Consider the following 288,358-nt stretch of genomic DNA (forward strand, 5'->3'; position numbering starts at 1 on the left):
TGTGTGTGTGTGCTTTTTTTTTTTTTTTATAGTGAAGTAAATTAAATAATTCAGCTAACATTTCCTTACCCAACATTATATAAAACATAATTATACATAATATATCTCAACAACCTTTGACAGCATGCCCTGTTTCACACGTTATGTGACATTATATCAAAGCATAAACTGAACTGCTGAGGGAGCAAAGAGGTTGCCTGGTGTGATTCTTTAATGAATAGTACTAAATTTGTATTGTGGCAATGCTGACCATTTTATTATTATGGTAATAGCTCCATACACCACAGTCAAGTTTTTGTAGTGAAAATATGTTAGAAAACTATTAATTTTGATTTCCTGTTAAAACCATCATATACGTAATTCCAGAAAGTAAAGGTATTTGATGTTTGAATATGCTTCCTAAAAACAACTCCCATTGTTCTGAAACTGTGCCATGAAAAAGTAAAAATGTCAAAGACTGTAATCTTCATTTACACTCTTGATTTCCCCATTATCAAAATGGTCCAACAAAACCTCTTATTAGAAATGACTCTCGACCTCATGAGACTTTATACAAATCTGAATTTTGGAGCTCAGCAAGCTTTTTTCTTTCTGTCTTTCTTTTAATTTTTAAATTCTACCTACTAGGTAATTTTAAATCATGATTTAACATGTTTGCTTTTGGTTAACGAAATAAAGAAAAAAAGTGGTTTAGCAATTTCACAGGTACATTTAGCTTCTGAAACGAATGACCCCTGGGACGACTAGCACGGGTCTGCCCTAGTTCAGTGTAGATGAAAATTGAATGCTCTTTTCCATACACCTGTGGTGCACAGATGTATTCCAGTGTCTGAGTGCAAATTAACTGTAGGATGTGCCTGCTGGCACGTGCACAGCAGCTCAACAGATTGTAGCAGGAATGTGATTGATGGGCTGTCAGCGAATTCCCATTTGCATCTGCTGATTGTAAAAACTAATCACTAGGAGGGGAGGAGAAATGAAGAGCATAAAATAGCAGAAAATCTCCTGTGGTTCCGGGTTAACTGATGCATATCCACCTCTTGGATGGCTTGAATCTGAAATTATAGCGTGTCACATTATTGACATCTGTCCCTCACTGACACACAGCAGCTATGCAGGCTAGAAGCTTGTTCGATTTTCCTGAGAATACTATGAACCGAGGGTGATCTGGTACACATTTTCTCTCCTTTTGGTTTGTCACCATCGATACAGCCGTCTCTCCATCATGCTATCTTTCCCTGCCACCTGGCCCCACCCCCACCTCCCACCTCGCCAGCCTACTTTGTTCCTCCCTTTGAAGTTGCACAGGAGTGTATGGCCAGCAGCAGGTCACAGGAGAACAAAATGTCTTTGGAGTCTGCCCTGTGTCAAATAGGATAGTCCTTATTGTCGGTGGTTGTCATTTTGCAGGATGAAGGGGTGCGTTTTTGGTTCCTGTCCTCCGACTGGGGAGAGCGAGAAGCTCAAAGGGAGCTCCCCGGAGGGTGGTAAAGGGCGCTGCGGAGGACGGAGTCAGATCCCTCGTCAACCACTAAAACCCCACCAACAACATCGCTACCACACACACACATGCACACACACACACACACACACACACACACACACACACACACACACACACACACACACATGTGTAACCTTTCAGGTATGACTTACATGATAAGAAATTTTTCAGAATGATGCTCTGCCTCACTGCAATTATTGATGAATGCTTGAAGATAAATCCACAATATACATTTGCCATATTTATGTGCACTCATGAACACAAATATAAGTGACATGGAACTGCATACACACTTTGCCATGCATGCTGCTGTGAGCCATGTGTTGCTTATTTGCTTTTAATAATATATCACTGCTAGCAGCTTTGGCTTATCATCTACTTCATTATCGACAGTCATAGAAATAACAATATTTATTGAGTGGCTTACCAAATTTTAATTAGAATGAATCAACACCATCGCAAATTTCCATCACAGCACTGCTGCATTCAATTAGCAAAGCAACCTTTTCATCAGTTGGATGTAAAGTCTATGACGTGGTTTTGAATATGAAAGTGGTGCAGAATTTTCAAATGTTAGGTCAGTGGGTTTACAGAGTACCGGCTCTCAATTTGAAAAACTGCCTCAAAGAAAAATGGACTTGATCAGCAAAATGCTTCATTGTGTTGTTTTTACTCCTAATCACATATGCAATTCCTTCTCAGCTCCAGTGTTTGATGGATTGGTGTTGCTACCATTCATTTTTTTGTGCTTTTTGCATTTTGATGCACTATTTGATTTATGATTAAGGAAAAAGAGGTAAAATACTGACACAGGAGCAGTGGCAGCTCTTGGAAAATTAGAGATTGAAGAGGGAGGCAGAGAAGGAGGAGTGGCTGGAGACACCATCACTGTAGAGAGGACTCGGTGTAGCAGTACACCCTCATCCATTATTTGGTGCACCTCTGAGAGAGTCTGACCTGGCAAGGACCTCTGGACTAGAGGAAGAGATGGAGTGAGGAGAAGGAGCAAAAAGGAGTGGCAACTCTGGGCCTTCCTCTGTCTCATTAAATCTGCGGCCATCCTTTTGTGTTTTCAATTGCCTCAAAACATTCCCCTCAGGGACGCAAGGAGAGTCTCTCCTCTCTCTAAAACACCATGCATCAGAGCCGTGATGTCAACTGCTGGGCTCACTCATTAAACTCTTTTTGGTCGTTATGAACCAAGGGGTGGAATTTATGCAGCCATGTGGGTACTGGGCTGAAAAAATAATGTTTTTCCTGCAGAAAAAAAAGATCATTCTGTAATTTTTCATGTAAGTAATACTGGCTCTAGTGGACACGGCAGTATAGAGCATGTAGAATATTCTTCTATCAAAGTGCTGTGCTCTGGAGCCTTTCAGCTGTTTCTCCAATACTTTGTAATGCAAACTGTAACAAATTTGTCACGTGCATGTGTTGACACACACACACACACACACACGTTCTGTTTCATCCACACAATCACACACATATCCAGACAAACACATATGCCTGCTGCATGCGACAACTTCATTAGGCGCCCTTTTGTCTTTGTAGTTGTTTGTATCTACTGTATGTTTGAAGCTCTAACCACCCTGAATTAAACACAGCTCTGGCATCAAGGCCCTGTGGTTGGCCAGATGAAAGCTGAGGGGCTGAGTGGTGGGGAATACATTAAGCAGACAGGTATTCAAAGCAGAGGCTCGGCGGCTGGAGAGAACGGTTAGGTGTGATGAAAGGAGGACTAGCAGGGATTCATCATCTCTCGACCAGAAAAATGGCATGAATGGTTAGCCACTTGTCAGTTGTCATGAGAGCGGCTCAACTGATTTGTTAAAGTGGTAACAGGTGGCCAATGAACATCAGTGTCTTGCCAACGTTATTTTCCCTTGTTGATGTTTTCATTTATTCCAGAAATTCAGAGGACCAGTGACATTTGGGAAATGATTCACTGGCACATGTAGAAAAGCCCTATAAAGATATATAGATTTAGGGGCTTCTGTCTTTGAGCTGTATGTGTAGCTGCACATTACCATTTGATCCCAGCTGATTTTCAAAGGTGTGCATTTTGAATGCAATGAAATGCTGTACCACAGAACTTGAATATACCAGAACAATTGGAGTGGTGGCCATTTTTATGTGCATTATTATTGAACAAAACATTTTATTTCAAATAAATATTATATAATATTATATATTGTTATTAATAAATATTATATTATACACTTTTATAGTGCCACACTCAAATTCAGTGAGCTCTTTAGAATAGTCCATTCTTTCACAAATGTTTGCAAAGGCAGACTTCATGGTTAGGTGCTTGATTTTATACACCTGTGGCTGTGGGACTGAATGAAACACCTGAATTCAGTGCTGAAGAGGTGTGTCCCAGTACTCTTGTCCATATAGTGTATCTATGTGTATCATTGCCATGCTACCAGGCTAGCCTCTGTTTAAACCGACTGCAGGCAATTTGTTGACGTGGGAGGTCTTGAGCAAGAGCCAAAGCAGTGGAAAGATGTCTAACTGTTTAAAGTTAATAAACACTTTTATTTTCCACTAAACCTGGACTAAACAACGACTCTTAGTAACATTTTCTTAGTTTGCAGGTCGTGACTGGAGGAACTATTAGGAGATGTACAGTCTTATGTTATGCTAACCTCGTGTAACACAGCAGGACACACAGATTCATATGTACGCAGCTCTTTTATTATAATAATTTCTGCTTTCAGACTACAGCCACAACACAGAGTAGTATCTGCACAGTTTCCAAGCAAGTGGGACACAAAGCAAAGACCGCCTGCTTCATTCAAGTTCTGTGTGCTGTACCAAGCCATGTCATATAAACCTCAATCTCAATACAGATTCATCATCAGAGTTTCTCCCAAAATATGATCCAAGGAGCCAAACTGAGTGATAGGTTGGGATCAGGGCCCTCATTCATAATGGATGGCTCCACAAACAACGTGTCATCGTGTCAGAGCTGTCTCTGATGCTTATATGAAAGACAGACAAAATCTGTATTCAGCTGTATAATTTAAAATGTAGCTGTGTGGACTGTAGTAAGATTTATATAAAATGTATAATAATAAAAGTTTAAAAAAAGAACTAAATAAATAAATAAACAAAGCAGAACAAATTGCACAAAAAGCTTCTTGATTACAGTCATTGAAGTAATCTTCCATCTGTCCTGCTGTGACATGCTGCCACCCAGCAAACAAACATGGAGCCTCAAAATAACATCTCCTGTCTTGCTTCCACCTCTCCGACAAGAACTTTCACTTCACCCCCGGAGAAAATTCTCACTTTGTCTAGCGGCCCCTTTCTGCAGTTTTCTCCCTAAAGCACAATGAATGGACAAACTGTTCAGTATGCTTACCAGCTTACTCATGAGGGTTGTTTCTTGACCATATACGGCTAATTGTGAGCACTGACAGGGTGGAAGTTGACGCTTGTGCACATGCGCATCATTTCAGGGAGATTTGTAATTATTAAAGGGAATTGCATGCAGGGGTGTGTAGGCTTTGCTTTATAAATATGAATATTTTTTGGTGTATGTACTTTTCCTTTTTTATGCTTAACATAAACTCTTAGTGTGGAATCCATGCCCAGTTTTATAAATGAGGCTCAGTGAAACATACGTTACTGCTCAGGGACAGACTGACTGAGAAACTGTCTGGACTTTAACCCAGAGCAGACCGCCATAACAAGTACCCCCTAATACCCCCCTATATCTATATACCTATCTGCATCACAACTATTATTCATTAAAGCAGAGGCCAGTTGTACAGAAATGCAATACTGTTTTCAGAGTGTTGCACAACACACACACATTTCCTCTTTGCAGACTGTTACAAGACTTATGATGAACAAATGCAAAGTTGTATCAGTCATGATCTTGCTAATTAACACAATTATTAAGGCCTAGGATTTTCATTCATTCATTCATTCATTTATTCATTCATTTTTCCAACTGAGAACTTAACCCGGCTCTCACTTGGCAGAAGGCAGGGGAACACTCAGGGCAGACACACAGACACACACACATTCACACACATATTTGCAACTGTGGGAGGAAATTGGAGCTCCCGGCGGGGACCCACGCAGACACGGGGTGAACATGCAAACTTCACTCAGAAAGGAAAGAAAACTCTAGCTTGGTATTTTGACAACATAGAATCAACAAAGCAACACCATTTGTTCCTTTGACTGAATGAAAAAAACTTGAATACGTATTAATTTTAGCTGTAGCCTATGGGAAAAAACTTCAAGGTGAGAGGTAAATCTGTAAAAAACACTACATTTATTTCCATTTATGATCCCTTTGCATAATCCTCAGCAAATGCATTCAGTGATGTCACCGCTTTGGCAGGAGAGTTTATTCATGTTGGTGAAGGTCTAATGCACAGTTAACAGAAAGCATTTTCACGCATTACAGAAGACTCCTCTGCACCATGTGAATTCTCTCTTCCATTTCTGTGAGAAAACAAATTGTGTCCTAAATTTTACTGTAATGCAGTGATTTCACAAGAGTGTCATTTCTCACTTCCAAGCCTCACAAAGAAGGATGTTGACAGGTTTTTGTGCCTTTGTGTTATCCTCAAGAAAATCTTCAAAAATGTTATTGCAGATCATTTCATGATGTATTAAGCTGTTACATAACAGGAAGCACAGCAGGTTTACATCACAGGAAAACAATTGCCTATCACCTTTAATTTAAGGGATGACTCTTGCTGCCTTCACAAAATATTTGCACCATGAGATTTTGGGGATTTTTGATAAACCATTAGTTTGGACATCTGGATATTTAATCAGTCTAATCGCTCCAGAAAACGGCATCACTTCACTGTGATGCAGCCTTTAAAACTATAGGAAAAGACAGTGCCTCTAGCATTTCAGGATATTAGGATATTCAGAATTCCACATGCTATTGCTCTCTCTCTCTCCATATAAAATTTTCCTCACACAGCCGACATCACCCGGTTAAAATTTCAGTGTGTCAGTCTTAGAAAGTAGTCTGCACCAGCTGTTTAAATTCATTGCTTGTATTTGTTAGTTGCACTAATAAATACTGTGGCAGCTTTGATTTTCAGTGTGCAGACACTGTCCTCTTTTCTCAGATATAATTTGTTACCTCTGTTCTGTTCTGTTCTGTTCTGTTCTGTTCTGTTCTGTTCTGTTCTGTTCTGTTCTGTTCTGCTTTAAAATGTTCAAATTATTCGTTAAGATCCTGGGCATAAAGTGATAGTTTGGATTCTTACCCAGATAAATACATCCACCAAGTTTGGTCCATTAAATCTTTTCCTGTCACAAGAACAGGCTCACAGGGAGTGTATGGCTGCAAATTGAATGTGGACCAGAACAATTAATCAAATATTCTTGAGATCACTGTATGGCCAAGTGCAATGTCCAGATCAAAGGAGCAATATTTTATTATTTATTTATTTATTTATTTATTTTTTAAGTAAAATTTGTGACAAAATAACTCTATAAATGAGGATTGTGGTGCTACAGTGGTGTCTTGGCCTACAAATCATATTCTCCAAATCAAAAAAAAACAACAACAAAAAAAAAAAAAAACACATTCATTTGGCACTGGCTCTAAAGCTCTCATGCACCCACTGTGCTCTGTATGCCAAGGCTAACTAGCCTTCATTATCTAATGGAGGCATGCACACACTGGCACACATTCATTTTGAGGTGATTCTTGGCATACTTTGCTCCCATCTTTGCACATAAATATCTACAACAGCAACACAGAGCGGGTACAGCTTACGTTCCTGTGACCTCTACTCACTATCTATATCTAAAGTCTCAGCAAGACGGCCTTGAGGTGCTCAACAGGCTCTACCTGGGAGAAACTTAAAACCAAAGTGCATCGGAGGTATTTGGTGAACAAGGAAAAGATGATAGTCCTACCATTGAGCTGAAGGTGAAATCCAAGTAGGCTGATGGCCTATTCATAGGAGGCTAGTTAGTGTGCATGGAAGCATGTCTGTTTTAACTTGCCTCTTATTTTGAAATAAATCAATCAACACAAAATAAATATCATGCCTGTCTGTCATCTCTGTAAAACAAGCAAATAAAAAGCCCTACTCCATCCTTATTTTGATTTGTGGAGGATGACATATGTGTTTCAAACAAATTGTTTTAAGGTTTGATTTTATTTCTTTCTCTATATGAAGAAGTCTAAAGAAACATGCAATCATCTAGGCCTATAGGCTGATGAATATAACAAAGTACATTATAGATCACTGGTGAAATGGTGCCTGTCAGACACTATCAAGCTGAGAGATTCACACTGGCAGCTGTCTTAGTTTGTAGTTTGAGCAAAGCATCTTGCGTTACGTTAGTGATGCCGTGTGACTTCTTGACGACTTTATGTGGTAAGCTTGCTTCATACTCAGGTGAAAATGATCTGTTTTTCTCTGGTGGAAAGCAAACAGGTTGTACACCTCTCTGTGTGAGATGGAGATAACTGGCTGGGCTGTCTTCCTAACCTCACAGAAGAGTATCGGGGTCAGGAAGGCTAATGACGACATCCAAACCTACCTTGGACAGCCTCTAATTTTCAATTACAGTTGTAATATGCTGGCCCAGCACTAGGCTTTAGTTTTTTAAATGATTGCAGCCTTAAAATGTCAAATTAAAATTTCTTTTCGTGTGTGTGTCATGAGGATATTGCAGTCTGAGAAATATCGTTTTAACTGATCAACTCTCCAGCTGTCAAAACTCCTCTCTCTGCGCTCACGGCGTCAACCACTGTATCGGACTATATTGCGTTTGTTGGTGCTGATCCCACTGTTTATTCCCAGACAATCCCACAACTCACTTCGCACACCACATGATCAGCCATGGTGGTGGTACAGTAGAAAATGCTTGTAGTGACTTTAAACGAGCATGTGTTGGTGCACATCCCTCAAAATCATTTTTTTTTCAGCCTTGTGTGGCTGCTGAATATCACGCTGTCTTCAAGGTTAAGAAGCCAGAGCGTGGAGGAGTGACAGACGTGGAGACACAGATACAGCCCACACAAACATAGATACAGGCATGAATACGCCAGCCACACTACAGCAGGTAAGGAACTAATCAGCTGTAACACTGTTAGGCTGAAATGAAAACCTGCAGCCTTTCCATCCTCCGTGGAAGATAATTGCCTATCTCTGCTCTAACACGTAGACACAGACGTGTAAATACCCTCCACATAGACCTAGAAATGTCCATTTTTAGTTTGGAGTGATGGGGATCAGAAGATATATTGTTCTTTCTCTCTTATTGTACTCTCTTAGCCCTCTCCTGTCTGTCATACTATGTCTCTCTCTCTCACACACACACACTCACACATGCAATCAGCAGCAGCCCAATCACAGTAGCAGCAGACAGGCTCATCCATCTTTATTACTGCAGTGACACACGGGTAAGACTTGGCAGTGTGCACAGAAACACACACAGAAACATACACGCATGCACACACACACACACACACACACACACACACACACATTCCCTCTGCCTTCTCACTCACTGCTCTCTCTCTCTCTCTCTCTCTATCTCTCTCTCTCTCGCTACACATAAAAATGCTCTAAAAGACTCTCAGTCGGGACGCAGGACATTTATCAGCCATGCATATATTGCAGTGTGGAGCAAATACACAGCAGCACAGAAACAAAAGATGTGACAGGACATTTACACAATAGTATGGCGAGGTGTGGAATTATTGTGGGGTCTGCAGCTTGTGGATTTATTGAAACACACACACCGTCTCCATGTGCTCCCTTTGCTCAGCTGTTGCTGGCTAAATTTTCTACTTGTGCAGGGAAACATCAACAGTTAGTGGTATTACCCCAGGGAGCCCCGCTTTATTGGGAGAGAAGTGTTAATTGGCTTGTTATAAGCTGTGTGTATTATGATTGGACGATTGTGAATATGTGCCAGCCAGGGATTGGCTGATGTCTGTGGATGTAACCAGGGGAGTTTGAAACCGTACATGTACTTGTGATGTGGTGCTTTTACTTCAATCATACACTATGTAATTAGGTAAATACCTCAGTGACCTGTGCGTGTGTATTGTGTGTGGGTGTGTGTGTGTGTGTGTGTGTGTGTGCAAACCACTCTTCAGTCTCTCACTTCCTGACGTTGACAGGGACAAAGTGGTGGCTGAGTCACCTGTGCTGTCAAGATTTAATGGGGTAACACACACACACACACACACACACACACACACACACTGAGCTAAACTCTCTCTCGCTCTCTCTCTCTCTCTCTGTCTCTCTCTCTCTCTCTCTCTCTGAGGCTTGTCACTGCACCCTCACCTCCTGCTGAATTACAACAACCTGTTTTCACCCTAACATACCCACCAAGCCACTGTAACCACACACACAGAAGGAATCTAGAGGACCACTGGCTCAAAGACGTCCCACAGCCATGGATGCCTCTCAGTGTGTGTACGACACTTTTTCTGGCATGATTTTAGTCTGCTCACCTCACAGAGAGTCAGTCTTCATCACGAGTAACATGGTGATTTTAAATGATGATGCCGAGCCCTCCATCTTTACCGCAGACACCACTTCAGCAAATCTCATAAATTCTCAAGTGGAAATGTGTGTGGTGTCGGAGAAGGCCTTGGTGTACTGCTAACATCATTTTCATGCTCTACAAACTGTTGGATTTGGGCCATTAGACTCTTGCCATCTCAACGGCAATGTTATCATCTGAGAGGACACTGACTCCATCATGACAGAAATGCTCTGATGGGAAATAATAAGCGTGCAAGATTTAATTATAGTTTTATAATTTACAAGAACGAAGAAATCAGGTCTCTGTGGAGGGGTGGGGGGGTCAAAAGATGGATGGGGGGTGTGTGGGTAAAATTACAGTCTGGATCATAGGAGGTTTAAATGGAAGTTGGAAGATTATTTCTAATTGTGATCATTTTTAATGTTCGGGTAGGTCACTAATGTGTTTGTCTTGGCTTCTGGGCCCACATTATTTTTATGTATTATTCACATCATTTATTTCAGTATTTCATTGTTTCGTATAACAAATTATTACAAAAAAACAAAAAAAAAAAACAAAAAAAAACAACAACTAAACATCATGATCTTGAGTTATTTTCCAAGTTGGAACCAGTTCTCAATACCAATCACTATGATAGAGGTCCCTTTTATGTGTATGCCGTGTGAATTTCTATTTTAATTGGGACTGGAATTTGCCTGGAATTTTATGAACAGTTTCCTTGAAAAAAATTCATACACATGCACATTTTATTTTATTGATCCCCGGGGGAAATTGGGGGAAAAAAATTAATCAATATTCTGCAGTCAGTAGTCTATATTATTATTTGAAGTTGCAAATTTACTATTACTGGATGACATGTGTCTTGCTCAAGGACACTTTGACACACTCCTTGGAGGAGCCGGGGAATTTAACCAGGAACTCTCCAATTCCCAGACAGCCACTCAGTCTCCTGAGCCGCGCCACCCACACCCTACGTCACCCTATGACATGTGGGATCCAAGCACCATCAGCGCAATTCAGCTGACAAAGAGTTAAAGGAGACAAGTCAGAAATCTTATTTCATTTGTTTGGATGGAAAGACAAGTGGACTTTATATAATAAAACATGGTAAGAGGGAATTACTGGGTTGCTTTTGGTAGCACCAACATGTACAAAATATTGTGATTTTTACCCTTATTCCGACAACATTCCTACTAAGCTGTTTATGTGACTAATGAAGATGAATATTCCATTAATATTTCCATCTACATGCAGCTGTGCATGCTCCGATTCGTTTATATCCAAAAACCTGTTGATGTCTAAGTCATCATAATGCTTAAAAGCACATGTGTGTCTCCTTCCAACTAGAAATGTGGGCTTTTGTTTTCTGGGTACATCTCTACCCCGGCCTGCAAACAGTTGGCGAGTTGGTTTGTTTACAACACACGGAATCGACAAAGTATTTCTGATTCTGATTCTGAACACACAGAGCTGACCGTAAACAGGCGGCCATGTCTTGCCAACTGCGGTAAAAATCCCAGTTGAAACGCACAGTCTGAATGCAATGTATACGTGACCAAACAAAGCTCCTAAAACCTGGATATGAATATCAGCATACCCCACATGTCTTAATTGGAAAATGCTACATTTGGAAAAAGGCCTCATTCTGAATATCCAAACAGAATATGCTGTTTACATAACCCGTATCAGATCAGTGATACTGTCATGTTCTGACTAATAGTGGGAAATTGCTGTGTGTATGTAAAATGTACTGAATGAAGACAGTCTAATAATGACATCAGAGGAGGCCACTGATCAAAAGCAGATATCATTCCCTATCTGACCCTAACCTCAGAGCTGAGAGGCAGCTGACTGAGCTGTTAATGATGTTAACCCTTTCGGCACGACTGCGCGATGTGTTGCCATGCTGCATGATTTTTCTCTACCCTGTGGATGTTGGATAACTGGGTGTTGGATTGCTTTGTTTTTACATGCCTTCTCACATATTTTTGCATTTGGCTGTTTATGTTGATGTTTTTGTAAACCATCAACCTGCTTGTATGGTTAAATCTGGGACATTTGCATCTAAGTACTTATTAATGTGCACCGTCCCTTCTTAAATGAAATAAACAGGCACAGGCACTTTACTGTGGACTAGGATTCATTACGATGCTGTGTATATGTTTATATCTGGGCTGTGTTTAAATCTTTTTTTTTTTAACCTTGTATATTCCCTGTTCTGTTTGTTGTTATGTTGCCTCTTAGACTACAAATCAGTTGCCCTCTGGGATTTAATGAAGTATCAACTGAACTGAAATGAACTCGTTCGTTTTTCGTTTCATATCAGTGCAGGCAGAGAATGTGTCACATATTTAAAATCCATGGATATTCCTGCTGCTCTTCATTGCAGCCATCAGTAATACACAACCACCAGATCCTTCGGTGGGACAGAACTATATGTACTGTAGGTGCTTCCTTTTCCGCAGTGTCGCTGAAATCGGTATATTTGCTGATCAGTCAGTGTCTACATGATGTACTGCAACCTGATATGGGAGGAGAGTAAAGCCCTGCTGAATATGAAGTCGTTGAGGTTCACTTACAAGCACGTATTTCCTCTATTCTGTTTATGTGCATGAGGAGATGTGTGTGTCGGTGTGTGTGAGAGAGTGTGTGAGTGTGTTAGCAGGGTGATCCGACAGCAGACCAAACAGAAAACCTAAGTCAGATGATTATTACCGAGTGTTGTCAGGCTGTCAATGACAGCATGGGCAAATTATCACATTGACAATTCAGCATGCTCTGCAGTCCCCAAAGAGTGTGTGTATTTGTGCGTTTGTGTGTGTGTGTGTGTGTGTGTGTGTGTGTGTGTGCGTGTGCATGTGAGTGCAATAGTACAAAGAATCTGTGATATTCTGGGTGTTGATTACAGTATTGAAAATGATGTCAGATGTGTGTTTCTCATCGGGGTTGAGTGTGTGATATTGAGTGGGACACAAAAACTCACAGATCACCAGATAACGAGGACACACGTCATCAGTCCTTAAAGATACCATTATTTATTTATTTATTTATTCAAAAATATTGATATTGGCCAATACGTTTCCATAATACTTTCGTACAGCACAGTAATACATACTCTTTGTACAGTCAATACATTCATTAAGAAGAAAAAAATTATTATTATGCAAGCCTATAATCACTCCAGTACAGTCAAAAAAACTACATCTTTATGAAACACTGCCATGGAGAGGGGTAAAAGACTGATCAAAATAGACCATTGTTTAGAAAAGCACAATGAAATAAGAAACATACCAGCGAAAATGCCAGAAGCAACAATTGTACATTCACTATGTGCTGTATGCAATTATATTCATCATGACAGAGTATAAATACATGTTTGATTCCATACATTACAGGTCTTGTGGCATAAACACTTTTTTTTTTAAAGCTCTCTGTCTAACACAGACATTATGTACACACACTCACACGCGCGCGCACACACACACACACACACACAGTTACAGAGCAGAGCAGGGTGAGAGAGAGGGAAAGAGAGAAAATACAATATTCTCCTCTGATCGATTTACGTTTAGTTATCTTTTTAATATCTGGCTGGAGAAAATATAGACGGTGGCTTTTTTCCCATTGTGAAGAGTTATTGGTGTCATCCATTGTGGGCTTCTCCTCCCCCCCGCCTCACTCCGATGCCCTCCCACCTGCTCCTGACTGTCTCACGTGGGAGACGAAGGGACACCTGCATGTGAGCCCCCGCACACCCTCTCCTCTGCTTTGGTTTCTCAGCACGTCTGACGAGACCCGACGGCCCTGGGGCTCGCTCACCCTCCAAGGATCCCATCACAAATGTCACAGCAACATGCTCAAAACATGACACATGGAATGAATGTCACAGTGGGCATTGATTTGCCTAAATACGCTGGAGCCTGTACACCCGTTTTCTGTGACCTTTCTTTATCGCAGTTCGATCATTAGGCAATATTGATTGGGATTAATGTGCATCTGTGTACGGCCGTTTTAGTGCCTGTGCACAGGTGAAATAATGAACAGGATTGTTTGAGCTGTGTTACTTTGATGGACAGTGTTGGGACTGACCTAGGAGGGGAGCTCGCTGAGTGATTATTGGTTATTGACCCTTCGTTGTAGGACTGGCCGTTCATCACTATCACATAACACTTAACATCCACCAGCTAACCCAAGGACCCTCGATGTAGGGATCAATTTTGTGGTGAGAAATGATAGAGTGATATGGTCTGTGGGTGTGTTTCTATGCATTTCGGGTGCTTGGATGTTTTTACTGAGCAGATTTGACATGGAGAAGGAGGGAGGAGGGAGGTGTGGGGACAGAGGAAGGAGGAGGAAGGTGAGGGGCACGGTAGCAATCTGTTGTGGGCTACTTGTACATTCATTTTGCAATTTTTAAAGAAGGAAAATCAATTTGTATGGAAAACAGAGATGGGATTTGTGAATTCAGGACACACATGCTCAAACCAGTGCAGACTGTGTGTACAATTAAACTGAAAAGGAGAAAAGTAGGAGGATTATTCACCCCCCAAAGCAATCTTTGATTGGAAAAGAAATGGGAAGGACCATCACATAAGCCAGTAGTAAGAGTATGTGCTAATACACATGTGTAAAATTATTCTTTTACGAGGAGGGTAGCTCTATTAGCTCTCAGCCAACCATCCCATTCACCCTTGCCCTCGTTTTCAACTGTGGCCACTTCTTTTCCATAATTCTTGCTTCATGGTTGCTATGGTGAGAGAAAAGAAGGACTTTCAGTGCGGCTCTGCTCTAAACCCCATCACCCTCACCACACACACACACACACACACACACACACACACACACACACACACACACACACACACACACACACACACACAGTCCTCTCCACTCCATGATGTTGTAGACTTGTGTCAAACAAGAGTTTTGAGGGCATGACTTTGGCAATGATGACAGACATACTGCCTAACATTCGTCATATTTAAAGGAGTATACATCAAAAAGTGGTAAAAAGGCGTGATGTGTCTGATCCCTCCAAGGTGGTATTAGATGAGATTTGCCCTTTGGCACAGCTCCATTCTTGCTAGATAGATGAACACTGCTAATGCCCTAAGGTGACTACAGAATGGATGTGCATTGATCTTAGTGTCTGTGGGCAATACAGCGCAGGGTGTGTGCATGCGTGTGTGTGTCTCTGTGTGTGTGTGTCTGTGTGTGTTTGTGTTCACTTTTATGGTTTGTTTCTGGGCAGGACTGAGACAGAGTTGATTTATGTGACTGTGTTTCTCTATAAATTCATGGTTCCTTACTAAGCACCCATCAACCACTGGCAGAATTAGCAGAGCTGAAATGTGTTGCCAAGGCCCTGAGACCAAAATTCACTGCTTTACAGGACAGAGATGTTTGGAGGAGAAAAAACAAAAACTAAAAACACTGATGGGCAGGCAAACAGGTTCAATTGTCCTCTCTCTTTCTCTCTCTGTCAGAAAGCTAAAGGGTTAACGAGATGTTCAGTTACATTCATCCAGATAATGGCTAACAGTAAGTCATCAAGGACCATTAATATTTAATAGAGGACTATCTACTAATAGCAGAAATTTCCTCTTCCTAATATTGGAAATGTGATTACAAGATTAATGACACCTTGGAGTCACACTGGACCCCGAGCCATATTTTTTGTCTTGTATTATTGTGCATCTACGATAACAGTCAAGTCTACCAGAAATAAATATTTTACCATTATTGGGACAACAATAAGCAGAGTGCCTACTCATCCTACAGACTTCTGTGAGCCTGGTTGTTCAGTAATTTTGTCATCCATAGCAAGTGCCGACTTGTAGGTGACCTGCACTGCTAAGATGAACTCGGCACACACCTTTTTTTTTTGTTGTTGTTATAAAAGCCCCAATTAACATGCCTTTGAGACACCTCTGCATATTTAACAAGGAAATGAGAGCGCAGCTTTGCTTTACTATGCTTGCGAGGCAGTCAAAACTGTGGGCAGTGGACACACAATCCGTGGCTCTGCCTGAGTGAATCACCCCTAAAGGTGAGATACTTAATGCCCAGACTCTGACTGGAGCTCTCCTTGCTAGAAACAACGCCCAGTGGACGAAGTCACAGCTGCTCAAAGTCTTCACCGTTAGCAGCGCAACAGACAGGATATGTAAAGGAACCAATGTCACCGAGAGTTTGATGCTTCACAGAGGATCCATCCAGTTGTCACGACTTGTGCCCTTACAAACAGTGGCTTGTAAAAGTCTGTGAGAGGTGGCAGAGATACCCCTTTGTCAATCTGTGATCTCGGTCATAACTTATCATCACACTCTAGGTAATAGCTCAGTCTGGAGCACTCAAGAAGTCAATCAGTTAAGGGTCCTTTTTCTTGGTGTTGTTGTTTTTGCATGGAGGAAATAACATGTATTTGATGCTGGTTGCTGCTTTATGAATGCTTAATTTGAATTAAGCCACCGTGGCATTTTATTCTCGTGCACCTGTCTCTGTCGTTCTTGTCGCTGTGTTATCTCTCAAAGCTAGCCAAACTCTCATCCCTGCTCCAACCTCTGCCTGCATCCCTCCTGGCTAGTTGACATTTTCAAGCCTCAAAGAGTCCAATGGGGGCCGAGTTGGTCGCCACGGAAACGAGGCCCCCATGTATGTCTGAGGGCTTGGGGTGTTTGTCGGTGGTTGACAACTCAAGAGGAAATACATATGGGCTTCCCGTTTTTGTCATACTGGTACACCAGCATCTTGATGCAGTGGGAATTGGCCGGTGAGATCCAGGGGCTGCTTGTGATGGAGAAGTTGTGGCCGGCGTAGAACGGTGGCGGCTGCTTCCGGCAGCGGAACAGGGTTCGCAGCACGTTGGCTGCCATGCCCCGGAAACGCTTGCTGATGAAGCAGTAGAGGAAAAAGTTGATGCCGGTGTTGAGCAGAGCTAGCATGTTGGCCAAATCAGTGAGCAGGTGGAGCAGCCGCCCGGCGCCTGGTGAGGTTGGAGGAGGTGAGTAGAAGTGGTAGAGGATCATGAGGGTGCGCGGCGCCCACAACACTGCGAAGATGGAGGTGATGGCCAGGAGAATGGCTGTGGTCTTGCCGGTGGAGTAGCCGCGTAGACGGAAACAGCTGCGGCGTCGGCGCAGCTTCCGGACGATGACAGCATTGAGGGAGAAGAAGACGGTGCAAGGGAGGAGGTAGATGGTGGCACAGTGAGCCCACACCAGAACATGCTGGGCCATGCTGCTCCTGGTGCCCTCCCCTCCACCTCCCTCCCCGGCAACACCATCGCTCCCAACACCAGGTAGGCTGTGCCACAGCTCAGGCCACCAATAATAGGGTGCTGCAGAGAGCAAACACCCAATATAGACAGCAAATATCACCCGTCGTGTGCGGGCTGGGTAGGAGACGGTGTGATAGCGCAGTGGGTGGCACACGGCGATGTATCGGTCGACAGTGAGAGGCACGGTGATCCAGATGGAGGTGTGGATGGAGGAGAACTCCAGAACTTGCACTGCGTTGTTGAGGGACGGAGGCAGTGGTGCAGCCAAGATAAAGTCCTCCAACAGGAAATCGACAAACACAATGAGGAGGAGAACTAGGATGTCAGCAGCTGCCAGTGCCAGGAGATAGTTGTACGAGGACTTCTGACGACGTAACACCAGCTGGGACAGGATGATGACTGTCAGGATGTTGGCTAGGAGGACAAAGGAGGGTAGGGGAGGGATGAGAGAGAGCGATTGAGAGAGGACGGAGACGGGAAATGGGAAAATGATGGGAGAGGAAAAAGTATGATGAGGTAGAGATTGGAAAAGGAATGGGTGCAGATTAGGGCAAGGAGGGAAACAAAGAAACAGAGGGAGTGTAAGAGGTCAGGTTATTGAAAAGCGGTAATACCCATTAAGCCATAGGGGAAAAAAAACAAACAATATACAGTATGTTGCACAGAATGAAAATAACATATAGAATACCACACAGAAGCAGTGAACATACAACAACACATATGCAAAACAAAACAAAAAAAGGGGAGACACAAACTGTGCAAATAATTTCAGCACCACGGACAGCTGCCACGGAGCATGCTGGGTGCAGATTTCTATTCAGTTTCAGGTTTCAGTGCAACACACACACACTTTCACACACAAATGGTCAAATCCTTTATTGTCGCTATTTACTATATCCAAGCAGATCTCCAGCTCTGTCTGTAATCCCTCTCTCTGTCCATCACTCTCCTCTGTTCTCCTCCAGCCACACACACACACACCTGCTGTGTGGATACAGCAGCACCTGCCTTTGCCTCGGGCCAATTTGTTATCTCTAATAAAGAGTAAAGCCACAACAAAAACAGGGGGACAATGTGCAACATCACAGCCCTGGCAATCTGCTGAGTCCACTGTTGCCTGCCGCCATCGCCACTGGCCACAAAGCACAAGGACGACCCCCCCCCATCCCCACCTTTCTCTCTCTCACCCGCTGCCTCTGCCTCCAACCCCTCCCTTTCTATTTAACCTCCATCAAGTTGCTCTTCTCTCTCACTCTTTCTCTCTCTGCCTGTCATCACGTCTCTCTCGTTCTCTCTCTGTCCTGTGCTGTTCTCCTCTGTGCCCTCCATCTGTCTCATTTCGTTCCTCTCCAACTCTATAATGTTATACCTTCCTGTTCGACAGCCTCAAAACGTTTCTCTTTGCGTCCATTTCTGCATCTTATGTCCTGCTACCCTCTGTTATGTGTTTATTCTTTCATGGTGAATGACCTGGGGGTGGGGGTAAGGGGGGTGTGGGGGGAGTCATGAGAGAGACATCACTGTTATTTCACATGGTGATAAAGAAAACATGCTCACAAAGGCCTGGACGTGATTATGCCCACTGCTGTATCACCTCTGTGTGTCAGCAGCAGATCCTGCTTCTCACATGGAGCTGCAATTTAGCAACTGAACAGGTGTGTTCCACTTTTCTATTTGTTGAAAACTCCCTCTGTTACCATCACTCCCATGATTTTGGGTGGTCGAGTTCATGACTTGTGAGCGTGCACAAATGATTGACTGAAGGTTTGCAGTGGTGCTAATGGTGCTGTGTGTGTAAAAAGTAACAATTCAGTTGCATCAGTGTTGAACCAGGGTACCGACATTTAGCGCCTTAGAACAACTGATGAATATGTTTAAGGTGTGTCAGCCAGAGAGTGCAAAAAATAAGGAGTTTATTCTAATCACTATACTAGCTCCTTGCGCCTGATTTACTAAGGGGCAAACAGCTAATTTAACCCATAACTACCTATGCACACTATTTAATGCCCAGTGAAAGCATGTTTTAATGTACCGGCAACCTACTTAGGCTTATGTTTACAAAGTCAATTTGCATGACCCAGTTAACAAGGCATTTTGCCCATTAATCAGAGGTAGGGATTACATTACATTATTACCCGATTATAATGTATTTTATTTCATTTCACGAGGAGACTGAGCATACACCTTGAACTCCTGGCTGTTGACACCTCTGCCAAAATCAGTTACCCTGCAGAGCAGAGATACAACAACGGCCACATTACAACTAGAAATGTGTTGGTGCGCATGTTTGAAGTCAAAGTTTTGCTGCCACGATTGCACAGGTGGAGCCTGTGGATAAACGCAGAGGGTGATTACGAGGCCGATGATGGAGGAGGAAGAGGTGGAGGAAGAAGAAGATGAGGAAGGCAGACTCCCCCTGCCCAAGAGTGGCAGGTACATCAGGGCTTCACTGAAATTAGATTTTTTTTTCTCAGAAAGAGCTCACAATATTTAATAATTTGGATTTGATTATTCTGAGTCAAATTTGTTTTATACTTAATAACAGGGAAGACATGCATCTTGAAATCTTCAAGGTTAAATAGTGACTCTGGTATTCTAATTGGCTAATGGCAAAATTGCCAAAGAACTCACTTAAATGCCGGCTGTGGGTAAACCACTTGTTAAATTGGTAACAGTTGATTTCTTTAGCACGTGCAGCCTGTTTGTGTGTGCCTTAGCAAATTGGCAGACGAGTTAACTGCTTTAATTATTTGTTAGTATTGAGACTTGACAAATATTTCTAAATATTGATGAATCAAGTTTTTGTGTATGATGTGTATGATGCTGAATGAAAACAATTTTGGAAACAATTTTGAAAAGCCTTTTACAGTTGAAGTACTGGGCTACTTCACAACATAAGTACTTCCACAACATAAGTACCATCCCTGTGTAAGATGATCTGTAAAACCCCAAAACTATCATTATTTGATTAAAGGAATATCTTTCCACTCAGAAAAGTCTGTCACTTAAAGTAGCAATTAAAGATACATGATAATAAATTAATTATTACCATCCCCATTTAGTGAAGCTAGCCATTGCAACATGAAGCCCTTTCTGATCTGTTCCCTCAGATGAAGCTGCTTCTGACATTGATTTGCATTGCTGCGTCACCGAGACATCAATGCACTTAGCAGCTGTCGCTGGCCATCTAGCGGGGGGAACGAATGTTCTGCGGCCCTGTCTCCCTCTACAGTAATAGATCTGGGATTGGATTAAATATGGCAGCTTGGAGTCTGGTGCATCACACTTCACAGCCCCAGCCACTATCAGCTGATTACAAATTACAAAGCCGGCTCTAGATAATGACTAAAGATGTCCTTGCCAGATTGGGGAAAGAGTAGCGAAAGGCACACACACACATTAATGCAGGGACACATGTTTGCACAGGTATACAATCACTGACAAACACATGGACAAGCAAACATACAGGTTTGTGGCACATCTCTCTCTCTTTCTCTTGTCATACTGTATATGTGATGTCAAAGCAATTTACAAGACACGACATGCCATGCGGTACATTTGGGGCTGTGAGATTCCCTCCCCTCACCCCAGGGAAATCCAAGCAGGCTGGCCCTGTGTTGCTGTGTGCTGCCCTGATACCAGTCAGCTGAACCCATGAATAGTCACAGCTAAATTGCTTTCATGTTGAATCTTGGTTGACTGTGCTATTGATTCTTGGTCTTCCTCCACCAGTACTCCTCTGCTCTCTGCCAGTGTCACTGTTTCTCTTATTGCTCTCTATCTGTATTCTTGTCCATTGAACTACCAGATTGTCATTTGTTCCTGACTGTTACGTGTTGTTTCCCATATAGCCACCCTTTCACACCTGTCAGTGTGTATGTACACCTGCAGCCTCTCACCTATCTAAGTGGAGGGATCTTATCAGTGCCTGTGTTTGTTTATATGAAGCCCAAAGGTACTGAAAAATTCTTCCAATGGCGCTGCATTAGGCAAGTGAAATAATTATGCCACAATGGACCTTACCTATGATCTGCTGCTTTGTTCTCTCTGCTATCTCTGCCCATCACTTTCTCTCTTTTCCCCCTCTCTCTCTCTGTCCATGCTCCTCTAAAGGGAGAGGAATGACATGGAATTGAAATAGCAGGGTGTTGTCCGTCAGTGGCTGGGTATTATTCTGTTTGGGCTCCCCTGTGAGACAGGGCCTTCTACGGACAAACAAAAGGGATCTGTGGTGAGCTTGACATTTCCATTTAGACCAGGCCAGCTTGCATTGGGCTGCCCATTCATTTCAATTGACTCGTGCTCTTTACTTTGTCTCTGGGGCCGCGGGAGAGGAGCCGGATGCATCTGCTCGGCATTCTGAGGGCATGAGGTGGCACAGGGTTCATCTCGGTGAGAATGAGGACAGACAAGTTGGAGAGATGCGTACACACACTGGCAGGCACGTATGCAGACACACCTACGGGTGTGTAGGTGTGCATACAAACACGCCTGCATATCACACGTACACACACACACACACACACACACACACACACACACAGACATACAGACGCAGAGAGACAGGCAGGCAGGCATGCATGCACACTCAATTTCCCTATCTTTTCTTTTCTCTCTTTTCAAGGAATAAGCAGCAAGGGGAAGGCTGGTCTCCAGCAGAGAAGGAATTAGAATGACCCCTGGGACAGATAATGCACTGCTGCGTGTTTATGTGTGTGTGTGTCTCTTTGCTCCTGCATGTGATGTCTCAGCACAGCCTGTGTCTGTTCATGCATGTGTGTGTATGTGTGTTTTCCTGGGTGACCCTTCTTTCTATTTGTGTGTGAGTGTTTTTGTGCCTTGACTCCCCCACTGCTCCTCTAATATAACGAGGGACAGGGCCATTGACGTTGTTTAGCGGGAGAAGAGAAGGCACAGCGTGATCCCTGAGGTGTGTAACGAGGCTGACTCATCCCACCACTAAAGGGACGTGTTCAGACGGGCTGCCGACAAACGACAATGTGCAGCTTAACCCCTCCAAACCAGTTGGCAAAACACAAGAGAGATGCAGCAGCCTCCTCACAGACTTTCCAGCAGTCCGTCCCGTGGGACTTGTGTCACACTGACAAGAATGTTGAAATGGGAAATGAAGCGAGAGAACATTAGAAACTCAAGAAAATGACATGAAATTGCAATTAAGGATTTTTTTTTCCAAGTGAAGGGAATTTTAGTTTTCTTATCAACAGACTATAATGAGACAGGAGTGGGAGAGAGGGATGGAGTCAAATGAAGAAACTGACAGGGAGAAGGTTTATGCAAGGTCAAACAGAGAGCAGGTGATTGAGAGTGAAAGGAATGGAGGAGAGGATTAGATGGAAAGAGGATGAGAAAGAGAGGTAGGGAGGAAAGTGGTGAGGGAGTGGGCGGAAGCGAGGACGCAAGAAATGGTGTGTGTGTGTGGGGGGGGGGGGGTATCAAAGCTTGCTTCAAAGGTCACAGCCACTTTGTTCCTGATGACAACCATTTCCCCTTTGTCTTCTCAAAGTGTCAGATTGGACATAGAGCAGGGCGATTCCTTAATTCCCTGAACAAAGAGCAGGAGCACATCCCAGCTCCAAAGCGAGACAGTCCATACGTTAAAATACACAGACCTTGCACTCCAAAATCCACCACCAACTCAACATTAAATCTGACTGATCTGATCTGAGGTTTTCCTCAAACCCAGATTTAGTTCACAATGACTCTGAAAACCTAATATCCCCATGAGGTTACCATGAGGTTGCCACGAGGCACTTAAAATTAGTCATTCTGCACGTAAACCTCGTGCATTCTCTCACTTATCCATTTATATTCAGTATCAAGCTAGTGAGGTGATGCGAAATGTGATAATCAAATAATTGAACACATTTTACTGTGTGGATAGGCTTGTCATCACAGCTTTGAGAGAGGTGATCAGAGTGTTAACGGGGGAGGAAATCAAGAGGAATAAAAGAGACATAGAAAGAGAAACACAGAAAGAAGGATTGAGGGTATTTCTTGGGAGCGAGTGCTTATGTTTGTTCCTAACAATATTGATGCTACTGCAGTGCTCTGCTGTCTGCTCCCTATCCCACCTGCACTCACCTTTACAGCTATTCACTGTACAGACGGGCCGTAGTGACTAAACGTTTGGGGGAGATGACTGTCCTCACATCAAGGCTAACTGCTGACAACGATGTGGCATTGTAAACCGGTGGACTCGGTATATCATGTTTAAGGGGTTCATAAACAATAGTAATGTGCCCTTGTACCTTCCCCAATCATGTTTTTATGAGGTTCCTACTCCGAACCAAAAGGAAACATGGGTGGCAGAAGGTAGTCCGGGTGGGAGGGAGTTGAGAGAATGATAGAAGATGGAAATGTAGTGTAGAGCAAAGTGAAGAGAAGAGTGGCTAGAAGACAAGATAATGGCCCTATAATTATCACACGATTGGTATAATACTTTTTTTTAACACACGCAACTACTCATTTGATGAGGATGTGTTGTGTTGAGGCAAGTGGATGCAATGTTTTCAGCATCAGTGACGGCTTTCATACTGTCAGCTGGTCAAACAAAGTCAGTGGTGTCACTGCACCAGCAACCAGTCTGATTTATTGCCCCATACACAACTCGCCCCTCCCAGACCTCCTGAACCCTCCCCGGTCTCGTCTCCCCCATGGCTGGCCGACATGCTCCCCTGCTTCGCTTGTCTCCCTCCCTCACAATTCTCTGGCTGCAATCCAGACCAAAGCGTCCTGCACATCCCAGCCTTACCCCATGCGATTTCACTGGATGTTCACCCTCCTCTTCTTCATCTCTGACATCTCCCCTCCCTCCCCTTAATGAGAGCATCAACATGCCTTTGAATCTGTCCTCCATTTGCAAACCGTCCCGTCCTTTCCTCTTCATTTGGTCTGAATCCTCTAAATCTCAAGCTTTTGTTTTATTGTGATAGTATCTATTACTGAGGGCCACACATGCCCTCTTGCTGGTGCAGACTGACAGATCAATAGTCCAAACTGAAAATCAATGGGATCCATCTCTTCATTAAGTGGCGGCTGACACCTGGCCTATACAGCAGCAGGGAAGAGGGGGTCATTAGCACCCTCTCCACTGGGCGCACGGGTGGGGTAGGCGAGGATGTTTTCCCAATCGCACGTGCACCAGACACACTGCTGTCACACACAAGAACACCGTGGAGTGCTTTCAAGAGGAAGAGATGAAGAGGGAAACATAGACGGACACGTTGCATGTTACTCCTATACATGCACACAGGAATGCTCACATGTACAAGTGGATGACGGCTGTGTGGAGAGTGTCGGAGAATGCTCTTCAACACCAAAATAGCTACATGTGGACAAATCTGCCAGCATAAAATGCCCATTGGGTTTGTTATCACATTGAACAGGCAATCTTTAGGTCACCTTTACCGACTCGACTCAACAAACACAAAAAATCCATCTCAACAAACTCATTAAGTCTCAGTCTAAAAGTCTTTTCTTTTTTCACTTTAAAAGAAGTGAAAAAAAATCTGGCAGTGGGATAAGATAATTCAACGTGTTTCCAGTGCAGTTTCACTTGTTTCAGGAAGTATGCATATGTTGAAACAAGGCAGAATAAGGCAGATCAGCCCACTAGTATCCAGAAAATGACACTTGATTCAAGAAAATTCTGTTGACAACTTCATTAGTATTGGAAACAAGTGTGATTGTCTCATCCTGCTGGCAGATTTTTTTTTCACTTGTTTTTAATAAAAACATGATTTTAACACTGAATATGAAACTACTTGACTTGTTAAGATGGAGATTATTTTACAGTGAATAGTTTAATGCTCAATAGGGACCATTTGTAGGCAACACCATAAAACACTATAATTACATACATAAAGAAAAGAACAAAGACTCAAGGCAACTAATATTTTGGAGGGATTTCCCCACCCAAATTTTTGGAGTTAAGATAATTTGCTTCAAAGGACTCAATTTGCTGCAGTTTCAAAACATGTTTTCACAGGTTTTTTCCTTTGGTCCCTCTAAGTCTTGTTGAAGAATTACTTTAAAACAGGCTGCACAGAATAAAGGCCAAACACTGCTCTTGCAATCCCACTGTGTCAAATGGTACGTTAATGAATTGGCTCTTTGAGGACAATACATTTTTAAAAATGTGAGGCTTTTATGCTGTTTGCTATGCCAATATGTGGCTACTCTGTCCCAAGCAGGTTGGTGTAGCAAATAGAGAAAGAGAGCAAGTTAGCGATTAATTAAAAATGTGGCAATTTGTCTCAGCTCTGTCGTCTGTGGCTCCCCCACTCAGGGCTCAGGGGTGCTACTTCACTGACTCTGCTATTATTAATCTCTCTCGCTCCCTCTCTCGCCCCCCCCTTGCTCTCTATTACCGCTCTGATCTCTCTCTCTCTCTCTAAGTCCACTCTTCCTCTGTGTGTCCTTGTCTTTCTCACATTCCACTCTCCCTACTCATCCTCTTTTCCTCAGAAGCTTTCTGTTTATCATTTCCCTAGGTCACACCGTAATCATCTCTTACCACTCGACCTGTGTAATCCCTTTTCTCATCACCTGCCTTTGTCTCCTTTTCACCCCCAAATCTGATCTTTTCAATAGTTTTTTCCCTGCTTGGCCACCATTTCAGGCTGAGGTCAGGTCTGAGACTATCTTACAGACACGACGCCTTGACCATGAAACCCTGCTTTTAACTAATGAAACAGTGGTTGGTAATTAAGGTAACAGCCGCCCGATCCATACAGGGTGTCAAATATGTGTGGGTCCCTAGGTCACGCTGCTGCTGTTCACGCAGGCAGAGCTCATGAAACATTTATACTCATGGCTCAGGTTAAATGAAATGGGCTGTGTGATATGACTGAATAAGCTGAACTTGCTAAGTGTCACCCTACCGCGCTCCAGTCTAAACCAATAACTCAGACAACTACTGTAAGATTTCATCACAACCCGAGGTTACGTCGGCTCAGTGATCAAACAAACAGCCTCAATCACATTTGTAAAGACGACTCAGCAGCAGAATCAAATAAAACTCCGAACGCCCGGGCGGGAGAGAGCTTGAAATGACAGCAGACAGAATTGATTGTGCAGGGCTAGATTTGCCAATCTAAGAGAAATAATTGAGCGGGAGCTGGTCAGAAAAAAAAAAAAAAAAGTCTTCACTTTTACAGGACAGCAACTGCAGTGTTGGCATACAAAATACTATGCTATCACTTTGCATTGCAGATTCGTTTTGAGCCAGAACAGCTTATGTTGTAGATAACATCTCACTCCCAGTCTTTAAAAAAAAAAAAAAAAAAAAGAGGAAGAATAAGAAGTGGCACAGGGTTTAAGAAGATATATTCAGTTTAATTATTTGGGATTAGGAGAAACAATGCATTGTAATTCACCCGTTGTACTCAGCAGATTTAATCTAGGCTCGTTTTTCCTTCCTCGCTCCCAACAATGTCAAACTTTATATCTCTCATTATATGCCGAACCACACGTCCAAAATTTGTTAAAAGGAGGGTAACCATTAAAGACTAACATCAAAGACCCTTGAGTCATCTTTTATGCAATTATTAGACCACAGAATAGGACCAACATTTTGGTAAAGGGCCAAAGCAGAGTGGATGAGGGCCTGCCTGCCTAAAGGGCTTTCAACATCTGAACCCCAATCTCTGATTAGGCATCAGCATTTTTCTCTTTCATCTGACCTACAGCATTTCTCTCCCTCTCCCACTCTCAGTCTCATACACACAGATACACACACACACACACACACACACACACACACACACACACCACTTTGCTTCCCTGCATGAGACTAGGTCAGAGTCCATAGATCATGCAGTGTGAAAGAGATGGTAAATGGGTCTGACAATGGCTGTGAACGGACTAATCGGTCAATAGTGAAGACATAACAAGGGAGCGTCATTAATTAAAGAGGTTAGGAGTCATATAACACACACTTGAGGTCAAGCCTGAGTCATTATTCACATATTCACACATACACGAATACAGATTTAAAATGAAATGAAAGCAAGAGAGAACACACTGCACAGGTCTGTATTTTTCTTTCTCTGTTTAACCACATATCAAACCCAAATTATGGGACATATTGGGACATAAATCAGTTCGTTTATGCTGAGATGTAGATACAGTCAGTGTAGATTCTCTTCAACTGGACATGCCGGTTTAGATTTCTGAGTAAAGAGACGTCTTCACACACCAACTCCAACAAAATAGGCACAGGCTTAGACAATTCCTCATAGGGAAGTAACCATGCACACTCAAACTGAAGTGACTGCCACAAGGTCAGAGTGACAAATCAACAGTGTGTGTCTGCAAGGACCGACACTCTGGAGCAGCTGTGCACGACACATCAACTCAAACAGAATGAATGCACGACAAATCAAGATGCAAAGCTTACCCGACGCGACCAACTGATGCATGCTTAATGAAGACTCTTAACAATGCGCACTTAAGACATGCATGCAATTAGACAGATAAACACACACACTTTCATGTGCACAGCAACTGGTTTCTTTTACCTGGCAGGCCGAGGCAGAGCAGGACGCTGTAGTAGATGACAGGCAGTGGTCCGAGGGGGCACCCTTGGGCTACGTCGGGGTGCTGCTGCCCCGGGCTCCAGGTGCTGCCATTGGGGGACAAGACAGGGAAGATATGGCTGTGCTCCATGGCCTCTTCCTCGTCCTCTTCCTCAGCTGTGTTCAGTGTCAAGAAGCCTAGCAACACGTACACACACACTGCCTGGTCGCTGGTTTGGGAGGGAGAGGGTGCTCTGTCCTTGGGTGCCAATCAGCATGAGTGTGCGCGCCTATGTTTGTGAGAGAGAGCAAGGTTGAGTGTGTGTTTATGTGTATGAGAATGAGGCAAAGGAACGAGGGAGTCGGTGCGTGAGAGACAGGCAGCAGACGGGGGGACGATGCGAGAGATGATATGTGTTAGTAGGTGACGGAGGGAGAAAGCGAGAGGAGCGGAGAGGGAGAGGCGCGAAGAGGTGAGTGTGAAGGTAGAAGTGGAGAGGGGAGGATGCTGCATGATTGTGAGTGAGGGGGGAATGAGAGCAAGGGGAGAGCGCAGGAGAAGGAGGAGGAAGGAAAGAGGAGGAGAGAAGGAGGGAGGGAGGGAGGGAGAGGGAGAGCAAGGGCACACTGGATATCAGAGTGAGCTGAGAGTGAGGGAGAGAGAGGAGGTGAGCTGAGGGAAGGTGGAGGGATGCTTGGGATTTGTGAGAGAGGCAGAACGCTGGGGGGAACATGCGCTCCCATGTGAGGGCAGTACAGCCAACACAGAGGCAGGATGAAATTGAGGGTAGGAAGAGGTGACAGATGAGAAAAGATAAATAGAGCCCTGGGATGATGTAGAAAAAGAGAGAAACAATGTAATGTGTCTGTGCCTGTGCCATTGTCATGTTTGCATCTTTCTGTGTGATTGTTTCTTCCTGGAAATACATGAGAGCATATTCAAGATTACAATGCACCTATTACCAGGCATCCAGTGCCTACTAGGTATGGTATAGACTATCAATGAATGTGTGTACATGTAAATGTGTGTTTAGACTGAGTGAGTGGCTCTCAATACAATATTGTTTAAAAATGTATGCATGCTACTTTATATTGCACCTTTGCAGGAGTACGAGCACACGTTTATAAATGTGAGCTGCCAACACTTATGCATTACATTTTGCTTCTGGGTAAACACGCCGACACACAATGCACACGTGTGTGTGTGTGTGTGTAGGAGGGTGTGTGAGATATTGGGAATTGGCAGAGGCTGTTCAGTCTCATTTGCAATGCAGCGTGAACTGACAGAAATGAAAGCTAAACGGTGCTAATGAGCACGAGCCTTACACTGTGACACAGATATCCCTTCTTCCAAATATTCCTTTATCAAGAGGCACTCTGAATGCCTGCATTTTCCAATTATTGGCTGATAAGAATGCTAAACAACAGAGAATACATGAGGGTAAAAAACGGCACAGCCAGACCCAAACACAAGGGAGATTGTGGGTCTTACATGGTCAGTGTAGTGGTGCCACAGTCATTATTCTTAATGATTTAAAGACCTTTTTGTTTCTTAGGCGGAGACAGGTGTGCAAAAACACTGAGCTGAGTATCGAGCAGCAGTGACATGTGCACAATGAGACATCAAACCCATTTGGAGAGCTGTCAACCATGACTGTATCCTAGTGCCTCCTCAGCAGCAGCAGGGCTGAGCTTGCTGCTGTCTGAGACATGTCGGTCTCCAGTTTATGCAGCTGTCAGGAGGACCTGTGGACAGACGAGACAAAAGAGTTTTAGACCATTAAAGAGGGATGAGTGAGTCAGAGCAGTCGAAAACAGTGAAAGAGATAGGGAATAACAGTAACAGATGCTTGGAGACACGGGTATCTTCATGATCTTCAAATCCATTAGAGGAGGGCAATGTAATTCCTTACAGATACTCCCTATAATGGCCGACCTGTTTATGTAGGTTGCCTGTTGAATCAGATGCGAGATGAGCAGAAAGAGGGAAGGGAAGAGAACAGGAGCAGGCGGATTGAAAAAGAGAGGAGGGGGAGTGAGAAAAGGAGTAATCATGCACTCTTAATTCTCCTCTCCTACATGCGAACAAATGAGCTGCAGGGTACGTGGGGAGGGGAGTGCCACAATTAAGTGTTGAATAAAATATGGCCAACTGACGTGAATTGATCATGGGAGATGTGGGACGAAGCAGTGTGATTCTTCAAGAGCGGCAAGCGTAGCTGTGAAAGACCCCCACAGGGTTAGCACTAGCCTGCTCTCTAGTACTTAATACAACATCATTATTGGTCCTTGTCAAACAAACTTAATTACACACGATCTTGTGGCAGCCTGATTTAGGCGTGATTGTGTTAAGTGTGGGTGTTGCTTGCAGTGGGATTTAATGTAGGACAACAGTCTGCTGTGGATCTGCCAAGCGTGTTTTGATGTGCGACTATAATGTTATAATATTGTGTCATTTTCCAATCCATATTGAACAGGTTAAACAGGGCAGATGGTTGCTGCCATGTGTTGTACACACTGGGTGGCCACTACTTTCTGGAGTAATATGTAGGATAGGATATGATACTTAATTTCCATTGTACCTCATACAATGACATTTTGTTGGCAACCATCTACCAAGTAGCTCAGGAAAGTAAAATGACACCACTTAAAATATAGAAACATATTACATGCATATATAAAACAATATATACACATCATTAAGAGTCTGTATATGTGTGTGTGTATGTGTGCCAGCAGCAACATAATTCTGCTAGTTGGCAGCGGCAAAGGTATGAGCTGTTCCCTAGAATCTGTGTGTGTGTGTGTGTGTTTGTGTGTGTGGATGTGTGCAATTTAACCTATTACATCACCATTATGAATGTCATCCGAGGTCTTGACACTGCCAGATGCATGCGAAACAATCACACATGCACGCTCACACTCACACATTTGGGGCTGGTTATGAAGAAGCGACAAGCTCAGCTATGTGACCATTTGGCTGTGTGAATTCATGGTTCATTTATGTGACCGTGTAATCACTGAATATCTGTCCTTAACAAAGTGATCCTAGCAGAGTGAACATTACAATTCATTGGACGATAACTGAGTAGAGGTGTGTTAAAGCCACAGGTAGAAAAGCACAGCGTCCACAGCATGGAGGGAGTTCCAGAGATTGTGTCTCCAGCCCGTTCTATCCATCAGAAAGTTGGCAAGTGTCAGGTGGCATTAATTATGGATGTGCTCTGTAATGGCCGAGGTGTTTGTTTAGTGAGCCTGTTCAACTGGGCGCTGGATTTGGAGAGGGATGGGTGAGAGAGGTCACACGTGAGCCCTCCACCTCTCTCCCCCTCTTTTCCGTTTCCTCCATCTTAGAGCAAAGACCCAGAAACAAATCACAGAAGTGCGAGGAGCCGGTGAAGGCAGCAGAGGAGAAGCAGAGAATTTTGATAAATAAAACATGACGCTGAGAGAGAAAGAGAGAGAAAGATGGATCATCAGGGAAGATACCAACCATTTCCACTGCCAGTGTTTGCAAGCAGTGTACGAAGAATTCATTTGTTCGCAAAAACAGATATCTGCTTTTTTATTCATTGCTACAAGCCATGTTTTCATAGATAATATCAATCAAAAAAATCCTCCTAGTAAGCTAATGCATAGGGAATATTGGCTTTTGCAACAAATTTTTGCATTTTGGATTCAGAAAGCAACACAGACCGGCAAACAAACAAGATATAACACACACACACATATATACACTGTACACTCACACATTCACAACTGTAAATTAGCAACGGACCACCATCATCTGGGAAATTACTACGATCCTGATCATTTTCTTCATTTGCACATCTGGTGGCAACAGTAGTGGTCTCAGCAGGCCGGGGCATGCTCTCCCTCCACTGCCCGTCCCAGGTGAGTCTCCTGGGCCTGGCTTGTCCACTTCCAGCCTCTGTCCAGCACTGGGGACCAGCTGGTTGGAGCAAGCTGCTTTAATACCCCAGTTATTGGTCTTGGGAAATGGAAACACTTTAACACTGCTGCAGCTGAGACTAAACCCCATGGTCCTGTCTGCAAATTGCACTGCTCTCACAAACAAGCCCATTCAAAAGGAAGACAGTGAGAAAGGACTTTGGTGTTGCAAGAAAAGGATCATTTTAGCATGGCCTAACGCCTCCCAAGAACTGGGCATATTCCTGATTTTAAATATGCAACAGCTCTACATATTGGCTTATAATTCTTGCAGAATGAATTAAATGTTTTACCAGTGCCCTTGCTTCCATTTCTCCTGTAGGCTGAGATATGAAATATGCCTCTCTTGCACACATATCTTTCCACTCTTTCACTTTTGTCATTCACTTTGCCAGTGCCGTCTCACCCCCTCTCCTCTCACTTTCCCAGCAGTTTCCATCTAATCCTCCCATCCCCTTTGCTCTTCACTTGTCCCTATTAGCTGGTTTATGCCAAGTCCTCTATCTGGTCATTGCTGTTTGTTGTTGTCTAGACTATTTTCAGTTTGTTTGCATTTATACCCCTACTATTGATTGCAGCAGATAGCCTCTAATCTTGGTTGATGCGATTTTCACATCAGAGAGATTCCTGATTCAGATCACACCGCGGAATAAAATCTAAGTCCTATAGGCCCTGCGGTGAGAAGCTAACATGACTAACAAACTAGTGTCTCACACACACTTGAGCATTTTCGTGTGTGTGTGTGTGTGTGTGTGTGTGTGTGTGTGTGTGTGTGTGTGTGTGCTTGCAGGGCACAAACACACAGGACACTGAATTTTTGCTCTTTCAACTTGTCTAAATTGATGGTAAGCATTGAAGGAAGAACATAATGTGAATGGCTCACAAACATAAAAAGATTAAACTTTTGCAACTGGTTCCCAAGGGGCAATGTAGTTACCATGGCAACAATACATGCAGGAAAAGTAGTAGAAAAGATGACCCAGGTAATATAAATAAATGTCAAAACTGTAAAACTCTAGCATGGTAGTGATAAAATATATAAATAGATATTACAACTAATAACAATGAGTATTACTCCAACTACTACTGCGTTACTATTACTAATACTAATAATACTACTTCTACCACCACTATTACTGCTGCCACTACCACCCCCACCACCACTACTACTACTCCTACTTCTACTGCTACTACTATTAGCACTAGTACTACTACCACCGCCACTACTACTACTACTACTACTAATACGACTTCTACTACTACTACTATTAGCACTAGTACCACTACCACCACCACCACTACTACTGATATTACTACTACTACTACAACTATTACTACTTCTACTACTATTAGCACAACTACAACAACTACCACTACTACTAGTAGTATTACTACTACTACTACTACTACTACTTCTACTACTACTACTACTAATAATAATAAGAGTAATAATATGATGACAGTTTTATTCCTTTTTATAAGGAGATTTTTGTGGGAGTTTTTCCTTGTCCTCACCAGGGTCTCGGGTTATGGGTGTCATATCCATTTATTGCTGCAATAATGTGGGCCTTGTGAAGCCCTTGAAGGCTGTAACAGCGACCAGTGGCAAAGCAAATTACCTTGAGTTGACTTTCATCTCTCCTGCAGAGCCTCAGTAAACTCAGTGCACGCTGTTCTGTGTTACTGGGCCACAAGGGCACCGTCCTAGATTGTGTTGTGAAAAATATCAGTGGGGGGGAAGACATTCGGGTAACCGCCAACTCTGTCCTGCAGCGACCCCTGGTGGTTGGTCTTCGTCATCACAGCCTCCTGAAGCAGGGGCGAGCAGGGAGCGGGCGGGCGTGGGTGATCCTGGCGCAGCAGCTGGCAGCTTTTCAGAACCGACAGGCCGTTTTCCAGGAGGCTGAGGTGTGTTTCTGCGCCAGAGCAGCTCGTTGCCTGTGGTTGTTAGGTAAGTCAGAGAGTGTTTACTTCGATGTGTTGTTGGTTCGCACCGTTATTCGGCCTTGCCCCTGGTGCAGCTGAATCCATCAGACCCATGTTGCTCCGCCCTGCGCCTGAAGCCACTGATTTGGGAATATTTAAAAAATATATATCATTACAGACTTGTTTATTATTTCCATTCCTCTAGCATGGCTGATGTGTAATAGCAGATCAGGCTTTATTTTTGCACTCTAACTCCAGATAGGCTAATGCTATTTCTCTGGTAACAGCGACATGGATGGAGAGCACAGGCCGTATCCTTGTTTAATAATAAACACCCCTTCCTCTACTCGGCTCATTTTCATCGCTTTTGGCGTTGAAAACAGTCTATGTCGAAGAGTTTGTTTGTCCTGTACGTGGGAAGCTTGCATCGCAGATAATGTGTTTGTTTACTAAATAAATAAATAAATAGAAGTAAATAAATAGAAGACAATGTACCAATGTTTTGGTAAGCAGCCATGAGATGGCAGCATTGGCACGCACGGCTTGTCTGCTGTTTAAAACTGCACTGTCACTGATGATGATGGTTAGTGGCTGATAATATAGCATGAAGATAAAGATGCAGCGACAATTGTTGTGCTCACAATTTAGTAGCTATGCATATTCAGTTTTGAGCATAATATCACCTGTTACTACATTACTATAATATCAAGAAAAAGAAACTATTTTAGTGACATGTACAGAGATCATATGTTAAATAATCAAAAAGATTGTAATTTCTTTGAACTGCATTGTAGTATAAAGTATGATTAAGTAGTAATTTTCAAATTGTTTCTTGATTATTTTCCCAGGTTGTTTTAGATATTTTAATAAGTGTTTGCTGTGGATCATAGCTGAATTATGCATCCCCACAACTCCCTATCATGATCTTGAAAGACAATAATTGAATTATTTCCCAGCCCCACATTTTACTACTTCTCCTTGCCTTTTCCAGTTTGTGTGTATCTTATTTCTGATCTACAATTTTGTTCTTCAGGACTTCACATTGATCCCTGGTGTGCTGAGCCAACACGATCGGCTCTTGACCGACAGACAGGTCACCCTGCACTGTCACCATGGGCTTCTGGGCTACATCTGCCGCTCTGCTCTGTCTGCTACTGGGGGCTGTGGCAGCCAGTCAGCTCCCGAAGACAGGTGAGAGGGCAAGCATGTAGCTGTGACAAGACCGAGGATGTCACATCCTGACAGACGAGGGAGAGAGCTAGATGGTAAAAGGAGAAGGAGGACTTATGAAAAGAGGTCAGGGTGACAGTAGATGAGAATATCATTTCTCTGCTCAGCAGCAAGACTTTGCCTCCGAGAGATGAAGACAGTATAATGACAGCAATGAACATGAGCTGTCTTTTCACCGGATTTATGGAAGTGATTGTATCAAATATCTGGTGTGCCAAAATGAAAGTGTCAATTCAGAAAAAGTTGTTACTTTTGGACTATGCCTGACATCATCTTATGATTACGTATTATAATACTGTACAGATGGTGTGCTTTACAACGTATCCAATAGGGCTGGATGAAATATTGATATTATATCTATACTGTGATATGAGGTGAGATAATGTTGGGATGTGGCATGAAGATTGACTTTTCCGTTTTTTTAATGACATCATTACAGTAAAGGGATATAATTTTCTGCTTGGTGGTCATATCCACATCCCTAATGACTGTTTATCAAAAATCTCATGTGCAAATATCCCATGGAAGAACCATTAGTCATCTCTACAATGTTGAAGATATGGTGTTACTTGATTTTGTCCATTTTGCGCAGCCCTACTAGCCATACAATAACAGACTATTAAGTAAAGCGTAGTCATGATTTCCATGTGGTTGGCAGGTTGAGGGAGTGAGAAGGGAGTCTTCCTTTTAAGCAGAAGATCTGAGGTCAGGCCCCCATGCTGGGAAGCATTTACTCTGCTCAGGAGTCTTTGAACAAGACGCTGAATCCCTACCAGCTCCAGGGCCACTGTTCTGTATCTGAGCCTGAGAAAAGAGAATCTCCCTGTTTTGATCAAGAAGTATCACATTTTTCTGAGTAACTGTGCAAAGTAGTGCTTGTGAACCTGTTGAAAGCCCAATTTTCCCTCCAGTGTTCTTGGACAAGCAGCATGCCAGCTCGGTGATCTCCCGTCAGAAGAGGGCCAATGCGGGTGACGAGGAGAAGTTGATGCCTGCCAACCTGGAGAGGGAATGCCTGGAGGAGGTGTGCAGCTACGAGGAGGCCAGGGAGATCTTCCAGGACTCCTACCGCACGGTGAGCAAAGGCATTTCACAACACCACTTTTGTGTCACACAATCTGCTGCTCTCTTTATGACTGAAAAGAGAAAATCATTGTTTGGCTTCAGCTGCACACTTACCATGCAAACTTTGTCTTTCAGGATATCTTCTGGTCCGTCTATATTGGTAAGTTATGAGCTTCAATAAATTTCGCTCACCCTATACTCAGTGGTGGTTTCAGATCCTCTCCTAGACGCACTGTCTGTGTTTCAGATGGAGACCAGTGTGCGGAGAAGCCCTGCAAGAATGGAGCCTTGTGTTCCGACAGCGTGGGAGGTTACGACTGTGTCTGCAAGTCAGGCTTCTCTGGGGTCCACTGTGAGACAGGTGAAAGGCACGCATGGATCATAGCTCGGCTGACATGTGCAAGTTACTTTTTATCTGATTGGCAGGTGCTGCAGTTTAGTTTTGTCCTCTCTTGTGCACTGTACAGACCAGACCGTGTGTGTCCTGGATAAGACCAAGGGTTGCTCCCAGTTCTGTAAGCCAGGCTACTTGTCCTACGAGTGTTCCTGCGCCCGGGGCTGGAAGCTCGATACCAGGGACAAGAATAAATGTGTGCCTGCAGGTACGTGGGCCTCACCCTCCCTGTGATGTCTGTTTCCCGTATTAAAGAGAAAAAAATGATGATCTTGCTCTCTTCGGTATTATTTGTCACAACAAATATGATGAGGCTAGTTCTGCCCTCTGCCCCCTTCTTGTTAAATCATCTATCATAGACCCCCTCAGTCGACTGGGGTTCTTAAGTCAAGTTGCTTTTTTTTTTTTTTTTTTTTTTTTTTTTAAGACAGTCAGTGTGCATTGCAAAGGGACTGCATTACTGTAGGCACTTACAAGTAAACGGAATAAAACTACCATCTTGTTACTTAAACAAACAGGCACAGGATTAGCAATCCATTCTGTGTCTGTATTTGAAAATGCCTGACAATTAAAATCTTCATGCAGCTGTCTTAATGCATTTGATACATTTTACTATTAATGCTCAACTATATTGCTGTTGCATTTGTTGATGATTGATGGTGATTTTATTATTATTATTATTATTATTATTATTATTATTGTTAACATGGCCTAGATGTAAAATAACAAATAGTTGAACTGTAGTATTGAATGGCCAAATTTGATTCGACGGAGGAAATTCTGACTTGGGGACTGCTCTGGATGAAGCGTGTGCTCTGTCAGCTTTCCTTCCTGTCCCACACATCTCTCTCTCTCTCTCTCTCTCTCTCTCTCTCTCTCTCTCTCTCTCAGTTCAGTTCAGTTGTCAGTGCAGTTCTGCTTTATTGGCATGAACAAGTCTGACATGTTGTTGCCAAAGCGTTTCACAAGAACAATTAATGCAATTATATATTTTTCATTGATTATATACATTTTAATATGTGTGTGACATCTCATTTCTCTCTCTCTCTCTCTCTCTCTCTCTCTCTCTCTCACTCGCTCGCTCCCAGACCCGTCCCCCTGTGGGAAGGTAAACAGCCTGAGTCAGTGGGAGAACAGACAGTCCGAAAACGCCCGCAGCAACTTTGAGGGACTCGTCTGTGGTTCCATGGAGTGTCCCTGGCAGGTAGAAATACAGACACAAACCCACACACTTCATAACCAGATCACAACTACACAAGTGTTAGAAAAGCTGTTTTTTTGACATTTAGCCAAAATTGTGAGAAGTGTTGTGTGTCCCCCCCCCCCCCCCCCCCCCCCCCTCCCACCAGTGTCTCTTTGCTGCATCTCATGGGGTTTGTGTTGTATTTCAGGCTATCCTGAAGAGTGCTGGGTCAGCAGGATTCTGTAGCGGAGTCATACTGAAGGAGAACCTGGTGCTGACCTCAGCTCAGTGTGCCCACAAATACGACTCCTTCCAGGTGGCTGTTGGTAAGTGGGCAAGAGACATAACACTACTACTACTACTGCAGCATATTTCATCTTTTTACATAATTTGACTGTTCGGTATATTTCCAGTGAGATTATCAGATAACAGTGTTGGATATGTGCACAGTAAGAACAAAAAATATATTTTAAAGTGTGCATACTCGTTGCAGGAAGAGATAAACTAATTTAGAATGAGTATATGAATATAGATTTTCTTTGCATAAAACGTTGACGAAATTGAAAACCCAAACAGAACAAAATCAGTCACACCAAAAGTATTAAAATGGAGAGATTAAAATAGATCACATTGCCACCAACTTGTTTGTGTGTGTATGTGTACACATGTATGAGAAACTACATGATCCTAAACACCCTCCCATTCCAATATGTTTTCAGGAAAACGTCAGACCACCTATGAAAATGGAGAGCAGACGCTGAATGCGAAAGTCTCTCACATCCACCCGCGCTACGTGGCAGGTCGCCCCGAGAATGACCTGGCTGTGGTTGAGCTCCACGAACGCATCGTCTTCAAGAAAACTGTCGTTGCTGCCTGCCTGCCTGAGCGTGACTTTGCTGAAAAAGTGCTGATGACCGGAGAGTTCACCGCCGTGGTCACAGGCTGGAAAGACCCCACAGAGGGAGTGGAGGTCCAGGGCCCACTCAAATTCAACAACCTGGCATACAACCGCCTTTCTGAATGTCTGGTCACACACCCTGGCCTGATCACCAATAAGATGGGTTGCACCGCTGCCCGGACCAACGCCGACTGCACCATGGGCTCCGGCAGCCCCCTGCTCACCCTCTACAGGGATGTGTTCTTCCTGACCGGAGTTGTCAGTCAGCCACCAGGGGGCGACTGCAGAAAGGGCTACATCTTCCAGAAGGTGTCACGCTTCCTGGGCTGGATCCAGCCTCTGATGGACTCGCGCTAAGATTGGGAATCAGGGATGTGAAGGGAAGGAGGGAGAGAGGTACTAGAAATCTAATGAGAAGAGAGTGTTTAAGGACCAATGATAAGAGATAGAAATGGTAATAATAAAATGCAACGGTGCAGGTAAAGGACTATTAAAAACAGGGAATCAGATGGGCACTTGTAAGTCAGTCTTTTCAGTAGTATTCATCCTGTTGCCTTTGAATAATATCCGTGTCCCACTTTACTACACTGTTATAACAGCCTTCATATTTAGCAAGCGACGTTATTTTTCTTTGTGAACTTCCTCGTCTGTCCATGGGGTGGCTCTCTGTCAACAGATATAACACGACTGAGATGCACTCTTGTACCTACCACATTTAGCTCCAGGCCAAAAGCAGCTACAGAAGCAGTAAATTATGCAGCATGCATTTTGCTTTGTGAACACAGGCTTCCTTTTGGTACCTTTTTTTAAGTGCTGTTGTTTTTCCTGACTGTTGTGCCGGCTGACAAGCACTGACTCTGTTCATCGCTAATGTGAGAATGTAATAAACCCTAACACTAGACTGGATGTCAGTTCTGTATCATGTATTCAGCATATACTTGAGAGATCGAGATATCATGGGTGTCAGTGCCACTGAAATTACCCACCACATAAAAAATAATTTTATCTTTAAAAGAAAGTGGAAAAAAGGGGGCGAAAACTTTAAAGTTGCACTTCTCACGATTAAAAAAAAAGCCATGAATTTAGCTCTTACTATACACTATTTTGTCCTCATCACTCAACTCTATATCCCCTTTTTGTCTCAGATATTGAGCTGCCCTCACTGTCACATTCCCCTGTGTTGTCTGGCAACATTTTCCCACAGACACTGGCCCTCCACGATCTTCTCACAGCCTCCCAGAGCCGAAGCTGCTCCTATGTCACGGACAGAGAGAAAAGGAGAGGGCGAAGAATGGGAGAGAGAGAGAAAGTAAGAGACCCCAAAATAACAAAAACCTGGCCTGCCACTTTTGATCGGATGCTTGAAAAGGACAGCTCTGAAAGCAGGGGCCCGCGTTGGCCGTTGCCATGGCGTTCACCTAGGAGATGGCTCCTTGCTCCCAAAAATGGCACTGCTCCTTTAGTGGGCCGTCCAGTGGAGATTAATTTGAGTGGCACTCCTTCCTTCCTGCGTCTGGCCTAACTCTCTGGCTGTGGCACCGCGATTTATATGCCCATGCACACAAACACCCATAAACACACACACACACACACACACACAGACCAAAATTGCAGCTAAAGCCCAGGTTTGTCTGTTGTAAGCCACAGAACTCACTAAGATGGTGCTTTTAAGTTCTGTCATATGTGGCACCCAAATATCAAACAGCCACCTTGTGTGTTTCAGTTTCCTGCATGAAGCACAAATCTGGAGGAAATGACATGACATGAATGCTGAGAGAGAGAAAACCGGGAGAGGGAAAGAGGGGTGAGAGATATTTGACAGGCTGAGAAAGCAAAAGCTGGTGGAAGAAGCAGGGAAAAAGTCGATGGACTCACATATGAGTGCAGTGACAGTCAGAGGGGCCGGGGATTTAGGATGTTCGCAGAGAGAGGAAGTCAGACGATGTGGTGGCAGATTGATGGATATGTTTTGGAGGTGAATGAAAAGGCCTGGTAGAGAAATATTAGTGAGGCCATTACTGATGGCAGAGGTAAGTGAGAACACTTAATCGCAAAGCTTTCACTTTCACCCGGCATAAATCATATGTTGTTGTTGGACAGGATGGTAGACAGCTGCACAAACACACACACACACACACACACACACACACACACACACACACACACACACACAGATAAAGTGTTGATATAGTAGAATTTCACTTTAATGTGCTACATTATCAGTATACTTGTACATCTGGCTACTGCCCTACTAAATCAGTAATCCCCCACTCTTGCAAAAACCCTAAAACTAACCACATGCTGTGACCTCAAATCCCCCTTCATCTCCCTGTCCTATGTGTTTGTGTGTGAAAGAGTGTGTGCAATGTGTGTGTGTGTGTGTGTGTGTGTGTGTGTGTGTGTGTGTGTGAAGTACATGGACATGCATGAGTGTGCTTTGGGGGTCTGGAAGCAACATCAAATGACAGTGTTCAGGCAGGATTATTAGACTGTGTGGTGTCTGACTGCGTGCAGGGGGTATGCAGTGTGTCTGACTGAGAGTGTGTATGTTGTGACTGACTGTGTGTGTGATGGGTGCTGTGCTATCTGTGAAGGCATGCCTATGATCTTGTCCAGTAATCCCCCACCCCCTAAATTCATGTCCCAAATATTTTGCACCCAGGATCCCGCCCAGGCAACCTTCCTTTCTGTCTAAATTTGCCCAGAGAACTGGCTCTCCAGTAGGATAGGGTGACAAAGGCCGCAACCACTCACCACCCACCCCTTTGCTCAAATGGATGGTGCCCCGTGCCAGACAGAATCAGCTTCCACTCAGCTGGGTAATTGTGCAGGAAGGTGGAGGTAACGTGGGTTCTCCAGGGGCTGGAGTCCTGACTCGGCTGGGATGGTCGATGGAGAGGGAGAGAGAGAGAGAGTCAGGCAGACAGACAGAGAGAGACAGAAAGAGGCTCGTCTTTTATGTAACTCCGCTGTAGTCTTTGGTCATGTAGGCACACATCATCCTCAAAAGAGCTGAGCCTTGCACAACTTCAGCATAATGATTAGTAAGCCGGGATATTGACTTTTCTTAGATTCCACCATCATCATTGCTCATTTGCCCTGCTCAGAAAAAGAGCATCACCTGTCCTGCTCTCACCTAATCTGATCCTTAAGACAGGCTTTCAAAACAATAAGCCACTTATCAATATGCTGCCATGGTGACTGCATGGCAGTGGAGCAGGGCAAAGTCCGCGAACTGCCTTTATTCCATTGACCTCACCCTGACCTTCTGAGGGATTAAATCCCGTTCAGAGCCACTGAGAAACCAGAGGAGCCATCAAATGGTCTCCAAGGCTCGCTGAATGAAGACAAGTGGGCTCTCTGATCCATGTGGTTGTCTTTGAAGAGGCCAGATAAGTCTGAGTGTGTATGTGTGTGTGTGCCTGGGAGCCTGTCCAAATGTGTACTGTATTGTGGTGTGAGGTTCATTTTGGTGTCCCCACATGACAGGAAGTTGCATTCCTGTGTGTCCTGTGTGTTTGTTCACCTCTTCCTCACCATGTATCTGTGTATATTTACATATGCAAATAAATATGCTTTTCTTTTTTTTTTATAAGTTTCCCTGGCGCGGTCACATTTGGTCGACCTTTAGTATCTACCCTCCTTCTGCAGGGGATATGCTACTCCTAAAGGTCACGACCCCTGTGTGGGCTTCAGTGCTCTGAGTGGCCAGTGACAGCCAGAGGGCTTAAGTCACTGTGGCAATATGGACAGATGAGGTCAGGATTATCCCTCCCTCCATATTACCCTTATTACCTTGGCGACCAAGTCAGCACATTTCACCACCACACAGCCTGCCGATAAGGAATGCATGTGGAAAAATTGTGTGTGTGTGTGTGTGTGTGTGTGTGTGTGTGTGTGATTGAAGCGCGAGCTGATTTACTGTGGCAGTAGCCCGATGTATGGGTATAGACCGACATAGTCACTGAGACCCTGCTGCCTGGGTGTGCACGCTGGTAAATGTATGTTTGCGTACAGGTATGATATATGTGAGCTCTTCTGTTATTTATGTATGGCATTACAAAAATAAGAAAAAAACAGGTTTCCCAAAATGGCAGAAGGTCAAAGCTACAGGATAAAAGCTTTACAAACACGAATATATAAGTTACATATACATACAGACCAACTGCAGTGTGTTTCAAGTATTAACTCTTTATTCCTCTCTGTTAATACTCCAAGCATGCAGCAAGTGATTTGTATGTACTATTAACCTACATATTTGTGTCTGAAACAAGGTGCTTATTTGAAGTCTATAATGAATATTTTTTGCATTACATTCTGGCTTACCCATGTTACACAGACAGGATGTAATATTAGACAAGCCACCTTACATCCTCCACCTCTGTAGGACACACCGTGGTCAGTGAAACAGGGGATGCGTGTCTGGCAACGAATCGCTCTTTAAAATTAGAGGCTCTTCCTGCTCATTTTGGACACCTGCATCCTGTCATAGTTAATACTTCCTGTGAGGTCACGGGCTCTCATCCTGACATTTGTCACTGCGTGCAGATGTAGCATAAAGCCCATAGGTCATCTGTCCTCTGTGGTGAGACTTGGCCAAGTTTCTGTCGCGGTGTGGCTCACTTGGTGAAATTCGACCTGTGACATCTTCAGGCTGGCAGTGGAGTGGCAGCCGAGCAAAGCCTTGAGGAGGTGAGAGGAGGCGCGAGAGGGAGACAGAAAGAAAGAGACATACAAAAGACACGGAAAGAGGGACAGACACAAAAGAGGCAGAAAATGTGAGATAGTTACAAATTTTAGGGAAGAGAAACAGGCGGATACAAAGCGACAGAGGATGAGAGAGTGCATTTGTGCGCGGTAAATTCTCCAAAAGGAAACATAACAGACAATGCCATTGAAGCTGTCATTTCCTATACACACTTCAAGCCTTTACTCTCCCTGGTATAAGACAATAAGTCACCTGGCAGGGCCAAACTTAGATTTGTCTGTAAAGCTAAATTAGTCAGTGACTGAGCCTCCCAAATGATCACACTGTCCCAGAGTTACCTTGTCACCCTCTATAAATACTGAGGCAGGAGTCTGGCTATGGTCTATATTGATCTGACCCTCAACCCCATGACAGCACTATAAATGTAAAACACAAATGTGACAACACACACATACACAAACACACACACACACACACACACACACACACACACACACACACACACACACACACACTGGGAGATATACTAAGAGTATCATATTCAGCTGCAGTGTGGAATAGTGGAATTGTGCAAGTATGTATTTATGTTTGATCTTCCTCCTCTCTATATAGTTTGTTTTATTTCACAGGAATTAAAGGACAGCATTGGTATTTTCTGACCCATGACATTTACTTCTTTACTCATGTAAGAAGTACGGGCTCTGAAATGTACTCAGAGTATAAGAAGTAGCCCTCTGAAGGATTTTTCTACAGCCTTTTTTCCCAACAACCAGCTCTTTGTGTTAATTATTAATGAGGTAAGAGGATAAGTTCAAAGCAAACTAAGGAGTAGGGAGAGAAGGTGAAAAAAAATAAATACTCAAGTAAAGTACAGATACCTGAAAATTTTTCTTAAGTGCAGTAATGAGGTATTTGTACTTTGTTCAAACAGAGTACTTGTTCTCCAAAATAATAGTAAATGGCCCTTTTGAAAATGTCAGCCACCACACACACACACACACACACACACACACACACACAAATGGCATCAAATGGTGCTCTCTAACATCTTTTATTTAGCTCCACACAGTCCTGCTGCGGCTAATGCTGTGTTCACAAAACTCAGACACTGCATATCTGTGATATAAATTTTTCAACTTGGGAAAAAAATGAATGCTCAAGAAGAACAAACTCCCTTTCCAATACCAAATAATATCAAACAGTGTTTTCTTCCCTGAGCTGTCACCCTGAACACCCAGCTGTTGAAATTTTCAGAAATGAATTTCAGAAGGTCGGAGTTCAAGTGAATGCAGCATTTTTTCCAGGCATTAACGGCTAGCTAATTAACGGAAATGTATGCTCGTAAATGCTAAATAAAACTTGTCAGAAAGCATCGTTAGCAGTCACATTTTCACGGTGGACGATTTCAAGACGTATTTGACTGTGCTGTGAGTTTCCCGTTTTCAGTAAAGATGTTGATATATATATTTTATTTAGCGTGAAAAAGTGTCTTGTTAGGCTACGTTGAAAACTAGCAAGGAGCTGTTTCTTGTTACAAAGCTAGCAGTGAGATTTTGCGCTGTGTACCGTTATAAATTGTGGGTATGAACATTTTAATACAACCTGGGTTGAAAATTAAATACTAGACCTATACTTATTTGTGTGTGTGTGTGTGTGTGTGTGTAATCGCAGCCATACACTGTGTTTGGTGACTCTGCAGAAGTAATCATCTAAGCCAGTGGCTCTCAAATGGGAGTTACTTTGGAGCGCCGCAGGGGGTCTGTGAATTTTTTTTTTTTTTTTTATGTTAATTTTAAAAATATCAGTCATGCATAATTCCTAAAATAATTAGCCTATGTAATAAATGCAAATTTATTGTGTAAGTTTGATAAAGCTCACTTTACATTCAATATTATCTCTGGGTTTCCCGAAGGTGTTAAATGTGTGTGTGTGTGTGTTTCTGGTTCATGTTTGTTCACTATGAAGTGAACAAACATGAAGCCAAGCCAAAAATCAAGAAAATGGATTCGTGGTTGAAGCGATACCGCTGAAAACAAGGAGAAAGAAGTGAAAAGGAAGCAAAAACAGACAAAACTAAATATCGCCAGTATCACCTTGTTGTTCTTAATGCTTTTTTCTAACACTGCTCAGTGCTACTTGGCTGAAGAAAAAAAAAAAAAATCAAAGGGGTACATTATTGAAAAAAGTTGAAGAACCACTTACCTAAACGTACACAGCAACAAACTGCCAGTGTCTGCCATCTGATTTACCCTGCAGCTTCCTCACACTGTTGTGATCACACAACCACCGGAAGCCTAATAATGCCTTTTAAATACACGGCTACCTTACAATGCTGAGGTGTTCAGGGTGGCTTTCTAATCCACTTAGTGTGCCCTCCTAAATCCAGTTATTGTGGTAATGTGTCTGATAGTGTAATGATCAACTTCCCTCATCTGATTGGAAGGTGATACGCCATTTTTGATGCTTATAACACGGACGATAAAGATGATGATAAATAGGTGATGCTGGCAAAAACATTATGGCTGATCTATCTAATTTGGTGGTAATATGAGAGAACCTTTAATCTCCTTGGCAGTAAGACCCCCTTCTCCTCCTCCCCTCTCTCTCTCCTTCCCATGCTGTCACTCTCCCAGCCTGCACCTGTCAGATTAGCCCCACGTCTTCAGCTGCCAGTCCATATGATACGCCTCCTTACTGCCCTGAGCCCTCATGTCATCTCATTTTGCATGTGTGTGAGTGAAAGAGAAAACAAAACAGGCAGAGGGGGAGTGAGAGGGTGCAACCCCACGCTGTTTGCGTTTGTGCAGAGTGCACATGTGGCTTGTATGTGTGTCACTGGGACCGTGTTGGTGATGTCCATTGTTTGCTTCCCGTGTTACAGCGGGATTTGTCTTGGCGCAGTCATGTGCAGGAGCCAAAGTGTGATTAACACCCCGAAATTACTGGATTATGTGCAATCCCGTGATAGCTGGGACCGCTCTGTGTGTGTGTGTGTGTGTGTGTGTGTGTGTGTGTGTGTGTGTGTGTGTGTGTGTGTGTGGTGAAATCAGGCGCGCTACTTCGTTATTGACATCAATATTCAATGTGTGAACGTAAAGCCACTGGTTGTGATTGTGATTACCTGGATTACGCACGGTTGTGGTCATGTGGGCAGAAATCTCGCGGCTGCCATGTTCTACTGCTTGCGTGAGGCTGAACGACCACCCAACCGGGGAAATCCAAAAACAAATGTCAGATGCTATGATGCGAGGGGTGAAAACCGTGGCACAAATAATCACCGTCCACCTTCCCATCATGCTGGGGTCTTGGGATGGGACGGTGGGGGGAGGACACTGGGGCTTCACCACTGAAAACCTCCCCAGCAGACGGATTAGAACAGCTGAGGACGCGCATGTGACCGGAGGGAAAAATGAGCAGTTTCGAGTTGAATACCCTGAGATTGCCAGAACAATACCGGAAATACAGTGATTTTGCCTTCAAAATGAAAGGTTCATTGATAATGATTGATAATAATAATAATGATTAGAATGATAATAGCAATAATAGTAGTAGTAATAAAAATGACAACAACAGTAACAATAACGACAATAATATAAACGTTGCAGTACATTTTTCAAGTAGGCATGATCACACCATTTTGTTGTCAAACTGCTCGCGGCATTTTTATGGCAGCCATAAAAATGTTTTATTGGCCAAAAGTGCCTTATTGGCTCTCATTAAAGCCACTGACCGCAAAGTGAACGGAGGGCACTCGCTATGTCAGAAGCTCCTCTGCTCCTGGCCTCTGCGACATTAACTTGGGAAATTTCCTTTCTTTTTGATTTAGTTTTTCCTTCTTTTTTGGGAGGAGCGCACATGGTGTGGTGCGCTTTTTGCGAACCTGTCACAAGGAAAAAGGAGCTGGCTTCTACGTGACTGCTTGTGACAGCGTTTTAATTTGTGTTTGATTGTTGTGGTCATTGCACGACGCAATGTTCATTATTAGAGCACATGGATGAAAAAATATATATATCCCTAAGGGTTTTATTCTGAAGTCGTAACCGGAAACATCATCGGCTATTTGACATTACGCCGGTACCGTTTCTCTGCTTTGGCGCACCGAGCGAGTGAAAAATAACTACAACGAGCTACAAATAACCACCAGAGTGGCAGGTTGAGTTTGGAATGTGTAGGAACGATAGTGACTGACTGGTCCCCAAACAACAGCCTAGATTTGGGAGGGTGTTTGTGTGTGTGACCCGCTGTGCGTCTAGAAAGGTCTTGAAAAAACGTGGTCTCCCCCTCAGGCACCAGTTTTAGGAGTTAAAAAAGGTGCACAGAAAGGGAGGGAGGACAGGGGAGGCAGTGGGGACTGTGGAGGCTCTATAGCGAGCTGTCATGTAGCTTAGGCTCTCTCTCTCTCTCGCTCGCTGGGTGGACGGGGATTATCATTACGCACACGTTTATCGGAGCGCAGACTTAGTGATGCATTCAGTCGGGAGATGTGCAGCCGGGAGCAGTAAGCACCAACCTGGACACTGAGCGGCATAATCAGCATAGTACCAGGAAAAGGGAATCCTGCTGGTTTTGGCACATGATTTATGAGCATCAGTTGATCTCTACAATCAGGGTATTTTAATTAATCAAGATTTGCCATCCCATCTTCGTGCAAGAGTAAGCCCGGGGAGCGCACCACTGAACAAAGGATTTAGGGGAAAACGACAGAGAATCAGTAACATAACCAAACACTGACACCCCCATTTGGACTCCAGCTCGTCACAAGGACGCGGTATAAATGCTCATTCTGTTTCGGAGGACGACGGGAACGGGTTGAATAACTGGGTTCCTCTGGTTTTCACCCCGGAGGTGGAGGATTCATCTGGGCTTATCTGATCTCACACAGGTTCATATGGATGGAGAGTGAATACGCAAAGCCAGCGAGTGGAGCTCATTCCGAAATGTGACATTTTTTTCGATCTAGTCTCCTGTAAAGCCCGACAGCTGTGCATCTGCCTTCGTTCTCTATCGGATTTGTTTACATCTTAAGGTACGTGCTACCGATTTAGCCCACAGCACATTGATTAGGGAAGGGGTTATGGGAGTGTAATAGCCTTGCAAAATTGTTGTGCATGATATATTTAATAGGCATTGGTTATTTTGGGGTGGAAAGCACACAGCGATCTCGGTTTTTTTTTTATTCATCCTCTGCCGTTTGATGAAAACGGGTCTGTTTCGGGTTTTATCGCCACTGAGGTGGAAGTTGCATCGCTGACAGTGTTGTGGGAAAGGCGATGTCAATGCACCAATTGCACGGGTTTATGAAAGCTGTGGCATTTGCTGTAACCGAGAGGGCACGGCGGATTGTAGACCTCGTTGTTAGGGAAACGTAAATCTACGCGCAGCGCTTGGCACATATGGCTTTGACCCGAAGGGGCACCCATTGGCATTTTGACAAACCCATTATAGTAACCTTGACAGAACACATATATACTGTATATATTCTGTCATGCTCATGCACCACTCATGTCTGATGTGACTGGCTGTGTAACATCTTGTTCAAGGGGATGGCAACGTTGGTGGTTTAGTAGCCACCGCTCCATTTTATGACAAGCCATGATAATACACTACCTACCTAAGGATATTTTAAGAGTGGCGATCATTGGACTCCCTCCCCTCCATTCTTTATTTTAGACCCGCTGAGGATAGATGCTTAATTTTAGGATGTGAAAACACCCCCCACCCCGCTTCCCACCTTCCACACACACACACACACACACACACACACACACACACACACACCTCTGTAACAGTAGTCTTATTGCTGGTCCCTCAAACAAACACGCTCTTCTGGAATTCCCTACAGACCCTCCCATGTGGCCAGTGCTGTTTTTACTGCATTTGCAGAAAACTGTCCTTTAGTCCAACTGACACCAAAAGTTTTCCCCATAAGAGATGTAACCCTGTTACTGCTTTTTTTGTGGAGGGGTTGGGGTCCCTAAGATCTGACTATCCATATATAGGTCTTCTGACTTGGCAAGAGGTTGTACTCTAATACCCAGCAGGACATCTGACTCCTTTTAGATCATGGATGTAGGACTTCCAGTGCACAGAGTGTCTGTCTCTTGGTCAATACATAGAAGCTTGATCTGATAGCATGGGCCTCCAGGCACCATTAGTACAGTAGGCCAGTTTGTCTGTTCAGAGAGCTCTCGGGCTTGTTTTAGAGTGTGCTGTTTTCCACCATAAATCAATATTCAGTCGAGTGGAGCTGTTTATTCTCAGGCTGTGTTTTCATGTCACACTGAGTTTGTTAGTCCTCTCTTGGGAGAAGAGGATGCTCTCTCCTTGGGGCTGATGCCATATGTACCTCGTTTGGATGATTTTTTGTCTGTGTGTGTGTGTGTGTGTGTGTGTGTGTGTGTGTGTGTTTGTGTGTGTGTGAGAGAGACCTATTTATTAAACACCTGCTACAGCCAAGCACATGATGTGGACTACATAGTGTGGATTCCACATGCATGGGAACTTCCCTCTTCCCCCTTGCATACGTGCATTTTAGAACCAGGACACAGAAACACACATGTATAAACACACACACTCTCCAGGCACCTGCTCACAGCATGTCACATAGCAGACAAGGCTCGCTTCCACGTTGAAAGCTTCCCCCACCCATCCGGCTCTGCCTTGTCTCTCCAGTCTACAGACCCAGCAGCTCCTCTGATCACTATCACACTGTTAAACCATAGCTGATCGCTCCCTGCTCCTGTGATCAGCCCCGATTCATCCTACTATGGCCCCTCCAGCTTCATCTATAATGGACGATCCATTTTGATATCACATGGACATGGAATGCATGACATGCGGTCCCTACAGCCTTGATTTTTGCCGTTTGGGGGAGTGGGAGTAGTATTTTCACATTTCACCGACCCTCTTGTCAGATGCTGATATAGGACAAACAGGACGGAAAGAAGGGAGGTGAGGTAGGGGTTAAGGTTGAGATTAAACATTGGCACTGTTAATTGCCAAGTCAATTAGCATATGGTCACGCTGCGAGCCCAGTCACATGGTAATGAGGCCTAATTAGGAGGACCAGAGATGCCTGGAGAGGCTGGGGAAAATAGCTCCACTGTGGATCTCTCCACACTGACACCCGGGAGGCCAGCACCGTGAAAGGGCCGCCTCTTTCCCAGTGTCACCATTCAATCGCTTTGGATTTTGTCTCTCTTGGCTCTCCTTTCTCTGTTTTTGTTCCAGAACATTGTTCTCACTGACCCCTTTTCAGTATTTTAGCATGCCCATACGCCATTCTTGCACACATATCTATGTTTAGTTCTCTGTGTTTCTCTTCCTGTTTCATTCCTTTCCTTTAATCTGTCACCACCAGCTGCGAGGGATTGGTGAGATCAGTTTGGAAGACAGGAGACGGGAAACAATGGGAAGCAAAATCAACCTGTTATTAGTCAGACCATCTCCATTATAGAATCAGTCCTCACAACAATCATGTGGGATGTATGCAGCCTTGGGATGCTTGTGAGCTAAACGTCAGAAACGTAAATGATGCTCTATGGAGGTTGGTTAGCCAACCAGCTTTTCTAAAAACAAAGAAAAAGAGCGTCAGAGAAGGAGAGAGACACAGAGCTGTAAGTCCTCAGGAGTCAAGCCCTTATTAGCACTCATTACTCCTGTGACCCCTCTGTTTCTGTTTCCCCTATGAAGCTTGCTTCAGGCCAGCCTCCAACTCTGGAAGTTTACTTGTAGCCAATTATTCTCACTCAAGTCGGCGCAGAAGGTCGAGAGTGACAGATAGAAGACAGAAAGTTGCAAAGGACAAAAACACCACTCTGAAATGACTCCGATGGCAAACTTAGCAAATAAATTATGCTGACTCTTTAGATGCACAGATGTGATTTTAATCCAAAGTAAATCTCGGTACAGTGAGACAGCACATCCAGACAGCCTGTGCTATCTCTACAGTACAGGGAATTTCAACCCATGACCTTCGTGTTGATGCAGATCGACTTAACCGAAGTACTCAGGGCTGATGTCTGCTGTGTTATCAAAGGCGTACTTATGTAAGCCTAGCTGTTCATGTGAGATATACATGCACTGGCTGAAAAGGAGGTGTGTACCAGTGTAATTCTGCTGGTTCTTCTGGAGGACAGAGGGCGGAGCCAGAGTCAGATGAGTGGATGTCAGGACAGTCTGTCTCCCTGCCAGGCCCGGAAATGACCTGCTAACCTCCACAGCTGCATCACTGATGTGCCAGACATATACATACAACCATACACACACAAACGCATGCACTCACACACTGTCACATGTGTACACTCTTATTCACTTGCTCAATTATTATCACAGGAGTCTGAATAAAGCAGTAGGTGAGAGAATGGGGATAGAAAAGAGTCGTCAAAATGTAATCATCCGCCCAATTATCACCATGGTAATTACACAGCATCTGGTTGTGCACTATGTCTGATAATTATAGGAGATGGTAATTGTGCAGGAGGGCTCGTTAGATTTCACCATCTCTGCCTATCCAGCCTGAAGCAGATTTGAGTGCCTGCAGTGCTGCACGGTTGCGCTCACATGGCTGTATTTCTGTTGTGTGCTGGCATCACACGAATCACAGTAAATGCCATTGTTAACAACTGCTCTATAAGGAATGCATACGGCATACTTGTTTAAATGTTGTGTCTTCATGCATAATACATGCCACACAACAGCAGGTTATATTTGTATGCAAATGGGACCAGCACACTTGTACACAGTGCCAGTTTGTCTGTGTGCATGCATGTGCATGCTTGTGTGTGTGTGTGTGTGTGTGTGTGTGTGTGTGTGTGTGTGTGTGTGTGTGTGTGTGTGTGTGCGTGCGTGTGTGTTCGTGTGTGTGTGTGTGTGTGTGTATAAACACGCGCTACATGAATGCATGTAAGCGTGGTACAGCATTCAGAACTAAAGAAGGTTCTCTATGTGCCAGCAGGCTCCCTGGCACTGTGGAAGATGATGCCTGAGAAACAGCAGCCATGCAGCAGAACTGGCAAAAGCTGGATCCTTCCCCCAGTTACATAAGATAGACTGAGAGAATAAAGGCAGTGAGGGGAAGGCGAGAGAGGAGGAAGAGGAGATGGTGGTGGGGGGGGGTAAGGGAAAGTGAGGAGAAGGAGGGGGTCAAGCTTAGAGAAGGGGAGAAAAAAGGGTCTGACAGAGAAGAAGAGAGCCAAAATGAAATGGAGAGAGGACTGCTTTGTGATTAGACGGCAAGGGAGAAATGTTGGAAGGGGGATAGGATGCGAGGCACACATCTTTCACAGTGCATCTTCAAGTGTAGCTGAGGGATGAGACCGCTCTGACACTGGAGGGGAGGAGGCATGCCGGTCCAAATGAATAGAGGATTTAAATGGAGGAGAGAACAGAAATGGCTGCACAGAGCGGGAGTGACAGAGAGAGAAACATGTCTAGAGAGAATGAGGGAGGGCAGGCGGCATGCATCCTCTGTAGAAAGAGGAAGGCCGAGGGGGCTCTCTCCGCTTTCACATGACTCATATTAACTGGGAAGGAGGGGTGAGAGAGGATTTGTGTGAGTGGCATTTGTGCTGTTGGTGTGTGTTATGTATATTGCGTGTGTGAGAGAGAGGGTAGTATGACCATATGTGATTTTGTGTCTGCATGTCTGGCTGAATGCGTACATGTGACTGTGTTTGACTGTGTGTGTGTGTGTGTGTGTGTGTGTGTGTGTGTGTATGGCCACTGGCGGCTGTCCGTGTGCATCCTTCAGCTCTCAACTCACCAGTCTGCCAACTCGCACTCGAAAGCAGCCAGAGCAGCCATCTGTGCTAGGGGGAGTGACTGGGTGAGTGTGTGACAGAGTGAACAAGTGAGTGAGTGAGAGTGTGAGTGACGAACATGAGTTTCAGCTCATGCTCTCAGGTCTCTCCCTCCTGTTGTAAATGTGCACTGTTTTGTAGCTGTGTGTTTTTACAGGCCTTGTTGTTAGTCAGTGACAAAGACAGATGTAAAAACGAGGGAGAGAGAGAGAGAGAGAGAGAGAGAGAGAGAGGAATACAGAGAGCAAGAGAGAGCAGTGTGCTTGGCTTGTTGAAGATGAGTGATCAGTCATCTCTCTCCTTCCTGTCTGTTATTCCTGTCATTCAGTGAGCCGGGCATAACCATGGTTATCAGGGGCTCTGACAGAAAACAGCATGATTTTAGTAGTAAGCACAGCTCTCTCAGGAGTGTGTGTTTATGTGTGCGCATGTGTATGTGTGTGTGTGTGTGTATGTGTCGACACAAAGGGTGTTTGTGTGCAGGGTTCCTATACAGGCTGCAAAAGTATGAAAAAGTATGCATTATTATTTTGATAACTCCTAGGTCTAGAAATGTATGGGAAAATGAGGAAAAAGTCTGGAAAAACATTTTCCATTTTCCAGACTACAGTTGGAGAGGGGCTGGGGTGGGTGGCAGTGGTGGCGGCAGATGCTGGTGTTGGCAGAGGTGCTGGCTGCTATTCAAGAACCATGGACAGAGTGAGAGTGACGGCGGAGGGGCAAAGCGCATCCGGGGGCGACATCGTACAGCATCGGCCGCTAAACTGGCAGTGGCGATAGATTCCGCCCATTGGCGATTGCCAGCTCAATCGTCAGTTGGCCCAAGCCTAAATTCTTCTTTAACTTAATTTAACTTAACTAAAGGTTCAGATTGGCACCAACTTGTCAATCTGAACTAATTACATCATACACTCCAGCACGCCCTCTTCGCTCTCTCGATGTTGGTCTCCTGGTCATTCCTACACTTAACAAAGAATCATTTGCCTACCATGCTTCTTATCTCTGGAATGGCCTGCCATTACATGTTAAAGATGCACATTCAGTTGAAATTTTTAAATCAAGACTGAAAACTTACCGTTATTCACTTCATTACAGCCTACCCTACAACTTGGTTTGGTCCAACAGCATCTAACATCCCCATAACATTGATGTTTTCAATGTAGTTATTTTATTTATTTATTTCTCTGTTTTATTTGACAGTCACAGCAGACAGAGACAGGACAGGCAGGGCAGAGAGGAATCACATGCACAAATGCCCTGAGATCGGATTCGCACCCAGGACACTGCAATCAGGACTCAGCCCTAACAAATGGTGCTCTTATCTGGCGAGCTGCCAGGATGCCCTGGTTGTTGCTCTATTTGCTTGCTATATATTCTTTTAATTGTAAAGTCTATCAGGATCATGCTGCATGGTGATTTTGCACTTTAAATAAATTTAGTTGATTGATAGATAAAAACACATACATTATAATATGTTTTTCATTTTGATGAAGCTGTGTTTTACATTCAAAGAACGGGAGAGAACAATTCAAATGCCCCCTTTCGACTGTTTTTGGCCTCTGTGCTGTAGTTGCCATAGCCTGGCTGCTTCCTCTAGTTCCCCCTAGTTTGCAGTTTGAATGCAAATTTTCAGATAAGCGGCTAACCCATCCATATATAACTTAAAATTGTTAGTGAAGGATCTGAAATCCGAAACAAAACCACTCTGTAAATCATCTGCTAAGTTGTTTGATATATCAAATATGGGTGAGGCAGCCATTTGCAGTCACACATAAGGCAAGAAGCACACAGAGCTTTTAAAACCATCCTCTGCACCGGGCACATCTTGTTTTTGTTTTTGTTTTTCGACCTGAATAAGTTACAGGCCTGATAAACATTTAGTTATCAGCAATCTGTTATAGCAGTGTACATCTGGAAAAGCATTTTGACATGGAAAATGTGTAGGAACCCTGTGTGTGTGTGTGTGTGTGTGTGTGTGTGTGTGTGTGTGTGTGTGTGTGTGTGTGTGTGTGTGCGTGCATTCGACCCAATGTGCTTATGTGAGCATGCATTTATGTATGTGAAAATCCAGTTTTGTCTGTGTGTGTGTGTGTGTGTGTGTGTGTGTCTGTGTGTGTTTGGGTGACTCATCCCTCTGTATGGGCTGATTGATGTTAATGTAGACCAATAATAACCAGCGGCTGTTTGCAGCTGCAAGAAGGTGGGGAGGGAATAACAGAAAATGACGAGAAGAAGGCTTTTATGAGGGGGGAAAAAAGACAGAAAGAGAGGGATGGATTTTAGTAATGAGGAGGTAGGAGGAGAGATTCGAGGGGTGTAATTCTCTAAAGGATACATGAATCCACCTACGCTCCCAACCCCCCTCTCCCCACACTCCCATGCGCATATTTTACACTGTTATGCCCTCTGGGGCCTCAAGGAAACTTGCATAATGATAATTTGCATGTTGTAAACATCCGCTAACTTAAAAATGCAAAAATTGCAAAGGCACATCAAAAGCCTGGAAACGAATGGATGGACTGACTATGCTGGCAGTGTATATGTGTTTATGTAGCTGCCAATCACTGAGGACTTTTTGTCTGGCTTTGATATCTCTCGTTTAGTTTTTGTGACTGCCTTTAATGAAAGAGATTACAGAAAAAATACAAAAAAAAGATATTTTCCCACTTAACCCTCGGGCAGTTTATCCAGATAGATATTTTCTATGTGATTTGGCGCAGTTTCCACTCTGCTGTGATCTTCCCTGTTTTCCCTGGTTCCTAGTACAGCTGGGCTGGATGTGTATTCATTTGTGAGGCTCAAACTGTCAAAACTTAACATGTGAAAAAAAAAATCAACAGCAACAGCTCTTTCCAAATACAACAACACACATACCTGACATAATCCATGGCCCTGGGTAGAGAAGAGTTTTGTTGGGCACTATTTTCCTGCCAGAGAACACTGGCAAGCTGTATCTATCCGCTCCATACTCATTGAGGGTGAATACATACAGTAAAGTCTGTCTCTTGTCCCACCATGAGGGAAAAACAGGTTGCAAAAAGGAGGAGAAACTAAAACAGAAAGACCAGCAGACAAACTTACAGTTTGACTGGAAACCTTGCCAAATCACACAGAAACTAGACAGATTGCACAAGGGGTAAATGAGGAAATATTGCACTCGGGGTAAGTGTGTAAACAACTGTTCCTTTAATCCCACATTTACATGCCCTTCTCCCAAACAAAAGTAACCTTGGTTTGGCTAATTTCATCAACATGGAGCCATGGACTCAACTAATTACACTAAAACACAATTAACTGTACCTCTATACAAAGTCAGATCAGTCACATGTAAGTGACTGATTACAAAATTGAAATGCAAGTCTATTCTGAGCACATTTCCCATGCAGAGAGACTAGGCTTCCTCCCATCTCTGTTTCTATTTTCCAGTGAGTGTCTAGGGGCTGCATCAGCCTCACTTCGTCTTGCTCTCTCTGACTGTCTGCCCCATTTAAGCAGCGTGTGTGCTGGAAGGACTCTGTGTGACCCATAGCCCTTGCTAGTGTGTAGTTAAACCTAGCGCTCTTCCCTGACGACCAGACCATTAACACTCTGTGACTGAGTGGCTTGGAGAGACAATCTGAGGCTGGGGAAATCCAGTGTCCTTTATGTGGTATGTAAATATTGTGTTACAGTCTATTTGTAGACACCGGGAGGATTTTTTTATGTCACGGCCTCAAAGCCACTGTAAGTCTGAAGTCCGATGAAACAAACAAAAGCCTAGCTGTAGACACAGTTAACAGTGGGGACACAGAGGAGCAAGTGTGTGTGTGTGTGTGTGTGTGTGTGTGTGTGTGTGTGTGTGTGTGTGTGTTTGGTACAACACAATGTATGAGCCATCTTAGAAAGAACATTTCAAAGGTCAGTGATGTAGTGGAAAGACAGTTGACTAACTTGGCTCACTAAGCTGTGTGTGTTTGTGTGTGTGTGTGTGTATGTCTGTGGCGTTCTTAAATACAGATCAGCATCACATAAAACACAGGAACTTGTCAGCAATGATCAACCTGGAAAAAAAAAACTTGCTCAAGTGTGTGCATCTGTGTGTGTATATGTTTGTATGTGTGTGTGTGTGTGTGTGTGTGTATGTGTGTGTCTGACAGCTGTGATGAATAAAGAGATAGGTAGACTGAGACAGCATTGATTTCCTCCCTTGTACACTGAGCACTGCTTTGTTTTTTTTTTCCACTAGGACGCTTCACTCAAAAGTGCATGAGCATTTGGTAGACAGAGCTTGTGCTGGAGGCAGTGTGTTTGTGTGTATTGTCTCACACCTTGCTAGATGCCCTTAGATGCCTGATAGTGAGTAGAGCTGTTTGTACGCGCTGGTTCTTTTCTCTTTATCTCCGTTTTTTCACAAAATTATGCGCGATACTACATAGAGTGTTCTTGTCCGCGTGCTGGCAGCCAGCAGACCAGACAGGACTGGACTAATCACAGAACTGAAACCCTGTTCTGAGGCGTTGTAAGCTCTCTGACTGAGCTTGCTGCCTTGTGGGTGGACTGAGAGCAAGTGCTCTCGGTGTTCCTGGGTTTGTAGGTGTTATCCTGCGTGGATGTATCTGTTTGTGTGAGGGTGTGTGTAAAAAAAAACAATGCTGTAGTGCTGACCCCTAAAATAGCAAAAAGGACACTGTGCTTATTACTTGTAATACAGGATGTGTATGTGTATGTGTGAAATGGATGAAAAAGCTTCAGTCATTTACCCTCTGTGAGTTACCGTCCTTTGTTTCCTTCCTACAACACAGCAGTGGCAAATTGACTTTATTGTTGCTCACAGGCAGATGATTGCTGTGGCAGTGACTGACTGCTCAGCTCTGTTGCTCTAAACATTTATAACCAGAATGACTCACTGTCTTTCTTTCTTTTCTCTCTTTCTTTGACTTTCCCTTCTTCTGACCATTCCCATTGTTTGTCCCTTGTTCTTTGCACCATCTCTCTCTATCTTGTGCCTCTCAGAGATGGCGTTCCTCCCAGTCCTCCTGCTGCTGCTGCTGACCGTGGCCCATCGCGCCAGCAGCCAAGACTCTGAGGAAACCTCTGAGACTCTGCCGCGGGGCTGTGGCTGGGGCCTGGTGCGTCCCTACACCCTGCTCTGTGACCTGGACTCCATATGGGGTGTGGCTGTTGAGTCAGTGGCTGCTGGCGGGGCGTTGGCTGCTATCTTGCTGGCCCTAGTCCTGCTGTGCCGTTTACGCCACGTCAGTGAGGCGGAGAAACGTAGCGGTGTGGGACCCATCCTCCTGCTGCTCCTTGGCATCCTTGGCCTGTTCAGCCTGAGCTTCGCTTACCTAATCGAGCAGGATGAGTCATTGTGTTTGCTCCGCCGGGCCTTGTGGGGCCTCCTCTTCGCTGTTTGCTTCTCCTGCTTGCTGGTGCAGGGTGTTCGCCTGCGCCGGCTGGGCCGGGAGCGCCGGAGCCCAGGCGGCTGCGCACTCACAGGCCTGGCCCTGGGTCTGAGCGCTGTGCAGGGCATCATCGCTGCTGAGTGGCTACTTCTGACCGTGCTGAGAGAGGGACGCGCTGCCTGCCAGTACCTGCCTCTGGACTTTGCGTTAGCCTGCAGCTATGTGCTAGCTCTCTTGCTAGCTGCGCTCACTGCCGCCTCCCTGGCACTGTGTGGGAAGACACGTCAGTGGCGCTGCAGTGCCATCTGGCTGCTGGTGACCTGCCTGCTGTCCCTGTTGCTGTGGGTGGCCTGGGTGGGTTTCTATCTCTACGGCAACGCCTGGCTTGGGAGGTCCCCCGACTGGAATGACCCGGCCCTGGCAATCGCGCTGGTGGCCCAGGGTTGGCTCCTGCTGCTCTTCCACGCCATCCCTGAAGCTCATATTTGTCTGAGACCGCCACCTCAGCCCACCGCGCCTGACTACTTCGACACCTCACAGAACTCAACAAGGATGAGGGAGACCAGCTTTGATGAGGACATCCCTCTCTCCCACAGGCAGTTTGTGGAGAACCAGGGCTATGGATACAACGACGAGAACACTGCAGGTACAGCACAATCCAATATTATAGGGAAGAATGTATAATATTTCTGTCCACAGGCTGGGGGTGGAATGTAATAGAACACAGGCAGTTTTACCATGCTTGGCCTGAAATAAATACAGGAGGAAAATGTTGCTCCATGGTGTAGGACTATGTACCAAAGTTTCTATCTTTCAAGAGAGAAAGAGAGAGAGTGATGTGTGAGTCACATTGAGTAATCCCTGTCTGCCTCTCTGTGTTCTCCATGGCAGGCCTGAGGAGTGGCGGCGGTGGGCACCATAATGGAAACACTGGTGCCAGGCCCAGCGCTCCTTTCCGCAGCAATGTGTACCAGCCCACTGAGATGACCATGATCCTGAACGGGGGAGCGGTGAGTACATCATCACAGTCACAGGTACACGCCGCTTACACACTACTCTCTCATTCAGCCGCCGCAGAAGATGCATGCACATTGGTGCGTTCTGGAACATTCTTCATTGCACAGGAATGAGGGAGAGGTGTGAGGTGTGTGTGCACGTGTGCGTGTGCAGTTGTGCATGTACATGTAGGGCTACATGTGTCTGTGTGTGCTTCATGTTTGTGTCCATGCACGGACGGGTTTTTCACTCATGAGCTCCTTTCAAATGCAAGGAAGGATCCTTGTCTCCTTGTTCACACGTATGAAATTTCCTAATAAAGCTCTTTGACAACTGGTAGCAGAGTTTGAGACGACACTCCTAGGCAACGCCGCGTACTGCAGCTGCAGTAGAGTTCCACTGGTGGCACTGTTTGACCCTTTTGAATTCAGCAGCACGTTCAATTAGTACCAATAATTTAAACTGTTTAATAGAAAGACCTGACCGGATTAAAAGTAATAAATGTGATTTACAGTTTTCACATAAAATGTATATTGAAAGTCAGATATTAGTGTCAAAAAGGACTTCTGTCCTTTTTTAATTTAAACAGGTGTAAGAGAAACTGCTACATTGATGTTACCATGCATTGTGGATTTTGTATTCTGGTAAAGGAACCACTATATGTTTCCTTTAAAACTGGGCAACAGACGTTACTCTAAAGATTTATTTTGATTTTAAAACTGTCACTTTAAAATCAACTGACAAAAAATGTGGAATAGGACGTACACTATCAGTGAGTGGCTGATGATGAGAACCATGCAGATTCAAGCATAAAGTTAAGTTCTTTTTTTTTGTTGTTGTTGTTGTTTTTTGTTTTTTGGTCAGCTGAGCCTCAGTGTGCAGTTTCATATAGTTTACCTTTAACAGGACATTTCCTGTGTGTCCTACCCAAATGGGAAATCAAGAAATCATCAAGAAATGCCACCCAAACAAGAAGTTTCCTTGTGTTTGAGACAGAGCCACGGTTTCACATCTTGTTTCTGTCTTGCAGAATGTAAAAGAGCACTTCTCTGTACTTGTGTGTTTGTGTTTGTGTGTGTAAATATAAGCCACGATGCTTTCTCTCCATGAGTGATGTGACTGTCCCCTCGGGCCTCTCACGCCCAACATTGTGCCAGGATAAATGGGCACTCTGGCTGGCACAGGTGACTGCTTTCCAGCCGTCGTGTTATGAATTAGGGCCGCCTCATCACACCACACCACACCACACCACACCCAACACACACTGCTGGAGTCTGGAGGCTATAAATGCTGAGACGACACTCTGCTAACAATCTGGGTTTATTGAATGAGGGATAAAACCAAAATGGGTTTTTAGTCACTGCTCCTAGAAATTGCAACTCATGTTTTGTGATTTGCTGATTTTGCTCAGAAAATGAATTGTAGTACAGACCCTTAAGAAGCTGCTCTCAGCTGCAAAATATCATTCGTTTGCAAGAATTTGTGTGTGTGTGTGTGTGTGTGTGTGTGTAAGAATCTGTGGCTTAACACAGACTCATTTCCATTCACAATTCACTATTTGGCAATTCTTTTTAAGAATGATTTTTCTTTTCTGGAGTGATTCCGTTTGAGCCAAATTTGTAAACCGTGATTCGAGTTGATGATTCGATTCAGTGAATTTAGCCATAATTTTATGCCAGTTCAATACATATTCAGTAATGTAAGACTCTCCTTTTTCTTCTTAATGTGGAAAAAACATACAATAATTTAACAATATAATTTGTTTAACATTTGTTTAACATCATTTAGTTAGTTATAAGTTAGTTTAGTTATAAAGTTACAATTTATAGTTTTGTGATCGATCACAACATGAGGTCTTCTTTTGTAAAAATCAAGAACGATTCAGTTCAAAGCATTTCATAATGACGGAGGTTGGAGCAATTCATTCTGTTTACTTGTTTGAGCAGATTTGCAATCAGTGCATCAATGCAATTAATTAATTGTTACTCCCCTAATGTGTGTGTGTGTGTGTGTGTGTGTTTGTGTGTGTCCACCCCCATTTGAAAAAAGCGAGTGGAGGGAATGCATTAAAATGATGTGCTCTGCTACCTGTGCACATGTTGTGTGCTTTGAAGATGCATGAATATTTGCATGATACTAATGAAGGTTGGTGGCTCACAAACTCAATATGTGCCCTCCTCCTCTCTTTCTTGCAGGTGCCCTCCGCCCCTCCAACTTACACAGGGAGGCAGCTGTGGTGAGGGAGAGGACGCAGAAGAAATGAGAAGAGAAGAAGAGGAGGGAAAGGGTGAGGAGGGGGTCCCGGGACGAGGGGCCAGCCTGGTTGGAATGGACTCAACATGGACACCAACAGGGCCCCTTCACTCTGTGTACAGACTGAAGAACTTACACACTGTCTGTGTGTGCCAATCAACTACGCCAACTATTGTATGAGTGTGTGTGGAGACTGAGAAAAAAGCGGGGGGGAGTGTGGAGGACAGAGCTAAAGTCTTGTAAATCTCTTCTGGCACACCAAATCACTGTAGGAGGGTTTATAAACTCCATTTTTGGCATCACTGCAAAACGTGGCTGACAAGAAGAAAAACAAACGTAAGCCGACTTGGCTCTGAAAATACCGACACGCAGTACTCTTTTGTTTGATTTGACTTTGCTCCCCCGAGACTACGGCACTGTAAGCATCCTCGAAAAAAAACTGTGAAATCTATCGCTTTTATTTTCGCTCTCCCTCTCTTCCTGTCAGTCGGGACGTCTTTGCTGCTGCTCCTCAAAACGCTGGCACTGAAGAGGAAAAATTTGGCTCTGTCCTCCCATCAATCCACCACACTGTAGGTACAGACAGAGCACACGGGCGAGTGTACAGCTTGAGCAACACCCCGCTCCCTCCATCCCTCCCCGCACAAGGATCCAGCCTCTGTGGGTGTGCATGTGTGTGTTTGTGAGAGAAAGAGTGTATATGTATTCCTTCCATTTCAACTCCGGACACCAACAAATCCTCCTTGTGTAGACTTTATCCCGCCTGCCCTCTGGCTTTGCTGGCTCCTTCTCCCTCTCTTTCCTTGTTTCTGGTTTGCTTTCCTCTACTTCTACTGTGAATATAACTTCCTCCTCTCACCTCACTGCATCCTCCCACCTGCATGGACACCTCGCAAAATGCGAAACAAACTGTGAAGCCCCCAGAAATTGCAGTTGGAATGAAACTCCAGTGGCCCCAAACACACACACACACTCACACACACACACACACACACACACACACACACAAACAACAACACACACACACAAACACTACAAATAACCACCTCCAGGCTTGGAGCACCTGAAGAGATGGATTATAAGCTGCTAATGAACTGCTGTTAGATAAAACAATGAGGCAGAGTGGCTTCTGATTGGACGAGGAGAGAGTCAGTCAGTGGGAGGTACCAGTTTATGAATCTAGGTCAGACTGCTGTGCTCTCCCACATCTCCAGTGGCCGGTGGCGGTTTGAACCAGCCAGGAGAAACTGTCACTTTATATCAGAGGGAAATGGACCGAGGAAATGGTCCCCTGTACTTAGTTCCTCTTTCTGTGTTTATGTTTGCGAGTGTTGTGATTTTATGTGTGTTGAGAGACGACAGGATAATTCATAGTCGGGGTTGGTTTCTGGTGCTAAATTCCCCCCGTTTCTCTTCCTTCTGCACAACTTCCAGGCAGGCAAGGTGCAGTAATATAGGAACGACGCCGACACCCCTCTTGATGCAGATACAGTAGCCGAAACTGTGAGTGACGGACTATATTTAGAGCCACGACTGGTGTGTTGCAGATATCTTTGAGCGCCAGGGAGATCAGATTTACAGTGTGAAGGTAGAAAGAGGGAGATCAAGTGTGAGCTCACGCGGAGGATTGGAGGAGGGGAAGGGGAGGAAGCGGGGCGGGAAGGAAGAGCGAGAGGAAAGAGATAGCGAGAGACGGTCCAGGGGGAGTCTATGCGACATTGAAATCCCTGTGACTTCCCTCCGTCAGCCTCCTGTCTGTGTGAGAAAATGGCTCCCTCCACTTCGCTGAGTGTCTTAGTGTTCGTTGCTGTGTCTGTCCATGTATGTGTGTGTGTGTGTGTGTGTGTGTGTGTGTGTGTTGCAGGGGAGGCAGTGCTGCTCTGTATGGCTGTCTTTATCTGGTGAAGTGTCTCTTCCTCCTCCTCCTCCCCCTCCCCCGTCAGTCTTTCTGTGGCGGCTGGGCCAGCTAGCCCAAGTCCCCGTGCCAAGAAGGACTCCTGTTTCACTGGAGTCTCCGTTTCATCTCCCCCATTGCTACACCAGCTCTCTCCTCCTGAGAAGCTGTGTACATAACAGTGCTGTAAAGCTTTGCTTGGTTGTTTACCTTTACTTTTTTTCTTTTTTTTTTTTTTGATTGTAGATGAAGTTGAGACACCAGTGTCATGTAAACAACTGGATATCTGACTACTGCAAAATGTTTTTATCTGGGGGAGTTTTTAACTGGATTGCTTTGTGTTCATGCATTTGCTTGTCACATTATGCTTTTAATTTCTCTCGCTGGTGTCTGTTTTTTTTAACCAATATTTTGGAAATGTTTTGAAGACACTAGATATGCTTTTTTAAAAGTTTTATTTTATTTGATTAACGTAAAAAATGTCATTTAAAGGGATCCACTTTGGTTGTACCTTCTCTTCAGAGATCTTGCTGAACTCCTGAGCAGTATTCTCAGCCAAGATAATGGTTTACTGTTTGCTGCTGTAACAGCTTCATGTCAACAAACATACTACTTTATTTTTAGTATTTTTTTTTTTGTTGTTGTTTGTTTGTTTTCAAGAAATATGCCAATGGCTGTGAGTATGTTTCGCACTTAATGCAGTAGATAATGACTGATTCTGTGATATTATAGGGTAATGCTAAAGAGCAGAGCAGGGAGGGCAGAATAAACACACGTGACCTGGGCATAGTGGTGACTCCCTGGCCTTTCAGTAACCCGGAGCCAATGACTGAAAAGACAGGCTTACCAGACCAAGGGTTGGGCCTTGACTACCCGTGCTACTGTATGTGTAAGTCTTATCACTGAGGAAACTAAATTAGGACAGTTAAAAGCCGGCCCGCTCCAGGCCCAAAGAGAGCTTGTCCCACTATCACAGGCTCTGTTTAGGCCGACCTGGGTCGGAACCAGGCCGGGCCCCAGATCTGTTGATTCATGGCCCAAAAAGAAGAACTGTCCTCAGGGTTTTATTACGGTCAGCAGCAGTGACACACAACTCTGGAGATTCGACTCTCAGAGCTGAGAGGGAGAGGTTTCGATTCTTGTGATGTTTTCACTCAATGTGGAGTACAAAAAAAGAACAATAATAAGATGTGACTTCGTAGATTTTGCACTTGTCGACTACCTATCTGTGCATGCTCATCACCATTTCTACATGTAAGACCTTTCTCAGACGTACTGTTGAATACTAACTCTATTTATGTCAAGGTCATGTGACAGCAATCATAATTTTAAGTGTATTTCTGATGACACAATTATGTCCGTGCTTTCTTGAACACAAAAAGAGAGCTGGTTCTGGAGATTCTTGAGAGGCAGAGATTCAAGTCAGGGGAAACGGTCCAAAATATGACACCCCACTCCCAAAAAAAAAAGGTTCAAAAAGGAACCTAAAGGGGTACATATGCCATCATCACTGGACCTAGTTTTAACTTCCTCTGCTAGTTTGAAAGCTCAAGAGGTGAAAAGAGAATCCTCCAACTGATATTGTCTCTGTGTTTAAAATCAAATAGACTGTGGTGAGATTTGCACAAGAATTCTATATGTTAAGTTTGTTGTTCCTGGGCAGCCTATTGAACACCCCTCCTTCCTGGGTTTGACATGTCCTTGCCTGTCCACTCCTGACTTGTCTTGCCTTCAGACTGTTCCACTGAGGGCAGCTGACAGGGGTGATATTGGTTTTCACAGCTGTGACTGTGCAGTGACGCAGCATGCCTATGTATAGAACTTGATTCCCCTGATTAGAAAAAAAAAACAAAACAAAACAGTTAACTCTTGTTTCTGTAATTGATTCAGGAAAAAAATGTTCAATAAAAGTGTCATGTTTGTAGTTAACTTTTAATGGGATGTGGTTGTTTTTTCCTGCAAACGATCCACTGACATACTAGTTTGTCCTGATCAAGTGGCTTGGAAGAGACTGTTTGTGGGGGCCACATAGTGCTAGAGTCAAAATCACTAAGATACTGGAAAATCAAAATCAAAATCCAAGGTTTCCAAAATGGCAGAACTATTTTCTGCCGTAAAAAAATTGCACCATTCTGGACACCAGGGGTCTGAAAAGAATGCTGAACGTGAAACCAAAACAAGTTTATGTAGTTGTGCATCCCTCAAAACAATTTTTCATCTTTGTACCACCTCTCAAAATGGTGTTTTCTGTTCTATATCTACTTCATCATTTTGGAGCGGCACACTCCCAGTGAAGCTCTCCTTCCTTGTGACCAGGGAGGGAGTCAATGAACCCAACTTGGCGGATGTGTTACACTCGCATTGACGAACAAATGCACTATCTGTGTTAAAATATACTTTCACATCAAAGACTCTGGTATTAGTAAGCACTCCAGTTCCACATCTCTCTTCCATTTCCTATGTCAGGACAGACCTAAAATATTACAGTTTTACCCTGTAACCCCAGATGTCTACAGTTACCCACCTGTCTCCCAGATTTCACACGACACCTTGAGCCTGGGAGTGAAGCCCCAGGTTTTGCTCTAGCAGCCCAGTAGCCACTCCCTGCTGCTGCTGTGTGATCCAGTTTCAGTCAGGCCCGGTGCTGCCAGACTTGGCGGAGCTGTCTGCCCTATCAGATGTCCCAGAATGAAATGGGCTGTTTTATCACCTAACCAGTGGCAGCTGTCTTCCAGAAATCCAAATACAGTACCTGCAGAGGGAGATACACGACCGCCACCATGCTTGACTAGGAGGCCGAGTGCATCGCTGACCAGAATGGTCAAGAAGGCCGTTCATCACAAAACCACCTCGCTACCCTGCTACGTCATTGCAAGAAGAGCCTGAGCATATCATCATTACTCCTTTGGGTTCAAGGAGCAATGGAAATATGCCAGGAGTGCACTTTATTCACTCACTTTAATTGACACACACACTGGAGAGGACAGTCAGAACCTGCACAGTCTAAGTTGGCTTGAAGGAGAGCAAAGAACTGCAGAGTCAGACGAGCACCATGCAGGTTTTTTTTTTTTTTATCATGACATTTATGCAAATCAAATCCCATGAGTCTTCCATCCATGGTTAATCCATGACATTCAGCAACATTTCCATGAATAATATTTACCAGTGTCTATGTTAAGAATCTCCTTTTAAATAGTGTATACAAATGTCCCACTTGACTCACTAAAACTAACATTTAGGACATGCATAGCAAGAAAATACATAATTGGGTTAGTAACCCCTGAAAGCAGCTAGATCCTCTAGAAGATGAGCTTAACATTAAACACGTGACATGCAGAAATAAATTAAATGCATCCAAACATTTCAAGGCTTGGGAAACAACATATTCAAATTCTATGACCTTTCATGTCTTCAGTAGCCATGGGAACCTTGCTTCCTGCTTCGCCAGATAGTTTTCAATCACCCTCCCACGGTGATCTCTCTCCTGTCTCTCAACACATTTTTATTTCCCTTTCCCCAGACATTTTTTTTTTCCACTTTCCCGATAAGCAGGAAAGAAAGTGCCTCTCTGCACTTTCACTCACCTTTTTTTCTCTGGTCTAAATTCCTGTTTTGAATGGAAATGCTATAATCTCTTTTATGAAATGCCAAAGTACTGTCTATCATCACGGAAAGAGGAAATGGCAAGTCAAGGAAGGATTCTTTTTTTTGTTTTGTTTTTATCTTCCAATAAGCTATCATGAAGAGGAAACATTATGTCTGTAACAAGTGTGAGGGGGCTCTACTCTCAGTGATATGGCAAGTGAACTGCACTCGTGTTCTCTTGTTGGGTGAGTCCCAGTGAAGTCAGTCCTGTGAAGTGATCCGTCAAAAGGGCAATGAAGGCAATCAACTAATTAGCCACAGATCTCAGGCCATAAATCCTTGCCTCGCCATATCCAATTGGTTTCAGACATTTTTAATGGCTTGTTGAGTGATCACTTCAGCCACTTTGACACCAGCCTACTGGCGTTTAATAGCCTCGAAACATGGCAAAAACCTTGTACATGGTGTTAATGGTCTAGCTCAGGTTGGGAGTTCCTAGCAGGGACGGAGACACTGCAGCCAGCGGCAGGTCGCCACACTCGGGCACGGCAGGGAGTCAGTCAACGGCGGCAGAGAGGGCCGTCCCCTCCATGCCTGTGCAGACTGGGGGTCAGAAGCTCGGTGCTCTCGGGGGTCATCTGGGTGGTGGGGGTGTGGACCACGGTACTCTGCGGGGAGGGGGACACCACCTGGATGGACACGTCTGAATTATCGGGCGGGGGGGTCTCTGTGAGATCCATGCTGGCTGAGCCCGCTGGAGACAAACAGTAACAGCATCCTTAGCAAGTGTTAACAAACCGTGATTCAGCCGGCTACTGTCACTTTGTCACTGTGACAGCTGCAAGGCTATTGTGGCGGCCTTTTGTTCTCTGCCAGTTAGAGACAATAGGCCTTGACAATATGGATGTGAAGCTATGTTGAATGGAGTGCTACGTTTGGTGAGTTATACCACTGCGACACACACAAACAGTAAATGATGTAAGTGAAAGTTCTTTTTGCTCTGTTTACATGCTAATGAGGAAGGGTATTTAGCTAAGCGACCCACTCTGAGACTGATGGTAAACATCTAACACAACCCGCTAGAGTCAAGGACAGTCGGGAGGTGATTCATGAGCTGCTGAGAGCTGCAGCTGTCCAGTGAGCCTGACCTGTTGACCTGGACGTATCACTGTGTGTCTGACAGGCTTCCCCTCGCTTTATTGTTTTTTCTCTCCACCTCAGGACCGATTCCATTTCAGACTGTGAAATATGTAATGGCAGAGCGGGTATCGCATGTGTGGCCCTCCTCAGTCAATGAGATGAGTGCAGCTGTGCTGGATCAGCTTAAAGAGCATGGACACTGCAGGAGAAATGTAGGAGGGCCTCCCTACATTTCTCACTGCAATCTCTCTCTGTCTCTCTCTCTCTCTGTCTCTCTCAATTCAATGACCTTTATTGGCATGAAGTACAACTCAGTATATATTCCCAAATACCCCAATAAAAACCATTAACAAGAGTTCAATAAAATTACAAGAAATGTAAGAGCAGATTTGCTGTAAATGTTGGAGGAGTGCAGGAAAACATCAGAATATGCTGATATATAAAATGTAAGTAGCTCTTTTATGGTGTGTGTGGTAAAGATGCTCTCTTTCTCTTTCTCTGTCTCTATCTCTGGCTCTCTTTCTCTTGCTCTCTCTCACCCCTTTACCTCTCTCTCTTTCTGTCCCGTTCATGGGTCATTCATCTCTCTGTGCTGGGGGCAATGCTCGCTTCATTACATCCAAACAACAACAGGCAAAACCAGCAAACAAACTGCAACTTCAGCACCAATGCCCAGCAAGGTCTCTCTCTCTCTCTCTCTCTCCCTCTCTCTCTCTCTCTCTCTCTCTCCTCTCTCTCACTGTGTCTATCTCACACATCCTTTCTCTCTGCTTCTCTCCCTTTCCCCTTTCAGCTGTATCTCCTCTATTTGTGCTGAAGGGGGGTCATCGTATGGTCTCCTTTGAGGATGACAATCTGGGCATGCTCTCTTTCACAAACACACACATGCATACAGCACACACACACCACCACACACACACACGCCCCCTATACACACGTCCCCAGGCCCCCTGTTAGAATGTCAGGTCAGCAGTAGCGGTGGCTAGCAGCGTGTGAGCGGCGGCAGGGCAGGGCTGTGGCACCCCAGTGGAAGAATGTTCGTTGCCCTGCCACCGCTGCACCCATGCCTTTGTCGTGCGTAATGTGTGTGTCAGGGTGGAAACAACCTGGGTCGCTCATTGTTTGTGTGATGCTGTGATGCAGGGTATGCGAGATGATGGTGTGTGTGGAGTGTGTGTGTGTGTGTATGTGTGTGTGTACAAGGGCTGTATATGCATGTTCATTTGAGCACATGATCTCTTCTGGCTGTGACGTTCATGTTGGTTTTGTTGCCATAGTAGTGTGGCATGCTAGAGTGCGTGTGTGTGTGTGTGTGTGTGTGTGTGTGTGTGTGTGTGTGTGTGTAGTATGTTTTTTCAAGGACAAAGCTATGCCACTCTCCTTGGGCATGAATGTCAGTCAGTCACACTGGACATGGGCCTACATTCTCAGCTGCTCCCCTCCATCCTTCATACATACACACACACACACACACACATGCAAACAGACACACAAGCCTGCAGCCATTTTATACCCCTCATTCTCTCTCTCTCTCTCTCTCTCTCTCTCCCTCTCTCTCTCTCTCTCTCTCTGTCTCTCTCCCTCTCTTCATCTTCCTCCCTTTCTCCTTCTGCCTCGTCTTTCTTAAGATGTGTCCCCCGCCCCCATCACTCGCCTCTATCTCTCTGTCACACAACACACCCTGAGCCCTGCAGACATTTCTTTTCACTCCGTCACTTGTATCTCTCTCTCTCTCTCTCTCTCTCTCTCTCTCTCTCTCTCTCTCTCTCTCCCTCTCTCTCTCTCTCCTACCCCATTCTCTCTCACTGTCACTGCTCTCCGCATCCTCATCTCCCCGCTTTCACTTCAAAGTCCAGCTGGATGGGAGGAATACTATAATGCTGTGTGTGTGTGTACATGTGTGTGTGTGTGTGTATGTACATGTGTGGCACACTGTCTGCCTATCAGCAGCTGTTGTGGCCCAGAGGAGAAGGTTCAAGATCAATGGTATTGTATTGCCAGCAAGCCCGAGGCCTGGTGTTCAGTGATAGGAGGCAGTGTGTGTGTGTGTGTGTGTGTGTGTGTGTGTGTGTGTGCATTAGAGCGCGTGTACTCTCACCTCGGCTCTCTTGTTGGGCCAGGGACTCGTTTCTCAGCTCTCTCTGCCACTGGCGCAGCTCCTGCACATCTGGACGCACCCTGATCTACACACACACACACACACACACACACACACACACGCACACACACCCACCCACAAATAGATAGCACATATACTTACGCCCCAAGCAGCACATGCATAAATGCACGTGAACAAGCATTATCAATAATGTAATCACGTTGCAATCTACACCAGGTCAATCAATAGCAAAGCAACAGTATTGTCAAAAGTGTCCTATTTAACTGTGAGCCCATGAGACTATTGCAGGATATTGCACACTATTGCTCTGGCAGGAGATAAATCAGCTCTCTCTCTGTGTGTGTGTGTGTGTGTGTGTGTGTTTGGTAAAAGCTCACAAATAATGATTTAGCACAAAGCCGCGTGAGGCAGCTTGGAAACTATTTCTGAAAGGTCAGTGATGTGTTGCAGTGAGACAGTTGCTGTTGACAATAACTAAGCCTGCTAAGTTGTGTGAATTACTCCTCGGGTGTGTGTGTGTGTGTGTGCGCGCGCGTGCATGTGCTCAGGTCCAAGCATCCAAATATGGCTGCGTACCCAGTCTTGGCAAAGGAGTAAACAAAACGGTCAAATTTGTGCAGCCTAGCAGTTGATAAACTCTCTTTGATTCTGTTATCCCTGTCCAGTCGGTGGAGAGCAAAGGTTATGCTTTTATTCCTTAAGGAAGATCCTGCTTGCTCTCTCTTTCTGTGTGTGCGTGTGTGTGTGTGTGTGTGCGCGTGTGTGGGCTGTGAGCTCTCAGAGAGATTACTAAATAGGCTAGCTTTTTTTGGGTGAATAGAACATGTCCCCGAACAACTCTGTCTCTTCCTTTCTCTCCTCCTCCTCCTCTCCCACTAACTAGGCCCCCTTTCTTCCTCCTTTTCTCTCACACTCCCACCTCGCCGCCTCCCCCGTCTCTCCTTGCTCCCCATTCTTCATCACCTCTCCCTCCACCCCCCCACCCCCCCCCCAGCTTCTACACCCACTTCTCGCTCCCCGCTCCCTGCTCAGCCCTCCCATCTTTTCTCTCTCCTCCTTGTTCTCCGGTCTCCTGCCGTGCGTCTCCCGCTCCCTCTACTCAACCTCAGAGACCAAATGTGCGACTAAACCCTTGTTCTCTCCTCTTTCTTTCCCCCACCAGTCGCCTATTTTTCCTCCGTTTCCTCCCCCCCCCCGGTTCTCTCCCACCTCTCCTCTCTCCAGTCTTTTCTCTCTGTCCCGCTCCTCCCACTCCACTCGATCCCCTGATTCTCTAGCGGCAGTAGGTAGCTATTAGCAGTGGGTCTGGAAGTGGGCCTGTTATATAAGGAGCAGCCTGGCAATGGGTTGGGGTAGGGGGAGGCTCGTGGGCTGGGATGGTTATTTCAGCGGGTGTCAGAGCGCCGCAGCAGCCCCTCTGCTGATGGGAGATACCATAGAAATGGAAATGAAGGGGTCAGGGTCAGGAGGGGTGGGGGGATGCGGGGGTGGGGGTGTGTCGTGTTTTCTCACCGCTGTTTGTGTGTGTCTGTCTGGTGTCCTGCAGAAATCTTATATCTCCAGCACTGGCACTCGTTAATTGTCACTGATTCCTGCATGACGGAGTATTTCATGATGCAAGGACCAAACCACTGACAAGGCATCGTAAAAAGTCGAATATACCGGGATGTCACAGGGAGAAACAGTTTTTCTCAGTTCCTCAAAAGCCAAACTGTTTGGTTATACAACGTTTCTGCAAGATGTTGGCATTTTGAATATGTATGTGTGTGTGTGTGTGTGTGTGTGTGAGTGTGTGAGAGAGACATTTGAATATAAAGAATTGAGTGTGTGAGCTTTCCGAAGTCTGTATGTATCAGCACTCTCAGTGAGCGGAGGCGATGTCTTGTTTTGACTGGGTGCACGAATCGAGGTCTAACACTGCCTCTGTGTGTATGTGTGTGTGTGTGTGTGTGTGTGTGTGTGTGTACATGTGAATATGTGCTGTGAACACGTGAGCTCGCAAAGCAACAGCACAGCAATGTATGAGGGTATTTGTATCTAAACTTCCTGGCTCTAATCATTAGTGAGCCTTTGATAGTATCTGTTGGGAATAATGTGCATGTCAACACACATGTGATAGCGGCAGAGTGTGTGTGTGTGTGTGTGTGTGTTTTCATATGCACGTGAGTCAGTCCTCCTATGCTGCCTGCATGTACGAAGAGCAAGCTTTTCAAACGTGATCACAAGACAAATGCACACCTATGTGCACACGTTAGCTGACACACACAAGCATGAGTATATACAGCACGCGCGCGCACACACACACACACACAGTGAAAATGACAAACACACATAAAACACTCAAAAGTGAGACTCCATCCTAAATCCCTATTGGCATCCTGTCTCAAAGCAGATATTATCAGCAATCAAAGCAAGCGTTAGTGTATAGGTATACTCTCTCTCTCACATACACACACACACACACACACACACACACACACACACACACACAGACATGCATACACACATATACATAGAACACATAAACACAGATGGATTTACAGACACATATGTGCACACAAAAAATACACAGGACCACAGAGTGACACAGGACGTGCACAAGTATGCCCCCGCAACCACTCTCATGCATTGACACACACACACACACACACACACACACACACACACACAGGCACACACACACAGGCACATCCCTCAGCCCCAGTGCACAGTGCATTTCAAGCCTCCTTCCCCCCTCTCTTTGTACTGCGATGCCTGTGAGACTGAGCTTCTTTCCCACTCTCACACTCGGCAGCAGCACAATGCTCTCTGTTGGGGAGGAACAGGCCGGGCTGCAACGCATGTCACCAGCCACAGAGACGGGCTGCAGAAGAGATAGCTACTATATTCATGTTTAGCAGCCTACTACTCCATCTAGCCTTCTGACTTCTCCACCCACTCGTTGTCTGTCTTTCTGTTTACCCACGCTGCCATCAGAGGTTATCCAAGCAGTCGGTCTGTGAATGAATAAAACACCAACCAGCCATCTATCCATCACTCATGCATCCATAGAAACACCCACACATCCATCAATTAATGAATCCAGCGGTGTAGTACTTGAAAGGGAAGGTTTACGCCGGTGTAAAGTAAGTGGATCATACTGTGACTTCCTTTGTAACTCAGCTGAGAGGTAAGTAAGACCTAAAATGTGCTATGTGAGTATCTCAGTTTATTATGAGGAAAAGAGAGTCATTCAGGAATACCTATGCCAGCCTTCAACTCTACTCTGCTAAATTTCATTCATTCATTCATTCATCCATCCAATCATGCTAAAACCACTCCGTCTCACCCTGGGTCAGAGTGCCCTGACATCCTCTCTGCAGGAGGGGGGGGGGGGGGGTCAGGACTGAGTGGGGATGTCCTGACCATAGAAATACATCTGAGAAGAATCAGCATGGGTTACGGCTCAAGTCGGTGTATTTCTGGGTGGTTCCGTTCACCAAGGCAACAGCCATTCACCAGCGACACTCACTGATGTCACATGTCAGCAGAGGAGTTTGTGTCGATGAAGGCGAGGCAGCAAGCTCAGCAAAGATCCAGGCCGAGCAAGCCGGACGCACGGCTAACAGAAAACACGCTCTGCTGTCACGGAACGTAAAAAGAGATGGTTACAGTTTAGCCTGGGTTTGCTCGGGTTAATGTTCGTGCAAAGATCTGGGCCTGCTGTGAATAATCTAGGCTTGGGTTGTGAGTAACTCCGTGTATTATTCAGTAATACCCATGTAGGCCTTCAACTCCACTCTACACTCCACCCATCCATCAGTCCAATCACGCTAAAACCACCCCGTCTCACTCTGGGTCAGCGCACCGACCATAGAAATTGAATTGGATAGAACCTTTGGTGCACGGCAAATCCCAGTATTTCCCGGTGGCTCACCTTGCCAATTAAGACGACAGCTGTAGTGCTCACTGATGTCACCGCCTCGGCACAAGTGTTTGTCTGTGTTTGGTGAGCCAATTTAAGCCTGATGCACGGCTAATGGAAACACGTTCTGTTTTAACAAGAAGATGGATAAAAGAATTCTGAAAATAATCTTGTGGCTCTTGATTTTGATCTAAATAAATAAATAAATAAAAAAAAGGTTGGTTTTTGGAGAAGGTGAGCCTTACATGATGGGGTTGTTAGTGGTTGTGCCATAATGTTATTCATTAGCTTTAACAACAACAGTGCAGCTAATTAGGATTAACTTAGCTGACCTTAAGCTTATCTAATTCACTTAAATTATCATTAGCCTGAGACTGGAAGCTTCCAATCAAATTTAATAACTTTAGCAGCGTGTTGATGAATTTAATTAATTTCATGTGTTACCTTCAACTTCCCCATTCACTGCTGCTGTGAGCTGAGCACACCATGACCAAGGGATCCATGTATGAAAGTCAATTTGTTCCAAAGATAGCTACCATTAGCTTCACTGGCAACGCTAGAATTCACTATGCAATGCCGAGTCCACTCAACTCAGCTTCCATGGCCCCAGCATGCCCTGTGCAGGAGCCCCTGACCACTGGACGTCCTGACTGCCTGTAATGTATCAGCATCAGCATCAGTGTCAGTATGCATGGCCCGTTGGTGACTTTACACGGAAACCATTCTTCTAGTGCACTATTGGTGCCCTGGCTGGCCTAATGTGAACCAACTTGTGCAGCCCTCAGATCATTCAGCTGGAATCACAGACCTACTTCTCCTGCTGATGAGATCGCAGCTGCGTGTGTGTGTGTGTGTGTGTGTGTGTGAGAGAGAGAGAGAGAGAGAGAGAGAGATTCTTTCATCCAGCTATATCATTGTATGTCAAATGGAGTACTCGGTAGTCACAATGCCCCACTTTCCAACAGTAAGTGTGCCTACACCAGGACCCTCTTCAGCCCAGTAGGACTAGCGTGACTGTAATGGGGCTGACATTTTTATTTGAAATGACTTTCCATGTGAATATAAAACTGATGACTTATTCAATAGAGATTAAATGGTTTCTCTAAGAGACAAAGAGCCCATTTTAGCAGAAAGAGTTAGTTTCACTGAGATCTTGAGATCACTGAGACTTTATGACCTTTAACACTCCAGTTAGCCTGAACATACAAGACCGCATTCCCACAAGACCACCGGAATGAATGTGAAAATGAAAACAACCAGAGATTTATCAGAATAGAGGTCTGTGTGACTAAGACGATTTCTCATTTAAAAAAAAAAAAAACTGCACAGCCAGAAACCCAGACGAGACCTGTAAAAATAAATTACACAATCACAACTGACAATAGACGCTGCACAGAAAAGCCTTTCACACACCGTGTAAAACTTGAGCTGGACTGGAATGGGATTTCGTATGCTGGATAGACCTGACTATATGTGACAAGGCAACGCTGGGCCAGAAACAAGGCCGAGCATGAGTCCACTCTGCGTATCCTTAATAAATTTTCTTATCAAATAGAGACAGTGAGATTGATTATGATAAAAGCCTCCATCTCTCTCCCTGGCCACAAGCCCCGATATCGTCGGCCTAATTGGAATTCCTATTTATTACACAGCAATTACACTGCCCTACCTCAGCCCAGCTAGAAAGAAGAGCCTAAGACATCTTAGTGATGAGTGGTGTGTGTGTATGTGTGTGTGCGTATGGGCACACATACGGGCATTACAGTAGAAGGCATGGATGAGTGGATTAGAGTTGGGCTAAGGCACAGTGTGCAAAGAAGATTATGTAATATGTTTAGACCCAGCAGCTTGCTGTAGTGCTATGTGAGAGAAACAAGTGACAATCGTATTGTCTGGGTCACAGAGGTGTGTTTGTGTGTGTGGGTGAGTGTTTCCACCACTGCTCACCTTAAGTCTTGAACATATTTCAGTGAAACAAATAAGACAGAGATACAATTCCAATCGACAAAAAAATACCCTCCCCGCCTTCCTCCTCTCTTGCTCTATCTGTCTGTCTTTCTTACACACACATTCACACACCCTCTGCAGTCAGCGCTGCGTCAGGCAGGTTACATAACGGCACAGAGTGAAAAGGAGAGAATGGGGGGGGGGGGGGGTTACTGAAGAGAACACGGGAATATTGGTAAAGAAAGGAATCGAGGATAGCAGCAAGAGATGAAAGTCAGAGAAGAGAGGGCAAAACGATGTCTTAGTAATTTCACGCTGTTTACATGCTGCTGAAACACACATAAGTGCAGATGCATAGGTATATTCTCACCCTAACAGGCACACAAACACACTTACACACACAAACACCGTCTTGTGAAGCTCTGCAGAGTTTCAGTTCTCCTCCACACCTCTCTCTACATCACAGTTGACTGTGTTTGTGCTGCTGTCCTCATCCTTGCCTCGCCGGCCGCAGGGCTGCTGCTGCTGTTTTTCTACAGCCGACGTAGCAGCAGCAGCAGCAGCAGCCATGACACAGTCCAGTGCCTGACAAGAGTTTGCCTCAGTGCTTACCCAAAATATTCCTGTCCCTAACACATCCTGCATAACTCATGATATTCTGCATCCTTGAGAGACACACCCTCCACTTTGAACCCTGATCCTATATTCCTGAGCCTCTGCTGCATTCACAGCCTCCCCTAAGCCCCTTTGGAAGCATTAGTCCTTAGTGTCTGTCTGTCTGTCTGCCTGTCCGTCTGTCTCTCATTCTCTCTCTGTCCTTCTCTGTATTCTTATCATCCACATTCATTATTTGGGCTGCATTCCACTCTGTCTTGTCTCCCATCTATCCAATCCACGGCCTTTCTGCAGCACCAGCCCCTCACTCACCTCTTCCTTCCCTTCCTTTACCCACCAGTCTTTCTGAAAATGCTCCAAACATAGCCTGAGCCTCATCATCCAATTTTGCCCTAACATGCCCCCCCACCCCACGTCCCCACCCCCAGCCCACATACACACACATACACACACACACACACACACACACACACACACACACCCTCTCTCTCTGCATCCAAATCCCTTGTGGATGCAAGGCTGCAGTGCAATCAGTGGCCATGCTGAACCCCTCTTAGTTTAGGGTAAACACAGTGGGGTAATGACAGACAACTGGCTCACTGCTGCCACCTCATGTTACAACGGGAGATTATAGTCTGTGTATTCAAGGTAGAGAGTTTGTGCTGCCCCCTACTGGTGAACTAGCCCTACATACATGCACTCATGCACACAAATGTGCACAGGCCTGCATGCACATACACACATTACACAATCTTTCATGTAGATCCCCCACACATTCAACTACATGCCCACACGCGTGCATGTACAAGCACGAGGCTTCAGATCACTCAGATTGAATGTAATTCTACATGACACCACAGCTGGCATCCTGTCCTCTTGGTGGTTTACCCGGCAGAGAGAGGCTGAAGCCGATTCCTCCCCCGCACACACAGAACGGATAAAAGACAAATACAAAACTAAGAGCATTTGTGGTGCGATAAACAAAAACATGGCCCCTCCTTCCATCTTTACTCTATGCAAACACAGAACTGGCTGAGTTTGTCTGTGAGAGAGTACGAGTGCATCAGGGGAGATGGCTGCTGTTTGCCTCTGGTAGTGTCTGTGTGTGTCTATTTATATCGCAGAACAGAGCACTTCAGACCAGAACACCCACACAGGAAGGAATTAAGCCCAGCACCACTGATGACATAATCAAGCCGCTGAATGAAATTGCAGTCCGCATGGAAGGGGGGCTTTTCAGTGGGATGGGATTATACAACCAGGCCCGCTGCAGAGATCGCAACATTGGCTGCTGCACATGCAGGAGGGAGCCTATTGTATACTGACAGAGCCAGACACACACACACACACACACACACACACACACACACAGGCAGACAAGAAGGCCTGCACGTATGCACAAACCTGCTTGCTGTTGTGTGTGGGGTAATTACAGGCTTCCTTCACATTTCCCACTTCAAAATCCCGTAACCTTTTTCCAGGCAATAACTTTGTGAACTGATCTGAACGTTTTGTGCTCCATGGGGAGCCTACCGTAACTGCAGCAGGCCAGTGTGGACCTTGGCAACACAAAGAGCACAATATGTGAAATGAAAATGGGTGTGCAGCATCCGAGGCATTCAGGGCTAAACAGTATTATTATTTTTTTTTTTTTTCCATTATCTTCAACCTTTTATTCAGTAATTCCCAGATCTCTAAACCAAGACCTTGAAAGATGAAAATTCATGGTCTACACTCCTCTAGACTTTCCAGGTCTGGCAATGAACTTTCCTAACTCTTTGTCTCTGTTTTCGTGCTTGCCCTTGTGCGCTGTATTGGAAACAAGGTGTGTATGGATGCACCGTCTGGGTACAAGTCTTGTCCAACGTACCTTGTATCCCCTCCAGAAAGACTGGATGAGGAGAGCAGCCTGATCCTCTGTCAGCAGCAGAAATAAAGGGATGGGAGGCCGAGGACTGAGGACAGAGTGAGAGAGAGAGAGAGAGAGAGAGAAAGAGAGGACAGGAGAGGTGGATGAGTCACCTTTGCCAGGGGAGCTAATGTGAATGTCAATGATTATGTGTGTGTGTGTGTGTGTGTGTGTGTGTGTGTGTGTGTGCTTGTGTGCTTGTGTGTGTGTGTGTGTGTGCTGCTGTTGTCCTATAATCCAGCTTTTTGTTATGGTAATTTTCCCTTGAAATAAAATGTTTATTATTTGTTTTGCTCCAGATGCTGGGTGGCTTTCATGAGTCTTATGGTCTTTTTGTTCATGCCGCGTATGTTTAGTGATTATTGTCATGAACGCTGGCCTTCTGCCAAATGCTTCCAGCCCATACCAATGTTTTGTTTTTGTCATTGTTTCTTGCACTGGATTTCAAAACAGGTCCATGTGTAAAGTATTATTTTTTTGTACTGGTTTATTTGCATTTGTTTTTGTCAGTAAGGATCATGATTTAACAGCACAGTGTTGCCATTATGAAAAACACCTGTGCCAATGGTAGGTTTTAAATGGACCTGCTTCTTGTCTTTATTATGAGGACAATGAAGGAGGCTGAAAAGTTTTGTGCAGCAATATGAGAAATAATTTGTTTTAAAAAAAATCATTGAACAGGCATGAAGATTTGAGCGTGACTCCATTTTACACTCTGATGATCCTGATGCTTATGAAACTGATACTAAACTTAATACTGAATATCAAATAGCAGTAATAATAATAATAATGATCATGATGTAGAATTTCAAATGCATAGTGCTTCATCTGAAAATAAAAATGCTTTCTTTAAATGATGGTTGGAGGAAACAGCAGCAGCACCAGTGTGTGTGTGTGTGTGTGTGTGTGTGTGTGAGGGATTGTGGTTCCACTCACTGTATGCTGAGCCAATCCTTGACAAAGGGGATGTCATGGAAGTTCACAGGCTCCTGCCCTTGCCGGCGGGGGTTACGGCTGGGAGGGTGGGGTGTGTGTGTGTGTGTGAGAGAGAGAGAGAGAGGTAACACAGAGCAAGAAGAAATGAAAAATAAATAAATAAACAAATAAAAACAGGCCTTGAGAAAAGCGCACACAAGTTTCCACTCTGTTTCTTCCACAACATGCCGCCTTCAATCCCGACATCTTGTGTAACTCACAACTCACGCTTTTTCGCCGACAGCACTTTTGAAATTTGCATGAACTATGAAAGCCTGCATGGGTGAGGTGAGGTGAACATTAGGAAGTGGAAAGAGAAAGGGAGGCATGTAGGCTTACTTGTACAGCCACTCTGTTAGGAAGTCACATGGATCAAACACTGTTCTTTTCTTCTGAAACACAAAACAAAACAATAAATTCCGCACAAAATGCTGTCATTCAGGGAGAAACAAAGTGCTAAACAGGAATTTGTTGTGTTATGGCTCTGCATGTTCATAGTGAAAAGAGCAACAAGCTGAGTGAATCGCAAAGAGTTAAAGCTTTCAAATCCCAACACAAATGACTTTTCACATTTGCGTGTGGTGTCTTACAGCAGGATGGCGGGTCTGTTGTGTGATATTGCCAGTTTTTACTTTGTCAGGGACGTTTCCTGAGAAATTCAGACCTGGAAGCAGCTCTGTCTCTGGGCCTCTTTCAGCATGGCCTCCAGTCCAGGCAACAACACTGGAAACACACTCTCCTCCAAGAGCCTTGTGACAGGATCTGTGACAAACACACACAAAGACTGCATTACTGGATACTGTTTAACTGTTTATTTAACGGTGCAATAATGTTAGACTGGTAGGACTTCATAACAAAGTATATATGATGTATACAGGTAGACTTTTTACATATGCTCAATTTCTTATTTCTCTGTTGATGTAATTTTTTTTTGTGGGATTAATGCACACATTTAGACATAATGAGATTTTTTTCTATTTCCTATTTCTGTTTTATTTTCTTATAATTTAATTCCTCTCTTGAGAATTTGAGCAACTGCAGCTGAGTCAAATTGAATATTTCTGATCCTGATTCTGATTCTGACATGCACATGGACCAGGACGACAGAGATGTTTGCAGAGAGTTGCATGATGCATCCAGTAGGGCAGGGGTCGGCAACCATGTGCGATGGAAAGCCAAAACGTCTGCAGGCTTTCATTCCAGCCAAAAACTGCATCAGGTGATTTCACTGAGTAGTTCCTCCTTTCTGCATGAAGGTGAGGTGATCAGTGGTGATCTCCTGGTGCAGTTTTTTTTTTTTTTTTTTTGGCTGGAATGAAGCTGTAGACCTTCCATTGCACATGGTTGCCTACCCCCTACAGTCAGGGAAGCTCACTCACTTTGATGGAGTTGAGGAGGGGACATAATCTCAGCCGCTGATGGGCGCCTCTGACTTGAGTGAGGACGTTTTCCCAAGACAGAGTACCCGGCAAGAGCAGGGTGGCAAAGCAGAGGGTCAAAACTGTGCAGCGGGTCATCATCCACAAACACCTAATGAATCAAACGACAGTCACGGATACTTTCTGAGCTGCTTTGACCTGGTAAACAACAGCAGGACAGCTGAGGGACGTCCTGACCTTGGCTGTGGTGAGCCCATAGAAGACCGGGGAGTGTTTACTGGCGCTGTACTGGGAGAACTGGGTGCTCACAGAGCCGCTGTCCGTCCACACGGCGCCGGGAGGACTGGGCTGCTCTGCTTCATACTCTTTTACAAAAAAACAAACAATAAAAAGCACAATCTGTCATATGTAGCCTTGTTTTTTTCAATTGCTAAGAGGGTTGGAGCAACTAACAAGCATATCCTATTGCCTCACCTTCACACACTTGTTGCCACAGAGATTTTTTTCTGGCACCGATGGTCTTTGCCATTTTCACCTGCAGTTGCCAAGAACGCGCCGGTTGCTAAGGAAGTACCGAGGAGGACTTCCGGTGTAGCTATGTGAGCCAGAAACGCAAATTGAACATTTTTTTTTTTTTTTTTTTTTAAAAAGCGAATTTATTTTGTCGCACGCCAGTCACAGGGCGTTAGAGATCGTGCATCCCTCAGATTATTTACTCAAGATTAGACGGCTTGCATCCACAGCACCATCCTCGACATAAGCGGAGTAAATACTCGAGAAATATCTAATGGCTCAGAGCAACGGTCCCTCTCTTATTTTGTTTTCCCTGTCACTGTATACGCTGTTTTAAATGACACTATATTATTATTATTTTTTTTTTTAGCTGTATCAAATGATTATAAATCGATTATTTCCTAATAGAATGTGGATGGTTTGGCATTGTTGTAATTGTCGTTATTGAAAGGCCTATTGCTGTTGATTATTATTATTATTATTATTATTTTAGCAGTTGTTACTTTCTTGCATGAGGATTTAATGTTTTGTGTTATAATGTTGACTGGTGTGGACCCACGGAGGAGTAGTCGCTACCTTGTTAATGAAGATCCAAATAAATAAATATTCTACAATTCTCTAATTTGCCGCTAGAGGGCAGCAGACCGCCGGCTGTTTTCTATGCTGTGGTTAGTCAAGGGTTTCTCTGCTGGAAGGTGGTGTTCAAACAAAAAAAAAAAAAAAAAAAAAAGAGCAATATTTGGTCATGAAGTTATTGGTCACTGGAAAGCTCTTCAAAATTAAATTCTTTATTGGAATATTTTCCAAAGCAGTTAAGCCATCTCATGACAGAACAAAAATAACCATTTATCTAAAAAAAAAAAAAAAAAAAAAAAGACCTTCCTGTCTCAAGATGGTTCCAAAAGCACTGAATAGTATTGACAAAATATACATTGCACTAAGTCGTATCTTGCAGTCACTAACTGACTTGTTAATAAATAGGATCATGAACAAAATATTTTTATACATAACATTTTAGACTTCCCCATCCGTGCAACCAGAATTGATGACTACACCCCTCTTTTTTTAAACAAATTGTGAAGACTTGTGCCACAAACATTTCTTTATCGAGTTGTAACAGTGCATCCTCTATTTATCCACCCCCCAACCCCCCCAAAAAACAAAACAAAAACAAAGTCAAACAATATAATACAATGACCTGTAGTAGAAATAATAACCATGATAGTAATACAATAATGACAGGGTATATCCTTTTTTATATAAAGCAACACTGATAAAAGCAGATATAAAGGACCAGCTATCAACAATAAAATATACAGTTTACATTCCTTCAGGGTATCTGAATAGCGGGAGCCCTAGTGAGGAGGACGTTTATAACTGCGCTAGAGGGAGCCAGACCATCGCATCGGCTTAGGAGTCTCCTGACAAACAGAAAAACACACTTTTGTCTACAGGGGTTGCTGTAGTTTTTTTTTTTTTTTTTTTTTTACCTTTCAAGATTTAACGGTGATTCGAGATCCAGGCACAGGACTCACAGACTTTCACAGATGTTACACTCTCTTGCATTCATGTCAGTCCATGATGTGTGTGAAAGTTGGAGTAAGGTACGGGAGTCACATGCTAGACTTAATGCTGGAGTCCATCCATAGCCATACGTGTACTTGGTCTATGTTGCTTAATGTACATAATACAGGACCTCCTTATTGTCTAGGCATGTGGAGCTCAGGTCAGTGGTTATTAGTGTAGCAGTGTGGAGAAATCGAGGATAACTTGCATCAAGCCTACCCTGGAAAAAAACATTCAAAGCCTGTCCATATGCAGTGTGCTGAGCTCCAGATTAAAGAGCTCAGTGGTGGCTGTGTGGATGCAAGATGCCAAGCGTTGCCATGGAAAATCTAGGGAACACCAGCAGCAAACCTCACTTGTCCAATATGCCCCTGTTGAGTGTGGTCTGGTCCAAGCAATAGCAGAATTAAAGTCACTTTGGAGATTTGACAGAGACAAATGGAGTGACATGCCTGGACAGCGTCGCAGGCAAAGATGCAGTGGCTTTGATCCTGAAAATCCAGTAGACCCGCACAGAGTCTACAGTGAAATAAACAAGATTAAGAACATAAACCAAATGAGACTAAGGGCAGAGGGGTGTGAGGAAATGAGAGAGATGAGTCTGTCGTCCCCGACTCTAAGCTTCCACCTTCCAAAAGAAGCAGGAGGTGCTGATAAAGGGGGATGGATTTGTCAGCTGCAACCGCTGGGGCCTGGCGCCCTCCTGGGCCGATTCAGTGCAAGAGGTGGTTTAAGGAGCGGGATAGGGGCTTTTCACTTTTTCCATTGTCAAACTCCTCTTCTGTGATCCGTGACATTCCCAAACAATCTTGTCCATGACTCTTTCAGTTCATCGTACAAAACAAACTTTCATGATTCTCTCAGGGCACATTTCATTAACAGTCCAAAACTTCATTTATTAGAGTCTTTCATACAGACATTGTCCACGAGTTTTGCCGAGTCCCCTCCATTGTTTTAGAGGCCAGAACTATGTACAGATAGAGTGATATGTACTATATGAGAGTGTGTGGTAGTGGTTGATTCACTGAGGCCGTGGTTCCCCATGGACTCTGAAGCGGTAGAGGCAGGTGTACTCTGGATGGCCCCAGTTAGACAGCACTCGCACCTCGATGATCTGGAAGGCCTTGTCATTCTTCTCCTGATAAGGAGAGAAGAGAATGTTTTGCATTATGCTGTCGACTGATTAGTCTTGTCTGTATTCCAGCATGGCTTGAAATGCTTGTTTATTACCGTGACAGGGAAGGTCTGCAGTGATTCTCCATCCTCCTGGTATATGTAGTGACCCAACAGCTTGCCTTCCTCTTGGTACTCATCATCTAGACCCTGTGAACACAAACAAAACAAGTAGAGCATCAGTAGAAATAAAGGTCGCTGTTGAAATTAGGCACCACATGATGATGCTCTCAGTGTCTTGCTTGCAGGGTTTTGCATCAGTATGTTTCTTACAAAGACAGTGAAGTTGCGTGGGGCACTGGTGATGTTTCCAGTCGGGGACAGGGCCTTGGGGATGTGCTCCAGGCAGAAGGCTGTGGGCAGGATCCTCAGGGACAGCCGGATCACCAGATAGCCCTGGGAGCCTTTGAACGCCCAGCAGTTACCAGGGTACACGTCAGGCTGATGGCACAGAGTGTGGAAAGGAAAGAGAAGATGAGGTACATAACAGCAGCCAAGTGATAGTGTTTCCTGTAATTAATAAGAGTGTGATGATTCCACACCAAAACAGAAAACACTGATTCTGTTGTCCTCAGTTCACCGACTCATAGTGTGGTGTGCTGAACTGCAATTTTCAGCGTAGTTTTTGCATGTTAAGTCCCACCTCCTGGTGTGAAACCGCAGCAACAAATTTCATATTGTAGAGCACTCAACACTGCTTTTGATTACTGATAATATTCTGCTGCCAAGTTGCACAACCTTTGCTGAATTCTCGGTATGTTAAAGAGCTTTGATCCTGAGTCAGTTAAATTAAACTCTGGCCTAAAAACTGGGATACAAACAAAACTGGAAGCAGATTAACCACTGCACCCCAGAGATAATTTATACCTACCAACCAACCATTCAGACAAACTCAACAACTAAATGAGCGCTAAAGTTTATGGGGTAAATATAAAAATCCCCAAGACCATAGTCCTATCATAATAATATCTTTCTCTCATCAATTGGATGGAGAGTTTCTCTTCCCACTCATCTGCAGCTCCAGTGCCGAGTCTCACCTGGATGACAACACGTGGAGACTGGGAGAAGTACCAGAGAGGCAGGCCGAACAGACTCATGAGGGCTGTCTTGGTCTCATAGGTTTCAGAGCAGCGAGTACTCAGGATGCTGCCACCTGAAACACACACACACACACACACACACACAGCTAGATCAGTATTGTTATGGTATTCTGTTAAATATCACATGCAAACTGCCTGGGCCACAATGCAGTGTTCAAATGAAAGACCATAAAAACAGTTTTAAAAGTCTACAGGTCAACAGGTGAATAACAACCTGAGTTTTGGTGTCTCCTGAGCTGGCTGATGACTGCTCACCTCATTATATTAACAAAAATTGTGTATATTAGTGTGAAGTGCTGAGTTTGGCTTAGCAAGCTTGTTAATCTTTACTAGTCATTCCAGGGACCAACTACTGCCTTGCGAGTTATTGTTCTTACCTCCAGACTCGAGGGCATAGTCAACCAGGCCCGTCCGATCCTGGGAGTAGAGCTTCAAAGCGTTCTGGACGATTAGATGCACTTGCTGGAGGAGAGGTTCACATGGCAAAGGTTAAATAAAGAATGTAATAGTCTCAAAGACATGCTTAACAGCTCTCAGTGCACTTTTGTTAGATTACATATGATTTGGGTGTAGCTAAGAGGAAAATGAAGACCATTCACCTCCTCAGAAAGTCCCTCAGCAGTGGCAGTATGCTGGACGCTGCCAGTTACCATCTCAGTGACGGTCTTGGCCCGGGTCTCTGCATCAGCCAGGGTCTGTGCTCGGCTCTGCTCCAGCTGCAGGGTCACGTTCTTCAGGATGCTCAGCTCCAGCGAGGCCAGGGAGGCCTGCAGATCAGGTGTGCTCACATAGCGCTGGGACAGCCAGCTGATCAGAGACTCTGGCACTGCACCCTGCTCCTCTCCTGCCTGGCCGCTGCCAAAGAACAGAGCCTGCAGCTCCTTACGTACCTGGGAAGATACCTGAGCTGACACCTGGGCTGATATCTGGGAGAGACGAAAAGATTCATATTATAATTATAGTGGCCATGAAATATACTGTCGTCTGGGCAACAGCATCACATTAAGGGTAAAAGATGTACTACTTCCAACTGATCTCAATGTACATTCACACAGGAGTTAATATTTGTGCTATATACCGTCTCCTGGAGTGTGTCCAGCTGCTCGCACTTGCCCTTGCATCCCATAACCCCCTGCAGGTCCTGTCTGATCTTGCCTAGCTCCACCTCAAGCCTCTGCACCTCTGCAAGCAGGACATCGTGGTCCTCCTGCTTCACACCCACACTGATGAAAAGACAACAGATATCAATTGGGATTGTTTGCAAAAAACAGTCTCCAAAACCTAGCAAACAAACTTCAAAATATAAAAAGAACATTTTCATTACTCAAGATTTTAAGAATTACTTGTAATATTTATCTTGATTTTCCTCAAATGTAAAAAATAAACAATCCTCTGAGTGTTTTACCTGACAGGAGCTGGAGTTGCCGTTTGACTGACAGCTTCTTTCTCTCTCTTCTCTCTCTCGTCTTCATACTGCTGCTGTTTCTGCTGCACCTTCTGCATCAGTGACATTACATACAAATTAGATGCTAATGGCACACAAGTCAGCATTGTCTCACACCAGACTGTCCTTTAAAGTTTTATTTAGGCTTAGGGTTACTACAGCACTACTATAGCGCTTCCAAGTGCCCCCCTAAATGCATACTGTGTGATGTTGATATACACCTTGGTAATGATAATCCTCTGATAAATGAGTGTGTACTCCCAGAATACACAGTCTGGTGCAAACTTGATAAAAATCTAGCAATGTTATGCTTTTTTGATCCATGTATGAAATTCTCTTGAAAATAGGGGCACCAATACCACTTTTTCAATTTCAACATCAAGTACCTGAGCACTGACCGACACCAGTCCAGTCTTTTACTTTGACAGAACAGTGCAGGCTTGAAGCATTACTTTGGAGTTATTGGACAAAAACAACATAAAATCCTACTTTTTCTCATCATTTGAGAAATACAGCCTTCTGTGTGTCTAAAATGGAGAAAATCAAGACAGTCTGCTTTTATTTCTGACATGTTACTCAGGGCTTTTGGCATTGGATATTAGTCTTTTGTAAAATCTCATATGACACTTGGCCTCAGTTCACTTGGACTGTCCATTGATAAATATTCATCTTACTATCATCTCTGTATCAATCTAATCCTATTGCACAGTCCAAATAAAGTGTGGCCTGATACTCAATTTTAGCCTGAGATCAGTGTTGATACCAGTATCAGTATCAGTACATTTCTAGTCTTTCTGACTGTCCACCTCCACCGTGAGGTTAGTGGTCATGGTCGAGGTCAGCTACAGCACAGCGCCTCTGACAGAGATTCAGTGTCTTGCTCAAGGACAGTTCAGTGGGGCAGGTTCTTGCCAAGACTGAGCGTAAACTCAGGTCCCACAGCTGAGGTGAGATGTTTTCTCTAGTCACAGTGCATTTCACATTTTCTCTACACACAGCACAAATTTGCACATTTTCAAGGTATTTTCTCAGTGGAAAGGCAGACACACTGTTGTACCTCAGTCTTGGCAGCCAAAAGGTTCAGCAACCCCTCCACCTCAACTAGCCGTTCCGCATGACTCTGCTGCTGCTGCCTCTGCTGCTCCTCAGTCTGAGGACAGCAGATAAGAGAAACAAGAAAAACAAGACACATGCACAGTTAAAGAGGTCAAAGGCACAAAACAACAATCTCTTGTAAGTCAACACAAACAGGATGCGTGCCGGTACCTGTGCTCTCTCTGTGCCCTCTTGCTCAAGCTCTCTTCGCAGCAGACTGAGCCTCTGCTCCAGCAGGGAGGACACCCACAGTCCCAGGCTGTCCCTGTCGGTCTCTGTGTGGAGCTGCTCCTTCAGGGTGTTGTAGAGGTTCAGAGTGTCTCCATGGCGCCGCTCCTGCTCCTGATCACCTTGCTGGACCCGGTCCCATAGCAGGGCCAGCTGGTGTTCCACCCGTTCCAGGCGCTCCATGTCCAAACTAGACACCACTACTGGGGGGAGGACCGGCTGGGAAAAGCGGAGAATGAAGGAATCATGAGACAGAGAAAAGAAATGGTAATATGCATGGAAATACAGACAATACAGTAGAAATGTGCATTATATGAAGTCAAAGCCTGTGTGATGTACAATTGTTAATGCAGTATGCAGACTCTACCCTTTTTTTCCCCCACTGCTTTTCTGTTTTTTTGTCTTGCACCTGATATGTATTTTTGTATTTGTGTACAGGGAGAAGGCACTGTGATCACAATAAAAAAAATGCCTCTATTGAGTTAGAGATGCTTGAACCACAGGACACTCCATCTAATGAGGTCAACTATGCACACACACACACACACACACACACACACACACACACACACACACACACACACACACACACACACACACACACACACACACACACACACACACACACACACACACACACACACACACAACCCCCTCATGCTTAGTGCTCTCATTATGCCGCAGTGCTTCTCTTTCCCTTACCGGGGCCTGTGAGACCGGGGTTGCTGGGGTCCATTCCAGTGGAGTGTCTGGTGCTGGGACAGGGGCCGAGGTGGGCGCTGGAGCAGAAACCAGCACCAAGCTGGACAGGAGGGTGAAGGGAGATGCTGATCGCCACTCAGTTAGGTTTATGGCAGGGAGGTAGGCGAGCAAGGCTGCAGTGGACGGACCCCACAACCATAAAGCTACAGAGAGAAAATACATAAAGGGTTCAGGTTGTAAATCACCAAGTTAGAAAGGAAAGAGGCGTGTGTATGTGTGTGCTGTGCTGCTGTGTAAGTGTGTGAGAGTAGGGCTGATCCAGAGGGAGGGAAGTTCTCTCTCTAGCAGCCCAGAGAAAGTGACCTGAATCTGGTACTGGATTTGTAGTATACTCTGGGGATGTGTGCTGGTTAGTACATCCACTGCTGTATGACTGACTGATCTGTCTGTAATGTGCCTGTGAAGTGGGCTGCACCTGCTGTAAAGCAGAGTGTGTTGTGAACTCTTATGAACTCACCTAAAAGTAGCAAGAGAGGCAGAAGGAACAGCAGGAGTTTCCATAGTTTTGGCAAGCACCTGGAACAGAACCACACACAAAACTCACAGTGAGCTTCATCTATGAAGACTCAACACTTCACAGAGAGGAAATGACAGAACACAGTAACCTTTCTCCCCCTGAGAGATAATGCTGAATTATTCAATAAAGATGCAATATTAAAGAGACACAAGTAAATAATTAAATCATTTCTGTCATAAGCAATGTGTTTTGCACAGTCCATACTTTACTAGTAATACAAAACAAAAACAAATCAGTGTGATAATTTTTACGATTTTGTTAAAGGTACACCATACAAAACTGAAGAGATTTGACTGAAGTGAGGACCCTTTAGACTCAACTGACGAAAACTGTGGAATAAGCATAGAAATTGACAGCTGAGTCTACATGTTCTGACTCAGCCATATTCATGAATAGATTACACTGTTGCTTATTCTACATTTTTTCCTCAGTTGAGTCTAAACATCCTCACTTTAATCAACCCTTGGCAATTTTATGCACCTTTAACCTGCACAAAGTGCACTTTGACAGATAACTACTGAGCTGAGTCTACATATGAAGAACCAAACCAATGACTTATTTATGACTTGACATGATTGTGAATAATACAGTAACAGCAACTTATTTAAATATAGGCTACCACACCGTGGCGGTTCAACACTTTGAGAGATATTTCACCTCTTAAAGTTTTCAAATCCACAATTCTAAGCTGAAGCAACATTTTACATGCAAGGTTTGAGGAAAGATGGGGAACTAAGTTCATACCGTGTCAAAAAGAAGACGTTTAGGAGAGACATGAGAGACACCAGCTGGTACCATCCTGTTGCAAGAAACCACAGAATTCCTCTGCCTGCCTTCACTGGAAAAGCAACATTCAAATTGAAAATGATAAGACATTCAGAGCGTGCTGCTCACAGAAGACACTGAGAGAAGAGACTCTTCTAAGATGATGAGTCAAAATGTCACCAACCTGGAGCTGCCAGGAGCATCCAGAGCAGTGAGAGCAGCCTCTGAAACACTGTGCCAACCCCTGATCCCAGCGCTTTGCCTGCTGTCACCACACAGTGACCTGGCTGGAGCAGGCAGTAACCTGCAAGACAATACAGGAGGAAGACCAACAATCAGACTAAAATGATCAGGACAGAGGGTCAATCATCTGCATTCACAGGAGAGCTGAGTGATACTCAGAGTTGAAAACAGCCTTGTGGTAGCATTTTTACTGGATCTCATCTCAAAATAAGAGAAGTACTAATTAACCTGCGTAAGCTAGGAGACTCCACAGCGCCCCTGCCAGGCGCCGGGGCCTGGAGGACTGTGTGAGGAGGACGGTGCGCGTCTCAGAGTACTGCTTCCCTTTACAGTCATCACCTGTGTCAGCCAAAATGATGGATAGCAGACAAGAAGAAAAGAAAACAAATACAAAAGATGTAGGAATGACAACACAGATTACACAAACTAAAATGCAAAGTAATCATTCAGCAAATAATGCAAAAATAATGTAAGTCAAATAGCAACACCAAACAATATGTATATAATGATGAAAAATAATAATAATAAAAAAAGCAATGGCCCCCACTGCGTATACTGCACATTGCCAAATGCAACACATGCGATGACACAGCATGCACAGTTTCGTGGAACAACACTTTTTGCGAAGCCACCGCTTTCTAGTTTCTCTAGTCACTATTCCACAATCATGTCTCCTGACTGGTAAGCACTTTCATTGTTCTCTCCCTTGACTTTAAGTCTTTCATTGCAAGCCTGATTGTAATTGTTTGACACCAGCCTTGTTGAGCAAAGGACATCTGGGCAACTTCACTTGACACTCACTTTCAGCTCTAGTTCCTCATATAATGACCCACAACACAGCTTTTTAACTTCAACTGTTTTCACTAATAGTAGGTTTTGTTGTTAAACCGGCCCCTAAAATGTTTGGACAGACTTGAGAATGACGAGCATCTGGTTAGTAGCAGGTCCAAAGCGGTCAACAGGCTGCTGGCGGGGTAAAGACATTCACACAACCTCTGCTCCCTGATCCCAATACAGGTCATGCATAGCATTAACTCTGGGTCAGTCGGGCCATCGTGAGCCAAGTATTGAGTGTGTGTGTGTGTGTGTGTGTGTGTCTCTGTCTGTCTACTTACACAGGGAACCATTGAGAGTGAGATGTGATGCATCTTCAGTCACGAGATCTTTCACATTCATGCTTCCACAGAAACTGGAGTGGGCTGCAAACACAATGATATTTTTATTTGCATAACAAGAACAACATGTTGCATGAGAAAGTGATGACGGGGTAAGTGATGGAGAAGAAAACCATGTTCCAAAAAAGAGGGAGGGGGAGAAAATCTGCATACCACCAAGACTAGGCAAATGAGCTGCATTTCTTTATGGAGAAAATGCCAATAGAAGTACACGAAACCTAAAATGGTCGTCAGAACATGCAAAGTGACAAGTGACAGAAACAAGAACAAAGTGATGTGAAAACCACACTTTGGTGTAAGAAACATCAGTGAAAGTGGCTGAAATTTTTCTGAATCTGTGGAAAAGAACCAGCTTAGTAATGGAGAGACCAGAATAAGGAAGACTGGACAGATGAAGAAAAAAGACACAAAGAGACAGAGACTCTTCAAAGTGGCCACAACTACTCTCTGCACAGACCCTTACACCTCACCCTCAGAAAAACTAAATCGTACCACTGTTGCAGAGTAGGACGATTTAATTCAAATTCAAATATTTAACCTGATCTAACGTGAGCTAAAGAGGAGAAATGGTGAGTTGAACGACAGCGAATGAACAAGTGTAATAAAGGAGCAGCAGGAGAGGTCAGGGAGGTCAGGGGCTCCGACCCCTGACCTTTAACCTCTGTAGTAATGCTGGGTACCTTCTCCTTCATAGCCATTGGCCCTGTTGCCAATCATCCTGTGGAGAGTGCTCTGCTTAAATAGCCACAGACGGGATAAACTGGAGGACACTGCCTGTTTCATCGAGTCTGAGAAGGACGCCAAGATACCTGGTAACACACCCACATCCCACACACGCGCACACACACACAATCACGGTTAGTCACTCACAGTGGCTAGAGAGAGACAGAAGTACAGCGGAGGGATAGGATGAAGATGTAAAGTGGATATTTACGAAGAAACACTCAAAATGTCCTTAGATGAAACACAGTCAGGCAGGTATGCACGGCCTGACAAGAGGAAAGGTAATAAGGTCAAGTATGAAATATAAATAGACCATGACTCAGCCACTCAGATCAAGACTGATGAGAAGGTTGCTCAGGCGGAAACCAAGAGAGAGAGGAGAGTCTGACTGAACTGTAAAGAAGAGATGAGCCTAAAATTTTCTTATAACTCTACTGTAATATTTTTTTCTTGAGATCATGGAGAATCTCACTCCAAGATTAGTGAGTCTGAAAAAAAAATACAACTATAAAAGTCAGAGGAGGAAAGAGAGAATGATGGGGAGCTGATGTAGAATGGGGAGGCTCTATGTTGTTGTACCTTTTCCTGGAGGGCTCTTGGCCCTCGAGCCAAGCCAGAGCACACTGTTGAAGAGCAGGGTGACTAAGGACACTATGGGGGCCAAGGCTCGTCTGCTGTAGTCTATACACGTTTTAGACACGGACACCAGGACGCCTGAGGAGAAACACCGCTAAAGATTAAATCCTCATAATTCTGACAGGACAAGTGCAGACGTACTGGCCCAGTTGCCCTCCAACATCAGTTACTAACATTCAGAGGGACACACAGGTGGCATTCGTCTGCATGGTTTTCCACAAGTAAAGAAGTAACTCCGGTATTGGAGAAAACATACAGCAACAATCAGCAGAAGAACAAAGACATTACAAGCATTTCACATGACATCTTATGTGAAAGAGATTTAATACAATTAAGTAGCTGTTATGGAACGATTTGACTCAATTTTGAACCCATGACATTAGTCAACATTTTGATACTATTATGCAAAATTTTACATGCATTATATAAATATGCAGTAATGTAAAACTATCTTTTATGAGGAATAAAACAGCTATTATTTAAACATTATTGACTGTGAAAAAAACCTACAAAAAAAGTTGCAATTCATAGTTTTCCGTTACATTACCACAACATTTGGTCTTTAAGAGTCATGAATGATTTGATTTGAAGCATTTCTTATCAATAGACGTGGTTCACAGCCTTTTTGACATGAAATAGCAAGATAAACACTTCCACATTCCATACACCTGAGGGAAACATAACCTTAATGCCATTAGTAACATCTGTATTTCTCCTCCTATTTCATGTCAAAATTATCTATTCAGGCTGTGGGCAGAGTGATTCATTCTTTTTATTTCTTTTTTTAGCAGATCGGTTCAGTTGAATTGGCAGAATTCATAATCATAATTCATAAAGAATCGATTCAATGGCTGAATCATTACTCCTCCATGTCTCTGTTTTAGCCAAGTACAGGATGACTTGTGTAAATGTCTCACCTGTTTTGTTCCTCCGACTCTTATCTCGGGAATATATGCTGGTAAACGGTGATGACGAAGAAGAGGAGGAGGAAGAGGAGGCGAGGGCACTGGCGGAAGCTGCAGCAGCCTGTGTTGATGAAAATGATGACAACGAGGGTGCGGTGAGGGCGTCCGTCCTGTGTGAGTGTATGGAGCAGTCTTTACAAATGTAGCCGTTGACGACTGTGGCGTGGGACTTTGACACAGTGGCGCTGACGTCCCCGTTGACACTTGATGAACTGTGGCCGATGCTGGAACTCCTCCCTGTGGGAGCGCATGCATGAGAAAGTATCACTCTATGTCACTACGTTGGTCAGGTAAGTCAGCAGTCATGAAATGTTGTGTCATTCATGTAGGAAAGAGCGTGAAAACGTATCGTATAAATAATGAGCTAAGGTGCTTGCTGTTTCCAATGCTACTCAAAGTCATTCAATGTAATGAAATTACATTTCAATTTCATCTATCTATCAAGTTCAATTTATTAAGCAAGTGGCTCTGTTCTGCTGCTTTCCATTATATGGTCTTAACTGAACACAACCGTAAACACAACTTATTCAGAATGTTATTTCATTTATCTCAACTTTTGTTGTGTTGTACAAGGCTCTGTTTTTATTGCCACCAGAAATACTTTGGTTGTAAACATTACATGTAGCTGCTGGGCTCATTTTAGTTTGCAAAGCAAAATAACTCCACATGGACAACATTTCAACACTTTCTCTCTACGATCATATTGTTTACTGCCACAAGTAGTGGAAAGTGATGATTGCGAGCACTATTTCTTATAACAGCTGACACACATTATATTGATCAGAATCACTTAAAAATGCCTGTATTGGGACCCGATGCTGAAATATGTTACTGACTTGGGACATCCCTGAAAATGTATTAAAGAGATAAATATACTGTTGTAAAACAAGTGCACTACCTCTTTGAAGGCTAGGGCTAATCCTCAGAGATGCACCTACAGAGTGTCAGCACTGGCACACAGAGCCCAACTTTTATTGACAGGCTCTGCCCCAATCAACTTATAAAAGAGGTTTATTCTAAAAAGCTTATCATTACTCACCTGCGAGTGCAGCATCATGCCCTGACCCTGGAAAGAAATTAAGCAACTGTCAGCATGAGGCAGCACAAGACTATTATCATAACTCAGTTAGTAGGAGACTAAACCATTAAATTAGATTTCCATTTTAACTTCTACAGTACAAATCATGTATCATTGCCTTTCTTGTCTCTCTCTTTCAAAATATGTACAAGGGCTAAACAATTAATCAGAATTTTATTAAAAAAAATAAAAAAAAATAAAAAAAAAGGAAAGAAAGAAAAAAACAATCACAACAGGGCCAACTGCAATATCCAAATGACTTGAGCAGCAATTTTTTTGATAAGGGTGAAATGTGACATTATTGTGTTTGAAATCAAGTATAGCGATGCTACAGAGATTCCCTGATGGTGACCTGCACATCATATTCTCCAGATATAAGAAAAAAAATTATGTTTGACCCCATACAGATGCCAAAAAACAAAAAAAACAAAAATCATATCGGCCATGATATCACAATCTGTTATCTGTCAGAATAATTGTAATATGATTTTGTTTTCATCATATTGTTCAGCCCTAAAATACACCAAGGTATTTGTGGTGGGGTTTTTCATTTTCGGCTACTGACCCCAGTGTCCATCAACAGTGGAGGTGGTGGTGGTCGTGGTGATGGTGCGTTGCCTCAGGCTGGGCTGCTCCAGGATGGAAGCGCTGCTTTGCTCAACGCTGCTGCTGCTGCTGCTAATAGGAGTATTGACAGCTGAGAAGGAGAGGGTTTTCTTCGGTGTGGCGATTTGGCTCAGGGACAAAGACTGGGAGCTGGAGCTGGACTGCTGCTTTCTGCTACGCACCGTCCTACAAGACCAAACAGAGGAAACACATGGATATCGTCTGATATGTGTGTGAAGACTGACAGAAAAATGGTCAGACAGATTATAAATAGATGATCCTACAGATATGGACATGTAAATACAAACACTCTCTGGTGTGTGTGGCTTTACCGTGTCTCTCTCCTGCTGCTGGTGTAGCTGCTGCTGTTGTGGTTCTGGGAGTAGTCGGCCATGCTCTCGTTGCCATAGAGACCGGCACTGGTCTGCAGACGCAGGCTCCGCCGTGACATCCTGGGTGAGTCGAACACAGGAGCAATCTGGTGCTCCTGCTCAAACTCTAATGCTGCTGTCGAGTAGCTGGAGCTGAGGGAGAGAGGAGAGAGGGAGACCGAGGGTTAAGGGCACAGCAGAGAGAAAAGTTATCAATATGAGACAGAAATGAGAAGAGAGAGAAAGTGGAAGGAAGGTTAAGAGAGAACAAGAGGGACAGCTTAAGGAGATATTTACATGACAGTATCAAAGGGAGGGCGGGAGGTTTGTCTTATCTCTGTTGCAGGGAAATCGATCTGGAGATAAGCAAACTCAAATACAACAAGCTCTGACCAGATCCAAACAAATTCCAGCCAGAGAAATCAATACTGACCGAGGAGATCCTGTACTTCTGACTTTTGCATTAACAAATCAACAAATCAACTTAAGAGCAACATTGTTTTCTAAACAATAGTGACCAAAACACAGGGACAGGCAGTCCTTTTAGAGAACATACAAACTGCTGTGATGGTGTTGTTCCCTGCGACTGCCAAAGGGGCTGACAGGAAGTGACTCACGCAAACACTGAGGAGCAGGAAAAAAAAAAAAGAAGAATGAGGACTATGTGTTTGAGAGACAAGAATACTGTGGAAAATGGAAACTAGATAAGCTGGTATAAAGCAGTAGGCCTATAAGAATGCCAAGATTGCTTCACTATAAGTCGGAGCCAGCGATGGAGAGTGGAAACACACTGAGCATGTTGCAAATATTGACTTTGACATGCATTTGCAAACTGTGACTCACTGGGCCACACCCCCCTGGCCGAGTAAGCTTTCAGTGCCAAGGCCAACATTCCTACCCAAATTAACAGGGAACAGGGCAGCAATTGTGAAATTCATTCAAACCGTCCCAAACCCCCTTTCTAAGTTGTGTTCTCTTACTGGTGTATACAGACAAAAAAAGTAAAAATTTTAAGTGGCATAATTACACTTTATATTAAATACAGCCAAGTTCTAATCTATTTTATCTAATTTTGGTGACTGAATCAAACTGATGTCTTTCTTTCAGATTCTCTTGTGCTTAGCAATTCAAACATCTTGAATATGATCTTGTGTGATCAAATACGATATGGCAGGTTAAACTGAATGGACCCAGCTATTCTTCCCTTGCAGCTTGTGTAAACTCCTAAGTGTTTGGCACAACTAGGTCATGCAGGCTAACTCCACAGACAAGCAGGGCAGGGCGGATGAAAAGGAGGGGCAAAGCACGATACCACTCACTGGGGCACCGTGAATCCACTTCCTGCTGGAGACACTTAAAAAAGGGAGGGGCCTTCGTTGTTTGAACAAGAACAGTTTGTTGATAGTGTCTCTTGTGTCAGTGTCTCTTACCCAACAGTCAGTGTCAAGGCCAAGAGCAATGGTGTATGTTATAATAATGAAATTCAAACATCTAATGATACTGCATACTAATTAATATGGCTGTGACCTGCCTTCATTGTTTGCATGTGTGTGGGCAGGCATGAGCTGTAAATGTTGTTCTTTGGCCGTCCCTCTTGCCCTAAACCCAGAGGATTACACGCTCCCATCAAGAGCCAATTATGTGCTTTCCTCCTTGCTCTGCCTCCTGCTCCACCTGACGTGGCAGCACCTTTGCCTGAGAACCCTGTCAACCTGATCTGACTAGAGCAAGCCTCTACTTTTCAGGATTTCTACTGGCTAAGAAATGTGTACAAATGTGTCTGTCCATGTGTGATATGCATGCTCACACGGCATGGGTTTCATTTACTCACTGACATAAGCACTGCACAATGGCAAAAACATGCAATATGTGACAGTGCTGAAGGACGATAACAAAATCTATGAGTCTCTGATCCAGTACATTGCTTAAGTAGACCCAGACAATAAAAAGTCTACAAACACTGTCCGGGAAATACACAAGTTTATATATATTGTCACAGTCTGACCAATCAGACAGAGATCTGGTTGTTAGGTATTGCATGATTGGCCATAATATGTTTGAGGTTTGCATGTCTGAGGGATGAAAGGAATGTTATTGGTGCTGTTAAAAGTCACTTATATGCAGTCCTTTGGAAACTGTGAGTTGGGTACAGTCCTCCATATGAAAATCAAAGAAACATATTGCAGAGTTGACTCAGAGTCTGCTTTTCAATATGAAGAATTGACTGTTCGTGGTCTGAGCAGATGGCAAGGTAAGAGGGTGTACCTTTTGAGAGAGTTGCGTGAGATGACAGCACAACTTTTCAACTTTCCATTACATACAGTTCACTGCATGCCTGATTTGAAATTCAAATCTTGAAAATTGTCGAGGGGTGATGCAAAATTTGTCTTTGCCAGTTTATGTTGAGTGTCAACTTTCAAATTTAAAGACCAGTAACTTTGCTTCAGTGAGCCTAAAGGCAGATAAACCAGTGTGTCCAGTCTATAGTCAATGTGAGCACAGTATACTGTAATATACTCTTTGGACACACAAATGCTGAGGCTGCAGCAACACTGCAGAGCTAATAAGGCAGATAGCCTCAAGCCTGCACCATGAGCCAAAGCACTTTTCCACAGGAGTATCAGCACACGCACGCACACACACACACACACACACACACACACTTTAGTTTATCACACCAGTGTACAATAATGCAGCATCCATTAGTAATGCCATCAACTCAGAGCCTGGGTGCTCTCGTTAGGGCAGGGCAGGGTGTGTGCAAGAAATAAAACAGGCTTGTCTGTCTGTATAGCCTGCAGCCAGGCAGGAACATTAACGTTACTCTCTACTCCAACTGTCAAGTAATGGGCACTCGTCTTTTTTTTTTTTTTTTTTTTTTTTTTTTTAAATAATACAGTGGCCAAACTCCAGTATGGATTATCCAAAATGTAACTAGCTAGAGGTGGAAAAATGGTTTTGTAATCACATGGTGGAGTATTTTAATTAGGCCTATGCTGTCTAAGATGCAAGTAAATGAGCAACCAAAATACTAAATGGAAGTGTAAAAGTTTTCATTTATAATAAAAGGTATTCTGCACCGCCCCTCAACTACTTTCAAGACTTGAATTTCAAATCAGCCATGCAGTTAGGCCCAGTTGTATGTGAGATAAGCAGACAGATACACATAACTATCAGCCTCATAGTTATAGTGATCAAGGACCTCTCATGTTTGCGGTGATTCAAAACCTTTGAAAAACCTGTTTTATAACATCACTTTTTTCCATTTCTTTCAGGTAGAGACAACCAATCATGTCGTGTTGCCACAGATTCAAACGCTTTTGTAATTTTGTAACGCGGTTGTAATCATGTCTTCTTGTCTCTACTCTGAAACTGACATTTTAGCACGCTGGTCTTTTGGATCTGTTCTCATGCAGATCTGCACGCCAAAGTAAGACAAGCGTGGCTTGTATTCATTCAAACAAGCCTTACAGCACTGTGGTCCTTCGAGCAGAAACCACAGCAGTGGAAGACAAAAAAAAGTCAGTGTACAACTCCATCCTCTCTACAGCACCTACACCAACATGAATGTCAAACTACTTGTGTTCACCTCTATACAACTGCCTACTACTGTCTAAAAGCCAGTCGGAACCAACTACTTTATATGGACAATGTGTCCAAAGATGTGTCTCCATATAGCCCGTAGTTACACTTTGAATACTTTGCATACAAGCTGGACACACAGCCTGCCCTGCAGTTCTTGTTTGTCCTGAGAAAACATGACCCAAGAAACACCTGTGACTGGAGTGCACTCCTCTAGTTACATTTGTGCTAACAAAAAATGAATAATAACTTAAGTAATTTTGTTTACTTCCTCTAATGCCCCTTTTCCACCAAAAAGAACATGGTGCTAGAGCCAGTGCTTAACTGGTTCCAACAAAGAACCGGTTTGCTTTGCAAGCGGAGCCAAGTCAGACCCACGTCATTACGTCAGCGTAAAACGTGATCACGTGGGTGTGTGAGACGCTGGCTCGGAATCACAATAACCAACATAGACGACAAATGGACGATGCATCGTAGCGATGCAGATACTGCTTGTGTCTTTACAAGCCTACATTGCGATCCAGAGGCGAAAAATGCAATTATTGCTGGCTACCCGTCGTATTCGTGGTCAGAACGAACGGCGACTATGTTTAGCTATGCGTTTATAGTGTTCATGGTTTCCTTTTGGGTCTGTATCCCCGCCCACCAATGACGTGGTGGGTCGCGTCATCGGTTCTTTCTCTGGCCCCTGTTTAGCCCCTGCTCGCCGTCGGTGCTTGCTTGGAACCGATTTGCTACCAGTTTGGCCGGTGCTTGGGCGGTGGAAAAACAAAGAACCGGTTCTAAGTCAGGCACTGGCTCCGAACCAGCCCTGGAACCTCTTAGGTGGAAAAGAGGTATAAGAATCCAATGTTGGACACATTCAATGGTGTCCAAAGTGATGTTTTGGGATATTATTGGAGGTAAAGTAAGGCGACCAAGCACACCAATCACAGTTTGTGTAGTCTTGCATCGCCCTGTGTGCACTTTTGGAGAGGTGAACATAGGCCACTGCAGGCTGTACTGGTACCACAGGCACCTACAGTATTGCTATGACAACATTTTTATGCTCAACCAGGAATTAGCAGTATGCTTGCAAACACATCCTCCATATTATATCACCATTAAGCACACCTGTTTAACAAACTGAAACAATCTCAAAGAATTACAGGATGCTCAGATCCCAGCCTGTCATATTAGAGGAAGCTGTAAACAATGTCTCACTTCTTTGCAAAAATCATTTAAGCTCTTCCAAGACTCCGAATCAATCTTTGTGCTGCTCTCTGCCTGGCTGCCCCCACGGCCCACGTCAACTATATAAATAGAGGTGGACACTGTGTGTGAGGAAGTGAGTGAGGAAGAGACACACCGATCTATGGAGAAAGGCGGCACATCCATGCTGACATTCAGCCGCCTGGAATCTCTCTTTACATAACGCCAGCTTTGATACCCAGCCGTCCCACACTCAGTGGGCACTGCCAGCTCTCATAACTGCACAGATGGAGAATCAGATCAGACAGGCCTCGAATGTGCACCAATTTAAATTTAGATTTTAGGCATTTATTTGACATGCATGCTGAGGGACATACAATGAGCAAACAGGTAAGGATTCAGTGTCTTGCTAAAGGACACATCAACAGGCTGCTAATGGACACAGTTTATGTGGGAATTTTATGCGAAACTTAACTCTTTAAGATTATTTTTGGCATTTCTGCTTTTTTAGTTGATCGTGATAGCAGAGAGAGACATGAAAGGCAGGGGAGAGAGACGGGAAGACATGCAGCAAAGGGCTCAGCTCAGAACTGAACCTGGGTCACAACAATAAGGATTTAGCCTTGATACGTGGTACACACTAACACGTGAGCCACCGGGGTGCCCCTGTGACCACAAAGCCATCCTGTGACTTAACTGAAATCTGGCATTTACTAACTTATGTATAATGTGAGGTTAGTGACACAGATTAACTGAACAACTTTGCATTCATGTAAACTTCTCCTTACTCTGACACACAACAGTTACCAACAACACCAAAGTGAAAATGCACACAGACATGCAGATCTGATCAGATCTCAGCCAGTCAACCAGGTGTGAATGCAACATCAAGAGTGTGTTCACATTAAAGAGATATTATCTGCCCATGGAGGAGAAATGCCATCGCCTTCTGCACTCTTTTGTCTTGCCAGGAGAACGTGCTTGGCGCCAAGAAGAAATTCCATTTTTTAGTGTGAAAATGAGTGTGTGATTAGTGTGAAGCTCACAGCAGCTGCTAACATGACTGCAGCAAAACCTACATGTCAACTCTGATGCCTCCCGTTTGAGAACTGAAGACAAAACTCTTCCACAACAAAAGGAAAATTAAGTTAGGGCTCTGCAGTAACATCGAGGCTGGTGATGCTACATTTACTATGTTCAGTGTGCTGACATTTGAGCGACTCACTGCCTCCCCAACCTGCTTTGCATACATGTACACAAAAACTGAGGTCCAATCACAAAGTGTATAGAATACACACAATGGTAAAGCATATAAATATCAGGTGTAAAATCAAGGCTGTAATTAGCTGTATGGCATAACCTGACACTGCAAGTTAATATCAGGTGTAGCCTAAATGATGTAGCTGCCTCAAATTTAAACATATTTGTATGAATGCCACTGGAGCTAAATGCAGTACTCAGGAGAAGAGCTCTCTTAAGTTCAGAGCATCACTGAATAAAATCCACTTTATCTGAGAACGGAAGAAATGTTAACTGAATCTAATCAGAAGAAGTCCATGAAACAACTGATTTATTCTGCTATTTGCCAGACGTTCCCAGAGAGTAAAGCCTGTTTAAGATGAATGATATCAACTTTCTGCTGATAATAATGGCAGCACGGAAACCGATCTGATAGGCGATAAGAAGCAGTGAGCAGCAAATCCGATCACTCTGACAAGTTTTTGAGTTTGCAGGCCTACTGCAGTGACATCAATTAGTCAAACACCCCCCTCCTTCACCTCTGACGACCCCCCACCCCCGACCCCACCCCTCCGGACACAGACACGGACACATACTGACAAACACACACACACACACACACACACACACACCACAAAGCTTAAACAGAGATTATAGAAACCACGTGGGCTGTAAATCTCAGCCTCAAAACCACAAGTGTGGTTACAAAAGCATCGTGTGCCAAAAAGCACAAGCACACAGAGAGAAAGAGACAGAGAGAAAAAAAAGAAGGTGTTTATAAGAAGAGGGGGCGTGTTGTTCCCAATAAAACTCCCGGATGGAGCAAAATCTGCCTGTCAAAAATAGTTTTTTGAAAAATAAACATGCGTTAGTTAGCCAGTGTGTAGTTCATATCTACAATGTGACACGTAAACCGCGATGCATATAAACAATGAAAATCTTTCCTAGAATCTAATCATGAAAAGATAAAACTTTTAAACATAACACATTTAGATTGTTTACCTTTCAAAACAATTGTAGATTTACAACTTTTTCCATCAGCAACCATTTTATAGCAGCCATCCGTTTAGAAATAATCAGATCGGTTGGCCCTATAATTCAATCACAACAACGTGAATGAATTTTCTTTCCAATCTCTAACAGCACAGATATGAGACATGCAATAATGTAAAGACAAACAAATGTGAGGAAAACACACCGTACCTTTCTGAAAGCAAAAACATCTAAATCTTCATTGGTCAGATCAGGGACAGAAACAAACAAATTAAGTTTTCCATTCCCAAAAGCTGTTTGGCACTCCTCCCTTCAACACTGCTGGACCACTCTGTGTTTACAGAAATTATAGGCTACCTCTTTGAACCTTTTTTCCCCTGAATATCAGCTCTGGAAAGCCTCTGGTGGTCTATGGGGAAAAGCTAAATCAGACCACAATATTTAGAAACGTAACAGGCCCTGCCTTCCTGTTCCCTAAACCATTACAGAGAGTAGACAAAGTCCTGTCTCCCCTGACACACTGAGGCCTATATTTACCAGAGGCCAGGGACTGGGAGGCTGGGACAGAGCAGAGAGCTGTCGTGTTTCCATCTGTCTATCTCTGGGTGGGCAGAAACTGGCACTGTGATTAGGATCGCTCCAGCCCATCCTCAATTTCCCTCCCACAGACAGCACTTCTCTCTCTGTGGTGTCCTTCACTCTCCATACTGTGAGTATGCCGTTTCATGTTGCTGCGGTTGCCATGGAGACTACTCCAAACAGCTCTCTTGCCCGAGAGAGAGGGGGAGAGTGTGTGAATGTGATCAGTAGCAGAAGCTGGGCCTTGAACACTTCCAACGGACAAATGCCATCACACAAGAGCACAAGACAAGTTGGCACAGAGACAGAAATGCCTCTGACATGTCCCTCGCAGTCAAATGCCTCACACCCAATTCAGCTGATATCTAAAGGGACGTTTTCATATTTAAAAAAAAAAAAAAAAGAAAAAAAAGGAAAAAAAAGGACCACACCAGTGATTTTGAAAGTTTGGCCCATTTCCCACAATTTACATCGCAACAAACCATTTTGCAAATCTTGCGTGGGTACTAAAGATATAATACCCTCCTTATAGTGTTCTGCTTCTGCAGCGAATAAAGTCAACTCCATTCATAAACCACGGCACTGATCATTCACTGTGTATATCAAACATTTCAGAGTATTTTCTGACAGCAACCATTTCACGCCACCACCAAAACACAACAGGAGTGCTATGTGGACAACTTTATCACGGTGATGACATACTGGTGTGAGGAAAGACTGAATGTTTCAGAAACCTAATTTTTGTATTGTAGTGAAATGAATGGAAATCAGTAGCTGGAAAAAACGTAGAAAGAATAGAAGAATATTGGAAAAGACTGCTTGCTTTGGGAAAAGATTAGCAGAAACATGAAGTATACAGCTTCTGTGGCTATTAGGTTGAACATGCAAAATCACTGGTATGATCCTTTAAAATGCAGATTCATCAAGGCGCTGTTTATCATACTAGTTGTAACCTGGAAAGCAGGACACTGCTGCAGAAAATATTTGCCTTGCTATGCATCGGCACAGGCTGGCTCGCCATCCTCCAGCTGCTGCCATGTAACTGTTTAGTGCTTGACCAGTGGAGCATGTCTGAAGCACATTCGCACCAGATGTCTCAACAACTGTGACTGCAGCATGGACAACAGTGGCCAAGTGTCGCTCAGTCAGTAGACACACACCTCTATCCTGCTCTCGGCACGTGCTGGGACCTTGTCGTGCAGGGTGTGACATTCACACCTGAAACATGGCAGAATCAACTGAGTTTACAACAGGAATTTTTTCCACTTATTAACTTGAATTTATATAAGATTCAGGTTGAAATATATTACCGGAAAATGCTTGGTCAGTGAAATTTCCAGGTCAACAATATTTTTTAATTGAAAAATGCTTTTGCCCCCTTGGCCCACTTTGCATATAAAAATGTCTGGGAAGAGAAGAGGTTGACTTTGGCCAGGTATTTCTTCCAATTTCTTATTTATCACACAAGTCATGCACTACTGCTCTCCACAGAAAGCTATTATACCATTATCTCTGATCGCTACAGCTGCTTACTACCATCACTGCTCGAGTATCACTTACGAGGGAAAATACAACCTACAACCAGGAGGTCCTATTGACCCACTTCCAGTGACTGATCATAAAACAGGGAAAGGCCTTGCAACACACCACGCACGTACACACAGACACACAAACAACTGCTTTGTGTGAGGCCAGGGTCACTGTCAGTCAGACGTTGTCATGTTTGCAGTGCTCAAAGAGAGGGAAAAGTAGATAGTGTGAAGTACCACTGTGGCACAAGTACGTTTGACTGTGGCACAAGTACGTTTGACTGTGGCACAAGTACGTTTGACTGAGTACAAATGCCTCAAGATTCGTACATTTTGTTCCCCAGTTTTTCTGAGCCGCTGTGGGAAATCAAACAGGGAGCTTCCAGCCACAAACCAGCTTCTCATAATTCTAGACCACTGTTCACCTTAAGTGTGTATTTGAGTGTGTACTTGTGCTTGCTAAATCCCAGTTTATGTAACACTTAAAAGATAAGAGCTACATGATTCTAGAAAAAGAAATTAAGATGAGATAGCACGTCTGTTCAAATGAAATCATTTCCATGTATGCAAGTACTCGTCGCACCTTTCTCCCTGAGGGACATCAGCGACTTTCCCAGTCAACACAATTTAGCTTTGGGTGAACAGGTCTGCGGTGCGCATGAAGGCTTACCTTTTCCCTTCTCAAACATTATTCATCCTCTTTGAAAACAAACACACTACTGGATGAACCGCTGTGTACTTCTAAAATACATTTTATTGCTTTGGAGGTATCGCTTCTTGTAATAAGTCACATATTACTTGTTACTTGTGAAGAAAAGGTCTAAGTCCAGGTAAGAACAAGCAGAACTGTGTTTACTTTAATGCCAGCAATCATTTTGCCAAAGTGCAGGTTATGTTTTTCAAAGCGCTGTCTATCATTCTGAGTGTTTTCAAGTTTCATCATAGAAAATGAAAGCCATAGTAACAATTTTTGCCAATTATGAAATATAACAAGAAATTTCGAGCTAAATATTATGTGATTATAAAAACCCATCAGAATTGAGCTGAATGACTGGGCTGATCTCCTAGCGTAGCAGTGAAAACATTTTTAATGAAGAGTTAAAATGCTAGATGTGGCTATAGTCAAGGCATTTTAACATGTTTGGTTAAACATGATTCATTCAGTATGACTCAAAATATTTAAGACTGGAGGGAATTAAAAATTCATATCTATATTATGATACAGACATGGTCCTATCTGGTAGCAAATGTATCAGTATGAATTTTGGGCCACTGTTTCAAGAAGCTCCTCGGGGGTCTTTGGTGCATCATATAGTATTTAGCAGTCCATTCAAGGGGATGGAGGGGATGGGGTGAAGCCTTGTTGACTCCCTTTAATGAAAAAAATGGCTCATTTTCTTTCAAAACAAGCAAAGAGAGGAATGAGAGCACCTGGGAGGAAGTGAGAGAGCAGAGAGGCCTCCGGTTACACTAGTTCAGCCCGTGTTAGGTCTTAAATCTTCAAGGAAAGCTTCTCCCTCCCTGCTTAATGAATATTCATTTTGTTACAATGGTCTCAAACTGACAATTCATGCACAGCTTGTGGTCCAAGTCGTAATGGTCTCTCCCTTCAACTGGACACTCTCTCTCTGGTTTGAGGGCTTCAACAGCTTTGAGTGTGCATGGAAATGAAACACGGCCTTTTCTCTCTTCATCATTCAGTGCCACAAACTTGTCTGTGGTCTTTTGAGTTTTGACAACAGATGGGCCAACGGTTTCTGTCACCTGACACCGTCCGTCTCTGCACTGCTTTCCCATTCATTGACGAGCACACACAAACCCTCTGAGAGTGTAACACAATTAGCCTACCTCTCTGATGATATTTCTGAAATTCAAACCAGTAGCAATACACTGGCAATTGCTACCAATAAAATAACCTGTGATAAAGAAGTGCAATAACCCTGTTAGTTGCCTGTCTTCTATGGGATCTATGAATCAACGGATTTCCAGCTGTCATAAATACACCAATTAAAAAAACTGTTCTTTCAAATGGCTAGTAAAGTTACATAAACTATTAGTCTAATCCTGGGATCAGTGCCACTCTGGCGACTGTGAGATTCATTAACAGTGTCTCAGCTGACTACAGACAGAGAAACATGATTAGCTTGTTCCAGCCGTTCAGTCTACCTGTCGCATTCCAGTAGTGTGTGAAATGAGCTTTTTTACTTTCATCTTGCTGTACTTCACTCCACAGGGTGACTTAAGACCTGTTACCAAAACAGGATTTCACACTTCTGGATTGCGCCAATGGATGCTTTAAAATTGACCTACAATCAGTATAATGGAAATTCATTTCTTTTGTATTCTGTAATATACTTCAGTTTATTGTTTTAAGTTAAAAGAGGGATCCGCTCTAAAAAAAAAAAAAAAAACAACTATACAAAAATTATTTACAGCTGCAAGGGTCTTGTAGGGCCAAAGACCTTCAAGGCATGCACAAAAACAGGTGAACAAAGCATGTGGTAGAGTTGGAACAAGTCACCTATAATTCTTCACTCTGACATTTACTTTCTGAATGTGGCATAAGGACAAAAACACCTATCAGATAATCCAGTGCTAATGTCATTGAGTGTTCTATGTTACTTTGCAATTCTTCACTACCAACAAGACAAAACCCGATAGGCAAATCCACTGTGAGTCAAGGCCTCGCCCACAAATTGTAAAAATGAGAGCTGCTGACGCATTAAATATAGAATGTAACTAATAAATATCATACAGCAAAACTCCTTCAGAGACTGCTGCCTGGACATGTTCAGCTGAATGGGAGAGGGGACACAGTTCGTCTGCTGACTGAGGTTTTCTTTTCAGGATAGTGTGCTCTGCATTTCTCTAAAACCAAGTTGTAAATCTAAAGACGGGCTGTTTGTTGAAACACGCCTGCACACCTTTATGAGGCAGAGTTTCACACTCACTTGCATTAAACGTTTCTCCTTTACATTAATGTAGGAATCTGAGCAAAGCAAAGGGGGAAAGGTGATGTTTTACTTTGTGGTTTCCACACCCAAATGCCTTTCTCCACTTTCTCAGCCGGAGGCATCAGCAGTGACAACACTGACGACAACATTCCACCGCACACACACACACACACACACACACACACACACACACACACACACAGACACACACACAGACACACACACACCCCAGGTGGAGCACCAACCACACCTATATGTCCTGGAATGAGGAGCCCAAGCGCAAGGGATGCACTGCCAAACTCGATGAAAGAATAGTGTGGTCAGGAATGGTGTGTGTATATCCCACATGGACTCTCTAGTTTTGAATTATCCAAACAAAGAGAACAGTGTGTGAAGAAGGCTAGTTATATGTTGGCTCTACAATCTCAAAATAGTGTGTATATGGGAAGCTTGGGACATGGTTTGTTTTTAGCCTGCATAGCTCCCTCACTCCCCATTAACTGCACAAGTGCATTCACACAACATCAGGCTGAATCATGGCATGATTCATCAAAACCACTATCACAGGACTTTATTTCTCTGACCGCAGGGCTGAACTTATTAGTAAATATCAAACAACACTGTTTCAGATCAAAGATATTTTAGTTTCAGACTGCAATTATGCATATAGCCAATTTCCCACTAGTTTTAAATGGGAAGCTGATATCTGCATGATCTGAGTCAAGTGAGAAAAACAGGGTTTGGCTATTGATGAAAGCTGGATCCTAAAGGCAATACGAGCTCATTATCATTAAGAGCTTTTATAATCGGAGACCTGGAATGAATCCATGGGCAAGAAACACATAAGCAGCAAATGCAAAAAAACTTGAGTGTTAATCAGACTGGAGGCCTATCATTCTGCTACTCAATCGTAATAAGGTGAGTGTAAAAAGACAACAGCATTTGATATAGCTGCATCAGAAGGCTGGCAAGCTTCAACAGCACCCTATATTCAGGCAGAAAAAAACAGCAGCTAGCTGGGTGGGCAAGGAGGTAAAACTGATGATAACTATAACCAGGCATCTGGCAGCCATCTGAAATATGCAATGAGTTGCTAGTCGAGTGCATTTTTGAACATGTGGAGAGCTGTGATGCACTTGCAAAGGGCCAAAATTGATTCAAATGCAGCAGCAGGGACTCAAGGACAATTTCCAACTCAACCTAAGTCAATTGCCCTGACAGCTTGAAGTCACAGCAGAGAGGCCGAGTGCGACTGAAGTGCAGTGGGCCTGCATGTTGGATGGTGCAGCCAGCGCAGCACAGCAGTGAGGTCTCACCTGAGAGAGTAGGTATAGCCGGTGTTTTCTGGAGCACACTGTGGCGGCGTGTATGTGTGCAGATGGGAAAAATCCATGGTCATTCTTCTTTGTTTAGACTGCAAGAGTTAGGGTGCAAGGGACAGGACTCTTTAGGCCATAGCAGAGGTACGGAGATAGCCAGCACATACACAGCAGTAAAATCATTCACTATCAAAATCACATGCACTACCTCATTCAGCCTGTCTCTTGATTTTGCACATTAAAAAAAAAAACGGTCAAAATAGTTCTGCTAATGAGCTCAAGTTTTGCCTCTGTGTAATTATCATTAAACAAGACACACACATTAAATACAATCCTACACTGGTAAAACTCAGTGCCTCTCCCCTAATCAATCGCAGCCGTATTCACTGGGCTGCACTCCAAGAAAATACAACCAGCAGTTACTGCTACACTATACAACCATTTCAAAAAACCCAACCCAGCCAGTCACTAATGAGAACTGCTGGACTTTCCCACTCCCCAGGAACACAACAATGCTACTGTGGCTCTGCCTGTGGACAAGACTTGGCCGACCTCTTCCTGCATCCTTGTTCACGCTTGTTGTTGACAAGGACTACCGAGGGCTGTAATGAATAACTTCTCTCTTCTCTTCAGAGCAGCAGATGGCAACAGACAGGACTGGCTGGTAGAGATGGGACTGAAACAATTACGATCCTCTCGCTGTTTGTATCGAGCAGACTTCTCACCAGGGACATGCAGTTCAGGAGTGACTGGGTGAGTAAGCTCCACACACAGACAAAGCAGTAGCCCATAATGTAACCAGAAACAGCCAGGGGTGGAGCTATGTTTAGGTAATGGGCGGGAAACAACTGCCCCAGAGGGTTGAGCCTCTCAGTGAAACTTATAGCCTACTATGTGAACACGCTGTTGAAATCTTTGTTATGAAACAAGGCATGTTCCTAAAACCTACTGGTGTGATTCAAAATTGCATGCAACTGCGTAATAGCCCAAGGGGAGTGGCATGTATCCTAGCAGCCTGGCTCTAGCACATCACAAAAGTTACACATGAAAATACTGGTAAAGAATAAAGATGCTTTGGCTTGAATGGACTCAACTCTAGCCATATTCAACTAAGGTTTAATCTCAACGGAAAGCACTACTGCTCTCAAAATCATTTAAAAAACAGGTGCTATCCACCCTGTCTGTACTTTTGGGTTGATTCAGCCCTTCTGGTCACAACAAGCTGCGAACCACATCTCAAATAAAGCGTCTATGTTGAACATATAACAAGTTTCCCACTATCTTCACACCTCCAAAGCCACACTGACATAGCTGCCATCAAGGGAACTCTTCCAGGGAGCTTCAAGTCAGCAGTTCAATCAAACAAGAGGAGACGATCAAAGGAGGAAGAACCACAGCAACAGATGGCATTTAACAAATCCACCGCAAAAATCTGACGACTGTTAATCTTAATCAGAGTTAAAATCCCACTTCTAACTCATAAGCTCAAAGGGAGGGATAAACAGAAACAAACATCCAAAAGTCAGGGGGAGCACAACAATTCAACCAGGATTAGTCGTTTTGCTTGCCAACTGGTATAACTGGTACAGTAAATCATTAAGCAGGCACAGATTATGGGCAATCCAGTTTGCAATGCCAACCTCCTATGAACTGTATGGGCTAGAATTTTGGTTTGGGTTGTGTGAGATGCTCCTACTGTATAAGGTTGGCACACATACAGGTCTAAGACTGTGTTTTAACAAAACTGGAGTTCAACCCTCAGCCTGACTGAACTGTGACTGCAGTCTGGCCATAAGATTATTTATAAACAGCACGATCTATTTCTCAGTTTGTCTTGGCATGGGAATGCACATTACAGGTGCATATCTGTAAAATCTTCTTGGGGGAAAAAAGCCCATGGAAACTTGATTTAAATGTTACTCAGGAGACAGGCTGAATAATATCGCAACATACACACACACACTCTTGTCTTAACAGTGACATGCCACACGTCACAGCTTCTTTACTGTGCATCTCTCTCTCTCTCTGACACACACACACACACACACACACACACACACACACACACACACACACACACACACACACACACACACACACACACACACACACGTCTGTTTTGTTTTGCTGGCTCCTTTACGCAAACCAGCTATGACGAGTAGGGCGAACAATTGAGCCTGTGGTTGGTCCACCTCACTGTCAAAATACTGTTTCAGAGCGGTCCTATTTTACAGGCATTAGATTTGAAGGCTCACGGTGACCACATATAGCCTCGTCTCTATCCAAATGACATATAAGCCTGGGTACGCTCTCAGAATATCCACTGCTAAATTTAGACGCCATGTATTTAAACAACGCAGGCTTGGGCAACGGCACACTATTCCCACACTTATCATATGGGTGTAATTAACATTTCGCTGTCAATAAAAGCAATTATCGGCCACGACAAGCGTTGGGCGTGAGATTAGAAGTGTCTGATAAAATCGCAGGTCCATAAAATCTCTTGGAAATGAGGCCTGGGATTGCGTTCGCTGTCAAAACTATTGTGGGTAAAGGAGCTCAGCAAGGACAAAATATACCTAATACTAATCGGCTACATATTTCTATTCCACGACTAACATGCATAATAAAGCGATGTACTGGAATTATCTACAGTATTGCATCCACTTGCCCGTGTAGTAAGAGTCCATGTATGTTATTATTCTGAGCGCAATCCAAAGGAACAAGATCCACACATTACTATCACGGAAGATGCGCAAACTTCTGCCCGCATCCCGACGCTTCTATCCACGATATGGGAACCTGGGGGTATTAAATACTTAGTACCCACAAATCCGGCAACAATATTTCCCCCCGTGGACAAACAGACTCAAAAGTTTGCAAGTAGCTAGTGAGTGTTATGCTCATGCACAACAAGCAGATATCCAAAATGGCTTCCCAGGCGTAACAAAGCCAGAAGGATCGCTGCCGAGCTGATCCTCCCACTCCCAGGCCCTCCATTGTCGGCCAGGGCGCACACTTTGAATCTATTGGAGGAAAGCAGCATTACTGCACCGCCATGCACTGGACTACTGCCTATACTGAGTGCGTTATGAAAAATAATACTGTGCTGCGCAATAGTAAACCCTGAGGTGAACTCAATTCACTAACGCCTACGGTCCTTGGATCAAAAATAAATGCCAAAAGACATTTCTGAATTAAAGAGGAACAACAGTAAAAACACGCCCACAATGTAATTAAGCTGTTATTAGTAGTAGTAGTAGTAATAATGGTCGTACTAGGTCAGTGTAACGCATTATTACAGATATATCAAACTATCTCCCACAGATGCAGACAGACGGGACAAAGAGTTATATAATTATTTACATATCGCTTCAAAATAGATTTCTGGCGATGTTTGCTCTCTGTTATTATGTTTAAAAGTACAAGATCAAATTTTGGACTACTCACAGACAGGCGAAAGTATACACCCACTGAGCCCCAAGGCAGCTGCTCACAATTCAGTGCCTCATGGCGAAATACTGTGATGCACATACTGAATGCAAGAACTAAAGTTGCAATGAGGAAGTGATGTTGCAATATTCTACAAATGACAGATTATTTTAAGAGGGGATCTAGCCACTATCCAGTTGCACCCATATGGTGAAGGAGAAGAGAGAATCGCAGTGTTTTCTCCATATTAAATCAGCTGTGGTGAACCAACACGTGTATCACCCCTGCTCAACAAAAAGTTACATTGTAAACAACAGTTACACACATATTACTCAAATGTAGTATCCAGGTAAATATACTGTAAGTGCAACAAGCTGCTGGGTGACCCCAAAAAAGGACCAAGTGAAGGATGGATGTACACCCAAAAGGAAAGTGAATTGAGTATGCAGCCATGTCTCGCATTCATACATTAGCACACATTTCTATTGGGTCACTGCTGCAGCATGAGGGTTAAGTGCCTTGCTCAGTGGCACTTGAGCAGTCGGTGTTAAGGAGAGGAAGAGCTTTCACTTTCCATCACAAGCCATCCAAAATAGGTAATTGCACATGAACACCAAAAAACAAAGCACGTGAAGCACAGATAACAACCATCATATAGCACATGGCATATTGATAAATAGCGCAGACTCTACATCATCACCAGTGGAATGTAAAAATGTCAGTGGAATATGACTCCTCTTTGTTCAATTGCCTGTGTTGATAGGGAGCATGATAGTGTTAGAGGTAAAGGACCAGGTAGCTGCAGACAAAAAAAAAATCATGTGTTCAGGATACAGAAAGATAAGACATACACAAATACAGCTTGTACAATGCAGTCAGACTCACACTGTACTGCCACCAGAAATAGGTTAATCATTTGCCAAATCAAACAAATCTCCTTTACAGTCAAATCCAGATCAACCATAATCACACTGCTTAGCATAAAAGAACCGTATTACTTCTTCATTTGGCATGCAATAAACTGAAAACACAGGAGGAAAACCAAAACAATAGTGGCAAAGCTATCTCAATCCACAGGCTAACAAAAAGGGCCAGAAAAGAGAGGGACTTCAAAATGAGGATGTTTTTCATTCCATGTCATTATCCTGTCCACATGGAGAAAAGGGAGCAGCACAGCCGTCACTGGCAGAGTGAGCATGGTCTACCATAACAACATGCTATTGTGTGGGCCTAGTGATTAAACTACACCTTGGTGTCCTAGGTTCAAGTCCCAGGAGTAAACAAGTGACTGAATCCTCACCAGCTCCAGGTGCTGTTTAGTGGCTGACCTTGGCCTGTGACCTATCTGGAGCAGGACACGTGAACAGGAAGTTTCTCCACAGGGATCAATAAAACATCATACGATTAAATGTTATCATCATTCACTTTATAAGGGCTTATTTGGATAATAAGGATATAGCTGGAGAGGGAAGCTATTGAGGTAAGGCGCCATCTACCGGTCAGCATTTTGTACAGCGTTTGACGTTTGACGTTTAGCGTGGGACTTTGGCACCAATCACACGGCGACCTTCGGACGTCAACGGCAGAGGACACGACACGCTGTGTTTCTGCCAAAGACGAAAACCAACACCAAGAAAAATACTATACTTTACTTACTTGTGTGCGGCTCTGACGACGGGAACAATAGCTTGCCAAGTTCTTGAACTCTGTGCCGTTTAAGTGAATCTAGGAAGCATCTCCTTGGAAACAAAAAGAAAAACAAATGGACTGAATGAGAATATACAAAAACAGTGGTCTAGTCTGCCCAGCGGGATACAGGCGAAGACGGAAGTAAACACAAGTGAAATCTCGTTTCGCCTGACTACTCTCAGCCTCTTCGATCATGTGCACTTCAAGGAGAGAGTTAACTGTCTAAACAGAAGATGACAGCTTTCAATTTAGCATTAGTGGCTCGCTCGAGTTACCAAATTGTACTTAAATTAACAAACACCAGCACTCGCGCTACGACAAAAAACCTCTCGCTACTGCTGGCTAGGAAAGAAAATTACCTGAAGCCCGGCAAACTCATGCCCTCTTATCAGCAACACCTGTGCAGATAAGCTCACAGAAGTCATGTCTAATAAAAAAAAAAAAAACGCACAGAAACGACACACCCATTAGAACAGAATATGTTGGACGTACGAGCAAAACGATTACCAAGAGCAAGCCGAAGTTAAAAGACAGCCCAGACAAATATCTAACTTCGACACCCGGGACCAAACCAAGCACATGCGGGATTCATTTACATGCCTATGCAAACTTCAGACTACCCACCTGTGGACTGTACCCAGAGGTCTGCTGAGGGCAAACCGGCTTTACCTCGTGGTTAAATCCTGTTTCTCAAACCTTAGCACACGGCTGCATGTTTCTCCCTGCTGTAAAAATGGACATTGCTGTTTCTAACGTTCGCCTTTCCCGCACACAGTAATATTTTCCGCTGTACGTCGACGTCAGACGCACCAGTCCTTATATGGTAAAAATGACCAAATATGGGATCCGCCAGACCTCTGCAAAGGGTCTTGTGGTCACCGTTCAAACGGGTGAAACAGCGCCCCTCGATGGTGTGGAAGGTGAAAAATACTACTGTAACATGCATGTACTTTTTGCTCTTTTTGCAGGCTCAGGACAAGACATCTAATCTATTTAGAAACAAAATTCTGGAAGGCTTGCTTGATGTTAGGTGATGTAGAAAACCATGAAAAACTAAGGCACTTTGTCTTTGAATGAAGCAAAATAATTTATTGCTTGGGCGAGGCAACTCAACAGACCAACATGTATTGAATGTCAGTCTTCTTCAGGATCAAGGATGGTTTAACCCCTCAGGCTACTCAGCCACCCCTATTCATGAAACTGAAGTAGTTTCTTTAAGTTGAGCTGCACTGAAATCACTGGGACTTTGAGTGCTGAGTAAACTAATTAGTCACTCCTACAACTCCCTTTCCTCTCTGTGGGTAAGATATTGCATAACAAGAACAGAAATCTTCAGTTTGCATTATTCAAATCCGACTTTTCCTGACTTTTCTGCCAGTGTAGGCCCAGCTTTACTAGGGGAGGGAGGGGCTCTGTAACCACTGGGCCACTTTGTGGGCGTGTGTGTCTCCTAACATGGCTCTCGTAAAGCAACGGAGAGCAGAGGTTTGGGGAAAAACTGCCAAAGATATTTTAAAAAATGCTTCTCACAGTCTGATTGAGAGGCTTCCCTTTTTTGTAAATCTGCAAATCTGCTGATGAACTTGATACAGGCAAAAAATATTCCTCTATATTGTTATTGTCAAGAGTCCCAGTTGGCCAAACTTCACCAAAAACATGGTCTTGATTACTGATTACTACTGCTGCTCCCTATTACTACTGATCTCTGAAATATGGACTAAATTAGATTAGATTACTTCTATTCCCTTTTTGCATAGAATGGTGTATGCATAGTAGACTGAAATTCTGATTATTTATTTGGATCCATATTGATGACATCATTATCTTTTACATTAAAAAACAACAACAACAAAAAACAAAACAAATAAACAAACAAAAAAAAAAAACAGTTTCCCAGTTTTGGCTACAACACAGGCACTGTCCTGTATCTGTGATCTTTGGCCAACTATGGATTCATGTCTTTGCTGCATCATGCCCTTTTGCAATAAATGTTGTCGATCTTTGTCCTTGTCACTTTTCACTTGACTGTTTCTTCTGGTATTTCTTGCAAGCTGAGGAATCCCTCTCTGTTTTTGGCCCAGTCATGGTTTCTTCCATGGTCTGTTGCTATATTCTTGTTATTGTGTGTCATGTTTTGTTTTCTGTCTGCTTTGCCTGACTCACTGTTGACTTGTTTTTTAAGGTGGAATCAATATTTTGTTTCCCCTATTTTTTTTTTCTTGTAAAGTCTTTTGAGACATGTTGGCAATGAGGGCTTTATGAACTTGAACTTGTAGGCTATTCATAGTATCCAGGCATTTGTGAATACACCTCTCTCTGTTTTAAAATTTTTTTTTTTACTCTTTTTCATTTCCTCATCCTTCAAGAGTACAGTGCTCATTATAAATCATGTAGATACTAATCATTAATATCTGTCATTCAGAGTCTGTTGGTCATTTACAGTGAATATCTTCACTTTTGTCCAGTGTAACTATAGCTCACTGTGATGGATTTCAAGTGATTTTTTCCACAAGCTGCAGTATTATTGCAGCAAACTGAGTACTTGAGTGAAGAACTCAAGTGCTCTTCCTCTTTAACTTTTCTTAACTTGCTCAGTGCTGTCCGGTCTAGTTGTGATCTTTACATTTAACTCTAAGCTTTAACACATTCTGCTCTACTGTTATTACTGCCACTGTTGGCTTTTGCTCACTGTGGAGGCCCTGACCACTAAACACAACTGACTCATGTTTTAAGGATTCATGGCCCTTGAAAACCTTGGGATCTCCTGTTTTAAATGACCAACAGCACTCCAGTTATGGCTAACAATATCTTTAAATTGTGCAAACCTGAAAAACAGGCCACCTGCCATGTGTGGAATGACGGTGATGTGTTCCCATTGTTCCTGAGATCACATGACCACAGCGTGTGAGAGAGTGAAGATCTCATCTGACTACTTTGCCTAAATGCTTCCTCTTGTGTTACAACAGGCTTTTGATACACATACATGAGCGCTGTGTAGTCAGTGGCCATGAAACTCTCATGCTTTGTGATTTGTACATTTCAGCTGCTTGCTGCACAACCTCAAGGCGTGGACCGCTGTGAGTAAACAAAGATTACTCATACTCTGACTAGAGTTCATTTGTTTCCTCTTAGTCATGACAGTTTTTGCACTTTTGATCCCGTTGGCTTCGGCTGGTCCGCTCCTTTCACTTTTTTTTTTACATTTTATCTTTTCAACAGACACCTACTGTGAGAGCTGTCTGACAACAGCACGAGGTATGGTGCATAACTTGCTTGCAAATGGAAATGAAGCAATAAATATTAAAATGCTGCATAATGAGTTATCACTTCCGACTGTATGAGTTTACAGCATCTTTGAATACTGAAACCATATTGGCTTCATTCTTTGGCATTTTCTTTATCTGAAGATGTAGAGAGCAAATAAAACAATCTTCATGCCTCTTCCCAGAAATTGAGAGAGTGATGAAGGAAGCCCCAGCTGGGAGCAGACACAGAGTGGTCGAGAGCCTCATCAGCGGGGACGTGTGTGAAAGACTGCCACACCACAACTATGATGACTTGTCGAAAAGCAAAATGACATCCTCCTGCCAACACCTGATAGGTAACAGGGTGGAGGAATAATCAAAGCTGTTTCACACTATCTTTTTTCAATGATGACTGACTCTTGCTGCCTGAATCCTCGTACAGATGAGATTTACAACCAGCTCCGTGCAGCTTTGCTGAATAAGGAGCCAGAGCATCTGGATGTTCTCTTGTGTTATGAGCAGTCCACAGCATGTGTAGGTGTGAAACGCCACTCTTTTGAGGTAGGCGGATGGCAGTGCCATTTATAACCTAAACCTGTGGAAATAATAATATTTATCACTAAACACATAACCTCCTCCAGTTTTTTTGACAAACAGTATCTCACTTTTGTTGCAGAGCTCCAAAACCACCTTTAAGGACAGCGACATTGACACTCTACTCCATACCGAGGAAAATGTGCGCATTGCCCAACCTATACGCACAAGTTCATCTGAGCCCTCAAAAGATGAGCTGTGAAAACACTTGCCATCCCATTGCTCAGGACTGAATTAATGCTGACTTTTTGTCTACTAATGTCACATGTCATGATTATCAGCTGAATGAAGACATTGCTGATATCTGGAAACATTTATCTGCTGTTATTTTAGAGACATATAAGCATATCACTGTGGTCTTTATTGTATCCATAGAAATCATACAGGATCTCAAAGACATCCATAATTATAAGCCGTGGCACAGACATCATCTAAGTTCTTATGTGATTTCTGTGATTGTATCTGTGGTGGTCATATTAAAAGTACGATTTACATTTAGAGCTGTTATTTTTTACTCAAACACAAATGCTGAGTTCAATGGAGTGCTTCATTTTCTATTATCTTTGGCAAGGCTGATTGAATGTGAACAGTGAAGCTAAAAACATGACCTCATTACCTAATAATTATTTGCAATAGTAACCATGAGGTAATTATTTTTCAGAGGGTTAAAGCCTCGTTCCATTTTTTTTCACATGCCTCAGTCAAGCTTCTCTAAATCTTTTACAGTTGGTTCAAATGTAGCTGCCAGACTATGAACCAGCTATTAAACACCATTACACCATTAAAACCACATTACTCCTGTTCTTGCATCCTCTTATTTGCTTCCCATAAAATACAGAATAAACTGCACAATCCTGTTGATTTAAAGCACTGCATGGCCTTGTCCCCACATTACATTTCTAATCTTCTTATTCCCCATTCCGCTTTTCGACCACTCTGATTCTAAAATCTTGGGCCAAATCTCTCCACTGCAAAAAAAAAAAAAAAAAAAAGCTGACCCCGCTTTTGCAGTTTTAGCCCCAAGCCTCTGAAATGATCTTCCCTAATCCGTCAGATTTATTGAATCTTTGGGCTGTTTTAAGCAGCTTCAAAAGTAATATCCTCACTAAGAGTGAGAATCAGGTAACGAAGCCACAAAGCCACCATATTTTGAGGATCTCTCCCGCTGACTGTGTATGTTGACAGGCGGATTTGTTTGTTTCTGAATAAATGGTTAGATGTGTGTGAAAAGCTATCACAGAAACTCTAACCTTAATCCTAACTTTAATCCATAAGCCATATTTGCCACCCAAAACATAAAAATGACATCACTGTGGTAGGAAACAAAAGTTTGCTCATGGGAATAAAATCTCAACCCAGCCTCTAAAGATGGTGACCGAGGTCTGCAGCAACCATCACATCCCTCCCACTTACAGTCTCTGTAAAAACGCCTTTTTATAGATCTGTCTTTTGTTTTGGTCTGTTTTTAGTCTGGTCTGGTTCTCATTGTGCCTTGTTTGAGATGGAAATTTATTTTATGTTTGTTTAATTTTTTTTTTTTTGTAAGTGTATGTGTGTGAAGCACTTAGTGTCTTTTAAAAAAGTGCTATCTCTGTATGAATAAAGCTTAACTTACTTACTTACACCTCCATCCAATACCCTAAAGTCTTCTAGGTCCCTTAACTTCCTTGCCACTGTCAGTAAAAGAATTTCAAAGCATTCATGGTTATCAAATCAATACCTAACAATATAATGTTTTTAAATGAAACCCACCACTACTATTGCTGGGGATAGAAAGTGCACTAATGTTTTTTTGTTTGTTTGTTTGTTTCATTGAAATCATACTATAACTACTGCATGTAAATATAGGTGTGTATATTTAAATAGAAAACAAAGGAATACTGTGTTTCTGTCACCACATAAATACAAAATTCAAAATAAAATGAAGGAGTTTCTGTTTAAAATGCACAGGTAGGCTACTATCCTGTTAAAGATAATATTTGTAAATTTTTCCTAACTACAAACAAGAGATGCACTTTTTCTGACTGTGAGCGAGAAACTATTGAACATGTCTTTGTAGATTGTTTTCATAGTACTTCTTTTTGGTTTTCTAAAAAAATTCTCAAAAAAATTCATGCTACAAAAGACTGATATACCACTCATGTTTAACAATCCCAAGTTTTCAGCAGATGAAACTCATATAAGTAGCTTGATTATTATTTTGGCCAAAAAGTTATATACCTAAAATGATTTGGCTTAAAAAAAAAATCCTTTTATATTTTTAAAGATTCGGGGGGGGGGGGGGGGGGGGGGCATTGGAAGCATGCCATAATAATTTCATTCCCTCTACTTAAATGACATCAGATAAGGTTGAAGGAGAGGACGCGCATACTATATTGGAACGAAGCCCAGGCGCTCGTTGCTAGGAGGCGCTGTTGCTAGGAGGCGCTGTTGCGGCCCGGAAGAGTGGACGGTGATGGGGAACCTGAGATTGAAAGGCGAGTGAGAGGAGGAATTACTCGATTCACATCAGAGCAACCACCCTGCACATATTTCCCCGTGTCTCAAAAAAACTCGCGATCGGGAGAAAAGAGGAGGAATATCACATTTTTCTCTCCGTCGTGAATGTCAAGTTGAACCGGAGGTAAGAAAACGGCGCTGAGCAGCGGCTAGTAGGAGGAGGTTAGTATCAGCTGTCAACTCCGCCAGGGCACAGCTGGACGAGGAAAGCATGGCGCTTTTCAGGCTGCAAAAGATGCTGCAGAAACCTATCAGAGCGTGTGTCAGATCCACGGTACATCGAAAACTACCGCCGTGAAGCTTGTTCTTTGTGTTACCGTGTGCCATGTTACCTGGACACGACAGAGGCAAAACACTCCCAGCTGCACTGTACCTCACTGTACTGTCATGTACAGACTGCCAATGCATTAACCGTGTGTGTTCACAAGGATACTGATACCTCTAGCTATGCAAATGAATAGGATCTTAAACACATGAGGTTTTTTCAAATCTATAAACTAATAGAAATTATTAATTATTATTAGTAATGAAAGTATTAGTAATGAAATAATTGGAGCAAATGGCAATGACACTAATCTGTGGCAGCTCACAGTTCTTGTTCTTGTTCTTATTTTAGATGTATGTCAGTATACAGTTGGCATGTGTTGAAGCATCTTTTGATCCATTGAGATGAATTATGTTGTGATTTTGTGTATATCAACAGTGCTATTACAGCATTCTGACACCCTACATTAAAAGGCTCTTATCTCCTCTTTGTCAGCAGCTGTTATCCAGCTGCTGAAAGACATTTGAGAAATACTCATTGATTAGATACATGATTCCCAAACCATTTCGATCTGACCAGGAAATGGCAGTCTGTCGACAACACCCTGGCCACACTCAGCAGAGCAGAATGGCTGGAATGTGATGAGTGTGATACAGTTGCTAAACGCAGACAGACCCTCTTTTGTTGTATTTGTCCTGCTCTTCCAGTTACTCATAGTTTTACAGTCACAGATACTGTAGGTAGGATAGGAACACACAACCTCATGGCTCACATCAGAGGGCTTCGTTGGCTTCCCACTCTGGTCTGCAGTCCAAGAGTGTTGGCATTGCTGTCCAAGCGTACACATACGTTGACTGTAGTGAATGTCCATATAATTCTGCACTCTGCATTTAACTCAACAGCTGGGTGACAAGGCTACATGGTGTGTGTTTCCTAATCAGAGTGTGGAGACGTGGGTGTCCGAAGATGGAAAGCTATGAGGAGTTTTGTCTGCAAAGTCTGGCGACACTGCAGGAGGAGGGGAAATTCAAGAAGATGGCATGTGAGCCACACTGTCCCCTGAAAGCTCTCTCTATTATCCGCTTCCATGGAAGGGCTGTGCTTTCACCACTGGTAAGGAAGAAATAAAGAGACCTGAGACACTAGATATGTGTGAGTGTCTTTGCACAGAAAGAGGATATGCTGAACAGAAAAAATAAAGTTTAACGGTACTGCTTAATGACCAAAATCTTCCATTCATGAAACTTGTTAGTTTCTCCTGAGGAAACTCATAGGAACCATAAACTTGATTTTTACGCCAATCTTATGAATTTGTGTAGGATAGATTGTGATATCTAGACCACATCTATCTCTAACTACACCATCTCACACCGATTTAGAGGATCATGGTAAAAATAGTGTATTGAGGTCTGTCTAAGTATCTCTTTCTGGTATCCAGATTGTGAAAAGCTGTCTTGGGCTGCAACTTGTACACTTTTACTTAAAAATTTATGTCATTCCAGCCCAGGAAGGCAGAACGCAAAGCTTAGGGATGTCTTTGAGAGATTTATAACTTGCTTAGTTTTTCAAGGGTATCAATTTGTTATCCAGAACAATGACAGTTTATGTCTATGAAGGTTATTCTGCTTTTTAATGACAATGTGTTTGTTAGGTTTCCCTGGAGAGGCTGTGTACTTGTGAGTACTCTCCTGTGGCTGTGTTTTTGTAGCTCCATGCCACATAGGAACACAAAAAACATTGCTTACTCATTACTATTTGCTACAAGGTAGCGAGTACAGTAGCAGTGAGAAAAAATTAATGATACATATGCAAGCATACAACAAACACAGCACATGCAATTTCAATTTGGCTCATTGGAAAACAACCATTTCTTTGAGAGACTTAACATATCAGAGGCATGAAGGCTCAGTGGTCAAAATTAGATCAGCAGTTGGCAGAAGAGAGAGGGAGGAGATACAGTGACTGAAGAGGAGGAACAAAAAAGCTATTTCATGGGAGTCAGGAGGACCCATCTGCTGCTGTCTGCTGACCAAAGGAGTTTACAGGGATGGTCATATGAAGGAGGAGACCCAGAGAGGCCAGTGTGAGGCTGAGAGGTGTGTGTCTGTGACAGGAGACAAGATTTCTCTACATCAGAGATTAAGGAGGGATAATCCAGATTGTCTTATCACTAATAAGTGAAAATTTATTCCAAACATAGAAAAATACATTTGTTTTGGGTGTGAAAACATGAACACAGTGAGAACTTCGCCGATGCTTTTCTCATGCAATGTTTTGATGTTTGATGTTGCTCATGTGGCAAGTTGCATTAAGAGTACCTCAAGAGGTTTGAGAACTCCATTTTTTTTAAAGTGTTCCATGTTGTGTGTTGTATTTTCAGTTGAGTGTGAAGCAGCGCAGTGAGATGTGCGACTACAGACAGAAGGCGATCCAGCTGGAGGTGGACAGGCAGAGCAAGCAGAGGAACATTTTGTTGGCTCGGGTTCAGGACATCCTGGACCAAGCTCAGGTCAGCGGCGCTGTCTGGCCCCGGTCACAAGCCTGGGTGTGGTCCAATGGGGGATTTATAGACATAGGGGATCCCGATCCAAGCAGCCAACAATTAATAAATAAAGGATGATCTGTAAAATTAGGGTGATATTTGTATGCCTGTCGTGGATGAAATATTAGGATCACAGTCACAGGTCTGACAAGGTGAAAGCTATGATCCATATTTGATTTCATTTTTTAAACCTACTGAGGTGAAATCCAGTATGGTCAACTCCATAAAAGAGCAGGTGGTCCTTGAATTTGGTGTACTCAGTGCATACATATAGTACATCCAAAGCCTTATAGAATTAAGATTTTACTACACTGTATGCACCATGGTTAACACTGTGCTACCTTATTTATACCTTTCAGTAAACATGCTACATCCAAAATTCTCAATTATACCCATTAAATAGGTCTGTGTGTTATTCCCACGGTGTAGACCAGAAACTGAATTACAGTCTGACCCAGAATCTCTAGTGACATTTGCAGTCTTGAATACAGGTTGACTGACTCAACACTTTCTCCAGCAGGCTGTTGCTATTTTTACCTGATAATGGCCCTGCCTTGCCAACTCAACATCCACTGCTAATTTTGTCAACATGCAAATCTGCTGTAGTCTTGGAATTTCTGGTCTTTGCACAGCCAAAACACATGAAATGTCTTTACTGCAGAAAGCCAACTCAGAGTACAGGCCAAGAAAATTTCCCAAAAAATAAAGACAAAAATAATTGAAGCATTTGTTCACATTTTATTTATATAGTCATATGCTGATACCCAGTGTACTATTAAGTGAGTATAATGTGTCTAAAAAGTCCTCAGAGGTTTAGGTGATACAGTTGTGTGAGAACTAGTCTACTGACATTCGTTAGGGTTAGGCCTGGGAACACGTTCTGTGTAGGCTTTGTGTTAGGTTAAGATCAGGCTGGATACACAAGTATACATGTACAACAAAAACATGATTACACAAAGCAAACAAATTTTTACCCAGATGCAGATGATAGTACATAAAAGTATTATTTAAAATACTTATTCCAATGTGGACCTCATAAAAAATAATATCACAATATGATTATGGATAAACTATGATTGGGCAATATGGCCCAAATCAAATATCACAATATCTTTGACTGAATACCTTGATATTGTGATGATATTGTAGGGATGACTTTCATAAGATAATTTCACAGAAGCAATTTTAAGTAATGTGAATATGATGACCAAGAAGGTAATTGATCTTTTATTTCCCTAGAAGGAAATAACAGAACGATTGAAGCAATCTATTAAGTTCAGAAAAGTGTAAAGCTTTACTGTAATGCAACTTCTAAAAGCAAGAAAAGACAATACTTATGTTAATGCCAATGTCAATATCACAATAGCCAAAATCACAGATGGTATCTTGTCTCATATCACGATATTGATATAATATAGATAAATATATTACTTAGGCCTCAGATAAATAAATCCTTGAAAACATAGTATGTAGAAATGCAACAAATGATTAAGTTACACTTTGGTTACCTTCTACTTATGACACCTGATAGCTGAGTATTAACACTTGACTGTTTGATGATTTTGCACAGATTAGGCCATTAACTAGTCAGCCTTTAATGTCATTGCAGATCTTTATTTAAGTATGATTGGTGATTGATATAATAACAACTGTTTGATAAATTGTGGCTCATTATGTCTTAACAGGTACACAGAGTACCAAGTGAAAAGGCTGACAAACAGCCCACTCCTCCATATTGTCCTTCCCCTAAACCTGAAATGGTCAATGGGTACACTCTGGTCACTGACTCACCCGGGCTGCCTAGAGACTCTGGATCTGGGCTTCAAACAAATGATCGTCCCACTACTCCATGCACTGAACCCCCCTCTGTCATCAATGGCTACAGAGGAGAGGATGAAGTGAAGGAGGAGAGGGAAGAGAAGAGTGAGGATGAGGAGGAAGAAGACATTAGTCTGGATAGTCTTCTGAAGAGATCAAGGGAGTATGTGAAGAGAGAGCAGAATCAGCAAGTGTCAAAAGTTGTCAACAGAGTCACCCGGACTCCCCCACCTGAGACCCTCTCTGGGAAGGACAATGAGAGTCGTAGTCCCCTGGGAGACACTGGTGTTGAGTTTGGATTCAGTCTGCACCACAGCCCTGTAGGCCCACCACAGACTCAGACCCAGCATCAAGCTCTGTATGACCCTCATACTCACCAGTCTGGCTGCCTCTCACCTAGTCTACCTGACCCGTACACCCGCCTCCCCAGTCCAGAGCTGAGCATCAGTCCTCGTGTGCAGAGACGCAGACCACGGCCTGTTTCTGCTGGTAACATCCATATCTCGTTCCCCATTGCTCCAGCAGACCTGATCCCCAGGAGTCCAGGAAGGTCAGAGGAGGGTGCTGGTGCACCAGCCTGGGGAGAGGCTCTCTCAGGGGGCATGAGGTCATCTGATCACTGGGGCTTGGTGGCTAGTGGAGGTGGTAGTGGGAGCAGCAGTCGTCGATCTAGCCACTGTGGTACCAGTCCAGTGCTGGAGATCTGCAGCCCTGTCAGTACCTCAGGACCCAGCCCGATGGGACACCATGACCATCTGGCTTCAGGGTTTCGCCGGCGCTGTCACACCCTTGACAGCCAACTGCATCCCTCTCAGTCTCACTCTGGAGTTGAGCACATAGACCGCAGCCAGGAGAGGGTTCCTCGCTTCATGGCTGGAGTTACTCGCTTGCCCCCTAGTCGACGGACCTCTGCAGCCCCCTTGAACCAGTCATATGATGTAGATAATCCCTCACCATCTCTGCTTAGACCCCATGTGACCCCTGACTTGTCTCAGGTCAAAATGAGGATGGAGCCTGATGGCTCCATGACTGTCCTCAGAAATCCAGCTGAGCAGCAGGACTGCAAGACGGGTGAGTCTGCCACAGTGTGAACTTGAAATTGAAGCTCCTAATTGGAGACTCAATTTCTTGAACAGTTACTAAAATCTTAAGTTAAATTACATAATTTCTGTTTTGAGATTACAGTTTTTTTCTAAGTTCAGCCTTTACCACCTAGCCCTGCCCTTTACAGAAAGGATGAATATTATATGACAAAGGAATAGGAAAAAACAAAGAAAAGCATGAAAAGCTTTAGGTAAAGGAGGGATTTATGGACTTATGTGTTAATGTGTGTGGTTTACCAGAAGAGACCCAGCGGCGAATGCAGGCTCTGGAGGACATGCAGAGGCGTCTGGAGGAGGAGCATGCCCTGCAGATGTCTCTGCTTCTAGCTGAGCAGGAGAAAGAACAACAGCGCCTCCGTCAGGTCAATATGTGGAATTACAAAATATCTCCTCCAAATGGAGTGCAGGTCAAGGAACACTGAAAACATTATTTCACTGTTGTAATTGTGGTGGTGGTGGTGTGTGTGTGTGTTTGTTAAGGAGCTGGAGGATAAAGACAGAAGGTTGAGGGAGCAGGGGTGTGACCGACCTCTTAGCGGGAACACTGGTGGGCGGGATCGAAGGTCTGTGGGTGACACCTTTCCTGTTCTGAGCCCTTCTTGCCCTGGACTGAGCCCCGCCCACACACCATCTGAGCGATCACCTGGACAGACTCTAGGTATTATTTCATTGTGGTGACTTATGTGGCTACTTTTGTGTTCAGAGGTAGTTGAGTGGACAAATCCACCACCACTGGACTGTGTGCTCCAACTGGCCCAATACTGAATCCTGGCTGAGGTTTTTTCTCCCATCACTCTACCACTGTCTCTCTCTACTTTCCCATTCCCACCTTAAAAAATACTGAAAGGTGAGTCTACTTTAGATTACGTTGAGATTAGACCATGTAAAGAAAATAGAGCCAGCGGTACATCCAAGAAAAAGAAAATATTTTATTTGGATACCTAATGAAATGTCCCAAATGATTACAATACACAAAATTAGACTCAGGGTGTATCATGTTGTCTAGATCCTAGAAAGTGAAACAACACTAATGGCATATAGTACTTCTAGTGTGATACTTAAAGACATTGTGTGTTTAAGCTGCCTCTTGTCTTGTCGTTACTCTCTCCAGGTTTTCCCTCCCCTCTTATTTCCAGCGTTTCCTCTACCTCTGTCCAGCCTCCTGTCTATCTGTGGGGGCCTGCCTGGGGGGCTAACAGGCCCCGAGCAAGGCTTAGTCTGGTAAGTATACTCAAGGTGCTGTGTGTGTTTGAGTTTTATACACCTGTCTGTATTTCTTCAGTGGTGTTCCCTGTTTTCCTACATTCATACACTATATTGCCAAAAGCATTCCCTTTAGGGATGTCCCCGATCCGATACTATGATCGGAAATCAGGCCCGATAACGTAATTTTCAAAGGATCAGAATCGGGTGGAAAAGATCCTGATCACTGATGTAGAGCTAGTCGCGTCAGCCCTATGCCACATATTCAATGTCACGGAGCAGGCAACGAAGCTTCTAGCACTTTGTATTTCTATGAGTGGGTGTGCCTTCATGTGTCAGTGGCAGTGAGCTGAGCCGTGAGCTGGTCACAGGTATTAGGCTAAGAAAGCGGTTTTGAAAAACTGACAAGACAAGCATCTCAAATGTCTGCCGCTTGGAAATATTTTAAAGTATCGGATCGGGACTCGGTATCAGCAGATACTCAAAATCAAAGGACTCGGACTCGGACTCAGGGGCAAAAAAGTGTGATCGGGACATCCCTAATTCGCTTGTTTGCCTTCACACACATATGAACATGAGTGACATCCCATTCTTAAACCATAGGATTCAATATGATGTCGACCCACCCTTTGCAGCTATAACAGCTTCAACATGGGTGTGTTTATGGGAATTTTTGACCATTCTTCCAGGAGTGCATTTGTGAGGTCAGACACTGATGTTGGACGAAAGGTGTTCTATTGGGTTGAGGTCAAGACTCTGTGCCCACCAGTCAAGTTCTTCCACACCAAACTTGATCATCCATGTCTTTATGGACCTTGCTTTGTGCACTGGTGTGCAGTCATGTTGGAACATGAAGGTGCCATCTCCAAACTGCTCCCACGAAGTTGGGACCATGAAATTGTCATGGTATGCTGAAGCATGAAGAGTTCCTTTCACTGGAACTAAGGGGCTGAGCCCAGCTCCCGAAAAACAGCCCCACACCATAATCCCCCCTCCACCAAACTTTATACTTGGCACAATGCAGTCAGACAAGTACCGTTCTCCTGGCAACCACCAAACCCAGACTCGTCCATCAGATTGCCAGACAGAGAAGTGTGATTCGTCACTCCAGAGAACACGTCTCCACTGCTCTAGAGTCCAGTGGCGGCGTGCTTTACACCAATGCATCCGATGCTTTGCATTGCGCCTGATGATGTAAGGCTTGGATGCAGCTGCTCGGCCATAGAAACCCATACCATGAAGCTTTCTATGCACTGTTCTGTTGCACTAATCTGAAGATCACATGAAGTTTGGAGGTCTGTAGCTATTGACTCTGCAGAAAGTTGGTGACCTCTGCGCACTATGCGCCTCAGCATCCGCTGACTCTGCTCTGTGATTTTATGTGACCGCTTCCACTTTGTTATAGTACCACTAACAGTTGATTGTGGAATATTTAGTAGCAAGGAAACTTCACAACTGGACTTATTGCGCAGGTGGCATCCTATCATGGTATCACACTTGAATTCACCAGGCTCCTGAGAGCGACCCATTCTTTCACAAATGTTTGTAGAAGCAGTCTGCATGCCTAGGTGCTTGATTTTATACACCTGTGGCCATGGAAGTGATTAGAACACCTGATTTCAATGATTTGGATAGCTGAGTGAATACTTTTGGCAATATAGTGTATCTTCTTTGTCAGCACGCCTAATATTTGTTGATTTATGGGTTGTCTCATGAAACTTCCTTATTGTGATTTGTTTTTTTTTGTCCCTTGTTGCATTCCACAGGTTCTGACAGCCGACCAGCAGAGGGCACTCTGTCGACTGGGCGCCATCACTCGCGGTTTCCTCACACGCAGACTGCTCAAAACAGAGAAGGTCAAACACCTGCGCCAGACTGTACTGGTGAGAGAACACACGGACACATGCGTACACACACACACACACACACACACACACACACATACTAAAATGAAGTGCACTATCACCTCTGAACAACAATGTACTCATACTCGTATGCTTGTAAATGTGTGTATTTGTGCGCCCAGGACACACAGCAGTTCATCTGCTCATTCCAGTCTGAGGCTCCGCAAAGGAGAGGAAGCATCTCAGCACAAGACGTCTCTCTGCAAGAGAGAGTTAGAGCCCAGGTACAAATGCACAAACACACACACACACACACTCACACACACACACACACACACAACTCAGGAGTTCTCCTCTAGACCAGGAGTATTAATCTCAATTACTAAAGGGGCCGTAATAAAAAAAAAAAAAAAATCACAGACAATTTGAGGGCCAAACAGGGCATTCATTCATTCATTTATTATTTAACGCTTTTGACCCAAAGTGGTCATTCTTTTGATCAAAATGCATCCTGTATAAAAATAATGATTCATACATAAATATGCACTTTACATGAAACATTCCTTCTCAAAAATATCTTTCTTTAAAACAAGACAAGGATATCAAAAACCAAATGTATTAGGGTGGAAATATGATATGAAAAGAGTCCACTGCATCATTCCTTTTTCTGGCTTATTGTATCTGCAAGCCTAACTGGAATTTTACTGAAGAGAAATCTACATACATGTACACACATACACACACACACACACACACACACACACACACACACACACACACACACACACACCACTGGTGCACAAATCCAACTAGAAATAAAATAACATGTTAAACTGCTTGAATAATTTTGTCAAAATATGCAGTATTTCAAAAGACACAAAAATATAGGTAGGCTTGTGATTACAAAAAACAATCTTACCTGTCTTGATAACATCTGCTGCCCACTTTTGTTTTGACATTGCTTTTGGCTGGCTTGCAAATGAAATAGCTGCTTTTGTGGTGTTGACAGCACAAGGCTTTGCAGGGCATATTGGGGTTTGTAGTATCTGCATTGTGATGAATATGGAACCATGCTGGTATTAATAGAAAATCATTTTGCAAGGCTCATGGTCTTTGAGTTTGACATGTGTGCTTTAGACAGTAGATTTGTTTATTTGTTTATTTTTTTGTACATGTTTTGTCCCTCAGTTACGTGCTGCTTTATATGACGTCCACGATATCTTCTTTGAAATGCCTCTGGAGGATCGATTAGCGCTACTGCAACAGGACCGGGAGTTACGTGCAGAGAGGAAGTTGCGAGAAATGGTAACCCGATACCTGATGGCCCTTATTTACATAGACTGATCATAGAGCACTGATAACAGCTGGCACACTCATGCAAACATTATTTCCCTATATTTTACAATATAGCAATCACATTTGACCAAAGTGTCATCAAAGGCTTCAATTTAGGGACACACTGGTGGTTCACCTGGTAAGAAGGTATGCCATTTGTTAGGGCTGAGTTCTGGTTGTGGCATCCTGGGTTTGAATCCAACCTCAGGCCATTTGCTTTGTGTCATCTCCTCTTTTTCCCCTGCCTTTTCTGTCTATTGTGATTGTCAACTAAAGCAGAAATGCCAAAAAAAAAAAAAAAAAAGACATTGTTCTAGAGTGCCAACAATCTATGTTTTGTCTCCTCCGTAGTGCACAATGTATTCATATGGGACAACTATCACAGTGATTCATAGTTCTCCAAAAACATATTGTATTAAAATGTATAGCAGTGACGACAATATAGGTGGCCAGCCATACCCTAACACAGCACATAACCTAGCACAGTAGTTTTGTAGATGATTGGCAATAGGCTTAATTTGCTTGATTACTGCAGTGCTTTTATGGTAAGAATAAGTCTGTTTTGTGTGCTGTACACTAACCAGGAGTGGGTCATATGCATTACCACAGTATCTACACCAGGGGGCAGTGAATGATCTGCCTAGAGAAGAAGGGGTAAAGCAGAGCTCAACAGCAGTATGAAACGTCTTTTCAGGCTTTTCCATTGTTTTAACACAGAGAGTTTTACATGTTCATGCAGTTCTCTCTTTGAAATATGCAGGCTAACAAGTTTTTACTAAAATGCCTCTTACAAAGGTTGTTTTTTTGTGGTGAGGAAGATATAGATCAGTACATCTATATTTGTATATAGATGTTAAAATAAATATCCTTGGCCACTGAAATGAAAGTGTTCCACTGCAAATGCAAAATCGTGTTCAACTGCCATGTTTAGACTTGCCTGGCAGAGGGATATGTGCGCTGGAGGCTAATCTCAAACTTACATAAGAACGCCATGCCCATGAACATTTTAATTACAGTCATTGGAAGCCAGATTTGAAAACATGTTTTTGATTATCTAGTAATCATTTCGGCACTTTCGCAATACAAATACATTTTTTTTTACCATGTCATTTTACATATTTATTAATAAATGTTTAGTTATTTTATTATACCCTATTTTATGCTTTTATTTGTGTAAAGCACTAAACATTGTAAACATTACTCTTGAAAAAATGGGAAAATGAGACCCAGGTTTAATTTGTTTTGATTTGTCTTTTAATTCCACCATAAACTTTAAAACTAAATTCCTGTTTTTTGATGCCATCAAACCAACAGGAGAAAGCCAAGTGCCCCAAGGAGAGAGTGGGGATTTCTGCTGCCACACAGAGGTCACTGGACAGGAAAAAGAGGTGAGTTGGGGCAGATGAGGAAAAAGAAGAGGTTTCAAAGTTTCTGTGTTACAGATTTGAGGTGCCAATCTACTAGGGATGTTATATTTTCTGAAATGGCAAACAAGACCCCACTGTTTCTATGACCTGTGCTTGCTACTCCCTCAGGGTCGGTGAATCTCCAGCTCAAGCTAGAAAGATGCAGCCGAAGCCAAAAAGTCCCACTGCCAACAGGTAACAGTCAGAGCTCTGGATTTTAACCCTGTATCTCCTAATGAGATGCAGCAGTGTACTATCACTTCTTCCCTTATGTTTTGCCTTGTTTTCATGTGCTCCGAAAATCAGTCTCTCACATGCTTTCTCTCTCCTCTCCCAGGACCCTGAAGCCAAGCCAAGGCCAAAACACTCCTGTCCCAGGACAGCTAAATCGCCAGGGGTCAGTACAGATATTCATTATCCTTGCTCCGCCATGCTTGAGGCCAAATGCACCTTTACTAGTTTTTGTTTTGAACGATGAGTGGGAACTAGGTTAAATAATTGTGAGCAGTGATTGTGAGTGCATCTCATCCTGAAATTGGGTGTTTTCCTATCAGGAGCTGGTACAGAAAAACCCCAGAGGAGAGAGTGAGGCGCTCAGACAGCTTGAAGAAGCAGCACTCTCTGGGTTAATAGGTAACTCAGTGCCACCTCATCAGCTGAATTTTCCCCCGTCGCACCTCCAACCACCGCTGCTAACCACATGATTAAGTGATTGTTTTCACTTTACCTTCTAGATATATCACAGTGCCATTGTTTTTGACTGTTGTGTTGTCGCCTGCCAAAATAGTGTTCCCTGACTGATTCTTATTCTCACATGTAGCTACATGCGTTGTGTGGGATATTTAATCTCTAGATAGATTCTTTTAACCGTTTTTATTGAAAAAGAAACAAAAATGTTGTGATAAAGGGAAAGAAGGTAAAAACCTTTCATCTGTGCCTAAGAGAAATGAATATGCCTTCCTAACAGTATCCATTAATAGCATGCTCAATCTGACCCATCGTATTCTGAAACATCTAGCACTTGCCTTGCTGTAATTGCCTTCACAAACACCGATGTCTTTCTGGCAGTCACACACTGTAGCTGAGATGAAAATATTCAATATTCAAGTGTAAATAGATAAGAATTTAAGTTTTATGTTAAAGGGCTCTGAGCACTTTTTGTGTTCTGTCTCTTTATTTGGTGCTGATTTTTTTTTTTTTTTTTTTTTTTTTTTTTTTCTACTGTAAGTTCTTTCAAACATTTCCAAGTGTTTGCTGTTTGGCTTAAGTACAGTAAATGCCAAATAAAATTTCTGAATGTATTCACTCACTCAGTTGATTCTTACATGTAATAAAATTAATGTAGAAGCAAATTTTGAAAGTATGAGAGGCACAATTGAACAAAGTGTGGAATATTTCTCAACTAAATAATCTTCAGTAAAATTAAATTATCATGGCCAAACAGAATGCATGCCATAATTCAGGAATTGGCAAATGTGTCATTTATAGGTATTAGTAAATAACTGTCCTGTTAGAGTAATGCCATGACTCAGAATACAGGAATATTGTATTAAGTGCACATGTATTCACAGGCCCAAGTACTTGATCACTGTTATGCCACCATGCCTTTGGTGTTCTGCTGTAGTGCTATTCTTGTTGATGTCTGTTCCACTTACTGACAGTGACATTTCTGTGCTTTCTCTGTTATTGATAGAGCTTTTTTGTGGGGGGAAAAAAAGAAAAAAGAAGAGAAAAGTAAAGAAAAAGAAAGTTTTTCATGGTGTTTTCTATAATCAGAGTAAGTTCTGAAATAATCTGAACATTTCTCTGTTTACAGGGTCTGTGATTAATGATAAAATGGAAGGATAATATCAATAAACAGCCCTGCTTCAACTGCATGTTATGATGACTTTTTATTTTTTATTTGTTCACTGCCACAACAGGAGGATTTGGTGCTGGAATTAAACAGAAACTGCCACCTCCTAACAACACGATGTGGCACTTCTCCAGTCTTTTTGTAGTGGGTATTGAGCTTTAACTCGTGTTTAGGCTTACAAACGCCACTCAAATACCAAAGCATGAATCAAGCAATTGAGCAATTGAGGATAAATAAACTGAGAAAATAAACACTGCAAACACTTGGGTAAAATGTCTGGAGTCAGATGCATAAGACTCTGTGGATCCAGATCATAAGTCTGCCTTTGTGCAAAATTAGAAACATGCACAGGCAACACTTGTGTTTACATGTTGCTCTGTTGTCATATCAGGTGAATAGCAACATATCTGTTTGACCTGGTCTGTGCACAACAGTTGGGTTGGGTCACTCTTGGTTGTAGTGTTGAAAACAGTCAGTGAATTGCTGCCATTACACATCACTGTGCAGCCTACTTACCTGTCAGGTGTGCTGGTCTTATTCCCACCTCACTGTACCATGTGGATGATAATATCTAAACATATTTACTTGGGATGGAATGAAAAAGGGATGTGAACATACATGTGGCACTCCAGAGATTCTGCCATTATGACCTTTATGAGACCTTATAGGCTGCTAAGAGTCTGGGGCCATGATGCCAACACCTTCCAGCTGCAGCCTGAGACTAATGTGAGAGGCACGGTGCACACAACAGACAAATTTATTTGCTAACTCACACAAACGGACATGACTAACATGAGTGAACATGTGCACAGAGACAAACAACTGGAAAACAAACCCAAACCCAAACAACTTGTCGTTGTCACAGAACGTGTTTAACTGCCAACAACAGCAGTTAAACACGTTCTGTGTTTAACTGCCAACACGTTGGCAGTGTACTGAAATTCTAAGCATGGGAAATCATACAATAACTTCACTGCATGTCCACTGGAAAAAAAAAAAACACATTTGTAATGTATTAATGTATTTATGTATTTCATATATTTTATATTTTATTATATTTTACATATAGCACATTTTACATTTTTCGTATCTTGTATATTTATTGTATTGTTATTTATTGACCTGCTGCTGTAATTACGTAGTGTCTCCCAGTGTGGCTGACCAATGTACCATTGTACTCGGGTGTGTGTTGTTCGTCTGTGTGTCTATCATGCTGCAAAATTAATTGCCCCCCTTGGGGACATAAAATAAATTAAAAAAGTTGAAAGTTGAAGTTGAATTGCTGGCATTATGCATCACTGTATAACCTGCTGATCCGTCAGGTGTGCTGTTCTTATTCCCACCTCACTGTACCATGTGAATGATGATATATAAACATATTTACTTAGGATGGAATACAAAGGGATGTGAACATACATGTGGCACCTCGGAGATTCTGTCATTATGAAACCTTTTTGAGACCTTATAGGCTGCTATGAGTCCTAAGAGTCTGGGACAGTCAGTGAAGTGCAAATTTAAGGTTATGCTTTTGCTGTTGAAAAACTACCGTATGTATGGTTTTTAAACCTAAATTCACAATGTTTATCCTAACCCGGAAGAGGGGTACCAGAACTACAATTCGTGCAGAGTTGCAACACACAGAGGTGTCCTGCACCATAGCTTTTGTAGTTCTAACATGTTATGTCTATTATATGAAGTGGTGATCACTAATTTTGCAATCTTAATCAAAGTTTTTGGGTGTGGGAAGAACGCCTGAATGGTCAGATTTTAATTTTTTTTTCTTAAGATAGTGAAATCATGTTTTTTCCATGTTTTGACACTAGTCGGTAGCACCCCTATTGGTTTGCCATCGGACATGATAGTAGAGGTCAAGAGCTTTCCAAAAATGTTGACAGCAAAAGCATAACCTTAACATGTAGCCTATGTTTATACCACGAGTAAAGATGTGTTATGAAAAAAAAAAAATATATATATATAGACTATATAGCCTAAATCTTTAGTGCTATTTTTGACGTGTTTCCACGGTTTTTCCACCCGCTCTGTTTCGCTGACTGAAAGGGTTGTGGTCAATGGCGTAACATATCAGCATATTATCAACTTTCATGCACTTTATTAGATTTTATTGACTTTATTGATGAAAGCTGTCGCTAATAAACACTAGGATTATGGGTAATGTAGTGCTTCTCCGTGATATGATATCGCAAATAAAACGTGTTTTCTTAAAATAAAGTTGATATTATACGGGACTTGTGGACACATGCCATCGTTACACATCCTCATAGCTCGTGGTAAGTCTGCCTTGGGTGGTTACAACGTTATGGCTAATAATCAGACCTTTTTTTCAGAATACCGATTAAATTTGCACTTCCGGGATTTGTGAACCACCACCCACGGCGTGACGTCTTTGAAGCCGAGAAGCCGGGAGTCACCAGGGGCCATATTCTCCAAAAAGTTCTTACTTATAATCTTAAGACGTTTCGTAAGAGGAAAAAATGAGAAGTTCATAAGAATGTTCTCAAGTGCTATTCCCCATTATTTTCTTAAGAACTGCACATTATCTTAAGAACTTCTTAATTTTTTCCACTTACGAACTTCTCAACTCTCTACCTTTATGTAAACAAACAGCCTCGAGCTGCAGCCCACAGCAGCTCCATCTAAAATACAAAACAATATCCATTATAGTCTCAACTTTGATTTGATGTTATAAAAGTGTTTTCTCAAAAATTGAGATACATACTTTGTATTGGACAGCGACGATATTACTGACCTATTAGTTAATGGAATCTAAATATAATTGACACATGAATGGTGACTGGTGGCTAAACAAAACGTCCTCATATAGACTCAGAAACAATATATGTGCCTATATGTGTCTAAATACTGGCTTAGATATTAGGCTGAATTACAGTTTAGATAACCATTATCACTATGTTAACATATACAATGTAAAATTATTAAGGTATTAGCCTACTACAGTAATCTATGTTATATAATCAAATTTGGCTCTAAATTAATCAAAGATGTTTGAAAAATAGCTTACCTTCACACAGCATGTGGTTACTTAAGACGATCTTTACCTGTCTTAAAGTTACGATACTATTTAAGAAAAATAGTAAGATCATTTCTTTCAAGAATCCCATTTATTCTTAAGAAAAATCTTAAGAATAAAGTTGAGAACATTCTTAAGATCTTTTGTTTGGATTCTTAAGATATTTTCTTTGTGAATTCGAAAATATCTTAAGATTCTTCTTAAACCCCGACTTAAGAAAAAAAGTGGAACTTAAGAAGAAATTTAATCTTAAGAATCTTTAGAGAATCCGGCCCCTGGTAGCATGAAGCGCGTTGCCTTGGTAACGCCGGTGTTTTTCAGATTAAAATAAAATTTCGTTCATTGATTTCAAAATGGCTTAAAATGTGATTTTTGTGGACTAGAAAAATATGAAAATGATGACATTATAAACTATACAGTGGCGGTTCTGCCTATGTGCCGCCCTAAGCGAAATTACTGGCTTGCGCCCTTCCATGTTAGATACTACTCCTACCGGCCATGGCACCAGGCGGGCCGACCGCGGCACTGACCACTCACCTGTCAGATCCCGCAGACCTGACCGGGTGGGCGCGGTACCAGCCGGTGCCGCGGCCGACCCGCCTGATGCAGGCCGGTGGCTTTTTTATTCAAACAAGATTTTGTCCATATAAAAAGTAGCCTATTTTCCAAAAAATGGTCTTGAAAAAGAGGGGTCATCTTAAAATCAGGGTCGTCTTTTATGCGGGTCAATATGGTAGGCCTAGTATAGAAAACTGGCGATTTTTTATTTTTTATTTTATTATTTTATTTTGATTAAATTTGCACTTCCGGGATCTATGAACTACCACCCACATGAAATTGACTTTCAGTGGACAGCGTTTGCGTGGTGACCACACAACACGGATCCTAATAGACTTTCAGTGGACGCTGTTTCTGTGGTGGCCACACATAATTATAACAGGTTATGTGCCAGGAGCACGCAATGCGTTGTTAAGAGGTCATGCTCATTTCACGGATTTCTGTGAGATCAGGTTGTGTCGTCACAGGACGCGTTTAGCTGCAGGTATTGGTGGCCACCGTTTGGTGGCATTAAGAGCAGAAAATTCCCTTTGTGAAACTGCTGCATAACAAACAGGGTACGGCACTTCAGTCTTTGGGTACCACACTGTTTTCTTCTTGTCCAAAATTACATTTGTGTCACAACCATTGAGAATATTTTCTTTCAGAAGGTCTAGAAGAACTTTTTAGCCTCCTTGAAATAGATATATTAAAAAATTGAATTTGTGTATTTCTGTAGCTCTTAATTGCCATATTACACCCAACAGCCTGTTATGACAGAGAGCATGAAACCATCACACCCTGACTTCACTGTCAACTGAGAATGACGAAAAAGTTCCCACAAAAATATCTGAAAAAACCTGCAGGGCTGATCACCTGATGCCATTTCCAAGATTATCAATGAATCATGTCATCTTGTATGGCCATAATCTTTCTACAAGAGTTTCTGAGCACAAATACAAATGAGTTTATTCCAAATGTCAGAAGCGATTATGTTAAGAGAGAATCACATAAACTGTGAGATAATATTAGTGTCTGTTTGAATTTTATATTTGGTCTGATTTTTTTAGTAGAGTCAGTGATTTCTGACCCTTCAAGACTTAATAAACTGTCCTTCATGTGAAATTCAAGGACACACAGTGTCTTACATGTGAAGCACCACTCTTTATTTGGTTTACAAAAGGTTTACAAAACAATATTCAAAAAATGTTCAAGGAAAACGGTTTCAGCTACACTTCAGATAATACCTAATAATCACTGTTAATTTAACGTCTTTTCCATTATCACATCCAAAGCAATGAAAGTAAAGCAATTTAAGTCATTTGAAATTTTTCTTCAGTTTATTACAGCATCCAAATCTAAATTTTAATCTCAGTTTTAATTCAAGATTAAAGTTGATAGAACAAGACTTTTTTTTGTTTTTTTATAGGTTTAATGAGAAAAAAAAGTACATTATTTCTACAAGAGTAAGAAACAGCATACAAACATTCTGACTACATTGCCATATTCTCCAAAATAATAAGTAATAGTAAAATCAGTACCCATGATCAGAGCATAATATAAAAATCACTAAGTGTATTGAAGTCCTAAATACCTGAAATCATACAATAACATTACTGTATGAGTACTGGGAAAAAAAAACAAAACAAAACAAAACAAAAAAAACCAAAAAAAAAACCCCCAAAACATTTGTAATGGAACCAACACAACCCTTACCAAACAAGAAGCCGGTCTGCCACTGCCAAAACAGAATAGAAATACAAACAGAATACAAGAGCTGGCATTCATATAAAGACTGCCAAATTAAAACTGAACCTGAAGGCAGCTTCTTAAACAGCTGTAATAACTCTGTTAAAATATAGTAATGGCTGATAAGGACACTTGCAGCGACCTCCTTTGCATGCCGATGGTGTCAGACTTTTCAGAGAGTCAAAGTTTTTTTTTTTATACAAAGTATGAAAAACAAAACAAAAAATACACAAATGATAGTAATATGAGTAAAAAACTATAAGTGCTACTAAATCATTGAAAAATCTTAGTTTTTGCAGATTATCAGTCCTCTTCATCTCTGTGAAATAGAATAATGTATGTTGAGTTGACGTTTTCACAGTATTGGTAGCTGCATATCGGCTACAACTTAACATTTATTTAAGAAGACGGGGCTCAAGACGACTCCTAAACTTTAATATTTACCATAGCATAGTAAAGAAAACTGTAAAATGTAAATTCCAACACACGTACTGGATTTTATCTAGACTTTCAACACATGCCCCCTTTGTCATTTGAGCCCCTGCCCTTTAAAGAACGCTCTGCAGATCTCATCTGCAGTGTGATATTGAAACTATTAACATAAAATGCAAACACAAATCAACAATGAAACCAACACCCAGACTAATCAGGTGCAGTATGCATGGCCAGAAAGGAGTCGGCCCAAGTCCAGAGGTCTGTTGGGCTCTATCGGCTGGCTACAGGGTTCTCCAACCGGCAACCCCGACTTCTGCTGCCTCTCTCCTCTCAGCAGACCTGAAGCATAGAAACAAAACACACAGAGAGGCCACTGGGGACTGAGAAACAGCTTCAAAATGAACAGCAAAGACAAACAGGGCCATGATGTCATTACTAAAGTTATTATCTGACTAATAACTACACTACTAATAACTGCAAACTATACAAAACCAAAAGAGACAAAAGAGACATCACAAACGTGTTAGTCTGAATGCTCAGTTTTGATGATCGGTCAGCAGCTTCTTAAAGGAATATTCCAACATTTTGGACAAAATAACTTTTTTCTGACTTTCCCAGACTGAAACAAGATGTTCAATACCACAAACACCATACCATATCATACCATTTGAAAAATGGTATCAAACATCTGGTCTCAGTCTGGATGAGTCAGAAAAAAGGTATTTTGCCCAAAAATTCAATTTAAAAATTTTTCAATAGTTCAAAATTCATAATAGTTCTTAAATGCTACCCTTTGTAAAAGTAATTCCAAAAAACACTTCAGGTTTTACCGTGTCATTGGTGCTTGTGTTGGAGCTTCTCATCAGATTTTCATAGTGAGTCTTCACCTTCTTATATTCCTGAGTGACAACTGAAACAGATATGATAAAAACTGACCTCATTATTGACTTCACTGACAGGCAAATCTTGTTGTTGCCAGTGAGCTGAATGACAGGTTTCATTTGGACATTTTCTCTTTACCTGGGATTGAGCGATCATCAGTCTTGAGTGACACCTCAATCGATTTCACCATATCTTGATTCAGGGTCTCCAGGATTTGATCCTAATTTAACATTAAAATCATGATCACATCAACACGATCACATCATGATCACATGAACAGTGCAACATTAATTAAACCACAGAAAACTGTGATGTGCAGATTGGGAAAAACAGGTGTCAGAAAACCCAAACATACAGACCAGTACTCTTTGACTCACACCACGCCCTGGAACATAAACTGAGTGTTATCAGAACCTTGCAACACAGAGCTGATAATATACCCACCAGCACTCAGGCTCAAGCAGATGAGTACAAACACCTGAGGGGAGCTCTTAAAACTTGTGACTACCCCAGCTGGACATTTGGAAAAACAGCAACACGTTCCAATAAGAATACCAACACTGTGGGTGAGGAGGAAAGAGAGAAGGAACGCAACATAGAACAGAAACACAGCTACATATTTTATTCCATATGTGGCTGGGGTATTAGAGAAACTCAGAGAAACGGATATTTAACAACCATCACATCCCTGTATGTTTCAAACCCAGTAACACACTCGGAAACGGGTACACCCCAAGGACTGCACCACACACAGAGAAAAGCAACCTCATGTATGCCATACAAGCGGCAAACAGTGCAGTGACCTCTATATTGGTGAAACCAAGCAACCACTGAACAAACGCATGGCCCAACACAGAAGGGCTAACTCCTCAGGTTTGGATTCAGCTGTCTACTTATACCTTAAGGAGAATGCACACTCCTTTGAGAACAGCTATGTGCACATTTTGGACAGAGAAGACAGGTGGTTTGAAAGAGGGGTAAAAGAAGCCATCTATGTCAAGATGGAAAAACCTTCTCTTAACAGAGGAGGGGGTTTACACCGCCAGCTTTCTTCCACTTAAAATATTGTCCTGTCATACCTGCCAAGAAAATTCAGCAACTCAGTCCCAAAAGGGCAAGGCCATTCACAATTGACTTCATACAACTCTGACAACAGCCATTCACAACTGGCCTTGAATGTCTCCAATGACTGTAATGACAGTCGTTACAACTCAACAACAACAGACACACCCACTAAGGTTAAATACCTGAGCTCCCCACCAGTTAGTGACTACCAGTCTAGTCTAAGGAACAGCATGAACTGAAGCTACTTGGATAAGGGGCGAAACGTCTTCTAGACAGATAACTAAGTCCAGTTGACCTCATTCAATTCCTTGAGATGTCTATGACCTGGACGAATGAGAATATGCATAGACAAACCACAGAAAAATTGCTGCAACTGAAATATGTGAAAGGACAATGTGATAGTAGGCAGATGTTTTGTTTTTTTCCCCTCTTGTGAGAATGTCAGATTAACAACAGTAATTGTACATGTTTGTGATAGTGCCTGGGAGACTTTTATGGAAGAGTAAAATCAGCTTTCAACATAAATGATGACCTCAAAAACATAACCAATGATTATGAAAGCAGAATTTTTGTCACATAACAAAACTTCACAGGATGTAAACTGTAAAAGTAAGGAGTGAGTGGGCAAAAGGTGAGCAGCACAATTTACTGCTATATTACAATTAGACTTTATAACACAAAATATCACAAACCATCAAGTTTCTCAGTCGAGTGAGCATGTCATCTTTGGCCTGGTCGAACATGATGTCCTTGGACTCATGCAGGTGGTTCTTAATTGTGTCCCTCATGTTTTTCAGTGAGTCCTTTCCATGGATTTCTGCTGCTTCTACAGAAAACATATTGACACAATTGATTTTACTGCTTTGCTTCTATAAGCTATCAAGATGAATAGAAATGTGGATCACCATGCTGTCAATGTACATCCATCATGTTTTTTGTCTTACTTTTATAGCATGGCTTCATGGAGGCCTTGATTGACTTCACCAGACTGTGGTAGATTCTTTTCTTTTCATCTCGGATGATATCTTTGAGTTTTGTCTTCAGTTTTGCTTCCTTTTTAGAGAGAATAAAGTGTACTTTAACACTGCACCCAATGAAGTGGGACTTTTCAAAATGAAATAAAGGAACAAAATAAAGGCAAAATCTTATATGTTACAATAAAAAGTAGATACGTTTGCCTGTGGATAGACACTGGACAACAAACCATTAATAAATGAAGATCTAATGGTAATAATAGTCATTGCACCTCTGTCTTGAGAAATGTCAGCTGCAGTAAGACGTCTTGGTATTTGCTTCCCAGAGCCTCTGTGTCAAGAGTAAAGTCACTGATGGCCCCTTTGAATGGCCCACGTCTTCCTTCATTCCTGAAACATGTTAACAAGTTGAAGACCTGTTTTGATTCAAGTGACAGCGACAGGCTCTTCCTCTAATTTGTGCAGTGTGTACAGTTAGGTCTATAAGTATGTGGACAGTGACACAACATTCATAATTTTGCCCTTGTACACGACTACAGTTGATTTGAAATAGAGTAATTGCAGTAATAAAGATGTAATTGTAGTGCACGCTTTTTAAATTTAAGGGGCTGAACTATAATATGGCATTAGGGTCATTCCATGTCATTTCACCAAATTGTCAGGACATCCCACGCACATGGGTCTCAAAAAATTCTGAAAAATTCACCAGTTATTCCTTATTTAGCCAATAGGCACACTGTAAAATTTGAGTTTGCTCGGATGGATACTTTCTGAGATATGGCCAATTTAGTGAGGGGAGTGTGTCGATTTTAGCGCGATTTTCGCGCGTCTTTATTTTTCCTCCATTTTCAGGTGTCAATATCTCAGGAACTACACCACATAGGAAACTGAAATTTGGTACGATAACACACCTCCACCTACTCTCTCAGGATATATAAAAACATCTGTCATACATCATAACTTGTAGGCATGCCAGACCCTCAAAAATGGAAAAAAAATTACGCAGGTTTTGTGGTCGGCCATGTTTGGGCCTTGAGAAAACAACTTTGTATATGCCCCAGCTTCTTGATTTTTTCAGAGCTTTGAGATACATACATGGACTGTTCAAAGCATTAATGGTTAGTCAGATATATGCATCGATTTCTGGATGGCAGCTTCCCCAAATCCCCCAAAAAGTTTTCATGTCAGATTTTCATTGGCCCATAACTGCATGTGGGAATGTCTTAAAAATCTGATCTCTGTTTTAATTTAAAGTTCAAAGCTTGCTCTTTCTTGGGATATAAAACATTTGTTCTTTATGCAAGTTCTGTCCCAAACATGGGGCTATTTCACCACTCGCAAATATAGAAATTCTTCAATATTAGACCATTGTAGCTTGCGTTTGTGGCTTATATTCATTTATTGTTTGTTATTTGTTCATTATTAACCTAAAATACAATGACCATTGCACCAGAAATGCATTCATTTGTCAAAACATCAACATTTTCATGAACTTTTTACCAAATCTCTTAAGCTGCACATTCACAGTTTGGGTTTTCGCTTCCAAATTTCCACAGTAAAGTACGCATTCTGAATTTCACCATACATAAAATATGCATAAAATTGACTACTTTACAAATTCAAACCAGTTTGGTGTGATTATCTTCAAAATTGAAAAATTGTAAAATGTCTATTGTAAAATGTATACTAAATGCCTATATTAAAAATAATCCTTTAATTACAGTTATGTATAGTGTGTCCAATTACTTTTGAGCCTCTGAAAATGGGTTGACAGTGTTTAAAACTTACTGTAATTCCTAAAAGGTTAATGCTGCATTTTTCTTCAAACCCTTGAATTAAAGACTAAAGTTGAAAGTCTGCACTTCAATCACATCTTGATTACTCCATTTCAAATCAACTGTGGTGGTGTACAAGGGCAAAATTATAAATATTGTATCACTGTCTAAATATTTATGGACCTAACTGTATACACTGACCACTGCTTTTAAATGGGCATGCTCTAACAAATGGTTTTTATGTCTATAAGTAGTTTCTTACGGAAAGGTCTTCTTGAACGTCTCGTCAATGTGATCTCTCATGCGTGAGGCCAATTTCTCATTGATGTTTATTTCATGTTTTTTTGTTGTTTTGTGAATTCCATCTTTTTCAACAATACTCCTCAGTGTCCTATGAAAACTGCTATTTTTTTTCCTTCTCTGAAATGAATTAGAAAAAACACAGAATTATGTAAAGGCAGTTTACAATGTTTTTGTGAGGAACAAAATTTTGTCTTGTTGCTAAAATTATTATGCAAATACTTACAGAGACTAAGATGAACTTCAAGTCATTTTCATATGATTTTTGTGCTTTTTCAACTCCTTCCCTCAGGCAGTTTCCAAAAGCCTCATAAGCCTCTTCCATGGAGCATCTGACTTTATCTACCGCTTGCTCCAGTCTTTCTTCCAGGATTGTGCACACCTCTGGTTTTTGGGAACCCTGAATTGGACACCGTACATTCAAAATGTAAATTTCTTATATTTGATAGTAAAACCTGATTTAGAATTAGTTTAAAGCTAACTGATAGTTTCTAAAACCTTAAGAAGGACATTACCTTCAAATTAACCAAAAGTTAAAATCAACAGTCCACACATACAGCTTTTATTTTCTGCAAAATACCCTTTTTCCAACTTAGCCAGACTGTGACAAGATGTTCAATACCATTTTCATATCTGTACGTCCAGTGGTTTGGTCCCTATGGGTAACATTTTGTATTAGCTTAGCATAAAGACTTGAAGTCATTAGCCTAGCTAATGAGAACTTCTGGATGCACAGAGGCAAAAATGGTATCGAATATCTTGTCACAGTCTGGGTAAGTCAGAAAAAAGGTATTTTGCCCAAAACGTTCTAGCATTCCTTTAAATAAAAGCCCAAGACATTGGAGAATTCCTTTCATCATAAATTAATAAGTATAGGTACACCATATGGACAAAAGTATTGAGCCACATCTTTTAATCACTGAATTCAGGTGTTTAATTCAGTCCCATTGCCACAGGTGTATAAAGCCAAACACATAGCCATGCAGTCTGCCTTTACAAACATTTGTGAAAGAATGGCTCCTTCTAAAGAGCTGAATTTGTGTGTGGCACTGTAATAGTAATGTAATAGGATGCTACCGTTGCAACAAACAGTTTGTGAGATTTCTTCCCTCCTAGATATTCCCCCATCAACTGTACATGGTATTATTGCAAAGTGGAAGTGTTTAGGAACCACAGCAACTCAGCCACCAAGCCAAGACCACGTAAAGTTACAGATCGGGGTCACCTAGTGCAAAGGTGCATAGTGAGTAAAAGTGGCCAATGCTCTGCTGACTCAGTAACTGCAGAGCTCCAAACTTCCTTTGGCATTAACATTAGCACAAAAACTGAGCACCAACTTCATGGCATGGGTTTCCATGGCTGAGCAGCTGCATGCAAGCCTTACATCACCAAGCACAATGCCAAGTGTCGGATGGAGTGATGTAAAGCACGCCACCACTGCACTCTGGAGTGGTGGAAAAGTGTTCTGTGGAGTGATGAATCACGCTTCTCTATCTCGCAGGCTGATGGACTAGTCTGGTTTTGGCAAATGCCAGGAGAACATTCTCTGCCTGACTGCATTGTGCCAAATGTTAAGTTTGGTGAAGCAGGGACAATGCTACAAGGTTGTTTTTTATGGGGTTGACCTAGGCCCCTTAGTTTGTAATAGTAGCATGGACTGGATCCACTTTCCATTCATGGGAAGACGGTGTGGCATCACCACCAGCACAAGATTAGTGGATGAAGGCGTAGATTTAAATGTTGAAGCCCTACAGGGTTAGATCTACCTGGTGTAAATATCTTGTATAAGCCTGGCCCACTGGAGTTGTACCTAGGGTTCATATATACCATATTTCCCCAATTAATAGCCCGGGCGTTTAATACGCAAAATCAACTTGGACCCCAGGCGTTTAAAAGAACCAGGTGGCTATTTGCTGCAGGCCTTTATTTATTTTTGCACAGACCTGTGCCAGGCCATTATTGTGATGACAGTTACTGTCCAACATATTTATAGTCGATTTAAGATTACGGTACACCCTTTTTTAGTTAGCTAGCTCTCCTATTTTGACAGAAAACGGAAGTGCCTCACAGTTATTATGCAGCTAACTGTTTACTTCTGCAAAAATAAGGTGAATAGCCTTATTTTGGGTTACCTCAATATAATGCAAACAATCGCCCGACGGTTATTCGGGTGGGCGTTTAATGCGCAAAATGGGTGCAGACTGCAGGTGTTTAAAAGAAGCAGGCGGCTATTTGCAGCCGGGCGATTAATTGGTGAAATACGGTAGTAATGTCTGTTGATTGGTGGTTTCCTTTGTGGGTGGGGCGGGAGGGAGTTTTGAAATGGAAGGAATGTTTGACATGGGGGAAAAAAGGAGAACAAAGGTAAAGAGGAGAAGAGAGAGCAGAGAGGAGAAACCAGGGAGCAGTGAGAGGACGTTTAATTTAAATGTATTAAATTAGTAGGATTACTCTTAAGCAGAGGAAAAGTCAGGTCCAAGGGCTAGGTTCCCCTGCACTGAACACCTCCGATCAAGAGTGAACGCTGCTTTCTACAGCATCGATTGGGACTTTCATCCCCTCCTCCACTCCCTGGAATATCTGCTGGTGAGATTGTGTCCTTTTTTGTTTGACTTCCTTTTTTTGGCAATGCATTACTGTTTTAAGTTATATTTTTTGCATTTTGAAAGGGATTTTTGCCTAATTTGCCTATTGAGTTGGACACAAGTATTTAAGTTTTTTGTGAACATATGGGGCTCTAGTTTCCCGGTGCAGCGGAAGGTGGCGCAGTGAGGCGAACCCCGCGCAGAGCTAGTTTGGACCAGCGCAACCCAAGGGGTGGACAGTTTGCTAGTTTTGCAGACCGAGGTGTGCCAAGATGGGAGTGGCGGCGCAGCAGGGGGAGGTGTCGACAGATTCAGCTTGGTGCAGTGACAGTTTCGTGCCAAAAGGCTTCGCCGAGGTCCACCAAAAGCTCGCCATCTGAAACAACGTCTACTTTCAGCGCAAGGCGGAGCAGATCCGGCGCAGTGGAAGTTTGGCTGACTGGCGCACATCACCAAAACCTCACAATCAGCACAAACGGTGCCAATCTCCTTTGATCTGACATCAGTTGTGACGGGACAGTTGATATGGAGATATGCAGTGGTAGAAAACACCCCAGGCATGCATGCATGCATTTGTGAAATATTGCATTAAGAATCCCTCTTGGGTCTTCAAGTGCAATTTCTTTTAGTACAGTCACAGCCAAAATACTAAACAAATCCTAAAAAAGCCATTAAAAACTTAAAATTGATTGGTTCCATAAAAATACATAAGAAATTTTGAGTATTGGGTCATTTTGGTACCAGTGATGAAGGTCGTTCTTTTCATAAAAAGACACAATTTTTTTTGCCAAGCTTTGTGTCTATATAAAGCCAACACATTTGAAAGTTCTTCAGACACAAAAATGGCTAAAACAAGGAGCCTAACGCAGGAAACAAGCCTGAAGATAAAGATTCTCAGCCAGGAAGGGTACAGCTGCCGCCAGATAGCCAGGAAGTGCAGATGCAGTCCTTCAGCAGTTGGATACACTCTGCAGAAATACAGATGAACCAACAGCATGGAAGACAAACCAAGATCTGGGCGTCCAAGGGTTTCTTCAGCAAGAAATGACCGCATCCTGATCCACATGTGCAGGCAAAACCGCCGAATGACAGCTTCAGCAGCAGTGGTCAAACCAAACTGGTGTCCGGTGTTCCACCCGCACTGTACGTGGCCGACTTTTAGATCATGGCTTAAGGTCCTACAAGGCTATCAAGAAGCCCCTGATCAATGAGAGACAGAGGTTAGCCTGGTGTCGTTGGGCCCAGGCACACAAGAACTGGACAGCCAGGAATTGGAAGAAGATTCTGTGGTCAGAAGAATTTGTCAAGAATTTAGTTTTGTTAGGTTTTCTTGTAAACAATAAACAAAAAAATATAATTTGTATTTGTTTGTATCTGTCTAATGCAGCCACATCTTTTGAAACACAAAAAAGATTTTTCCACAAATATTTCATGATAATATTTGAGATTGTGTAAAATTTTAAGGGTGTCCGAAAACTTGTTTTCCACCACTGTATGTATGTGCTGATTGTGATAGTAGCATTGAATAGTGTTTTTTGTCGGTATTTATTGCATTGTTCATGTGCCTGACATTCTGGAAGCCTGCCTGTGAGGTTTTAGTGACGTGCCCGCACTGCTCGCCGGTCTCCATTTCGCGCCGGTCTCCTGGGCTCCTGGGCTGATCATTTTACATACCTTGGACTCACTCTGGACAATAGACTTAGTTTTGATCAACATATTACTTCTGTGCATACACAAAGACTGTATGTTATCTGTAAACTCAGATCATTGTCTGTTGCCCCTTATTTTCTGCTGTTACTGTACAAAAGTATTATGCAACCTATTCTGTTGTACTGCTTACCATGCTTCTTTAATCTACTGACCGTAGTAAACAAAAACAAACTCTTCAGTATTACACGCATTGCTGCCAAGGTTATTGGTCTACCCACACCCCGACTTTCTGATATGAATGATAAAGCCATCACACGCCGTGCACTTACAATAGCAAATGACACAGATCATCCCCTCTATCGCTACTTTGAACTTTTGCCATCAGGCCGGCAATATAGAACTCAAGCATGAAGAAGGTTCGGGCACTAGGAGTTTTGTCCACTTAGCCATTGCAACACTGAACAAACTGCCCCGCTAATGTGTCGCTGGTGGTGAGAGGTTTAGTCTGGGGATCTGTTTTTTTTTTTTTTTTTTGGTCTCATTTTATGTTTTCTGTATTGTTCCTATGTGTTCTTTGTGAACAGACTGTGAAGTCAAATTCCCTCTGGGACAATAAAGTCTAATCTACCCGACCCAATACTTTTGTCCGAATAGTGTATATGGGGCAGGAAATTACTTTTAATGGAAGCAAGAGGAAGGGAATGTTCATGAGAAAGTGCTTAAGTCTATATTTATTATCTGTATACAGGTGTTTGAGAGATGCAAACAACGTCCTATAATGTTTTTAATTATAGATTAATAAATTAGAATGTTTTATCATTATAGCAATTCAAAATTGTCCTCCAATTTTTAATGACAGAATACATAATGTAATTTTCAAATGATAAAATAATCCAATGATAAAATGTACTCGATTTGGATCATATGATATGGAAGGTACCTTGGTATCAGTTCTGTGAATAATCAGTATTATAATCGACCACAACTTCCGGGAGTAGTTTTCAAACGGCTCTGGCAGATTTGCTGTTACTGAGTATACATGAAAACTACCTTCAATTTTTTTGTCATTTTTGTGCAATCTTTTGTCTGAATTTGAAGCTAATTTACTTCAGGTTACCTATGTTGTTTAATGTCTGTGCTGTGTGTCAAATATTCAGCACAAACATACAAACACACTGAATTAAATGGTCATACCGTTTCTCTGCAATTGGCTCCCTGAATCAGACACAGAATCCCGTAAGCTCCGGAGACATAATTTAATGTCTTTGACTGGCGGCCGTTGAGATTTCGCAGAAATTCCTGAAGCTGGGGTATTTCTTGAAAAAAAATGAAGTTTGTAACTTACAAGTGTAGATATTTACATCTAAAGTCAAATTTGTGCTCCTAATAGCTGTGCTTCTTAATATTTTTGATAAAGAATATGTTTACTTACAGTGCATTCAGAAAATATTCAGTCCCCCTTCACTTTTTTCACTTTTGTTATGTTGCAGCCTGATGCTACAATAATTTAAATTCATTTTTTTCCCATTAATCTACACTCAGTGCCCTATAATGGTAACGTGAAAACAGAATTGGATTGGGGGATTTTCTGCCATTTACAAATCCTCTCGAGCTCGGTAAGGTTGGATGGGGATTGTTGGTGGACAGCCATTTTCAGGCCTGTCCAGAGATGTTGGATAGGGTTCAAGTCAGGGCTTTGTCTGGGCCATTCGAGGACATTCAGAGTTGTCCTTAAGCTGTGTTGTCTTGGCTGTGTGCTTAGGGTCATTGTCATGAAGGAAGGTGAACCTTCAGCCCATTCTGAGGTCCTGAGTGCTGTGGAACAGGTTTTCATTGAGGATATCTATGTACTTTGCTCCATTTAGCTTTCCCTCAACTGTGACCAGTCTCTGCTGGGATGGTATAGGGCAGGTGATGAGCGCTGCCTGGTTTCCTCCAGACATAACATTTGGAATTGAGGCCAAACAGTCCCGCTTTGGTTTCATCAGACTTGTTTCTCACAGTCTGAGAGTCCTTCAGGGGCTTTTTTGCAAACTCCAAGTGGGCTTTCATGTGTTTTGCATTGAGGAGAGGCTTACATCTAGCCACTCTGCCATAAAGCCCAGATGGTTGATGGTTGTCTTCTGGAGCTTTATCCCATCTCCACACAGGATCTCTGGAGCTCAGTCAGAGTGACCATCGGGTTCCTGGTAACCTTTCTTACAAAGGCCCTTCTCCCACGATTGCTCAGTTTGGCCGGGCGACCAGCTCTTGGAAGAGTCCTGGTTGTGCCAAACTTCTTCCATTTGAGAATGATGGAGGCTGTTGTGTTCCTGGGGACCTTCAGTGCAGCAGAATTTTTTTTATATCCTGCCCCAGACCTCCTGTCTCTGAGCTCCGCAGGCAACTCCTTTGACCTCATGGCTTGGTTTTTGCCCTGATATGGATTGTCAGATGTGAGGCCTTCTGTAGAGAGGCGTGTGCCTTTCCAAATCATGTCCAATCAATTTAATTTACCACAGGTGGACTGAAATCAAGGTGTAGAAACATCTCAGCAATGATCAAGAGAAATGGGAGGCACCTGAGCTAAATTTCAAGTGTTGTTTTTCCTTTTTAATAAATTTGCAAAAATGTCTACAAGTTTGTTTTCACTTTGACATTATAGTGTATTGAGTGTAGATTAATGAGAGAAAAAAATAATTTAAATGATAGTAGCATTATGCTGCAACATAGCAAAACTGAAAAAAGTGATGGGGGTCTGAATACTTTCTGAATGCACTGTATGGAAACTTAACCTACCAGTGTCTGATTTTTGCAGACATTTTCCCCTCTGGAATTCTTTGGAGCTCACTGTGAATACTTTGAAAAAGTTGCTGTCGCAACTGAAATGTTTCTGGAAAAAAAGATGAAAAAAATCTGTGATGAGGAAGGTTTGCCGTGGATAGTGACAGTTTTGTATCTATACTCGCCCATAAATCATACCTTAATCTTGGGTTGTCTGCTGAACTTTTTTGTCACTTGGAGCTTGGCTTCCTTGTTTCTTTTAAGAATGCGAGCACGCTTCTCCTCTTCTGAATCATCATCATCTGAATCATAACTAATGCACTCAAAACAAAAAATAAAATTTTATTTGTGCAAGACAATCTTGTATGTGCAGTGGCTTGCAAAAGTATTCACCTCCTTGGCATTTTTCCTTTTTTGTTGCTTTAAACCTTGAATTAAAATGTATTTTGGGAGGGGGGGGTTATAACATTTGATTTACACAACATGCCTACCACTTAGAATATGCTAAATATTTTTTTTATTCTTAAACAAAGAAAAAATTAAGACAAAAAAATCATAAAACTTGGAGCTCAGCTCTGTGGAGTGCACGGCTTAAAGTGAACCAATGAACGGGGCTGAATAGTTTTGGAAGCCACTGTACTAATAGAGGGCACAATCATTTTTTGTTTGAAGTCATCCGCTTTTACCAAAGACTGTATGACTATTTTATATTCACTGTGGAGCTACGTAGCAATTTCCTAAATGGTGCATTGCATCATTACTGAATCTTCAGTGTCATCTTCAATGTCATCAGATTTGGTGCAGATGAACATGAGGCGTTGACACTCTCCACCATTTCCCATGAGGCTGATGGTGTTTTCCAAGATCTCCCAGGCTTCTCTCTCTGATGCTGCTCGATTAGTTTCACTCACAATCCACACAGTTGAACAACTTCCAACACACTGAAGGAACAGAATGGTGAGTTATAAATAGGAGTGCTGTTTAAGTGTTAAATGAAATGCAGAATATGTACAGATATACTGATAACTATCTTAAAGCAATACTTATAGTTTTTACTCAAAATGTGTTCTCATTAGTATAGACACTTCAATATGTCACTCTGAAATGAAATAAGTACAAAATCAGCTTTAAAAATCAGATGGTGCATTAAGTTTTCTATTAAGATAAGTTGTATATTAGGTGCAGTAAACAAAAGCTCAGTGCAAGGGAGCAGCATGGTGGTAATATAGTTTATAGATGATATGGTATGAGTATGAATACATTACCTCCTTCCACATTTCATCTCTGCTGTTGTTACAGTCTCCATTTCCAGGAAGATCCACAAGTGTGATGTGCTCAAGAAGATCATTGACCTTTGGCACCTTGATGGTCACACACTTCACCAGCGGCCAGTACAGTGTTTCTAACCTCTTGTCGTTTCTTGTATACATGGCAAGTTTTTTAGATAACTTCAAGGCCTGCAATATACACTCTGCTTCTTAGCCTCAGCTCTGTTCAAGTAATTCTGAACCACATTAAACCATTACTTTGAATAGATAGGCTATATATGTTATACTAGTGTTGTGATAGGTGAGCCAGTTGAATTAATACAATATTGTCTGGGGCTGTTCACTCCTTCACATAAGTGCGTGTATGCCCAAAAGGAGGAAAATCGAGGCTGTGTAGTTTTGTTGGCTGGGTTGACTGGGCTTACCTTAGGCCCCTAGGCTGGATTACAGGCTTAACAGAAAGTGAGAGATCTCTGGCATGGTCTTCAACATTGACCAGCCCAAGCAGTATGGATGATGTTCCACTTTTTTATGTGTATGGGTTGGTTGATCCGTAATACAAAACAGTGGTGGTCGGCAACAAAACAGGTTGACGCGTCTCCGTCAAACTAAAACACTGATGTCTCTCTCTCATTCCCTAGAAGCATATCTAATATTTTCCCTACTGGAGAGATGCATGATGGACAGGTTATACGGCTGGAGAATCAAACTCCATCTGGACACATCTGTTGGACAATCAGAACTTGGGCAAGAAGGTCAGCGCATTGTGGTCTTTGTAAACCAGAAAATCACTGGTTTACACTAGCTCTATTATGCTTTGGGCACAATAGATCCCGGGCCCACATGGTGTCCAAGGTATGTCACCTGACCTTTCCCAATTCTACATTTGGGCCAGTTAATGACCAATCCGGCTGCCTCTAGGTGCTGAATCAGCTGACCTATGTGCCCTCACATTTCATGACCACAGACAAGTTCAAAGGGACTAAACCCAGTACAATCAGTGACAGAATCACTGATGGTAACAATCACTGATAACAAGAAGGGCATAGCTACATCCCAATCGCCTGGACAACTCACACTGTTGGTTTTGATCATGATTTTCAAGGTTCAGGTTTCAAGGTTTCAAATACACTATATTACCAAAAGTATTCGCTCACCCATTCAAATGATCAGAATCAGGTGTCCTAATCACTTGGCCTGGCCACAGGTGTATAAAATCAAGCACTCAGGCATGCAGACTGTAAAACAAGACATTTGTGAAAGAATGGGCCGCTCTCAGGAGCTCAGTGAATTCCAGCGTGGAACTGTCATAGGATGCCACCTGTGCAACAAATCCAGTCGTGAAATTTCCTCGCTCCTAAATATTCCACAGTCAACTGTCAGCTCTATTATAACAAAATGGAAGCGTTTGGGAACAACAGCAACTCAGCCACGAAGTGGTAGGCCACGTAAAGTGACGGAGAGGGGTCAGCGGATGCTGAAGCGCATAGTGCAAAGAGGTCGCCGACTTTCTGCGCAGTCAATTGCTACAGAGCTACAAACTTCATGTGACCTTCAGATTAGCCCAAGTACAGTACGCAGAGAGCTTCATGGAATGGGTTTCCATGGCCGAGCAGCTGCAGCCAAGCCACACATCACCAAGTGCAATGCAAAGCGTCGGATGCAATGGTGTAAAGCACGCCACCACTGGCCTCTAGAGCAGTGGAGACGCGTTCTCTGGAGTGATGAATCATGCTTTTCCATCTGGCAATCTGATGGACGAGTCTGGGTTTGGAGGTTGCCAGGAGAACGGTACATTTCAGACTGCATTGTGCCGACTGTGAAATTTGGTGGAGGAGGAATTATGGTGTGGGGTTGTTTTTCAGGAGCTGGGCTTGGTCCCTTAGTTCCAGTGAAAGGAACTTTGAATGCTTCAGGATACCAAAACATTTTGGACAATTCCATGCTCCCAACCTTGTGGGAACAGTTTGGAGCGGGCCCCTTCCTCTTCCAACATGACTGTGCACCAGTGCACAAAGCAAGGTCCATAAAGACATGGATGACAGAGTCTGGTGTGGATGAACTTGACTGGCCTGCACAGAGTCCTGACCTGAACCCGATAGAACACCTTTGGGATGAATTAGAGCGGAGACTGAGAGCCAGGCCTTCTCGACCAACATCAGTGTGTGACCTCACCAATGCGCTTTTGGAAGAATGGTCAAAAATTCCTATAAACACTCTCCTCAACCTTGTGGACAGTCTTCCCAGAAGAGTTGAAGCTGTAATAGCTGCAAAAGGTGGACCGACATCATATTGAACTCTATGGGTTAGGAATGGGATGGCACTTCAGTTCATAGTATGAGTAAAGGCAGGTGAGCGAATACTTTTGGTAATATAGTGTAGGTTACTGCTTCCTCACAAGCTCAAGATAGGTTTCTCCAGGCTTACAACAAAATGACCAAAACTTGTGTCTGTAAGCCTTAGGGACGACCTCATACTCAGCCAAGTCATACTCCCTGCTCTGGTTACAGTCGAGGCAGGCATAGGCCTCCTGAGCCTTACCCTCAACAACACCCTGAACAAGGATAGGCCATTTATCCTCAGGTCAGTCTAATTCAATTTTAAAAATTACCCAACATCTTCATGGTTGAACTTGGACAGTAATCTTCAGGCAGCTGGAAATGTCAAATCGAGCTTCTTTCTTCTTCTGAAGGTTTTGATTTTTTTTGTTTTAGCTTTTCCTGCTCCAGTACAGTTCTGGCCAACTCAACCTGAATTTCTCATTCTCTAGCTTGAGCCTATCTATCCTTTTCTTGCTCCTTCTGTTCCAGTGTTGGATCCGGTAGCTGGAGGTCTTCAATAAGTGCCTCTACAATCTCACCCTTTTTAACCTATAGATTAATGTCCATCTCAAAGTACGGGGCCACAGAAAGCAACTGGTCTTTCTTCAGTTTGCACAAAGCACTAAAGCCAAAGTCCTTTTCACAAAACTCATCTACGTTAAAAGTAGTCACCATTAACAACAGGACTAACCACTGCAAACTTACCAGAATCTTATTAAGTGGCAGGCTGGTTGCCAAAACCACAAATGGCAGTTTATAGTTAGCATGCCCAAACCTGGGCCTAAATCAAGTGACCACCCAAAAAGGAGATGACAGTGGACTCAACAAAAACAAAGCCAACAACCCAGATAACTATCCACTTGTAACCCACCAATACACATCACAAAAAATGTTCACAGCGGATTCCTCATGTGCAGCACCAAATCTTGTCCTGCACACCTGCTTTAATTAGAAGGCCCCGCCCAATACCACCAGCCAACAAAATGGATGACAGGGAGTAGGAAATAGGAGACAGGAACCCCTGTTTGTGTGCCCATAACTCGTCCTAACACTAGAAACATTGAACATTCAATAGCAGAAATGTGTTATTAAAAGAGAATATAGGACATTTTAATTTTACTTACAGATTCACATTTCAGTATCTTCTTTTTAGACTGGAGAAATTCTGGGATTTCTCTGAAATACTTGCTGTCCATGAGTTCTTTGGGTGATTTCCAACTGTCTTTTCCATATAGTGTTATGATCTTTTCTGTATGATCACTGTATTCTTCATATTCATCATCATCATCATCAGCGTCAGCATCACCATTATCATTATCATCATTATCGCTACATTCATTTCCTTCATCCTGAATATTTTTTTTGAGGACCATAGCTCATCTTCCCATTCCTAAAAAAAAGTAAAATCTGTCAATTCATGTACCAAACAAGTGTACAAGTTGCAGCTAAATACCCACTCAAATATCCTTATGTGGTTTTAAACATATTACAGGAGTAGTTCACCCAAAAATGACTGTGAAAATGATTTTGAAATTTTGTCATTCTCTACTGACCCTCAAATCAGTTGAAACAGTGATCAGTTCTGTATATCAATATCACGTGTTTGTGTTGCCCCACATAACCTTCTCCACAGCATTTGTAGTGAACTGAGACCATCTTTTTGGGGTGTCATAGATTTTTCCTCCAGAAATGTGGCAGAGGAGTTTTGCTGTCTTTATGTAGTGACAGTTAATTGAAATGTGTTACATTGACCTACCGCACCAGTGTTTGAACTGACATGACTGAGTGGATGATGACAAAATTTTTATTTTTGGTGAATTATTGCTGCTCATTTACCTCTTTTGTAATGAATTCAATCTCCGCTATGTAATTGGGGTTCTCCATATTAGCCTCCACCTTGATCATGACCGAGGTACATGCACTGACACTTCCAGAGGGCAGGAGAGCCTTCTCTCCAATGATGGCATTTATCAGAGAGCTCTTCCCGGCCCCTGTTTTACCAAAGACACCAACCAGCTCCTTTTTCCCTTTCTCCAAATCCCTGATTTTATCCCTGTTGTAAAAGAAATAATTGTTTTAACTATAGGGTTAATTCACTGAGCAGAAATACTAGCCCTTTCATAAAATACTGTATGTAGAGATGAAGAAGAAACCAACATGAAAACCCAGTCAAGCATACTTCAATGGCAGATAATGTCCAGTGGGAAAGGCAGATATGTGTCGACCCAATGCCACCAGACTAGCTGGCAGTGACACAAGCCACAAACTGTTTTAGTGCCTTCTGTCACTGTCATACCTGTGGACATCAGGGAGTGAAGAGCAAGGGAAGGTCTGGGATTTTTGGAATAGTTGATTTTGAAATGTTGCTCTTTTGGGAAAATCAATGTCTTTTCAAAATGTGCCTCAACTTTGTTGGAGCTACAGGTTTATATTGATTAGAAAGGATGCTAACATGGCTCATGTTACCTGGCAAACAAGACATCAGAGAAAAAAAAACCAAAAAAACAGTTGAAGTGTTATCTACCATATTTCTGTAAATACAAACCAGTACTCAGTTAAAAGCCTCCAGTAATGGCCAAGGGTTTGGCCTGTAACTGGCCAGCCTCCAGTTACAGGCCATGGGTAATACAAGACTGGATTCCATATCCAGTTTCCTTGCTACAGTAACAGTTTTCCTCAACAAAATCAAACAGCCACTGGTTTTCAGCCATAACAAAACCTCTGAAAAGTCCTTTTGAAACAGAAAACTCACCATATGGTCCTGTGACTCCTGAAATTATCCACTTTCTTTTATGAGTATCCTGCACACTTGACTTGCTGTACCTCTGTTATAAGTCATTTTAGCTTATTAGTTAGGGTTAAAGCTAGATTAAGTGTTAAAAATGATACACTTGATATCTCACATACCACACCTCCAATTTCAGTAGTTTTGGCGGCTTGCAAGGTGAGTTTTCAAGAGAAAAGACACTGGCCCATATCTGTGATTTATCTGCCATAACCCTGAAGAACAACATTCCTCAACAATGACTCCGAGTTAACGTGAAAAACATGAAACCATGTTGCAACCACTGATGCCCAGCAGCGGGTGGCAGGAGCTGTCAGACTTGGTCCAGCCATATAAGAATCATCTCATCCCCTTAGTCTTTACGTGTTGCAGCAAATTGGGGCTGTTTATCCTGTAAGATAAGCTATATGTATTGTTGGTAGTTTCTATGGTGTTGTTAGGAAGATAGGGCCTGTGGTAAGGGTTCTGTGTAGGGATACACCGATCCAATATTAGCATCGGGTATCGGTGCCGATATCAACATCTTACTTGGATTTGGTATCTGTAAAAGCAGCCAATCCGTAAGACCAGTCCTTCCCCTTTAAATCTCGACACGGGCTACGTCGTACGGCACGTGTGCAGCATGTGTGCCGCATGCAGCCAGAGTTGATTTAATTGAGTTGCAAATACAACTGCACCATGTGGGATCAACTTTTATATTCCTTTTATATAGACCTGTTCCTGAATTACAGTCCGTTCAACTTGACATCCGAGTTTGTGTGACAGTCCTAATGCCCGGTACTGGTTGGGAAAGACTCTTAAGGACACACGCCCTCACCTTTTGTCCTTTTCACAGCACAACAGCATGGGACTCCAATTTTGTTTCTAACATTGTATGGAGCGGTGGTTATTTTTAAAATCAGAGTTTGGCTAGGGTAACATAAAAAAGGGTGAAGGTAGGGTTGATTTATTTCATGAAATTCTTACCTCAGAAAAATATTGACTGTGTCTGTTTGCCCATGAAGTTTGGAATGAATATGATTCATAATTCCCTTTACCTCAGCCATTATCTTCACTTCTGCAGAGGAAAGGATCATTCAGTTTGTATCATGGACTGAATCATGCATGCAGACAGATATTTATTGATGAAATTTCATTTAAAATGATAAAATATTCTAACAACTTTTAGCAGAAATACCTGAATGTATTGCAGAGCCACAATGTCGTTTAGTAGGTGTTGAGTGTTGTTCGATTGATTGAGTTTGATAGTCAAACATTCTCTTCCCTAAAAAAATAGATGATTAAAACAACAACGGCCAGTAAAGGAGATTTATTTTCATCATTAAATTGTGAGATAAGTATTGTATCTCCAGTTTCTTTGAGAGTATGTGTAGCCCGCAGAGAAGCTGCCGCCCTAGGCGAAATTACTGCCTTGCGCCCTTCCATGTTACTACTCCGCTGTATGAGTCTCATGACGTGAACTTTGACAGAGTCATAGTTATGGCGGAGAAGAACATGAACTGAGCCTCTGTGTTCTGCCACAGCTCGATGTGCCGGGGTAAACCCAATAGTGACAGCTCCTATAGGGCCAAAGCCTACATGACATAGAACCTAGACTTACCACTCAGTACCTGTCTCAGTGTTGTCTTTTGATCAAAGACAGATATTATTGTTGTAAGAGTCATTTGTGAAATTTGCTCTTACCTTGATCTCAGTTTCATCTTACCTTCATTACCTGTGTGACTGGTGGAGGGCTGTATCTGAAGATGAATATTAATTGTACTGTGATTAAATAGCACATCATCAAGTTAAAAATGAAAATGTTGATACATTATGTAACTAACCTTTCTCACAATAAAATATCAAGCTTTCAACAGTATTTCGTTTGAGAGTTATTGACAGTTTAAGTTGATAATTTGAAACTTGATAACTCTGGTAACTCTCTCGGCCCCTTAGTGATACTTTAATGCTATTTACTGCAAAGATTACATACACACCTGCCTGAGAGATTGCAGTGGTTTGTTGACATCCCATGTTTTTACAAATGCTAGTGTGAAAACTGTTAACCTCTTGACAATGTTTAAATCTGTATGGAAATCAAACTCCAACAGTACAAAGGGTGAGTTCTCAAATGGACAGAGGAGATGGTACAGCTCCTCCTAAAAGTCACAAATGATTTCAAGATATTAAAAATGATGAAAGTTGCATGTATGTGTGAGGTCAGTGTCCCCGCTGTGAGCATGTGCACAGAAGCAAAGTCACACCAGTTACATCAGTGTTATCAAATTGTTTTCACCTGTCCACACCAAAAATTCCAGCCTTGATCAGTTTTCCAAAAGTTGCATTTTTGGCAACAAAAAACACATGTGGACAGCAGGTAAAAATGGAAAGTAAAGTTGTATATTTAAAGAAAAAAAATCATCTCCATGTGTATGCAGCAAGAGAATCAACTCCTGTACCTTGGCGCAACAGTGTGTATTTGGTATTGTCATGACAAGATGGATCAAAAGCTTACCTGTTCACCTCTTTCTCCTCTCTCGACCTGGCCTGGCCTCTGTTGCTCTCTCTCTGTCTCTGATGCCTGTAGCACATTGGATAATAGCAATGACCTTGTGTCTATAGGATGTGTTGGGATAGTACAGCTCAGAGCTTCACTCTCTCTCTCTTTCTTTCTCTCTGTGTGTTGCAACTTTCAAGTTTCACTGGGCAGTTTATTCCACATTCCACACACACACACACACACACACACACACACACACACACACACACACACACACACACACACACACACAAATAAATACACTAGTACAGAGTACTTCACATGCCAGGGCAAATTATCTGATCTTGCATCACATTACCTGTAAGTGCTCTTTGAGTTTCATTTTGAATTTCTTTCTTTGACCTATTTTTGGAATCAGCTCTTTGATTTCTGAGTCCTCAAGGCTTAGGAAAACCTCATTGTCAACGCCTTCATCTGAAATTAAAAATTATGGAGGTGAATCTCTGTCTCGGTCTTATTTTACAAACTATTGCAGATATGTTGCGTTAGGTGTTAAACAGATTTGGGCACAGATTTTGATTTTCCAGACTGATATCAGTTTCACTTTTCAGTTGTTCTCAATGATATCAATAGCTGAAAAAAAGTTGATACTTCATTCAAATGACTAACAACACTTGCTGAATACATTATCTGGCAGATGGAGATTTGAATACTTTTCTTCACCAAAATATCTCTCAGGGTCAACCTCTCCTCTGCAATCCCTGTTTGCCTTTCAGTTTTCAAGCTCACATAAGCCCATTTTTCCAGTGCTGCTTGTGCAATGACATCTTCTCTTTATGAATTAATAAGTGGCTAATGAGCAGCAGTGACTCTCAAGTTAGTTAAGGAAGAGGAAGAGGAGAAACAAAAAGAGGACACCCAGCAAGTACCTAAGATGGATGATGAGCATAACTTAGATAAAACTGTATTCTCCTTGAAATCCAGCATATGTAATTATTACATTCGTACAACATAACAGTACAACTGTGTGGTAGGCAAAAATAGATCATAGCTGTGCCCACCTAAATAATCTTAGTAATACTTTACCTTCAAATCTCTGTATCAAGTCACTGAGACCCCATTCGCTTAATTTTTCCCGCACAAAATCAAATTTCTCCATAACTTTCCGCTGTAAAAATGGTAAGCAAAGTGTGAGTAGTGAGTAGTTGGTATGGTTACGCGAAAACACCTGTAATTTAAGCCGTCAATCAAATGAGGGTGCAGGGCTATTCATCTTAACGCCACTGTACTGAGATCAGGGTGTAAATATTGTAGCTCTGTAGACCTAAACATTAAAATTTGGACTTTAATTGGGGTTTACTATCATACATTTCCTTCATCAACTGAGACATGCAGCATCAACAAAATCACAGACAGGGCACACTCTAGACCCCACGCCTATTTAACTGTACCAACATAAACACTGAATTACATATTAAGTTCTGAATATAGGACAAAGAGATAAAATACTTACATTTCTTATTTCCAAAGTGAATGAACTTGAATTACTCCGTCGCCTACTCTGGTGCTCCGTTTACCTTGGACACCTTCTTATCTGTCTCCACCTCTTCAACAGTTTACACCCCTCCCTGCCCTCAGGCAAAATGGTTGCAACATGTTTCCAAACACATCACACAGACATGCACATCTGAAGTAAATCAACAATACAAATTTAATGTACAAATGTAAAAAAGGGAGACACAGAGCAGGTTCAAAGGAAAAGTTGATTTCAGTCCCCAAAGTACCACCAAAACAGAATATGGAGCTTGGTGGAAAAACAAAACATAAAGCCCTCTTTAAATACTGAGCCCAGGCTCTCCCTGTTGTGCTCGGCCCCATTCTGCCACTCCCTCTCTGCCAGGTCCCAGTAGAGAAATCACACAAGATTGTCCCAGTGGCTACACATGCAGTGTTTATACTTTATACCATGTAGTCACTGAAGCTGTTGATTTGTAGGAACTGGACAGAAGGCAGAATGCATAAATAAGTGTGAAGACTGCAGTTGTTCAGAGGATTGGTCAATGCACACTGGGACACACTCAGCAAAACAAAGATGTCTCCAGTTGTGGCCTTTACTTTATCTTTACTTACACAACAGTCACAGAAGAATGACATCAGAGGATCTATTTTCTAAATCACTGTTAATTAAAGGCCCATTTAATGATGTAAATATTAAGTCAATATAGGGCTGGCCAAATCATAACTAAACACATTAATAAATGAGAAAGTCAGAATTAAGGAAGTATATTACACTAACCCTAATTTACAGTAGACCGGCTAATAGCAGAGGCTATAATAAGCTGATATAACTTTTCCCATCCTTCCTTACAGCATACAAACTCCTGATGGGTTGTGGGATTTGTCTGTTTTTATTTCATTTATTGCTGTCAGAATATCAGATTTTCAATGCATGATTATCATGGCCAAAAGAATTTACAGTGATACAGAAATCATCAACAGTGGTAGAAATTTTCAAAAATTCACAATAAAGTTCAAGATGGATTCAACTGTGCATTTTGCCAATATTTCATTTTTTTAAACATCACATTGATCATCAATACCAATCATACTGAGATATCTATACACACACACACACACCTTAGATAGATATTTTACCATGTCTATATAGCTTATCTCACATCTCTATATATCTACACGTGTGTGTCTGTGTGTATATATATATATATATATGTGTGTGTGTGTGTGTGTGTGTGTGTGTGTGTGTGTATACACACACACATATATATATAAAATTTAATGTAATTTTTAGACATTGAATATTTATATTTATTAAATTATTACAGTATTATCAAACTTTTGAGTACAGTCCCTTATACTTAACAGGTGTGACTCAAGTCAAGTCTACAGTGTCCACTGTTAGTTTGTGGATGACCACATTAAATTATCAGCAGAATAAGGAGCCTAAATGATGTATGTACTATCAAAACTGAACACTGTGCATAAACACATTTGTGCACAGTATGCTGTATGTGCACTGTGTGTGTAATCATAATCATACATTTTGCCATTTTTTATTTACTAGATTCATCCGTACAGGGAAACTGTCTCTGTGCCTTCTGGCTGTGCCCAATGTCATACAGCTTTAAAAGTTACGAGTGTTTAAAATACAACAGTGCTACAACACAGGAAAGACTTAATTATCCTGTGACAAAACATACAACAATAAAAAAAGGTACACTCATAAAAAAAATGAAATCTGGACAGTGTATTAGTAATGCTGAATGACAAAACTGGCTGGAAATTATCTGACATAAAAAATGTACATGAATTAAGTTTTGTAGACAAATATGAGAGTCTGACTATGGAAGATGGTTATAACAGTCAAAAAATATAGGAAAATGCCCGTACACAGTGACAGTCGAAGTGCCGGTAGTGTGGCAGTATAACAGTATTTCCTTTAAAAATGACTGGAGGAATTACACAGTTGAAAAAAAATAACAAGTATCCATCAAGAGCAAGCCATTCATAGATATTTCTAATGAGTAAAATAAAGTAATAACACCAATTTACAAAATAATTAAAAAAAGAAGACGGGGGAGGGGAGGGCGGCAATGATCCATCACCTCACTTGTGAGACATCTGCGAAGCTTTGGCCCCAGTGGGCCGTTCTGTCGTAATTCGAAAAGAAAAAGGATGTCAACCCGCAGTATCACTGTACAAACTGGACTAAAACAGAGTTTGTCTAGTCTTACCTAGATTTGCAAAAAGATCAGGTTGATATTTCCTGAGAGCTTTGCAGAATGCTGATATTGCTGTTTCTCCTCCTGCACAAACAGTATCAAGCAACTGCCTCATCTTTTCCTGGCGGCTCCTTTCATCACTGACTCTGCTGTACATCTCGTCTGTGATAATTTCATCCACTAGAAGGTCATCTGCTATGTGCAACACCATCGAGACCTGCTGGATTAAAGCATCCCTGTGCTTCATCACAAACTCAGATGCTGTGTCTGTAAGAAAAGTAAGGTTGTGTGTTAACTGAGTTGTACACTCCTCATATAAAGGCTCACAATTTCATCACGTGATGAATTTAAATGACATGTACAAGCATTTTGAGAGATAACTCACCAAATGTAAAAAAACAAAACAAACAAAAAAACAAAAAACAAACACACATTAGGCTCTATTTTCCCAGCGCAGCGCAGGGTGGTGCAGTGAGGCGAACCACGCGCAGAGCTATTTTCGACCAACGCAACCCGAGGGGCGCACAGTTTGGTATTTTGGCAGATCGAGCTGCGCTGAGATGGCAGTGGCAGCGCAGCAGGGGGAGGTGTCGACAGATTCAGCTTGGCGCACTGACATTTTCGTACCAAAAGGCTTCGCTCAGGTGCGCCCAAAGCTCGCCATCTGAAACCACGTCTACTTTCAGCGCAAGGCGCAGTGGGGCCGGCGTAGTGGAAGTTTGGCTGACCGGCGGGCAGTGCGCACACATCACCAAAACCTCACAATCAGCACAAACGGTGCCAATCTCCTTTGATCTGACATCAGATGTGACGGGACAGTCGATATGGAGATAAATTTATGTGCTGATTGAGATTATAGCATTGAATAGTGTTTTTGTCGGTATTTATTGCATTGTTAAAGTGCCTGACATTCCGGAAACCTGCCCGTGAGGTTTTGGTGGCATGTCCACACTGTGCGCCGGTCTCCACTCTGCGCCGGTCTCCTGGGCTCCGCTCCGCCAGCGGCAGTAGACCTCCTTGTCAGTTGTGTAAACGTTCATTACGCCTTCGCGCAGCGCATTTTAAAGGCGAGGACAGGGGCTCATTTGATTGGTTTAAAGTGAACAGCGGAGTACTTGTGCCACAGCGCATGGTGTGCCAAAACTGCAAAATCCACTTGGCCGCACCCAGTTGGCGAAGCGCAGCTGTGTTGCGCCCCCGCCTCACCCGGTCAGCGAAAACAGAGCCCATTATCTTTAGGTTTAATAGTAGTGCCCCATCTTTCTGCTGGCATAGATCAAGCACACTGAGCATGCTTCTGCAAAGTGGTAGTATCGTTGGGGACAAGCAATATGGGGCACAAGCGATACTTCTGGCCCATAGTCACTGAGCAACATATTGGCCACATATTTTTTTTGGACATTCTGACTATAAAACTGCATTTTTCAGACAAATCAGTCAGGAGAACATGAACTTTTCTCTGGACCTGTCCCTATCTTAGCAACACATTCTTGTGAGATCTGGCGAAACAGATACCTTTTCTCTCTGTTGGTGCTGAACTGCTGCTGGTTTCACTGCAGAGCTGCCGATGCTGCTGTCCAGCTGGATAAGGAGAAATTGAAAGAGACATATATGAAACCATGAATTAAGTCAAAACTGAAACAGAACTTTGATCTTTGTCTCCACAACAATCACCTGGTGAATTCAGATAGATTGAGTGACTGCACACTGTGGTGAGAGGAGTCAGTGGTTGGAGGGCAGCTCATCATACAGGTAAATCCTAATTTCTTTTGCACCAAAGCAACATCATAAATTTGTCTCCTGAATTACATGACATGATCGAGTTCCCATACTTACAGCCAGTCAGTTTTCCAAGTCCCAAAGAAAGATATTTCTTTGTGAGATGCAACTGCATTTTATCAGAGTATTATTAAAATTAATTTAATTTATAGGTCTTCCGCAATTTAAAAAAAAAAAAAAAATGCATTGTCACAATTTCCAATCAAACTGCTTAGACCTAAAGCTTAAATTCATTTTTTTCCCCCTGAACACAACTGAGTTACAGCAGGTATATGACAAAAATGTATAAATTTAAGAAATACAAGACATAATTTTCTCTTGGCAGTATATTTAGGAATGTAGGTATATATGTATTTTTTTTTATTTATTTATGCATGCATGCCTTGCAACTCTGCGTCTTGAGAACAAGGACATGTTAATTGGTCTAACCCAATCTGAACTCTCATCTCCATTACAAAACTATCATGCATCAGGGTGGGGAGTACACAGCTTTAATAAGGAATGAGTTAGGAGGAGCTGATTTGACTGTTTATGACTGAGGCAATTATTTAAGATCTCCACAAGTCTTTCCTAGAGAAGGAATTATGTGTAGTTCTACAAAACCCAATGCAGTGGAAAGAAAAGTTTCACAACATACACTTTGTTATAGTAAAAATATTAATTTGTTCATGGGGTGAGTGACAAGGGGCCTGGAAAACATCACATAGTTACTAGTTTCATATATGCCATTATTAAATCAAGTGTTCCTCGGTTGTCCTTTCTGACAGGGCAAACCCCACTTCTTACTTTACACTATGAATTTTAAAAACTAAAATTAATTATTAGTAATACTGACCTTGATTTCAGAGCCAAACTAACCTGCAAGTGTAACTTGAGTCTCCCACACTGCCTTGTCATTATTTCCTCTGTCCATCAAGATCAGTTTTATAGCCTTCACCCCTGCTTCCAAGCACACCTGAAAGGTGGGCTGGTAGTTTGGGCCATAACCACAGTCAAACGTCCCACTCTGAAAGATCAAAGGGGAAAGACTCAGATACACATACATCCCTAAAGATATTTTGACATCCATTTCCCCTCTGTTGCTTACTTTTGGCTGAATTTCTGCCTTTGCAACTGACTCACAGACAAGGCCATATCTCCCTTTAGGGCTTAAAATGCAGTTAGACGTTGTTTGAATCAAAGTGCATCCCGGGTAATAACTCTCCACCTTCAAAGAGAGGAAAAGCAGACATTTTCACAAAAAAAATTAAAACATGATTTACAATCATTCTAGGAGATGATCAAAACAGATGGCCAATTCATCCCCTCAGAAAATTACCTCAAATGTCGGCAGATTCCTTGGTAACAAAAACACATTTAGTGTGCATGTTTGGGGACAGTTTCCAGCTTGCTGCTGGAATAGCACTACTTGACTTTGTACTTGGAGGTGAGAGAAGCATTTTCTGAAAAGGCCGTACAGAGAGAGATTTGTGACCTCAACTCTAACATATGTGGCATCCACATAACTTGGATGCACGTCTTCCATTTCTCCATTGATTTCATGAGCCACTGACAACTTCTGAGCATCTGAAAATCAGAATTGAAATAATTAGTTCAGCAGTCGTATCGTCTTCCTAGAGTCTAAAGTAGAGATGCACAGCAGCTAACTAACCGCAGAATTCTTCACAGTGAGGGAGATACAGTTGTTGGACACAACGCTGAGGACATTCAATCCTGAACAGTGGCCCTGCTGGCATCAAGGTGGGCAGTGAGCTGTCCCAGTCAACAGTCCTGTAAGACACTTCTCCTTTCTTTTCCATCTCAAACACCAATCCAGTCAAAGAGCACTGAAAGAGCCCTGCCCCACAGCAGTCAAGTCTAAACAAGGCAGACAGCCACAGGACCACAAAGAAAGAGAAAACTGGTCAGATTTGGTTAAATGTAATTACTTTGCATAATTAATGTTTAGAGCAACCTACCTAGTGAGGAGTGCAACAAAGCATGTGTTGGTGAAAAGATTTTGAGCTTTAACAGTTGCAGTATTTTACCTGTAACGAGGTCTTCTGTCATTAGTTGCATGAAAGATATCAGGAATTAATGCCCTCACACATGGCACATGACTCTGTTTTCAAATGAAAAGAATACAGTAATGCATTGAATTATCCAAGCATTATTAATCATTCATTCATTAACTCAAAATATTTTGTAGAAAACCATTAATGATTATATTGATCTTAAGGGCAGCAGACAGGAACACAGACTTCTGTAAATCTTTTACAAAAAAACAAAAACAGAAAATCTACCTGTGCATGTGTCTTGGACTTGTGAGATGGAGCTTTTGGTTTTGGTGTCTTTACACTAGGAAACAAACATTACAAAATTCAGAAAGGTTTTTAATCATTTAATCATCAGTCTAAAAAACAAAAAAAACAGTTGTAAAATAAATTTAAGATTCACCATTTCATTGGCACTTTTGTGACAGGGTTGCCTGGCAGTTTATGATAACATGTCTTCACGCGCTCATACTCCTCAGTAACATCTGAAACAAACATGGTTTAAAATGACTGCACTATTAAGTGCTGTTATAGTAATGGAAATAGTTTGCTCAATTAATGCCAATGAATAATATGCTTAGTGTTTATAGAAAGCCACATTACTATTTACACATTTTTTGCTTTACCTGGGATCGAGATATCGTCCGTCTTGAGTGACACCTCGATTGATTTCTCCATCTTGTTTTGCAGTGTCTGCACAATGTGATCCTAGTCAAGCAAAGTAATCGTTACCATCTATGCAACTAGTGCAATATTAACTTCTCTATATCATAATTAACTGTTCAGATATGTGAAGGCCAAAATAGTTCAAAGCTAAGCACGTTTAATTCAGTTTTCCTCTTACTATTAATACAATTACTAGTACTTAATTTTTGGTGACAGTCCCTTGAGGAATTTCATGAGGATCAAAATAAGCAGTAAAAAAGATTATATACCTTACAAACACTTAAATCCAGGAAAAAGGGAATAAGACTTAACAAGTATGTAACTGAAAAACTTTAGCCCATATACCAGATGAACTCAAGGTTGGACAAAAATGTGCAGCACATTTATCTATAGTGCGTTGAGATGTTGTAATACAAAATGTGACAAACCATCAATTCTCTCATTCGAAACAGCATATCATCCTTTGCCTTCATGAACATGATGTTCTTTGAACCATGCACGTGCTTCTCAATTGTGATCCTCATGTTCTTCAGTGTGTCCTTTCCACTGAATTTTGCTGCTTCTGCAGTAAAACAGAAAACATGGGGCTCTAGTTTCCCGGCGCAGCGCGGGGTGGCGCAGTGAGGCGAACCCCGCGCAGAGCTAGTTTCGACCGGCGAAACGGCAGAGGCGGACAGTTTCCAAGTTTCGCAGGTGGAGGTTCGCCGAGATTGGAGTGGCGGCGCAGCGGGGGGAGGTGCCGACAGATTCGGCCTGGCGCAGTGACAGTTTCGTGCCAAAAGGCTTCGCCGAGGTGCGCCAAAAGCTTTCAGCGCAAGGCGGAGCGGAGCCGGCGCAGTGGAAGTTTGGCTGCCTGGCGCACATCACCAAAACCTCACAATCAGCACAAACGGTGCCAATCTCCTTTGATCTGACATCAGTTGTGACGGGACAGTTGATATGGAGATATACACTATATTACCAAAAGTATTCGCTCACCTGCCTTTACTCATACTATGAACTGAAGTGCCATCCCATTCCTAACCCATAGAGTTCAATATGATGTCGGTCCACCTTTTGCAGCTATTACAGCTTCAACTCTTCTGGGAAGACTGTCCACAAGGTTGAGGAGAGTGTTTATAGGAATTTTTGACCATTCTTCCGAAAGCACATTGGTGAGGTCACACACTGATGTTGGTCGAGAAGGCCTGGCTCTCAGTCTCCGCTCTAATTCATCCCAAAGGTGTTCTATCGGGTTCAGGTCAGGACTCTGTGCAGGCCAGTCAAGTTCATCCACACCAGACTCTGTCATCCATGTCTTTATGGACCTTGCTTTGTGCACTGGTACACAGTCATGTTGGAAGAGGAAGGGGCCCGCTCCAAACTGTTCCCACAAGGTTGGGAGCATGGAATTGTCCAAATGTTTTGGTATCCTGAAGCATTCAAAGTTCCTTTCACTGGAGCTAAGGGGCCAAGCCCAGCTCCTGAAAAACAACCCCACACCATAATTCCTCCTCCACCAAATTTCACAGTCGGCACAATGCAGTCTGAAATGTACCGTTCTCCTGGCAACCTCCAAACCCAGACTCGTCCATCAGATTGCCAGATAGAAAAGCGTGATTCATCACTCCAGAGAACGCGTCTCCACTGCTCTAGAGGCCAGTGGCGGCGTGCTTTACACCATTGTATCCGACGCTTTGCATTGCACTTGGTGATGTGTGGCTTGGCTGCAGCTGCTCGGCCATGGAAACCCATTCCATGAAGCTCTCTGCGTACTGTACTTGGGCTAATCTGAAGGTCACATGAAGTTTGTAGCTCTGTAGCAATTGACTGTGCAGAAAGTCGGCGACCTCTTTGCACTATGCGCTTCAGCATCCGCTGACCCCTCTCCGTCACTTTACGTGGCCTACCACTTCGTGGCTGAGTTGCTGTTGTTCCCAAACGCTTCCATTTTGTTATAATAGAGCTAACAGTTGACTGTGGAATATTTAGGAGCGAGGAAATTTCACGACTGGATTTGTTGCACAGGTGGCATCCTATGACAGTTCCACGCTGGAATTCACTGAGCTCCTGAGAGCGGCCCATTCTTTCACAAATGTCTTGTTTCACAGTCTGCATGCCTGAGTGCTTGATTTTATACACCTGTGGCCAGGCCAAGTGATTAGGACACCTGATTCTGATCATTTGAATGGGTGAGCGAATACTTTTGGTAATATAGTGTATGCATGTGCTGATTGTGATCGTAGCATTGAATAGTGTTTTTTTCGGTATTTATTGCATCGTTCATGTGTCTGACATTCCGGAAGCCTGCCTGTGAGGTTTTGGTGACGTGTGCGCACTGCTCGCCGCTGTCTCCTGAGCTCCGCTCCGCCTGCGGCAATAGACCTCCATGTCAGTTGTGTAAACTTTCATTATGCCTTCGCGCAGCGCATTTTAAAGGTGAGGACAGGGGCTCATTTGATTGGTTACATGTGAATCGGCTGTGTCAAGCCCACTCCACGCCTTCTCTCCTCCCCTCCGCCGGTAGGAGGGACGGCGGAGTACTTGCGCCACCGAGAACGGCGTGCCAAACTTGGAAAATCCGCCTGGCCACACCTACTTGGCGAAGCGCATCTGCGCTACGTCCCCGCCTCGCCTGGTCTGCGAAACTAGAGCCCATGCTGTCAAACTATATCTGGCTTCAGATTTCACTGTATTTGGTGTCTTTTTTTTAAATCAAGTTGCATGTGTCAGGGTGTTGTTGCTTACCTTTATAGCATGGCTGCATTGAACCTTGGATTGAGGTTGACAGACTGTTGTAGATTTGTTTCTTCCTCACGCGGATGTCATCATTCAGATCTGCCTTAAATTTTGCTTCCTTACAGAGAGAATTAAAAATGTGTAATTACACACTCTGCTTAGTAAAAAGATTCATTTACATCAGTGGTACACATAACCTCCTACCCCTTTGACATTTTTGTGACTCACTGTGAAAAAACACTTAGGCAAGGCAGTGTAATTTTATTTTGTACTTGATCATGACTTGTGAGATCATGGGAAAGGTGCATGACACAGTGATTTCAAGGTGTTCCCAGGCATGCCCTGGGGTGATTGTGCCCAGAAAACCTCCACAGGCAGCTGCCCAGGAGGCATCCTGGCTAGATGCCTGAACCACCTCACCTGGCTCCTTTCAGTGTGCTGAAGCATCGGTTCTAGTGGGAGCTCCATGTAGCCAAGCTCCTCACCCTAACCCTAAGGGTGCGCCTGGCCACCCTGTGGAGGGAAATCATTTCTGCCACTTGTATATGCAATCTCAATCTTTTGGTCACTGTGCAGAACTCATGACCATAGATGTGGGTTGGAACAAAGATCCACCAGTAAATTGAGAGCTTTGCCTTCTGGCTCAACTCCTTCTTCACCACAACAGTCCAGTACAATGAGCGTGCAACTGCACTGCTGCCCTGATCCACCTGTCGCAAACTCCATTATGCCCTCACTTTGAATGAGATGCAAAAATAACTGAACAACTCCACTCGAGGCAGTAAGTCACTCCATACTCAGAGAGAGCAAACCATTTTTTTCTGGCAGAGAGAGCAAGCTTTTTTTCTGGAGGAGAACCATGGCCTCACACTTAAAGGTACTGATCCTCATCCCGACCGCTTCACATTCAGCTTCAAACGGACCCAGTGCGTGTTGGAGGCCACAGCCTGATGAGGCCAGCAGAACCACATCATCTGAGAAAAGCAGGGGCACAATCTTGTGGTCACCAAATTGGACACCCTCTATACTGCGACTGCACCTTGAAACCCTGTCCATGAAAATCATGAGCAGAATTGGAGACAAAGCATAACCCTGATGGATTCCAACAGCCACTGGGAATGAGCCTGACCAAAATGCAGACACAACTCTTACTGCGGTTATACAGAAACCAAATGATTCACAGCAGCAAACCTGGCACCCTAGGGAGCAAGGCTGTATGCCTTCTCCAGATCCACAAAACACATATAGACTCAACTAAACTCCCATGATCCCTCCAGTATGCATGTGAGGGTGAAGAGCTGGTCTTCTGCTCCACACCCGGGATGGAAACCATATTGTTCCTCCTGAATCCAAGATTCAGCAGTCAGACATCCAGTACTCTGGATTCTCCATCTGCCACCCCACAGGTATGTGTCAGCCATGACAGACCAACAACATCCCGTGCATCACAAATAAAAGCAGTATTTCAAGTTTGTTTGTATGTTGGGATGGAAACCCAACCTAGGCTCCACTGGTTATATGAGAGCATGATACAGAGATGAGCCACAAAGCAAAACATGCCATTTTATGGTAAATCTTCACTCTAATCCCCAAATATAGTCACAACCTTTTAACAGTGACTGAAAGGATGACATTTATAAGTGTCAGAAATGAGGTTTCTTTGCAGAGTGGCTGGCTGTACAGGCTAAGGAGATGGGAATAGGATTTGAGATGGTTTACTTGGCCTGCTGCCATCAAGACTCTATCCTGGCATGTCTGAGAAGCATGATAACAAATCACTGGGCAGACATCAGACATTTCAATAAATTAAAATGTAATACTATTATTAAAACACTGTACCTCTGTCTTGAGAAATGTCAGTTGTAATGAGACATCTTTGTAGTTTTTAATCAGAGTCTCTGTGTCAAGCGTGAACTCACTGATGGCTCCTTTGAACGGTCCATACCTTCCTTCATTCCTGAAAAATGATGTCATGTGTTTAACCTTTTATACAGGTGACAGTTCGTGTGCAAACAGGGTATTATTTGTTGATTCTCGTCATGTCCCATTGCTTCTAATGCTTTTTAATGAAATGGGTTTACATGTGATTTAAGGCACTTCTTACGGGAAGATTGTCTTGAATTCCTCATCAATGTGATCTCTCATGCATGAAGCTAACCTCTCATTGATGTTTATTTCACGCTTCTTTTTGGGTTTGTGAATGCCATCATTCTTAACTAAAGACTTCATCGTCCCATGAAAAGCACAATTTCTTTTGCCTCTCTGAAAAAATGAAGAAAAAGCACTATAGCACAATATTTAAGGGGCAATTAACATTTTCATTAGAGGCACACAATTTGTGTTGATAGAACAGTTATTAAGACACTTACGGGATACAAGATGAACTTCAAGGTTTTTTCATATGACACTTGAGATTGTTCAACTCCCTCATTAAGGCATTTTTCAAAAGCTGTGTAAGACTCTTCCATGGATCGTTTGAGTTTTTCAAGCTCAGCCCTCAATCTTTGTTCCAGGGCTGTGCAAACTTGTGGCTTGCGGCAAGCCTGAGACAAAGAACAATACATTCAAAATAAAACATTCAAGCAATATATCACCTGAATCTGTACAGCAACTCCAGCAAAGTGTTAAATTAAGGTGTGTCTTGCGTGTGTCCTTGCTGTGTCAACAGTGGATGTGCTTGGTGAAGCGTATTTCAGTGGTGTGTCTTCACAAAACAGTGACTGGTGATGTGTATCAGACACACACAGTAAATAGACTTTACTCCTGAACAGAAGCAGTGGATGTGTGTGACAGTCCTTGGATAGGTATGTAAGTGCAGCTGATGGATATGGCTGCAATGATTATCATTGCATACAAAACATTACGATTGATGCATTTGAAATGGATGAGGTGAGCATAAGGGCTAAAGATAGCACTAAAGGAAAGGTGAAGGTGACAGCAACACTGATAAGATTAATTCGCTGGAGAGCATGAGTATGCATGGCAAATTATTTGGTAATTCATTTATTACATCTATAGAGATATGCTGTGTTCAAATCAAATGTTTCGCCTGATGGTGACACTACAGGAAGGCTTAGCGGGACACCCCAATTAAGAGGAATCTCTTGGGTGGCAGGAATGCACTCATTAAATGTGTCAACTCACTAATTACCTTTCATGAGACCTTAACTTTTTGGCCTGATGGTGACCTGATGGTGGTAGAGGAAACATCATGAAGTCACAAAACTTGACAGACTTCATCCTCTGACCAAATTTGGCTCGCCAAATTTCATGGCAATTTCAAGTAAACTGTTAAATAAACTAAATTGATGAATGTATAGTAAACTGCCGAATGGATGGATGGATGGACATACCAACACAGCAATCCTTAGACAGAATGAGGTGTAATTAAATTATCGTACCGTTTCTCTGCAGTTGGCTCCTTGAATCAGAGACAGGATCCCATAAGCTCCAGAGACATAGTTTGATGTCTTTGACTGACGGTCATTGAGATTTCGCAGACATTGCTGAAGTTCAGGTATTTCTAGAGACAAAATAAAAGAATGGTGGTGTGTACTTATTACAGGTGTATTTACATTTGAAGTCAGTTTCATAATGCGAGTGGGCCTAGTTGATCTACCGGTCTCATCTTTGCGCAGAAATCTTTCCCTGTGGAATTCTCTGGAGCTCACGGTGAAAACTCGGAAAAATGCATTGTCACCACTGAAATGCCTCTGAAAAGAAAAAAAATATGTTTCAATTTGAGGAAGGTTTGTAAGTAAAAAAAACAAACAAAAAAAAACCACTTTATGTCAGTTTTGAAAATTCACCTTAAATTTTTTTTGTTTGTTGAATTTTTCCCTCACTTGGCACTTGGCATCCTCGTTTCTTTTCAGTATCTGAGTACGTACATTCTCTTTTGACCTGGAAGAGACGTGAATGTCTTAAGACAGTTTTATCTTCATTTTATCCACTTTTACTAAAAACAAACAAACAAAAAAACACCCAAAAACATTATATTACTGTACACTCCATTTGGCTTTGCTTTAGTAAAATATAGTTTAATTGTCTTTTGCTAAAGCCACAGGCTACCTTCTTTTTTCAAAGACTGATTTATCAAAATTAATGCATATTATGAACCTCAAGTTAATGTATAACCATTTTGTATTTTAGATTTTATATCAACCAATGTGATTACTATATCCTGAATGCTGCATTACCACCTACATTTCATCTGAATCGTCAATATCATCAGATTTGGTGCAGATGAACATGAGACGTTGACACTCCCCTCCATTTCCCATGAGGCTGATGGTGTTTTCCAAGATCTCCCAGGATGCTTTGTCTGAGGCTGCTCGATTAGTTTCACTCACAATCCACACAGTTGAACAACCTCCAACACACTGAAGGAACAGGATGGTGAGTTATAAATATGATCGCTGTTTAAGTGTTAAATGGAATGCAGAATATGTACAGAAATACTGATAACTATCTTAAAACAATACTTACAGTTTTTACCGCAAATGTGTTCTCATTAGTATAGACACTTCAATATGTAACTCTGAGATTAAGTTCCTCTTACTCTTTGTTAAACGGATTATGCATTAAGTTTTCTATTAGGCTAAGTTGTGTATCAGGTGCAGTAAATGAAAGCTCAGTGCAAGAGAGCAGCATGGTGGTAATATAGTTTACAGATGATAAGGTATGAGTATGAATAAATTACCTCCTTCCACATTTCATCTCTGCTTTTGTTACAGTCTCCATTTCCAGGAAGATCCACAAGTGTGATGTGCTCAAGAAGATCGGAGACATTTGGCAACTTGATGGTCACACACTTCACCAGCGGCCAATATTCTCGTCTGCTCTTTTGTGCTGCATCTTTCCCTTTAGTTCTTGTGTACTTGGCAACATTCTCAGATAACAGCGAAGCCTGTAATGTAAATCTTCAGATTTATTGCATGGACACTGAACTGCATTAAACCTAACTGAGATAGTTTGTTACATAAAAACACCAACACTCTGTTCCACTCTGTTAGGAAGATCAAACATTGCAAGACCAATTAAAGGAGAGTGAAAGATATGTTTTATTTTACTTACTGATTCACATGTCAGTATTTTCTTTCTAGCCTGGAGAAATTCTGGGATTTCTCTGAAATACTTGCTGTCCATGAGTTCTTGGGGTGACTTCTTAATGTCGGTTCCATACAGTGCAGAGAGCTTTTCGCTGCTGTCATCATAGTCATCATCACAGGGCTCATCCACAGGGCTCTCAGGAGAAAGATTTCTCAATGAGGACCATAACTCGTCTTCCCATTCCTAAAAAATAAAAATAAAACATTCATGTACACAAGATTTGTACATCTTAACCTACACTGTATTCTTTCAAATAGCCTTATGTGTGACTTAAAGGAATACTCCAATGTTTTGGGCAAAATACCCCTTTTCTGACTTAATCAGACTGAGACAAAGCGCCCTGTCATGGTTTCGTGCTTGTGTTTTTAGACTCATTTTTCTGTTTCCTGTGGTCCCTTGCCCTGCTCCAATCAGTGTTTCCACCTGTGTCTGGTTCGTCTTGTTTGCCCCTCCCAATGCCACACCTGTCCTGAGTCTGTCATTTATTCCTAATTGTTCTGATCCCTCCCAGTGTTTCCCTCAGCCTATCCTCTGTGTTCTCCTGTCTTGTGCTCCAGCCCCTTCCCCAGGTGTGTCTTGTTAGCTTATTCGTTCTTGTGTATTTAGGTCCTGTGTTCAGTTCGGTTCCTTGTGTCAGACTGAGTATTTTGCCCAACGTGTTGGAGTATTCCTTTAAAAATGAAAAGCTAAGTTTACCTCTTTTGTGATGAACTCAATTTCTGCCATGTACTTGGAGTTCTCCATATTAGCCTCCACCTTGATCATGACTGAGGTACATGCACTGACACTTCCCGAGGGCAAGAGGCCTTTCTCTCCAATGATGGCGTTTATCAAAGAGCTCTTTCCAGCCCCTGTTTTACCAAAGACACCGACCAACTCCTTTTTGCCACTTTGCAAATCCTTGATTTTTTCCCTGTTGTGAAATACATATGTTAATAACTGACTGGGTATAAAATCTAAGTAATCAAACACAGGATGTGGAGAAGCAAAAAAGCCAAACATTTATGAAAATGCAGTCAAGCATACCTTGAACTACTATTTCATATCAGAAAGCCTCACATTAGTTGAAACATTGCTGAGGTTTGTGCATAAATGCAACATATAACGAGTACTAGCACCTTCTTCAGTGGAACTAAAGAGGGCAGTAGTGTCACAGACCATCTAAACTGAGACTACGACATCACTAAGACCAGACTGAAACCAGTCAAGACCGAGAACAAATGCACAGGCAGTTTTGCGATATCCGCTTGTTGTGGTCTTGACTAGCCTTGAAATAAAATCTGGAGTTCCCTTTGTCTCAGACCAAGACAAGGCCTACAAAACGCCTTCAATTCTGAGACGAGGCCGAGACCTTCAAAAAGCAATCTCAAGACCACAACTACCAAAGTCGTGGGCAGGTACTTTTTCTTAATCCTTAAACTCTTCAAACACCTTGAGCAGCATGGTCTGTGCTCTGAGGTCATAATGTGCCACTTTGGTTCCAAAACCCCAATATTTACTCCAGTGTCTCTTTGATTTTCTCCTCTTGTTCGACTCTCTACCATCCACAACCAGAAAAAGCAAATGCTGTTTTCAAACATTGTTGGAAATGTTGTAAAATATTGTAAATATTGTCATTAAGGAAGAACTTGTTTGAAAGACCCAGTAAAAAGGTAAATACAAATTAGACGATTGAAATTTACATAATACCCACTCTTTAAATTTTGTCATCAAAAATTTTATTAAAATCATTATGTAATACTACTACTACTACTACTACCACTAATAATAATAATAATCATAATTGTTATTATTCTCATCATTAGTAGTAGTAGTAGTAGTATCATTATTAAACTATAAACAGGGCACGAGTCGTATTGGATAAACAGATAATGAATGCAGTGAGTAACCTGCAGCAGATGCAAAGAGGGATTGGGAGAAATTTGGACAAGATGGAAACCTGGAGGCATCCCCAATGGGTGATATTTTGAATAAGACTCGAGCAATACTCTCAACCATTGTTTGGGTGCCCACAACTTTTGAAAAGTAGAGGAGCAGCCTGTAGCAAACAGCGAGCCAAGACAAAGCAGATGCCACAGAGAAATATCAACCCTTAGAAATCTATGAGGGCTGAGAAGGACTTTTCAGCAAGCAGCAGCAGAGGAAAACACAGGTTTGAAGGAAATTCAGGAAAGAGCAACACACTGCATTAAGAATCTAGATTCTTGTGATGACATCACTGTATTCTGAATATGAATCATGTAATGTGAAGAAATACAAATGATATGGCATTTCTTCTTTGTTTTCAGGCTATAGTTACAATTATGCCTGATGTGCCCCTGGCTAAATGTATGTAACCAACACATACACAGTTAAAATAGTAAACATAAAATGCTGAAAAATGTGGGGACGGGGATTGTAATCATTTATGAACTTTAATCAACGCACTGAACTTAAGCATTGAACAGGTTATGGATAACAAAAGCAACAAAAGCAAAGTGAGTAATGAAAAGCAAGCTTACTTGAATACTTACTTAAGAAAAGCATTGAGCTTTGTGTGGCCCTGCTCATTAAGTTTGTAATGGACACGTCTCATGATGTGCTTTACCTCATCCAGCATGATAGCTTCTGCTAGAGTAAAAGTAAAGGACCGTTTAGTTTCAAACATGTTAGCACACAGGCTGCAATGTTACTCCACACATTTTGAACAGATATTTGCAATACATTAAAAATTCAAGTATGCATAAGTTGCATAAGAAAAATTATGTTGTCAGCCATTGTATTAGAATAGCCATTTGTACATAAGCTGGAAAATATTTTTTTAGCAATACCTGGACTTGTTGCCAGTTCAGATCCATGGTGGGGCTCAGTGGTTCTTAATTTCTTTTTGCTTGATTCAGTTTGACAATCAAACTTTCTCTTCCCTAAAGAGAAAAGCATTCTGTAAGGCTAATATCTTGACTTTCTTCTACACACAGACATTATTTTACAAGATAGTAAAACAGCCACTGTACAACTCACCTTTTTCATTTACTGGGGCAGTACAGTAACTACTGGTGGAGGTGGAGGGTCCACTCTGAGAATGAATATAAACAGCGCACATAAATGAAAATTTAGCAAAACAAACCTGATTCATTAGACATTCCCTCACAAATGTCTAAATAATACCAGGTGTGTGCGGTCAGGACTGACAGCCGTCCACTTGTACTTTGATTTTTTAGGACGGTTGTTAAAGCTTTGTGAAAGATAACTTCTTTATTTTGGCAAGATATTTGATAATATTTTTTTCTTCTGTTTATTATTTGTTTGGTTTAGGTTTTTTTTGTTCTTGTTCGGCATATTTAGTTTTGCATGATTAGTTTTTGTTTGTTTGTTGTTTTGGGTATGTTTGTTAACACTGGGCAATCAAGGGTATACAGATTAAGGGTAGGTACAGGACCAGGATGCACTGGGCGGGCTTATTTTTACCAGAGCAAGAGAGGCAAGAAGAGAGTGGGTCTACTTTGTTCTCTGTTTGTTTGCTTGCATTTGGAAAATAAACCATTTAAAACGTATAAACCTCAAATGGTCAGTGGACTCTTGCCACATAGTACATGATGCAGGAGTGGCCCTTTATGTTGAAGTGTGATTTTGAGAATTTGCTGATACACCTGTTGAACACAGAGAAAGATGTGTGTCGTTGTCCCAGCTTCCATACAAGAGCATAGCTTTGATTTGGAGAGCGGTGGGGATAAAGATAAGACGAGGGGTTTGAAGATCCTCACCGGAAATATTTTAAAGTTTTCATTGTATTTCCTAACATTCCATAGAGTATACGGTGACTAATTCACAGAAGAAATAGAAGGAAAGTCCAAATTTATCAATGAAAACAATCTATAACATAACATTACATCTCAGTTCAGGTGCTTACCTGCTCACTGCTTTCTCCTCTCTTGGCCTGGCCTGGGCTCTGCTGCACTTTCGCTCTCTTTTGGACTCTGTTTCCCTCTGATGCCTGTATTGACAATCTTTCTGTAATGAACTGTCACTGACAACCATATATTACATTTGGAGTAGTAACATGAAGGGGCGCAAGCCAGTAATTTCGCCTAGGGCGGCAACATAGGCAGAACCGCCACTGGATGAACTGGTGTTAACTCTGGTGCCACAAAGTGTCTATAAGATGTGTTGGTAACATTAGAGCTCACAGTTCAAGTGTCCACTTCTCTGCCTTCTCCCTGCCTCACTGTCTGTGTTAAGAACCACTGAGTGATCCATCTTCACGTTGTGACTCTCCCCGATTTAAAACAATGTTCAAGCCATGAGGATGTGCTCTGTGAAAAAAAAACTGACACTTTATCGTGTAAATTCTTACCTGTTCGTTTCTTTTTCTCATCTGTGGCTGGCCTGAGTTTTCTCCCTGACTTTTTCTGGCTTTCTTTAATAACTGTAATAACAACAAAGCCACATGAAAATCAATAGAAATCTTCTTCTTCATCTTTTCTTTTTTTTTTTTTAATAAATTCACAATACAACACATTACACAGTCCATCACCCTATTTTTTTTTTTCAAAAACTGTAAAACTTCTTAAACCTGTCTCCTCCCACAATTTTTGCTCAATTGACACCAAACTTGCTACAGAGCATCTTAAGACTGTCCTACACAAACGTTGTTTCTGAGATCAAAAATTGAGCCTACAGTGCATCAAAATGTTTGACTGTAAACGGTACTGTAAACATATACCTACAAATTCTTGCTAAATAAATCTTCAATGTTCATGGAAAAAAATGGACAAAATTCTAGAGTCATGGTAGATAATGTGTGGCAAATTTCAGAATTTTATCTCAAAAACTTAATTTTTGACAGCATTTTGAATTTTGCTCTCATGTTAACAATTGGAGTCAATGCAAGAATGGCATTTTTAAACATCAGTTTTTCACTTATGGAGCAAATCAGTCATTGTTAAAAACAAATGATCAATATCTCCATGCTGTCTAGATGCAACATGTGTATTTTCAGAATAATAACTTAATAACTGAATTTTTGACAGCTGTTTAAAATCTGCTTTTCCATGCATGGATGGCTGCTGTCCTGCACGTCATTGATTGGCTCAGTCAGTTTGTGAAGCTACACGTTAAATTTTAGCTCAGAGAGCTAGAGACCAGTCATTGGTGTCAAAGACTGTGAGTTCAAGCCTCTGCTTGTGCAACATTCCCATGTGCCAAAACTCAGCAAACTTTGCACAAAGGTCCAGTCCCATGCCAGATCATCATTGTCAGATTTTTGTCTTGATGACTTATTTTTTATTTATTTATTTATTTATTTATTTTTACAGTGGTTTGCTCATATCTTGTTATCCACTTTGCTGCTGTAATGCGTGAAATTTCCCCACACTAAATCTTTTTTCCCCTACTAAATAGTATGGTAGTATGAGTATTGGAACGCAGGGTTAGTATGTCCCAATACATAGTATGTCAGATGCAGTATGCCAAGAGTACCAGGATGTTCTACTACATCCGGTCAGATTTCGCAGTATGGATTTCAGCATGCTGCTCTGGTCATTCTGACCCACAATCCTATGCGCAGCGGACGTTACGTCGCACTGACCGAGTTGTGTGTACAAGCCACACCCACATACAGACGACAACAAAACACACATATCGCACAAAACTCGCTCAGTGACAGCAGAAGCGACAGGAAGACAGAAGATCAGAAACATGACAGAGGACAGCGCAGTATGAAACAGCAGTGGCATTTTGACAACAACATTCAAATTTACCGCTACGGACGGTGGCGGAAGTGAGCAAGAGGGGCGGACTTCAGGGATGATGTATGTAGTGTGTCCCAATAGTATGCATATGCATGCATATTTCATACTAAACTGCATACTTTGTAAGGGCAGCTGCAGTACATACTAAAAGTAAAAAGCATAAGTATGAGATTTGGAAGGCAGGGCAGGTGTGTGAATCAGTTCAGTTTGTATTTAAGTTCATATTCTTCTGCTTGTTGCTTAGAATTGGCTAAAAATGCCCGGACCCAACCCATCGCTGCACAGCAGCTATAATTCCCCTTATATTCTCACAGAGAATGAGATACACACCACTGTAGCAAGTGTAGTGCAGTCTTTTGTACAGTATCTGTAGTCATTTCCAAATAAAAACACATGTATACATACATGTGTTTATACATACATGTTTTCCAAATGTCACTGTAAAATATCTCAATGCTGCAAACACTGCATCACATTACCTTCACAAATTCTTTGAGCTTCTGCTTGAATTTTGCCCTTGGTCCTATTTCTCTGATCAAGTCATTGATGTCTGACTCCTGAAGAATTAAAAAACTCTCCTTGTCAATTTGGTTCTCTGAAAAAAAATAAGATACATCTTGGTTACACAGCAATAACTCTTATTTTCAAACTGTGGAAAATATCCATTTAATGAGTGTAAGCAGTACCAATACCCAAGGAATTCTGATATTGATTTTTCATACACTAGTCCAGACACCTTGGTGGTCGTGGTTTATGTCTTCCAGCTCACTGTCTGCTACATTACTGAAATTAATCCTTGAAACTCTTTGGAGACATGCAGAATACAGACAAAAATTACACTGGTTTCTTATCAGAGTTTTAGTCACTTCTGGCCTTTTTTCCCAGCCCTCTTGTCATCATTACATTTTTAAACTAAGATCACTGAGGATAAAACACCAACTTATGGGCAAAATGTCCCATTTTACTTAGCTATTGTACTGTACTTTCTATATTCTGCATGACATTGGTAAGTACAGCCAGAATCCACACTGTATCGTATCTGTGCCCAGCAAAAAAAAAAAAAAAAAAAAAAAAAAAAAAAAGGATGGTAGCACTTTACCTTCAAACCTTGGAATCAGCTCACTGAGACCCCATTCATTCAATTTGCCCCGGACAAAATCAAAAGTCTCCATGATATGCCACTGTAAAAATGGAAGATAACAGCAATTACTATTTAAGCATTTAGCAGTTGCTGCTCTTACCTACTTAACAAACACTCTTGTTGTCGTTGTTGTTGTTGTTCAGTAACAGTGGAGATGATATCAAGGCCTTTATTTTGACAAACATGTTGTGTTTTATCCATTTTCCAGTTCCATTTTTCCATATGTACTGAAGGAGACTCGTGAGACCAGATTCAAGTCAAAGAAATCTAGGAACTTAATAGCAATAGTGAAGATAGCAGTAACTTTATCCGCTGCCCTCAACTGTTGTACAGGAAGTCAAGCCTCATCCTCAAACTTTTGAACTTTGTCTTTACAGGACAATGTTGTACAGAAGTCACTATAATATATTACGGAGAGACTGGCGTTCTCAATAATTTCGGGGGGAAAGCAGATTGCAGATTACACTTTGCCAGTCACCTTTAAACTGAAAAAAATCCTCTTTATTTCCTTATTGTAGGTGTTATCATTGAGTGATCTTTACACACACACACCCTTACCCTTAACTCAACTGAACCCTTATCATAACCTTAAACCTAAACTTGACAAATACCAGTTTCGTTTTCACGAAAGTAAAACTTAAACAAAAGCCGGCGTTGACTTGGCGCACAAGGAACAGCAGATTAAATGATCATTACAGTTTTTCTGCATGTGCACCAAAAGGACGAAGCACTAAACACACAATTTCAGGGAAGTTTTGTAACAATGTGTACGAATTCCACAAATGGCAAGTCTTAAGTAATCAAGTTATCTGATGAGAAATACTGAAATTAACAACAGTATCACTGACACAAACGAGCGTCCCACAGGCTACGACATATGATGTTGTTTAGTAACTACCCTGAGTCATCAACATGAACGTTTACAGCTGTATATAAATACCTCGGAGGAGACAGTATCAAGGAAAATGTAGCCACTTGCGCTTCTTGCTTCGTGCTGTCCAACTGGAGGAAGTGGCACCGCTCCTTGTTCCTCTGGAGCTCCGTGTTTCACTTGTGGAGAGTTGACTCGTTTAGTTGACTCGACTCAATAAACCAAACAAACAAGCCGCATACCATCTATCACAGTTTGCCCCCCCCAACAAGCAAGAACAAAATAATAACTCCCATATGACTGGGAGAGGCCTGTACGCCACGCAACATGTTCAAACACATCGCATTTGCACACACGATTTGACTTGTACACGCTGAGGATTTTAAAGGAGCAGTTCACCCAACATCCAAGAAAAAAAAAATACAATGGGGATGGAGGAGAGGTTTTTGTGGAGCTCAAAATACCCAGGCCAGCATAATGCACAATCCTCGGGAGTGAGAAAAAGAAAAAAAGTAAAATGTACTTTTTTGTGAATGAATATACGGTGGTGTGTGTAAGCCACGACTAATTCAGGGAAAATTCATTTTAATGCTTTTCCATATGCCAACAATACCCAGGATATGTGAAAATACAATTACCAGTGGGACAAGTGGCTGTGAGTTAAGTGTGTGGTGTACTAGTGATGGAAAATATTGTCATAAGTTTTGAAACAAATGTGATTTTGGACGAGAAGAAAACAGTGTGTGGTATTAAGGAACCGCCAAAAGACTGAAGTGCTGCACCCTGTTGTCATGCAGCAGTTTCACAAAGGGAATCTTCTGCACTTAATGCCACCAAACGGTGCCAACACCAGCAGGTAAACATGTTCTATGACAACGACAACTTGTTGGTTTGGGTTTGTTCTCCAGGCGTTTTCCTCTGTGTGCACATGTTCACTCACTTGGTCATGTCTGTTTGTGTGAGTTAGCAAATTTGTCTGTTGTGTGCACCGTGCCTCTCACATTTGTCTCAGGCTGCAGCTGGATGGTGTTGGCATCATGGTCCCAGACTCTTAGGACAACAGCCTGTTATGACAGAGAGCATGAAACCATCACACCTTGACCTTACTGTCAACTGAGAACAATGAAAAGCTCCCACAAAAACCTGTAGGGCTGATCACCTGATGCCATTTCTAAGATTATCATGTCATTTTCTGTGACCATAATCTCTCTATGATAGCTTCTGAGCTCAAATACAAATGAGTTTATTCCAAATGTCAGAAGAGATTATGTTGAGAGAGCATCACATAAACTGTGAGAATTATATTAGTGTCTGTTTGAATTTTTACACTTGGTCAGATTTTTTTTGTAGAGTCAGCGATTTCTGACCCTTCAAGACTTAATAAACTGTCCTTCATGTGAAAGTGTCTTACATGTGAAGCACCACTCTTTATTTGGTTTACAAAAGGTTTACAAAACAATATTCAAAAAATGTTCAAGGAAAACGGTATCAGCTACACTTCAGATAATACCTAATAATAACTGTTAATTCAACGTCTTTTCCATCAACACATTCAAATCAATACAAATAAAGCAATTTAAGTCTTTATTTAAAATTTAAGTTTTTCTTCATTTTATTACAGCATCCAAATCTAAATTCTAATCTCAGTTTTAATTCAAGATTAAAGATGATATAACAACATTTTTTTTATAGGCTTAACAAAATGAGAAAAAAAACAACCAGTACATTATTTCTACAAGAGTAAGAAACAGCATACAAACATTCAGACTACATTACCATATTCTCCAAAATAATAAGTAATAGTAAAATCAGTACGTATGATCAGAGATTGCATATTGCATAATATAAAAATCACTAAGTGTATTGAAATTCTAAATACGTGAAATCATCAAGTTTACTGTATGACTACTGGAAAAAAAAAAAAAAAAGACATTTGTAATGCAACCACCACAACCCTTACGAAACAACAAGAAGCCGGTCTGCCACTCCCAAAACAGAATAGAAATACAAACAGAATACAAGGGCTGGCATTCATATAAAGACTGCCAAATTAAACCTGAACCTGAAGGCAGCTTCTTCAACAGCTGTAATAACTCTGTTAAAATATAGTAATGGCTGATAAGGACACTTGCAGTAACCTCCTTTGCATGCCGATGGTGCCAGACTTTTCAGAGTCAAAGTTTTTTTTTTTTTATACAAAGTATGAAAACAAACACAAAAACTACACACAAATGATAGTAATATGAATAAAATAGTATAGGTGCTATTAAATCACTGAAACATCTTAGTTTTTGCAGATTATCAGTCCTCTTCATCTCTGTGAAATAGTATAATGCATGTTGAGTTGACGTTTTCACAATAGAGGTAGCTGCATATTGGCTACAACTTATCATTTATTTACGGGGCTCAAGACGACTCCTAAACTTTAATATTTACTAGGGATGTCCCGATCACGTTTTTTTGCCCCCGAGTCCGAGTCCGAGTCATTTGATTTTGAGTATCTGCCGATACCGAGTCCCGATCCGATACTTCTATAAAACCAGGAAATGATATGTTATTAATGATTGCCAAGAAACAACCGCGGTTCCAGATAGGTCAATATGGAAATGAAATGCACTCTTTGAGACAAATGAAGAAGCTAGTATAACAATTTAAGTGTTTAACAAACTGCATTTTGATAAAAGGCAGTTAATTGGCAAACGCAGATATTGATTAACCGATTTATTTGGACATTAGATTAACATTTTATAATTTAATTATTTTTAATTATTTTCTCAAATGTCTCCACACACAAACATAAATGGCAAGATCTAAGATACTGACAAAATATGTACAAACACAAACAGTAGCAGGAAATAAAATAAAGTACAGAAATTAATACAAAAACCAAGCGGTTGGAAACTAGTATACAGCTGATTGTTTACTGCGCGGGGGGGCTGGGTGCTTGTGTGTGAAAAGCGAAGCGAACAGCAAGCGGAACGAAGGAGAGATGGGAAGGCAGCCAGCGCACGGCATAGCAGCATAAAAACGAACACAATAATTATACAAATCCGTCTCTGATTAACGTTAGGGGGTTTAGTCACTTGGGGGAGTCTGGAAAGTGGCTAAGTTGTCATTGTATCAGCAAGTGGAACGAGGGAGAGATGGGCGGCCAGCGCACGGCATATCGGCACAAAACAAACACAACAAACGTTACATAAATAAGTTTCTGACTAACGTTAGGTTATAAAGTCACTTGGGGATATTTTGGAAAGTCGCTATGTTGTCATTGTATCACTGGTATTTGCGAGCGCTTGTGTTTTTCGCGCTAGGCGATTCATACATTCCCCCTCCGCCTAGCCTACAGCGGATATGTCGCGGCTGAATCAATCCTCTCAGCATGCACGCAGAAACTATTCTCTGCAGTGATTGGTTAATTCCGTTGTCAGTATTTCATGACGTATGGCCCAGTGCCCGCCTAACTCCCTCCGGACAATCCAAGCTAGCATCAACAACAGATTCCTAAAGGAGCCGCAGATTGAATATGTCGATGTGCGATGAAGAAATTATAAGGCAGGGAAAACCCTGACAATAAATATACATATGTATATATATTATTTATCCGATACCTGATCGGGACATAACGTCCGAGTCCCGATCGAGTCTTCAGTCATGTGATCGGCCCCGATTTCCGATCACATGATCGGATCGGGACAACCCTAATATTTACCATAGCATAATAAAGAAAACTGCAAAATGTAAAATCCAACACACATACTAGATTTTATCTAGACTTTCAACACATGCCCCTTTTGTCATTTGAGCCCCTGCCCTCTAAAGAAAGCTCTGCAGATCTCATCTGCAGTGTGATATTGAAACTATTAACATAAAATGCAAACACAAATTAACAATGAAACCAACACCCAGACTAATCAGGTGCAATATGCATGGCCAGAAAGGAGTCGGCCCAAGTCCAGAGGTCTGTTGGGCTCTATCGGCTGGCTACAGGGTTCTCCAACCGGCAACCTGGACTTCTGCTGCCTCTCTCCACTCAGCAGACCTGAAGCATAGAAACAGAACACACAGAGAGGCCACTGGGGACTGAGAAACAGCTTCAAAATGAACAGCAAAGATAAACAGGGCCATGATGTCATTACTTAAGTTATTATCTGACCAATAACTACACTACTAATAACTGCAAACTATACAAAATCAAAAGAGACAAAAGAGACATCACAAACTTGTTAGTTTGAATGTTCAGTTTTGATGATCGGTCAGCAGCTTCTTAAAGGAATACTCATAATAACGCATAATAACCTTTTTCTGACTTACCCAGACTGAGACAAGATGTTCAGTACCATTGACACTAGGGATGCACCGATACAACTTTCTCCGACTTTTTCAGTTCCGATGCCGATACCGATGCTGGGGCCCTACGTATTGGTCGATACCAGGTACCGATCCGATATCATTGTTGATTTAAGAAGCTACAAACCTCAACAGCAGCGGTGGCTCCCTTTGATCTGTTCAGCTGCTGGAATTCCTCGTTCCTCTTTCGCGTGGTGTTTCTGGAAGAGCTTGATAAAATTTGTGGTATTACATCTGGCAGTGCTACCACCACCGAGCTAGTTGGCGTGCTAAGGGTGAAATACCTCCATATCGCAGACCATTTTCGCTCCATGTTGCTTGTGTTTGCAACTCAACTCAATCAACTCTCGCGGCTGCTCTCCACGTGCCGTATGACATAACCCGTGTCGCAAAGATTTAAAGGGGAAGGATCGGTCTTACGGATCGGCTGCTTTTACAGATACCCGATCCAGGTAAAATGTTGATATCGGCGCCGATATCCGATGCTAATATCAGATCAATGCATCCCTAATACACACCATACCATATCATACCATTTGAAAATGGTATCAAACTCTTAAGTATGGTACCTGGTTAAGCAATGACTAGTATCTCTGTGGTGTGTAGGTTTCAATATAGGGAGTAATACACAGTAGACTAGCAGAATAATACACAGAATAACCCATACATTGACTGGCAAGGTGAAAGGCTATTATACACTGGGCCACAACCGACTTATAAAGTTTACACCCCACCGCCGACGGCGTACCGCCATGGTGCGCTCTTGAGGATTTTAAGTGCATCACAGTCGCATACCACAGGTACAAAACTGTCTAACTACATCCCCACAAACATCATTAACATGGAGGAAATATCGAGCAAGAGGAGGGTGGAAATTTTATCACCTGCTGTCTCTATGTAATTATATTAGCAACACAGGCCTATATGTAATATCTGACATCTCAAACAACAACATATCAGTTATCACAGAACTAAGTAAATAAACAACAGATGACTTACTTAATCATTAGGGACTCACACCAAAAGGAAAATATGATGCACCGAATTCCACTTAACATAAACTTATTACTCTACTGGAAAACTCCATCCACAACTGTGTAGGCAATTTAGGAAGGTCACTGAAGCTGGGAGGGTCTTATGCTCTGCGTAATGTAATTGGTCTAGAGTCATGATGGAGTGCTCCCTGGCCAATAAGGGGCTAACTACTAATTAACTATTAAATTACGGAATACATGGCCTGTATTATACTCACTGAGCACTCTTTTGTACACAAACATCTCGTCTCAGTCTGGGTAAGTCGAAAAAAGGTTTTTGCTGAAAATTTCAATTTTAATTTTTTTACAACAGTTCAAAATTTGTAATAGTTTTTAAATGCTACCCTTTGTAAAAGTAATTTAAAAAAAAACACTTAAGGTTTTACCATGTCATTGGTGTTTGTGTTGGAGCTCAGATTTTCATAGTGAGTCTTCACCTTCTCATATTCCCGAGTGACAACTGAAACAAATATGATAAAAACTCATTACTGACTTCACTGACAGGCAAATCTTGTTGTTGACAGTGAGCTGAATGACAGGTTTCATTTGGACATTTTCTCTTTACCTGGGATTGAGCGATCATCAGTCTTGAGTGACACCTCAATCGATTTCACCATATCTTGATTCAGGGTGTTCAGGATTCGATCCTAATTCAGCATTAAAATCATGATCACATCAACTCTGTGTTCACAGTGCAACATGAATTAAACCACAGAAAAAATTGCTGGAACTGTTTCAAATATGTGAAAAGGCAAGGTGATAGCAGCCAGATATTTTAGTTTTTTCTCCTCTTGTGAGAATGCCAGATTAACAACAGTAATTGTACATGTTTGTGATAGTGCCTGGGAGACTTTAATGGAGGAGTTAAATCAGCTTTCAACATAAATGATGACCTAAAAAGCATAACCAATGTTTGAGAAAGCTGAATATAAACCAAAACTTCAGAGGATGTAAACTGTAAAAGTAAGGACTGAGTGGGCAAAAGGTGAGCAGCACAATTTACTGCTATATTACAATTAGAGTTTGTAACACAAAATATCACAAACCGTCAAGTTTCTCAGTCGAGTCAGCATGTGATCTTTGGCCTGGTCAAACATGATGTCCTTGGACTCATGCAGGTGGTTCTTAATTGTGTCCCTCATGTTTTTCAGTGAGTCCTTTCCATGGATTTCTGCCGCGTCTACAGAAAACATATTGACACACTTGATTTTAGTGCTTTGCTTCTATAAGCTATCGAGATGAATAGCAATGTGGATCACCATGCTGTCATGGTACATCCAGGGGCGGACTGGGACAAAAAATCGGCCCGGGCATTTTGGACCAGACCGGCCCACCACATTCGATAACGCACACCTTTCCGGTCTTTTTGCTCTCTTAAATGTGTTTACCAACTGTGCAACTCTTTAAAGCCATAATGCCATGCAATTAGTTAGCTGTCATCAGCAGTGTTGGGCACGTTACTTTGAAAAAGTAATTAATTATAGTTACTAGTTACTTCTACTAAAAAGTAATTAATTTCCAGGAAAAGTAACTATTACGTTACTTTTTAAAAATTTGTTCAAATATGTCAAATTACTTGGCTGCCCCAATCATACTGGCCTATAGTACTATAGTGGAACAATAAAATACAATAGATGAATAGGAATTGAACTTTTTTATTCTATTGAACAGGCCACAACTGGCCAACACCTTTTGGGCATCTATTTCAGATTAGTGAGTGCAGGTGCCTATCAACATGAATGGAGAATGAGCCCAAACTGCACATAGGAAGGTCACGGCGACAAACAAAGTATACCACACAAATCCTTTAAATCTGAATCTGATTCGATTGATATCTCCCCATAAAGTTAGAACAAGGCATTAAAAAAAGGCAAAAATAAACAACAACAACAACAACAACAAAAACCCAAAACAAAACAAGGCAAAATAATAATAACAATAATAATAATGATAATAATAATTTAGCACCTGGGTTACAAATTCACAAAAAGAGTACAGAAATGAAAATTACAGAAACCCTAAATGCCACTGTGTGTGTCATCTAGCCAGTGACAGGCAGAATAATCAGAATCACTTCACTGTCATGGTTAACAACAAAGCGAGGTAATAAAGTGAAAACTGACTTTTGTCCGGGTGGGGAATTGAACCGAAGATCTCCTGCATGACAGACGGGGGCACTATCCGCTCTACCATCGGGAACTGTGTTCCTCTAGCATTGTTTGGACTTGTTCTTCATTCATGTTGATAAATTACGAAACAGCGAAAAAGTCCGATCGGTTTGAAAATTGACAGCCGCTTTTTCTCGCAGTTTCTCTGCGCCACTTTTGCGTTTTCTCTCATCTCAGTAGATCCTATGAGATAACGTTCGACTCGCGTTGCACTGCACACCGGCTCACCGGGCCACAGGCTCGTGATCTGATTGGGCCAGCCCCGTGTCATAGAAGAAGAATAACCAATGGGCCGCAGAGCAGCGTGTCTCAAGGGGCCGGCCCGGTGCTGAGTAAACAAACTCTTGCAATGACTTTATTTGCCGAAATCATTATGCAGGCGGGACCAAACTACGCAAAAGGGGTTGTTTAGCAAGGTGATTGGGCCAGCCCAGTGTCAATCGCGCCGCTGATCTACTGATCTTACGGTCAGCTATTTCAATAATAATTTAAAAAAAAAAAAAAAAAAAAAAAAAAAAAAGTGTCGGGGGACTGTCGGCCCACTTAGCACATCGGCCCACCGGGCAAATGCCCGGTGTGCCCGATGGCCAGTCCACCCCTGGGTACATCCATCATGTTTTCTGTCTTACTTTTATAGCATGGCTTCATGGAGTCCTGGATTGACCTCGCCAGACTGTGGTAGATTCTTTTCTTTTCATCTCGGATGATATCTTTGAGTTTTGTCTTCACTATTGCTTCCTTTTTAGAGAGAATAAAGTGTACTTTAACACTGTACCCAATGAAGTGGGACTTTTCAAAATGAAATAAAGGAACAAAATAAAAACAAAATCTTATACCTTACAATAAAAAGCAGATACCTTTACCTGTGGATAGACACTGGACAACAAACCATTCAATAAATGAAGATCTAATGGTAATAATAGTCATTGCACCTCTGTCTTGAGAAATGTCAGCTGCAGTAAGACGTCTTGGTACTTGCTGCCCAGAGCTTCTGTGTCAAGAGTAAAGTCACTGATGGCCCCTTTGAATGGTCCACGTCTTTCTTCATTCCTGAAACATGTTAACAAGTTGAAGACCTGTTTTTATTCAAGTGACAGCGACAGGTTCTTCCTCTAATTTGTGCAGTGTGTACAGTTAGGTCTATAAGTATTTGGACAGTGACACAACATTCATAATTTTGCCCTTGTACACGACTACAGTTGATTTGAAATGGAGTAATTGGAGTAATCAAGACATAATTGTAGTGCAGACTTTCAGCTTTAATTTAAGGGGTTGAAGAAAAACATGGCATTAACCTTTTAGGAATTACAGCCAGTTTTATTCACTGTCAGCCCATTTTCAGAGGCTCAGAAGTAAATGGACACTTAATGAAAAAGCAGTTTCAGGTGTGGCCTTTTCCCTCGTTATTCCATGACAAAGTAAGAAAATGAAAGGTCATTCAAGTGTTCATTCTAAGTGTTTGCATTTGCATTTGGTAACTGTCAGAACCCCCAACATGTAATCTAAAGAGGTGTCTGCAGATGAAGGCCACCATTAGGCTCAAAAAGCAAATAAAATCTAACAGACAGATGGCAACAACTTTAGGAATAGCCAAATCAACAGTTTGGTATATCCTGAAAAAGAAGGAATGCACTGGTAAGCTCAGCGACACCAAAAGGCCTGGAAGACCACAGAGGACATCTAAAGTGGAAAAACTGTTTCCCTGGTGAAGAAAAACCCATTCACAACATCTAGGGAAGTCAAAAACACTTTGGAGGAGGAAAGTGTATCACTGTCCAAATCTACAGTCAAGAGACGTTTGCGAGAAAATAAATACAGAGGCTATACAGCAAGGTGCAAACCAATGGTGTCACTCAAGTACAGGAGGGTCAGATTAGACCAGGGGTGTCAAACTCGTGCCATGGAGGCCCAAGAGGCTGCAGGTTTTCATTCCAACTCACTGATCACCCTACCTCGAAACAGAGAGGCGGGACTAATCAGTGAAATCACCTGGTGGAGTTGTTGGTTGGAATGAAAACCTGCAGCCTCTTGGCCCTCCATGGCACGAGTTTGACACCCCTGGATTAGACTTTGCAAAAAAACATCTAAAAAAGCCTGGCTGATTCTGGAACAAGGTTCTTTGGACAGATGAAATCAAGATGAACTTGTACCAGAATGATGGGAAGAGAAAAGTGTGGATAATGAAAGGAACAGCTCATGACCCAAAGCAGAGCTCATCATCTGTCCAGCATGGTGGAGGCAGTGCTATGGCATGAGCAGGTATGGCTGCCAGTGGAACTGGATCATTAGTGTTTATTGATGATGTCACTGCTGATGGAAGTAGGAGGATGAATTCTGATGTTTATGGGGCTTTACTATCAGCTCAGATTCAGCCAAATGCCACAAAACTGATAGGACGGAGCTTCACGGTACAGATGGACAATGACCAAAAACACACTGCGAAAGCAACCCAAGAGTTACTGAAAGCAAACAAGTGGACCATCCTTCAATGGCCAAGTCAGTCTACAGACCTCAACCCAGCTGAGCTGCTTTTCACCTGCTGAAGACCAAACTGAAGTCAGGAAGACCCACAAACAAGCAGCAACTGAAAGCAGCTGCAGTAAAGGCTTGGCAGAGCGTCTCAAGGCAGGAAACTCAGAGTTTGGTGATGTTGATGGGTTCCAGACTTCAGGCAGCCAAAGACTACAAAGGATTTTCCTCAAAATAATAAAAATAATCCTGTAATTACAGTTATGTATAATTTGTCCAATTATTTTTGAGCCTCTGAAAATGCGCTGACAGTGTATAAAACTGACTGTAATTCCTAAAATGTTAATGCCGCATTTTTCTTCAAACACTTAAATTAAAGTTGAAAGTCTGCACTTCAATCACATCTTGATTAGTCCATTTCAAATCCATGGTGGTGGTGTACAAGGGCAAAATTATAAATATTGTGTCATTGTCCAAATATTTATGGACCTAACTGTATGTATTGACCACTGCTTTTAAATGGGCATGCTCTATCAAATGATTTTATGTCTATAAGTAGTTTCTTACGGAAAGGTCTCCTTGAACGTCTCGTCAATGTGATTTCTCATGCCTGAGGCTAATTTCTCATTGATGTTTATTTCAGGTTTTTTTGTTTTTTTGTGAATGCCATTATTTTTAACAAGACACTTCAACGTCTTATGAAAACCCTTATTTTTTTTCTTTCCCTGGAATGAATCAGAAAACACAGAATTATGTAAAGGCAGTTTACAATGCACAAAATTTTGTCTTGTTGCTAAAAATATTATGCAAATACTTACAGAGACTAAGATGGACTTCAAGTCATTTTCACATGATTCTTGTGCTTTTTTAACTCCTTCCCTGAGGCGGTTTTCAAAAGCCTTATAAGTCTCTTCCATGGAGCGTCTGACTTTATCTAGCTCTTGCTTCAGTCTCTGATCCAGGATTGTGCACACCTCTTGTTTTTGGCGAGCCTGAAATTGAACATTGTGCATTCAAAATTCAGGGCTCTAGTTTCGCAGACCAGGCGAGGCGGGGGCGTAGCGCAGATGCGCTTCGCCAACTGGGTGTGGCCAGGCGGATTTTCCAAGTTTGGCACGCTGTTCTCGGTGGCGCAAGTACTCCGCCGTCCCTCCTACCGGCGCAAGGGAGGAGAGAAGGCGTGGAGTGGGTTTGACACAGCCGATTCACATTTAACCAATCAAATGAGCCCCTGTCCTTGCCTTTAAAATGCGCTGCGCGAAGGCGTAATGAAAGTTTACACAGCTGACAAGGAGGTCTACTGCCGCAGGCGGAGTGGAGCCCAGGAGACCGGCGCGGAGCGGAGACCGGCGAGCAGTGCGCACACGTCACCAAAACCTCACAGGCAGGCTTCCGGGATGTCAGGCACATGAACGATGCAATAAATACCGAAAAAAACACTATTCAATGCTACGATCACAATCAGCACATACATATATCTCCATATCAACTGTCCCGTCACAGCTGATGTCAGATCAAAGGAGATTGGCACCGTTTATGCTGATTGTGAGGTTTTGGTGATGTGCGCCAGCCAGCCAAACTTCCACTGCGCCGGCTCCGCTCCGCCTTGCGCGGAAAGTAGACGTGGTTTCAGGAGGCGAGCTTTTGGCGCACCTCGGCGAAGCCTTTTGGCACAAAACTGTCACTCCGCCAAGCCGAATCTGTCGGCACCTCCCCCCGCTGCGCCACCACTCCCATCTCCACGCAAGTCCGTCTGCGAAACTTGGACACTGTCCGCCTCTGCCGTTTCGCCGGTCGAAACTAGCTCTGCGCGGGGTTCGCCTCACTGCGCCACCCCGCGCTGCGCCGGGAAACTAGAGCCCGTAATGTTACAAGTTAAGACATTTCTTATATTTGATGGTAAAATCTGATTTAGAAGTTTGTTTAAAGCTAACTTGTAGTTTCTAAAACCAAGAAGGACATTACCTTCAAATGTAGAAACCAGTTCATACATACACTTTTTATTTTGACCTTACACTTAAGAACACAGGTACATAGGGCAGGAAATATGTGCTGTGTTTTAAATATTCCTAACAAATGTTCCACAAACACACAAACAGACTGAATTAAATGCTCATACCGATTCTCTGCAGTTGGCTCCCTGAATCAGACAGAGAATCCCGTAAGCTCCACAGACATAGTTTAATGTCTTTGACTGGCGGTCGTTGAGATCTTGCAGAAATTTCCGAAGCTGGGGTATTTCTTGAAAATAAATGTTGAGTTTAAATTAAAAGTGTAGATATTTACATCTGAAGTTAAATTTGTGCTCCTAACAGCTGTGTTTCTTAATATTTTTGATCCAGATTAATTTAAATATGGAAACATAACCTACCAGTGTCTGATTTTTGCAGACATTTTCCCTCATAGAACTCTTTGGAGCTCACTGTGAATACTTGGAAAAAGTTGCTGTCACCACTGAAATGTTTCTGGGAAAAAAGAAAAGAAATCTGTAATGTGGAAGGTTTGTAGTTGTGAAAACAGGTCTGTGACTATATGTGTCTATAAATACCTTAATCTTGTGTTGTCTTTGGAAACTGCTTGTCACTTGGTCCTTGGCTTCCTGGTTTCTTAAAAGTATTTGAGCCCGTTCCTCCTCTTTTGAACTAGACAAGATTTGTTGAACAAATTATGACAAAGATTTGTCACACACAAATAGAACTGTATCATCCACATTCACACCAAAACTAAGGCAAAGGCTGCATGACTATTTTAGATCCACTGCTGCTAAGCAAAAACTGTTTAGTAAATGGTGCATTACCTCGCATCTGAAATCCCAATGTCATCAGATTTGGTGCAGATGAACATGAGGCGTTGACACTCTCCACCGTTTCCCATGAGGCTGATGGCGTTTTCCAAGATCTCCCAGGCTTCTTTCTCTGCTGCTGCTCGATTAGTTTCACTCACGATCCACACAGTTGAACAACTTCCAACACACTAAAGGAAATATGATCATTGTCCAAACCTTAAATGGCATTCTCCAATGCAGAATATGTACAGAAATATTGATTGCTGTCTTAAAACAATGGTTATAGTTTTTACTGAAAATGTGTTCTCATTAGTATAGACACTTCAAGATGTAACTCTGAGATTAAGTTCCTCTTACTTTTTGTTAAATGGATTATGCATTAAGTTTTCTATTAGGCTAAGTTGTATATTAGGTGCAGTAAATAAAAGCTCAGTGCAAGGGAGCAGCATGGTGGTAATATAGTTTACAGATGATAAGGTATGAGTATGAATAAATTACCTCCTTCCACATTTCATCTCTGCTTTTGTTGAAGTCTCCATTTCCAGGAAGATCCACAAGTGTGATGTGCTCAAGAAGGTCAGTGACCTTTGGCACCTTGATGGTCACACACTTCACCAGCGGCCAGTACTGTGTTTCTAACTTCTTGTCGTTTCTTGTGAACTTGGCAATATTTTCCGATAGCTGCGAGGCCTGCAATATACACTGATTTTAGCTTAGCTGTGTTTTTAAGTAGTTCTTAACATTATTAAACTGAATAGTTAAGATATTACATTGGAAATATTAAATACTGAGTGGCAGAAATGTGTTATTAAGTGAAAATATAGAACACTAATTTTACTTACAGATTCACATTTCAGTATCTTCTTTTTAGACTGGAGAAATTCTGGGATTTCTCTGAAATACCTGCTGCCCCTGAGTTCTTCAGGTGATCTCCTAATGTCTTCTCCAAATAGTGCTGTGATCCTTTTTTTATGATCATTGTAATCTTCATCATCATCAGTTTGACCATCATCAGCAATATGACCATCATCACCATCATCATCATCAATATCGTCACTTTTCTCATCTACACTGAGGAAGTACCATACCTCATCTTTCCATGCCTAAAAAAAGAAAGTAAAATGTCAAAGGAACAATTCCCTCAAACATGATTTTGAATTTTGTCATTCTCTACTGACCTTCAAATCAGTTGAAACAGCGAGCAGTTCTGTATGCTAATGTAACGCGTTCATGTTGCCTATAATCTCATTATCACCTAGAATCTAGATTTCCCCTGCAGTAATCTTGCAGAGGAGTTTTGCTGTCTTCATGTACTCTTGGTTAGCTTGTAATTCCAAATTTTATAGTCAAACATCCCATTTGTATTTACCACTTTACTGGGTTGCATATACCATCTGAACTAAGAAAGCTTTTAAAGTTTTAAGGCAACATCTGCTTGTTATTTTAGTGACTTTGAGTCAGTGAAGTGTAATTCTAGAAAATCCAGGAGATAACGAGGTGAGTATTAGACTTTGGACCCACAATGCAATTCTTTGGATTAAGAACATTTGGATTATGTTGTTTTGTCAAATTTTAGGCTTTCATGTTTGCATTTTTGGACCTCTAAAAAAACTGTCGCCATTCACTCTAGATGTTTGGGAAAAGGCTGACTGGAGTAGTGCCAGTTAATTGACATGTGTTATATTGACCTACCGCACCAGTGTTTCAACTGACATGACTGCGATTGGATGATAATGAAATTTTTATTTTACCTCTTTTGTAATGAACTCAATCTCTGCTATGTAATCACAGGTCTCCATATTAGCCTCCACCTTGATCATGACCGAGGTACATGCACTGACAGTTCCAGAGGGCAGGAGAGCCTTCTCTCCAATGATGGTGTTTATCAGAGAGCTCTTCCCGGCCCCTGTTTTACCAAAGACACCAACCAGCTCTTTTTTCCCTTTCTCCAAATCCCTGATTTTATCCCTGTTGTGAAATAAATACAGTTTTTTGTAGTTAATAATTGTTTTGGCAAAAAATATGTGGAGAACCAAAAAAAGCCAAACATTTATGAAAATACAGTCAAGCATACCTTAAACTACAAGCGTACTAGTACATTCTTCAGTGGAACTAAAGGGGGCAGTATTGCTGCAGTTTCAAGACCACCTAAACTGAGACTAAGGGCCTACTCACTCATTAGCCCATTCGTGCCATGCCCAAGCACGTTTGACCCCAAAATCCGGATTATTTGACTAGTGTGAGCGCTCTGTTCCGTGCTTCAGCACAGTACACTTCCTCTGCTCTGGCACAGTTGGAGGAGGTGTGCTTCAGTACGGTACGGGCATTCATGCACGAGCACATGCACGGTCACGCACGCAGCATGTGAACGTGGGTATGACGTAAATCATGTGACTGTTCCTCCCGCGTTTCCTCCTGCCTCCGCAAAATTGTTTTATGTGCGCAGCGCGATTAACTGCGAATCGCTGCCTCGCGCAATCACCAATCAACCATGTTGTCTGTGTCGTTGTCCATTGTGCTGCTGCAACCACGTATAAACAGAAGTTGATTTATGAAGACATCAAGCTATGCGTGTGATGTATTTCAATGTGATGCCATACGTACCAAAGGCAATCGCGCTTAAGCGCAGTTGGGCTTGGGGTAATGTGAGTGCAGGCCAGTGAGGGACTTGAATGGGGGGGCATTCGTGCTTCAGCACGATACGGAACAATTGGGCCGAATGTGAGTGCGTCCTATGAGGAGTCTATTTTAATGATCTGTGCGCACAGTCTGAAGATCACGTGCAAGTGCATTTTGGGTGTGCAGGGATCACCTTCGACAACAGCAGGATCACATCAAAGCTCCCTGAGGTGAAGCAGGCATCTGTGTGAGCGTAACAAGGCATCCCTGTGTGTGTAACAAGCAGTGTATGTGCATTGATGCGTGCCTTCTATTATCTTGATAATGCGTCCTTAAACTAAAAGTGAAAACTGTGGCACTGACTTCAGACCTGTTTTTTGTTAGTCAATCATGCAATCACTTTCAACCACCCCAAGATAGCAATGGGTCAACAATGCGCCTGACCACACCTCATTTTATCACCAACACACCCGTGGGTGCTCAGATGGGCACAAGTGCATTTGCTATTTACACAACATAACATCATCACATAAACCATTAATATGATACAAATAAAATGCTGCAAAATGTATTGGGATTGTAATTACTTTTGAACTTTAATCAACACACTGAAGTTAGGCATTGAGCAAGGAATGAGTAATGAAAAGCAATCTAAATGAGTAATGAAAAGTAATGAAAAGCAATCTTACATGAATACTTACTTAAGAAAAGCATTGAGCTTTGTGTGGCCCTGCTCGTCAAGTTTGTTATGGACACGTTTCATGATCTCCTTTACCTCACCCAGCATGTAAGCTTCTGCCAGAGTAAAAGTAAAGGACCATTTAAAAACATGTATTAGTGCACAGGTTATAAGGTTAGTCCACACTTTTTAATCAAAGCTACTAGCAGAGTTTCAGGAGCAGGACCACACCTCAACGACACCTCTTCCAGCATTCCTATAAATACCCACCTAAACCTCTCCTACTATTTCACTGTCGTATTCTGCACCAAGACCCAGACAGAGTATGCAACCTTGCCTCTCAAGCCGAGTAAGGTCATAGATATGTTTATCAACATCACAGGTTTCCAATATCGACTACCTACTCACTGCTTCATGAGCCTTGTTTTTGATGACATCTTTGGATCGGGATGAAACCAAGATGGAGTCCCAACTTTTCACCAGCACACACCAACAGGCCCTGTGTAAGAAGCTGAAAACCTTGCTGTCGCCTCCATGCCTGAGCCTCCACTCTCTGCTGTCCAATAGTCGCTCATGAAATACGTGAGTTCATGCAGCCGTATTCTGTTCATCTCCATCAACATACAAATCTATTATAATTCATTCAAAACATTCTGATTCAAACCAAACCCGGCTCGACTCTGCTCGGTTTGAGTGCTTTTCCATTAAATGGTAGTACCTGGTACCAGGTCCCATTTTAGTACCTACTCAGCCGGGGTTCCAAGCGAACTGAGTCAAGCTGAGTCAAGCCAAAAATGTGACCTAAATGCCGTGAAGGCCACCGATTGGACAGGGAGTGATGACACATGAGAGCGACTCCTGCACAAAAACCAAACCCGGCATTTAAATTAAGAAAAAAAAAAAAAAAAAACGGCAACAGCGACCGTGCGCATTGATCATCACTGACGTTAGCAAAGTCCGAAAATGGCAAGCAAACCGGTACCATGGTCAAATGAAGAGGTGGAGACTCTTCTGTGCTTGGTGGCGGCCCAAAGAATCCAGAGGGAGTTGGACAGTGTGCCGCCTTGCTATGTCAACTCCACCCATGGTGAGGTGGTACTCAATTGTAATGGAAAACCACCGAAACTGTGTCGAGGTGAGTAGAGTCAAGCCAAGTCGAAACGAGTAGGTACTAGTGGAAAAGCGCCATATGATTACCATAAGACTCTTCTGTGCTTGGTGGCGGCCCAAAGAATCCAGAGGGAGCTGGACGGTGCACCGCCTTGCTATGACGACTCCACCCAGGGTGAGTGGTACTCAATTGTAATGGAAAACCACCAAAACCGTGTTGAGGCGAGTAGAGTCAAGCTGAGTCGAGCCGAGTAGGTACTAGTGGAAAAGCGCCATATGATTTCCATATGAATATTAGATAACATAAGACAACAGAGAAATAGCAAAGGCAATTAATCTGCCATCCATCTCCTGAGCAACAACATATCTCAGCAACTTCCTCCCAATATTATTGGATTTAAAAAAAAAAAAAAAAAAAAAGCCCCCCCCAAAACCCCAACCATCTAGCATCATGAGTTACAGCAACCCTCATCAGCTTTAACTTCTGGCACCAGGATGCCAGCATCCTCCATCACCGAGCACTTCCAGCCACTACAGCCTATATCAGCCGGCACCCTTGACACCAGGATGCCAGTGCCCCAAACCCCACACATAATCACTAAGTTCAACAGCCTGCACCTCACTTCCATGGGCACATGGCTTCATCAGTTACAGCAGCCCCCATCAACTCCAGCCCCTGATACTGGGATGCCAACATCCCCTGCCATCAAGATCCATTATCCACAGCAGCCTATACTAGCCGGGACACCACCACGCAGGTTCAGCAGTCTACACCTCCAAGGGCACATGGCACAAGGATGCCATTGTCTTCCATCGTCAGTCTTATCACCTGCAGCCCTAGTAGCTGGCCGCAGAATGTCAGGTCCCCCTGTTGTCAAGCTTCATCAGACACAACATCCCTCATTAACCATGGAACCTGGCACCAGGATGCCAGGTTCATCCAATTCACCAGTCCAAACAGTCTGCAATAACCAGGTAACTGCACTGGGATGTCTGGTCACCCCAACTGTCCAGTTTACTAGTCCTAACAGCCCACAATAACCAGGGCATCTGGCAGCGGGATGCCAGATTCCCCCCACTGTCCATCCACGGCAGCTCGCATAAACCAGGGCAGACTGAGCTGTATCACCACATTTTTGTAAATGAGTCTCTCGACAGCTTGCTCACCAAGGACATCAAAGAGGGCTTCATGATTGGTCCTTTTCCGTATCCCCCAGTTAAAAAATGTCCACATCAGCCCTATCAGAAGGCCCCTGCTGGATCCCGTCCAATAACCTAAAGATTCTAAACCTTGTCCATCTTTCAGATGAATTCCTCATCATTTCCCTTCCTTCATCGCCACCTACTTCCGGTCTCGCACCTCTAACATCAGTTTTCTCCAACTTCAGGGTTCCCCTGTCTGCAGAGAAGACAGAGGGCTCCTCCACATCCCTTGAGTCAATCTTAGGGCTGGGCAATTAATAGAAAAATAATCAAAACCGACATTTAGGGCCTCTAACCAACGTAATCCTGCCCATTTTAGAATAATCATTTATTAATGGCAATTGAGGTTAAATGTTCAATTAATCGTGATTTTGATTTTTGTCATAATCGCCCAGCGCAAACCTCAACCAAATGAGCCTTCTGATCTCCAACTTGCTCCATGCTGCATCAAACACCAACTCCTTTCCCTCCTAGGCTACCTCAACTTTGCCCTACATATCATTCCCCAAGGACAAGCCTTCATTTCTCACCCCCTATCAATTGCATCTTCCATTCCATCACTCCCTAGACTCCATCTCCCTGAACAATTCAAGCCATGCAAAACTAAAGCTCAACCTTCTGGACAACTGGAATGGGATCTCCTTTTTCCATTATGACCAACTGGCTCACCCACATAACATCCACCTGTACACTGATGCTGCTCCTTCCACCAGTTTTGGTGGTTTTGTAATGAAAGACGGTTTGTAGCAGACTGACCACTGGACCTAGCCAATGAATGGGTTGCACATTCCATGATGGCCATCAAAATTCACAACATCAAAGTTTGCCTCGAAGGAATAAGATTCTTCTCCAAACTCCTCACCCACAGCCCGGGCCAAGCATCCAGCCATCCCCAGGATTCTTCACTCTTTAGAGAACGTCAGCACTAAGAGCCAGCTCAAAATCCACTCAATGCCGACTTGCTGTCAATCTGCATCCCCGCTACTCACTCTGGATACAGCATTCCTCTAGTTGCTCAAACTCAGAAGCCATGTTTTTGTTTGCTTTTCCATTTTTCTCAGATGCTCACTGCCTCAACCTTTCAGTTCGACCCACACCACCATGCCTGCATTTCTGACTTGTCCTTTTTTCTCAAACAACACCATAAATATTCTACTTAAAGCCAACAAAAACAATCAATCCAGCCAGGCTATACCTGTCTTCTACTTCAAAGTCCAATTTCCGCTGAATCCCCTTGAGACCACAGCAAATTGCTTGCTATTCAAAAAATCCCAGACAACTTCATTCACAGATTCTCTCTTCACCTCGGAATCTGTACAGGATCAGAGTCGCCACATAAGCCTCCCGCAATGGCATTCCAGAAACATAATACAAGTCATGGGCCATTGGTCCTCCAAAGCACATCACTGCTACTTCCATCCAGATCTCAAAGATCTCAGCACAGCTCAATCTGTGCTGAGATTGAGCTGTGCTGAAGATTAATGAAGATTTTTGGAAGGTCCATCGTGCCCTGGTGCTATGGTAGATTCCCTGCCAACACCTCCCCACACACAGTCAGCTATCCCATGAACTACAATCAACTTCAACCCTAAAACAATCATCATCTTATCAATAAATCATTTAAATGTCTCTTGTTGATGGTGTGGTCTTGCTAGTGAAAGAGAGTATGTATAATTTTTCTTGTTGCACAAGATAAAGATAAAGATAAAGATGTTATTGTTGGCAATTGCATTCTGTCTGCCCCCCTTTCATCAAAGGTAAACATTGTTTTGCATGATAGTGCATCTGCACATACCTGCACTTACCTTTCTCAGTTACTTGGGGAGTACAGTAGTTAGTGGTAGAGGTGGAGGGCCCAATCTGAAGATCAGTATGAAAATAATTGGTACTTAAGCAAAAAACAAAACAAACAAACAAACAAAAAAGAACGAATTCATTATCTATATTTTCCTCACAAGTGTCAAAATAAATGTGAGTCGTTGTGACAGGACACCCAGTACTTACCTAGCACACCTTTGTCTTACCAGCAAGAATCATCACAATTAACTGGGTTGCTAACATGACCTAGCAGCAGAGGGGTTTCCTGGTCATTGACGTCCTCTATGTTTTATTAATGGCCTGGTGCTTCAGTTAGAAGTGGTCATCCCTGTGTTGTGTGCTGCCCCAGTGTGTTGCAGCCAGGATGGACTGAAAGACCACCTACTAACCTGATGTTGTCTGTCTTTTCCAGCCCGACACTGGTCAGACCATCACTTTTCCAATAGAGAAAATATCTTACCTGACTACCCAGCGCAGCTGAACTGTCAGCTGATGGGCCAAATGCAAACTGAAGTGCAGGTCGACTATAAAGCAGCTGTTTAATGAATAAAAGCTCCCCTTAATAAGACCTGAGCTCCCCTAAAAACATGATGCATGAAACTTGGGGGGTCTCTAAAAAATGGATTGACAATATGCAGGGTTTTTTCTTCCATATAAAATTTGGAGGCAGCGGCAGCTCTTAAATTTCATGCCCTGGTGTGGTTAAACACTCTAACCCTAGAAGTGATAGAGTTACTCTATGAATACTACAGAAATATTATAGGTGGCCATGTGAATGTGTGTGTGTTGCAGTTACTACAGGAATACCACAGAAATATTACAGGTTGATTTATCCACCTAAGCGGAGAACCCGACCTGAAAACAATCAGATCAAGCCTGTAACATATGTGAAATACGTCCTCAATGATTGACAGCCACATTAAAATGAGGCCGGAGTGAGCAAGGACTTCTCCTTTTGTTAAATATCTGCTGCCTGTTAAATGCCATTTTATTTTTTGCGTGGAAAGGGGACTAGCAAAGAGGGAATTTCATTTTACGGTCTCTCTCCCTCCCTCTCTGTGTCTCTGTCTCTCCCTCCTCTCTGAAATGATTTTGCACGTAGTGTTTATTTGCATATAGAGCAGGAAAGTGAGATCCGATCACAAGTGGGCAGGCGAGATGCATTTAGAGACGAATGTTAATACCAGGTGTGTCCGGTCGGGACTGACAGCCGTCCACTTGTATTCTGATTTTTCAGGACGGTTGTTAATGCCAGGTGGGCACAGACTCAAAGGAGCTTGGAAAAGTGACTGACATTTTTTAAGCTTTGTGGAAGATAACTGCTTTATTTTGTTAGACATTTGATAATATTTTTTTCTTCTGTTTCTTATTTGTTTGGTTTATGTTTTGTTGTTCTTGTTTGGCATTTTTAGTTTTGCATGATTTTTTTTTTTTTTTGTTTGTTGTTTTGGGTTTGTTTGTTAACACTGGGTAATCAAGGGTATACAGATTAAGGGTAGGTACAGGACCAGGATGCACTGGGCGGGCTTATTTTTACCAGAGCAAGAGAGACAAGAAGAGAGTGGGTTTACTTTGTTCTCTGTTTGTTTGCTTGCATTTGGAAAATAAACCATTTAAAACCTCAAATGGTCAGTGGACTCTTGCCTGCATAAATCTCCATGCGTAAAATGCCCATGGTGCCGAGGTGGCCCTTTATGCTGAAGTTTGATTTTGAGAATTTGTTGATACACCTGTTGAACACTGAGAAAGATGTGTGTGTCGTTGTCCCGGCTTCCATACAAGAGCATAGCTTTGATTTGCAGAGTGGTGGGGATAAAGATAAGACGAGGGGTTTGAAGATCCTCACCGGAAATATTGGAAAGCTTTCATTGCATTTCCTAACATTCCATAGTATATGGTATATATGGTAACTAATTTACAGAAGAAATAGAAGAAAAGTCCAAAATTAGCAATGAAAACAATATATAACATAACATTACATCTCACTTCAGATGCTTACCTGCCCACTGCTTTCTCCTCTCTTGGCCTGGCCTGGGCTCTGCTGCACTTTCGCTCTCTTTTGGACTCTGTTTCCCTCTGATGCCTGTAATGACAGTCTTTATGTAATGAACTGTCACTGACAGCCATATTTATGTTTGTTCTTGCTCATGAGATGAACTGGTGTTAACTCTGGTGCAACAAAGTGTCTATAAGATGTGCTGATAACATTAGAGCTCACAGTTCAAGTGTCCACTTCTCTGCCCTCTCCCTGCCTCACTGTATTTCTCTGATGTCTGTATTAAGAACCACTGAGTGATCCATCTTCACGTTGTCACTCTCCCTGATTTAAAACAATGTTCAAGCCATGAGAATGTGCTCTGTGAAAAAAAAAAAAATGACACTTTATCGTGTAAATTCTTACCTGTTCATTTCTTCTTCTCATCTGTGGCTGGCCTGAGTTTTCTCCCTGACTTTTTCTGGCTTTCTTTGATAACTGTAATAACAACAAAGCCACATGAAAATCAATAGAAATCTTTTTTTTATTATTATTTTTTTTTAAAAAATTCACAATACAACACTAGATAACTGGTTAAGCCACATTATGTGTTTATGCATGCTATGATGCTCATCCACACTGCTGGATAAAGAAGAGATATTTCAGAAGACCAATCAGGCAGAACAGTTATTGTATTTTATCTCTAACAGTAAATTAGGATTTAACCCTCATGCAGCGTTAAGGGGTCAAAACGACCTGCCGCGGCCTCCAGCACTCCCTCATGCCCCCGGACCTCCCGGCCTCGGCCCCAAACATGCCGGAAAACAGACTAGCGGACGCTTTGACCCCTTAGCGCTGTACAAGGGTTAAGATATAAATAGTAGCAAAGTAGCAAAACTGGAAGAATTATTCATTCCCCTGTGGTTTGGCCAACACCAAGCAGGCCTCGCCTATTTAATGCCAACATGTGGAGCCAGTAGAGCTATTGAACTCAAACTCACATGATAATTCATCTAAAACTTGTAGTAGGGTCACGTTACAATCAGCCCTGCCTTACGTTGTGATGGAATAATCAGTGTCTTTCCAGTCATTTCCCACAAAGGCACATATTATCAGGGGACAAGCTGTCCCATCTCTGCCCTGTGTGTGTATGGAAATTGTTTTATTTTTTTCCCCCTATATTCTCACAGAGGATGAGATATACACCCGTGTAGCAAATGTAGAGTAGTCTTTTGTACAGTATCTGTAGTCATTTCCAAATAAAAACACATCTATATAAATTCTAAGTGTTTTCCAAATGTCACTGTAAAATAGCTCAATGCTGCAAACACTGCACCACATTACCTTCACAAATTCTTTGAGCTTCTGCTTGAATTTTGCCCTTGGTCCTATTTCTCTGATCAAGTCATTGATGTCTGACTCCTGAAGAATTAAAAAACTCTCCTTGTCAATTTTGTTCTCTGAAAAAAAAAATCAGATACATCTTGGTTACACAGCAATAACTCTTATTTTCAAACTGTTGAAAATATCCATTTAATGTGTGTAAGCAGTACCAATACCCAAGGAATTCTGATATTGATTTTTCATACACTAGTCCAGACACCTTGGTGGTCGTGGTTTATGTCTTCCAGCTCACTGTCTGCTACATTACTGAAATTAATCCATGAAACTCTTTGGACACATGCAGAATACAGACAAAAATTACACCAGTTTCTTATCAGTTTATAGTTTTAGTCACTTCTGGCCTTTTTTCCAGCCCTCTTGTCATCATTACATTTTTAAACTAAGATCACTGAGGATAAAACACCAACTTATGTGCAAAATGTCCCATTTTACTCAGCTATTGTACTGTACTATCTATATTCTGCATGACATTGGTAAGTACAACCAGAATCCAGACTGTATCGTATCTGTGCCCAGCAAAAAAAAAAAAAAAAAAAAAAAAAAGGATGGTAGCACTTTACCTTCAAACCTTGGAATCAGCTCACTGAGACCCCATTCATTCAATTTGTCCCGGACAAAATCAAAAGTCTCCATGATATGCCACTGTAAAAATGGAAAATAACAGCAATTACTATTTAAGCATTTAGCAGTTGCTGCTCTTACCTACTTAACAAACACTCTTGTTGTTGTTGTTGTTCAGTAACAGTGGAGATGATATAAAGGCATTTTTTTGACAAATATGTTGTGCTTTTCCCATTTTCCATTTCCATTTTTCCATATGTACTGAAGGAGACTGGTGAGACCAGATTCAAGTCAAAGAAATCTAGGAACTTAATCGCAATAGTGAAGAACTTTGTCTTTACAGGACAATGTTGTACAGTAGTGACTATAATATATTCAGAAGAGATTAGTGTCCTCAATAATTTAGGGGGGGAAACAGATTGCAGATTACAGATTACACTTTGCCAGACACATTTTAACTGAAAAAAAAAAAAAAAACTCTTTATTGCCTTATTGTAGGTATTATCACTGAGTGATCTTTACACACACACACACAGACACACACAGACACACACACACACACACACACACACACACACACACACACGCACACACTTACCCTTATCTCAACAGAACCCTTATCATAAGCTTAAACCTAAATTTGACAAATACCAGTTTCGTTTTCAGGAAAGTGAAACTATTCTGGTACCATAAATGTGGCGAGATTTTTTTTTTTCCTGCTAATTACATAATCCCCCGCCAACCCCACCCAGTTGTGTTCCTTAATCCTTACAAAAGACAGCGTTGGTTTAGCGAATAAAGGAAGGGCAGATTAAATGATCATTACAGTTTTTCTGCATGTGCACCAAAAGGACGAAGCACTAAACACACAATTTCAAGGAAGTTTTGTAACAATGTGTACGAATTCCACAAATATCAAGTATTTTAAGTAATCACGTAATCTGATGAGAAATACTGAGATTAACAACAGTATCAGACACAAACGAGCGTCCCACAGGCTACGACATATGATGTTGTTTAGTAACTACCCTGAGTCATCAACATGAACGTTTACAACTGAATATAAATACCTGGGAGGAGACAGTATCAAGGAAAATGTAGCCACTTGCGCTTCTTGCTTCGTGCTGTCCAACTGGAGGAAGTGGCACCACTCCTTGTTCCTCTGGAGCTCCGTGTTTCACTTATGGAGAGTTGACTCGTTTAGCTGACTCGACTCAATAAACCAAACAAACAAGCCGCATACCATCTATCACAGTTCAACTGCAGACTCCGCGCGCCCGCTCTCTGGTGCGGTCGCGCTCGCGAGTCGAACGCACTTCATTGATCGATCTATTGGCTCGCGAGTCGATCTTCACAGTTTGCCGTCCTCCCACCAAGCAACAGCAAAATAATAACTACCATATGACTGTGACACATTGTACTTGCATGCACAACTATTTGACTGATATACACACTGAGGATTTTAAAGGAGCAGTTCACCCAACATCCAAAAAAAAAAAAATTACAATGGGGATGGAGGAGAGGTTTTTGTGGAGCTCAAAATAACCAGGCCAGCATAATACACAATTCTCCGGAACGAGAAAAAGTGTAGAAGTGTATAGTAAATGAATATATAGTGGTGTTTGTAAACCGCAACTAAAACAGCAAAAATTTTGAAAACTTTGAAAATTCATAACAAATCAACCATATGTGCTACAGCTTTGCAACTTTCACCAAAATGTAGCCCCAATACTGAAGAAACTTTTGTGTGCTTAAACCTATTGCAAATTATGAAATCCATCACTCTGTTTTTTTTTTTCAAAACATGTAAGACTTATTAAACCTATCTCCTCCCACAATTTTTGCTCATATGTCAACAAACTTGCTATAGAGCATCATCAGACTGTCCTACACAAACAATCCACACAGATTTTTGATTTATCAAAAATAGAGCCTACAGTGCTTAAAAATGTTTGACTGTAAATAGTACTGTAAACATACACTTGCAAATTCTTAGTAAATAAATCTTCACTGTTCATGAAAAAATGGACAAAATTGTAAAGTCATGGTAGATGATGTGTGTGGCAAATTTCAGAATTGTCTTTTAAAAAAACTAAATTTTTGAAATAATTTTGAATTTTGCTCTCATGTGAACAATTGGAGTCAATGCAAGAATGTCATTTTTGAACATCAGTTTTTCACTTATGGAGCAAATCAATCCTTTTCAAAAACAAATGATCAACATCTCCATGTTGTCTCGATGTAATATGTGTATTTTCAGATTTTTGTCTTAATAACTGAATTTTTGACAGCTGTTTAAAATCTGCCTTTCCATGCATGGATGGCTGCTGTCCTGCATGTCAGTGATTGGCTTAGTCCATTTGTGAAGCTATATGTGAAATTGTCTGGTTGCAGGCAAGAATATCAAAAAAGGCAGTGGGCATCAAACAAAGTTGTGAGCAGAAAAACGGTGAATGAATTCATGGTTATAGGCAGTGGAGGTGGCTAGACTGCAGGACTTAACATAATGATCTGGGCTAGTAGACTGCAGAGATGAAGGAACAATGAATAGCTGGTGTACCCACCTGCAAAGGTGCCAAACTCCTTCCTGTAATTACCTCACAGGTAACCATGCCAACTATATGTACTGTCTGAAGGAGACTGGTGAGACCAGATTCAAGTCAAAGAAATCTAGGAACTTAATAGCAATAGTGAAGATAGCAGTAACTTTATCCGCTGCCCACAACCATTGTACATGACAGTGCCCTGTGTAAACATACAGCTGGTAAAGATGTTGTCACTCTTGACATTTGGGACACAGCTAACCCCTGTGAATAGGGCCCAGGTGCTCCCAGTTGCACTGCTTACTCTTCTGCTACTCCCACTTCACCTACCTGCAGGAAAAACAAACAGACTTCATCAAGACTTGAGCCAGGCTCAGACAAAAATACTTCAGAAGTCCCCAAATCACTGTTCTGCTCAAACTACACAACAATCTGTCATGCACTTTACATCTTTTCATCATTCGGCACACACTACACAACTGAACACAGGCAAGCTGCACTAACTACATGATCTGTCCCCTGGAAGGACACGTTTGCTTTAAATTAATGAAGAAACTGTGTAAAACAGTGGTCTCTAGTGCCCTCTATTGTCCACAGTGTTGGTTGCAGTGCAAGAACCAACAACAACAGCTTTCTCAGAATAGAAAGCTGTACAACTATTAATCTCCTTACAAGAGGAAACATCAACACAAAGCAAGAGATGGGTAGACTAACCTTGGCAAACCCTCGGCCTTAGTTAACAATATTTGCCCAGATGATGATATCTATTTGAAGCCACATATAACAAAATGTCCCAGAGGAAAAAAAATTAAAGTTGTGTATCCTGCTCATTTTTAGATATATGAATACCAAGGTACTTGATACTTTGTTAAACCAGAATACCATCCAGTTCAGTTTCATCTGAGTTGTGTCAGCACAGGATATCACATTTTGATAAATTAAGCTTGAGTTGTGAGACACAAAAAATTGTCAGTCACCTGCACCTCCCATTTAATTTGAAATTTATCTCTAAGAAATAGGGCTGTGTTGTCTGCCAGTTGAGTTATTAGAATTTCTCACTAGAATATGGCTAACCCTTGAAAATCGGGATTATTCCGAATGGTCATAGATAATGATTCAACAAATATTAAAAAAAAAAGAAACAGAAAAATTGAGCATCCTTGTCTAAGTCCTGTTGATGCAGTAAACCTTTTGGAAACATCTGGATACAGAACAGATTCAACAGCTATTGATATCTGTATAAAACATTGCAGCTGTAGATATAGAGGCTTCAGTATTTGGCCATTTGCATTTTCTGGTATTGTCTCTCCAAGTTTTTTTTTTTTTTTTTCCTTTGGAGAGGGCAATTGTTATAGGCAATGATAAATGTGAACAGGCCCTATAAGTATAAAAGATGAGAAAAATGTGCACTTGTAGAGAGCTTCTCCACGGAGCAGCACAATCTCCTTTTGGAGAGGCAATGAGGGATGTGACAAGAGATTCCCAAATTTCAAGATTTCAGGACTATTTCTCTCTATGCCCCCCACCCCCCTTCCGTCTCTGTCGCTCATTTTTCAGTGCCTTTGTTCTGCAGCCAAAACTGTGAACAGTAGAGGGCACTAGAGACCACTGTTTTACATAGTAGATGTTTTGCAGCAGTTTATTCCAGCAATGTGTTTGGGGTACTCCATGTTGACAAACATCAGAAAGACGATCAGATCATGCTAGGAATTGCATTTATTTATTTATTTATTTTAAACTTTAAACCAAATCCAAACCTCTGGAACACTAATGCAGATTAGAACAGCAACATCTCTGTACTCTGCACTCTGTAAGTGCCTTGTGTCCGTATCACCCTGTTATGACAGTGTTAAACTTTAACCAAAGTAATCGGATAAGCTTGTCAAGAGGTGCTGAGACAGAGTTGTGGAAAAGGAAGAGAATTTAGAAGGCAGACTGCACAGCAAAACGCTGTGGAATGCAACAGATACGGGGAGGAATGTGTGTGTGTGTGTGTGTGTGTGTGTGTGTGTGTGTGTGTGTGTGTGTGTGTGTGTGTGCGTGTGTGTGTGTGTGTGTGTGTGTGTGTGTGTGTGTGTGTGTGTGTGTGTGTATGCGCGTGCGTGTATGTGTTTGTGTGCAAGTGCACATGTGTGTGTGTTTGTTTTCCAATTTTATTCACAAATAAATACAGTCACATAAGACATAAAATACATATTTGCAAATGGGACACCCTGATAAACTATCTAAAGCTTGAGAATAGGGTCCCAGACACCAAGCATTTAAAATATATATTTAAAAAAAAGTGCATGCATTGTACAATAACATTTCCAACATACAAAACACCTAACTCACCTAAAACCCTAAAAAACACCACTGAAGGTTCTCAAGACATGACTTCCATCAGTCTAAATGTTGATTAAATAGTTAAGATACAATAAACAGATACAAATGGAAAGTGGGAATAACAGTACAATTTAAATGGATTTCAGAACAGAGTAAATAGTTAAAAGTCTCCAGCCATTCAGGGAATACAAGCTTCTGCTGCCTTGTGTTTGCTAAATATGCATCACTGTTTCCAGTTGTCTTCCAGTGGTATCTTCCATAATGATATAAAACAGGTAGTCCTAAAAATGACACCAACAGGGCCAGTTGGAATTCACTGGTGCACAACATCAATTAGTCCGAGTGTCTGTGATTTATCATGGGAACAGGCATGGAGAGTGCAAACAGGAAGCAGCCTTGATGCCAGGGCCAGAAATCTGTCAAGGTGCCACCAGCATTTTCCTATTTATATGAGGCTGCCCAGCACTCATCACTTGTATTTCACCTTGTAAGCCTGGCTGAACAAATTTGAGAATAATGCACCTGCAAGTGTACTGAAGAGCTTAAAACCTGTTCAATCCTGCCAGTTCCACTGGATGTTTTGTCATTACAAATGTATGCTGCACAGTCGACCTTTGTTCAAACCCACAGAACTTTATTTTAAGTTCTAATGGAGATCTAAGTTCAAGTGGAGGTTACCAAAGATATCAGATATGTCCTGCTGAATTACAGAGAAATGATGCACAAGATGTCTGAACATTTTCTATGTGATCTAGTGGTGCAGCTATATATATACACTACCAGTCAAAAACTGTATATATTGTAATAATGTGAACTTGGTGCCACTGCCTGAATGCAGAAAAGAGAGTGCATACCAGTTCACTGATAACATCTGTGCGATTGTTCATTTGCCTCAGTAAATGGTCATCACTGAAGTGACTTCCTCTGCTTTGAAATTCAGCTCAGAGAAGTGGCGCTCACATGGGACATTTTGGTATCTACCTAATTCATTAACAATTTTTTTGCTAAACCACTTATATTGCGTGCATGATGTGATTTAGCCAAGTAGGACATCTTCCTGGATCAACATCCCACATCGCAATCCTGGACCAACATTGCGATCGACCAATCACAGCCCTTCAGTTTTACTGAGGATTTTGTTTAGTTGTACTAACTACAGTTTGGAAAATTTAGCTTACCTCTGAAGAAGTACAAAGGAATTTGGAAAGAAGCACAGGGGCAGCACACTAATGATGTCAGTGGGCTTTGATTGGTTGATCGTAATGTTGGTGCAGGCTTGCAAAGTGGGATGTTGATCCAGGAACATGTCCTTCTTGGCTAAATCATGTTGTTTATTGTGTTGATGTGGGCAGGTCTCAAAAGCTTTTGAAAGAGTTTGTACAGTTTTCATTGGCTTATCAAATACATCAGCAGCTGATGTTTACCTGCTCTCCCTCAAAAGTTCAACTACTGTGATATTTTAGTTCACAGAATCCAGTGAAAGATAGAAAAGAGACACAGGATGTAATGACCAGTGCTAGTCAGCCAGTCAGTCAGAAAGGAAAACCCTGTGCACTATAGTCCAGGTGACTCAGCGACTGAGCTTTCCTGTTCACCTGGCTCCTATCCCACGCCCAGCTGACCAAACCTTTGCATGACCCTTTTCAGTGGTGACAACCACACACAGGCCTTATAGAGTATGAAAAGAGCCCAAAACCTCTGTTGGCCAAACAACAGCCCCTTCAAGAAAAGGTCTCAGATATAGAAGGGCAGACTGGGTCTTGAGCAGGACAGGGCACTGACTCAGCTCCAGCCACCCAGGTGTGACCAAGCCCAGGCTGCCCCGGTCGCCCTGGCACAACAACCCCTCTGTTTATTTCATTTGTTTACCTAATTTTACCTCATTTCCCAAAGCTGGTCTATATTCGTATGTACAAGTTAATGCCGAGCTTGAGGGATTTTTCCCCCTGTTGACAGGTTAAGTCTGGAATCATCAGGATATGCAGAAAAACAGACGATAGTTTCTGTGGTCAGCTTGACTGTGTTAATGTGAGAATTAATAGACACTTCAGTAACAGCTAAGACGTCACCAGAGAGTTGCATGCCACTTCCACAGCACAGAGGAAAGGTGAGGTGAGAGGTGCAAATAAACACAGAGGTTGGTGCACCTGTGGAGCAGTGGTCAGTCTGCAGGATACAGGACACCTGTGTTTGTTCTTGCTCATGTGTGCGTATGCATGTGTGTGCATGCCATGTAAGGCCATTTCCTCTGCCAGTGAAGGGTCATTTGCAGGGTGCAACCATTAAGAGGCACTGTAAGTGCTAAGAGATGAAAGTCACCCTCAGCTGTTGACTTGATATTATATTATCTTCTCCCTTATGCCCAAGACTTGCACTGAGGATCATGATACTTTTACTAATGCTATTTATCATCACCCCTTAAGTGCACAAATCAAACACACACCCCAACACACACACTCAGCAATCCACACAGAGAGATATGAGCACACAAGTGCATGCTCATGCACTAATTTACTGGCCCTTATGAATTGTAGTATTGTTCAGGGTGCCCTTGATTTGTCCTCAACACAGACTCTCCTGTTTTTGTCTGAAACAAAAGAGAGACCAGAGCTACTGCTGCATAGGCTGTGCTTAATTATGTTGCCTACTTTCTTATAGATTTATTTATTTATTTATTTATTATATTTGATTTCAGTTTTATAATATATGCATTCCATACAACCGTTTATTCATGTGTACTTTTAAGTTTAGGAGGTTCATATTTTGGCCTTGCCCAAAAAACTGACAAGAAATGACAAGAAATAAATATCTCATCTCATTTTGAGAACATTTGTTTTGTTTAAGTCTGTTTTGGAAGTAGTGATATACTTTCATGTCACATTTTTTTTTTTCATTGCATTACATTTTCCTCCAAGAGAGTTTAGTTGTAGTTAGTCTCAGTTTGCCCTGATGGTACTTCAGAAGGCTTAAAGTGCTGCTAACAACAAAAACACATTAAATTATGTGCCAGCTCTGGGACGATGGTCCGGTTACACCATTTTTATGCGTCTGCATTAACAGCAACACAAAATTACTACTGTAAATAGAAGCTTGAATGAATGGTTTGCCCTTTAGCTTCCAAATTAAACTCAGTTCCACAGAGGTGAAGGAGGGAGGATGTTCATGAGGATAAACAGTCGGTATTATCAATCATCAGATGAGATGAAACCATGATCTGACACACTCGTTGCCTTCCTCCAGCACCGCCACTCTCCCACAGACCTCTACAGTCATGTAAGTGATTGCTTACCTGGTTATTTTGGACTAAACATTGTCTCTCTTGGCAGTACCTCTGTTTCTCTTTCCCTCTTCTTCCCCTTCTTCTGCTTCTGCTTTCATGTCATCCATCTCCCCTCACTCTTTACCCCAGCTCCCTCTCTGCCCCTTTTTCTCTGAATAATTTCCTCCCAGTCGTTATGTGTGTGTGTGTGTGTGTGTGTGTGTGTGTGTGTGTGTGTGAGTGTGAGTGCGTGCGCGAGCATATGTGTATATGTCTCAGCGTATGGAGTTTGTCAGTATTCTAGCAGTGGGTAAACATTGCCTCTGGCCAAGAAAAGCTGTGGTGGTAGTGATGTTGCACATGGTAATTGGAGGGAAGACAGCCTCTACCCAATGTAAAGCGGTTGGATTAAGTAGAGTGTTTAGATGCAAACCCATCAAGTGGACTGGCAGCCTCTCAGGGGACCTGGGCTGCCTCCTAGAAAATACCAAAGAGGATGTTAATGTGTGAGTGGGACATGAATGGAATGATGCTACCGCAAACTGAGGGGATCGATGTGATTTAGGAGACTCTGGCTGAGATCCTGATTGCAGGGGAGGTTCAGAACATTTCCTCCTTTTACAGTAACTAGGCTTGTTACCTGGTAACCAAACACAACCACACACTCATCCATTTGTGACAGAGAAAGAGAGAAAAAAACAAGACAGAAAATCCTGAGAAAACCATTTGAAGAAACCTTTTTCTCTTTTTCCTCTTCTTTCTTTCTTTCTTTCTTTCTTTCTTTCTTTCTTTTTTTTCTTTCTTTCTTTCCTGTCCTCTTCTCTCACACATTCTTCCTTTCTGTGAGACCATAAAAGGCCAGGATGGTGTGTGATGGATGGCAGTAGGGGACAGCAGAGCCCCTCTCTGAGCGAGGAGCTGTGGTGCCACTCCTCAGAGTTCCTGCAGTTTCTCCATTCAGCCTCATTTATATACTCAAAGCACAGAGGGAACCCCTCTCCCACTAGGAAAAAAACAGCTAACGACTTTCTTCCGCCCCCCCACCTCTCCTGTCCCCTATCCAGACCTACCAACTGTATTTTTATCGTGTGCGACAAACTGCTCCCTAGCAACCAGACCAAAGGCACCAAGAGCCCCCTGTCCCAAACACTGCATCTATATTCCGCCTCATGTTTAATGGTAGAGATTAAACTCACTGATGGTGTCACTGGGTCTGTGTGTATCTTGAAACCAGGCATGCTAGCGGCTACAGTATCAGACTTGGCATGGAGCTGAATAAAGTCCAACATTTTCTCACGTTCTCATGTAAAAACCTCCAATTTAACTCCAATTTTGGTCATTTAACTGAGAAAATGTTGCCATCTTTGGGCCGTCGAACACTATTGGACAAAATCAAAAATGCACAGTGATCACGCAAAGCGCTTTTCTAACCTCTTGAAAATTGTAACCTTTCACTTCTTTTTTCTACCTTTAACCTTGTATATTATTTTCATTTTTATTGTAGGTTCTTATGTGAACTGCAAAATGACTTCCCTTCTGGGATTTATTACCACTTCTTTCCCAGTTACAGCATGTTGAGAGTATGGAATCCAGCTTTCACTATATAATAAAGTACAATTAGGTGTGATATATAGGAACAGTGTGCACCCATCCCACACTGCTCTTTTCTGTATGGAATCAATGCCTCTTTTCAGTGTGGTACGAGGGTGTGACCTGGAGTGAACTCCACCTCCTGTATTTCTGCTTGCTTTATATCAAACACTCCAATAATTTTGACTGGGCATGATTGTATGAGTTCTGTGCAGCTGACAGCCTGTATTTCCCTGAGTGGAAAAGCTCTTACCACACAGCCTTGCACATGCATACACATGTATGCACACGCACACACACACACACACACCCACACACACACACACACACACACACACACACACACACGGATGCACACACGCATGCACACACTACTAACAAGTGTTGATGGAGCCGAGGCTCTGTCACATCTCTGCAGGATTCTAGGAAAACGAACAACCTCCTCTTTTCTCCTTCCATCCCTTCTTCCATCCCCTCCCTCTTCCCTGTCCCCACATCAATACTTTTCTCTCCCCCTCACCCCAAATCCCACATCCTGCCACCACTGGGTGCCCCTGCCCCTACCTCACCATCAATATAGACAATTTCCCTGCTTTTCCATATGTTGTGTGTCACCGCTGATCCCCTCTGGTCTATAAATATATACACACTATATGGACAAAAATATTGGGCCATCTACTCATTCCGCCTACAGGAGCTTCTGTGACATCCCATTCTAAATCCAAAGGTATTAATATGGAGTTGGTGCCCCTTTGCAGTTATAACCGCTTCCACTCTTCTGTGAAGGCTTTCTAAAAGATTTTGCTGTGTGTCTGTGGGAATTTTTGCCCATTCATCCAGAAGAGCATTCATGAGGTCACACATTGATGTTGGATGAGGGGACCTGGCTCGCAATCTCCGTTCTAGTTCATCCCAAAGGTGTTGGATGTGGTTTAGCTCAGGGCTCTGTGTGGTGGTACTCACCAAACTCAGCCAACCATGCCTTTATGGAGCTTGCTTTGTGCACTGTGGCTCAGTCATGCTGGAGCAGAAAAGGGCCTTCCCCAAACTGTTCCCACAAAGTTGAAAGCAGAGAATGGTCCAAAACTTCTTGGTAAGCTGAAACATTAAGATTTCCCTTCACTGGAACTAAGGGGCCGAGGCCAACCCCAGAAAAACACTCCCTTTACAGTTGGCACAATGCAGTCAGGCAGGGCGCGTTCTCCTGGGACTCACCAAACCCAGACTTGTCCATCAGACTGCCAGATAGAGTGGCGATAGAAGTGTGATCGGTCTCTCCACAGAACAGAACACCGCTCCAGAGTCCAGTGGCAGTGTGCTTTACAACACTTCACCCGATGCTTGGCGTTGTGCTTGGTGATGTGAGGCTCGCATGCGGCTGCTTGGCCATGGAAACCCAAGCCATGATGTCGGCACACAGTTTTTGTGCTGACGTTAATGCCAGAGGAGGTTTGGAGCTCTGCAGTTACTGAGTCAGCAGAGCGTTGGCCACTTTTACACACTATGTGCCTCAGCGCTCGGCAACCCCGCTCTGTAACTTTACGTGATCTGCTGCTTGGTAGATGAGTTGCTGTGGTTCCTAAACGCTTCCACTTTGCAATAGAACCACTTACAGCTGATATCACCAACTGACCTGTTGCAACAGTGGCATCCTATTGCAGTACTTTTATTGTACCATACCGGATTTCAGTGAGCTCTTTAGAACGAGCCATTCTTTCACAAATGTTTATAAAGGCAGACTGCGTGGCTAGGTGCTTGATTTTATACACCTGTGGCCATTGGACTGAATGAAACACCTGAATTCAGTGATTTGTCATTTGTCGATAAAATGCAGTTCAGTGCAACAGCTCTGCCATATATTTTACCTTTTAGGAAAGTTTATAATTGTTTTTGTTAACATTTTCGGGAATGTGTAAATTGAATTATATGTTTATTATTGCGGTTGTAGTTTGCAGAGGTTTTGTACTGGACTACATTATATTTAAAGGTGCTTCAATTTTTTTGGTCCACCTGATTTTTATACACCTCTAAATAAAATGAAAATAAATATGTAAAGAATAAAGAAAAAGAAAAAATATCTCTCTCTCTCACTCTTTCTATACGCAAATATGCACACACACACATACACACACACACACACACACACACACACATACACACACACATACTTTTACTCCAAGAATGAGCTACTTTTTACTTTTACGGCAGTAGCTCTTCACAGCAGTGCTTTTACCTCTACTTAAGTAAAATATCAGCAAAATAATAGTACTTCTGCTTAATTCTCAATTTGTAGTAATATTTCCTCCACTGTCAGACAAGGTCACAGTAGACTGGAATCTCACCAAATCTGGTGAGCAAGAAAGTCTTGCTCACAAAAACCGCTTTCCATTGGGTAGAGGCCGTCTTCCCTCCACTATTTTTTGTACTTTGGGTGAATTGTTCCTTTAACATGTGTTGAGATAAATAAATTTTAGTGGCTCTTTGCTGCATCGTGGGATCTCCAATTAGCTATGTATGAAGCCCTTGATACTTGGTGCTCCATGTGTCTCCGTTTGGGCTAGATGGAGTCTGCGGTTGTGTCTTCCCAGCATGAGAGTGTGGTGAGACAGCTCCCATGATCCTCCTGTCGTCTGCGATCTCTCTCTCAGCTCACCAGCATGCACCACCACCGTGCATGTGGCAGACCGTTCTGTGCTAACTTCTTGTTTAGTCACATCTGCTGAGATTGGATTTTGTCATCAGCTGTCGAGCTCGTACTGGGGGCCCATATTGTCCTATTAAAACAAAATTCCTGCACTGCAAAGGAAATAAATGGAGTTAATTAGTGCTGGATTACTTAAATAACAAGGTTTTGACACTGGACACCTTATGTTTGACAAGACATCGGCTCTAATCCCACATCACATTACATTGTTTTGATTTATCGGGTTTGTATACCCCATTTATTACTTCAAACTCACCCTTCCAACATGATTAACTGTCAGCAGAAGCTCATAAAAGAAAATGTGGCTTTGCTTTTACAGAGGCAGACAGCAAAGCATCACATCCTCCTCTCCCTGTCCTTTGGTGGTTCAACACCACGTTTATCAGTGATCTACAACCACACCACACTATAACTTGGCTTAATCATGCCAGACTTCTTTCCCCGTCTTCCGCCATCACTCCTCCTCCCCTCCCTTCTGATTTTCTTTCCTTTTTCTCTCTGGCTTTGGGTTGTGATTTCTCTAAATCTGCCGAGGAGGAATTTTACTTTGTAGCCGAGCTCCTGGGAGTGTGACGGGGAGCGGAGATGGAGAAACAGGTGCAGTGGAGTAGAGTTCCCTCCTCCCAGCTATGGAAACAGACACAATTGTTTGTTCTCTCTCATTTTATCTGACACATATTTTAGAAAAAAAATGATTACATGTTCAACAGGAAGGTGGAAGAGGAGTGAGAAGACAAATATAAAACCAGAGAAAATTTTTAATAACTTTAAATTTGAATGTTTTCTTTTCCGCTCCGTCATTCCTCAAGCACCAAACAGGTGCAGACGTGTAGCACTGTAATATACAACACATCTGACCTCAACAATCCTCTTCTCCCCTCAGAAATCCCCTTCTCACCCCACTACCCACACTTATGGGCAAAGCATGCAGGTCTACTTCTTTTCCACCAGATTTCACGTCTCATCTTTAAAGAACTCGCACACAGACAGACAGGTATACAGACAGAGTCATGAACAGTAGATAGTCATGTATAGAGTAGACAGCAGGTCAGCAATTGTGGGACAAGTGTACACACACATCAAGCGAAAAATATCCACATTAACAAATAATTTAGTTTCATATTTAGCCTTGGAATCTTGTTTTTCATTAAAAAGGTTTTAAAAAAAAAATCTGCCAGTGTTATGAGATAATCCCACTTGTTTCCAATGCTAATTAGAATTTTTTGGAATCAGGTGTCCTTTTGTTGATATAGTGGGCAGATCTGCCTTATTCTGCCTTGTTACAACATATTTATGATTCCAAGGAAAATTCCTGAAATAAGTGAAACTGCTTTGGAAACAAAAGTGGGATTATTTTATCCCACTGAGTTTTTTTTTTTCTGCTAGTTTTAAGGAAAATAAGACTTCATGGCTAAATATGAGACCGGATGACTTGCCAAAATGGAGATTTTTTTTGTGGTGTAGTTGTTTTAACCACAGTTACAAACCATTTTTTTTCCACACCTCCTTTGAGTTCCTGTTCAGTATTTCAGGTTCAACTTGGAACAGGGAAGACTGGAAGAAATCTTGAGAGGGACCACAGAGAGAGGAGACCCCTTCATGGCCAGGCAGGTGTGCAATAGGTGTTGCGCAGTGGGCAAATTACAAAGCAATACAGGTATAAGATAATGCATATGTAGAAACAAATGAAGACAACAAAAGCAGCAGTAGGCCTAAACTGAGGCAGGTGACAGAGCCACAACAGGAAACATAACGAGATGAAGAGTCCAGGTAGGATGACAAGGGGGGATGAGGAGGACGAGTGAGATGAGGGAGTGGAGGAGGGTGGGGCATACTCAAACATATGAGACACACACACACAGAAGATGGGGGGTGAGGGAGCATTAGGAAGGTACAAAAGACTTTAGGAGGGAAAATTATATATATGGTTCATAAATGAATAAACAGAGCAAAGTCAATGGCTGTGGAAGGTGCCGGGGGAGCAGGACCAGAGACAGAACAGAGACAGAGTCAGACTGCCAACCTTGAGATGGGAGCCACATCCATGCAGAGACACAGACACCAGCCTCTCACACAAATAGGAAAAGGAGAGCCTACAGGTAGAGACTGATCCTCCCTCAGTTGTCAGTGGAAATTATATTATCCATGTGTTAAAGAAAACAGATGAGTCTTTGGTTTTGAGAGTTCAATTACATCTGTCATGTTATTTACTACAACACACAGATCTCCAGTGATATTGCTTTCCTGTAATACAACAGCCATGATTTTGTAGAAACAGTATGGTTTTGATCTCAAATAAAACACTGAACAGTTGTGATTACTGTTTTTAATGCTCCGCCCAAAAGTATGGTTCCCCTTAACTAAAACTTTCATAGCAACATAAACCAATCTGAGAGACAGACTGTTTACAGCCGACATGTAGCGTTACACTTGTCACAATGTTACATCTGTTAGTGTTACTCTCTGGTCAACAGTTAAAGCAGTCGAGCACCTCAACTCATCCTCTGTGGTGCTATGTGACCAGGAGCATTTGCTTTGTTTTCCTTTTCTTCTTCAGACTCATATTTTCGGAGCCAAAAACTATATTTGGAAACACATCCATTGTGAGCAACACAGAGAGTGTTGTTTCAGTTAGCTGTGCTCAGTGGCTAGCTAGATTAACAGAGGCAGCCTGCAGGTAATACATCAGCTCTTAGTTTGACAGCTGTTGTAGTGCAATAATACTAAAGTGATGCACCTTCTGAGATGTTATTACACAAACCTCTGTTATATATTCTGTAGTATCCAAGCACACAGGATCACCCTTGAGTCTTGTAACTGTGCTTGACACCTTGAGTACATGGCCAACAAACATGAGCACAGAGCAGATGTCGAGGTGGAGGTAGTAGGGGTTAGCATCAAGCAGGATTTGAAAGATCATGGGGATTTCGAGAACATTAAATAGGAGCAAGTGTGTTTGAGGATGTAAAACATGCCATCTCAATCTCTTAATCAGTTTTCCCTCAGGCCCCAGAGGGGTGTGGGGCCTCTATTGCAGGCAGTAGCAGCCAGGATGTATAGTCCCCAGCATGCAGCTCATCCACCAGGCCCTCCTCTTCACAATGAAAAGCTTCCCTGGAGTCGTCAGCCTGCTGGCCTCCTCACCGAGCCCTCCTGAGTGATGGCTTTATTAGACTTCTCCTTTGGTAAATGGATGGAGGGGAAGAAGGAAAGGAAAGGCAGAAGAAAAGAAAAAAGAGAGAGAGGTGGGAAAGAGAGAGAGAGCGAGTGAGAGAGCGCTCATTCCCCTCATAAATGGACACATTTTTAAAGGATATTAAAAGAAGAAAATCCACCAATGCCAAAATATACTTCTAAGGCAAACTCTCTGATTCTAATATTAGCAATGTAGCTCAGAAAAGTACTTAAGGACCCCTTTCATACACTGACCTTTTCTCCCCTGTCTCTCTTGTCATCCCCTCCCTCCTGTCGTTAACACCGAAAACAAATCCAAAATTATTCATAGTGGGAAAACACAAACGCAGGCATATGGAACTTTACCGCTGAATAGGACACACAAAAGACAAAGTGTTAGCTTCATCGCTCTCAGAGAATCCTGTTCCGAGGCAAAACTGTGTTTGGATTCATTTGGGTTATTTAACACTGTCCAATCTGCAGTGTAAATGTTTTAGGAAAAATTAAGCTCGCTGCGAAGCTGTTAACTATCGTGGGAGGGGATGGTGCAAAGGCCAGGAAAACCCATGGTGAATGGTGTATCTCTCTCCTCTCCTCTCTCTCTCTCTCTCTCTCTCCTCTCTCTCTCTCTCTCTCCTCGCTCTCTCTCTCTCTCCTCTCTCCTCTCTCTTCTCTCTCTCTCTCTCTCTCTCTCTCTGTTTTCTCCCTGCGCACATTAATTTGAACCCGAGGGATCACTTTCATTGGCTGTTAGTTTCCCACTGGCAACAACATCAGTGCAAGCTCATCCTGGCACAGAGGGGATGTAGTCATTGTTCAAGGTCTGCTGCAAGAATTACTGTGTGTGTGTGTGTGTGTGTGTGTGTATGTGTGTGTGTGTGTAAGCTGTCAGGGCTATCATCCCTCTTTTTGTAGGCGTGGTTGTACTTAACAGACTGAAAGAAAGGGAGCTTTAGTAGCTTAGTACTTTAGACTTAGACTTTATTCAATTCAGCTCACAGTTTAAAACTGAATAAAAGCACAATGTATGTGATAAAAACAAAATTACGGATGTGTAAAAGTTCTTCAGATTGTCGAAGAGAGAAAGTTTTCCAAGTGACAGTCACTGATTCCTCCACGGCCAACAGATGGCGTAACACAACCAGACATGAAATAGTGCCACTGCTTTAACCTGTGCGCTTCTGCTTAAAGTGTGAAATGTGTGTGTGTGTGTGTGTGTGTGTGTGTGTGTGTGTGTGTGTGTGTGTGTGTGCACGCGTGTGTGTGCGTGTGTGTGTGTGTGTTTGTGCATGTGTGTGTCTATCTGCTTGTCATTAAGGCTTTCTGATTTCCCTTCGAGAGATTATCTGCCACAGCTTTATTCTTTGTCATTATGTCACAGAAATGTTTACGTGCGTTTGTGCGAGCGGGTGAGTGTTTATGTATGTGTGTGTGTGTGTGTGTCAGGAAGTGTGTTGCTCCCATTACAGAGTCTGAGGGGGAAGTTGACTCACAGAGAGAAAAACATTGACCCTATTCCTGTCCTGTGACAGCCCTTCACACGCACTCATGCACCAGTGCGCGTATGTACACATGGTCTTATTGATCTCCAACACACACCTCCATTGTGCAGTGGAAAAAACTTGAGCTACATATTATTAGGTCACTAGGAAGATTACTCCAGAAAACTATAGACTTTGACCATACCGTCGACTGCACACACAGTTTGTGTGCAGTGTGTGTGTGTGTGTGTGTGTACACTCCACATACAGCCTTCTGTGACTGCCAAATGATTTTTATCTAACCGTGGGTAAACATATAAAAGCTATATCTAGACTGCAGGAGCTCCTTTCTGGCTGTTTGTCTACCACACAGTAGCAGTGTGAGCGGAGGCTTCACTGGGATCCTCCTCTTGGCTCCTCCATAAACAGCAGGACACCTCGAGGAAGAGCAACTGATTGATTCAGTTTCCACGTTTCCCTTTGCTGGGGGGGTTCGGTGCACGGAGCCAACTGGAAAACTAAACACAACGGCGCCAGAGGAGGTGTGGCTGAGTTGGTGGGGGGGTTTTGAAGAGGTGCTGATGAGTTCATCTGAGCCCTCAACAGTCATTACCACACCCACATACAGATCCCTCCACCCCCACCCTGCCAAAATCTCACCGCTCGACCTCCCGAAAACACAGCAGAATGCCCACAGGTCAGTATCAATATTTGCTGTACCAGTGCAGGCCTCCCTCCCTGTTATTGTGTGGGTGAGTTGCCTTCCTCCAGTGTACCTGACTGCCTGCTCACCCTAGGCACTGCTATCTTTAAACCCCGCTGGATCCTGGCTAATATATTAGGCAGGAGGAGACTGGGGAACATGCCGCACAGGAATACTGACCTGCATCGTGTCAAACTGTCTGGCAGGGAGAGACTCTGAGGTTTTTTTTTCCCTTCCTCTCCTTTTCTCATTTTTACTACTTTGAAGGTTTCCAAGAGAATTCTGATGGGGAACTGAACCATTAAGTCATGCAGGAAGAACAGGGGCAACTTCTGTGTGCTGAGCCATGTTATGATGGTCTTCACGCTACTAAAACAGAATTTTAGCCCTTGGATTTTATAGTTTGTGTGTGTTATTTCAAACTTATTTTGGACAATCCCTGCTCCCCCTTCTTCCCTCACTCACCTTCCCCTCTGTCTTACCGGTGCAGGCTTGAAGACAAGTTTCATGTGCACCAACAGGCCTTGTCATCCAGGCCAGACAGGGCCGAGGGCTCTGGACAGGTGTGCGTTTGTAGGTGAATGCACCTGAGTCATAAAGTTTTGCTCTGTAGCTACCAGCCCCAGCTACCAGCTGATGACCTATTGGGTCTACTAGCTGACCATACGGCACTGCCTGAGGGCTTAGAAATAACAGGGCTATGGAGACAAAAGAGACAGGGAGGGTAGACACAGCAGGACAAGCATCATGCTGCCTCTTCAATGCACACACACACACACACACACACACACACACACACACACACACACACACACACACATATAGCTGCACATTGTGTATGATGTCAATGAAAGAGGGAAAGGGGTGTAATCACGCAATCAGGCCCAGTTTGGTGTTTTACAGGGAATCTATGGCTAGTTGGATAGTGTGCTATAAAAATATTTGAGTGCTGCAGCTCTTGTAACTCAAACATGATCATTTGCCTGTTAAACAGATAACATCTGAATGAAAGTCTTGAAAAGCCGGCCAGCTTGCTCTCCTATAGAGGGGGTTAAATGCCAAGACCAGATGAGGCTGCTGGCCTCATGCCAAAATCCTAAGCCTATTGAAGTTTATTCAAGCTCTAATTCAACCCTGCCAACAAATATTTCTTTGAGAAAAAACTCATAGACTGGAGAAGGGAGGGCTGGCAGTGGAGAGGCACTATGTACACAGAAGAATATCACAGCCAATAAGGGCAAAAGCATCAAAATGCCTCGATTCTGGAAGGCTTCCAAGAGGAAAAAGCTCACAGATATCGTGTTTCTTCTTGTAGTTTGTTACACAAGCGCCTGAAGTTGTCTTTAGCTTTCTATTTTTTTGCCCCTTCAGTATGAAAGTTATCAAGGTTCAAAGAGGTCGCTTTTGGGGATCATCAACACATCTGTAAGCCTCAGCCTGTACAAATGGAAATCTCTGCAAGAGACTTTTTACCACCTCTCCATGTCAGTCAGCAAAGTTTGTAGAAAAAGTTGCATGAGCAGAAACATTTTCAAAGAAACCCGGTGCAGCAATGAGCTGAAGTGAGGCATGCTGTTAGCTGCTGTTCTCTCCTGTGCCTCATCCATCACTTCAGACTGTCACTGGTGTCCTGCAGGGTCGAGTGTTGGGTCACGTCAGTGTGGTGCCAAGTGTCCTGGTGTCTCCATAGCTGTAAAGCCACTCTAACACACACATGCTTGTACAAGGCATGTGTGCACACGCGCAAAAACCCACATGGACAAGGCATGTACATGCACATACACACATGCAGGTGATACATGCACATATGTATGTGACATGCATACTGTACATGCTTGCACAAGTGTGCGCACTCTCTCTTTCTCTCTCACACATGCACACAAACACACACACACACACACACACACACACACACACACACACACACACACACACACACACACACACACACACACACACACACACACAGATTCTATCATGACTCCAGTCTCTTTGCCACCTGATCAATCATCCCAACTGCCTCTAGATGTACAAGAGAGGCATTCCTTCCCAACAACTGGAGAGGGAGAGGGGGGAATTGAGACATGAGAGGAAAAATGTCATAGCTGGGGACTACTAAATCTGAAAAGGGATATGTTTTCATTCTGAGGGGATGAGCTAAGTGAATGTGATTGAGAATGACCAATAGATTGAAAGCAATAAATCACTGGATCATTGTAAATCAGTGCGCTAAGAATAGTGCATCAGAGGAATAGTGCAAATAGTTCACGTCTTTCAGGATTGTAACTGTATATGGCAGGAAATTCAGTTTCTTTCCGACAGAAAAAGACATGTCGCCAAACTAGCAGAGAAATCCTCCACCTGATGACAACACCACACACTCCAAACAGAATAACTTTACAGTGGAAAAGCAAACAAATCAACACAAATTGCATATGCATTGCCCATTCTGAGTGTATATTTTCTGCAATGCAACACAAGATTTATTTATTTATTTATTTATTTTTTGTATTATCTCATGGGATATTTTCAACAGTTCCTGCTCTTTTTCTCTCATTCCCTGTTTCTTCTCACTTGTCTCCAGCTCTGGGAGATGTTCCTGGGAAAATGTAGGAGTAAAAAACTGTTGAAAAACTAATGAGGGAGTACAAAAAAAACTGCCTCTAGCCCAGGTCATGTTGATGCACGCTTTGCACCTAACAAGTGTAAAAAATAGAGCAAAGTCTTTGTGGACAAGGGTGCTTTATCAACCTCGCTGTCTCTATCTTTCACCCTGTCCCTGCTTCTCTCTCCTTGCGCTCTTCTTTGATTTCTCTGTTTACTCTGTTTGCTGAAAGAGCTGACTGTGCTGCTCCCAGGAGTGTGTGTGTGTGTGTGTGTGTGTGTGTGTGTGTTATTCTCTTCTTCCACAATATGATGAGAAAAGCTTGAAATAACAATGTCTGGGGGCAGAGAGACACCCCTCTGTTCTCTCTTTCATCTCCTCTCTCTCTGTTCTCTCTTCTCCAGATGACAGTGATGCTCTCTGCAGATCTCCTGCAGGTGTGGACCTTTTGCGTTCCTCTGGGACAAATTGCACACACATCCCTGTTCACACACATGCTCATACACACCAAGATGCAAGTACACACTTTTGCATGCACGTGCATACACTAGCTCATGGGCGCACACTCGCTGTTCGGCAAATGGAGTGGGTGGGGAGAGATGAGATAGGAAGCCATGTGCCAAATAAAGCATGCACTGTGTTTTCCATCCTTGTGGTCAAAACCTGAAAACACAGAAACTTTAGATTCGTACACACCCACTCACCACTGTTAGCCATGGGGTGGCAGACCAAGGCTTGATCTACAACAGCAGAAACATGCACATACACACACACACACACACACACGCACACACACACACACACACACACACACACACACACAGGGGCATGCCATGCAGCTATGTGGACAGGATTATCACAGGATCTGACCTGCTGACTTTGCGGAGGTCATGTGTGAGGCGCAGGCTGCAGCCGCTGACCCGGCCGCCCCACCAGCACCACAATGTCTGACGTCTCTGGAATCTGCCCAGCGCCACTCAGCCTAGCCGCGCAGCACCGCACAGGCCCTGCATCGACACACCAGATGGGCGTTTGGAGAGACCAAGAGAGCAGGCGACACGAGTAAGTAAGTCAGTCAAGGGAGGGAAGAGATGACTTGCTGTTGTGATGACCAGCTGTGATTGTCAGGTTTGCACTACAAAAACCTGTCACTAGTCTCTAATTCAGAGTTGAAATCTTGTTTTACTACACACAAATGAAAAAAAAATCTCAATACTTTATTATCTCATCCCAATGGGATGAGATAATCTCACTTGTTCCCAAGGCTAATCAGTGAAACTGCATTAGAAACAAGTGGGAATATCTCATCCCACTTAATGATAAATATCACGGCAAGCTTACATACGAGATGCTGGATTGCAGGAGAAGGCAAGAGAAGCCAAAAAAATCAAGATTCAAAAGACCACTTTCATTTACAAACTATATTATAGTATATATATTATAGTAAACTACATTTGATTAATGTGCAAGAGTGCAGAAAACACACAAAAATGTATTGGCCTCTGACACCTTACAGACTACACACACTACACTAACCAGCGAACAGCTCTAGCAAGGCCTCTGCTTGTGTTTGCTCGTGTCTGACATGAGTTCTACGACAAGTGTAATGTGTGTAGCATGTGTGTGCAATACATAGCAGTCATGTGTGAGATCTGACATGCAATATATGACCTCAGAGGACTGAGGAAGGCTGAGCAGAAAAGCAGTGAAGGACTCGCTTAGGAAAAACCTGCACTAATGTCACTAACTGCCTCCTAACTCCCAGCTGGCCAGACGTGTTTTCCTCATATCACACACCCTTATCCTGGAACAGACCTGATTGAATATCCTCTCTTCCTCTCTCTTTTTGTATCAGTGTGTGTGTGTGCATGTGTGTGTGTGTGTGTGTGTGTGTTCATTACATATCAAACTGTTCTCCTTTCATTTTGCCAGGAGCTAGTTGGACGGATCTCGGGTTCTTTTGTGTGCTGTGCATTACATAATCTGTGATCTGTCGTATCGATCGTGTCCATTTCTGCCGCACTGCTGCTTCGACAGGTGGTGCTCAGCCTCTTAACTGCGGGGCGACTGTATTCAAAATATATCCTAGGACATAACTTTTGATTCAAGGTTAATTCTCACGTCATTGTTTACATTTGTTACATATTGTTCACAAAACTCGCCTTGCTCCCAGTTGTGTCTGGGCCCCTGCTTTTTGGATGACTTGCTTGTAGAAGTCCCTGATGGAGGACTGGAGGAAATCTGTGTCTTTCATTAAATCCCCTCTGAAAACTAATTTTTATGCTTTAACGCCTTTACCTAATGCTTTTAAAACCCCCTCTGCTAGACATTTCCTCCATTTTGTCCTCGTTATCATTAATATCATTATTACTTTTATTCATTTTTTCTTGGTATTGTAGTCATCTGATTGGATTTCTCTTTGCCTTCTTGTTTAATGGAGCTTATCATCATATTATTTTAATTTCCTACTTTTCTTGGGTTCATTTGTTTTATGTATTTCCTGCAGTACTTGGCTTTTGCTTGTTGGTTTGTTTTACTTTCATAGTTTCCTAATATAATACGTACTACGTAACATTATTTATCTAAGTGCCATACAAATAAAACTATTATTATTATTAGTAGTAGTAGTTGTATTAGTAGTAGTACTTTGTCAAGTGACATCACAAATAATATTGACTCAGGCTCATGCTGCATTCATAAACCATTCATAGGGCTGGATGGTGGTTATTAATGTCTCCCCCAGTCCGCGTGTCTCCCTAGTGGGCAACATCCCTCTCATTAGCCCCCCTCCTATCTGCCCTACCATGAACTCTACACCAATCACCAGCATGTGCATGCATGTGTGTACAAAATGTGTTGATGCATACGGGTGCAAGCATACACGTGCCTGTGTGTATTTGTGTGTGTATGCACATAATTCTGTGTATATATATCTAACTGTGTTTTTGCAAGACCTCACACCGGCCGCAATCACTTTTGATGGATATCTACTCTGGCTTGGGAGAGCCAAACGTTTTCCATTGGGTGACTCATGGGGCTTTTGATGGATGCTTGTACCAATTTACTGCTACTGCCACTGCTGCTGTTCTTGCTCCACACCCAGTGTGTGTGTGTGTGTGTGTGTGTGTATGTATGTATGTGAATGAATAAAGTGTCCTGGCCTGGCTGAGGTTGTAGTTTCCAGCTCTCACTTATGGACTTTCCACTCTATTGATGAACAGTGGATGAGGGGGATGGGACAGGAGAGAGAGAGACACCCAGAAATGGTGCGTAGACACTGTACACACACACACACACACACACACACACACAAACTAAAACATGCTCACTCACCTAATGACTCATTTAAGGTTTTCCAGGTGACTCACTAGGCCTCCCATCTTGTTTTATTGTCAGACTCAGGCAATATGATCACATCGATCCTTAATGTACTCCAAGGTAGACGCTCTCTGAATGGCATGTCATCAGCCTGACACACCCTGCGGTACAGACACACGCCATTCTATTAAACGGGTTACATCACTCTATTGTTGGCACGAACAGACCAAATATATGGTGATAAGAGGGCTTTTTCTGTTGAATCACAAGACAAAGCTGTAGTTCTGCAGGTCACCCAGTTCAGATTTACTGTGGGGCTTGAACTCTCGAACTTGCAGAGCCCTCGAGTGATAGATTCTTTACCTGAGAAGCCTTACCTGGAAAAGCTTGCCTCATCCATTTAACGGCTTGACAAACAAGAGCACCTCGCAAGCCCTTCCGACTCTTTGATATCGCCAGCCAAAACTTCAAAGGGACAGACACTTAGCCGCAGTCTGTGTTATATGTTTCCAAGACAAACGTGAAGACAAAGTGTGAACTGTGATATTCTGCGAGCTATACAGGAAACGATAGAGTGAACTAACACAGCGATAGTGTGATATCAGTGAATCCCCTCTGCCAAAATTCACATTAAACGGGCAGGATTTAGCGCTGGAACTTTGTCTCCGGAGTGAAAACTGACAGCTGCCTAAACTTGGCTGTGTTTAATTGCTGCTGATATGTGTGTGCATGTGTATGAGTGACAGATAGGACAGAGGGTAAGTCTGTTGCGAGGTTGGTGTGTGTATGTGTGTGTGTGTGTGTCTGTGTGTGTGTTAGAGGCATGAGATTTGAACATACACTTGAACCGGAGCCCACACACAGGCTTATACATTCAAACCATTTGGACTGCAGAGGTAGCACCCTAGGGCCTTATTTTGTGGTCACTGCTGTTGTGTGCAGATGCATGCACCACATACACACGCAGTCACACACATAGACACACACACACGCACACACACACTGAGCCCTACTCTGCAGATAAAACTGTATTTCTTTAAAAACTTCAGGAAGTGTAACAGTCTAAAGGGATCACATATCTTTGAGATGAGCTCATTCTCTGGGGAAAAGGGACTTATTTCAACCCTAATTACTTCGGTAGGCCTCAGTCCAATCCAGTCCAATCCGGCCTGGTTGAGAAAGGGGCACATAGCCTCATCTAACCATGTAAAGAAAGAGGAAGATAGCTGAGATCCCCAAAGACTACATCATTGTAATGCATCGACCATCTTTAACAACCACATGACTAATCGCTGACTGCTTCAAAGCGATTGGAAACTCTGGCTCAAGCCTGCGGCCTGCCAGGATAACCCACCTGGGAATCTTTCAGAGATCATGGAAATACAACTCATCCCTCTAAACACAGCATATTTTTTCACGTCCCCTCTTTACATCTGTCATCCTCTATTAAATAGCATGAAGAGAATGAGGAAAATGTTTTGGCTCCGACGCCCGTGTGAGGGACCTGACCACCCAGTCAGCACCCAGTCTCCCAAGCTCTCTCTCCCCAGAAAGACGTGCCAGATTCCAGCTGGCTGTTACTGCTGAGTTAGACCTGAGGCCTTTTATCAGGGATCGTCTCTGGGTGGGAAGTCGCTGCTCCCTCTCTCTCTCTGTTTTCATCCCTCCATCCACATCTATACGCAAAGGAGCCTAACGCACCACTGTGACTCCTGTTTTCACTGCAGGCTATTCTGGGCTGAGGTTACCCGGGACACCATGCGGCCACACCCAAATTTAGCTGCCCACAGTATGCCCGAGTTAAATCATCTCTGTTTGTTATGCAAATAATAAATATTCATTAATGGTTCTTCCACAATTCCTCAGATTCTTCCTCATTATTTTGTGTCAGCTATGTAATCTCTAAAGGGATTTTATCCTCCTAGAGCTCCAGAAATAATCCTAAACTAATATTGACGCGTGCTAAAGAAGTGCGCCTGCGGTGGTAGAGTTGGACCAGAGGGCTGTGAAGAGGGTCCTGGAGCCAGAGCCAAACCGCGGGGCTACACAGAGAACAGAGGGTGGCCAGCGGAACAACGGTGCATCAAAGACACCAAGCTGAACCTCCAGCCTTGTGTCCGTCTCTCCGCCTCTCAAACTCGCACCCTATTTTCAGAAAGAGCAACACGAGGGCAAACAGCAAAGCCTCCATTATTGTTGTTATCATTTCCAAACAGCAATTTTCCCAGCCAAAACAAATTGGCCTTTTTGTAAATGTTATGCGTGTGGTGTGTGTTTGCATTGTGCACATGTGTGTGTGTTTATCAGTGTGTTCATGCAAAAGTGTGTTTAGGTGCACGTGTTATTCGTGTGTAGGAGTGCGCACCTTTTCATAGCATTGCACATATTTACCCATGCTGGGTTAACTTGCGAGAGTCACATTCTGTCGTTTTCACTGCAGCCAGCAGTTCCAGAGCCCCCTCGCTGGCTGTGGCTCAGGTTTGGCTCACCAGAGCTGGACTTGGCTGGGCAGGGTTGGTCTGGGCGCTGATCCCATCCCCACATTGAGGTGATGAAGGAGGACTCTGTCACCTCCCCCCTGCCCGCACCCCCATGGCATGGCCACAGAGGTGAGGAGGCACCCAGGGGACATGCTGGCTGGCGTCTGAGGCCACATTCACACGGCTGACACGACCAGGCTTGGCTGATCTGGAGGTGTTGGTGCCAGCGTGTCCTGCCCGCTGCTACCCACGGCTGCCCTGCTCAGCTGCAAAGTGCTCCAGAACCACCAGAGTCAGGTCAGCATTTCTCTCATGTTTGTATTGGGAATTGAAGGAGTGTAAATTTCTGCAGATCTGGGCCCGTGGGTAACATGCACACAGTGCCAGGACCACTGATGCCAAGAAAAGAAAGAGATTAAAAAAAAAAAACATTCCAAAACATTTTGTCTCATATTCAATGTAAAAAATCTTGTTTTTCCTCTAACAAGTGTAAGAATCTGCCAGTGCAGGATGAGACAATCCCACTTGTTATTCATGCAGATTCACTTGTTACAGGAACTCTTCTAGGAAGTATAAATATGTTGGACCAAGTCTGAATAAGGCAGATTATACCACTAGTATCAAGAAAATAAAAAATAATAAAACAGTTGCAAAATAAAAACGTAACAAAATTCTTGGAATAAGTTGATCAGCATTGGAAAGAATACTTCTTGTTTTTGTTAAAAAAAAAAAAAAAAAAAAGATTTTAAGACAGAATGACCTGCTGAGTGCAGTGTAGATGACGGAAGTTATGATGTTTCAATAAAAAAGAGGAAGAAAAGTAGGAGAAACGCTCCTTTATTTTGTAATGTGAGACTTTTATCCAGTTTGTCTTTGTGATTATTCTGGTCGTGCGTCAAAACAGTATTGCAACATTGTCCTGTTCTGTTGCAACTTGTTAATAGTTTATGAAGTTGGCTCTGTCTGAACTCCACTCTCCTCTCACCCCCATGTGGAAAGAGAGGGCTTCTCCATTCACCTTACTGCTCTCTTAAACCCAGTCGCTCAACTCAGCCACGGCCTGCAGTCCTCTGAATAGGGTCATGCGCTTGTTTTGATAACACAGCAGTAAGGTTTGACTGTGCCAGCCTGCCCAGGTGCCGGTGAATGGGGAGCAGTGACAAAAGGCCATCAACTGAACGGAGCATCAAAGCCAGCACCGATGATTTGATGATGGGTGAGGGTCCCCACATACGGGTAGGGCCTCTTGCTTCAGAAAGGCATTTGTGAATGAAATGCGCCATCATACAGGCTCACCCCGGCCTTTGATTTGAGTCTTTTGCTAAGTGCAATAGTGGCGCCGATGTCAGCTGCAACACACTGATCATTGGCCAACGAGGACAAAGGGCTCAGTTAACCGGGCATATTGTCTTGATCTTAATGGCACACAGGCAAAAGCTGACTTAGGATTTTGGTTGAAATTTCACTGGAGAACAGAAGAGTGGTAGTAAAAAAAAAAAAAAGAAAAGAAAAGAAAAAGAAAAGAAAGAAAGAAAAAACTTAAATAAAAGCTTTTGTTTTCTTTCGGTCTGTGAACTATACGCTCAGTCTCATGCAGGCTCATGACTGGCATTGCTTGCCACCTGTTCTGTGGGAAAGAAATGTTCAAGACAAGGGCTCTCAAATCCAGGGGGAGGAAGGTAAAAAAAAAAGTGTGTGTGTGTGAGAGAGAGAGAGAGAGAGGGAGAGAGAGAGGGAGAGAAAAGAAATAGAAAAGAATGGGAAAGCATTTACTTTGAGCGCATTCTGAAGCCAGGCTCGGAGATTCCAAAGACAAGCCGGAGGAAGCGAGCCAGGACGCTTCACACGGGAGGGGAGGAGATATGGGAGAGAGGGAGAGGAGAGAAGAAGATGGAGTAAGAGGTGTGAGTGTGTATGTGCGTGTGTGTGTGTGGGGTGAGGGTGGGGGGTTAATATCTCTTTAATCAGGGATCTGCAGGACGCTGATGGACAAGGGACAGTGACTGATGGAGGGATAGGGAGAGAAGGGAGGGAAGGAACAACAGAGATAAAGGGGGGGGCAGCTTGGAGATTTCTGCAGCTGGAGTGCCTCAAACACCCGTCCCTCCCCTCCTTCATCCCGTCTGCCCCACCCCCATCCCCATCCCCATCCCCATCCCGCACCAAAAAATTCATTGTCTCCTCACCAGCACCCTGAAATCCAGTGAGAGAGAGAGAAAGAGAGAGAGAGAGCAAGAGAGCAGAGGGGAGAAAAAAGATGAATGCAGCGGAGCCGGGGAGTGAGGGATGCCCCGTGAAATGTTGTCTGTTCTCTGACCCCGGCGGCTCACTGACAGACACAGAGAGGCTTGAACAGCGGACACCAGCCAAGCAGAGCCTCGCGGGGATTAATGATTCAGGGAGATGCAAAGAGACAACCGTACCACAAGTGGTTTGTCATGTTCACTCTACTGGGACTGTACAGAGTAACACCCTATTCTCCCACCCTTTCTCTAACCCTCACACACACACACACACACACACACACACACACACACACACACACGAGTCCCAACTCTGTGCTTCCAGACTTGGTGTATCTGTATGTGTCAAGAACAAGTGAGCCTCTTTGTTCAGTGACACCACCATCCTTCACTCTGGAGGGAACTCACTGACAGGCCATTGGGTCCCCTTGAAGAGAGATGGATGAAGACACTTTGTACCTTAAAGAGGGGGAAGGGAAATGGACTAGTATGACAAAGAGATAAAAGGTTGTAGAGGATGCACTGCTATCAGCAAGAGGGTAAAAGGACAAAGGCACTAGGACTGAGCAGATGAAATACCAAAACAAGGCCTGAACAATTAATTGAAATATGGCGAAATGCAATACTCAAATCACAGGAGCTGCAATTTTTGGAGAGGCGGTGAATCTGATAAAGTACCATAAATTAAGTGTCGGCCTGCAAACTGTAATCTCTAAAAATGTGATTGTGTTTGTTTGATACCGATGTCAGCCAAATGATTTTAGGAGTTGTTGGTTTTTTTCCAGTGACGATGAAAATTATGACGCAAAAAATATGATTCCCACTGAAATTGTGAATCATATCGCAACCCCAACATCCGTCAAAGTAATTGGAACACAATTTTTTCCCCATACTGTTCAGCCATATACCAAACGGAGGTGAAGAGAGCTTTTATTATATATTGTAATTTTAGTTATCTTTAATTACTTTAACACATATAATTAACACATACTTGGCAGAGGGCCAGTTACACACAATCACTGTATTACTGTCAGAATCATGTTAGATACAAGAAAAACCCATTAGCATTTATGGCTGGTTATCAGAAACCCATTTGCTACACAAGAAAATATGGTCAAATTATATATCTATATCTATCTATCTATCTATCTATCTATCTATCTATCTATCTATCTATCTATGTCTATATCTATATATAGATATAGATATAGATATAGATAGATATATATATGTATAAAGAGAGAATAAAAGGTGTGTCTCACAAGCCATCAAACATTTTGATGTTAAAAGTTGTTGATACAGCCTGCAGCAGCATTGAAAAACTATCATTGCAACGCCAACATGAAAGTTGAGATGACATCTGTAACTGTCTCAGCTTACCTTAGTTGCTACCTGCACTGTTAACGGTGCAGTCTAATATTCAGTCTTAAACTTGCAAGTGGCAACTTGAGGGATCCAGACGCCAAGCATCCAAGCAGTTAAAGGAGAAGAATTAGAAATCTTATCTCTTATTATCATTATGTTGTTTGGATGGAAGGGCAAGCAGACATTATATAACAAAACATGAAAAAAAGGTTTGAAATTGTTCAACTACTGTCTGTTATAGTCTGAAGTCACAGGAGGCCATTGATCAAAACAGGAATGGTGTCTAATGCAGTTTGATAACAGGATTAAATGAGATTTCAATCATTAACCCTCTGGTACAGAAACATCTAATTATCCCACCGAGCTAATGCTGCCTTTCTCTGACTGCCACCATCAGATCAGTTTGCATAATTTTTGCTGCTTGAGCAGTGGGTGAGACCTCCAGCCAAGCTACAAAGTTTGGTCACCGTACGTCCTCTCTAGCAGAGACGAATGAAAACAAAGAAAGAATCAATCATCTGAGCGATCATAACAGGACTCCAGCACCTTCAGTGTTTGGACCTCTAAAAATCTGACAGTGGGATGAGATAATCCCACTGCCTTGTTTCAACTAATTTATACTCCCCCAGAAGAATTCTTTAAACAATGCATTCTTAAAACAGTGTGACTTGTTAAGATGGACTCTTTTTTTGCAGTGATAACAGTTCAATATTCAAGGAGAGAAGAGCTGAAATCAAAATAAAACAAATGCACATTGTAGGACACAAAATTTTGCAATTTCATGATGGGCTCACCCAGCCCAGAGCAACAGGAGCTCTGTCCCCCTGAGACTCTGTGGCATGATGGGCCAGATTACTGGCTCCACTGTCTCTCAGCTGGACCTTGCCAACAACCAATCGCCATCCACTAAACCCTGAAACCCAGGCCATGTGAGGGTGGGGCAGGGTCAGGGGTTGGGGGCTACAGGGCTGACAGACAAGAGAGATTGATGCCCGTTGACAAAACTTGAGCTCCATTCGGCCCCGGCAGCAGCAGCCCTCCCTGCTCCCTGGGGTAGGGGGATCAGAGGTGCACCCCGCCTCCTCCCCCCCCGCCAACACACACACTTACGCTGCCCCTAACTCACACAAATGCTGCCTCGCTTTCCTGTTTTGTCTTGTTCAATCCCGTCCTAAACTGTTAGGGGAAAGAAGCGAAGGGGCTCAGTAAAAGGAGAGGTCTGACATATATTTTGTTACATCCAGTCGTGAATTCCTGCGAGGGGAAGGGGGGTTGGGGGGGGTTGCATATGCAGCAAGCATGCATACTGTACTGTATGTAAGTCCTGAAGCCACAGCACACAGCAGAGCATGTTGCTGTTGGGGGAAGGTAAGATGGAGTGAGTTGGGAGGGTGGAGGAGGTAGAGGTGGAGTAATGTAGCATGGACTGTCACAGCTAGAGTTACATAGGGGACCGATCCCTTAGACCAAAACAGGCTGTTAAATCTCACAAACGGCTTTTCACAGATTTTGTTGCACATAGCTGACCAGCTTTGAGAGAGAAGAGGGTTGAGAGAAAAACAAAACGAAAGAGCGGACAGGTTATTCCCTATTGTTTGTTTTGTCTTGGGATTTGTCACTTCATCCTATGGAGGAGAGAGTCAACAAGGAGAGCAGAACATGAAACATGGAGCCTGGCCATGAGTGCAGAGCAGCTCCCCAAACTGCTTACTCTCTCTCTCTCTCTCTCTCTCCCTCTCTCTCGCTCTCTCTCTCTCTCTCATCTCGTTACATGAAGTCATCCATGGGAAGTGAGAGGGCTCTCCAACCTTTTGCTCTTCTATGGAGAGAATGTTGGATGCTGGCTAACGTATGCAGATAATTAGAAACTTGTAAAAATTTGTCTTTGGCGCAGGGGCTGCCAAATAAACACTGCTTCTGTTTGTCCTGCCCTTACTTCACCCTGGCCCCATGCACATGCCCCCTCATGAAGTGCAAAGGCACCCTCCACAGGTGTGTGTGTTTGTGGTGTTTGGTGTCGAACGCTGTGTGTATGCAGAGGTGAGGAATAGCATGGAAACCAGCAAGGAGACTTAAGGTCTAGCTATGCAGTCATAAAGACAACTGGTATTATGTAACACATGTGTGCTACACAAAAACAGCAAAACCCTCCATCACTGTACAGGACAATTGCTTCCTATAAAGCTAAAAGCTGAGATTATTTACATGGAGTTGCGTCATTTTTTTTACACACCTGACACATAAAAACACAAACCCGGCACATGGCTTCAAACCAGTTTCCTCATAACTCATTTGGTTTAATCGATCCCCTCCTCTTTGCTTGCTTCATTTTCACAAGTACTGTACTTTAGTGCAATTTTGAGGATCTGGTACTTTACTTGAACATTTCCATTTTGTTAGATTTTATATGTTTACTCCACACAGGTCTTACATGGAAAACGCGTGATAATCTCGTAAAATTTGATGCATTGTTAAGTTTAAAACTACCCAACAGCATATGGAGTAGTTACACTGAGCCCCACCAATGCCAAATACCTCTTTTAGGGTTAATGCCTCAATGATTTAACACTCTGAAAGGGACCATTCTTCAGAATGAGAACATTTACTTTTGATATTTACATACATTTTACAGCTATTTTTACTTCAGTAAATTTTTTATTGCAGGACTTAGTTTTAATGACATATTCATCCATCATAGTTTTGCCTTTTACTTAAATAAGTGCTTTGAGTCCCTTTTCCCTGATGAAAATGGCCCATCTTAATGGACTTAAGCTCACCTTAAATCTAAAAAGCACATTTTTGTAAAAACAAGTGAAAAGACACCATCTAACTTATCGCTAGTACAGGTTCGCTTGTCTTTGTTTCTCTTTTCTTGAAACAAAGTAGTATCAGGCAGATTCTTGAAACAAGCTGATTTGCATTGGAGACAGCAAAAAAGCAGGGAAACTTTTTTTTTGCTAGATTAAAAAAACAAAACCTGAAACTTGATAAAAATGACTTGATAAAATGGATATTTTGCTGAGTTCTTGGCTTTGAACCAGCTGACCCCCCTCCATTTCTGGTCGAGTTTAGCTCATCAGAAGATCTGGGTGAGGACTAAGTGTAAACAGAGGAGTGCTGGCCGTTTGAAGCCAACCAGGAGGTCATGTTCACATCCCTCGCCACTTCCACCCTGTTTCCTCCATTGATTGGGAATGTTTATCACATTAGGGAGAGGTCAAGGAGGGGGTCAAGTCAGGGAGAGGGGCGAGAGGGCCACCACCCGACAGACAGGCTCTTGATACTGTCCAGAGCCTGACGACAGACATGGAAACCTGTTAGGTGGGATGTGGCTGATTTCACAGGTATTGGGGGAGAGCAAGTTCATGATTCCTAGAGGCTTAAGAAAGATAGATGGAAAGAAAAAAACAAGAGGCTACTTGAATTCCCACTGAATTTCCAGGTGCAGCGCAAATTCAACAGCCAAGTGCTCCCAGCGTTTCTGTCTACTGGCCCACCGAAAAAAAGGCCAACCCACACCTAGCCATCAACAATCCACCATTAACCTGCCCATGCTCAACTCCTCCTCTGTAATTTGCAGTGTCAGCCTCCCCTCAGATCAGTGGGACACTCACAGGAAGCTTTTTATCTGCAGACAGGGGCCTAGTTCAGGGCCTTTCTCTGTGACCTGGGCCTTGGCTCGGCTTAGCCTGGGGCACAGGGGCATCCCGCTCATGGATGACAGGGCTGGGACCTCCCCTGCCCGTTCCATTGACCCTCTCGTTGGCCTAATTGTGTGGTAATTCCAGGCCCGTTGCCCCGCCCAACCCCGGACCACTGCAGTGAGGCCCCCCAGGCTACACAGGCCAATTATTTCCTTGTTGTTGACACAGACAACCTGACAGTCTCCCTCCTACACAACCTCCTCCCTTCTCCTCTCCTCCCTAGTGTTGCTCTGTCTTTCTCCCCCTCTCCTCCCATCTCGTCCAGGACCACCTAGGTGTTTGCAGGGTCTAATGCACACAGGGGCCAGGGACTTTTTCATGCTGTGTTGGAAGGATCCTGTCTCTGTTCTGCTCTACGCTCTCCGCATACCAGCAGAGAGGGCCATTAAACAATGCCCGCCCAGAGGCACGACCATGACGGGAGGGTGCGAGGGGGCAAAGGTCACCCGCTGCAGAGGCAAGTCATTTGTTTACCTTCTGACTCAGAGAAGTTTCACAATGACAGTGTTTTTTTTTTTTTTTAATTTGGATTTGATTTTATTAATCGTTTTGCCTCATCTTGTCTTCAGTTTCAAACCATAACCCTTTATTTCCCAATTCATCTTTCATTCTTTCCGTTCCCTCTGTCCTGGTGTCGCTCCTGCGCTGGTATTTGTGTGGAGCAGCTGTGCGAGACGTTTGGCATTGAGATCGGCGTGTTACGATAACTCACTGGTCTGGTCTTGTTCTCAGTAAGACCTACTTTCTGGGCCAGTTTTCCTAAGAGAAATCTTCACCAGCAGTTACACTGGAAACAACATATCTTGAAGTGATATCTTCTTACGTAAGGCATTTCTCACCTGCTGATCTTTGTCATAAACCATTTCTGTTGTTCATCGGTGATCAGACACTGCTGTTTCAGGTGAGTGGTCTCACAAGTTCAAATGTAGCCATCTTAGAGGTTTTTTTTCCCACAGTCTCCTTGACTCCTGAGAGTTAAAAAAAAAAAAAAAAAGTTCTTCTATGACCAGATTCTTCACCACGTGTTATATAAACAGCGTGGAGTGGAGGACAGGAGGCTGTAAGTTGTAGGCCTTTTTTTCATGAATTCAGCCAAAGTGTGGGGGGAAGACAATGACAAGACTATGAGGGATTTTCTGAGTGTGTGTGTCTACGTGTGTGTGTGTTTGTGTGTGTCTTGTAAGAGTTATGATCTTCACCTTTCTGCAAGTTGTCAGGGACAGGATTGGCAAGGGAAGAGAATGATAGAGAGCTTCATGATCACACTTGGTTGGAATGAGGGGGAATGCCGTGCTCCAGTGCCCAGAGGGGCTGTTCGAATGTGTGTGTGTGTGTGTGTGTGTGTGTGTGTCTTTAAATCTGCCCCATCGTAAACTTCCCTCCCAGGTAAGCAGCAGTGAAGCTCCGCCTATGCAATTAACAGCTGTATAATTGCTGGTATGTGATGATTCTTTGGTCTTCTCTTTTCTCTCTCTTCTCTCTCCTGTGAGTTTTCTTGTGGCAGAGCTTGATGGTATTTGGAGCACAGTCAGTTCGGACAAAGCTGCCTCTATGTGTACCCACTCACTGTGGTCGCTCAGGATCCACCCGCTACTACCTCTGCTGTCAGAGCAAAATTAAATTTGTGTTTGAGACAGGAGATTTGTGTGTGTGTGTGTGTGTGTGTGTGTATTTGATGTGGGGTGCAGCAGGTTTGATTCAATCCCTCCGTTCACCAGATTTAGCTTTAAATGTTCCCCTCTCCCTTCTCGGTGTCCTGTATGTGACAGCTATTGTACTGCAGGGAAACACGTCCCACCAGGTGTGTGTGTGTGAGTGTGTGACCATATGTGTGACAGCATGATGATTTAACACTTAAGCTCTGTGTTTTAACGAGTTAGAGGAGCCTGCGCAGCCTGACGGATATGTTGGACCCAGGGGAGCCGGACGGGGCACCGCAGAGGGCCCCCGGCTGCGTGACTCCGCCCCAGAGACAGTGCTGTGACCGGGGTGCGGGTCCGGGTCGGTGTGGGTCTGGGGTTGGCCGGAGGTGTGACGAATGGGACACCTGAGCCAGACTGTAACACCGCCAGCGTGGTAGGTCCCCCTAATCACTCTGGCTGCCCAACTTCCAGCATCAGGTTTCAGATTCCTGGGGGTGCGACGGCAGAGCTCTGGCCCGGTGGGACTGAGGTGTCTGGTTTGCTTTAACAACAAACACATACAGACACTGCTGCACATACTGCTTCACATAAACCCATACACCGTCAAAAAAAAAAAAAAAAAAAAAAAAAAAAAAAAAAAATAGAATGCTGAGGCAAATTTACACATGCATATTCCAGATGGCCATATAACACACTTGTGCACACACAAGTTCTTAGGTTTCTTAGGTTAGCCCTTATTGTATATTTTTTGATTTTAGCCTTATAGTCTTTATTGTATATATTTAGCTTTTATTCTATTTAATTTAACTTTATTATATGTTTCTACTGTTGCTGCTGGAACACCAGAATTTCCCTGGTTTGGGATCATAAAGTATATCTATGCTATCTATCTAATCTATCTATCTATCTACTCTATCTATCTATCTATCTACCTATCTGTCTATCTATCTATCTATCTAATCTATCTATCTATCTATCTATCACTGCAAAAAAAAAAATCCCCAGCTTGAAATCTTGTTTTTTTCTTAAAAGGTGGAAAAAGTCTGCTATTAAGATGAGATAATCCCACATGTCTGCAATGTAGTTTAACTTTTTTTCAGGAGTTTTTTTTTTTTCTGGGAATCAGTATAAATATGCAGTAAGGCAGATGAGTTCACTAGCACCAAGAAAATTCTGTAAACCAGTCGATTAACACTGGAAACAAGTGGGATTGTCTCATCCCATTGGCATATTTTTTAAAACCCTTTAAAGAAAAAAAAAAAGAAAGATTTTTAACACTGAGAATGACTAGGCACAAAGAAGATTTTGCACTGAACACACACCCAACTACACCTAATGCCCAAAGCTCCTGAGCCCCATAACTGTAACTGTAATGAAGTTACAGGGCCAACTGCTGCCAACCCTGGTCTCAGATTGTATCAGGATCACAGTTTACAACACCGCGCCTCACCCAGCAGATGGTAGACAACTGGAACGCTCTGAAATATGATAATTTTTATTTGCTATGTGATGCCCTTCCAATAAAGTGAAATATATGGAGAGAATACACTACCCAGCTGTTCATCTCCATTCAATCTCCGTCCAGACCACTTTAAAAAGCCCCCGTTGCAATAACAGTTTTAGGAAGTAGTATTATTAGCCCCTTACATACACAGCATTCGCTCTGATCAAATAAACCTTGGGAGAAAATGAAACGGCCAGTGAATAAACAGTTCTCCAAATTTGTCATTGACGGTTAACGTTGGCCCACTTTGCGGTTTTGCAGGGGGGCTGTGGGATAAAAGGGGGTTAGAACTTAATGCTTGGTGATACAGCTCTCTGTTGACATGGCAAACTATCAGTTACCATGTTAATTGAACATCTAATAGCTTGTGTAGAGCAGATGGCCTGGGGTGAAACATGTCCTCCTGCCCCCTCTCTTTAGGTTTTATTTCTGGATCAGCTGGAGGAGGTGGAGTGAGAAGGGGGGAGATGAAGCTCCCAGTGCCCAGGACTGAAGCCTCCCTGTTCGGACACACAGGACCCACTCCTCCCCTCGTCTTTGCTGACATCCAGAGACGCTGAATTTAGGTGAAGGGAAAACTACGCAGGAAGATATTTCAGTAAACTCTGTGTCAACAGCAACTTGTGCCAAACCAAACTCCATTTGCACTTGTTTCTCTCCTTAATCGCTCATCTAAACAAGCTTGAGGGTTGGGGGAAAGGAGGAAGAAGGGTAAGGGGAGGGAGGTGGAAAGGTGAGGAGGCAAGAAAGGGGGAGTGGACGGGGGTTTGCCAAAATAAATGCATGAATGCCGTCTTTGACTGACTGGCATCTTTGAAGTGAACTATAATTGCAGGCCTCTTGTCCAGCAGTGGAGCCTGTGGCAACCCGGGCCGTGGCTAGGCCGAGATGTCTGGCTGCAACACTGGGAAAACGTCATGGCTTAACAATAAACAGAGTCAAGAGGCCTCAATTCAACATTATGCAGCGTCATACTTAAGTGCCTGTGGAATGGAACCACACAAAAGAAAATCAGCCGTCGCTTCATTCATTTGTTGATGACTAAATTGAGAGAAACTCCGCTCATTATATCCTTCCATAGCAGAATTGAAGTCATTTCATTGATAGGAAAGTAGCAGCGTTCCACATTGGGTGCCCCACTTTGAAGTTTCTCTCCGACTAAGGGGTGATGGCATGTCTTGGTAGGTAAGTACTGACAGCAGCATGAGAGCTAAAGAGGAGCCTCACAAAGCTCCATTCACAGCAGCACACATCCAACCATTAGGTAACACTTCGGTCTGAGCCCAGCAAATCCTCAGCCCTCTCAGAACAGCACTACCTGTGTGCACTGTACTCCACTGCACCTCCACCGGCACTCTGCAAGAAGTGTACGGTGTGTGTGTGTGTGCGTGCGTGCTTATCTGTACACATTAAATGTACATGCATGTATGTTTACATGGGTACATATGTGTCTGGAGGTTGGAGGAGGACTGAGATGTGAGAGCCGGACGTGGTGAGGGAAAAGCTCTCTCTGACCTCCAATGTTTTTCCACTTGGGGGGGAAGTGTGACAGGGTTACATGGCTGGTGATTAATACACAGCCCCTTGATGTCCTATTTAGAAAATAAACCCACCCAGCCCTGTGATTATTAGACTGAATTCCCTGAAGAATACCTTACACAATGCACCTTTCAGTTGCCCTTTTTAAAGTAATTTTTTTAGCCAAGGGTGTGTTGTCTGGGCTTCTTTTTTTATGTTCCACTGCAGCGCTTGTGAAAAGGGGAAAACCCAGCCTGGTATTGCCTTACACTACCTCTTGGTGTATGTACATGTAGCTTTGTACTGCTTTTCTTTTTTGTAGCTGGAAAAGTAAATGGAGGAGGGATCAGTTAGGTGTTGCGGGCTGCAATATTGTGCTTGTCAGGGCAGGGCTTCAAATGGCTGCTAGGGGTTTCTTGTCCTCTGTTTCATTTTCTAATGATGACAATCCTCGACAGCTCACCTATAGTGATGAGAAGGCGGAGAGGCCGGTCACCTTGAAGCTCTTTATGCTGTTTGATGTTTTTGTGAATTCAGGCACCATGCCAAGGACGCATTCCTTCTCCCCTACAGGCAATGCCCCTCTTAGGCCAGGGGGTCTTTTTGTAGCCCTGAGAAATGCCAGCCTGGTTTCACCAAACGTTTACCCCCAGAACTGTGTCTATCGTCCCATATTGGCCTCTTATACATGGCGCTTAAATGCTGTAACCATAAAATCAACTTTCCCAAGAACTTTGATGGTAATCCCATCATCCCCTGCCCACACAGACAAATATCATATGATCAGCTCCCCAGTAAATCTGACAGCAGGTCTCTTCTCTGCCATGCGTCCTCTCCAAGCAGATTCCCTCTTCGCATGCAAACCGCCTGCTGCTGACTGGAGAGAATCTTGGCCCAAGACCGGGGTTGACGGGTTAACCTGGCAACTCTCCAACAGCTCAAAATCAGAATCCCCCCCCCACCCCCTGTCCCCCAGGCCCTTTCCTTGGAGTACACACACCTGTGCCTGTGTCTGGGCCTCTCTGGGCTGCCAGTCGAAAGCCCCAGGAGGGTCTGAGCCGGTGAGTTACACAGAGCTGCTCTCTGCCGTTTGATCTGTCAAAATCAGAGGGTCTCTCACTCACACTCTCTGGTGCTGCCGGTTATGACAAGAGACCATGAAGTTTGGGCATATGATACACTGATCTACAAGCACACATTTGCATTTGGGTTTAAACACAAACACAAACACACAAAATACATACAGTATAAAGCTTAGGTATAAAATGCAAACAGTATACTGTGCATGCGCATACCAGAGATCTGAATTCAAGATTGTGACTCACTTGAGTCTCACTTGAGTTGCATACTAATAACTTCAGACTTCACTCGGACGTGTCCTCAAATGACTTCAGACTTAATTTTAACTTTAAATTAGAGACTTATGAACAATGAGTGTCTTTAAATGAGTGGCATGGATGCACCACATAAAATGGTTCAAGTGTTTATTTTGTCACTGTGTACGAGCATAATGTTTCAAAATTTTACTTTGATGTGCAGGCAAACGGTAGCAGCTGCAGCGCTTCAAATGACATTTGGCTGAGTTCATTAGGCCCAATAAGCGCAAGGTCTTTGGCAGTGATCAAACTTGATCAAACATGTCCAGAGGTCTGTTATAGAATAATACCTTGGTTATTGCAGGATGTGTCACTGATTAAGAACCAGATATGTCAGAATTAGGATATCAGATTTTAGCCCATTTCCCAGAGAGAAGGAAGGTAGGAGGGTTGATGGGGACTTGATTCAAGACTGAATGTAAGATTAAATTACTTGTTAAGGTGGATATTTATTGCCATGCATTTCAAGATGAATTACAAGGCTAGTTTTTAACTTTTTCCTATTGCACGTTAGTATAGTGTATAAGTGATTATGTGCACATATGTTTGCTATCTGCTGCTTCATTTAGATTTTGTATATCAGTGATACCATCAGTCATATTCTATATCATATAACCAGTGTCTGATTTTTGAATAGCTGAAAAAGACATAGTGTCAGCATTTGTCTATATATTTCTTGGAAATAACTATTATGGCTTAAACAGACTGTCTGACTACTGACTCAGACTTGGACTGACATGACGTTATCCTGCCTACTATACCTTTCACTCACACACACAAACATGCACACACATGCACATCCTGTATGTACATACTACATATGAGACGTGAACACATACACGCTGCAGACATAAACACGCCGGATGCTCTCTGCACAGACAGCACCCATTTTTCACACCTCCTTCACCTCGAGGTAATCTGCTTTCTGTGGGAGTCGGTAGGGTGGGTCGGGAGGTGGGAATCAGGGTGGTCTGTAAGTGGAACAGAGAGTGAAGAACAACTCATCTCACCCCCATCCCTCTCTCCACCCTCCTCACTGAAGAATTAGCCTCACCTTCCCACCGCCCAACTTAGCCCGGTTGGCAGGGCTGAAATTACAGCAGCGCAGGCTCCAAATCTCCTTCCATTCTCCACACATGCCAGACAGAGGGGAGGAAAGAATAACAGGCCTAACCGCCCCTGGCCTGTCTCTCTCCCTGCCAGGACCCGTGGCCCAGCCCCACCAACAGATAACCATTACAGCTCATAAAGACATGAAGGGAGGGAGGAAGGTGTAGATGAAGGGTGGGAAGGAAGGGAGAGAGACAAAGAGAATAGGAGGCGGGGGGAGAGGGAGTTGACACTAGGCTGAATCGAAGGTGGGTGAACAGAAATAAGGGCCTGGGGACAGAAAGAGAAAGGGATGCAGGGAATAAGTGGGAGTTTGCAAAAGAAAAAAAAGGTTGAAAGGTTGAGAGAGAAATAGGGAGAAACTGGAGCATGAAAAGAATGCCAGTGCTATGATGTACTGTAGTTGGGGGAACACTATGTAGAGGTAGACTTACTTTGCAATGACCACAAGAGACAAAGAAAGAAAATAAGACTCAGAAGCAGAGAAAAAGTGAGGCGGAGGAGGAGGAGGAGGAGGAATCAAAAGAAAAGAAAGGAGGGAAAAAGGGACCAATAAAAGCATGAAGGCATGAGAGACTGCCGAGGAGAGAGGCAGCGGCAGTAGGGGCTGACTAACATATCAAAGACAAAAGAAGACAGTGATGAGAGAGGACAGACTTGGATCTTATCCAAATAAAAAAAGCAGAGGGAGAGAGCGAGATAATGAGCAATGGCAGGGTGTCTCTCACATGTTATAGTAAAGGCCACCCCCTAACCCTCCCACATCCCACCACACACTTAAACTAGATGCTTATCCCACACACTTGGTCTCACTTTCCTCTGTCTGTGTCTCTTTAATCTGCTGCTATGTACCCATGGCCAGCACATATGAAAGTGGTGCAGGTAATAAAACCATGTGGAGGGGTGGTTCCCCGTCATTCACGGCTCACAGACAGCGTGTAGGCAGATATAGAGGGAGGATGTCATATCAGGATGGAAGACAGTGAAGGCAAAATAAAAGTTAAAACAGAGTTATGGAAGCACAGGGTTTTAATCAAGACTGATGACCACATCAGTCTGTCCTGATATGTATAATAACATATATAACAGTATATATGTGGGTTTTTTTTTGTTGTTTTTTTTGTTTTTTTAGCAAATTGTCTTACATGCCCAAGAGAGAAATAAGATAAAAAATGTAGTACACCATTAACAACCACTATAATATACATAACGTACATAAGTGGTTCCCATGCTTCTTAACCATGGCACCCCTGAAAATATTGCCCTCCCCAAGGCACCCCAACTCTTCGAACATTAAAAAAAACATCTCAGAGCTCAAACTAAAAACAATACACCATAAACTGGTTTGAAAATGTTTATTTAAAACTGATAAGTGACTTACAATGATTTCAGTCCATTAAACAAATAGTCATATATTACTGATAAAACTCTTGGGAATAACGAATAACCCTATAAAAACTTCAGCACCCTTTCACTGAATGTTACTGATGAACAAAATATTATGAATAATAAGTAGGATCATTTTGTTTTGCTTGAAAATAGTACCTTTGTAAAAATTAGAGTTTTATTTCCTCAACATAAAGTTTATATGAGGTAAAGTTTAATAACTGAGGGGAAAAAATATAATGTGAAACAAGCAGATCCTGCGCCAGCACCCACTCTGGGAACCACCGCCATACATGCCAGAATAATACACAGTAATTTGCATCTTCTACCTCAACTGACCACCTTTTTTTCAAAGTTACATGATGCGAAATTCCCAATGGCCAGTTGAAGTGAGGATCGTTTCGACTCAACTGACAAAATAAATGACAAAATAAATAAATAAATAAATATGTGTGGACTATACGTAATTCAGTCGTCAACCACTATGTGCTTATTCCACAGTTTTTGTCCATTGAGTCTAAATGGTGCTTTGCATAGTGCACCCTTAAAAGTGCAGTTTTAGCAGTGGATATTAATCATCACAACTTTAGATCATTTCGTCATGTACGATATGCAAAGAAAAAGGCAATGAGGCAATCATTTTGTGTAAGTATTTTTTATAGACCGTCGCACACGGCCAAACATAAACACCTGGTAGTCCCTCCTGCGCCGTCAACATTGCATTCACCAGACCGTGTAACAGCAAAACTTATTTATTCGTCTTTGCAGCATGATGCACTACTTACAGTCATCCATAACAGACTTATGTAATGTCTAAAGCAGCTCCTTTGTACTTGTGATGATGAGAGAGAGAGAGGGAGAGAGAGAGAGAGAGTAACCATTACCAGAGAGTAGAGGTGGCTCAGGGCCCTAGCGTGAGTCCAAAGATGTGTTTTGCTGATGCTATCTGGACTGCTGTAAACAAACCTTACTCAGAACAGACTGGCCGAGACACCGGGACATACTGATTTTAAGGTAAAACACACAACGTCCCACTGAGGTGCCTGGAAAACTGCCAACTTACTGCCTATCTTACTACTTGCATTTGTTTTCCCCATATCTCTATCTTCTATCCTCTGTCTCTATCCTCTTGCTCTCACTGTTTCTCTGTTGTGTTCTTATCCCCCCCACCCCAGTTTGTTATGGATCTCCCCTCCGCTACCTATACGCCTTATCACTCCTATCTCATTCCCTCTTCATCTGCCTTGTTTTTCTGTGGTGATCATACCCCACTGGCACACTATCAAAAGCACCGCCCTCCCATCATACCTTTGCCTCATTTCAACCATACTCAAACTAGCCTGCCAGCTGAATCTCCAGCATACAAATATAGCTGCACACTGTACCCTAATGCACTATGTACTGTAAATAGCAATCCTATAATTCTTGGTTACATCCTACACTCTGCACTAAGCCTCTGCCCAAGCAGGTTTGGGTTTGTGCTGTGGCTCTGTTTGTTGTGATTGCAGGGCTACAGAATGCCACTGAAAACTGTCAAAGCCAATTGTCAGATCTTATATGTCGGTAACAGCATTCCTGGCTACGTCCAGTAACGGGAATGCAATAAGGGGACTCCGCCAAGCCTAGCCATCAAAACAGATGCCCAAGTTTGGTCGTGTGAGGCTTGTGTTTCTTGGAGGGCCTCTGTGCCAAAATTTAAAGTGAGTCATGACGGTCGCAAAAGTAATTTCTCTGCTCATTATGTGTTGACTGTAATCATGGAGTTCTTGGGAGGTCACAGTCCTCCAAACATACATACGGGACAGCACCTTTCTTCTATTAGCTAAGCCCACATCGCTCCCTGGCTTGTAACTCACAGTGTTTGTGTCTGTGTGATGGGGGCTTAACCAACACAACGTCTGCCATCTGAAATCAATCAGTGGTGCAGTCACAATTAATATTTCCTCCCCAGACATTCCTATTGAGTGATTTATTGAAACGTCCCCTCCACCCCGATATGAGCGAGGTGCTTGAACGCATGTGTGTCTATGCATGTGTGTGTGTGTGTGTGAGAGAGAGTGTGCAAGATCATCTGTGTGAGCATATGTGCAGTTGATAGGTGCTGACTAATATCTTGGAGCGGATTAGGATACATTAACAGGTTTTGCACAGTAATGACATTCCTTGCAGTACGTCTGTTTTCCCCCCGTGTCTTGCAGTTTGGTTCAGGGAGGCAAGTAAGGCACAAGTCAGCAGGTTGCTTCAGCAGGCCTCAGCTCTTTCCACTTCCCTTCTTTTGAAATTGGGATGATGAGCTGACAGACAAAAGGATGAGGGCACACTCAAAGAGAGAGGGGAAAAAGAGAGAAATTGAGATTTCAGAGTGTTGCAAATATGATACAAGTGAAATATTTAATATATATTCACCATTTGGCTGCAATGTGGCAGAGAGATTACATATAAGATACTGCAGCTTTTACCATCATTGGAAGAGCTGACTATAGCAGTTCCTGTGAGGTAACACAGAGAGATTGATTTTGATTTATTCTACCACAGGAGTACAGGAACCTCTCTGAGGGATCAAGAACCCTTACCCCTGTTTCCTTGAGAGGAACCACTCCCTCTTTTTACCTCTTTTTTGTGCCCCACTAAATGAAGGGTGGGGATTTGAACGGGTGTGTGTTTGTTCATTCTTCACTGGTGTAACATCCAAACAGGTGTTCAGATTTCCACCAAATTTGGTGGGAAAGTTGATTATGGGCCAAGGAGGACATAGCTCACTTTTCATGACCTTTGGCCAAAAGGGGTGTGTGGTTGTGGGCATGGTATTATCACAAAAAAGCTAACAACTTCTGAATGGATTCACACGTCTCAACAAAAGTTTAACCAGGTATGTTGTGAGCCACAGAAGACCTGGTTAACTTTTCATGCAGTCAAAAGGGCTCATGACAGCAGGGTTAGGGTTAGGGTTACCACAAAAAGTGAATTAGCCTAACATTATTAGTGTAACACCACTACATTTTGGCACAATGTGTGTCCTGGGCTAAGGAACAACCTTTTAACTTCTGACACTGATTGGGTCACACTAGCTTCCTTCTCCTCACTACTCATAAGCATAATCGAACCTACACTTTAGGTTTGCTGTTCATGGGATGCAGTGTAAACACAAACACACAAGTGCTTAGGGTTCTTGCTTTGTTCCTAGAGCCCTCTTCCAAGAACAGGACCCAGTAACTTTGGACTGGAACATTTTTGGTGAAAAAGGGGCATAGGCTAAGTGGCCGGACGCAGTTGGTCATACATCAAAACATATGGAAACAGATGTACATTTTCTTATAAAAGGCAAAGATAGAGGTAGGCAAAAACATCTGTATGTGTACGAGCCAAACTCCTTGTGTTAGAATATGGTCAACAGTGTATCTTTAGTGCCTCATTAGATATTCAGTCTAGTAACTTCTTTGTGCTTTGGGTTATTCCATAGGTTTACTATATTTCATTATGGAAATCCAATGTGGAGTCTTACCTGGGTCTACACTCCTTTTTTCCACCCAAGGGAGAGCAGTACCAGACAGTTTTTGACTGCAAACTTAATTGTCAGTTTATTGGCTTATCTTACTGAATTGTTTTTGTTTGTTTGTTTGTTTTTGCAGTTACAGCAAGCTGAATATCTATAGTTTTTGTACTGCAATTCGGAGCATGTCTGATTGCAGCATGCCTGGAGCCTCAGGGTAGGTTTGGTCCGTGGAACTGCCCATTCAGTATGGAGGTGAGTGAGAGCAACATAAGGCCAAGCAACAAGGACAGACTGAAGGAGGGAGAGAAGAACATGTAACTGTGACTGGTAAAATGATAAAAAAGGTATGTGGGAGGAAGCAACAGCATGGGAAGAGAGGAGAGAAGGGGATGTAGAGGAGGATGTGTGTAGGGTTGTTCTGCTTGTGGACACTGTGGACGGTAATCTAAAACCTTGTCTTTGTTTTGACGTCAGGAGACTAATGGAATATTTTCATGGCAAGCAAAAAACCAGATGATTGTATTAAGCCTCTTTGTAGACGTAAATAAAGGGCCATCACCAAAGAGCCATCACTTTATCATGGTGCCACTGGTGCCTTTCAAAACAGTGCTGCCAAAGTGCCTGATATCTCCAACTATCTGTCCACCTGCTTGCTACAAATAAAATGAACCCAAACCACAAATAAAGTTTAATTTACATTGTTTTTATCAAGTGCACCATTACGTGTGAAGGTGTGAAACCACTGCTTCATTAAAAATGGGAATGTTTTGGCATTTGGTCCAAAGAAAAGGCAGACAGACAGACTAACAGACAGACTGAGACTTGTCCCTGAGAGGAAATGCTGTCTGCATAATTTGGATGAGTAAACAGAGGGTGGAGGGAGAGAGGGGGCTGGAAATCTGCGAGATGAGAATGGGAAAAACATATCCATCCATCCACATCATCAACAATGTGTTCTGCTGTGAGTGTGAGCTTGGCCCCGAGTGACCCTGGTGTCTGTAGTGAGACAGAGGGAGTGAATGACCAGTGAAACAGCATGCTGCAGAACAGAGCACTCTCTATATTGCAACACAGCATGAATTAGAGAGAAAAGTGATGTACTCTGTGCGTATTCTTCCTCTGAAGCAATTTAAATTTCTGTGGAGTTTTGCTGAACCTGCTTAACTGATACTCAAACTTCCTTCATAAGTGAGACTGTTCCTTTTTTCAGCTGTAGGATTCATCACTCACTTTGTTTATGTTTCATTTTCATAGATCACCAGAAGTCCCAAGAATTGTCAGTTGTCATCAGAGCTAATGAGATTTGATCAACTTCTCAATCTTGCTCCCTTTCTGCACACAATGGACAACAAGAAGTGCCTTTGTGCTTCTCCAAAAAAAAAAAAAAAAAGCACGACAACACCTTGACATTTCTCACCAGCCAGGCAACGGTAATCTCTGGGCTTGGAGTGTGATATCTGTTCATCTGGGGTTGATAAGGTCTTGGAGTTCTCTGTCATCTCTGTGATATGGTTGCTGTGTTTCTTGGCTGGCGATGTCTCAGTTGTGTGCATGTTTAGCAGATGAATCAGGTGAAGCCTTGTTTGTATGGTCTATGAGATTGGTGATAGTTGGAATGAGCGTTCATGGTTGTGGTTCGGCTGTCCTGTTATTTTGGGGTCGCGTTACAGCTCGCAGAGCCACTACATTGCTACATACTTTGGGAGCCACATGCTTCAAAACATAGGGGAAGGTTCTGTTTCATGAGATTTCAAATGCGGTTTTCCAGCAGTATGAACTTTATAGGCAAGAATAGAGAGGTATATCCTCACCCTTACCTCTCTATTAACCTCAGCACCACACTTTCCAACCTCTTTTTCCCTCTTTCCGTGTAACCTTCTCACCCCTCCGTCTGTTTTCATATTCCTACCCCCCTCCTCCCCTCTTACAAACACAGGAAACCTATGCTGGAAAACCGGCTTGTGTGTCAGTCCACTTTAAAGTGAGAGTATCAAGAAGGAAAATAAATATGGGATAGAGAAAGTAGCAGCAGAACAAAGTGAAACAAAATTGCCGTGGCTGCATAGCCGGGTTCTGGCTGATGTCCATGTTGATAGAGAGGCTTAGTCTCAGGCTGGGAGGACGCTAACATTTCAAAAAAAGCCGCCTCTGATGCTATCACTGGGTTGTTAAACTGCCGGGGTTACGATTGTTGCTTTGATTATGCTGGGAAGGGTGTAAGGCAGCCCGCCTGTGTTTCCTATCCCTCACTGGGTAATCATTTGGACGGCCCACAGTGATTACCGTGCCCACCAAGGCATTGGCAATGTATTTGTTAGTTTTGCCGTCCACTCTGGACTCTTGGTTTACATTGTCTCCTGCTCCTCATCATTGTTAAAGCTCTTTTAAGTAATGCCACCCACCCCAGCCCTTCCCAATGTACACTGGTCACTGACCTCTCACTTCTCTTAAAGGACATTTTTGGTATTTTTGAAGTTAGGCTGTGTTTTTTTTGACGGTTCTACCATGGAGTCTATTGGCAAATACAACAAATGTTGTTGACTGCATTAGTATTGAGAAACATATAACTAAAAACTAGGCTCCCCTTGAACATTATGAGACAATGGAGCCACCCACAACTTACGGCTGGGGAAAAAACAAACAAAACAAAACAAAACAAAAAAAAGAACACACACACACACACACACACACACACACACACACACACACACACACACACACATACACACAAAACAACAAAGTCCTTTTTGGATTCAAAATGTTCCAATGGCTGTATTCTGGTTCATATAGTAGGTTGGCCAGCAAAATGCAGATAACACATTCAGCAAGACTGTTATACTTACCAATGTTGGTAAATGCAACAATTTTGCTGTTTGTGTCAGTATTGTAGTTACAGTAGCTACATATGTTCCAGATTTTGAAATCAATCAATCACACAGTGATTTGGAAAATTTTAAATCCACAAAGGACCTCTACTTTTTTTTTTTTTTTTTCAAGCATTTCTTCTTTGAAAGCTCAGGTGACCCATATAGTTCAATTAAAGCCTGATTTGTAGTGGTAAGTTTTTCAATACTAATCCTAGATAGACTCAAACCTCAATTACCAACCTGGAAGGAGGGCTCCAAGTGATCATGGAAAAGCAGGGGTGGGATGGGATAATAATAACTGTGTGTTTTGAAATTATGATCCCCTCTCACAAGTGATGTATTGTGGGGTGGTGTGGGCTGGAAAGTGCGAGAGATGATTACATAAAGGTGTACATCACTCCTTTAATCACACATCAAAGACTCATCATTGTCATGGAGACAGGGTGACCCGCCCCATCTTGTACACTTCAAAGAGGTGGAAAAGAAACACACACACTCACACACTCACACACACAAACACAGGCAATTTAAGTGTCTTGCATCAACAGTGCAAAAATCTTCCAGTGGGTAAACTGATATCAGTCGGTAAGACTTAAAATGTCACTCATAGTTGGGCATCTGGGCGAGAGCTTAGATGAAGGGAGATTTCCCAACAAGTCTTAACGGCTTTGTTCTAGGAAGTTCCTGAGTGGTGATTTATCTGCTGGAATGTGGGGGGAAATTGCAGCCTGCATATTAAACAGCTTGGCAGGGGGAAAATATGATACAGAGTACAGAAATGTTTAGGTGGGGGGGCATTAAACATTCCTATAAAGTTGCTGTGGGGACAAGCAGGGCTGTGTTCCACGGCCGCGTCCACATGTTGACAGCTTTACGCCTGTGGTCCTGTACTTTAACTGCAGCCTTGGATAAACCCAAAGCCATCTAACTCTCGCCGCTCGCTATATAAACTTAGACCTAGAGAAAATCTGCTCTGCGTTGAAGCTTAAAGCTCAAGTATGTGCGCTGAAGGAAAAGCCTGAACAGTGTTATTACATGGTTTAACAGTTTAAGTCTTTACCTTTAACAGGTGTCTGAAAAACCCAAACAAAACCCTCAGATGGTCACGCTGGTTATGTTCATCGACCTCTGAACCTCTCTGGCTTTCCTGACCTCTGTTAAAAAGCGTAGAGCTTCTCTTTCCTCACTCCACCTTTCAGGTCTTAATCACAGAGGAGGACCTGCTGTTTTGTCCAGGGTTCACAGGGATGCATCTCGCGCTGTTTAGAGGGTCAAATCCCCTCCGTGGGTCAGCCGACCCCAGCACTGCTGGGCAGTTTTTTAGGACCACTCTGTTTCCCTGACAACAGAGCCTACCATGCATGGGTGGTAAAGACTGTTGATGAGGTGTAAGCAGTTTATTACTGTACCATATAAATCAGGGATGAAATTACATGTTTTGTTTTGGAGTTTTTTTGTTTGTTTTTTCAGGCCAGTATTGATGTCTGATATCTTCCCACCCATAAAAGATGATACAAATATGATTTTGTGTAAGAACTGGAATACAAATTCTGGTGCAAAACAGGTTAATCTTTTCTGTCATGCCTGTCTTGAGCTAATGAAAGGCAGAATGAGTAGGATTGGTCAGCTGCGGTTTGTAAACACAACATTCAAAGTTGGCTCATCCACCCCAGCAGGAAGTTTTCGTTTCATAGGATGGTGACGGAATGACAGGACAACCCAAAATTTGGCTGGCACCTACCAGTCCAACAGAAAACCGGCCAATACTGCGTCGCTGTTCATCCTCATCCTCTCAGCCAACCCCAGTTTCGCCTCACTAGATTTCCTTTTCCTTTTCCGCAGTTCGCATCTGCAATTTTTGTAGTTTCCTATTGGATGTTATTGGCTGGGAGCTACACACCCACTGCCCAAAGGCAGGCAACCAGAAGAGTTCTGAGCTCGGCAAAACAAGAAAACCCAGGCAGAGGGCCGGGTCACTGCAGATAGACACATCAACAAACCCTTCTAGAGGGTCATAAGTGATGATAGAGAGGGATTATTTTTGTATATACACTTTTTTCCCACTGATTTTCCCACTGATTTTGCCTTTGAAATTTTTTTCAGACCAATACCAGCATTGCTTTTTAAAGCTGATATTTTCTGATAGCAATTGTTTGCCAATATATTGGTCCATTAATAATATAAATGCACTGTGCAGAGGCATGCTGAAGGAGGGGGGCTATCAAGTATAGAGTATTTAGCATCTGTTTTTAGGAGGACTGTTTCCCAATGTGTTGCTGGTAAAGTTGAGTTTTCTAGTCCACATGCAGTCTTCAACCAGCCTCTCCATGCTACTCTCTATATCCATTACCAGCTCTCTGTTCTCCTCTCATCCCACTTACACAGCATCCCCAGGGAGATGTATAGAAGTGAGAGCGCAGCGACAACATCTAACCCCAGCACCGGCTGCGATGACAGTATCAAGTGTTTTTAAGTACAGCCCTCATAAGTATAGCCCCTTGTTTGCCTTGATCCTGCTGCTGTGTAGCATAGTGGGGCCTTTTTGCAGCCCACAGGTGTTAATTTTACACATGTGAAGTGGTCTCTTTTAAGCCTGAGCATGGTTATGAAGAGTGGGTTGAAAAGTGAGCATGCACCAGCTAAAGCCACATATACAAATGCAAAGAGTCTGTGGTTTTCCAAGGGCCAGCTGATAAAGTAATACAACAGTTATTGTCTATAGGCAGGCTACTTTTAGGCAGAGGAGAGAAACTTTCACTCCAGCTCTTGTGTGGAATAGATGATAGTCAAATGGATCAATCACACTGTAGTTACTAATGAGGCTAAACTGCACACCTGATGTGAGATGTGCCTGAACTAACTGAAATGAAGCAAACAATTTATCTTTCAGACTCCTGTGACGTTTTTGTCCCCTCTCTGTCTCCTCCTCCACTCTTTTCATCGGAGCTTCTCAGAGTAGCAGACCTCCACAGTGAGTGGATTTCAAAAGCAGCAGTCTGTCGGGGCTCTTTACATGAAAGAAATAGCACCACTGTGTTCCCTTAATGGATGTTTTTTTTTTTCTTTTTGTTTCATTGAGCACTTCTCAGAATGCCCTCCCTTGACTTTCCTCTCCACTCCATGATAATGGTACATTCTGTCCCCATTGCCCAGGAGTGGTTCATTCCTGATTCTGTAGGATGAATGGAGTGGTAACTCAATAACATACCACTGGATCTTTCTTTTCTTATTATCCTGCAAGCTAAAGCCATAACTACAGTAACACAAGTAAAACAGCAAACAGCAAAACTGGCAATGGAGGCAATGTAGAATGCATTTACATGTATAGGAGAGTTACCCTGGGAAAATGTCCTTTAATGAATAAACATTGTTTGTAGGAATATAGAGCATGTCATACAACAGAATTTGCCAGCACTAAAATTTCAAACAAGCATAGTGTACCTTTCTGAAACAATGCACAACCATTTTTTAAGAGATAATATGGCAGGTGCAAAAATCCCAAATTAGATGTGATGGGCTGAAACATCTGCTTTTTTTCTTTGTCTTGCACCTTTTTGTTGTTTGCATGTTATTTATGTGTTGCAGTATGCATTGCACACATGCCATCATCCTGCCATTGCTGGGCTTAATATCAAATGATCAAATTTTGTGATATCCTTGATGGCTCTTCAGGTACAGTTGCATGTTTTTAAAATTAAAAAAAAAAAAAAAAAAAAAAAGTTGTTTAAATAAACTAAACTACACTTGTGTGCAAATAAATTTATCTGAAGAAACATTGTCTTTTCTAGTTCAGCCTTTTTTTTTTAACAAACTGTAAGTCTCCTCAGTATTAAAAGCAAAAAGAACAGAGTATGTTTTTTTCATGGAGGAGAATAGCCTGGTTGCATGCTTCAGTACTATCAGTGCAGGGCTCAGATATTTGAGTATAAATAGCGTGAAAAGAGGGGTTGTGCCAGACAGGAATGTCCTCCTCAAGGGCATCTGTTGGACGATGCCCTGCATGCCGTGATGGGTGCTAACATTTGCTGGAGAGTAGCCAAAAGCAGGAGGAAGGGCACGGGGGTAGAGCGACAGAAAGAGAGAGAGAAATTCCTCCATGAAGACTCTTGTCTATTGTTCATCCCATTTCCCCCTGCTCCATTTGCTTGCAAGATGTTTGCTGAGAGGAAAATAAGGAGAGAGAGGAAGACACAAAAAGATCGGAGGAGGAGGGAGAGATGAAAAGTTTGACAGATGCATGCCTGCAGAGAGGGTTTTGGAAGTAAAAAAAAAAGCAGTAAGAAAGAGAAGAACTAAAGAGATCGTGAAAAACATTAGAGGTTGTGAATGACGGAACAAGAGAGGACAGGATATCTGATTGGCTGGAGGCAGAAGGGGACAGGGGGGGTGAGAGAAACAGAAGATGGAGAAGCTATTTCACACTTCTCGTTAGCATGATACTCCGCCTTTGCTGTGATTCATTAGGTTTCTGTGACATATACCAAGGACTTACAGTACAGAGGAGTACGCACAAAGCCTACCTCACTTCCCGCTGTTGTTTCATTACCTAATATGTTCCTCTTTCTGCTTCACCAAGAGTCTTTCCTTCCCTATCTCTCTCTCTCTCTCGCTCTCTCTCTCGCTCTCTCTCTCTCCCTCCCTCCCCTCCAGACTGCAGACAGATAGCTTTGTTTGTACATGATAAAATGCTGGGGCAACTGGCAGCTATTCTGAGTAGCCATCACCTGGATATCAAAGCCATAAAAACAGGCTGCTCGAGAATGGAATCTGAGCAAATGACCTTATAAAAAATATGCCAGACAAGCTTTCAGCAGCTCCTTCTCGCTTCTCAGAAAGAAAGTTTGCAATGCATCAAGCATAGCAAAGCATAGCATAGCACAGCATAACATAAAGCGATTAAGCAGGCATGCCAGGTATTGCGGAGTGGTGTGTGTGTGTGTGTGTGTGTGCTGGTGTCTTTGTGTATGGCTTGCTTTGGTGTTGTAATCACTCTGTAACCACAGTAGCCTTGTTGCCTTGATTGTAGCAACAGGAGCCGCTGTCAGTCGCACAGTGACCTCGCTATTTTGCAGCGGTCAGGGGTGACAGGTCAATGAGGTGACACCGGGATTGCCGGGACGATGGAGTGAGCCAGCCCAACCCCGTCAAAGCCCTGACACAACTACAATAGGCGCTGACCCCATCCCCTGGGAAGTTTTTGGATGTAGGTAAAGTTGCTGATTTGGAGTTTAAATCAATAGCAACAAAAACACTTCAGCTCTAAGTCATTAAGGCTCCAGGGAGCTGAGGGAGATACTAAAGACATGCGGTCATTTTGCCACCTCGGTGGAAAGTAACATGTGAAGCGACCACAGAGCAGAGTCATTGGTGCATTCTGGGGTGACGGGATATGAATCACAATGCTGACAGTGTGGAGACACCCTGTAACTCCCGCCTATGGCAGTACGAGACAGCTTTTTTCTCAAACACTGCAAATGAACCTCTGCTTTTTCTCAGGGCAGCTGCATGCTATAAAAAGCTGATTTCATCAAGGGTCACAAAACATTAACAGGTTGAACCGAGGTTGACAATAAAGTCTGGGCTGTTGGAATTTTGGGAACCTTTATCAAATTACTTTTTCATGGCTGTGCAGTTGTCTGACAACAAAAACAGGAAAATATGTCAGTGACAACACCTGCATCGTATTATATATCACACAGGAACACCAAATGAATGATCCCTGGCAGAGTGAGAGGCAGCACTCCCATGGTGAACACTGACTTCTTAACATTGTTGGTCACGGTGAGAGCCAATGTGCTTCCTTCTAACACAAAGAGAAAGTCTGCGTTTATGATAAAGACCTGTGGAGAGACCATCTTGGCATACTGTGATCAGGGGTGTGAAGCTGGATTTTATTTGGTTTTGTAAATTGCAATTTGAGTCGAATTTTTTTTTAGCCGAAATTCTTATATTCATTAATAAACAGATGTAATATAGCAAGACTATCCTTTTAAAAATAAAACATTATTCGTTGTTTTTAAAAAAAACAAACTTTGTTGACACACTGTTGCAATTTATTCTGTTACATCACCATCAACACACACACACACACACACACACACACACACACGCATAAAAGTGACACTAACGTGGTCAGTGGCAGGGTTGAGGCAGGGGTTGCCAGCAATGGCACTTGAGATTTCACAGCAGCAGTGAATTCCTGGCCTCTAGCTTGTCACAGTGAGATTTGTTTCATATGGCAACACAAAGGGAGCACAGGCTGCACACACACACAGGCCTCCGGCACCAAACAGGCGCTCTTGTTGGGGAGAGCCACGCACTCGCACAATGGCACCTCTGTAACTGCAGCGAGGCTGCAAAAGTTTGCTTTTTATCGCTCATCATGTGAAGACACAGCCCAGAATAAAATAAGAAAAATCTTGCATCTTCCACAGCTTATCTGGCATCTTTTTCTCTCTTGTGTGGTTTTTCTTGTATTTTCAGTGCAGATGCTTCAGTTCAGGCGACTGTGAAAAAAAAGTAGTGAATGGGAACTGAGAGAGAGAGAGAGAGAAGGAGACAGAGACAAACAGAGAGAGAGATCTTTGTTGAGTGCTGCCCTCCCACACTATTAGCAAGAGAGCAGGTCAGAGAGGTCGTATTTTACAAGCTAGCATTCAACAGCCCTGCGACCTGCAACACAAACAGGTGTCCCACGACATTATCTGATTCTCAATCTGTCTCAGGCCTCAAAATTGTTGAACTATTCTCCTTAAAGCCCCCTCCTGTTGCCTCTTTAATCCTCAAAGCTGTCTCCACCATGATGATTATCCCTCTTAGATGGACATGAATCTTCATGAGGACAGAAAGCGAATGATTGAGGTCAGATACTATCTAACCATGTTATGTGTCATTTCAGCATTTTTATTTGTAAATATTAAGAGAGATAAGATATAAGATAAGATATTCCTTTATTAGTCCCACGGTGGGGAAATTTCACGTATTACAGCAGCAAAGTGGATAGCAAGATATGAAGCATAATTTACACCATAAACAGTATATACAGATAATAAGTACCAAAGAGCAATATAAACATTATTAACATGAAACCTAAAAACCCATAGCCAAAGGCCTCAATTGGGAATGCCATCAAATTCCATTTTCACACGTTAAGGTCCCTGTCGTGTTTGCAAATGTAAACCTCGGGTTGATTTTGCTTTGGGACTGAAGCACACTGTCACACAAAGCCCCATACTCCAGCATGAGGCACTCCAGGGTGCAGCAACCCCATTGTTTAGAAGCTTTGAGGTTAAGCGGGGGACTTTACGTGACTTCTCTATCCATTGGACCACGCGATGCCACCTTGTAGTACCAACCGCAGCATAACACAGCTGTTCAAAAGGGCATACCACCCATACTTAAGCCTGGCACCCACAACCAGACGTCCCTCTGCCACGCCACAGTCTGATGAGACCGCTTGTTCTCAGCCTGGGAACAAGGGATGAAAAGGTAGAAATTAAAAAAAGAGGGGGGAAGAAAGAAAGAAAGAAAGAAAGAAAGAAAGAAAGAAAGAACAGAATGTTGCTTTCACTGCCAGTAAATCAGGGTTTTGATTACGTATCTTTGTGTGTTATCGCAGGGTGGAGATCGACATGGAGAGAGAGAGGGAGAGAGAGAGAAGGGGAGAGAGAGAACGAGAGAGAGAGAGAGAGAGAGCAGTGTGGGCATGCCTGCTGCCTCCTGGTCTATCTCCCTTCTCCATCGACTCTCCAGCAGCTCTCTCACTCACCCAACAAGCGGAGGACGGCTTTCCATTGAACCAAGACCGCAGCTGGATCTTCAAACACACACACACACACACACACACACACACGCCGCCACACACATGCACACGCACACGCCGGGATCACTTTCCTTCTTGCCGAGGCCCTTATTGAACTTGCATGATGCTTACCATACATTCACATGCCAGTGCAGCAGAGGCATCGTTATTATTTACCAACATGAAAGGCCTCATTCTGATACAAATGTCTCATTAAATGACACGCCTGCAGTACAGCTGATAGCTTCCTGATCTCATCATTCTCCCCCGTCCTCGCCTCTTTTTTTATTCATCCCACTTTTTCACCTTCACTGTGGTGTTATCAGAGGACTCAGCTGCACTTTCTGCTCTCTCCCCCTCTTCTTCACCACTTTCTCTCTCTCTCTCACACGTTCTGTTAGTCAACCTCCTTCTCAACTTCCAGCTCCCCGCCCCTCTTATATATCATGACACATTTACATAGGAGGCACAGTGCCAAGCTCTGTCATTTTTCTAAGAACAGCCATTGTCCGAATCTGCTCTAAGAGAAATGTCTCAAGACTGTATTATTATCAAATTATCAAACATGCTGACATTTTCCGGTGGCTGTATCGATTTCCTCTTGGGCAAATGTACTCTCCCCTTCTCTCATTGAGTCTCATAGACATTCACCCGTTACACAGTGTACACACACATACACACACACATACATCCGACGAGCCCTTCAGCTTTTGAGGTCTCGAATGAACATGGAGCTGAAATGAACACTTGCGCCACTAGCACAGGAGCAACAACAGGCCCTGTTGTCCTGGGACAGTAAGGTAGTTATCTGTGCCACAGTGGGAACATAAAGCAGTCAATAGATGAATGCTATCTTTATATCTACTGCACCAGAGGTGATTTGAAACACTGCCACTGGACGTCATAGAGCCCCGCTCTGAAACACAGCCTTTGAAGCACTGACAGCACCGACAGAATCAGGCCAGCTCTTTGATACAGGCGGCGGGGAAAGGAAAACTTGAGCGTTAAAAGGGAGCATTAAAAGGGAGCATTATTTAGTTATAGCTCCATTAAAAATGTTTAACTTGAAGAATGAAAGAGGGAATAAAACAAATCGGAGAGAGCCAGAAAAGTTTTACAAGTCAACAGAAAGAAGGTTTTCACCCACCTTGGAGTTATATGTCACGTGGGGCTTTGCTAAAATGGAAGAGGATGGAATAAAAATACTTATCATTTTAGACAGCTCCATTTAAGGTAAGCAAATACAGCACGGCACATTATTACTATGCTGCTGCTTTCATATTCTCTACTGAAAATTTCCCCTTTTACATCTTTAGCTAATGGGTTAATTCTCTTAAATACACACAATTATACCACACAAGAGCTACAATCTCTAAAGTCATTCTAAATTGGGAATGTGTTGTGTTATCCTTTGTTTAATCAAAATGCTCAGCTATAATGAAGTCCCTTGTTGAACCCGTTTGAGCTTGAGGGAGCTTAGCGATCTGCCCCAAATTCTGTTTATTTTACTCCAACTTCCTGTTTTCCTATCACACATCATCTAAATGCCCTCTCTCACTTCCTGCCCGCAGGACTGCAGGTAAACCAAAACATTACGTCAGTGAGGAACTCGCGTCTCACCGCCTCAGGCCCCCGAGGGCCTTCTGAAGGGAACGATAAACAGCACAATGGCTGGCAGTGGGAGAGAGAGTTAATTACTAAAGCCGATTCACTCACTAATGACTGTTTCACTTCTGCGGGCCGTTTTTAATGGGATTCAGCAGTCAGGCTGAGGACTGGCACAATCTGTTTTAATGGGGGTTTGAATGGGTTTGAGTTGACGCTGCTGCACACAGAGACACAAACCCACTGCTTTTATTTGTGGCGCAGAGTGATCTCATTAGAGGTTTGGTAATAAAGAACTATGGAGTGATTAGAGCATGAGGTCGAAAAAAACAATGAAACTGCATGACACTATCACGCTACTCCAAACCTCTGCTGAAGCTTTTCTTTGGCATTAAATCTCTAATGCATTTACTCTGCTTTGTTGTAGTATTACAAAATAAGCATTCATCATGAGTTTAATTCATTCAGGAAATGGAGCAAAAACACATCAGACTGAGTTAATGCCATAGAAACTGAATAGGTAGAACCAGCATTGAAAATTCTAGCGTTGCCAGTGAAGCGACTATGGTCATCATTGAGAAACCAGTTGAATAACTTTACTGACATTTCTATCGTGACAAAACAAGCACCTGGCTGTTTGGTGGATCTCTTTGTTACGTATTATTTTATTGTTACTAACAGCAACAATGAAGAGGTAAATCCAAGCTAACACACAGAATTAATTAAAGTCATTGTCCTGCTGTTTTTTTTGTTTGTTTGTTTTTTAATGATTGGAAGCTCTTTCATAGCCTATCTCAGACTAATGTTAATAGTAGCTAATTAGATTTCAGTTAAAGTAATCCTAATTACCTGCATTGTTGTAAATAAAGTTATTGATTTATGGCAAAACCCCGGCACAGACAACCTACGAAGTGAAGCTCAACTCCTCTGAAAATCAAGGTTTTGAAGATTCTTTTATTCATTTTCTCGTGAAAACAGAACATGTGTCCACTAGCCGTACATGAGCCTTACGTTAGTTCAGCCGACATAAACAAGCTCCTCTGCCGTGACATCTGGGAACGCTACAGCTGTTGCCTTAATCGGCAAGGTGAACCACCTCGAAATCCTCTGATTCGCTGTGAACCGAAGGCCCACGCTGGCTCTACTCGTTCAGTTTCTATGGTTAAAGCAGACATCATTAGTGCTAATGCCACAGTCTGGGTGATACTGGGTGACACTGTGATTGGCTGGAGGATGTGTGTTCAAACCGTATGATTCACACAATTTTTGTGTCCAGTTTGTGTCCATTTTCTCAGGTTGGATAACTTTAGCTGATTCAGGTGGTTGCATCTCTGTTGCAAGGCTGTGTGATCTGTACCAAAATTGAGTGGGCGGAAGATGTTTATTTTCATAGCACATCACTGCTTAACACCCTTATTGCTGGCAAGCGGCCTTGGTATAGGCAGGACAATCCGAAAAAACATTGAATTTAACGGTTTTAATGCATACATAGAAAGATTGACACAAAGAACCTCTGCAATAAAGACCCTTTAAAGCACATTTTACATATAAGTCCCCCTCTAGCCATTGAATAAACCCCTAAAAAAATCATGTGTTCATCAATATTACATTTATACATTTTTTTTTTTTTTACAATATAATAAACATCTCTTTATGCTTTATAAAGATACAACTCCCCACCTTACACTCATTACATATGCACAGACCTATGAATATGCAAATATTCCCTGCCCACCGCCTCGTAACTTGTATTATATTTGATAATCTATCCATTTTAAAAATGGAAATTGTTACACTGCTATTGTTCATGTGAAGCAGCAAAGCAGTTAGGGTTACCTAGCAACGGTAGACAGCAAGCTAACATTAGCAAACACAGTTAAAACAAACTGTGGTTGTGCATGGACTTGAACTCAGGACGCTCATGGGAAAACCCATGTCTTTGACCCATGTATTTGAACAATGTCACGTTATTACCCCTTCATAAAACCGTACAATTTTCATGCATAGGCGACGCAAAATGACCCGGCAGGTCTGTTACATGCTTTGCCTTGATACTGGCATCAGTTGACAAGGCAGTATAGTCACGGTTAGACAATTTAGGGGCCATAAACAAAACAAATACACATTTTTGAGTGAAGAGGGTCTTTAAATGAATAAACTTTCATTGAAGAACAGCATATTCAACCTGGAAAGTGTGACGCCAGCCTGAGGCAACACAGAGATCCTTGAGTAACAGTGTAACAACAGAGCACTATGACAAAGCATTGTCTGTCACTGTGGCTCTGTGTGTGATGGTCCAGGGCTACAATGACAGAACGGCAGGGTTTTAGAGCCACAGGAATCACCCTGGACTTATCACTTCAGCCCCCTGCTACACGGCCGGGGATTAGCAAGGTCTTTATAGAGACCATTTCCCTCGGTGACCCTCCAGACTCACCCAGACCCCCCCACCACTCAGCACATGTTCACAACCTCTCACAAAGCATGCACATGCTCTGTGTGTATATACACATACATATACACATGCTTATACTCACACACAAGACATACCTAACAAATACAGTTTTGGGAGTCACACAATACATAGAAACACCTTGGAGTGGTAAATGTCAACCTAGCAAATTAGTTTTTCAGTACAAGTAATCATTTACTTAAATACTTATACTGTCTTATAAGCAAGTTATTGTTGTCGAAAAAAACTAGAAAACAAATCCCAGGCCATTTTTTCTGCACATGGGCTGTGTAGTAGGTATACTGCAAATTCTACCTGTTAGGCTCAGCCTACAAATGCCAATGGCAGAGATAAAGACAGCCTTAAATGTGGAAGTATTCCCGTTATTTTGAATTTGTCTGCCTGTCATTCCTGTTATTACTCTGCAGAATTATGGGCTATGCAATATATTAGTGTTAAGGCAGTAAGAATAATCAACATGTGCAAGGCATAACAAGGTTCCATTTTTAGCAACACTTAAATAATCGTAACTTCTTCATTGGACACTGCCAAGACATAACAAGTTAATATAAATGATGGTAATATCATGAAGTAACAAGTTACCAATACAATTGAAATTCCCTATCACTGAATAAAAATATACAAACACAAAAACCCATATATAATCACAGACACATGCTCAAACATGCTCACACCAACCACTTCTTCTCTCGTCTACCTCCTGCTGTCTGTTATCCGCTGTGTGTTGGTCTCTTATTTTGAAGCCCGTACAATGGAAGGGCTTTAGTGTGGGAAGGCAAGCAGAGGGACAGAAAATCCCCGCTTTAAGCTGTAAGTGTCTTTTGATCAACACTCAGAGGGAGGCTGATTTCAGCGGCCAGCCAAATGAGGATTTAAGAGCATGTTTAGAAAGTTGATCAAAGAGTATTGTGCTTTGTGTGTGTGTCTGTGTGTGTGTGTGTTCTCAGAGGACAGTCTCCATAAGACACACTTTCATACACATAACATGCCGGCATTTGACATTTTGTCACCTGTTGAGTGCCTGCAGTTATTTCTAAGGCCTGAGGAAAGATTAACTAGCTGTGGTCACATGGACAATATTTCGTCAATCCGACTGAAATCATTCAGATTACGTTCCCAGCTTATCAGTTTACATGGATCTGATAAGATGTGCATTTACATTTACAAGTTTTTTGACATGTGCAAAGTGGTTCTTGCTGCTAAGCGTCTAATGTGGCGAAAATATAAATATAGTGAACGTTAAGTCGCCAGTGGTCACTCTCCCATTGGGTCATAAGTAAGACCATAAAAATTAAAGCTGGCTGGGTTGGAGCCACTTTGACCATTTTGATTTTTTTAGCCTTGTAACAGGTGGACTGCAGCTTTGTGCATCTTTTCAAACACTTGTTTGAACAACTCGTGGTTTTGAGCCTTTTGACGATGGAGGCATTCAACAATCCTTTAAAGATTTCATCTTTACAACAAAAAGTTGTTATCAGCCACAGACCAGTTGTGTTTTGCTGCCGCCGTGTTTCTGTCCCTCCCAGAAACTCATCACGTCACCCAATGTTACCCCCATGTGGGGCAAACATACGCAGAAAGAATATATGTAGATATGTTTACATGGTTAATAGGTGCTAATATTCTCCTATTGAACAGATTATCAAAGGTTTACACTACCCCTTTCAACCCGATTGAAAATTCCTTTCCATTCAGGCGTGAGTCAAGTGAGTCTCTTCCAACTGAGGTGGTTACATGAGGAGGGTTTATTTTGATTGGGCTATTATTCTGATTACTATTGGAATATCAGGGTCCATGTAAACACAGCAACCGTTGTTGTTTTTTTCTCCCCTACTTGACCAGCTCTAAACCTGGACACCGTATCTTACCGTATACTGCAGTTCCAGAGCTTCGATCTCTCTTTTTCCAGTATCCTTCAACAGAGTAGCTCTGGAACAATCTACAAGGTTGTCTGATAGCTGCATGTGTCTGCAGTTGGGTAGGACTTAAATAAAGAAGGGGGAGTGAAAGAGGAATTCCTGGACGCTGAGCGCATGTTCTATTCTGCCCTCCATTCTCTGTGAGCCGGTTGGAGGTGTCAGTCAGTCATTTATGTACAAGTGTACGTGCGTGGCTGCCCACAATGATTTACACCTCCAGCCCTGCACGACAATGAGGGTGTCATTTAAAATAGCAGGTGTTCGCATGCTGCTTAGCTCATGGAAGAAAGGGAGTTAGAGAGACTGAGAGGGAAAGAGAGAGGGGGAGGAGGCAGGGAAAGGACCAAACCTGAATTAAACTCATAAACCGTACAGTCACACTGGCATGTGGGTCGCTGAGTTCCCCTACCACTGCTCGGCCTGTTTCTCATCCTGCGACAATAACTTTGCCAGGCAACTTCCAGCAGCACTGGTAGCAGTTATCCTGTTGCTGTTATTAGCTTTGGTGAAAGTCATGACGGAGATATTCAGGTCAGACTAGAAACCACTGAATATACACTACTGGGGTTACTGGGGAACTTTGTGTGTGTGTGTGTGTGTGTGTGTGTGTGTGAGACTGTGTGAGTGTCTTCGTGCACAAACACACACAGCGCCATGACATCATCTTGCTGAGCAAAGAGAAGGCAAGTTACAGTCTGAAATCAGTAAGCGATGAGCTTACTTTTATTGCAATCTAATGGGACTTCTCGCAATATGAAATTTGTGCAGAGATGAAAGCAAAGAGACAGTCAGACAGACAAACTGAGCCACTGGAAAACCTCAGAGTACTTCACAAAGCAGCTGTCTGGTGATGTCTTTTAAATAGTCCTGGCCACTGAGGTCAGGGTAAAAAGAAAAAAAAAAAGAGAGAGAGAAAAGGAGGAAGAGAACAAGAGTTTCGAAGGAAGGGAGAGCAGAACGATTCTATGAGCAAAACAACGAGAGGGAGGAAAGGGAAAAACCAGAGAGGAACCCTTATGTTGCATGAAAAGAGAGTGGAGGTTTGGAGTTGAAAAAGACAGACAGAAAGAAAGAAAAAGAAAGAACAAAGGATTTGGTCTTTGAGGTGAAGGGACAAAGAGAACAAACAAGATGCTGTAAAGTCTGAGACCCGGCGATGGTCACAGGCTCTACTCACTCCCACCATCCTGCCATCTCTCCCTCTCTCTCTCCTTCTTCCCCTCTGTTGTGACCTTCCCAGAGAACCCACACCATTGAACTGACCTCAGACTCCTGACTCTCATCCCCACTTAACACACACACACACACACACACACACACACAGAGAGAGAGAGAGAGAGAGAAAGAGAGAGAGAGAGAGAGAGAGAGAGAGAGAGAGAGAGAGAGAATAGAATAGAAAATAATAAAAAGCCTTTATTGTCACTGCACAAGTACAAAGTAGCTCCTGATCAGCGCAAGTAATAAGACAATTAAAAACAGACAACAAGCACACATCTAATAAATATGAAACTAAAAATAAATACGACAAAAAGAAGAGATATGCACTTAAAACCATTGTGTTTTGCTCAATGTTAAGGGCAGTAGCGGTTTTAGGCACGGGCGAAGCGGGCAGCCGCCCGGGGCGGCATATTTTCATGTCACGTGGGGGGCGGCATGAGCGCAAAAAAAAAAAAAAAAAAAAAAAAATCATCCTCGCTGCAAAGCAGTTTTCTATTACCGTATTCATCTGAATATAAGACAATATTTTTTCCATTGAAAATGCCCTGAAAAAACGCCCTCGTCTAATATTGGGGTCTAAGCAAATATAGGCATGTATTGTGCTTGCATATAAACCAGTAGGTAGGCTCGCCTGATGCCGCAATTACCGGCGAATGGCCGCATTGCGCAGTCAATAATCAACCATGTTGTCTGTGTCATTGTCCGTTGTGCTGCTGCAGCCGCGTATGAACAAAAGTTGAGTCGGCAAAAGTCGGCACCTGTAAGCATCAAGCCGGTGCCGCGGCCGGCCCGCCTGATGCTGACCGGTGGCTTTTTTTTTTTATACAAACAAGATTTTGTCCATATAAAAAGTATTTTTCCAAAAAAGGTATTTGTGCAGGTGTTGGCGCCCCTGCTCTGGGAGGGACGCGTGTAGCTGCCAGAGGGGCACCGGTCGCGGCAGTTATCGCTTGGAAGTTCTCGCTGCGCGCGCACGCGCACGCGCACGCACACGCGCGCGGCTAGAACGGAAGGGCGCAAGGCAGTAATTTCGCCCAGGGCGGCAACATGGGCAGAACCGCCACTGGTTAAGGGAGACAAAGGGAGCCTTTACGTTCAGAGCTGCTGGGTTGCGATGTAACTGGCAGCTCAGAGTCAGTAGCCAGTTGCCCACAAATAAAACAAATGGCCAACAAAAACTGGTCTTCATCACATTTAAATTGTTATAGTACATTTTAGTTACCCACAACAACAATCTGCTGCAGCAATATGGCTTGAGCTGCCAGATGTGTTTCCATGTCCGTTGTTGTTTTAAGATACGATTCAACACTGGTGCTCTGGTTTTAAAACAGTAAGTTCATCTCATTTGTGGCAACTTTAATAAAAAAATTAAATAATACGACACAAAAAACGGCTAATGGTGATCATGACTTATTGATTTATTTTTGTATGTGTGATGTGTGGTGTCTTCTGGTATCGACGAGTCAGTTTTATTTGCTGGATACTGGATATCAATGTAAAACCACATCATTCCTCAAAGGTTCATCAAATTTGACCTGAGATATTGACCGTGAAGTTTACTGTCCTGTTGGCCTGTTGGTGGCGCTGTGGTGGGCCAATCGGTTTAATTTTGGAAAAGCCAGATATCAAAGTAAAGCTACCTCACCCGCCTAAGATGCATCAAATCAGGCTGGTAGTGTCTGAGACATTGCATACTCTAAACTTTTGTTTTGTTTTGTTTTTAGTTTCAACTCATGTATAAAAATATTTTTTTTCTGAAATAACAGAACCCAATGTTGTGGACCAGTTAATAAAAAAATATGTAGACAAATGACATCTCAGAAATAAAAGCAAATGATATTGTATCTGTATAATGTAACTGACTGCAAGAATTGAGAAGCTAACATGTTCAATTAATCATTACCTCGAACTCTGCTGCATCCCAAAGTAACTCCTTTATAGGTCTGGTTCAACAATAGGTGCATGCATGTGTTATTTGTCTTTCTGTCCTATAAATCTCTCTGCGCGCTTGTGTGTGTGTGTGTGTGCCTGTGTGTGTGTGTTCATTTGCACATCTGCATCAGCACCTGGTGCATCAGCCATCTGCCAGCCACTGTGAACAGTGTGAGGTCCGCTCTGTGATGCTCTCATCATACCCGTATCAGGCAGGGAGGTGTGTGGGTGCTGCTTCGCTTTTTCCCACACTGTTTAATGTAAACTGTATGAACACACACACACATACACACACACATTATTGTCCAGAGTCCTACATTAGTGGAGCTCATGCCCTCTTTTCTCTCAGTCAGCACAAAAAAGTCTTTGTGTCTACCCTGTCTATTGACAATAAACCCCTCAGTGTTGCTTTACAGGTAAGAGGGTGGTGTGTATACATGTGTGTGTGTGTGTGTGTGCGCGTGTGTGTGTGAGTGTGTGTGTGCATGCGTGTGCTCGCAAGTGCTGTGGTAAGGTTGTAAAACTAGGTGGTCTTATCACACTGTTGAGCTGTTGGACAGTGATAGAATGGCAAGCCCTCCATGTTGGGCTGACTTCAGAGACTCTTCACAGCTTTCATGCTAGGAATCAGAGGCTATGATGGTGTTCTGGATGAGACACACACACACACACACACACACACACACACACACACAAATGTACACATCACATGGTGAGAATCCTAACAAAGCCTTCATTTAGACCAGCAGTCCTTCTTGTATTGAGAATAATAAGGCGAAGAACATGTTGGCTTCATTGGTACTTCTTGATAAAGAGAAAAATGAAAGACAGGCTGAAAGAAAAAGAGAGAGAGCAATTACTGGGAGCTTGAGGTAACAGGATAGAGAGAGAGAGAGGGTTCAGTTGAGTCCATCGCTGGTCTGATGATGGCTGGATCAAAGTAAACAGTGATAATGGCTTCGTATCAGTTAATAATGCTGCTGCCCAAGAATGTTGGCTGGCCCAGCTACTCCTGACCTCACACTTACGCTTCTCCATTATACTTGAACACAAGCATGCGAGTGCACACACACACAAGCGCACACAGTTACACATGCACAAACACCAGCCAAAGACATCTATGGCCTTAAAGCCCACACAGCTGCATCCACTGCATGTCCACAAATGCATGCAGGCGTTCACACACACACACACACACACACACACACACACAGACACAATCAGTCTTCAACAGCAGTGACACATTCCAACCTTTCTTGCGCTCTTCCCACAAACCAAACACTGCTCACTCCCTCCTGCTAATTGTAGACTTCTGATTTATTTGATGTGCAAAGGCAAACCAGCTTTTGAGCTACAAGCCCCGGTCGGAAAACATGTGCACACTCACACACTGACAAGCAATGCCTCCCTCTCCCTTTGTAATTACAACAGATGCACATGCAGCCTCTTCTGCTTTAACTCCCATTAAAACATGACTTATCTCCCTCCAGAGACCTCCACAGTCTTAGTAGTTCCTCTGCCACTCCCTCCTTCACTCCCTGCTTCTCTCACTTGTTCCTCCATTTAACAAGATCTGGCACAGGGTGTTGCGGGGGCTCAGGGGGCTGAAGCGCTGCATAAACACAGTGATCTCGGTTCGAATACCGGCCCAGGGCTTTTGTGGGACGACAACACTTTCTGTCTCACAATCTTTGCTGTCTCTCTGTTTTGAATAATGAAATGCAAATAAATAAATAAATAAATAAAATAACTGACAGATTCCACTCTGTATTCAGTTCATTCAGATACTACTGACTACAGATGGAGAGAGAGAGAGCGAGAGAGAGAGAGAGAGAGAGAGGGAGAGAGTAAGATGAGTACTTATATATCACTGAAGGAGGATTTCCGGTTTGCTGCTTGCTGTCACACACTCACATGTAAGCACACAGGCAAGCAGTGTCAATCAAAGATCGTGACATGCATGGAACAGAACACCAGCCCCCCTCCAGCAGCGCCCCATATGGTACCAATTGCTGAATCTTTTTGCCCACTTCAGTGCCAGGTGGAAGAGGTTTGCCACATTGCTCATGAGCAATACAGTGAGTGGCAGAATTTGATTTGTCTTCATAAAGTGGAGCTCAGAAGCTAAAGCTCCCGATGCACCTGTGGCTGGGGATTGCCCTTAAGTTTTAGCAAGGTGTCCCCACACCATCAGCCCTTATCGACCCTCATCAGAGAGGGGAGGGCCGTCTGGTCTTCTGTTCAGCCTAAGTGGGTAAGAGCACAGGAACCGAAATGTTACATGGGTTGTGTTATTACTGTGCTGAGTAGCTAGCCAGCTGCCTCACCAGAGAGAACTAGTTGTGGTAAACTAACTTTCTTCCACAGTAAAACGTTCAGGTTCTGATCAGACATATTCTCAATTAGCGTAATGAAACCACTGAAACCAACAGATTTGGAGTGGTGTGAAAATGATGGGCTAACACTAGTTTCTTTAGCTTTCCATGATCCTGGGGCTTACCATGTGCTCGTTTGAAAGAATACCACTCTTCCTGGTATGGAGAATAATTTCCTCACATACAGGCGCAGCACATACTGCATGTCAGCATTCAGCTGTAGTCTGTGCTACGTGTTCATGAATAGTTTTTAGCAGGAAATGTGAAGTGATGCAATGCAATCCGATCATCGGCCTCAGTCTACTCACGGTCTTTGATGTTATGGCGTGTCATAGCCATAGGAGTTTATATATCTTTATGGTTAAAATAAAAGCTAAGGGCTATGATGATGATGATGTATTGGCCAGAATATGTATGGACTTATTTTGTTTGTGCCACATCCTGATGGTCTTCTATCTTTCTTTGTTCTTTGCATAATTCCCTTTTCAGAGCACAGGTGGTGATGGATTACTTGAAGCACTATTTTCTGTTCACAAAGCTAAGACTTTTTTTTTTTTTAAATAGATACATAATATGCACACAGGCATGAATACACCCCACACACTAACAGCGAGAAGTGGTGCGCTGGTGCTGAAATGTGACAGTGCAGAGAGGGGTCCTGTGTCAGCGGGTTCCCACCGAGGGGCCAAGCAGGCTGCTGTCCATCTCAGGTTTATCAGCCGCATCAATCAGCCCCCACCGCAGGGGGATCCAGAGCACAGCGATCCGGTTTCAGGGCTGTCCTCCGGGAACTGCTCAAGACAGGACGGCCCCATCCTTGGCCTAGACACATGACAGGTGATGGGACTGTGACATGAGTTTTTAACTGAGGGAGAGAGGAGAGGGAGGAGGGGGTTGGCTGGTGGGGATGAAGGAAGACTTAGATGGGGATTGTGGTGGTGTTGGTTGTCTGCTGTGAGGTGAAGGTTTTAAAATGACCCCAGGAAGGTTATAAACAAACATGGACTGATGAGATTAAGTATTAGGAGGAAAGAGTATCAGTAGGATGTGTTTGAAAGTGAGTGAGTGAGTGACTGTGTGATTTTTGTTTGTTTGAATATGTTCGTGTGCTCTCCCCCCATGTGTTGTTGCTAATAAGCCGCTGCCTGTGAGAAAGGAAAGACTCCATGTTCTGCCAGCTGTGTGTTTGTGTGTGTGTGCGTGTGTGTGTGTGTGTGTGTGTGTGTGTGTGTCTTTAGAGAGAGAAGGGTTTCTGAGGGACCACCACACAAGGGTGAAACCAGAGGCCAGAGCCCTGAAGCATAGGTAGCCCCTTTACCTACCCCTGTGCCAACGCCCCCCACTCTCTGCCACACACACACACACACACACACACACACACACACACTCACACACACACACACACCACCTCCTCTCTCCCCAATCAACCCTCGCTGCCCTAATCCAGTGTTTACATAAAACTTTGGGCAGTAATGATAGCCATGAGACTGTGGACCACCCCTGTCCTCTACCCCCGTGCCACCCCGCACCCCCCAACCACCCCCACCACCTTCCACTATGCCGCTAACCCAAAGCTGTTTTCACAGGAGCCAAATACCTTAAATACATAATTAGCGAGGTCATTTCTGCAGGGGGGCCCCAGCAAGAGCATGAGCGTGTCCGCGCAAAGCTGTGGAGGCGGGACAGCGGGACGATGAGGAGCGGGGCGAGAGGGGACGGGGGAAGGCGGGATATGAAGATATGAGGGAGCCGGGACAAAGACGTGCATTCATGGCTGTGAACAAACTTGGCTGTCGCCATCTTCAAAGGCCACCTCTGCCTTTCCTCAAAAACCCAGAGGCCACAGGTTGGGGCGGAGAGAAGAAACATAACAGGGCGACATGGAGGAGAAAGAGGAAAGGAGGACTGGGGGAGGGAAAGAACGGGTTGTAAGTAAATGAAACAAGGTTACAAGGTCCGTAATGTGGGGGGAAGGAAATAGTCAAGGCCGATTCTGTGGGAATACAAGTTAAGTGCTGACGTCAATCACAACCGGCTCTTTAAGTCTTCTACGTTGTGCATCTCACCTGCAAATCTGATGAAAATAATAATGAAAATAATTTTGAGATAGTAATTATATTAATAAGAAATGTAGCTTAGACAGTGGACATGAAAAAAGTGGGATAATGAATGGTTTACACTGCATTCAACATCCACTATTTTGCCCCCCCCCACCCCCATGTGACCCTTGAACCCTGAACTCTGACCCTATGCATTGTGGGCCAGTCACATCACAGCTTGCCTTCCACAAGCGCGCAAAATTCCAGTGGTCTGTGTTTCACACCAGGAGACCTTCTTTGTATCGCTTAAGTGTGCACATACACACACACACACACACACACACACACGCATGAACGGGCCATTCAGCAGCCCCTCACACCTTGGCTGCCCCTCCTCCCCCCCTCTGGCATTGTTTATGAAAGCATGTCCACTTAGTGCTGCCCTGTCTGCCCCCTCCAGCTATGGTGCCAATTACCTACATCCTGAGCCCACTTTATTCTCTCTTGCCTCTCCTCTTTCTCTTTTTTTTTCTCCCCTGTCCCTCCATCCTCTCTCTCTCTCTCTCTCTCTCCTCAGGGTATTATTGCTCCTCTTGCCTTTCTCTTACATTCCATCTCTCTGCCTTCTCTTTCTCACCATGACACGTTTCGTTTCTTGCTTTTGCACCGTGAACACCCAGCGCACGGCTACATCCTTGCTCTAGCCCTCCTCCTCATGAATGAAGCTATCTCAGATAAAAACAATAAAAAGCAATAAAGCCTGTACTCCTCCTTTTATCTCTACTTTTTTCCAGTTCATCCCCTCTTCCACTGGCTTACAGAACTGCTGTCGCTCTGATCCTCTCCCTCTTTCATGTTTCGCCTTTCTTTCTCTCCCTCCCTCCTGAGGTTATAAGCAGGCTGTATGGCGGGGAAGTGGTGAGCAGAGGGACTTTCATGTCCCCTTAGCCCCAGGATTAGGGTGAGCAGCTCGGGTAGAAGAAATAAAACCCCCAGTACCTCCCGTCTGCTGCTGGTGGATCCTGGAGCACAGCCCAGGTCCTGCTCAGCCCTCAAGCCTAAAAACCCACATTTCCTGCAAACATCATCATCCCAAGATCCAACTTCTGTTCAACATTCAGCAGCAGCACCCACACATATGGACTCCTCTCATACTGCACGTTCTCTTATAACATGCTATATTTCATTTATATTTTAGCCCTGCTGGCGGGTGGGACTTAAGGAGGGCCACATCCATCCATCAGTCTGTAGCTTCAAGTGAATATATCTTGAAATCTACTTAGTGGAATTCCATTAAATTTGGCGATCACAGTCATGCTCCCCAGAGGATGAACCCTTTAAGTGACCTCATAATCCTTTCTGCTTGTGCCACCCTCAGGCCAAAATGTCCACTTTGGACTCAAGATATCACATAAGAAGTGGGTTACCTCGCTTGGCATGTGCTTTTGTACTCCCCGGAGGAAGTTTCCTCTTGATTGTGGTGAATCTGTCACATTTTGACCCAATCATCAGGTCAAATGTTTGACTTGTACACAACATATCTCTAAATGTAACGGGATACCAAGACTGTCAAGTAATTTAGTGTTAATTTAGTGTTTAGTGTTCCCAGGGTTAGGGTTAGGGTTAGGGTTGGTGTCACCATTGCATTTCCTCCAACACCACCCTTAGACCAAAATGCAAAATTTGATATCTCAAAGTCTATTTTCTGGATTGCCATGAAATTGGGAAAGTAGCTTACATTCATGCTACCCAGATGATGAACCCTGTCTATCAAATTAGTTGTCACCATCATCTTTCCTCTCACGGGACCAAATGGCCAAAATGTTAAATTTGATAACTCAGAATCTCTTGGGCAGATTGCTATGAATTAACCCCATTCTCTCACTACTTGCATTCCCCCAACATGCACCAAGTTAGCAGGACACCAACAGCGGAGGGCCTGCAATAGTTACAATTTAAACAGCAATGTTACTGACACTGGTAAGGAGTCGAGCTAAGGAGTCAGCGTCTTGGTCAAAGACATGTGGCTACTGATCAACACACTCGCTATTGATGGGGTCAAACGTGTGAACTTACAGTTACAGGACGGTACTTTTAAGTTCCAGACTGCTCTTTTGCTCCATTCATGGCTTTAGTGTTTGCAGCTTTGCCCTGCTTGATTAATTGTTTTTGCCTAGCTGGGAAGCAGAGGCCTATACATCACATCACATGTCAGCTGGTCTCCCAGTCAATCTTGCTGCGTAGTATGAGGACATACTATATAACTTTATGGCTCTGTTTATCCCCAAATCCCCACGATACTTTTTGAAACCATTCAAAAAATGTGAGTCAACATTCAGTGAACAATTTGGTAAGCAGAAATATATTTATTATTGAAAACATAAATATATAAATTATGATCATTGCTGTCTTTCTCCAATGGAGGCCCAAATGAAAAATAACAAAGGCTTAGTGATAGTGTAATGGCATTTTCATTAATCAAATAGCTCGAAGCATGGTCCCTGGTTTACTGACAACCCTCACTGATGTAAATGTGAATGGGATTGCTAAGCAGCGGTGGAACTTCAGACTTATAAATATAGCACCAGTCAGTTGCTCGTCAGTTGATTGACACGCAGACTGTGTGTGGAAGATCTGATGCTCACAGCTCAGCAGCAGCCGATCCAGCCACATCTCAATCACTTCACAGTCAACTCACTTCACCGTGCACAGCAGTATGATTCACTCTGTCAATAACCCCTACTGTGCTTCTTTCTTCAGAGGAAAAATGGATCTCAGTCAACCTTCCTGGTTCAAACAAGGGCTGGAAGATGGGCGTGCTGTGTGTGTTGGCCTGATTACACATTCATCAGTGTTACAGGAACCTGTAAGGAAGCAGTTATTTGTGCCATCGGGGCACAGGTTCAGGCCAGCAGCACTGTACTGTGATCCGGCTGCCAAAGAGCAGTCAGCAGCATCTGCCCTCATGGTATGTGGCTGCGTAAGTGTGAGTTCCTTCGAAGGGTGGAGTGATCAGAGATTTTCTCTCCTGTCAATGGAGGAGTAAAGCTTCACTAACAAGGAGCCCATTCATGCACTTGTTGGTTTGCTTTGCTCACTCATTCACTCTTTCACTTAGCCAAGATGGACTTTGCTCTCTGTAGGAACAACAAGTGTGCTAGTAAAGCGAACTGAGCATCGTCCTTATCAATGGTAGTGCGATATGGGTGAGTAGCTTCAGATGTGTGCACGCACACACCCTCTACTTTCACATGAAAGTAGCTCTAACAAAGGGGTTTAGTGCGCTTTAGTGTGAGTTGCATGCACACACTATAATGTACAGCATGTGTGTTGGTGTGAAATGGCACTCTGGTTACATAGAGGCGTGGGAAGGGTTTATTATGGCTCTAGAATGGGCTGCAGTATGGCCACCTATCGTGAAGTTGCCATGTTTGAGCACCTACAACCCCCCTTAAACAGCTCTGTATTCTGTTCTATTTTACAGTGCAGCACTGCTGATGCACACCTTGATACAAACTAGCTAAGACTGGCAGCCTCTTCTCCCTCATCTACTCCATCATCCCCCTCCGCGCCCCTTATTATTATTTTTTTTTTTTACAGCTTTTTCCATGGATTAAATACAGGCATTCAACCACAACAAAAGAAATAAACATAATTCCTGCTTGGATATAAGTAAGCATAATATATTTCATAACAAAATAAAGCATCTTCCGGTACTGACTCGTTCATCTCACATCTCCTCCTTGCACACACATATCCAGACCATATACAAGACTTGACATCATCAGGTATACTGTAATATAATAAGAAACATGGACAACGACAATAACAACAACTAAAAAATGACATTGAGATTGCTTACAGAGAACCAGACCAAAAACCATAGCAAAGTCTTTCTTTTTTCTTTCTATCTGTTGTGCTGGAAGAGAGAGTTCCCAAGCGTTCACACGTATAAATAGTTTGTAAGTAGCGGCATGCCTTCCTTTTCAAGTCAGAGCTGCACATGGCAGCTAGACACAATCAGAGACGACCGAAGGTCTCTGAGAAGGAGCTGTCCTCTTGATTCAAAACAAAGCATCCAAAAGGACATACAGTTTGATACTCCATGCAGTGTTTTTTTTTTTTTTTCAATTTCATATTTCATGCCTTCTCTCTCTCTCTCTCTCTTTTCTTTTCTCTGTCTGTCTTCCATTGACTGTGCATACAGTCACTGGGCAGGGGAGGCAGACCCATGAGTCTTTGTGTTTGTTGGTTTACAGTATTTCGTCATCCAATGCTGTTTTTTAGGACAACAGCCACCCCAACAAAGCTTGATCCAAATGGTTAGTAGCCATTTCTGTGTCCTGTTTGCAAGAAGTTCGTCAGTGTTCGACATGAATCCCTTTCATCATCCTGTACAGCCCTGCCCAAGCTCCACAGCATCATCTTCCTTGTCAGTGTCAGTGTTCAATTGACTGTGGTGGTGCAGCTTGGAGGATGTCATCATCACTGGTTATGGTAAAAAAAAAAAAAAAAAAAAAAAAAAAAAAGCACCTTTGGCATCTTAATTCATCATGTCTGTCTTTTTCAGTCTCTTGTCTTTACAGAAAAGTTTGTCTTTAAAAAGATGGTGGCACGGGGTTGGGTGAGGGGAAAGAGCAGGTCTCCTATTGGTGGCATCTTCTCTTTAGCCCCTCCCACACTGAAGTCCCTTGCTCTGATTGATCTCACCTCACGTCCACTGCAGGAAAGAGAGAAAAACCCAACATTAGCACAGACATTTTCAAACGACAACATGTTTATATCATTAAAAGAAAAGCAAATAGGATTTTTCTTTGCAGTTTGTGCCCAATTGCATCAATTTGGTCATGCATTTCAAACGAGTTGAAACAACACACACACAAGGCCCATGGCAATTTGAATCGCATTCCTCCGGTCAAAATATATGTGTGTGACACAGCCCTGAGTACAAGACAGTGAGCTGGGCGAGAGGTTTAAAAAAAAGACATTACAAACAACCCTTCTCTCTTATAGCAGCAGAGAGAGAGACATGAGTATGAGATGAGATGTATAGGAGATTTATACAGAGATACATACATATGAGAGATGTTGGTGATGGCGGAATGAAAGATGAAGGAGAGTGAAAACAAACAGAGAGGAGGGTGTGTTCATTTACAACGCATGAGGTGCTGTCTTTCAACACAACAAACAAACGGTGCACATAAGCACGCACACACACGAGTATAAAACGGTGACACAAAGTGGATGAATGCAATGTGCATGCTCAGCAGGCCACAGAATCAACATGCAGCGGTGCGGCACAGAGTGTGGCACGCGTCAGCCCTCCCTCTCCTCACACACTGATTGGTTGTGGTGTGATTTGGTGACAGTGATTGGCAGGCCCTCTCTGTGCCCTGATTGGACCAATGCTGTGCCAGAGGGTGATTAGGCAGGGTGGGGTCGCCGTGGTGCTAAAGTCCTACCTGTTCCCTTCACAGCTCTCCAGTGGACTTTGGGTAATGAGTGCAAGTTTATTATGTCGCCAATAAATCCTTGTTGGGCCTTAGCTTTTTAGGTTTCCTTTTTTTACCTTTAGCCCTACGGTGGCCTGAAAACACAAAGTTGGGGAAGGGTGGGATAGGACGGAGGGTTAGCAGCAAGAAGCAGGGTTTATGACACAGAGAGAGGTATAACAGCCCCAGGAAAGAAGCAGAGAGCACAATGATATGACACACTATAAATACTTCAGATGCCTTATCAGCACACATCGCAGGCGTTATCTGCTCCCAGGAAGAGAAAGGCTTCAGATCAAGGCACTGGCGGATTTACCTGCTGTCAAGCCAAGCAGCCTTTGGACACCCTCCCTTGGCACACACACACACACACACACACACACACACACACACACACACACACACACACACACACACACACACTCACACACACACACACACTCACACACACAAACACACACAAACACACACACATCCTCATCTAAGAATGCTCAAACACACGCATACACACTCAAGCTTTACAGTTTTGCAATAGTGGGCCAGCTCACAGGTGTGTCTGTCTGTTTGGGAACAGTCATATAGCAAAGGGTCATTCAGTGCAAAGGCAAAGAGCCAGACAGACAGAGAGAGAGAAAGAAAGACCACCACACAGATGTGAGGAAAGCAACAGAGCAAGACAAAGCATGGGAACATGGGAATGAGGGCGGGACGTAGCCGTTAAACAGCATCAGAGTGACACTCCTGCAACAGGACAATATTTGGGATGATGTTTTGCTGATGTGCGATAAAGCGCGGGGGTCCATATTTACCCGTGTCTGCGTCTGAGTGCTCCACCACGTGGTGCTGCGATGTGCACACACACTCCAGGTGGTCTTCTAACCGCACAAAGACCTCTTTCAGCTTGGGTTTCCTCCTCACGTACTCCACCTTGGCCACCTGAGAAAAGGGAAGGAGAAGGTTAGCTACAGAGCCATCATTACTCCTCTCTGTCTTTCGTCAATGAACGCCCACCCCTCATGCTTGCGTACATCAACAGGCGGAGAGCTGTGACTGATGACACTTGCGTACATTCATAAAAACACCGGCGGTGACGGCCATCGCTTTGCCTTGCTGTGTTTGAGGTGTGACGGCAGCATTCCACCAGGGCTGATGCATCAGGTTCTGCTCACTGTGTGCTCTATGGGCTGTTGATCAGGTGTGTAAATATTGGATGGAGTGTATGACCCTGCCCAAGCAAGCTCAAACAATAGGGGAGGAGGGCTGGAGGGTAGGTGGGGGAGTAGTGTACACCCTAAGGCCCAGGGAAGGTTTACCCTGGCAGGAGAAGAGAGGCTGGGAGATCCCCCCTCTGTCTCTCTGGGCCTGGAGCATCCACATCCAGACACACACACACACACACACACACACACACACACACACACCCACATGCCCTGACATGCAGGCCTGTTATAAGCCACATTAATATTTCTTCATAGCTTAGGGAAAGTGTTGCTTGACTTTCCTTAAGTAGAGTGCGTAAAACTTTAAATTTACAAGGCTTAATCTGAGCAGTGACACTTGAATGTTTGCTTTCAAAACACCGGGCCGACACTGACAATCTAGGGAACGCAAAGTCAAGTCATGATTTCCTGTCGTTGAGCCCCGCTAGCACCCTGTCTCTGGGCTGACCTCCTCTTCCCACCTAGCAGCTAATAATGAGAGGGGCCAACGCTCTGAGGGATATGAATAGGTTGTGTTGGTTAAAGCTTAGATGAAAGCTGAATAGAGAAGGTTGTGCAGAGGTTATGATGATCTTGTTGTGTAACACAGGGGAGGTGGCTGCATGTTTTTCTCTCTCTGATCTGAGTGCCAAGGGCAGGTAACCTCCCCATCAACCACTGCGGGCCCAGGGGCCCCATGGAAACAATATCCCTTGCTTCACCTATCTTCCTGGTCATTGCACGAGAGAGGATATTGGCCGGCAATCTCCCAGTGCTTTCTGGTGTTATGAACAACATGGTTTACACAGGGCCAGGGCAGATGAGAGGCTTTCTTCCTCTATCCTGTGGTGGCCTGCAGCCAAGTCCGGCTCTGGTTGGCGAATTAGTCACGCAGATGAACCAACATACCAATCCTGACTGATAAAACACAGTGTAACACTGACGTTCACACACTGCAAGTCGCTGTAACAACAGACCAATCAAGTCATTTGGAGCCTCTGGTACCATGGCCTTACCAAAAGAATGGGAAAACAGATTGGGATACAGAAATAGATGTAAAGCTGAGGCTGACTGCTTTGCTTTGTATTTTTGGATTTAGCATGAAAGTCTTTATTTGATGAGATAGTGTGGCACAGTTTTAAGCTCAGATGAAAAAAAGAATATACTAAAATTGCTAGCATAATTACAATTGTTTACAAGGGTTAGAAAAACAGTAAAAAAAAAAAAAACACCACACCATACCCGAGGCAAGCCCTTGTGGCTTTGTGACATGTATCCCCACCTAGCTTGACAGTAAATATGTATGGTAAATAATATTTTAAAAAAGGAGTCAAATACATGAGGCTCACCGTTCCTATGTTATCAACACAATGTCTCAGTTTACTACACTTAAAGGATGAAATGATTGGTAAGCTAGAATCAGAAAGCCTCTTCGTTTTTGCCATGCATGAAAAACATAAAGTGCCCTGGAAGCCCCTGACAGCTTTGGTGCTCTGTGCCCAGACAGACATCGGCCCGGTTGGTGCTCCAAGTGGTTTCACCAGCCGCGCCTTTGCAACAGTTTTCATTCTGTTTCATTCCAGGGAAAGAGAACAAAAAGAGAGGGAGTGAAGAAAATAGGGTAAAGCAAGGCAGCGGAGGTATGCAGTGAGCAAACAGAGGACAATGGTGTCTGGGTTAGCGGCGGTGTGTTTGCCGTTATCGGGCCCTGACACAGTGAGAGAGGGTGAAAGGGCCTGAGCAGGGAACTGGGTGGGTGGGTGGGTGGGGGGGGGATGACTTGTGTACATTCCTAGGATCATCCCTCTCATTAGGGAATGGGAGGATGTGTCTGTGTGTGGAAGGAAGACGGGGAAGGAGGATGGCGGTGGCGGTGGAGGAGGGGGGCACTGACCGTGATCATGACTAGCATTAAATGACATTCATGTGTTACCCATTACTTTCAGGCTCTGGGTAAGGGAACTCATCACTGACACTGACAACAGCAGATAGAGATCTTATCTCAAGTGTAACGTTATCGGCCAAAAGCGCAGACAGTCTTCATGATGTCATCGCCCACGGTTAAAATAACGAGTAATATTTAATCGAATTCTCCCACTGAATCAGATTCGCAGTACGGGAGGCGAGGGGGAAGGGGTGGAGGGAGAGCGAGAGCGAGAATGAGAGACGCAGCTGTCTTTGTGGACGGCTCCGCTGCCGTTGGTTACGGGAATGTCTGCGCTGGGGGGGTTCAGATACAGCCAATGGGAAGCCAGGAGAATCAGCCATGCCTGACACCTACTACTGAGGCCGATCCTAATGACTAATGCACACACACACACACACAAACACACACACTCACTGTTGGTCAGACAAACAGCTATTGACAGAGGGATAAAGCAATGGGACCCCTTGATGAGAGGCCCAGTGGTAGGCTTGTCACCTTGCCCCTTACACAGCAGGGTTAAAAACATGCCCCACAGGAAACACACACACACACACACACACACACACTCTTTCGTGTTTGCATGGGTGCTTGTTTCTGCATGCAGTTTGTTCTCTCAACACTCTCTGTTTCGACTTTCATTTTCAATCTGTCTCTCTCTCTTTCTTTTCCTTCCTTCCTCCGCATCCATTGTCACCCTCGAGTCCCCCCTCCACTCCTCTTCCTTGTCTTACTCACCGAGTAGCGTCATGAGAAAACACTGATGCTGCATGGGAAAGGGGACTCTCCCAATTTTTTCCTCCACATTGTCACAGCGTGCACACTCATGGGGGAGATTTTAGTTCACAGGATGAGCCAAAATCTCCGTAAAGCACCTTGAGATACATTTTGTTACAATTTGACGCTATACAATTAAAACTGAAGTGAACTCACTTTGCCTTGGAGCTGACGTGTTACCTCGACAACCTCCAAGCAGTTATTTACATTCAGTATTTAATTCAGTCTTCCTCCATTTTAAACCACTTCCTTCTCCTCCCGAGGAGCACCAGCTTCCTCTCCTGCATCAAGTCGCTGACTCCTCACATAAACATGCATCGTAGCGAGACCCCCGTGCGACAACAAGGGGCCCCACATTCACTACATATAAATCAC

The 288,358-nt window shown here is 42.8% G+C and overlaps 9 protein-coding genes and 1 long non-coding RNA gene across 22 annotated transcripts in view; 3 read left to right on the top strand and 7 right to left on the bottom strand.

Annotated features, from left to right (window-relative positions):
• Nucleotides 1-16,710: 16,710 nt before the first annotated feature.
• Nucleotides 16,711-27,992, bottom strand: gpr139 (G protein-coupled receptor 139). Of its 4 annotated transcripts, none has more exons than XM_030058582.1 (3): nucleotides 27,836-27,992; nucleotides 24,398-24,400; nucleotides 16,711-17,708 (listed from the first exon to the last, which is right to left on the bottom strand). In XM_030058582.1, exons 1-3 carry the CDS (start codon nucleotides 27,981-27,983, stop codon nucleotides 16,711-16,713), a joined length of 1,149 nt encoding a protein of 382 aa, XP_029914442.1. In that variant the 5' UTR covers nucleotides 27,984-27,992. The 4 variants fall into 4 exon arrangements, with proteins under 4 accessions (XP_029914442.1, XP_029914443.1, XP_029914441.1 ...); XM_030058583.1 differs by lacking the exon at nucleotides 24,398-24,400 and adding an exon at nucleotides 27,725-27,727 and having other exon boundaries at nucleotides 27,836-27,989; XM_030058581.1 differs by lacking the exon at nucleotides 24,398-24,400 and having other exon boundaries at nucleotides 16,711-17,279; nucleotides 17,313-17,708; nucleotides 27,836-27,983.
• A 5,600-nt stretch (nucleotides 27,993-33,592) lies between these two features.
• On the top strand, nucleotides 33,593-39,385 carry proza (protein Z, vitamin K-dependent plasma glycoprotein a). The gene is made up of 9 exons (XM_030058031.1): nucleotides 33,593-33,734; nucleotides 34,743-34,900; nucleotides 35,851-36,014; nucleotides 36,140-36,164; nucleotides 36,252-36,365; nucleotides 36,472-36,606; nucleotides 37,487-37,602; nucleotides 37,790-37,907; nucleotides 38,301-39,385. Exons 2-9 carry the CDS (start codon nucleotides 34,822-34,824, stop codon nucleotides 38,834-38,836), a joined length of 1,287 nt encoding a protein of 428 aa, XP_029913891.1. The 5' UTR covers nucleotides 33,593-33,734; nucleotides 34,743-34,821; the 3' UTR covers nucleotides 38,837-39,385.
• Nucleotides 39,386-47,043: 7,658 nt separating this feature from the next.
• Nucleotides 47,044-65,447, top strand: gprc5ba (G protein-coupled receptor, class C, group 5, member Ba). 2 transcript variants are annotated; one of them, XM_030058032.1, is made up of 4 exons: nucleotides 47,044-48,213; nucleotides 57,980-59,014; nucleotides 59,260-59,402; nucleotides 61,560-65,447. In XM_030058032.1, the coding sequence occupies exons 2-4, from the start codon at nucleotides 57,982-57,984 to the stop codon at nucleotides 61,602-61,604; spliced, it is 1,221 nt and encodes a 406-aa protein (XP_029913892.1). In that variant the 5' UTR covers nucleotides 47,044-48,213; nucleotides 57,980-57,981; the 3' UTR covers nucleotides 61,605-65,447. The 2 variants fall into 2 exon arrangements, with proteins under 2 accessions (XP_029913892.1, XP_029913894.1); XM_030058034.1 differs by having other exon boundaries at nucleotides 59,260-59,378.
• Nucleotides 65,448-66,570: 1,123 nt separating this feature from the next.
• On the bottom strand, nucleotides 66,571-81,624 carry iqck (IQ motif containing K). The gene is made up of 9 exons (XM_030058035.1): nucleotides 81,559-81,624; nucleotides 81,322-81,449; nucleotides 81,085-81,235; nucleotides 80,370-80,467; nucleotides 80,045-80,097; nucleotides 79,667-79,744; nucleotides 78,692-78,776; nucleotides 70,335-70,419; nucleotides 66,571-67,850 (listed from the first exon to the last, which is right to left on the bottom strand). The coding sequence occupies exons 1-9, from the start codon at nucleotides 81,611-81,613 to the stop codon at nucleotides 67,657-67,659; spliced, it is 927 nt and encodes a 308-aa protein (XP_029913895.1). The 5' UTR covers nucleotides 81,614-81,624; the 3' UTR covers nucleotides 66,571-67,656.
• A 745-nt stretch (nucleotides 81,625-82,369) lies between these two features.
• sun1b (Sad1 and UNC84 domain containing 1b) lies at nucleotides 82,370-115,311 on the bottom strand. Of its 6 annotated transcripts, none has more exons than XM_030058027.1 (24): nucleotides 115,176-115,311; nucleotides 114,519-114,601; nucleotides 96,006-96,197; nucleotides 95,633-95,859; nucleotides 95,029-95,055; nucleotides 93,942-94,226; nucleotides 92,968-93,102; nucleotides 92,346-92,474; nucleotides 91,606-91,689; nucleotides 90,719-90,829; nucleotides 90,432-90,551; nucleotides 90,227-90,320; nucleotides 89,423-89,481; nucleotides 88,906-89,108; nucleotides 88,147-88,422; nucleotides 87,938-88,030; nucleotides 86,842-86,933; nucleotides 86,515-86,659; nucleotides 86,036-86,362; nucleotides 85,814-85,898; nucleotides 85,374-85,489; nucleotides 84,610-84,777; nucleotides 84,394-84,486; nucleotides 82,370-84,301 (listed from the first exon to the last, which is right to left on the bottom strand). In XM_030058027.1, the coding sequence occupies exons 3-24, from the start codon at nucleotides 96,122-96,124 to the stop codon at nucleotides 84,185-84,187; spliced, it is 3,105 nt and encodes a 1,034-aa protein (XP_029913887.1). In that variant the 5' UTR covers nucleotides 96,125-96,197; nucleotides 114,519-114,601; nucleotides 115,176-115,311; the 3' UTR covers nucleotides 82,370-84,184. The 6 variants fall into 6 exon arrangements, with proteins under 6 accessions (XP_029913887.1, XP_029913888.1, XP_029913885.1 ...); XM_030058028.1 differs by lacking the exon at nucleotides 115,176-115,311 and adding an exon at nucleotides 114,911-114,925; XM_030058025.1 differs by lacking the exons at nucleotides 114,519-114,601; nucleotides 115,176-115,311 and adding exons at nucleotides 109,428-109,525; nucleotides 112,102-112,397.
• Nucleotides 115,312-120,907: 5,596 nt separating this feature from the next.
• On the top strand, nucleotides 120,908-133,585 carry ccp110 (centriolar coiled-coil protein 110). Its single transcript, XM_030058030.1, has 14 exons — nucleotides 120,908-121,013; nucleotides 122,096-122,267; nucleotides 123,535-123,663; nucleotides 125,382-126,585; nucleotides 126,858-126,979; nucleotides 127,098-127,275; nucleotides 127,729-127,838; nucleotides 129,587-129,703; nucleotides 129,847-129,948; nucleotides 130,853-130,969; nucleotides 132,314-132,387; nucleotides 132,535-132,600; nucleotides 132,743-132,802; nucleotides 132,960-133,585. The coding sequence occupies exons 2-14, from the start codon at nucleotides 122,121-122,123 to the stop codon at nucleotides 133,033-133,035; spliced, it is 2,502 nt and encodes an 833-aa protein (XP_029913890.1). The 5' UTR covers nucleotides 120,908-121,013; nucleotides 122,096-122,120; the 3' UTR covers nucleotides 133,036-133,585.
• Nucleotides 133,586-139,554: 5,969 nt separating this feature from the next.
• LOC115363372 (nuclear GTPase SLIP-GC-like) lies at nucleotides 139,555-160,910 on the bottom strand. The gene is given in 20 exon segments (XM_030057546.1): nucleotides 139,555-140,369; nucleotides 140,861-140,940; nucleotides 141,051-141,132; nucleotides 142,670-142,803; nucleotides 142,922-143,030; nucleotides 143,224-143,341; nucleotides 144,989-145,146; nucleotides 145,253-145,426; nucleotides 150,456-150,577; nucleotides 152,040-152,133; nucleotides 152,223-152,342; nucleotides 152,780-152,965; nucleotides 153,290-153,481; nucleotides 156,738-156,959; nucleotides 156,962-157,003; nucleotides 157,450-157,666; nucleotides 159,365-159,455; nucleotides 159,576-159,662; nucleotides 160,104-160,137; nucleotides 160,893-160,910. Coding segments are annotated over 18 exon segments (2,229 nt in total). The 5' UTR covers nucleotides 159,655-159,662; nucleotides 160,104-160,137; nucleotides 160,893-160,910; the 3' UTR covers nucleotides 139,555-140,360.
• A 378-nt stretch (nucleotides 160,911-161,288) lies between these two features.
• On the bottom strand, nucleotides 161,289-209,943 carry LOC115363371 (nuclear GTPase SLIP-GC-like). Of its 3 annotated transcripts, XM_030057543.1 has the most exons (33): nucleotides 184,736-184,896; nucleotides 183,754-183,835; nucleotides 183,134-183,249; nucleotides 181,259-181,330; nucleotides 180,815-180,898; nucleotides 179,926-179,980; nucleotides 179,736-179,828; nucleotides 179,439-179,535; nucleotides 177,622-177,838; nucleotides 176,890-177,108; nucleotides 176,516-176,722; nucleotides 176,020-176,195; nucleotides 175,623-175,716; nucleotides 175,433-175,526; nucleotides 175,215-175,336; nucleotides 174,183-174,356; nucleotides 173,918-174,075; nucleotides 173,653-173,770; nucleotides 171,823-171,931; nucleotides 169,524-169,657; nucleotides 169,056-169,137; nucleotides 168,833-168,914; nucleotides 168,679-168,733; nucleotides 168,424-168,497; nucleotides 168,048-168,253; nucleotides 167,715-167,962; nucleotides 167,484-167,603; nucleotides 167,255-167,402; nucleotides 166,133-166,198; nucleotides 164,630-164,884; nucleotides 162,391-164,545; nucleotides 161,964-162,045; nucleotides 161,289-161,351 (listed from the first exon to the last, which is right to left on the bottom strand). In XM_030057543.1, the coding sequence occupies exons 2-31, from the start codon at nucleotides 183,824-183,826 to the stop codon at nucleotides 164,502-164,504; spliced, it is 3,792 nt and encodes a 1,263-aa protein (XP_029913403.1). In that variant the 5' UTR covers nucleotides 183,827-183,835; nucleotides 184,736-184,896; the 3' UTR covers nucleotides 161,289-161,351; nucleotides 161,964-162,045; nucleotides 162,391-164,501. The 3 variants fall into 3 exon arrangements, with proteins under 3 accessions (XP_029913403.1, XP_029913404.1, XP_029913405.1); XM_030057544.1 differs by lacking the exons at nucleotides 169,056-169,137; nucleotides 169,524-169,657; nucleotides 171,823-171,931; ... (16 more) ...; nucleotides 183,754-183,835; nucleotides 184,736-184,896 and adding exons at nucleotides 190,613-190,694; nucleotides 191,094-191,227; nucleotides 192,845-192,953; ... (15 more) ...; nucleotides 208,838-208,919; nucleotides 209,909-209,943; XM_030057545.1 differs by lacking the exons at nucleotides 161,289-161,351; nucleotides 161,964-162,045; nucleotides 162,391-164,545; ... (28 more) ...; nucleotides 183,754-183,835; nucleotides 184,736-184,896 and adding exons at nucleotides 188,311-188,705; nucleotides 190,434-190,507; nucleotides 190,613-190,694; ... (17 more) ...; nucleotides 208,838-208,919; nucleotides 209,909-209,943.
• LOC115363373 (uncharacterized) lies at nucleotides 186,347-187,788 on the bottom strand. The gene is made up of 2 exons (XR_003928583.1): nucleotides 186,795-187,788; nucleotides 186,347-186,750 (listed from the first exon to the last, which is right to left on the bottom strand). It is a non-coding gene; the product is annotated as an uncharacterized LOC115363373 (long non-coding RNA).
• Nucleotides 209,944-282,253: 72,310 nt separating the features above from the next.
• pdgfab (platelet-derived growth factor alpha polypeptide b) overlaps nucleotides 282,254-288,358 on the bottom strand; it is a 21,617-nt gene continuing 15,512 nt past the window's right edge. Inside the window, exons 5-7 of one of the 2 annotated variants that reach the window (XR_003928663.1) lie at nucleotides 284,893-285,019; nucleotides 284,054-284,178; nucleotides 282,254-283,311 (exon numbers count right to left, since the gene is read on the bottom strand). Coding sequence is in view for 1 of the 2 variants with exons in the window: in XM_030058912.1 (XP_029914772.1) it covers nucleotides 283,298-283,311; nucleotides 284,893-285,019 (141 nt within the window). In the remaining variant the exon portion in view is untranslated. The remainder of the gene's footprint in view (nucleotides 283,312-284,053; nucleotides 284,179-284,892; nucleotides 285,020-288,358) is intronic. The other variant, XM_030058912.1, reaches the window with a different exon arrangement.

Source organism: Myripristis murdjan, chromosome 8 (genome assembly GCF_902150065.1).
Source record: "Myripristis murdjan chromosome 8, fMyrMur1.1, whole genome shotgun sequence".
Lineage (NCBI taxonomy): Eukaryota > Metazoa > Chordata > Actinopteri > Holocentriformes > Holocentridae > Myripristis > Myripristis murdjan.

Bases quoted from the DNA above. Each gene is read 5' to 3' on its own strand.
- gprc5ba (XM_030058032.1), top strand. From the start codon at position 57,982: ATGGCGTTCCTCCCAGTCCTCCTGCTGCTGCTGCTGACCGTGGCCCAT. The intron at 59,015-59,259 runs GTACAGCACAAT...TCTCCATGGCAG, and splicing joins CAACGACGAGAACACTGCAG to GCCTGAGGAGTGGCGGCGGT. The intron at 59,403-61,559 runs GTACACGCCGCT...TCTTTCTTGCAG, and splicing joins GTACATCATCACAGTCACAG to GTGCCCTCCGCCCCTCCAAC.
- proza (XM_030058031.1), top strand. From the start codon at position 34,822: ATGGGCTTCTGGGCTACATCTGCCGCTCTGCTCTGTCTGCTACTGGGG. The intron at 36,165-36,251 runs GTAAGTTATGAG...TCTGTGTTTCAG, and splicing joins CTTCTGGTCCGTCTATATTG to ATGGAGACCAGTGTGCGGAG. The intron at 37,908-38,300 runs GTAAGTGGGCAA...ATATGTTTTCAG, and splicing joins CTCCTTCCAGGTGGCTGTTG to GAAAACGTCAGACCACCTAT.
- LOC115363371 (XM_030057543.1), bottom strand. From the start codon at position 183,826: ATGGAGACTTTTGATTTTGTCCGGGGCAAATTGAATGAATGGGGTCTC. The intron at 177,839-179,438 runs GTAAGTATTCAA...ATTTCACAACAG, and splicing joins AAGCTCAATGCTTTTCTTAA to GGAAAAAATCAAGGATTTGC. The intron at 176,723-176,889 runs GTAAGTAAAATA...TTTACATTACAG, and splicing joins AAATACTGACATGTGAATCA to GCTTCGCTGTTATCTGAGAA.
- ccp110 (XM_030058030.1), top strand. From the start codon at position 122,121: ATGGAAAGCTATGAGGAGTTTTGTCTGCAAAGTCTGGCGACACTGCAG. The intron at 123,664-125,381 runs GTCAGCGGCGCT...ATGTCTTAACAG, and splicing joins ACATCCTGGACCAAGCTCAG to GTACACAGAGTACCAAGTGA. The intron at 132,803-132,959 runs GTCAGTACAGAT...TTTTCCTATCAG, and splicing joins GGACAGCTAAATCGCCAGGG to GAGCTGGTACAGAAAAACCC.
- sun1b (XM_030058024.1), bottom strand. The intron at 92,475-92,967 runs GTACAACAACAT...GTGTGTTACCAG, and splicing joins CAAGAGCCCTCCAGGAAAAG to GTATCTTGGCGTCCTTCTCA. The intron at 86,934-87,937 runs GTACAACAGTGT...TCACTGATGCAG, and splicing joins TTTTGGCTGCCAAGACTGAG to AAGGTGCAGCAGAAACAGCA.
- iqck (XM_030058035.1), bottom strand. From the start codon at position 81,613: ATGGCAAAGACCATCGGTGCCAGAAAAAAATCTCTGTGGCAACAAGTG. The intron at 81,236-81,321 runs GTCAGGACGTCC...TTGATTCATTAG, and splicing joins ATGGGCTCACCACAGCCAAG to GTGTTTGTGGATGATGACCC. The intron at 79,745-80,044 runs GTAAGCCTACAT...CCACCCTCCCAG, and splicing joins CTAACAGAGTGGCTGTACAA to CCGTAACCCCCGCCGGCAAG.
- gpr139 (XM_030058582.1), bottom strand. From the start codon at position 27,983: ATGGAGCACAGCCATATCTTCCCTGTCTTGTCCCCCAATGGCAGCACC.